Below are 288,358 nucleotides of genomic sequence, written 5' to 3' on the forward strand. Positions count from 1 at the left end.
TAAAATCTATTCCAAAGTAAAATTTAAGATTTAAAATTAAGCAGTTCTCAATTGTTAAGCAATTAAAAGGTTATTTTTTGCTCAATAATACTAAGGAATCACACAAAAGCTGTGGGCCTCAGAATTTCTGTCCAAGCAATTGAAGTGGTGACAATGATTCATAGCTACACTGGTGTGCAAAACTTAAGGACCAATCAGGTTGCTTGTAGCTTCTCATAGGAGTGGCCTGGATATGGGAAAAGTATACCAAAGGAACCTTGTGAGGTACAGAAATTTTGAAGGAAACAATACCGACACAACAACGGAAACAAAACAGTACAGAGGGACTTTATTCAAAAATGGCAACATAGCACTGGCTGCCATGATACAGTTGCATCACTGCCAAAGATAGAAGAAAGGGAAGAGGTGGTCCTCAGTGGGAGATATGGCCACCCCTAATGTCGATGCTGGCTTTGCACCGCCTATCCATACTTAGAACAATGTTGTTGTTAAGTTCTTGCGGTAACATTCGTCCATTCCACCAATCTAAATCCCTTCGATGGGATTTAGATTGGTGGAACGGGCAGGCCAATTCATACGAACAATGTCCTCACTTTCCAAAAGCATATCAACAGCTGCAGTGCAATGGGGTGTGGCGTTGTCATTCATAAACACGAACTCGGGGCCAGCGACACCTCGGATCAGACGCATATAGGGAAGGATTGCCTCATACAGTAGCATGCACCGCTCACAGTACCGCCTTCCAGTATCTGGAGTTGCGTTATCCATACAAGATAACGCCTCCGCAGACGAGAACACCTCAACCGCCATATCGATCCCTTTCAGTGATGTTTGTGGGGGTATACTGTGTGCCAACCCCTCGCCAGTTCAGCTGACATCCAGAATTGCCGCTGAAACTGAATCTACTCTCATCGGTAAAGAGTATCTTACCACACTGTGCTACTGTCCAGTCCTTGTGTTCGTTGTACCACTGTAAACGATGTCTACGATGGGCATGTGTTAAAGGGACACAGCGTACTGGCCGTCGTGTAAACAGTCCACCTTTGTAGAGTCTCCTAGCCATAGTAAACCGCGATGTCCTGCATCCTGTGCAGCTGGTTTGCAATGGATCCTGCAGTCTGGTGTCGGTCTCTCTTGGCCTATAGGAGTATATAGCGGTCATCATTGGGCATTGTTTTTCGTGTACGACCACCACCACTGGTCCTTCGAACAACTGTACCTATCGTTCTGAAGGCTGACCACGCACGTGATATGATGCTAGGGTTGATACCAAACTCTGCAGCCACACTTCTCGCTCTTCGACCTTCTTCGAGCTTCCCAATTATTCGACCCCGGGTTAAGTCATCCAGATGTCTACTGGCCATTTTGTTGTCTGTAGCACTGTATGAAACCAATCGAACGGCTGTAACAATCGTGCTCACCATTCGGTAATTTGCACTTAACACTGCTGAACTGCTGCTTTTATCTGTTTATGTGAGCCCTCTCATCACGATTCAAATTTTTGCACCAGCTTTTTACTTAGCGGCTACAGTTATGCAAATCGCCACAGGGTGTTTCGTTTGATTTTGTGGTTGTAACCTTTAGAAATAGTGTGGGTCCTTAAGTTTTGCACACCAGTGTAGATTAGATATCGATCAATGCATTTTCGACAGGTGTGTCTTTTACGTAGAAAAGAGTTGACTTACTCCTTCATACCTCTACATATTACGTAGAAAGCGTGCGCGGGGGTTGGCGAGCAAAGCCAGCATTTTTTTCCCTATTTTTTAATACACACAGCTTACATACATTCATATATATACAAAACTTACATAGATTTATATGGGTAGTACAGTGGTCTCGTCACCGTCCTCCCCCACACTAGGTGGAAAAGGCCGGGGTTCGAATCTAGTCGATGACGCTTTTTTAATCGATGACGCCTTGCTATCTACGTTGGTCTCAGACGTAGTTAGCAAGGTTTTTCTCCCCAGAAACTGGGGGTTTTTTTGTCCAGCAAAACAGGCAGATCGACTGAGAACACACGGAATTTACAGACAAAATACGGGTTAATGTATTTAATTACTGACTACCCTAAAAAAAATATATATATTTTTATATATACAATTATATATACATTTCCATCATCCAGGGCTTGTGTGTGTGTGTGTGTGTGTGTGCGTGCGCGTGCGTGCGTGCGCGCGCGTGCGGGTGCGTGCGCGGGTATCATTGTGGCTCCAAGGCAGTAGCCTAACTCCACCTTTGTTCCCTGTGTTGGTGTAGAAACTAGATCACTTCGCCACCAGGGAGCAGCGAACATCTGGGCAGTTGCCGTCAGTGTCCGCCCTCAGGCAAGAAGAAACCGGCCTGGGTCTACTGTCCTATATGTACTTATGTGCACAAAATCCCGCAGGGGACAGAGCCCCTCCTAGTTATTATTATTATTATATTATTTCTCCCTGATTGGGGGTTCCACCTCATGACGAGTATTGCTACCAAGCACACAGGGTGGTTGTTGTTATATTGGTCGAGGAACTCTCTGACTGTCCTATAGGTGTTCAGGATTCCGACTTTCTGCAGTTCCTTGTAGGTGTTCGTTGGGAGACATATTGCTGCTAAGCTGTTATGTAGGGTATTTAGCACCATACCGGTGGTTGACCAGAGATGTAGCATATGCCACATCTCTTTGATCTCCTGTCTTAGGTTCGTGTACTTCCTGATTTTTTCCCCATGGGTTTACTGCAGGTTGCTAGTGTTGTGTACCGCTATGTCAATCAGATATGTAGCGTAGCCTTTTCCTTCTTGTCCACAAGCTTTATGTCCGGTCTGTTGTGCAGGATTGCCCTATCCGTTATTATGGCGGGGTCCCAGAACAGCGTGTGAGTTGGGGTTTCTAGTACTGCCTGGGGTTCGTACTTGAAGTATGGTACACTTTCTTCGATCAACTGGTATTTCCTTGGCTCGTGGCTTTCCGAGTCACACAACTATTCCAGGAAGAGAACCTATTCTCTCCAGCACAGTATGGCTTCACACGAGGGCGATCTACAGAAGAGGTGCTGTTTGACTTCGTCCTCCATATCGAAAACTCCACATCTAAAATTGGTGGATTTTGAAGGTGCCCTCGACACTGTCTGGTGGGACAGTGCATTGGCGCACTTCCGCCTAGCTAACTGTATCTCCCATCTCTTCAAGCTCTTCCAGAACTATTTCACAGAGCGTACTGTCGTGGTTAAATCCCACAAGGTTCTGTGTTGGGGCCCTTCGTGTGGAACATGGTCCGGCACAGCTGGCTTTCCAAATCTTTTGAAGGATGCAAAATTGTGGCGTTTGCAGATGACGTGACAGTGGTTGTTTCTGGGAAATCACGCTCCGATCTTGAAAACAAAGCAAATCTTGTCCTAGCAGATCTTTACTCCTGGAGGGTTTTTAACTAGCTTCAAATCCGTACCAGCAAAACAAAAATGATGTTTTTTAAATCAAAGCTTGATCTAAGCCGCCCACCACAAATCAAGATCTACGGGAAACATCTTCCTATTGTGACACAGCTAAAGTCCTAGGGGTGGTCATTGACAATAAGCTGAGCTTCCTTCCACATCTACAATTCCTAGGGGCAAAACGAAAGGATTTTCAGCTGCAATCATGAGGATCTCCAAGAGCAACTGGGGACTCTCCAACAAAACACTCTTTGTATTTTGAAGCCCCTTTCATCCCCTTTGTGACCTACGCAGCAGGAGTGTGGTTTCACCGGGTTCAACGAGTAAATATGAAAGTCAAGGTCAACTCCATTTAACGTGCTATGCTCTTTCTCAACCTCCAACCCGAGCACGGTACTAAGGGTTCTAATACGTCTAGTGTTTGGGGTTTTCGTAAAAAAAAAAAAAAAAAAAACGTAGTTGAATAGGCCCGGAACTCTGAAGTTTTTCGTTCAGCAATAGCACAGTGTCTTCTGAATATGCAATTACTAACACAATGTACTGACACCTCATAACTTATTGTTTTGGTCCTTAACACACATACTTAATCATCCTGTATCGACTATCTTTGGTAATCAGCAGGGAAGGATTAACAACACAAGCATATCTTGGGAATTGAATCAAATCCAGGTGAATTCTTCGCCTTTCTAAAGAAACTCCCCCCCCCCCTTCCCACATCTGATCAGTGTGCCTATCTAGAAAACTTTTCCATCACAAACAAGGCCAAAGCATGCTATGATCCCTGGGAAAGAAAGGACGTAAGAGAGAGAAAAAAAAAAAAAAAACGGCTGCACTAATTACGGTGACTGCAACTACTTCATGGATGTACTGTATGTATATTCTCCTGTAACCATGGCAACCAGCATTATCGCTGTCCTGGAAGTGAAGTGATGTTATTGCCGATAACCGTATGTGCTTTTAGTGTATCGTTAAATTTGGCATTCGTAGAGAGTCTCTCAAATTGTTTTACTTTTTTATATAAGGTGGTTAGAAAATCTTCATGGCCAAACATCAAATTGCATGTACTTAATGAAGTTAATCAGGCAAAGAGACAATAATTTCTTTTAGGAATACATACAAACACTTGTGGGTTTGGCCATTATAGCTGTGAAACCCTTTCTACATTAACTGCTCACCCATTTCCGTAGTCTGGGGCTCTTACGGTCACATTTTTAGAGGCTACAGAAAAATAAGGTCTTCACCAGTTATTGAATTGGAACAAGTCAATAATTGGTGCAACAGTTATTGAATTCCAAAGTGCATCGTTTAGAACCGTGGGCAACCGTGTCTCATAAAATCCTGTCACACAGGGGTATCAGCGTTTCTTTTTCGTCGCATTATTGTGCCAGAGCACGATATATAGGATTGCCAACTTCTAAACTTTTAAAAATATTTTAAAAATCTTAAGTAATGTGGGAGGTACTCTTATAAAGTTATAAAAAGGCACAGCTGTTATTGGAATACCTGTGCTTGTTTTAAAATTCGGAACCACTGCCCTGCATAAATATGAACTTCATAATGTTTATTTAAACATAAATTTACAGTAAATATTATTATTATTAGCCACACAGTGCAAGGAAGCCTGAGGCTTATGCTGTATCAGCCAAAAAAAAAAAAAAAAAAAATTTCCGAGTTACTCTGAGAGAGAGAGAAGTAGAAGGGAATCACCAAGAAAGAGAAGAATGATGATATCCAACTCAGGACTCCGGGTGTGCCAAGCCCATACTCACCAGATGTGAGCCACTGGGGGTGAATAAAAAACAAAATACTGCAAAACGTATGTTGTGCTCGCTCATTTTATTTTATTTTATTTTTTGTTATATTTCGAACTTAAAGAAATATTTTTAAATTCTTCCTTTTTGTGCAATAGCTTTTATGTGACTCTGGGAAGTTCCCTTACAAAAATCACCAATATTTCTAATATTACAAAACACAGTGCACAACACAGTGGAATGGATATTAAAAAAAATTGAGTTTGTTCTCAATACCTTAGTAATATTTATACTGCACACAGTTTGCAAGTGTGAAAATTAGTAATAATCATATTAGAGTAGTTATATTACTAGTTTTTGAAACTAGTGATTTAATTGAAATAACTAGTTTCAAAATACAACATTAGTCAAGTTTCTTTTGATTTGCAGCTGTTGGAATTTTCTTCAAATAGGCCTCTGGGGTTGGGTATATTCATACTATGATTTTTAGCGTTTCTCACCAACCATTGAAGTAAAAACGAAAACCAAAATCTTAAAAAGCTTTATATTTAAATTTACAATAAATTTACAGTAGATCAAACAAAACAAAATAAGTGTGATTATACAAATAAAATGTTACTGATAATAAAATACTGAATTAAGATAGGATAAAACAAATTTAGTTTACAGTGAATGTACAAATAAAATGATAATAAAATACTGAATTAAAATGCAATAAAATATACTAGATTAAAAGTGCTAAAATAATTGAAGCTTTCAAGGGCTTTTAATCTAGTATATTTTATTGCATTTTAATTCAGTATTTTATTATCATTTTATTTGTACATTCACTATAAACTACATTTGTTTTATCCTATCTTAATTCAGTATTTTATCATCAGTAACATTTTATTTGTATAATCACACTTATTTTGTTTTGTTTGATGTACTGTAAATTTATTGTAAATTTAAATATAAAGCTTTTTAAGATTTTGATTTTCGTTTTTACTTCAATGGTTGGTGAGAAACGCTAAAAATCATAGTATGTTGGAATTTTGGTTGCATGACAGATTACTAACCACATTTTTAATGCATTCACTTTTAACCAAATTTATTTTGTACCAGTTCCTCTCACCCTTCATTTCCAAGAATATCCTTTTGTCTAAAGGCTTTTAACAAAAAATAATTAATGCAAATAAATAAAAATATATATTGATTATAAGGAAGACATTTAGTTCCTACGTGACTCTGAAGGAGGATGTAAGACAAAGTAGGAGTGTTCTATGAAGAGAGTTGGCCACCCTAACAGCAGAGCCTCACTAGGTATTCTTATACCCTGGAAAATATAAAAATTTTGCAAAAAAAATAAACATCAAACTACAATGAATAAATAACAAAATTAAAAATGTGTGTTGCACTGACTTATTTTGCTGTTTTATATTTAAAAGTTTTAAAAGTAAGAAGAAACCAATATTTCCAATATTGGTTTAGTGTAGCATTACCTTAGGCATACAATGCAAGAAAGCTTGCTTACACAGCAACAGCCAAAAAAAAAACAAAAAAAATTCTTATTTTCCCCATCCATTCCCACTAAAAGTTTGTCTATTTCTTCCTTGAATTTATTTAATCTATCAACTTCCACAACGACAGATGGAATTTTATTCCAGCAATCAACCACTGGCTGGCTAAAGGCAAATTTCTGCACACTTACTCTGCAACTGTCTTTCCTCAGTTTGAATTTATGCCCCCGTAGGTGCGTATTGTGAGCAGTAGGAAGAATCCCATCAGTACTGAGCTTGCTCAAACCATTCAAGACATTATACTCAATCAATTCACCCTGCAGGTGCCTAATGTCCAGACACTGCAATTTGCAGAACTTAAGCCTTTCTTGGTAAGAGCAACCCGTTGTTACTCTCACCAATCTTATTGCCCTTCTCTCTACTTGTATTAGCAACTCCACATATTTCCTAAAATGAGGCCTCCAGACCTGTATGAAGTATCAAGGTGTTGCCTGAGCATCATCTTATACAAAGGGATAATCACCTCCTTCTCTTGGCACCTCCGTAGCCAGGTGGGCAGGAGCAGCAGTGCATAGCACACGCTTCTTGATGAAACTGGGGTTCGAGCCCGTGATCACCAAATACGGAGGATGCAGAAAGGTCAGGGAATGACCACTGCATATCCCCGGAGCAACATGGCCTTAGTTGTTAATGCTCCTAAAAACCAAATAACAAACAAACAAACCTCCTTCTCCCTGCTAGCAAAATAACTGTATATCATCCCCATGGGCTATTCTGGCAGCCTGCCTGCACTGCTCATAAAATTTCATAACTGGCTAAACAATACCCCCAGGTCTTTCTCATTCTCTACTAACCCTAACCTGAGTGTAGTGCCACACAGTTGGTACATTACTCTGGGGTTACTGCTATCCATATGCAGTACTTTGCATTTGTCAATGTTAAACTTCAGTTGCTACTCCTCAGCCTATTTGCTCAACTTTTATAGATCCTGTTGCAGTAGCATACTGTCATTGAAAACCCTCCCAACCTTCGTATCATTTGCAAGTAAATACATGGGCTGTGTTAGGGTAATTAAGATAAGAACAAATGCATGTATACTTGCATGTACACCAATGCTAGGAGAGTAGTAAATGAATTTGATGATTTTGAGATGCTGGTGAAGACATCAAAGGCTAATGTTGTTGGGATATTAGAGACATGGTGTCACACAGAGATAAGGAATGTAGAATTGCTATTTGGGGAGTACAACATGTACATAAAGGATAAACAGGATAGAAGAGAAGGATGGGTGATGCTGTTAAGAAATACATAAAATGCAGGAAAGTGCATCCATTTGACATGGGTGGACAGTGCAGTGTTGAGTCAGTTTTGTGTAACATAAGCACTGGGAAAACTAAGTTGAGAGTAGGAGTGTGTTATAGGCTTAATGACTGATGAGTACAATGAACACCTGTACAGAGAAATAGAGTGGGCCAGTAAATCAGATTGTCTTATAATGGGAGATTTTAACTTCCTAGATATAGACTGGAACTTGTGGGTTGGTCATTCACACTCTAGCAAGAATTTTGTGCAATTATTGGATGATTGTTTTCTACAGCAGCAGCATGTTCGAGAGGCAACCAGAGGGAGTAATACTCTTTAACTGGTTATCAGCAGTGATTCTTCGTGCATTAAGAATTTGCAAATAAAGGAACTACTAGGTGGCAGTGATCAGAGTGTCCCGAAGTGGGATTTAATTAAAGAAGTAACTACCATCAGGTGGAAAGTGAATGGTTTTTGCTTTTGTAAACGTGACTACAGTGGTCTCAGAGATTTTTAAATTCAACACAGTGGGACCAGCTGATGATGGTACCAACAGCAAATTCTAAATGGGAAGCATTCAAGGAATTAATCTCAGAAGATAATAGGCCTTTCATACCAATTAATTAAGAAATACTGCCCAAATGAATGTGAAATGGCCTAGTGAGACTCGTGGTGCATATAAATTATCAGGAGACACAGATGTCTATGGTAGATATAAGATAGTATGTAATCAAGTCACAAAAGGCATTAGGCAAGCAAAGGCAGATTATGAGAAATCTTTGGCAAATAATGCTAAGAAAAACAGTAAAGACTTCTTTACTTATGTAAACTCTAGAAGGAAGTGGATGAATCAGATTTGTTTTGTCTACTTGACATCGATGGTTCAATTGTTGATGCCTCTGCTGAGGTAGCTGACAAACTGAATGAGAATTTTGCATCTACATTCACACATGAGGAATTATTCAGGGAGGTGAATGCTACAAGTTTATCAAAATCTGGCAGGAAGCTAAATGATTTTGTAATAACTGAGAGCAAAGTGAAGGAGAAATTATTCCTATTCAGTTATATTAAAGGAAGCAGCAAAGGAAGTAAGCAAACCCTTAGCCATAATTATGAAAGCTTCCTAGGACTCGGGAGGGCCTCATGGACTGGAGATGTGAAAATGTGTCACCAATTCACAAAGGGGGATCAAAGGGTGACATGAGTAATTACAGGCCTGTTAGTTTAACTTCTTTTGCAGGGAAATTAAAAAAAAGGACTGGTTAAGGAAGCAGAATCATCTAGACAAGGCTGCAGTTATAGTTCAGACACGCCATGGGTTTGTTAAGGAGAAGTCTTGTTTGACTAATGTGGTTGGATACTATGATGTGGTCATAAAGAAACTGGAGGAAAAAAATAATTTTGATATCATATATTTGTATTTTAGGAAAGCTTTTAATACTGTGGCACATGGAGCAGTATGGCATTCAGGGCACGTTGCTACAATGGATAAAAGAATGGTCGAGTGCGAGAAGACAGAGAGTGGTAATCAATGGACACTGCTCTTCATAGACTAAATATTATTTGTGGAGTCCCCCAGGGTTCGGTGTTTGGGACCATTGTTGTTTTCTGTATTTATCAATGATATTGATGAAGGTATATCAGGGTTGTTAATGACAGTAATGATAGTACACTACTGCAACAGGATCTAGAAAAGTTGAGTAGATGGTCTGAGAGGTGGCAACTGAATTTTAACATTGAGAAATGTAAAGTACTGCATATGGGTAGCAGTAACCCCAGAGTAACATATCAACTGGGTGGTACTGAACTCAAGTTAGTGGAGAATGAAAAGGACCTGGGGGGGATTGTGCAGTGAGATATGAAGTTTTCTGAGTAGTGCAAACAGGCTGCAAGAGTAGCTCATGGTGTCTTGTGAATGATATACAGGAATTTTGCTAGCAGGGATAAGGAGGTGATTGTTCCAGGGTCCTGAGCTGGATATCATCATTCTTCTCTTTCTTGGTGATTCCCTTCTTCTTCTGATTCTTGTGCACCTCTCTCTCTCTCTCTCTCTCTCAGGGTAATTCAGATTTTTTTTTTTTTTTTTTTTTTTTTTTGGCTGGTGCTGCATAAGTCTTGGGCTTCCTTGCACCATATGGCTAATAATAATAATAATAGTCAAACCACACCTTGAGTACTGTATACAGGTTTGGAGGTCTCATTTTAGGAAAGATGTAGAGCTGTTATAAAGAGTACAGAGAAGGGCAACAAGATTGATGAGTGGAAGAAAGGGTTGCTGTTACCAAGAAAGGCTTCAGTTCTGCAAAATGCAGCTTCTGGAGACTAGGCATCTGCGAGGTGAACTAATTGAGGTGTGTAAGGCCTTGAATGGTTTGAGCATGTTCAATGCTGATGGGATTGATCATGTGAGGAATCTGAGCAAGAGGAAGCTCTTGCTCAGATTCCTCACCTGAGAGGACATAAATTCAAACAAAGAAAAGACAATTGTAGAATAGATGTGTGGAAATTTGCCTTTAGCCAGCAAGTGATTGATAGTTTGGAACAAACTTACAGCTGTTGTAGTGGAGGTCAACAACTTAAATAAATTCAAGGCAGAATTAGACAAACATTTGGAGTGAATAGATGGGTGAAATGAGAAGGGTTTTTTTTTTTTTTTTAGCTGATACTGTATAAGCTTACTTTCTTGCATCATATTCCTCTACTAATGTTGATGCTAATCGTAGTAAGCTCTGGGAAAGCAAAAATGAGAGTAGGGGTGTGTTATTGGCCTAATGACTCTCATGAGTACAATAAACAGCTGTACCGAGAAAAAGATTGGGTCAGTAAATCTGAATGTCTTTTGAAGTGGGATTTTTACTTTCCAGATATTGACTAGAACTTGTGGATTGGTTACTCACAGACTGGTAACGCGTTTGTGGATCTATTGGATGATTGTTTTGTACAGCAGCATGTTAGAAAGGCAACAAGAAAGTGATAATACTCTTGATTTAATTATCAGCAGTGATTATTCATGCATTACAAATCTACAGATAAGAGCCACTAAGTGGCATTGAGCACAGTGTATTTATTTGGGATTTACTTAAAGATGTAACTGCCATCAAGGGTAAAGGGAGGTGCTTTTACTAACGTAAAGGTGACTACAGTGGTCTCAGACAATTTTTAAATTCTTTACAGTGTGACCAATTGATGATGTTACCAACAGCAAATTCTGTTGGGAGGCATTGAAAGAATTAATCTTGGAAGCTACTAGGTTTTTCATTTCAACTAAGAAATACTGTTCAAGGTTTATGCCTAAACGGATATCAGATGAATTAACAAGACTCGTGGTAGAGAAGAAAAATGCATGGGATGCATATAAATTATCAGGTGACTAGCAGCCTATAGGAGATATAAGCTAGTCGTTAATAAAATCATTGAGGAAGGTAGGCAAGTGAAGGCAGATTACAAGAAATCTTCGGCAAAGGATTCAAAGAAGGAGCCTCCGTGGGCAGGGCGTAGCACACGCTTCTCGATTAGACTGGGGTTCGAGCCCGTGACCACCAAATACGGAGGATGCAGAAAGGTCAGGGAATGACCACCGCATATCCCCAGAGCAATATGGCTTTAGTTGCTAATGCTCCTAAAACCAAATAACAAAAAACAAACAAAACAGATTCAAAGACTTCTTTAATTATGTAAACCCTAGAAGGTAGGGGATGAATGAGACTGGTACTCTTAATATTAATGGGTCGACTGTTGATGAGTCTGCTTAGATAGCAGACAAAATGAATGAGTATTTTGCATCTTCATTCACAAATGAGGAAATTTTGTAGGGAAGCAGACACTAGAAATTTATCAAACTCTAACAGGGAACTAAAGGAATTTTTAATAACTGGGAGGAAAGTGGAGGGGAATTGGTCGAAGTTAAATATAACAATGGCACCTGGGATGGATGGGATCTATGCAGTGATATTAATGGAGGCAGCATAGGAAGTAAGCAATTAGCATTTAGCCATAATTATGAGAGCATTCTTGGATTCTGGGCAGGTCTTCGTGGACTGGAAATGTCCGATCCTATACTCAATTCACAAAGGGGATCAGAGGGTGACACGAGTAATTACAGACCTGTTAGTTTAACTTCTGTTCCAGGAAAAATAATGGAGTCACTAGTAAAAGAAATAATGCAGGGTTATATTGAAAAGGTTGCTGTTGTTTGTCAGATACAGCATGGGTTTGTTAAAGGAAAATTTTGTTTGACTGGTTTGATTGGATGCTATGATGTGGTCACAAAAGAACTGGATGGAAAAAAAATAAATAATTTTGATATCATATCATGAAAGCTTTCCATACTGTTGCACATAAAAGACTGCTGTGCAATTGGAAAAATGTGGAATTAAGGGCAAGTTGCTGCTATGGATAAAGGGATGGCTGAGTGGGAGAAGTTAAAGAGTGGTAATCAGTGGACTTTACTCTTTTTGGACTAATTAATGAAGTCCCCCAGGGTTTGGTGTTAGGCTCATTGTTGTTTTCTATATTTATCAGTGATATTGCTGAAGGCTTAATATCAAGCTTAATATCCAAGTTTGCAGATGATGCGAAGGTTAGCATGGTGGTTAATGACAGCAATAACAGTATGCTACTGCAACATTATCTAGAAAAGTTAAGCAGATGGGCTGAGAAATGGCACTTGAAGTTTAACACTGATAAATGCAAAGTACTGCATATGGATTGCAGTATTCCAAGAGTAATGTACCAACTGTGTGATATTATACTCAGGTTAGTGGAAAATGGAAAAGACCTAGGGATAATTGTGCAATCAGATATGAAGTTCTCTGAGCAATTCAGACCTGCTCATGAGGTTTTTTTCAATGGCATACAGGAATTTTGCTAATAGTGATAAGGAGGTGATTATCCCATTGTATAACGTAATAGTCAGGCCACATCTTGTACTGCATACAGGTCTGAAGGTGTCATTTTAGGAAAGATGTGGAGCTGCTGTAACGAGTACAGAGAAGGGCATCAAGGTTGGTGAGGGGAACAAAGGATTGTTCCTTATGAAGAAAGGCTTCAGTTCTGCAAATTGCAGCATTTTGAGTCAAGGCACCTGTGAGCACAGCTGGTGCTATCATAAGCCAACTAGGCACTTGCCTAGGGTGCAGACCTCAGAGGGGATGCAGAACTGACCTCAGCCTATACTTCCCTTTGAGTTTTGGGGGGCGTTGACTTCATGGTTTGCCTAGGGTACCAGTTTATGATAGCTGATCTAGTGCCATCCCTGCCTGTGAGGTGATTTGATTGAGGTGTTTAAGGCTTTGAATGGATTGAGCAAGCTCAGTTCTGATGGCATTCTTTCTCTTGCTCAGCCAAACACATATGAGGGGCACAAATTCAAATTGAGAAAGGACATTTGCAGAATGGATGTGTGGCAGTTTACCTTTAGCCAGAGGGTGGTTGATTATTGGAACAAATTTCTATCTGTTGTTATTGAAGTTGATAGCTTAAATAAATTCATCGAAGAACTAGACAAACTATTGGAAGTAATGAATAGGTGAAATGGGATGGTCCCTCCCCCGGTGTTGTTGTTGTTAAGCTTGGATTCTTGTATCAATTGTCACGGCTAATGCTATTCTTTGAAGAGATTTTTATTGGTGTGTGGTGAAATGTGCACCTACCCTGCCTTCTCAGTAGGTTTATGGGCAAGATTCTATTACTGTGCATTTGAAATTTTAAGATTTTATGCCTAGATTTTTATTCCCAAATTAGATTTTTAATTTTTGTAACTCATTTTTTTCAGTTTAAATAAGCAAATGTTGTGCTCATTGTCTTGTGTGGTCTTATGAAACCTCCCAAGTTGCTTTTGGATGGATAACTTAGATACTCTTTATGAAGATAAAGAAGAGTTCTGTGACACAGAAGTAAGATATGATTTCATAATTAACACTTTTCTTTGTATTCATAGGATATTTAATAGTAATTGTATGATTTATTAGTTAGAAGGGAAATAAAGCATTAATTTGTTTAAGATTCTCAGGTTGAGTCCCTCTTTTCTGAAATTTCATTAAACTGGAATATTTTTAATTTATAAATGTTTGTTAATCCATTATTAGTTCTGCAGGGATCATTTTATCGCTATGTGACTAACTAGAATTTTTTTTTGTTTTTTGTTCATATTTTACTGTGGAAGGAGGTAAGAACTGCTGAAATGTATCTAAGTATACTTGGTTTTGTTTAGCAATAGCAAGGTGGCAACACCTAAGCCTGAAGTATTTTTATCCTTTTAACAAACAGGAAACTAGCAAAGGTGCAATGTATAGGTTCCATTATACATATACAAATAATTTTGATCAGAGAGTGATGAGTCTGTTTGTTTGTCATTTGGTTTTTAGGAGCATTAGCAACTAAGGCCATATTGCTCCGGGGATATGTGGTGGTCATTCCCTGACCTTTCCGCATCCTCCGTATTTGGTGGTGACGGGCTCGAACCCCGGTCTAATCAAGAAGCATGTGCTCACACTGCTGCTCCTTCCCACCTGGCTACGGAGGCGCCTTAGTGATGAGTCATACCATTTGGGGTTGTGATGGGCATTATGGCAAGACCCAGAATTCTTTACATTTTGAGAGTACAGCTTTAAAACAGTTTTAACAGGCTGGCTGCTAGATAGTACTATTTTAAGCGATAATGTTTTTTTTAGGTAATATTTTAGAGGGCATTTCAAATAAGCTAGTGAATCTTGAAATCTTGATGTCTTTACTCTGCCAGCCATAACTGTTGCTGGTCTGAATAATGTATGTAGGGGAGGGACACTGCCATGGTCATGTTATGTTAACAAGTTGGGTATACCTTGTTGAGTATAAAATATATTTAAAATCTTTCACTTTGTATGACTGTTTGCTCCCAACATTTACTTCATATACATCATAAAAAGTCAAAATTGTGTATAATTTCTGTAGAAGGGTATACTTCAACCCATGAAACATGTCAGCTTGCATGTTTTGTGGCTGAAAAGCCTGGAATAACTTATTGGAAAAACCCTAGTCCCTTTGCCCAAGATTGGCTAACTACAGTCTCATTTGAAGAGGCTTTTGGAAATTTATCCACTCTATGTGGGACTCAAACTCAGACAAGTGTCAGAACCACTATACTCTTGTGTAGGATACTGCCCTAATATTCCTTGTCGAAGGCCTTCCAGTCTGGAGTTTCCTTTTTTTAATTTGCTATTTTTGTTGCTCTCCCAACTCAGTGGATTGTTCAGAACTTATTGACTTCTTTTTCTGAAACTCATTTTCTCTAGTCTGAATTTCTATGTGAAATAATTTTCTTTGGTAATTTTAATGCTCATGCTCCATTAGACTTCAGTTTCTAATTAGACTTGATTTGTAGAGATACCCAATCACACATTTAATACTGTTGATCTTTTTCTCGCTGACAGCTCTTAAAATTACACATTTAATTTTAGCCATCCTCTAGAAACCTCAAATCACAACTTGGTGATTTCATATCCAGTGATATCTCAGTTCTACAGCCTTATGTTGCTTGGTATTGCAACAGTAGCGTATGGTTTGCACATGGTAGAGGAATAGAAATCATTGACATGATTTATATTCCTCTTTTCTTGGTTGGACTACCATTTTAAATATTCTAATCCTAATTGTTCATATTGGGTTACTGAAGTTATTTTTTGTAGGACTTGGATTTGTAAATCCAAACTCAACTTTTTTGTTTACTTTTATGCAAACTGTAAAAAGGTGTTCGTCAAAATACTGTACTGGAAATGTTACCTATTAGATAATCGGGAATGGGGGAATGAGAAAGCCTGTTTGCACTATGTTGGAATTTGTCAGAACAACAGAACAATAAAAAAAATTATGTTACTAAAGAGTAATTACTTTTCTTTAGATTTTTCTTTTAATCTTGTTAATTCTCAGCATTTATGAATTATTGGATGCTTTAACCATTATATGTATTATATTAATTAACAAATTTAATAATTTTTGAACAACATTTCTGATTAATTAATTTTTAACATCACATTTTTCAGATTTCTGACAAATATTTTGAAATCAAGAAATCTGCATATCTTAAACATAAGGAAAATATTAGTAAGTGTGTATGCATATTACATTCAAATTTCTGTCCATTTATTTATTTTTTTTCAATGTGTTTTTATTGGTGTCATTTTATTTCATGAATTTTATCTTTAAAGATTAGGAAATGCTAACTGAATGAAAATTCAGTGTCTTTCCCAATTTATTCCTTTGGTGGAATAAATTGGAAAAGACCTTGACTTTCATTAATTTTTTTCACATGATGCAAAAAGACATTTTTTCCATTGTGGTGGCAAAAAATATGTAACATGGAAAACGTTATATTATATTTATTCGTAGTGTCTTATTTACATTTGTTACTTTGGTATGATAAGTTCTTGATGACTATTGCTACTGCTGTTTACACATTTCGTACATATTATGACATATTCATTGACTCCTGTAACTTTCTTGTGAAGTGGAGATTCAGTTTCTTCCATTTTGTGTCACAGAACCAACCTTGCCTCCCAGGTTGGTTGTGGATATTCTTCCAGAGATAACACAATGCATCAAGGGCACATTGCAATTATTAATCATATTTATAAATCACACAGGCTTGAACCATAGTTCACTCAAATGTGTGCATTTATGCACTTTTGTGCTTGGTCACTTGGTTACTTTGGCCCTTTATCTTTTGCGATTCCTTGTATTTGGAGAAATGCCATCTACTGCGATGACTGCAATTTCTGTATGGTTGGTATTTCAATATAGAGCGTTAAAAATTAAAGAAATGTTATGCATCTGAGTATACCATTCTTGTTGCCTCACTGTCACAGTGAAAACACAAATTTCTAGCCCTCCTTAGAAGATTAAGAATTGTCCAGTTGTCCACTTTATGTTCCTTACTTTATCATCTAAGGAAATTATTTCAGATGTAAGAAGGCCCATATGTGAATATGAACAGTTACTGTCACCTCAGAGGAGCATGCTCAAGTAATCTCTGTATCCTAATCAGCAAGAATTCAGTGACTTCTCATCAAATTTAATGCAGACAATGTTGAACTTGATTGTCTAAAAAAAAGAATTTATTGGATTTCAGCTGTAGGATCTCACTGTTATACAGAACACATTTGCATCTTTCTGTTAAGTTTCTGAATATTTATTCTACTTCCTAGATGTGCATGGCCTTTTTTTGAAGAAGTTGGCATTGGTCACAGTCTGGCAGAGCATCATCTGTTTGTCAGCAGCTCAGTACAAAAATTTGAAGGTTATTTTACTTCACAACCATTGATTGTAGTAGCTCACTCAGTTCATGTAAAGAAAGACTGAAATGTCAGCTTGTTGAAGAAGATCAACTATTGAAGGCTACAAATGAGACATTTGTAGACTTCAAGATGTTGAGTTTCCTTCTTCATTTTTTTTTTTTTTTTTTCTTGGTAGTTGTTGGCGTATCAGCTTCGGTGGCCATAATGCACACTCCCAAGGTTTTTTTGCAGTACTTTGATCCAAGCCTGAGGCGCGATTCGAACCCACGACCTTTGGGTTGCTAGGCAGGCACTTTACCCACCCGGCTTCCTTCTTGAGTTGCAAAGTAGTTACAATAAGTACTCTATATAACAGCAGAAACAGGCTCCTCCGTAGCTAGGTGGGAAGGAGCAACAGTGCGTAGCACACGCTTCTTCATTAGACCGGGGTTCGAGCCCGTCACCACCAAATTCTGAGGATGCGGAAAGGTCAGGGAATGACCACCGCATATTCCCGGAGCAATATGGCCTTAGTTGCTAACGCTCCTTAAAAAAAAAACCAAATAACAACATAACAGCAGAGCAATAGAACTACAGTCGCACTTAGGATTAGCATTAGTAGAGGCAAATTATGCAAGAAAGCAAGCTTATGCAGCATCAGCCAAAAAAAAAAAAAAAAAAATCTTCCACTTCACCCCTCCTTTCGTTCAAAATACCTGTCCAGCTGAGCCTTAAATTTATTTAGGCTATCAACTTCCACAACAAGAGATGGGAGTCTGTTCCATCAACCAACTACCTGCTGGCTAAAGGCAAATTTCTGCACATCTATCCTACATCTGTCTTTCCTCAATTTGAATTTATGCCCTCTCAGGTGATTATTCTGAGCAAGAGGAAGAATCCCATCAGTATTGAGCATGCTCAAACCATTCAAGCTTTTATATACCTCTATCAGATCACCTCGCTGGTGCCTAGTCTCCAGACACTGTAATTTGCAAAACTTAAGCCTTTCTTCGTAAGAGCAACCCTTTGTGCCGTTCACTAATCTTGTTGCCCTTCTCTATACTTGTTCCAGCAGCTCTACATCCTTCTTGAAATGAGGCCTCCAGACCTGTATACAGTACTCAAGGTGTGGCTTGACCATTGCCTTATACAAGGGAATAATCACCTCCTTATCCCTGCTAGAAAAATTCCTGTATATCATTGACAATACACCATGAGCTACTCTTGCAGCCCGTCTGCACTGCTCAGAGAACTTCATATCTGCCTGCACAACCACCCCCAGGTCCCTTTCATTCTCTACCACTGTCAGTGTAGTACCACAGAGTTGATACTTTGCTCTGGGGTTGCTGTTTCCCATATGTAGTACTTTACATTTGTCAATGTTAAACTTCATTTGCCACCTCTCAGCCCATCTGCTCAACCTTTCCAGATCCTGTTGCAGCAGCAGTGTCCTTAACAACCCTGCCAACCTTTGTATCGTCTGCAAACTTGGACATTAAGCTTGATATACCATCATCAATATTATTTATAAATACAGAAAACAATAATGGACCCAACACTGAACCCTGAGGGACTCCACTAATAACATTAGTCCACGATGAGCAGTGTCCATTGATTACCACTCTCTGTCTTTTCCCCCTCAGCCACCCCTTTATCCACAGCAGCAATTTGCCTCCAATGTCACTGCTCCAATTTGTGCAGCAGTCTTCCATGTGCAACAGTGTCAAAAGCCTTTCTAAGATCCAAGTATATAATATCAAAGTTATTCCCTGCATCCAGCTCTTTTGTGACTGCATCATAGTATCCAATCAAATTGGTCAGGCAAGACTTCCCCTTAACAAAACCATGCCGTGTCCGAGCTATAACTGAAGTCTTGTCTAGATTATTTATTTATTTATTTCTTATGATGTGATCAATACACGAAGGAACCAGTTTTTTCTTGCTTCCTTCGTGTATCGTGGCCGGGATATCCAACCAACCGGTTGGTTCAGCACCATCGTGATATCCAGCCCGAGATGGGAATCGAACCCACGACCTTTGGGTTGCTAGGCAGGCACTTTACCTACCCGGCTAGCCCGGTCAGCTCCTGTCTAGATGATCCTGCAGTGCTTCTTTAACCAGTGCCTCCATTAATTTTCCTGGAACAGAAGTTAAACTCACAGGTCTATAATTACTTGTGTCAGCCTTTGATCCTCCTTTGTGAATTGGGGTCACATTTGCACATCTCCAGTCTATGGGTACCTCCCCGGAGTCCAAGGAAGCTCTCATAATTATGGCTAAGCGTTTGCTTACTTCCTTTGCTGCCTCCTTTAATATAACTGGATAGATCCCATCCACCCCCAGGTGCCTTTCTTGTGTTTATCTTCAACAATTTCTCCTCCACTTTACTCTCATAATTTGGTCATAATGAGGACAGAAATAACGAGATCACGGCTGTAACGAGCAAAAAGCCATAACGATTTTAATTTACATGTATTCCCATACAATTGCTCACTGTTATAACGAGCGTTCTACACGGATATACCGAACAAATCTTTGTAACTATGCAAACATTCTTAATTGCTCGGGGTCGAAAAACTCAATTCTTGGAATAGACAAAAATGAAAAGGGCGATTTTGCTTCTGTGACCACCCACATTGCATCGGATTAGTGGCCAATTTATGACCTTGTCCTTTTGGGGACGGGGGTTATACAGTAGTGCATTGGTGTTTTGCTTGTTGCAAAACGCTTTGTATGCAGAAACTTTGTCTAAAAACTTTGTATGCAGATCACTTTATCATTTTAAAGTAAAATCAGTTAGAAATGAACCCTTCTTTCGGAAACATCTTACTAACAAAAGAAAGTCTCTCTCAATTCGTGAAAAAAGTCTAAATTATTCGTGAGTTACAACATGGTGCAAAAATGTTGAAGTGTATAAAAAGTTTTCTTTGTCTTCTTCAAGTGTATCTACATTGTGGAAGAATAAAGATGCTTACATATCAGCACTGGAAAAGAACATAACCAGCAAAAAAAAAAAAAAATTTAGAAAGTACGAGGTTACAAACGTTGATGAAGCATTGCTTCAATGGTTCACCACACAAAGAAGTGCTTGATTTTCAATAGATGGTCCGATCTTGACGGCTCAAGTGGACAAATTTACTAAACAATTTGGACACGACGATTTTATGTGTAACAATGGTTGGCTGGATCGATTTAAAAACCGAAGTAACATCGTTTATGCAAAATTTAGTGGAGAATCTCGATCTGCAGATCCAATAATGGCAAATGAAAGGATTGATCATGTTTGGGCAGAAATCAGGAAAGATTTCAATGACGAAGACATCTACAAAAGTTGTACTACTACAACAGGATCTAGAAAATTTGGTCAGATGGGCTGAGAAGTGGCAGCTGAAGTTAAACATTGACAAATGCAAAAAACCACATATGGGTAGAGGTAACCCCACAGAAACGTACCAGCTGTGTGGTACTACACTTAAGGTGGTAGAAAATGAAAAAGATATGAGAGTAATTGTGCAGTCAGATATGAAGTTTTCTGAGCAATGCAGACAGGCTGCCAGAGCAGGTCATGGGGTATTGTCAATGATATACAGGAATTTTGCTAGCAGGGAAAGGGAGGTGATTATTATAATAATAATAATAATAATAATAATAACAATGCAGACAGGCTGCCAGAGCAGGTCATGGAGTATTGTCAATGATATACAGGAATTTTGCTAGCAGGGAAAAGGAGGTGATTATTCCTTTGTATGAGGCAATGGTCAGGCCACATCTTGAGTACTGCATACAGGTCTGAAGGCCTCATTTTAGGAAGGATATAGAGTTGCTTGAGCATGTACGGAGAAGGGCAACAAGGTTGATGAGGGGAACGAAGGGGTTCTCTTACCAGCAAAGGCTTAAGTTCTGCAAATTGCAGCAGCTGGAAACTAGGCACCTGTGAGGTGATCTGATTGAGGTATAAGGCCTTGAATGGGTTGAGCACGCTGAATTCTGATGGGATTCTTCTGCTTGCTCAGATTATGAACCTGAGGGCACATATTAAAATTGAGGAAAGACAGTTGTAGAATAGATGTGTGGAAATTTTCCTTTAGTTAGTGGGTGGTTAATTGCTGGAACAAACTTCCACCTGTTGTGGAAGTTGAAAGCTTAAATAAATTTAAGGAGGAACTGGACAAACTTTTAGAGGGAATGGTTGTGTGAAATTTTTTTCTCGGGCTTGCATACGCTTGCTTTCTTGCATCACACTACTACTACAACGCCGACGAAACAGGACTTTTTTATAATTTGACACCTGACGATACATTTAAATTCAAAGAGAAAAATGTGTTGGTGGAAAAAAAATCAAAAAAAAAAATCTTGGCATGAACTGATAAAAAAACTGTTTGTTATTGGAAAATCATTAAAATGGTTTTCTCGATGTTTCAAAAATATAAGGAAACTTCCTGCGGCTTACCCTGCAAACAAGAAAGCTGGATAACTTTGGATATTTTTCAGAATACATAAATGATTGGAATAGGGAGCTATTATATACTTGCGTGTACACCAATGCTAGGAGTTTAGTAAATAAGTTTGATGAATTTGAGGTATTGCTCAAAACATCAAAGGCAGATATTGTTGGGATATCAGAGACGTGGTGTCACACAGATATAAGGAATGCAGAACTGGAATTTGGGGACTACAACGTCTACAGAAAGGATAGACTGGATAGGAAGGGAGGAGGGGTTATGCTATTAGTTAAGAAATACATAAAATCCAAGGAAGTGAAGCCAGTGGACATCGCTGGACAGTGCAGTGTCGAGTCAGTTTGGTGTGACATAAGCATTGGGAGATCAAAATTGAGAGTAGGAGTGTGCTATAGGCCTAATGACTCTGATGAGTATAATAAGATACTGTACAGGGAAATAGAGTGGACCAGTAAATCAGAGAGTCTTATAATGGGAGATTTTAATTTCCCAGATATTGACTGGAATTTGGGGGCTGGTCACTCACACACTAGAAAGGCTTTTGTGGATTTATTGGATGATTGTTTTCTACATCAGCATGTTCGGGAGGCAACTAGAGGGAGGAATACTCTTGATTTGATTATCAGCAGTGATTCTTCATGCATTAAGAATCTGCAGATAAATGAACCACTAGGTGGCAGTGATCACAGTGTTCTGAAGTGGGATTTACTCAAAGAGGTAACTACCATTAGGGGTAAAGGGAAGGGTTATTGCTTTCGTAAAGGCGACTACGATGGACTGAGACAGTATTTAAATTCTATACAGTGGGACCAACTGATGATGTTACCAACAGCAAATGCAAAATGGGAAGCATTCAAAGAACTTATCTTGGAAGCTACTAGACTTTACATACCAACTAAGAAATATTGTTCAAGGTTTAGGCCTAAATGGATGTCAGATGAACTAATGAGGCATATGGCAGAGAAGAAACATGCATGGGATACATACAAATTAACACATGACACAGAAGCCTATGATAGATACAAGTTGATCTGCAACCAAGTTACAAAGGAGGTTAGGCAGGTGAAGGCAGGTTACGAGAAATCTTTGGCAAGGGATACAAAGAAAAACAGCAAAGAGTTCTTTTCTTATGTAAACTCTAGAAGGAAGGGGATGAATCAGATGGTCCACTTGATATCGATGGGTCAACTGTTGATGATCCTGCTCAGTTAGCTAACAAACTAAATGAATATTTTGCATCGACATTCATACATGAGGAGTTATTTAGCGAGGGGAAAGCCAGAGGTGTATTCAACTCTAGCAATAAGCTAGAGAATCTTGTAATAACTGAGAGTAAAGTGGAGGAGAAATTGTTGAAGATAAACACAAGAAAGGCACCCGGGGTGGATGGGATTTATCCAGTTATATTAAAGGAGGCAGCAGAGGAAGTAAGCAAACCCTTAGCCATAATTATGAGAGCTTCCTTGGACTCAGGGGAGGTACCCACAGACTGGAGATGTGCTAATGTGACCACAATTCACAAAGGAGGATCAAAGGCTGACACAAGTAATTATAGACCTGTGAGTTTAACTTCTGTTCCAGGAAAATTAATGGAGGCACTAGTTAAAGAAGCACTGCAGGATCATTTAGACAAGACTTCAGTTATAGCTCGGACACAGCATGGTTTTGTTAAGGGGAAGTCTTGCCTGACCAATTTGATTGGATACTATGATGCAGTCACAAAGGAACTGGATGCAGGGAATAACTTTGATATTATATACTTGGATCTTAGAAAGGCTTTTGACACTGTTGCACATAGAAGACTGCTGCACAAATTGGAGCAGTGTGACATTGGTGGCAAATTGCTGCTGTGGATAAAGGGGTGGGTGAGGGGGAGAAGACAGAGAGTGGTAATCAATGGACACTGCTCATCGTGGACTAATGTTATTAGTGGAGTCCCTCAGGGCTCAGTGTTGGGTCCATTATTGTTTTCTGTATTCATAAATGATATTGATGATGGTATATCAAGCTTAATGTCGAAGTTTGCAGACGATACAAAGGTAGGCAGGGTTGTCAAGGACACTACTGGCACTATGCTGCTGCAACAGGATCTGGAAAGGTTGAGCAGATGGGCTGAGAGGTGGCAAATTAAGTTTAACATTGACAAATGTAAAGTACTACACATGGGAAACAGCAACCCCAGAGCAACGTATCAACTCTGTGGTACTACACTGACAGTGGTAGAGAATGAAAGGGACCTGGGGGTGGTTGTGCAGGCAGATATGAAGTTCTCTGAGCAGTGCAGACGGGCTGCAAGAGTAGCTCATGGTGTATTGTCAATGATATATAGGAATTTTTCTAGCAGGGATAAGGAGGTGATTTATTTCCTTGTATAAGGCAATGGTCAGGCCACACCTAGAGTACTGTATACAGGTCTGGAGGCCTCATTTCAAGAAGGATGTAGAGCTGCTGGAACGAGTACAGAGAAGGGCAACAAGATTAGTGAATGGAACAAAGGGGTGCTCTTACGAAGAAAGGCTTAAGTTTTGCAAATTACAGTGTCTGGTGACTAGGCACCAGCGAGGTGATCTGATAGAGGTGTATAAAGCCTTGAATGGTTTGAGCATGCTCAATGCTGATGGGATTCTTCCTCTTGCTCAGAATAATCACCTGAGAGGGCATAAATTCAAATTGAGGAAAGACAGATGTAGGATAGACTTGCAGAAATTTGCCTTTAGCCAGCGAGTGGTTGGTTGGTGGAACAGACTTCCATCCCTTGTCGTAGAAGTTGATAGCCTAAATAAGTTTAAGGCTCAGCTGGACAGGTATTTTGAACGAAAAGAGGGGTGAGGTGGTTGTGGTTTTTTTTTTTTTTTTTTTTTGGCTGATGCTGCATAAGCTTGCTTTCTTGCATCAAATGCCTGTACTAATGCTAATGCTATTCAAAAAGAAGAAAAATATTTTGTTAGTTGATAACTGTCCTGCACAATCCCAGATTCAAAATTTGTCGAACGGTAAGTTAGTGTTTCTGTCTCCCAATGCGACATCAATTTTACAACTAATGGACATAGGTGTCATCAAGAGTTTGAAACGATTTTATAAAAGATTTCTAGTTCTACATCTGATCATTCAAAGAGAACAGAAACTTACCAAGTCTGTATCGATATTGGATGCTATAAATTTATTGAATGATGTGTGGAACAACGTTACTGCGACAACCATGTCGAATTGCTTCCAGAAATCTAAATTAAATTCAAATGAAATTTCAATTGTAGATGAAGAAGATGGAAATGAAGAAAACAACTTACCATTATCCGAATCGTTGCTACATAACAACGTTGTAGGTTGTTTAATACAGATAACATTGATGAATTTGTATAAGTCGATGACAACTTATTAACTACAGAGAGTGACACTGCAGATGCTATGCTCAACAAAGACAATAACAACGGTAGTAAAGACGATGATTGTGATGATGATATAATGACAATTGAAAGTGAATCAAAATCAGTGCCGACAATCTCACAAGCTCAAGGTGCAATGGACACATTTAAATTTTTTTGAAGGAACTGAGGCAAGTAATGAGACTTTTAACACGTGGAGTGTTTTAAGGGGAACTTAAGAAATATATCAAAGTGAAATCCTTAAAGCAAACATCAATTTTAAGATTCATAAATAAAGGCTAATTGAAACCACAAAACCGTGTTTATTATTAATAGTATTGTTTTTAATTACAGAGAAATAAATTGTGTTTAGTATTAAGTGTATGGTTTTAAAATTATAGACAAATAAATTGTGTTTAATATTAAGGGTATTGTAGTTTATACACGCATATTAATACAAATAATATGTAGGGATGTACTTATATTATTTTTTTGACTCTAATATTTCTTTTGTTTTTTTGAATCTATCTTTTTATCAAGTTATTGAGAATTTAAAAAAATACGAGGTAGATTTAACTCATCATTGATATAAAGTGTTCATTGTTTAATGGCCCCAGGGATTCCCCATCTCCACTCTCACCGATATAGTGAGTAGCGGTTATAACGAGGAAATTTTGTCGGTCCCTCGATGCTTGTTATAACCAAGTTTGACTGAATATCAGAAGAGCCTGTCAGACAGTAATTAAACCTGAATAAACCAAATATCATTAATATTGTTCCAGTATAAATAGACCAGCGCTTGCTGCTATCACTTCCCATTAAGCAGGAACTAATATGATTCTGAGAAAACTTCTGTTCCAAGACCCACTGTTTATGTAGTGAGGAACAAATGCTTTCCTACTAAAATCCCATTGACAAAAGACTGTTAATTTGGAAATGAAGCCAGATTATGTTTAAATAAGTCAAACAAAAAAGAATCGTGATTTAAATAATCAGAATGGTGGTAAGAATCATTACTAATACAAAAAAATATAAAAAAAAGATAAACTAACAGTAATTACTCATGTCATCGTTTTATCCTCCTTTGTGAATTGAGGTTACCCCAGGGGCTCACACCTGGTGAGTATGGGCTTGGCAAACCCAGGGTCCTGGGCTGGATATCATCTTTCTTCTTTCTTGGTGATTCCCTTCTTCTGACACTCTCTCTCTCTCTCTCTCAGGGTGGCATGATTTTTTTTTTTTTTTGGCTGATGCAGCATAAGCCTCAGGCTTCCTTGCACCTTATGGCTAATAATAATAATAAAACATTTGCACATCTCCAGTCCACGAGGACCTCCCCTGAATTGAAGGTAAACTGCAGCCATTATCAACCCACTGCACGGTGGAAGCCTCCTCAACAATTCATGCTGAGGGAAATGGACCATAATCTGCCATGCTAGTCCAGTGCGGGTTGGCAGAATGACCGTATTTAGCAGTCAGGGGCTTCAACCCCGGTCTACTCAAAGAGCGTGTGCTACTGCACTCCTGCTCCTGACCACTCAGCTACAGAGGAATTGAAGGATGCTCTCATAATTATGGCTATGGGTTTGCTTACTTCCTTGCTGCCTCCCTTAATATACCTGGATAGATCCCATACACCCTAGGTGCCTTTGTTATGTTTAACTCTGATCATTTCTCCTCCACTTTGCTCTCAGTTATTACAAAATTATTTAGTTCCTTGTTAGAGTTTGATAAATTTCTGGTGTCCACGTCCTTACAGAGTTCCTCATTTGTGAATATACATGGAAATTATTCAGTTTGTCAATGATCTGAGCTGGCTTATCAACAGTCGAACCATCGATATTAAGTGGACCGGTCTGATTCATCCCCTTCCTTCTAGAGTTTACATAAGTAAAGAAGTCTTTGCTGTTTTTCTTTGCATCCTTTGCCAAAGATTTCTCTTAATCTGTCATTGCTTGCCTCATCATCATCATCATCAGCCATTTTCAATCCGCTGCAGGATGAAGGCTTTCCAGTTCCTTCTGTTTTGTACAATGGCCATTCATTTACTACCCATGAACTCGTGAATTTCATCTGCTCATCTCCATTGTTGTCTTCCAGATTTTCCTTTAGTTCCTTTTGGATATCATTCTGTTATTTTCTTACTCCATGTCGTCATGTCTTCAAGCTATGTGTTTTGCCCAAGTCCATTTCAGTTCTTTAGTTTTGATAAGAATGTTTTTTACTTGTGTTTGCTGCTTAATCGAGAACATGTTTTTCTTCTTATCCAACAGTCTGGTTCCTAATATAATTTGTTTCATTCTTCGCTGTGTAGTTTTCAGCTTCTCTTCCATTCTTTTGGTGAGTGCCCAAGTTTCACTTCCATAAGTCATGGTGGAGAGTATACATTGATTCATTATTTTACGTTTCAATCAAATTGGGATATTGCTCCTCAGTATGTGATTATACTTTCTGATTGCTATCCATCCAAAATTTATTCTTCTCTTGACTTCCAGCCATTTATCATTATTACAGCTAATGATTTGTCCAAGATAAGCACTTGTCCAAGATATGAATCCACTTTTTCAATTACTGTTCCTTCAATGGTTATATTCCTTTCTGTAAAACTCTTTTTGATCATTACTTTTGTTTTAGCCGTATTCATCTTTAGTCCAAAATCCTTACTAATTCTCTGGGATCGTGGCTTATGATTGTTTACCAGTAGCTCCTTGCAGACAAAGTTTTAAGGCTCCAGCTAATAGAGAAGTTTTTCTTAAATTTTTGCCATTTTATTGACATACCCGGCATATTAATTTATTTTCTAGAAGTAGCTTTCGCTTCCCAGTTACAATACTTAGTTTATTTGTAATTTGGATAGAGATTTTGTAGGTTATTACTTAGTATTGGTAAAACTGTAAATTTTGAAAATTGCTGCCATTGTCATAGTATATTAGATCAATACGGAATAGCGTAATGTATATCTCAAACTTGATAGCAAACTTGACAGACTCCTAATATTGTTAATTAATCAATTAAATTTATAAATCGTATTAATTTTTATTGTTAATTAATTTGTATTTAAACAGAAATCATGTCCCAGACTAGAGCAGCAAAGCAACATGCATAAAGTAGTGGAAGTGCTGTGGTTTGGGGGAGAACCGAAGGGTGCGATTCTCCAACGCATCACAGTCTAAAAAAATTTGAAAAATGTGACATGTTTGTAGAACTTTCGGGAACAGGACATAATCTAGCCATGGAGGATGTTTTTGTGTGTGCTAGGTGCAGAGAATGTGAAGAAATTGGCTCCAACTCAGCATTCTGATGGATGTCTATGAGAGTTTGAAGAGTTGGTTGGATGCCCTTGAAGGAATTAAAATGGGTGACCTATCAAGCTCTCAGCTGCCCAATTCAACACCAGAGCTCACTCTTGTGCACCAGGCAACACAGCAGCAATCTTCAGGGCAGAATGTGCTGGTCCCACAGGAGTTAGTTATTTTTGGCGACTCGATTGTCAGGGAAATGGGAAATATATTGTGCAAAAAGGATATGTGGAATGGGACCAGGTTATGTCTGCCAGAGGCAAAAGTTGATGAACTGCTACAGCAGATAAGGGTACAGAAGGTGATATCATTGTACACGTTGGCACTAATGGCATTAAGTGTAGGAGATCTGCAGATTTTCTTAACAAGTACAGTTCAATGTTGAAAAAAAGTTGCGAGTTAGGGTGAAATTTGAAAGTGTCTGCAATCCTGGAGAGACATGATAGGAGGGAGTATAAGATGAGAGCCTTGCCAATGAATTCGGCCCTGGAGAGATTGTGCAAGGCTCATGGGGTAAAAGTTTTCTCAGCGTGGTTTGTGCTTGTTAACAGCAGAGATTGCTTCTACAGGGATGGGATACACTTAAATAGAAAGGGTGCAAGAATATGTGCTGATGCTATCAAGGCAATGTTAGGTGGGTTGGAAAACTGATAGCTTGGGGGGGGGATTCACAGACTAATAGATTAACAGTCACTGTAGGTAGAGGTGAAAATGATTCTTGCACTGCTTCTATTGGAATGAGCAGCAGCCCGGAAGCAAGTTGCTGGGGATTTCAAGAATTGCTGGGAGTCATGAAACAAGTAAATATATGGGCTGTGTTAGAGTAACTAAGAGTAAGAACAGATGCATGTATAATTGCATGTACACCAATGCTAGGAGTATAGTAAATAAATTTGATGAATTTGAAGTGCTGGTCAAGACATTAAAGATGGATATTGTTAGGATATCAGAGACTTGATATCACACAGATATAAGAAAGCAGAATTGGAATTTGGGGAGTACAATGTGTGCAGAAAGGTTAGACAGGATAGTTAGGGAGGAGGAGCTTATGCTGTTAGTTAGGAAACATAAAATCTAAGGAAGTGCATCCAGTTGACATATATGGACAGAGCAACGATGAGTCTGTGTGGTGTGACATAAGCACTGGGAAAGCAAAAATGAGGGTAGGAGTTTGTTCTAGGCCTAATGATTCTGATTAGCACAATGAACAATTATACAGAGAAATAGAGTGGGCAAATAAATCAGTGTCTTATAATGGAAGATTTTAACTTAACAGATATTGACTGGAACTTGTGGGTTATGGTCACTTACACACTAACAGGGCTTTTGTGGAATTATTGGATGATTGTTTATCAGCAGTGATTATTCATGCATTAGGAATTTACAGATAAAGGAACCACTATGTGGCAGTGATCACGGTGTACTGATGTAGGATTTACTTAAAGATGCAACTGCCATCAGGGGTAAAGGGAAGGGTAAATTGTATACAGTGGGACCAACTGACGATGTTACCAATAGCAAATTCTAAATGACAAGCATTCAAAGAATTAATCTTGGTAGCTACTAGGCTGCTATTCCAACTAAGAAATACTGTTCTAGGTTTAGGCCCAAATGGATGTGAGATGAACTAATGAGACTTGTGGCAGAGAAGAAAAATGCATGGGATGCATATAAATTATCAGCCTATACAGAAGCCTGTGGTAGATATAAGCTAGTCTGTAATCGAGTCACAGAGGACATTAGGCAGGTGAAGGCGCATTATGAGAAATCGTCTATTTGATATCAATAGTTTGACTGTAGATGATCATTCTCGGATATCTGCCAAACTAAATGAGTATTTTTCATTTACATTGACACATGAGGAGTTATTCGAGGAGGAGAAGGCCAGATGATTTTCAAACTCTAACAAGGAGTTAGCAAACACAGTTTGCTTGTAGTCAAGAGTTTGGATTTCAGAAACCACGAAAAATGAAAATAAACAAGATTATTAGTATTTTTTTTAGGCTGTTTAAACCTATGCTTTTCTAGTAGCATGGGTTGGCTGAAGGGTGGCTTAAAAAAGAGAAAAACACTGATAATCTTAATTTATTTTTTCCTTTCTTCTAGTTTCTGTGTAAGTCAGTCAATGAATTTCTTCTTGTTTCCAAACCTCAACTAATCCATGCTTCTAGAACAGCATAGACTTCAAAGCCATCTAAAAAAAAGGTCGATAAATAAATTTCGTTAACTTTCTGTTTTTATGTTAACGAGTTTCTTTTGGCTTCCCAACCCAAGAGAAAGCATCTCAGCACAGCATTTAGGATAATTGTCATTCTAAGCTGTGTGGAAAAGGACTTAGTTCTGACACATCATGATTGGAGTAGTTTTTATGGGTATGTGCATTGTCCTTCTCCTTCTTTCCCTTCAGGTTGTTGTTGTTGTTGTTTGGTTTTTAGGAGCATTAGCAACTAAGGCCATATTGCTCCGGGAATATGCAGTGGTCATTCCTTTGACCTTTCCGCATCCTCCGTTTTTGGTGGTGACGGGCTCAAACCCAGGTCTAATCAAGAAGCGTGTGCTACGCACTGCCGCTCCTTCCCACCTGGCTACGGAGGCGCCTTCCCTTCAGGTAACTCAGTCCTCCCCTTCAAGTAAACAGAACAGAATACACACAGTTTTTAGTAACGAAAGCCTTAGTTGTTTGATGAAAAAATAAATTCTCTGTTAATTACCTTCCCCATACTAACTGATCGTCATTTGTCTTTCCAACCCTTTATCTGCTGTTAATGACCTCTTGATATACAATTAATTCATGTTCTAATGCCAACTTTTTTAAGGACAATGTACAAGTTTGTGCAAATGCAGCATATCAGTACGCAGCAATTCTAAAAAAAAAGCTACAAATGGCATAGTTTTAGTTATATCTCATATTGTGAATACCTTCAAAATGAGTTGCCATGATATTGCACTACTTCAAATAAGTAACGCTTCACCAATGGAGAAGACTTGTTACTTATTCTTGGCAGATACCACCACTCGGACGGCACCGTTTCAGGGCATATTTTGTATATGTGTAGGATAATAACTCTACTATCCAATTGTCCCTATTAGACTTAGAAAAGCACAAACGTAGAGGGAAAGTAATAGTAAGAGTGGAAGAGGAAAAGAAATGGTGTAGAAGAATGAAAATTCAACTCACACCACTCAAAATCTCAAACTCCTTGAATAGGCAACGCTTCCCCAGTGGAGAAGGCTGTTGTTACCTATTCTTGGAAACTCCAGACATCATCAGGCTCCCCCTGGTGCTATTTCAGGGCTACTATTTGGCCCCTCTTCGGTGGGTGGGTAGGTACCCAAGCGATGCCATTTTCAGGGCTATTTTGTATTTGTGTGGGATAATAACTCGACTATCCAGTTGTCCCGATTAGACTTAGAAAAGAAAAAAGGTAGAGGTAAAGTAATAGTAGGAGTGGAAGAGGAAAAGAAACGGTGTAGAAGAATGAAAGGGACAGTGACTCCTTCAACTCACACCACTCAAAAACTCATAAACTCCTCGAATAGGCAACGCTTCCCCAGTGGAGAAGACTGTTGTTACCTATTCTTGGAAACTCCAGACATCATCAGGCTCCCCCTGGTGCCGTTTCAGGGCTATTTGGCCCTTCTTCGGTGGATAGATACCCTGGTGATGCAATGATGACAAAACAGTTACGAAGTATAACTCTACAATATGAGAGATGTCTGATGGTGTATAAAGTGAATTAGACTAGAGCACTTTAAGGGCTTAAGCCTCAGGCTGCGAAAGAAAGAATTAGACAATATACAAGTTGTGCAAATGCAGCATATTAGTATGCTGCTGTATTCTAAAAAAAAAAAAAAAAAAAAGCTAAAAATGGCATCGTTTTAGTTATATATCATATTGTGAATACCTTCACAACGAGTTGCCATGATATTGCACCACTTCGAAAGCACTTCACCAATTGAATAGACTATTGTTGCAGGTACCACACCCAGGCTGTACTGTTTCAGGGCTATTTGGCCCTTCTCTGGTGGGTGGGTAGGGATCCTGAAATGGTGCTGTCTGGGTGGTGGTATCTGCCGAGAATAAGTAATAATAGTCTTCTCCATTGGTGAGGCTTATTTGAAGTAGTGCAATATCATGGCAACTCATTGTGAGGTATTCACAATATATAACTAAAACAATGCCGTTTTTAGCTTTTTTTTAGAATTGCTGCATACTGATATGCTGCTTTTGCGCAAACTTATACGTCTAATTCTTTTGCAGCCCAAGGCTTAAGACCTTAAAGTGCTCTAGTCTTTTTAAAGGACTTAATTTTATGATTCAGTATTGCTTAGATCATGTCATAAAATTATTCTTGTAGGCCAATGGTAGATGATTTTTAAGCAGTTCAAGATTAGAATAAAGCATATCACAATTAGCTTTCATCCAGATATTCAGCTTAATTTTCAGTTTTTGTGATATGTTAATAATTTTCAGTATTTGTGATTTGTTAATAAGTCCAAATTTTATTTTGAAAAATTCAAAAGTAGGAGACTTCTTTTTGGCCTTTTGTACTTGAGCTTTCTAATTGCTTATCAAAACCATCTTTCGAAAATCATCTTATCAAAACAGCTTTCATCCAGATATTCAGCTTAATTTTCAGTTTTTGTGATATGTTAATAATTTTCAGTATTTGTGATTTGTTAATAAGTCCAAATTTTATTTTGAAAAATTCAAAAGTTGGAGACTTCTTTTTGGCCTTTTTTACTTGAACTTTCTAATTGCTTATCAAAACCATCTGCTGAAAATTTTGTGCACCCATTCTTCTACCACTGTTATATCCTTCTACTACTCTACAGGTGTGGGTGCTTCCTAATGAAATTCTGCTTGTAGTTCCATTTGCTTTGCTTTTATTTTATTATTTTTCTTGTATGGGGTGTCTCTTCACCCACTGGATGTCATGGCAGTTTTACTTCTTGGTTATAAGATGCAGTTGTATCATCACAGCAGTATTTTGTGTTGGTTGTGTTCCATGTTAAGTGTAGACACTATATTTCTTTTTAATTTTTTAGTATAATAATTTTGTACTAATGTTTTTCCTTTCTTTTTTCTTCACTTCTCTTTTTTTTGATTTAATATAGCAAATTATATTATTGATATTCAATTATTATTCTATAATAATTGATTATCAGTTATCAGATTGAATAGGATAATTATTTAATGATATTATACCATTTATATTATTGATATTAAATTTTATATCAATAACATAAAAATTGAATATTGATTTTTATATTCTCACTGTGTTTATTTATCTCACATTTTAATATTTATAGATTTAGCTCAAGCAGAGTGGGAGCTAGAGAAAGCTAAAAAAGAATGGGATGAATTTGAGCTCAAAATTCCAGGTATTATATATTTATTATTTTATGCAAAAGCTAGAGGGAAGGAGAGGATAGAGTATTATCATAGGAATTGTTGATAATATATTTTTAATTGAAATGATAAATAAATTTCTGGAATAGCAAGTTTCTTTGATTTCATCATGTATTTTGACTGTATTGACCAGTACTTTGACCAGTTGATAGCTTTTCATTAGCGAAATCATTTTTAAATCTATCTTAGTTAAATAAAAAAAAAAAAAAAGTCAAGAAAAGTTCGATGATTGTACTTGAAGTACTGAATATGTATAAGTAATTAAGAATGGAATAACATTGACATTTTAATGTTTATCAGTGATTAAATCACTGATAAATATTAAAATGGATAAAGATTAAAACGAGAAAAACATTAAAATCAGACATCCCAAAATGATTGCACATTCTTTTGATGAATATTTTTTAATCTTCTTTTAATATTTTCCATCTTTTCAGTTTTTTGTAAAGTCATTCATCAGTACCACATTAAAGGGAGTGTACTGTAAAGAATTTAGGTTGTTATTTAGCTTTAATTTTTTTCTCTCTTAAATGATATCATACCCAGGGGCTCACTTTTATCCTCAGGGACTCACTTCTGGTGAGTATGGGCTTGGCAAACCCAGGATCCTGAGCTGGATATCATCATTCTTCTTTTTCTTGCTTTCTTGGTGATTCCCTTTTACTTCTGACTCTCTCTCTCTCTCTCTCTCTCTCAGGGTAACACAGGAACTTTTTTTTTTTTTTTTGGCTGGTGCAGCATAAGCCTCAGGCTTGCTTGCATCATATGGCTAATAATAATAATAAATCAGTTGACCTTTTAGGCTCATTTTCTAATTGATATTTTCCAACAAGATTAACAAACAAAATTTCTTTCAGTAATGCCAAACTTTTTATTGTAGACAAATGCATTGTTTTTGGCAGAAGGGTTGTTGAATGTAATCTCCTTGCAATTTTAATGATTTAAAAATCATTTAATAATAATGATATATGAGATAATAATATGATGTTTCAACTTTATCCCATCATAATAATTGTTCCCATAGTCTTTAGTGGTGTGTACTCCCAAGTCAATCTGCATGCTGTGTGGGTGCTGAAAAACCTGAAATAACTAAAAAAGTTGAAGACACCTTTAAGAATTTCTCCAATCTCTGATGGGATTTGAATTCAGACTCCTCTCCAAATGAGTAATAAGTAGTGAAACCACTATAACAACATGAAAGATAATGGAAGTATTAGAACTAGATAAGATAAAAGATTAAAAAAGTATAGGAGATACTGAGTTTTTAAGCAAGGAATGATAACTGATTAAAATAGTGACATAGTACACTATACTGTTGTACTATTCCATTTTGCTATACTGTAATATTCCTGGTTGTTTTAGTTAATAGAATATTTCTCATAAAATTGGTTAAGCCAGAAGAGAAGACCTCAGCTTCTCCCATTGTTTTGACATACACTGGTAATCAGCCCTTTCTCTAGCATATTTTATACATAAATTTTTATTTTGTGCCTGTGGGCTCTGTGGAGTACATACACGAATTTCCATTTTCCAAGATAGTCTCCTATATAGTGGTCTCTTCTATATTTATCAACTTCCAAATCCATCTTTTCTCATATCTGCTATCCACTATTTACTTTTCTGTCATTAGTTTTCTTATCCATTGTCACACCTCAACCTGTCTCACTGGTCATTTATGTAACTTCCAGTTTCTCAGCAGTGTCTGTCTATCAGGAATGGAATTCTCCTAGTGAGGTTTTTGAATTAGTTCTCTGCTGATTTTTTGCCTTATTTTATTTTTTCAAAAACTCGGTACCTTTTTCTTTGAAATCATATGAAAAAAGTTAGGAGCCTAATTCCTCACTTTGGAAATGAAATTAAAAATTGTTGCTAGTTTTGAAGCTGGCAAACAAGCAGTCAGTATTGGTTGCGAAAATGGAATACCATCTGCAACATTAAGAACAATTGTAGCCGATAAACAAAAATATAAAGATATTGCACAATTAAAGTGCAGTATTTTTTTCAGCCCTTAACAGTTGTCTGAGAACCAGAGAAAATCTTACTGAAAATGGAGAAGTTATTATTGATTTGGTTTTCTGATCACAGGCTAAGGGAGGTAATGTGAATTCTGTTTCCTATCGAATTCTGTTATGGCCTCTAAGAGAGTTAATGGGAATTTTTGCTGAAGCAGAAGGCTGAGAGTATTTTTGAAAGGCTCAAAGTGAATGAAGAAAATTTCAAAATAAATATAAATTAAGGACTGCATTTGAAATTGTTTGGCTCTGAATGCCATGTGTAGTTGGCTGTTAGAATAAACTGCATTTTTGGAATTGACAAATTAAGTAGTTGGAACTGACATCTTTGTGAATTTAAGGGTAATTGGATGTGTTAGGAAAAGTATGATAAGGTGAATAGCCTGGCATCTTTGTTTTTTTTTTTGCCTTTACTAATACTAATTCATTTGGTTGTGGGTCAAAAAATGCTAATATCCAATCAGCAGGAAGTTATGTCAAAAAAAGTATGCACGAATTATTGACTGATTTTTATGAAACAGGACTGTTCTGGAAGATGTTCAACAGGACATTCATCATGGAGGAAGAGATATGCTTGCTTCTAGGTCATGGCGCTTCCGTAGCCAGGTGGGAAGGAGCAGCAGTGCATAGCACATGCTTCTTGATTAGACTGGGGTTCGAGCCCGTCACCACCAAATACAGAGGATGTGGAAAGGTCAGGGAATGACCACCGCATATCCCGGAGCAATATGGCCTTAGTTGATAATGCTCCTAAAAACCAAATAACTAACTAACTAACTAACTAGCTTCTAGGTCAAATTGGCAAATTAAGTAGTGTAAAGATTACCTTAGTATCGCCCTCCTCTGCCTGATTGTTCTAGCTGAGCTAATGAATTAACATCTGCACATCTCCAATCCGCAGGTACTTCTGAGTCTAAGGATGCTGTCATTTTGATGGCTAAAGGCTTAACTATCATTTCCACTTATTTTGGTATAATTGGAAAAATTCCATTAGCCTCACGTACATTTTTCACTTCTGGCTGCAGCAGTTTCTCTTCCACCTCAATTTCTGTTATTATAAAATTATTTAACTCTCAATCATTATTAGATATACTTCTGCCTAGCCTCATCTTTAAAAACTTCATGTGTGAATGTAGATGCAAAATATTTATTCAGTTTATCAGCAGTCTCTACAGGATCATCAACAGTTATACTAATATTGAGTGCACTGACGTGATTCATCCCTTTCCTTCTATTGTTAACATAAACAAAGAATTCCCTGTTGCTTTTTTCTGCATTCTTTGCCAAAGACTTTTCTTAATTTGCCTTAGCCTGCTTAATATCCTGAGTAACTTTATTACACACTAGTTTGTACTTATTGTAGGATTCTGTATCCCCTGAAAATTTACAACCATCTCATGCATTTTTATTCTCTACCACCTAAGCTCATCAATTCATCTAGCATCTGTTTAAGTGTACATCTTGAATGATATCTCTTAGTTGGTATAAAACGCTTAGTGGCTTCTATGATTAGATTATTTTTCTGAACACTTCCCATTTTGCATATGCATTTTTTATCATTATTTGATTGCACTGAAAGAATTAAAAAAAAATGTGTAGGCCCATTGTAATCACAATCACTTTGTGAAAACAAAAAGTCCCTCCCTTTACCCTTGGAAATAATTTATTTGACTAACTAACATCAACTGTGCTATGATCGCTGCTGCCTAACGGTTCCTTTACTTGAAGATTCTTAATATAGGATGAATCACTGCTGATATCCTGATCAAGAATATTGCTTTCTTTTGTTGCCTGACACATTAGTGTAGAAAGAATCAACCAGAAAATTGAGAAATGTTTTGAGACTGAGGGAGCTACCAGCCCATGGTTCCAGTTGATATCTGAAAGTTAAAATCCCTATGATAAGACATTCAAGTTTGCTGGTCTGCTCTATTTGTCTGTATAGTGCAGTGGGTTTCAACCTTTCTACTTTGGTGACACACTTTTTAAATGATCCAGCCCCTGTGACATACCATGAAATAAAAAGTCAAATTTTTTAGGGCAAAATATATAACAAAATTTGTTTACTAACATCAAATTGGTACATGTACGACCAAGGTCATTTTAGAGTAAGTACAATGAAATCTCTATTCATAATTAATTATTTATTAGAATAAGCTAAATGAAAGATAGCCAATCAAACAGCATTTAAAAAAATGTATGTTAAATTTAGGCCTGGTACTGACTGCTCAGTACTAGACTTAAATAAAAATTTCCCCTGCAAAATACAAATTTGTGGAGAAATTTTTGATAGAGCCATCCTCAGCTCCTCTTCTACAGAAAGAAGTTTCTCCCTTTTTCTACTTTTTATTTTGTTCAATACCAAAAATGCCAACTTTCAAAGATAAAATATAGGGAATAAGGTCTTTCAGGCTGTTTTTCAATGTAATGTCAATCTGTATATAGGGTGCTTTTGGTGGGTGGCTGCATGAGTAATTTTTTGGCCACACAGATTTGATTCAGTCTCTTCATGTTTAGATCTATATGTATCTGTCATGGTGTGTATGGTTTCTGCATTATCCAAAGTTTTATGTTTCAAAAAATCACTGAGTTGTTGGAAAACTTTGAATCCATTGTCATGTGTCTTCTTGATGTCTTTGAAATTTTTACTTTGCTTGAAATCAGTTAATAAACTACGTTCTTCATTATTTTCTTGTGTTTGAGGAATTTGTTAGCCTTTGGCCAATTTTTTTTCAAAGACTTTGTAAATGTTGACCTTGGAATTCCATTCCATGCTATTGCTGTATTGTAAATACATCTTTAATGTTTGAAACATATCTTAAGCATTGAACTTGGAATTTCATTCCATGCTAGTGCTTAAACACATCTTTTGATGATTTTTAATAATCCTGTAAAATCTACATTCGTGTCTTCTATTTTGTTTTTAAAATTGCTTAAACTTTTACCTGTGTTGTCTTGCTGTGTTGTTTCTGAATGTTAAGCATTCAGAAACGATCAAGGATGTTATATGTAGTAACATCCTTGATTCAACATTATTCAGAAAGCCTGCTATGGGCAGCACACAGGAAAGAGGGAAGGATTGGTGTGTATAATAGAAGCTTCTATTATATTGATGTATATAATAGAAGCTCTGTGTATAACCTTTTGTGTCCTTAAAGGATAACTGTTGAATATCATCAACTTTTTTTACACTAGCAGACATACTCTGGTCCTTTACCTATCCTTATTGCATGAAATATTCCATTTCCCTAATATTAGAGTCACCAGGAATAGCCTCCTGTGGGACCAGCTTATCCTACTTATGGTGAACCCACCATCCAGTCAGATGCATGAGGGTGGGCTCTTATATTAAGGTCTGCAGCTGAGTCCTCTGATTTAATTCCTTTGAGTGTAATGACCCTTTTCTTTAAGTACTCATTTGTCCAACAAAATGTGAACTTCCACTTAATTTCCTCTCTCTCTCTCTCTCTCTCTCTGCACCTAGTACACACAAAAGCATTTCCTATTGCATTATGTCCAACTACAGTTGGGTCTGGGTGCATACATACATACTACATACAGTGCATTTAATAAGGTCTTGATTTGTAGTAGAACCACCATTGGAAATCCCACCACCACCACTGATCTTCACTGCTTTAGGGCATCTACTTTTTTTTTCAGGTCCCAGGCGTAATCTGTTAAAAAACGTAATTAGTAGTTCTACAGCACCAAATCTGGATACCAAACTACAAATACACTGTCTGCAATGGTAATATATTATATTATTCCTGTCTGCAATGGTAATATATATACTGCGTAATATTTATAATACACTATAATGTTAATTATATTCCCACAAACCTTCGCAAAACAAAATATTCAAGATTTTATCTATTTATAAACTTTCTGCAGTGGCAATATTCCAATAGCAACTGTGGATGTTGCTTTTAATTTTCTTAATATTAAGATAAACTTTAACTCTTTTTACTTTCTAAATATTTATATGGATAAAAAAATAAACAAATCTGCAATTAAGACTATTCCTTTACTGCAGATTATAATGTTTATTAAAAACAAAAAACGTCCAAATTATCACAGAAAAAGTTGTGTATTTATGAGAAAACTAATGACAGAATCGTTGCATTTCCAGAAAGCCAACACCTTTACTGTATAACAGAAAGTTAGTTAGCTGCTAAACTAAGTACAATTTACCAGATTTATTCACAAAGTCAGATGGTATCTTGCTGCTATGATTATGAATTAAAGGATTAAGTGGGTGACCCTAATTTGAGCTGCCAGTGGTGACTTTTTTGCCATAGTGGAGTATGAGTTTCCTTGAGTGTTTGGAGGTGAGATCCTGGGGGAGTCTGCACCTGGTTGGAAGTGGCACTATTCTGATTGGGATCGTGGGAGGTGTGGTGAGGAAGACTGATGGATAGGGCAAGGCTGAGGTTGTATTTTTTTAAATTAATTAAATTTTTTTTCTGTGATTAAAGAAATGAAAAGTAAATAACTAGTTGTCCTATTACCAATTAATTACTAATTAACCAATAATATATAAAAGTAATTGTTTTCCTTTTGTTGCTTATAGTTCACAGCTGTAGCCGAGTGGTCAGGCGCGAGGGTGAATAAGTACACATGCCTTGAGTGACTGAGGTTCAATCCCTTGAATGCTAAATATGGTGCTCTTTCTTATATTCTTGGGTCATAAAATAACAATATAATTTTTTAAATAATAAAAATTATACATAATATAAAGAAAGTTATTATTGTAGGATACGGTGTATTAAGGTACACAGAATACTGTATATAACTGGTGAAGCATTTTTATAATTAGCAGCTAAAAAAAATTCCTTTGCCTTCATATTCCTTCTTATGTGTGTGTGTTATATAAATTTGTTATTCTAGATATTTTGCTTTCTAGTAATGTAATTTTAACTTTTTCTCCTTTTATTAGTTGTTGGAAATCTCTCTCCAAATACTCTACCAGTAACATATGAAGAAGTCTATCATTATTTCAGAACAAAAGACATGAATGAATATAAAGTAAATTTGAGTATTCAAGAAACAATTCTTTAATATGGCTATAAAAGTTTGAAATTTTATTTTGTATGAAACATTTGGAGGAAGTGACTTAATTCATTAACTTTATTATGAACAATTGTTAACTAAATTTTTTTATTATAATATACAGTCGAAGCTCTATATAACAACCCCCCAGGGGAATGAGAAAATCGGTTGTTATATTGGAAGGCATTATATCGATTGTTCATGAAATCAGCGACAAAACAAGTAAAAGCTTGAACATTTAATGTAATTCTGCTAATATGATATAGTATAATCTTATTTTATAATATTTACTACAGTATTAAACAAGAAAATTATGATTATAAATTTTGCATTGATTGTAGAGTGCAGTTTATTTTTGCTGTTGTTATGGGGGGGGGGTTTGATGGTGCATAAGCTGCTACAGCTATAATGCACCTATTCATTTATAATATAAGAAAATGAATAGAGTGCAGTAAGGTTACAATTCAGTTGTAAATTTCACTATACAGACTACATACCTATCAAGACCTAACAAGAGAATTGTTTCATACGTTAAAATAATCTGTCAACACATGCTGTTTCAATGGTAGAGTACCATTGAAACAGCATGTTTAAAAGAAAATTATGAAGGTGCGCAATAGCAGTTATTTCACTTTCACAGTTAGGTGCTTGAAAAAAAAAAATCGACATACAAGTTCCAATCCTTCATGAGCATCTTTCACTGAAACTTCTTGTTCAACCATGAATAGATTCCTCATCTTCATCACTACAAATTTCAGAAGATTCCATTACATTTGCAACGAGTTCCTCTTCATTCATGCATATCCTGAAACATTCAATATCTTCATCCACTTCTGCGTAATCTTTGAAGCTTAATAAGTTTAGGTGATGATGCACATGCTCAAATATTTCTTCCCTATTATCGGATTGTTCTTCACAGTTAAGAGGAGAAGCATGCAAAACTTCACACATTGCAACATTCAAGGCAGTAAATCCAGCATGTTTGAAGCCGTTTGCAATCACTTTTTCATCAACTTCACCCATGCTGAAACACTTAAAAACATTGCAGCAGGTTGTCGATTTCACATTGAATTTTGCTTTCAAGATAAAGCACTGTTTTTTTTATAGCATTCTTCAGTAGTTTTCTTAAAATGCTGGATTATACCTTGATCAAGTGGCTAAAGAACTGATATCATATTTGGTGGTAAGTACTTGACATCTGATTTATGCATTAACATCAATTCATGATGAAGAGGTTGAAGAAATGTACACCGAAATCAAGAGTCTTCTAGATGAAAGAAAACTCACGACACTATCATTATGGGGGACTTCAATGCTAAGGTTGGAAAGAGAAAAAACAGCACAGAAAGGGGAACTATAGGAAATTTTGGAATTGATGAAAGAGGTAAAAGACTTGTGGAATTTGCAGAATCTCGAGGAATGTCAGTAATAAACACTTTTTCAAGAAAAGAGTGAACAGAAAGTGGACATGGAAGAGTCCAAATAGATTAACAACTAATGAAATCGATTTTTCCTCACTAACAGAAGATATATTGTGAATGATGTTACTGTCCTGAACAAGGTAAATGTTGGAAGTGATCACAGAACGGTAAGATGCACACTTGATATAGATGTAAGAAAATAAAGGAAAAAATGGATTCGAGTAAATAATACAAAGGTCTTTGAGATAATAGAAGAGGAGAAAAAGCAGTATGTACTGGAACTTAAGAACAAGTTTGAGCTTCTGTTTGTTTGTTTCTTATTTGGTTTTTAGGAGCATTAGCAGCTAATACCATATTGCTCCAGGGATATGTGGTGGTCATTCCCTGACCTTTCTGCATCCTCCGTATTTGGTGGGCACGGGCTCGAACCCGGGTCTAATCAAGAAGCGTGTGCTACGCACTGCTGCTCCTGCCCACCTGGTTACGGAGGTGCCGCCTGAGCTTCTGCAGACTACTCAGGACAAAGATATTGACAAGGAATATTACAACTTTCTGAAAGTGATAAAGCTCAAGAAACCTATAGGTAAAAAGAAATCCAAAGAAGAAAAAATTAGTCAAGAAAAACTTGTCATGATCAACCGAAGACAACAAATGAAGAGCAAGAAAAACACCCATAAGGAGAAAATTGAGTATACTGAGTTATGCAAAGTCATTAGAAAGAGTTTCAGAGAGGACATAAGAAAATTTAACACAAGGAAAGTAGAACAAGCATTAAGGGAAAACAAAGGATTTAAATCAGCAGCCATGAGTAATACAGAAAAATAAATGATACTGAAACTGAAGAATAACGATGGTGTACTTATAAATAGACAGAGAAGGCATAATTCAAATAGCAGAAGACTACTATAGAGAGTTATACAAGGAGCGAGGGAATGATACCAGCAGTGGGGAAGATGGATCGCAAATTTGTAACACATACAACATACCTGATATCCTTCCTGATGAGGTAGAACACGCGTTGAAGAAAATGAAGAATCAGAAATCTCCGGGGGAAGATGAAGTTACTGTAGAGTTGTTAAAATTGGGAGGAAGAGACATGACACAAAAACTGGCAAGACTCTTCACAAAATGCATTAGAAAAAGTGTGAAACCTAAGGAGTAGAATAATGCAATCACAGCTTTGCTGCATAAGAAAGGAGATAAATCAGAAATTATAGACCAATTAGCTTGTTATTCCACATCTACAAGTTGTTCAAAAGGGCCATTACTAACAGATTAGAAAGTGCACTGATTAGGCCACACCTTGAGTACTGTATACAGGTCTGGAGGTCTCATTTTAGGAAGGATGTAGATTTGCTTGAGCGTGTACAGAGAAGGGCAATAAGATTGGTTAGAGGAATGAAGGATCCTCTTAACAAGAGAGGCTTAAGTTCTGCAAATTGCAATGGCTGGTGACTAGGCACATGCACGGTGATCTGATTGAGGTGTATAAGGCCTTGAATGGGTTGAGCACGCTAAATTCTGAAGGGATTCTTCCACTTGTTCAGATTACTCATCCTGCGATCTAAGTCTCTGCGATCTAAGGGGGCATAAATTCAAATTAAGGAAAGACAGATGTAGAATAGATGTGCAGAAATTTGCCTTTAGCCAGCGGGTGGTTAATTACTGGAACAAACTTCCATCTATCGTTGTCGAAGTTGATAGGTTAAATAAATTTAAGAAGGAACTGGACTAACATTTAGAGGGAATGGTTGTGTGAAATTTTTTTTTTGGCTGATGCTGCATACGCTCATACACTTGCTTTCTTGCATCACATGCCACTACCACTACAACAATGGAGATGGACAGATGAAATTCATGAGTTTGTGGGTAGTAAATGGATGGCCATTGCACAAAACAGAAGGAACTGGAAAGGCCTTCATCCTGCAGTGGATTGAAAATGGCTCGACAGCAATTGCACATAGGTCTTTGCTTGACAACGAGGGGTGCAGTTATCCACAAACAGCAAAATTTTTCTATTCTTTTCACTCATCCTGCGATCTAAGTCTCTAATCCATTCTTCAGATTTGTGATGCCATCCATGCTTTCAGTTTGCTCAATACCTTTAAAGCATTGAGGCTTCTGGGCTTTACCAGTGATTAAAAGAGGAAGCTTCTCTGTGCCAGACATGGTTGCTGCTAGGAGAATGGTAACTGTTGTTTGGCCTTTTTTCCACCACTACATTTCTCGCCTTAAAGTGTAAGTGTTTTTTCTGGTAGCAATTTAAAAAAAGAGTGCAGTTTCACTGGCATTGAAGGTGTCATTGTGGTCGTGTGTCACCAAAACATTTTTAAATGATTTTCCTTCCATTCCTTTTGTAGCCTCAATTCTCACGGCTGCACTTTCGCCACGCACTTTTTTGAAAGATAGGCCATGACAAGTCTTAAATTTCTGGAACTATCCATCTGAGAAATTTTAAATACTTCAATATCCATTCAATGCACAAACGATTCAGCCTTAGGTTTTAAAAGATTACCATCTACGGGAACTGTTTTTGCATGCATCATTATTAGCCATTTTCCAAAAGTAAATTTTCAAGATCCAGATACTTCACCTTTTGTGCTCGAATCCTGCCTGGTGCAGCAGATTTCTCTAAACTTCCAATCTTTCAGATAGTGAACAGAGTACTCTTAGGAATGCTGGACTGTTTCGCAATGTGAGTTTTAGATTGCACACCATTATCTACAGCTTGCAAAATCCTAATTCTATCTGCGATTGGCAAAACTATTCACTTTCTTGGAGCCATACCAATAAGCATGTTAGAGTGTATGTACACTCTAACATGCTTACAAGTTAGTGCAAAAGCATCAGATCTTCTCGCAGCTAACTGCTAAATAGTTATAAGGTTGGCATCATTATGTATATCTCATATTGTGAATACCTTCACAACGAGTTGCCATGATATTGCACTACCTTGAATAAGTAACTCTTCACTATAGGAGAAACTATTGTTACTTATTCTCAGTGGATGCCACCGCCCAGACAGCACCATTTCGGAGCTGATTGGCTCCTCTTCAGTGGGTGGGCAGGCACCCTAGTTTTGCAATGATGGTAAGGCAGTTGCAAAGTGTAACTCCACAATATGAGAGATGCCTGATGGTGTGTATTAATTTGAATTACATCGCAATTTAGGGCAAAAGCCCCAAGTTGTGTAGTGAGTTAACATGCTTGCAAGTTAGTGTAAATGCATCAGATCTGCTCGCAGCTAACTACTAAATAGTTATAAGATTAGCATCATTATTTGCATAATAATTTACAAATTTCATCATAATTTGCACTAACTTGTAAGCATGTTAACTCCCTACACAACAACGCTTTTGCCCTAAAATGCGATGTAATTCAAATTACCATACACCATCAGGCATCTCTCATATTGTGGAGTTATACTTCGCAACTGCCTTGCCATCATTGCAACACCAGGGTGCCTGCCCACCCACTGAAGAGGAGTCTATCAGCTCTGAAATGGTACCATCTGGGTCGTGGCATCTGCTGAGAATAAGTAACAATAGTCTTCTCCTATGGTGAAGAGTTACTTATTCGATGTAGTGCAATATCACTGCAACTCATGAAGGTATTCACAATATGAGATATATGTAATGATGCCAATATTATAAATATTTAGCAATCAGCTGTGAGCTGATCTGATGCATTTGCACTAACTTGTAAGCATGTTAACTCACTATGCAACTTGAGGCTTTTGCCCTAAAATGCGATGTAATTCAAATGAAATGAACTTCCAGCTGATGTTCATTTCATTACCGCAGAAAAGAGCGTAGGAAATGTTAAAAATTGATTTCTCACATCATGGTCAGGCTGCAAGCTTGTCAGTTACTTCAATATATTTGAAGTGTTCTGTCATTTTTAAATGCAAATATTGTAATAAAAAAGTAAAAATTCAGATTAAGAGGTAGAAATTTATGGTCATTTTAGAGAAATCCTTTTATTTTCAAGGTCATTATACTGAATATAAAATAGTATTAGGCTAATGAGAAATGGCTGTGACCAATCACATAGGATGGTATAATGTGTTGGGATGTTAAAAAAAGGATCGCTATAAAGAGCTTTGACTGTATTGACATTAATGTGTACCTTTCAATCATAAATTTAAAATTTACTTTTCTATTTGTAATTGAAAGGTATACTTTTAAAATTTTTCTTTTGATTTAATTAGTTTGAATACTGAAATATACTTCTACATTTTTAATTTTAATGTTTTTCATAAGTTTTTTAAAGATTCTTTATTTAATTATTAATATTATTATTAATGAATTTCTATTAGAAAAATATTCAGCCAGTTAGGAGGCAGAGGAGGGGAATATATGCAATCAGATACATATTCTTTGGACCTCCAGCATTATGCTCTGATCTTATTCAGGAAAGAAATTTGGTCTTTGCCATTGCACAATGTAAATATGGATAAAACTTTTTTTTTTTTTTTATCATTATGATATTTTTTAATTAAATTGTAAATTAAGATTTGTATAAATTTTACTTCTAGAATTATTATCAGTTATTCTTTAAAAAGGGAATAAAAAAATTACATTAACTTAATCGAGATATTTTAATTTAATCCAGAAATATTACAATCTTATTAAAGTGTGAATGTTTAAAAAAAAACAGTTGTTTTAAATTTTGTATTCATGTTACAGACTTCAAAATCTTTAATCTCCCTTTTTTATTCTCTTAAGGCTCAAATTCTCTTTAGTACAGATGTTAAGGACATTTGAAGCTTCATTTGCTGTTTTTATCACTCTGCCAACTCAAAAAATTGCTCAAATTTTTGACTTTCTTTCATTGAGACTCAGTTTTGTATATTCTGATTTTTCTAACATGAAGTGACTTTTACCTTGGGATTTTCATAGCTGGTTTCTTACAGGTACCTTCAATTAGGGTTGTAGTTAATCTTGTTTAGTGGGAGTAAAGTATTCTCCTGTGATTTATTCCAAGTTTTACAGCCCAGACAGCATGCAGATTGTTTCAGAGAAATGTTTTTTAAGACATATGTGCAATTAAACAAATGAACTTGTGCACTGTGGGAACTGCTGTGGTATAAACAAAGTAGCTGATGCATGAAAAAATCAACAGGCAACATCAGTAGCAACTAAGTTTTCTAATTTTAGAAAGAGAGAGATGCTGAGACATTTGCTATTGCTAAATGACCTTACACAAATTCTTCATATATTTACTAAAATACTGGACTGTATTAACCACACAAATCTAAATACTCTTAATCTTTTCCTCAACAAATTTTTTTCTTAGAAGTGTAACAGATATGTAACAGACTTACATATTATAATGATACTTGGTTTCAGGGATGCCATAAACCTCAGCACTAAATTCATTCTTTGGATAAATAAATACTAGTAAAAGTAGCTTAGTGATAGCTTGATTAATTTTTTTTGAGTGCTTGCTCATGTAATTTAGAGAAATCTTCAAAACACTGAGACTATAACTTACTTCATTAACATTCATACATTAGGAACCAATTTCAATACAGGCAAACACAATGTTGTCATTTTCATTCTTGGTATTAAGGCATTTCCAAAATTCCTTTAAAGAGAGCTCTTTTTTAGTCAGTGTCCTCCAAGCTGGAAGTAATTAGCAATTAGTGATTGTGTGAGAAATGAGTGTCGTATGGTAGTATTACTTGTAATTATTACACGTATTCTGGTTCATGGGTTATAAGATTGATTTTGCGTTAGGGGAAAGAGGAGGATGGACTTTAACATTCCATCTCCATTATTGCATCACTAATTCACCTCATCAGGATTGTATGAGTGATCGCAGCTTGTCAATGATCATAATTCTGATTTATTTCTCACTTTCATAGATGATATAGCTAAAGTAAGCTGTCACAGTTTGTTGATGATTTGTAGGTGGGAAGAGTGATTAACATTCTGAGTTAGGCCATGTTGATTCATAAGGATTTGGGTTGTTTGCATATATGGGCTGAAAAATAAAAAAAGTACACCTTTTGTTTAATTCTTTTTTTTTTTTTTTTTATTAAAATCCCAAACACGAGAAGTATTAGAACCTATAGTACTTAGTACTGTGCTTGGGTTGAAGGTTGAGAAGATGAAAGAAGATATTTGTTGACATTAGACTTGAACTTCTGAAGACTAATTTTCAGGAAATACGTATGAAGGAAGGTTGTTCCAGAAAAAGGCAGTTGAATGAATAAATGAGGAAGATGAAAAGTTGGTTCTGTGGGTTTGAAGTTGGACAGTAAATGGATGTTGGCTGGTGGCGGCATGTGTTTGGACTGTTTTGAAAGAGAGAGCGGGAATTATAGAAGCCAGTTCAGAAGAACAGTGCCCATGGAAGTATCTGTAGAAGAGGCATGCAGCAGAAACAGTACGTCTATGAGAAAGCGAGTGGAGAGACTCTGTTAGAGATGAATCGTTAATTAACCTAACTGCCCTCTTCTGAATGGAATCAAGAAGCCTGAGAGAGGTTTTGGGGGCAGCACCACCCCAGATGTGGGAACAATATTCCATGGCATGGCGGATTTGCGATTTATACAGAGTGAGCAGCTGTTTGGAAGAAAAGTAACGCCGAGAGCGAAAGAGAAAACCATGTTTTTTAGATGCAGAGGAAGCAATATTTGTAATGTGCTTGTGCCAAGAGAGATTAGAAGTCAGGGTAATCCCCAAAAGAGATATATCATTTTGCCTAGAAATCGGAATGTCACTAAAGATAAGCATAGGAGCAGAAGAATCCTTTTTGCGAGATATAAGACAAGACTGAGTTTTAGAGGGGTTGAAATCAACTAAGTTGTCTTTGCCCCACTGGAGAATTACCTGAAGATCGGCATTTAAAGAATTGGTAGCAGATTTTCGAGAAGTTGAAGCTGATTGAGCAGGACAAGGTTTCTCAAAATGGAAAGTTGAATGCAATGTGCTATCATCGGCAAAACTATGGATAGGATTTCCAGTCAATGGAAGAAGGTCATTGATATACAAAAGGAAAAGAATGGGTGAAAGAACTGAACCTTGGGGGACACCGGCATTAGTGGAGAAGTTAGAAGACAGAGAGCCATCTACCATCACCCTCAGTGAGCGATCAGAGAGAAAACTGGATAACCAATTACTAAAAACAGTTGGCAAACCATAAGATGGAAGCTTGTTTAGAAGACCTTTATGCCAAACACGATCAAAAGCCTTTGAGATGTCAAGAGCAACTACTTGTGTTTCACCGAACCTTTCCATTGAATTAGTCCATAAATGGGTAACATAAGCCAGAATATCACCAGTGGATCGACATTGATGGAATCCATACTGGCTATCGTTGATCAGACGGAAGGTTTCTAGGTAGTTTAAAATTTGGCGGTTAATTGATTTCTCCATTACTTTAGAAAGAGTAGAAGTAATTGCAACGGGACGATAATTGGATGGGAGGGATTTGTCAACCTTTTTAGGAACTGGCTGGATATGAGAAAATTTCCAAGCAGAAGGAAAAACACCTTTGAAATAAGAAAGTGAAAAAAGGTGGCAGGAACAGGAGTAAGGTCAGAAGCAAAGCTTTTGAGAACAAGTGGAGAAATACCATCGGGATCTGGAGCTTTCTTAGCATCAAGATTTGTCAAAATCCTTCTGACATCCTTTTGATGGAAGACCACAGGAGGCATTGAATGGAGTGTGTTGGGAATGGTGGGAGGTGTTTTACTAAGATCATTAATACATAAGTTGGAACAAAAATGAGATGCTAGCAGGTCAGATTTATCCTTGGCTGAAGTGACAACAGAATCATCTGTTTTGAACAGAGGTGGGAGCAGAGATGGGCAAAAGTTGCGGCCAATAGCTTTGGCAAGAGACCAGAATGCTTGGCTACCATTAAGGCAAGAAGCAAGTTTTCTACTCTTAGCCTGTTCATGATCTAATTTGGACTGATTAATAACTGCTTTATAATTGTTGAGTTTTGTGTACGCAGAAAATGAAAACAAGGAACAGCATTAGCACATTTATTGGAAAAGCAAGGTTTAGATAAAGGATGAGATTTTAAAGTGGAGTGTGGAATAAAGGATTCCATTCCTACAGGAATAATTTTGTTGACACAATCTGAGCAAATGTTGTCATCAGAAGTTTTGAAACAGTAATCCTTTGAAACAGACCAGGGAAAAGAAGAAAAGAAATCTTGCAGGTCATCCCATTTTGCATTCTTGTAATGCCAAACAACATGAGGTTGAGAATAACCATGAGATAAAGGCTCCATTGGAGAAGAGACAATTACTAAATTGTGATCTAAGGTGGACTACTCATTTCAACCGTGTACTTAGAAGGGTTGTTTGTGAGAAAAAGATCAAGTGTGTTGGCTGTATGGTTAGGATTCTCCAGTATTCTTGTAGGTAAATGAACAATCTGTGTGAGGTCATTAGTAATTGCAAAAGCCTCAGCATCTCGGCCAGCTGGATCTGTGTTACTATAAAACAGAAGCCAGCTGGACTTGTGAACATTAAAATCACCAAGGAAAATTACCTCACTGTTAGGATAATTGGACTGGAGGAAGTAAAGTTGCAAAGAGAGGAAGTCAAAGAGCTCGAAGTGGAGTTGGGAGAACGTTAGAGACAACAGATGAATTTGACACAATGAGGTAGAGAAATTTTAAGCCAGAGAAGATTAACAAGAGGAGATTCCAAATTACTAAGTCTCTGATGGAATATCATAACGGACATATGCACAAGTACCACCTTTGAGGCGAAAGGAATCATACAGCGAATAATTTGGGCATCTGAGATGAGCAGTAGTTGAATCAACCAATAACTGAGATTCCGTCAGAAAAAGTGCATGGGGTTTGGCAGACTGCAAATGGAAATAGATATCGTTGAGATTGGAATTGAGACCACGTATATTTGTGAAAAGAATTAGGAAGTGCTTGGGAGGTTTAGATCTTTTCACCGATAAGCTTGCTCTATTAGTTTGACAATTCATGGTGTATTCAATAGTAAGAAAAAGTAGGTGGGACATGCTGTATGAAGTAATGAAATTTTTGGATATGGCGTACACATGGTAAGGATATACCCAGATCCTTGACATAACGTGGCCTTGACAATGCTCCCCGCATACACAATACTCGGACTCCCTCCATTTGCTGTCTGGCAGAGTAGAGGTAGCAAGATTATACACTAGCTAATCTGGAAGCCTCTAGAGAGTTACCAATAGGTTCGGACCGATGTACTAACTAGCGGCCGGCCTGCGAACACCGTTTTAGAGCTGTACCCTCAAAATATAAGGAATATTGGATCTCGCCACGATGTTCATCATAACCTCAAAAGTCATCAATCATTCTGCATGATGGAAGAGATAGGGAAGGGTTGACCGGAACTTTAGCTCTGGAGACTAAACATGAGTTCCACCACTTCAAGCCTCCAATAAGCAAAGTGGTGGTATTGCACTGGTTGATGAGAGTCATCTACCACCTAGTATTTCGTGGTAACACAGAGGGGATGGCATTCCTCCATGTGGTGTGGATGCCACACCATGACCCCTGCTTACATTGGTTCACATCTGGGTGGTCACCCACAGTGTGCTTGTGCATGGGGGTTATAACCAAGATTACTAACAGTCCCACCACCGTGAAGGTGGAAGCAGAGGATTTGGTTGTCATAGACCGTCCGGACTTCGCCGAAATTGGGTCCACTTGACTTGAATGTCACCCAAATATCAGTTCTGTCAGCGTTTTAGACTCCCAGGTAGCAAATACAGCTTGTCTGGCATAACCTCAAGGACTGTTGATGGTATGGTGACCAACAGTTTATCAGGTATTTAAGGAGGAAGGGGAAGGTGAAGAAAGCATTTTTATTAATGTGAAAACTTATAACATTAATTGCTGCAAACTGATGATTTGTTGAATATAGACTGGTGTTGAAAATAATTCTTGTGAGTTATGTCAGAATGTATGTGTGAAGGCAATTCTGGTCAGGCATGATTGGAATCACTGAAAGCCTTATGGATTAACTCAAGGCTTTCAATATGCTTGTAGCACACTGCAAGCAGAGGTGTATTGCTAAAAAAATAGTACCAGAACACTCATCGTAAAAATAATAGTACCGGAATGCCCGTCATAAAAAAAATAGTACCGGAACTCTCATTCTCCAGAAGACTATATGATAGCGCCACATCAGCTGTACAGTACAGTAACTGAATCAGACTTCAGACTCACGGTTCGTAGAACAACCAGTTCTAGCATTCAGCTCATGGCGAATCAAAATGCAGCATTTGCATGCATCACAGTATATCTCATTTGTTGGATCTCATAAAAAAAATAGTACCGGAACTCTCATTCTCCAGAAGACTATATGATAGCGCCACATCAGCTGTACAGTACAGTAACTGAATCAGACTTCAGACTCACGGTTCGTAGAACAACCAGTTCTAGCATTCAGCTCATGGCGAATCAAAATGCAGCATTTGCATGCATCACAGTATATCTCATTTGTTGGATCTCTTTATCTAACACATTGTACTTTAGTTATAAATGTTTGTTTGATTGCAAAATTGATATTTTTGTTTATAAATAAATTTTTAAAAAAGTCTATTAATTTTAAAGATTAATATTAATATATATTTTTAGTAACAATGGGTAAAATAGATATTTTTCCCCTCCTCTTTGATAATGCCATTGTTTCATAAATTTAATGATTTTCTGTTATGACATTTAGAAAAAAGTACCAGAACGTTGTTCCTGGTGTTTCGGTCCGAATACACCACTGACTGCAAGTCTTTGGGAACAGGGGCATTTTTAATAGCATGGACTGTACTTGTATGTGGAAGGAACCTATTTTGTTGAGATGGGATGCATATGAACAAAGGTGGTGCAAGTGTCTTCTTTGGCATATTTGATAATTGAGGTCTTAAAGGATTTAGGGAAACTGCTAATTGGCAGGAGGAGTGGTTCAGGATTAATATGTATGTACATTTTTCTGATGATACTGATCAAAGTAATACTTGCACATTTGTGCATGCACATACACCTCAAGTGGCCTTATACAAGGCTTCAGAAGAGAAGTCGTCGTCTTCTGATGATGGAACGATGTGCCAATGGCAGTGATAGTTTAAATTAATGGGAAGTAAAATTCCTGGAGTAATTACTGCTATAATCAACCGCATGGGATGTGTTAGACCCTAATTTGTTTCCACACTAATGATATATAATTATTAAATTTGATGAATTTGAAGTACAGGTAACCCTTGTATAACATGGTAGTTTGGTTCCTACAAAATCTCGTGTAATGCGAAACCATGTTATATGGGACTAAGAACCAGTTCAAAAAGCTAACAAAAATACACCATTTTTTTTATAACTATCAGAAGCTTAATTTTTATAGTAGTAATAACGTAATATTTTAACTTTATTTTTATAATAGTAGCAACTTAAATAGTAATAACTGAACAAACGTCTTGCCTTACAAACTGTGATACTTATATGTCAGGTAATGTATGTTCATTTAATTTTCTTCCTCTTCATTGCTGCTAAGCACAATCTCTTCTGCCCATCTAGATTTCACATACCTTCTGGATGCTTCGAAGTCACAATTTTTATGGTCTCAAACAAGTACAAGTTTAATAACACAGAACCTAACCCAGGGATCTCCCAAAAAAATACAGTGGACCCCTGCTTTAAAGATATAAAGCACAAATTTAACTTTATTACCTTACCAATTAACAAATTAAATGATATGTGAAAATTGGAAGAATATTTTCCAGTTAGCAAAATAAAAATAAATTTACACTTATGTACATAGCTTAATTAATTAGTATGAACCTGAGCTGTAATGCTTAGTATGTTGATATCAATATTTGCAAAATAATCAGAGTTTACCTCAATATAGTATGTAGGCCCAATTTCGGCGAAGTCCGGATGGTCTGTGACACCCAAATCCTCTGCACCTTCATGATGGTGGGACTGTTAGTAATCCTGGGTATAACCTCCATGCACAAGTACATGGTGGGTACATGGTAATCTTGGTAATCTCATGGTAGTAGGAGTGACCACCCAGGTGTGAACCAATGTAAGCAGGGGTCGAGGTTTGGCGCCCACACCACATGAAGGAACGCCACCCCTCTGTGTTACCAGGCAGTACTAGGTGGTAGATAACTCTCATCAACTGGTGAAATACCACCACTTTGCTTATTGGAGGCTTGAAGTGGTGGAACCCATGTTTAGTCTCTAGAGCAAAGTTCCGGTCAACCCTTCCCTATCTTTTCCATTGATGACCTTTGAGGTTATGATGAACGTTGTGACGAGATCCAATATTCCTTACATTTCGAGGGTACAGCCCTAAAATGGTGTTCGCAGGCCGGCCGCTAGTTAGTATACCGGACCGAACCTATTGGTAACTCTCTAGGAGGTTTCCGGATCAGCTAGTGTATAATCTTGCTACCTCTACTCTGCCAGATAGTGACTGGAGGAAGTCCGAGTAGGGTGTATGTGGGGAGCATTGTCGAGGCCATGTTATCTCAAGGATCTGGGTATATTCTTACCACGTGCACACCATATCCAAAAATTTCATTACTTCATACAGCATGTCCCACCCAATTTTTCCTTACTATTGAATACACCATGAATTTTCAAACTAATAGAGCAAGCTTATCTGTGAAAAGATCTAAATCTCCCAAGCACTTCCTAATTCATTTCACAAATATATGTGGTCTCAGTTCTAATCTCAACGATGTCCATTTCCATTTGCAGTCTGCCAAACCCCATGTACTTTTTCTGACAGAATCTCAGTTATCGGTTGATTCAACTGCTGCTCATCTGAGATGCCCAAATTATTCGCTGTATGATTCCTTTCGCCTCAAAGGTGGTACTTGTGCATATGTCCGTTCTGATATTCCCTGTCAGAGACTTGGCAATTTGGAATCTCCTCTCTTTGATCTTCTCTGGCTTAAGATCTCTCTACCTCATTGTGTCAAATTCATCTGTTGTCTCTACCGTTCTCCCAACTCCACTAATCACTTGGAGCTCTTTGACTTCCTCTCTTTGCAACTTGACTTTCTCCAGTCCAACTTTCCTAACAGTGAGGTAATTTTCTTGGTGATTTAAATGTTCACAACTCCAGCTGGCTTCTGTTTTCTAGTCATACAAACTCAGTTGGTCGAGATGCTGAGGCTTTTGCAATTACTAATGACCTAGCACAGATTGTTCATTTACCTACAAGAATACTGGGCAATCCTAATCATACAGCTAATACACTTGATCTTTTTCTCACAAACAACCCTTCTAAGTACACGGTCGAAGTGAGAGGTCCTTTAGGCACTTCAGATCACAAATTGGTGATTGTCTCTTCTCCAATGGAACCTTTATCTCATGGCTATTCCCAACCTCGTGTTGTTTGGCATTACAAGAATGCAAAATGGGATGACCTGGGAGACTTCTTTTCTTCTTTTCCTTGGTTGGATTACTGTTTCAAAACTTCTGATATCAACGTTTGCTCAGATTGTGTCAGTGAAATTATTCTTGCAGGAATGGAATCCCTTATCCCACACTCCACTTTAAAATCTCGTCCTTTATCTAAACCTTGGTTTTCCGATAAATGTGTTAAGGCTGTTCAAAAGAAGAATGCTGCATATCGTAATTGGCTTTTTTCTAATTCATCAGTTTCATTTTCTGCCTACACCAAAGCCCGCAACAATTGTAAAGCAGTTATTAATCAGTCCAAACTGGAGTTTGAACAGGCTAAGAGTAGAAAACTTGCTTCTTGCCCTAATGGTAGCCGAGTATTCTGGTCTCTTGCCAAAGCTCTTGGCCGAAACTTTTGCCCATCTCTGCTCCCACCTCTGTCCAAACCAGATGGTTCTGTTGTCACCTCAGCCAAGGATAAAGCTGACATGCTAGCATCCCATTTTTCTTCCAGCTCATGTATTAATGATCTTGGCAAAACACCTCCCACCATTCCCAACATGCTCCATTCAATGCCTCTTGTGGTCTTCCGTCAAAAGGATATGAGAAGGATTTTGATGCTAAGAAAGCTCCAGGTCCTGATGGTACTTCTCCACTTGTTCTCAAAACCTGTGCTCCTGAACTTACTCCTATTCTTTGCCGCCTTTTTTCACTTTCTTATTCCAAAGGTGTTTTTCCTTCTGCTTGGAAATTTGCACATATCCAGCGAGTTCCTAAAAAGGGTGACAAATCAATTAACCTCCAACTCGTAAACTACCTAGAAACCTTCCGTCTGATCAACGATCACCAGTATGGATTCCGTCAGTGTCGATCCACTGGTGATATTCTTATGTTACCCATTTATGGACTAATTCAATGGAAAGGTTCGGTGAACAACAAGTAGTTGCTCTTTACATCTCAAAGGCTTTTGATCGTGTTTGGCATAAAGGTCTTCTAAACAAGCTTCCATCTTATGGTTTGCCAACTGTTTTTAGTAATTGGTTATCCCGTTTTCTCTCTGATCGCTCACTGAGGGTGATGGTAGATCTTATGGTTTGCCAGCAAAGCAAAAGGCTCAAGCTAATGGAAGCGCTGTGGCTCAGAGCAGAACTGAGGGGGGCAGTTGTCCTCTGACTCACAGCCTTATAAAATGCACTGTTTGCTTGATGTTTGCAGAGAAATCGGGTACGGGACATGATACTGCCAAGGGGGATGTCTTTGTGTGTGCGCGATGCAAGGAGTGTATCGATATCAGGCAACAACTCGGCGTTCTTGTGGGCCTGTATGAGAGCTTGAAGGACAGGGTGGATGCCCTCGAAGAAACTAAATTGAGGGGCCCATCAAGCTCTCAGCTGCCCACATCAACGCCAGAGCTTGCACTTGGGCATTGCGTGACACAGAGACAACCCCCAAGGCAGAATGCGCTGGTCCCGAAGGAACTAGTAGTTGTTGGTGACTCTATTGTCAGGGAAACGGGGAATATGCTTTGTAAAAAAGATAGGTGGAACAGGACCAGGGTACGTCTGCCAGGGGCAAAGGTTGATGACGTTGTAGAGCGAATATCATCCTTTAAGGGCACAAAAGGTGATATAGTCGTACACGTTGGCACTAATAATATTAAGAGTAGGAGACCGGCAGAATTACTTAACAAGTACAGGTCACTGTTGAACAAAAGCCGAGAATTAGGGTTGAATTTGAAAGTGTCTGCAATTCTGCCCAGACACGATAGGAGGGAGTATATGATGAGAGCCTTGTCAATCAATTCGGCCCTGGAAAGATTGTGCAAGGCTCAAGGGGTAGAATTTTTTTCAGCCTGGACTGTACTTGTTAACAGGAGAGATTGCTTCTACAGGGATGGGATACACTTAAATAGAAAGGGTGCAAGAATATTTGCTGATGCTATCGAGGCAGTGTTAGGTGGGTCGGAAAACTGATAGCTTGGGGGGAGACAAAGACCAATAGATTGACAGTAGCCACTGGCAGAGGTGAAAGAGATTCTTGCACTGCTTCTATTAGAATGAGCAGAAGCCTGAAAAGCAAGATGCATGGTATTTCAGAGACTGCTGGGAGCCATTGCGGTACAAGTAAACACATGGGTTGTGTTAGGGTAGCTAAGAATAAAAACAGGTGCAGGTATACTTGCGTGTACACCAATGCTAGGAGTTTAGTAAATAAATTTGATGAATTTGAGGTATTGCTCAAAACATCAAAGGCAGATATTGTTGGGATATCAGAGACGTGGTGTCACACAGATATAAGGGATGCAGAACTGCAATTTGGGGAGTACAACGTCTACAGAAAGGATAGACAGGATAGGAAGGGGGGAGGGGTTATGCTATTAGTTAAGAAACACATAAAAACCAAGGAAGTGAAGCCAGTCGACATCGCTGGACAGTGCAGTGTTGAGTCAGTTTGGTGTGACATAAGCATTGGGAGATCAAAATTGAGAGTAGGAGTGTGCTATAGGCCTAATGACTCTGATGAGTATAATAAGGAACTGTACAGGAAAATAGAGTGGGCCAGTAAATCAGAGAGTCTTATAATGGGAGATTTTAATTTCCCAGATATTGACTGGAATTTGGGGGCTGGTTACTCACACACTAGCAGGGCTTTTGTGGATTTATTGGATGATTGTTTTCTACATCAGCATGTTCGGGAGGCAACTAGAGGGAGTAATACTCTTGATTTGATTATCAGCAGTGATTCTTCATGCATTAAGAATCTGCAGATAAATGAACCACTAGGTGGCAGTGATCACAGTGTGCTGAAGTGGGATTTACTGAAAGAGGTAACTACCATTAGGGGTAAAGGCGACTACGATGGACTGTTGGAACTGTATTTAAATTCTATACAGTGGGACCAACTGATGATGTTACCAACAGCAAATTCAAAATGGGAAGCATTCAAAGAACTTATCTTGGAAGCTACTAGGCTTTACATACCAACTAAGAAATATTGTTCAAGGTTTAGGCCAAAATGGATGTCAGATGAACTAATGAGGCATATGGCAGAGAAGAAAAATGCATGGGATACTTACAAATTAACACATGACACAGAAGCCTATGATAGATACAAGTTGATATGCAACCAAGTTACAAAGGAGGTTAGGCAGGCGAAGGCAGATTACGAGAAATCCTTGGCAAGGGATGCAAAGAAAAACAGCAAAGAGTTCTTTACTTATGTAAACTCCAGAAGGAAGGGGATGAATCAGATTGGTCCACTTGATATTGATGGGTCAACTGTTGATGATCCTGCTCAGGTAGCTAACAAACTAAATGAATATTTTGCATCGACATTCACACATGAGGAGTTATTCAGCAAGGGAAATGCCAGAGGTGTATTCAACTCTAGCAGTAAGCTACAGAATCTTGAAATAACCGGGAGTAAAGTGGAGGAGAAACTGTTGAAGATAAACACAAGAAAGGCACCCGGGGTGGATGGGATCTATCCAGTTATATTAAAGGAGGCAGCAAAGGAAGTAAGCAAACCCTTAGCCATAGTTATGAGAGCTTCCTTGGACTCAGGGGAGGTACCCATGGACTGGAAATGTGCAAATGTGACCCCAATTCACAAAGGAGGATCAAAGTCTGAAACAAGTAATTATAGACCTGTGAGCTTAACTTCTGTTCCAGGAAAATTAATGGAGGCACTGGTTAAAGAAGCACTGCAGGATCATTTAGACAAGACTTCAGTTATAGCTCAGACACAGCATGGTTTTGTTAAGGGGAAGTCTTGCCTGACCAACTTGATTGGATACTATGATGCAGTCACAAAACAGCTGGATGCAGGGAATAACTTTGATATTATATACTTGGATCTTAGAAAGGCTTTTGATACTGTTGCACATGGAAGACTGCTACACAAATTGGAGCAGTGTGACATTGGAGGCAAATTGCTGCTATAAAAGGGGTGGTTGAGGGGGAGAAGACAGAGAGTGGTAATCAATGGACACTGCTCATCGTGGACTGATGTTATTAGTGGAGTCCCTCAGGGCTCAGTGTTGGGTCCATTGTTGTTTTCTGTATTTATAAATGATATTGATGATGGTATATCAAGCTTAATGTCCAAGTTTGCAGATGATACAAAGGTTGGCAGGGTTGTCAAGGACACTACTGACACTATGCTGCTGCAACAGGATCTGGAAAGGTTGAGCAGATGGGCTGAGAGGTGGCAAATGAAGTTTAACATTGACAAATGTAAAGTACTACACATGGGAAACAGCAACCCCAGAGCAACGTATCAACTCTGTGGTACTACACTGACAGTGGTAGAGAATGAAATGGACTTGGGGGTGATTGTGCAGGCAGATATGAAGTTCTCTGAGCAGTGCAGACGGGCTGCAAGAGTAGCTCATGGAGTATTGTCAATGATATACAGGAATTTTTCCAGCAGGGAAAAGGAGGTGATTATCCCCTTGTATAAAGCAATGGTCAGGCCACACCTTGAATACTGTATACAGGTCTGGAGGCCTCATTTCAAGAAGGACGTAGAGCTGCTGGAACGAGTACAGAGAAGGGCAACAAGATTAGTGAATGGAACAAAGGGGTGCTCTTACGAAGAAAGGCTTAAGTTTTGCAAATTACAGTGTCTGGAGACTAGGCACCAGCGAGGTGATCTGATAGAGGTGTATAAAGCCTTGAATGGTTTAAGCATGCTCAATGCTGATGGGATTCTTCCTCTAGCTCAGAAAAATCACCTGAGAGGGCATAAATTCAAATTGAGGAAAGACAGATGTAGGATAGACGTGCGGAAGTTTGCCTTTAGCCAACGGGTGGTTGGTTGGTGGAACAGACTGCCATCCCTTGTGGTGGAGGTTGATAGCCTAAATAAGTTTAAGGCTCAGCTGGACAGGTATTTTGAATGAACAGAGGGGTGAAGTGGAAGTGGGTTTTTTTTTTTTTTTTTTTTTTTGGCTGATGCTGCATAAGCTTGCTTTCTTGCATCAAATGCCTCTACTAATGCTAATGCTAATGCTAACTGTTTTTAGTAATTGGTTATCCCGTTTTCTCTCTGATCGCTCACTGAGGGTGATGGTAGATGGCTCTCTTTCTTCTAACTTCTCCACTAATGCTGGTGTCCCCCAAGGTTCAGTTCTTTCCCCCACTCTTTTCATCTTGTATATTAATGACCTTCTTCCATTGACTGGAAATCCTATCCATAGTTTTTCTGATGATAGCACATTGCATTCCACTTTCCATTTTGAGAAACCTTGTCCCGCTCAATCAGCTTCAACTTCTCGAAAATCTGCTACCAATTCCTTAAATGCCGATCTTCAGGTAATTCTCCAGTGGGGCAAAGACAACTTAGTTGATTTCAACCCTTCTGAAACTCAGTCTTGTCTTATATCTCGCAAAAAGGATTCTTTTGCTCCTATGCTTATCTTTAGTGACACTCCGATTTCTAGGCAAAATGATATATCTCTTTTGGGGATTACCCTGACTTCTAATCTCTCTTGGCACAAGCACATTACAAATATTGCTTCCTCTGCATCTAAAAAACTTGGTTTTCTCTTTCGCTCTCGGCGTTACTTTTCTTCCAAACAGCTGCTCACTCTGTATAAATCGCAAATCTGCCCTCCCATGGAATATTGTTCCCACAGCTGGGGTGGTGCCCCCAAAACCTCTCTCAGGTTTCTTGATTCCATTCAGAAGAGGGTAGTTAGGTTAATTAATGATTAATCTCTAACAGAGTCTCTCCACTCGCTTTCTCGTATTCGTACTGTTTCTGGTGCATGCCTCTTCTACAGATACTTCCCTGGGCACTGTTCTTCTGAATTGGCTTCTATAATTCCTGCTCTCTCTTTCAAAACAGTCCGAACACGTGCGGCCACCAGCCAACATCCATTTACTGTCTAACTTCAAACCCACAGAACCAACTTTTCATCTTCCTCATTTATTTATTCAACTGCCGTTTTCTGGAACAACCTTCCTTCATACGTATTTCCTGAAAATTACAATCTACAGAAGTTTAAGTCCAATGTCAACAAATATCTTCTTTCGTCTTCTCAACCTCCAACCCAAGCACGGTACTAAGTATTATAGGTTCTAATAGCTCTCGTTTCACATAAAAAAAAAAAAAAAACACTTCCGTGTGATAATCTCCAGAAATTAAAATGAAAAAATCGAAAAACTTACATAAAAGTAACAAATAATTAAAAATTAATTTAACCCAATAAAATTCAATTTAACAGAATTAAAAATCAATTTGACGCAATTAAAAATAGGAAAATTAATTAAAAGAATTTTAACGAAAAAATTGCAAAACACTTTTCCTTCCTGAAGCTGACAATGCTTTTCGACCGCATGTCATGATCACAGGAATAAAAATCCTGTGATCATGACATACGGTAATTTTTCATTAAAATTCTTTTAATTAATTTACCTATTTTTAATTGCATTAAATTGATTTTTGTGTTAAATTGAGTTTTATTGTGTTAAATTGATTTTTAATTATTTGTTACTTTAATGTAAGTTTTTTGATTTTTTTGTTTTAATTTCTGGAGAGTATCATACAGAAGTGTTCTACGTACTCTATTGAGGTAAACTTCTCTGATTATTTTACAAATAGCTTAATATGTACTGTAATATGTACATACTAACTAATTTATATTTCTGTTCACTGACTTTTTTTTTTGTTGTAAAATTTAAAACAATAAAAATGATAAGAAATTAAAGAACACGATATGCACTAGTGAGATATGAAGTAATGAGTTTCTGAAAATTTTTATTTTTTATATGATTGAATATTTAATGGAAGGGAAAACACATTTCACCATAATAACGTGATAACACACAGAATTCTGCTTTTGGTGCTATAGCAAATGCAAGAAGATCGAATTTACTACCCATTTATAATTGATTACACTAACAGAAAAGACCAATAAACCGGAAACTGCAAATTGTTTTTAATGTTTTATGGTAGTGACCTCCAGAAATGTGCTTTGGAAAAATATCACAAAAAGCGATAATGACTAGCAAGTCAACAGCGGTGATTCACAAAAAGGAATGGAAACGGGAAACGTTGAAAATTACATCTAACATAATAGCAGGGTTTTCCCAGCACAAAAGCTTAAAAGTACTGTGTTACGTGAGATTTCCCGCAATTCTCAAACTGTGTTAGAGCGAAACCATGTTATATAAGTACCATGTTGTGCGAGGATTGCCACAATTCTCAAACCGTGTTGTAGAAGTACTGTGTTATACGGCGGCTACCCATACTGGTTTAGTCAACAAATGCAAACACCATAGGAATATCAGAAATAATGTAATTCTGATAGACTGGATGCAAAATTTGAATATTGAATATTTGAATAATATTCACAGGAGGGATGGGAGGAGGGATAATGCTTTTAATTGCTAAGCATATACAATGAAACCTGGTTAACACAAATTTTGAGGGCTGAACAGTTTTTTTCACATTATCTGAAAATTTTCATATTATGGCAACTTTTGATTTTTCAAATCTTTGAAATTCACGATGCTATCAGTAATGGGATATAATTAACAAAATCAGTGATCCATCAATTAAACAAAGCAAAAGGGTTTTTGTTTTCGTAAAGGCGACTACGGTGGTCTGAGACAGTATTTAAATTCTATACGGTGGGACCAACTGATGAAGTTACCAACAGCAAATTCAAAATGGGAAGCATTCAAAGAACTTATCTTGGAAGCTACTAGGCTTTACATACCAACTAAGAAATATTTTTCAAGGTTTAGTCCTAAATGGATGTCAGATGAACTAATGAGACATATGGCAGAGAAGAAAAATGCAGGGGATACATATAAATTAATGGATGACATGGAAGCCTATGATAGGTATAAGCTGGTCTGTAACCAAGTCACAAAGGAGATTAGGCAGATTATGAGAAATCTTTGGCAAAGGATGCATAGAAAAACCACAAAGAGTTCTTTACCTATGTAAACTCTAGAAGGAAAGGGATGGTCCACTGAATATTGATGGTTCAACTGTTGATGATCCTGCTCAGGTGGCTAACAAACTAAATGAGAATTTTGCATCTACATTCACACATGAGGAGTTATTCAGGGAGAAGAATGCCAGAGGTGAATTAAACTCTGGCAGTGAGCCAGATGATTTTGTAATAACTGAGAGGAAAGTGGAGGAGACATTTTTGAAGATAAACATAAAAAAGGCGCCCGGGGTGGATGGGATCTATCCAGTTATATTAAAGGAGGCAGCAAAGGAAGTAAGCAAACCCTTAGCTATAATTATGAGAGCTTTTTTGGACTCAGAGGTGGTACCCGTGGACTGGAGATGTGCAAATTGACCCCAATTCACAAAGGGTGGCACAAGTAATTATAGATCTGTTAGTTTAACTTCTGTTTCAGGAAAATTAATGGAGGCACTGGTTAAAGAAGCACTGCAGGATCATCTAGACAAGACTTCAGTTATAGCTCAGATACAGCACGGTTTTGTGAAAGGAAAGTCTTGCCTGACCAATTTGATTGGATACTATGATGTGGTCAGAAAGGAACTGGATGCAGGGAATAACTTTGATATCATATATTTGGATCTTAGAAAGGCTTTTGATACTGTTGCACATGGAAGACTGCTGAACAAATTGGAGCAGTGTGGCATTGGAGGCTGCTATGGATAAAGGGATGGTTGAGTGGGAGAAGACATCAATGTGGAGTCTCTCAGGGTTCAGTGTTGGGTCCATTGTTGTTTTCTGTATTTATAAATGATATTGATGATGGTATATCAAGCTTAATGTCCAAGTTTCCAGACGATACCAAGGTTGACAGGGTTGTTAAGGACACTAATGACAGTACGCTGCTGCAACAGGATCTAGAAATGTTGAGCAGATGGGCTGAGAGGTGGCAAATGAAGATTAACATTGACAAATGAAAAGTACTACATATGGGAAACAGTAACCCCAGAGTAATGTATCAACTCTGTGGTACTACACTGACAGTGGTAGAGAACGATAAGGACCTGCAGGTAATTGTGCAGGCAGATATGAAGTTTTCTGAGCAGTGCAGACAGTCTGCAAGAGTAACTCGTCGTGTCTTGTCAATGATAAACAGGAATTTTTATAGCAGGGATAAGGAGGTGATTATCCCCTTGTATAAGGGAATGGTCAGGTCACACCTTGAGTACTGTATACAGGTCTGGAGGCCTCATTTTAAGAAGGATGTAGAGCTGTTGGAACGAGTACAGAGAAGGGCAACAAGATTAGTGAATGGAATAAAAGGTTGCTCTTATGAAGAAAGGCTTAAGTTTTGCAGATTACAGTGTTCGGAGACTAGGCACCTGTGAGGTGATCTGATTGAGGTGTATAAATCCTTGAATGGTTTGTGCATGCTCAGTGCTGATGGGATTCTTCCTCTTGCTCAGAATAATCCCCCGAGGGGGCATAAATTTAAATTGAGGAAAGACAGATGTAGGATAGATGTGTGGAAGTTTGCCTTTGGCCAGTAGGTGATTGGTTGGTGGAACAGACTTCCATCCTTTGTTGTGGAAGTTGATAGCCTAAATAAATTTAAGGCTGAGCTGGACTGTTATTTGGAACGAACAGAGGGGTGAAATGGGAGCGTTTTTTTTTTTTTTGGCTGATTCTGCATAAGCTTGCTTTCCTGCATCATATGCCTCTACTAATGCTAATGATAAACAAACAGAAAATAATTTACATACATGTACTAAACAAAAATAATTTGAATGCTATTTTATTTCTATACCAGTGACATTAATGTGGTACTTTATTAAGAAAATCCATAATCTTTTTCTGAATGGCATTGTCAACAATTTTCTTTACACAAATCCCTTTGAATTATCTATGCAACAAGTGAAGGGAATCCATGAGTATCAGCACTGAAATCCTCCTAATTCAGTGTCACAAATGAATTTCTGCAATAGTAATTTTTGATGCTGACATTTTAGATTTTTAATTATACCTCCCTGGGGGCATAGAGGGGAACAGGTATCCTGTGTGTTATCAGACACAGCCTAAAACACTGATGGATCCAATATCTCTCTATTACAGAAGATTTAGGAGAAGTCCGGTTGGCCTGCCTCCCTAAAATCCACTCGTGCACACCTTCTCGATGGTAAGCCCTGTTACGTCACTTAGGTGGCAACGAACATGTAGAGCCCTTTTCCTTTTGATGCCTGATCAGCATCAAGAGGAAAAGACCAAACACTCCAGCATATGACAGCACGACAAAGCAAATGGCCCTCAGTCCCCAGCAGCTTTCACTCTCCCTCTTACAGCAGCGAGAGGATCAGAGTGGAAGCAGAGGGTGCTAAAAATCTCTGGGTACGACCAGGCTGCCATGCACAGAAACTGAACTTGGCCTGTTATAACGTAAGATCACTCATCGCTGAAGACAGGATATTAGAGCTGGAAAAGGAATTAGAAAATGTGAATTGGAATATCATCGGTTTGGCTGAAACAAGAAGAAGAAATGAATCACTTATAAGTTTATCAAGTGGAAATCTGCTGTACACCAATGGAAACAGTGAAAGGAGTGAAGGTGGAGTTGGGTTTCTGGTCCATAAAGATTTTAAAAACAACATTTTGGAATTCAAAAGTACATCACCAAGGGTGTCAAGACTAATACTCAAGATTTCTAAGAGGTACAAGCTAAAGGTTATAATGATTTATGTACCAACATTGAGCCATGATGATGAAGAGGTTGAAGAAATGTACACCGAAATTGAGAGTCTTTTAGATGAGTAGAAAACCCACTACACTATTATTATGGGGGACTTCAACACTAAGGTTGTAAAAAGGCAAAACAGCGCAGAAAGAGGAACTATAGGAAATTTTGGAATTGGTGAAAGAAATAAAAGAGGTGAAAGACTTGTGGAATTTGCAGAATCTCAAGGACTGTCAGTAATGAACACTTTTTTTCAAGAAAAGGTTGAACAGAAAGTGGACATGGAAGAGTCCAAATGGATTAACAACTAATGAAATAGACTTCATCCTCACTAATAGAAGATATATTGTGAATGATGTTACCGTCCTGAATAAGGTAAATGTTGGAAGTGATCACAGAACGGTAATATGCACACTTGATATAGATGTAAGAAAATAAAAGAAAAAATGGATTCGAGTAAATAATACAAAGGTCTTTGAGATAACAGAAGAGGAGAAAAAGCAGTATGTACTGGAACTTAAGAACAAGTTTGAGCTTCTGCAGACTGTTCAGGACCAAGATATCGACGAGGAATATTACAACTTTCTGAAAGTGATAAAGCCCAAGAAACCTATAGGGAAAAAGAAATCCAAAGAAGAAAAAATTAGTCAAGAAACACTTGTCATGATGAACCGAAGACGAAAAAAAAACACTGACAGGGAGAAAATTGAGTATACTGAGTTATGCAAAGCCATTAGAAAGAGACTCAGAGAGGACATAAGAAGATTTAACACAAGAAAAGTAGAACAAGCATTAAGGGAAAACAAAGGATTTAAATCAGCAGCCATGAGCAGTAATACAGAAAGACAAATGATACTGAAACTGAAGAATAGCGATGGTGTACTTATAAACAGCAGAGAAGGTATAATTCAAATAGCAGAAGACTACTATAGAGAATTATACAAGGAGCGAGGGAATGATGCCAGCAGTGGGGAAGATGGATTGCAAAGTAGCAACACATACGACATACCCGATATTCTTCCTGATGAGGTAGAACATGCTTTGAAGAAAATGAAGAATCAGAAAGCCCCGGGGGAAGATGAAGTTACTGTAGAGTTGTTAAAATTGGGAGGAAGAGACATAACACAAAAACTGGCAAGGCTCTTCACAAAGTGCATTAGAAAAAGTGTGACGCCTAAGCAATGGAATAATGCAATCATAGTTTTGCTGCATAAGAAAGGAGATAAATCAGAAATTGGAAATTATAGACCAATTAGCTTGTTATCCCTCATCTACAAGTTGTTCACAAGGGTCATTACTAACAGATTAGAAAGAATACTTGATGAGAATCAACCGAAAGAGCAAGCTGGCTTTAGGACAGGATTCTCAACTATGGATCACCTTCATGTAATATCACAGCTAATGGAGAAAGCAAATGAATATAAAACACCATTATGCCTGGCATTTGTGGATTATGAAAAGGCATTTGACTCCATACAGCATAAGGCAATATTTTCGGCACTGGAAAGGCAAGGCATAGATATCCCATATATCATGATTTTGAAGAAAATATGTGAGAATGCTACCTCCTTTATTAGACTAGACAAAAACAGTAGGAAATTTAAAATCGAGAAAGGAGTTCGACAAGGAGACACAATATCTCCGAAGCTGTTTACTGCTGCCCTTGAGGAAGCTTTCAGAAGATTAGACTGGTCGCAGAAAAGAGTACCTAAACCATTTACGATTTGCAGATGACATTATGGTCATAAGCCATGATCCCAAAGAATTACAGGAAAATCTTAATCAGTTATGCACAATTAATAAGGATTTTGGACTAAAGATGAATATGGCTAAAACAAAAGTAATGATGAACAAGTATTCCACAGAAAGGGAAATAATGATCGAAGGAGTAGTAATTGAAAAGGTGGAGTCATATACTTATCTGAGACAAGTTATTAGCTGTAATAATGATAAATGGCTGGAAGTCAAGAGAAGAATAAATTTTGGATGGATAGCATTCAGGAAATATAGTCACATACTGAAGAGCAATATCCCAGTTTGTCTGAAATGTAAAATAATGAACCAATGTATACTCCCCACCATGACTTATGGAAGTGAAACTTGGGCACTCACCAAAAGAATGGAAGAGAAGCTGAGAACTACACAGCGAAGAATGGAACGAATTATATTGGGAATCAGACTGTTAGATAAGAAGAGAAACACATTGATAAGGCAGCAAACTCAAGTAAAGGACATTCTTATCAAAACTAAAGAACTAAAATGGTCTTGGGCAGGACACATAGCTCGAAGACATGATGACAGATGGACTAAGAAAATAACAGAATGTTACCCAAGAGAAGCTAGAAGAAAACCTGGAAGACAAAGGCGGAGATGGATAGATGAAATTCATGAGTTTTTGGGTAGTAAATGGATGGCCCGTGCTCAAAACAGAAGGAACTGGAAAGTTGCTGGAGAGGCCTTCATCCTGCACTGGATTGAAAATGGCTGATGGTGATGAAGATGATGACCTCCCTAATAACATGGTTTCAGTTAGGGCTTACAACACCGGTCAAAATCTTAATACCGGTATTTCGGCGTTTTTAATTTATGAAACCGGGATACCGGTATTCCAAAAAAACCCCGTTTTTCTCAATAAATTTTGATGACAGTTAGGTGCAATAAAGTAAGGAAAAAAACAAGTAATGTAATTACTTGAATTCAAGTTTTAAATAACCATTTATTGCAATAATAAATATTCTGAAAAAAATCATTAAAAATACATATTGTTACTGCAAAGTTTTGTTATGTTTAAGCATCCACACTACCTGTCCAAATAAAGTGAGCGTTAGAAACATAAGCAATCAATAGTATGATTGTTTAAAATGGATCTAATTTTGGTTCATATTTGATTAGCGGCAGAAAACACCCTTTCGGATTCTATTCTGGTACTATTGTACTGAGATAATCGTAGCGATCTCAGTTCATATTTTCTAGGCTTTGAACTTTTTTAGCAAAAATAGTTAAAGTATTTCATTAATTTCCGAATTAAGTTCATCTTTTAAAATCTCATTGGAGTGAGGCAATTTCTTATTTTAGAAAGAATTTGCGGAACACTGATGTTGGTTTTCCCTGGTTGAATTATGTTCATCATTTTCTGAAGGAGAAAGACGTTTTATTCAGCGAAGTATAATTTTCACTATAGTATATTTACTGAGTCTGGGAGAGAGCAAAGAGTGGGGATAAGGAATAAAGTGAGCAAAGAGTGCAGTTAAGGAATTCTTCACAATATATAAATGCAAAGAAGATAAATACAAATCAGATCGGACACATATGTAATAGTATTAGATACTCCAACTGATGTTGTAGATGAACTCGACAGTTATTTTGCATCGATATTTACAGAAAAAAAACCCTTCACATCAAGGAGAAGTTATGGGAGTGATGTTGAAAAAAAAATGTAATTAATGATATTGAAATTTCACATGTTGATTTAATGAGAAAACTTTCATGCCCACAGGCGAGTAAGGCTCCTGTGGTTGATGGAATATACCCTATAATCTTAAAGGAGCTGGCAAGTGAGTGCTTTGAACCATTAAGGCTAGTTATGAGAGCATCACTGGACTCAGGAGAGATTCTTTTGGATTGGTGTAAATTGAAACATAAAGGCAGTTCTAGGAGTGTAACGGGAAATTACCGACCGGCCAGTCTAACTTCAGTAGTAGGGAAAATCATGGAGGCAATGATCAAGGGTGGATTCAGGATCACTTAGATGGAAATGGAATTCTGTAGGATACACAGCATGGTTTTGCAAAGGGAAAATAATGTTTAACAAATCTGGTTAGCCAATTCTGACAGGTCACTCGTGAGCTGGATTTAGAGAATAATTTCAACATTGTTTATTTAGATATCAGAAAAGCATTTGGTTCAGTTGCACATGAAAGGTTACTTTATAAGTTGGAGCAGGCTGGAATCATAGGGAAAATCCTTAGATGGATAGCACGATGGCTTGAGGGCACTAGGCAGGGGGTTGTGATAAATGATTATTCCTCAGATTAGGTTAATGTAAGAAGCAGGGTTCCCCAAGGATCAGTATTGTGACCACTGTTGTTTTTGATTATCTTAAATGATATCTATGAAGGGATATAGGGTGTGATGTCTAAACTTGCAGATGATGTAAAGATCAGTAGAGTAGTTAATGATCGCTGCCAAGCAGAGCTTCTTCAGAGTGACCTAGATAGACTTCTGGGATGGTCAGAAAAGTGGCAGCTATATGCTTTAATTCAGCAAAATGCAAGGTTTTACACCTGGGGAACAGCAACCCCAAAATAACTTATACACTTGGTGGAGTTGAACTAAAGTCAGTAGTGGAGGAATGGGACTTGGGAGTTACAATACGGTCAGACATGAAGTTGTCCTAGAATTGTGGACAGGTTGTAATGTTGTATGGTGTCCTATTGATGATTTATCGAACATTTGCTAGTAGAGATAAGGATGTCATAATCACACAAAGGTGATTTTATAACCTTTATGTGATTAAATTATAAACTATTTTTTTAAAATTAGTACTGAAAAACCTGTATTTTCGTATCAATACCAGTATTTGAATACTGGAAAAAAATGACCGGGATCCCAGTATTCGGGATCTCAGTATTATAAGCCCTAGCTGCAGTATATACTTGTGACATTAGGTGGCCAAATGATCAAATTGATAGATTTTTCCACTGTTGGTGGCATAGGACTATTATCAATAATCAAAAGGACTTTTTGTTTCTTGCATAAAAAATGCTTATTCAATCTGTGAAAATACTTGCCATCATCCAAGCCTTTTTCTTTGTGTATTTCACTGGTAATTTTTTAACTCCTTTAAAACAGCAAGGATGTAAAAACTTTCTGATCAAAAACAGTGTCGACTCTTCAGAACCATCTGAATTATGGTCTACCTTCGTAAAAATATGCGCTTAACATTTTCCTCCCAAAACATGGATCACCTTTATGCCAGTTTTATCTGGAAAGCGGTGAAAAAGAATACCCATTGCATCTGTATTGTAAATATCCTTGGCTGCATAGGTTTTCAGTAGTAAAGGCAATGTAGAAATCATATGTGAATAGAAATTTCCCATAAGTCACCCAAACATTCTTAAAAATTGTTATTACTCTTCCTGAACCATTCTAGTCATCCTTGATTTGTCTCGTGTCAGAATGAGGCTAGAAAAGCGGAGCATGTCTTTTTTTTTTTTTCAAGATTTTTATAATAATTGACAAATTGGAATTTGGAATGCCATATTGCTTGTGGATGTCTGTTTTCAGTACAGAACTGACATTAATTGCTTGTATGAGTTGCATTTTCTTTTTCAGTGATAGGTGCATTATTATGGATTTTTTGCCATTTTTAATATGAGCTTGTAATATCAACAAAAACAAAACAATTGCAACTTTAATAACTGTATTGTGCATTGAACTGATGGATAAACAAGATTTCTGTGCCGGCAGTGTTTTCACTTAAAAATTCAACTTGAACTGATTGTGTAGCATCACAAGTGACTCATTGTATAGTGATTCAATGTGAGAGAGAGAGAGAGAGAGAGAGAGAGAGAGAGATTTTTTGATTACTGTATACAGACAGACCCTCACTTACGTAAGAGTTACATTCCGCAAACCTTTACATAACTGGAATTTTAGGTAAGTCGATTTAAACCCCCCCCTACATTAATCACACCACATTCCTTACATGATTACAGTATTTGTATACAGTAGTACATTAACATGTTTTAAAGGCTCTAAAACGTTTAGGGCATAAGCCTCAAGTTATGGGGAGTCTAGACTATGTATAAATATAGTGCAAGTGCATCAGAAATACATAGCTATATCTGAATAAATCAGAATATTAGTAAATCGGCATCGTTTTAAGTTATATTTCATATTGTGAATACTTTCACAATGAGTTGCCATGATATTGCACTGCTTTGAACTTAAAACGATGCTGTTTTTACTAATATTCTGATTTATTCAGATATAGCTATGTATTTCTGATGCACTTGCACTATATTTATACATGTTTTAAAGGTTATTTTTGTTAGTTTCATTGACAGGAATGTACCCACAAATTAAATTTAAATATTAGCATTAGCAGGGCATATGATGCAGAAAAGCAAGCTTATATAGTATCAACCAAAAAACAAAAAAAAAAAGTAATGATTTAAGGCAAAATAATATAACATAGTACAAATAGTATGAGAAAATAGAAAAAAAAAAAAAAAAGTTTAATAATTCGATCTTCCTTATGAAATTAACAAGAGATGACTGAACAGTGGCTTCTTTATACTCTTCATAAATCTCTCGATAACAGGCTAAAGCATTACCTATTTCTTTTTGGACCTTTAAGAACCATGAGGCATTAGGATCCATTTTCTCCAATCATTCCTCCTGAAATCTCACAGAACTCAATTTTCATCTCTTTTATCATGAAATATCTCAGTTCTTCTGGTTCCGAAGCCTCAGCTTTTTTTTTTTTTTTTAATGATAACCCCAAACACAAGGGGTATTATAACCTATAGTACTTAGTACGGTGCTTGGGTTGGAGGTTGAGAAGACGAGAGAAGATATTTGTTGACATTAGGCTTGAACTTCTCTAGCCTGTAATTTTCAGGAAATACGTATGAAGGAAGGTTGTTCCAGAAAACGGCAGTTGAATGAATAAACGAGGAAGATGAAAAGTTGGCTCTGTGAGTTTGAAGTTGGACAGTAAATGGATGTTGGCTGGTGGCGGCATGTGTTCAGACTGTTTTGAAAGAGAGTGGGAATTATAGAAGCCAATTCAGAAGAACAGTGCCCGTGGAAGTATCTGTAGAGAAGGCATGCAGCAGAAACAGTACGTGAGATTGGAGAGAATCTGTTAGAGATGAGTCATTAATTAACATAACTGCCCTCTTCTGAATGGAATCTGGAAGCCTAAAGAGAGGTTTTGGGGGCACCGCCCTAGATGTGGGAACAATATTCTATGGTACGGTGGATTTGCGATTTGTACAGAGTGAACAGCTTTTGGAAGAAAAGTAACGCCGAGAGTAAAAGAGAAAACCAAGTTTTTTAGATGCAGAGGAAGCAATATTTGTAATGTGCTTGTGCCAAGAGAGATTAGAAGTCAGGGTAATCCCCAAAAGATATACACTTTGCTGCCATTTTATCAGGTACACCCCTGCTGTGCACACAAATTGTTTATCCCACAACGTTGCAAGTCACATGACTATAGTTGTGGATATAAATGCAGCAGAACAACCTTTCTAGTATCAGTTAAACGTACAAACTGTAGCAAGAATGGGGAAAGGAATGATCTAATGGACTTCGAACATGGCATGGTAGTAGGTGCAAGACGTGCTGGACAAAGCATCTCTGAAACGGCAGTTCTCCTGAACTTTTCACGAAAACCACAGTTTCGAGGGTGTATCGAGAATGGTGCAATGAACAGAAAACATCCTCTCAATGGCACTCCTGTGGAAGAAAATCGCTTGTTGATGAGAGAGGCAGAGGAGGATGGCTAGAATTGTGCAAGCAAAGAGATGGTCCACAATGTTGCACATCACGTCAGATTACAGCCTTGGTGTGCAGAACAAAATGTCACAAAGGACATTTTGTTCTGTGCACCAAGCCCATTCACGACAAAGTGGACTAGTCACACTTTGTCGTGAATGGGCTACAACAGCTGTCGGCCACATCGCATACCTTTGTTATCAATGAGGAACAAGAGAGCATGCCTCCTGTGGGCACAGCAGCACCAGCACTGGACTATCGAGGATTGGAAAACAGTTGCTTGGTCTGGTGAGTCAAAGTTCCTGGTGCATCACATTGATGGAAGGCTAAGAATTTGACGAAAACAGCATGAATCCATGGACCCGTCATGTCTGATGACTACTGTGAAAGGTGGTAGGGGGGCAGTGTTATGGTGTGGGGAATGTTTTCTTGGCACATGTTGGGTCCATTGATACCCATAGATTCACGTCTGAATGCCACATCATATCTAAACATCGTTGCTGACCAAGTGCATTTGTTCATGTTGACAGTTTATTCTCGGTAAAATGGTTACTTCCAGCAGGATAATGCGCCAGTGCACAAAGCCCAAATCACTATGGAATGGTTCCAGGAACACGACAATGACTTTTCTTTGCTGCAGTGGCCCGCTCAATACCCAGATCTCAGTCCTATTGGATATCTTTAGGATGAGCTGTAAAGGGCTGTTCGCTGCAGGCCTACACCTCCATTGAATCTCAAGGAACAGCATGACACACTGATATCTGCATGGTACTCCATTCCTGCTTAACGTTTTCAGCATCTTGTTCAATCCATGCCTAGATGAATTCAGGCTGTTTTGAAAGCTAAAGGAGGCTCAACATGCTACTAGGTAGGTGTACCTAATAAAGTGTTAGCACAGTGTATATCATCTTGCTTAGAAATCAAAGTGTCACCAAAGATAAGCATAGGAGCAGAAGAATCCTTTTTGCGAGATATAAGACAAGACTGAGTTTTAGAACGGATTGAAATCAACTAAGTTGTCTTTGCCCCACTGGAGAATTTTATTTTTTATTTTTTTTTATTTGGTAGTTGTTGGCGCATCGGCTTCTGTGGCCATAATGCACCTCCCAAGGTTTTTGCAGTACTTTGATCCAAGCCCGAGGTGGGATTCGAACCCGCGACCTTTGGGTTGCCAGGCAGGCACTTCACCCACCCGGCTAGCCCGGTTGGCACTGGAGAATTACCTGTGGATCGGCATTTAAGGAATTGGTAGTGGATATTCAAGAAGTTGAAGCTGATTGAGCAGGGCAAAGTTTTTCAAAATGGAAAGTGGAATGCAATGTGCTATAATCGGTAAAACTGTGGATAGGATTTCCAGTCAGTGGAAGAAGGTCATTAATATACAAGAGAAAAGAGTGTGGGAAAGAACAGAACCTTGGAGGACACCGGCATTAGTGGAGAAGTTAGAAGACAGAGAGCCATTTACCATCACCCTCAGTGAGCAATCAGAGAGAAAACTGAATAACCAATTACAAAAAGCAGTTGGCAAACCATAAGATGGAAGTTTATTTAGAAAACCTTTATGCCAAACATGATCAAAAGCCTTTAAGATGTCAAGAGCAACTGCTTGTGTTTCACTGAACTTTTCCACTGAATTTGTCCATAAATGGGTAACATAAGCCAGAATATTACCAGTGAATCGACATTGATGGAGTCTATACTGGCGATTGTTGATTAGACAAAGTTTTTAAGTAGTTCAAGAGTTGTTGTTAATTGATTTCTCCATTACTTTAGAAAGAGGAGGAGTAATTGGTTGGGAGGGATTTGTTACCCTTTTTAGAACTGGCTGGATATGAGCAAATTTCCAAGCAGAAGAAAAAACACCTTTGGAATAAGAAAGTGAAAAAAGGCGGCAAAGAACAGGAGTAAGTTCAGGAGCAGAGGTTTTGAGCACAAGTGGAGAAATACAATCAGGACCTGGAGCTTTCTTAGCATCAAGATTCGTCAAAAATCACCCGATTCGAGCCTCAAAACAGAAAAACCAAGTGCAAACTACTCTGGTTAAAAAGGACATTGTTTTATTAGGAGACTCCATTGTCAGGGAAACGGGGAATATTTTTTGTAATAAGGATAGGTGGAGCAGAACCAGGGCATGTCTGCCGGGAGCAACTATTGATGATGCCACCAACAGATTGTCAGATTTTAAAGGGGGTAAAGAAAATATTATTATTCATGTGGGGACAAATGATATTAAACGTACACGATCTGACGATTTGTTGGAAAAATATAGGACCATGCTGAGGAAATGTCGCGAGCTAGGCCATAATGTCTATGTGTCTGCAATTCTGCCCAGACACGATAGGAGGGATTATATGTTAAGAGCCTTGTGGATTAACTCAAGACTTGAAGGAATCTGCAAGGCTTTAGGGAGTAAATTTCTGTCAGCATGGCCCACACTTGTAGGTAGAAGGAATTTGTTTTGTAGAGACGGGATACACTTAAACAAAGGTGTGCAAAAGTTTTTGCCAGTATTATTGAGGATACCTTAAAGGTTCAGGGAAACTGCTAGTTAGGGGGGATGTGGGTAATACTGACAAGCGTTTATCTGATTTTATTGGTCAATGTAACTCTTGCACATACCTTAAGAGTTCTTATCTGTTACTCCAACTGGATGTATTATCTAGATGTTCTGGGGGCAAAGACGTTTCATGTGAGCGGGTAGCTAATATCAGGGAAGAGAGCCTAAAAAACTTCAAGGGTTGTGTTAGGATTGTTAAATATACAAGTACAGTAAATCTTAATTGTTTATACAGTAACGTTAGAAGTGTCGTCAATAAAATGAGCGAATTTGAACTGCTGGTTAAAACAAGTAACGCGGACATAATAGGGCTTACAGAGACGTGGTGCCACCCGGAAATTGGGGATGATGAGTTTCAGTACGGCTTGTATAATGTATTTAGGAAGCATAGGTTAGATAGAAGGGGTGGTGGGGTAATGCTTCTTATCAGAAGCAGCCTGAGTGCGACGATAGCTTTCCCGGATTCAGACATTTCACATGCTAGTATAGAGTCTGTATGGTGTGAGATAGTTGGAAACAAAGGTAAAATGCGAGTAGGAGTAATCTACAGACCAGGTGATTGTGAAGATTATGACAAAAGCCTCTACATGCAAATGGAATGGGCAAGTAAACGTCAGTGCCTTATTATGGGTGATTTCAATTTGCCTCTAATTGATTGGAGTAAATGGGAAGGAAACTCGACATGGGGAACAAAATTTTAAAATCAACTAGATGACTGTTATTTGTATCAACATGTCAGGGAAAGTACTAGAGAAAAGAATATCCTAGACCTCATCATCACACATGAATCAGATGATATAACAGGGCTGACAGTAGAGGAACCAGTAGCAGGAAGTGAGCACAGAGTTCTACGGTGGATGATGATGAGAGAGGTAGCAGAAGTAAAAGGCAAAGGAATGGGTTTTAATTTCAGTAAAGGAAATTACGATGCCTTAAGGTACTACATGGCCTCTATTAACTGGGTAGATATCGCACAGAGAATGAATACAATTGAACTGTGGTACGCTTTTAAAACATTAATCACAGATGCCTTGAATGCGTATATACCATTAAAAAAATACTCCACGAGGAGGGTTCCAAGTTGGATGAATAGTGAAGTTGCCACATTACTTGAGCAGAAAAAGGTGGCATGGAAAGGTTACAGAGCAATAAAAAGTACTGAAGCCTATAACAGATACAAGGTGATGTGTAATAGAGCCACAGAAAAGGTTTGACAGGCAAAGGCAGTTTATGAGAAATCACTAGCAAACAGAGCAAAGAGGGGGATTAAAGAATTCTTCACATACGTAAATGCCAAGAAGAGCAGGACAAACCAGATCGGACCTTTACGTAAGGGAAAGGGGATAGTATTAAATACACCAGCTGCTGTTGCAGATGAACTCAACAGTTATTTTGCATCGATATTTACAAATGAAAAGCCTTTTGTGGCAATGGGAAATTGTGGGAGCGAAGTTAAAAAAACATGTAATTAATGATATTGAAATTTCGCAAGATTATTTAATGAAAAAACTTTCTAGCCTACAGACTAGTAAGGCTCCTGCAGTTGATGGAATATACCCTATAATCTTAAGAGAGGTGGCAAGCGAGTGCATTGAACATTGAGGCTAATTATGTGAGCATCACTAGACTCTGGGGAGATTTCCTTGGATTGGAAAAGTGCAAATATATCTCCCATACATAAGGGTGGCTCTAAAAGTGAAGTTGGAAATTATCGACCTGTCAGTCTGACTTCAGTAGTAGGGAAAATCATGGAGGCAATGATCAAGGGTGGAATTCAGGATCATTTGGATCGAATTGAAATTCTCAAGGATACTCAGCATGGTTTTGTAAAGGGAAAATCATGTTTAACAAATCTGGTTCGCTATTTCGAAAGGGTCACTCATGAGCTGGATTTAGGGAATAATTTCGACATTGTTTATTTAGATTTCAGCAAAGCTTTTGACTCAGTCCCACATGAGCGGTCGGTTGCTTTATAAGCTGGAACAGGTTTGGAATCACTGGGAAAATCCTTAAATGGATAGAAGGATGGCTTCAGGGCAGGAGGCAGAGGGTTGTGATAAATGGCTATTCCTCAGATTGGGTTGATGTAAGAAGTGGGGTTCCCCAAGGATCAGTATTAGGACCACTGTTGTTTTTAATTTTCATAAACGACATTGATGAAGGGATAGAGGGCGTGATGTCTAAATTTGCAGATGATGTTAAAATTGGTAGAGTAGTTAATGATCACTGTCAAGCTGAGCTTCTTCAGAGAGACCTAGATAGACTTCAAGAATGGTCAGAAAAATGGCAGCTGTGCTTTAATCTAACAAAGTGTAAGGTATTACACCTGGGAAACAGTAATCCCAAAAAAAACTTATTCACTTGGTGGAGTTCAACTAAACCCAGTACTGGAGGAAAGGGACTTGGGTGTTACGATACGGTCAGACATGAAATTCTCTGAGCATTGTAAACAGGTTGCAAGGAAGGCCCATGGGGTCCTATCGATGATCTATCGAACTTTTGCAAGTAGAGATAGGGACGTGATAATCCCATTATATAAGGCTTATGTTAGACCACACTTGGAATACTGTGTTCAAGTATGGAGACCGCACCTAAAGAAAGACATCGAGCTTCTTGAAAGGGTGCAAAGAAGGGTAACTCGCCTGGTGAGATCGGCAAAAGGGCCGTCCTTATGAAGAAAGACTTCGAATATGTGGGTTGCAGAGTTTGGAAACTAGACACCTTAGAGGAGATTTGATTGAGGTGTTTAAGGCTCTGAGAGGCATCAGTAAAATGAATGAGGACGAAATTTTCAAGATTATAAATGATGCTAGAACTAGGGGACATAAATTCAAGTTACGGGGGAAAATGTTTAGATTGGACTGCAGGAAGTTTTATTTTAGCCAGTGAGTTATAAATTACTGGAATAAGTTGCCTTCATGGGTGGTAGAGGGCAACAGTTTGGGGAAATTCAAAGGTCATCTGGATAGTACTTTCGGGTAAGGGAAGCACACAGGATGATAGGTTTAATTTCCTTTTTTTTTTTAATAATTATTATTATTTAGTTATTTATTTTATTTTATTTTTTTTTGTTTTTATCATTGTTTTGTTCGGATTTTTTTTTTTTTTTGGCTGGTGCAGCATAAGCCATAGGCTTTCTTGCACCATGCGGCCGTTACTAATACTAATACTAAAATCCTTCAGAAGACCACAGGAGGCATTGAATGGAGCGTGTTTTGAATGGTGGAAGGTGTTTTACCAAGATCATTTATACATGAGTTGGAAGAAAAATGAGATGCTAGCAGTTTGGTTGTCACTTCAGCTTTATCCTTGGCTGAAGTGACAACAGAACCATCTGGTTTTGACAGAGGTGGGAGCAGAGATGGGCAAAGGTTGCAGCCAATAGCTTTGGCAAGAGACCAGAATGTTCGGCTGCCATTAGGGCAAGAATCAAGTTTTCTTCTCTTAGCCTGTTTTAAATCTAGTTTGGACTGATTAATAACTGCTTCATAATTTTTGCAAGCTTTGGTGTAGGCAGAAAATGAAACTGAAGAATTGGAAACAAGCCAATTATGATATGCAGCATTCTTCTCTTGAACATCCTTAGCACATTTATTGGAAAACTAAGGTTTAGATAAAGGACGAGATTTTAAAGTGGAGTGTGGAGATAAAGAATTCCATTCCTGCAAGAATAATTTCACTGACACGATCTGAGCAAAAGTTGACATCAGAAGTTTTGAAACAGTAATCCGACCAAGGAAAAGAAGAAAAGAAGTCTCGCAGGTCATCCCATTTTGCATTCTTGTAATGTCAAATAACACGAGGTTGGGACTAGCTATGAGATAAAGGCTCTATTGGAGAAGAGACAATCACCAAATTGTGATCTGAGGTGCCTAAAGGACCACTCACTTCAACCATGTACTTAGAAGGGTTGTTTGTGAGAAAAAGATCTAGTGTGTTGTCTGTATGGTTAGGATTGTTCGGTATTCTTGTAGGTAAATGAACAATCTGTGCAAGGTCATTAGTAATTGCAAAAACTTGAGCATCTCGACCGCTGGGTCATTGTGACTAGAAAACGGAAGCCAGCTGGAGTTGGGAACATTAAAATCACCAAGGACAATTGCCTCACTGAAAGTTGGAATGGAGAAAGTCAAGTTGCAAAGAGAGGAAGTCAAAAAGCTCCAAATGATTAGTAGAGTTGAGAGAATGGTAGAGACAACAGATGAATTTGACAGAATGAGGTAGAGAGATTTTAAGCCAGAGAAGATCGAAAAGAGGAGGTTCAAAATTACCAAGTCTCTGACAGGGAATATTGGAATGGACATATGCACAAGTACCACTTTTGAGGCAAAAGGAATCATATAGCGAATAATTTGGGCATCTGAGATGAGCAGTAGTTGAATCAACCAATAACTGAGATTCTGTCAGAAAAAGTACATCGGGTTTGGCAGACTGCAAGTGGAAGTGAACATCGTTGAGATTATAATTGAGACCAAATATATTTGTGAAATGAACTAGGAAGTGTTTGGGAGGTTTCGATCATTTCTCAGATAAGCTTCTTCTATTAGTTTGACAATTCATGGTGTATTCAATAGTAAGAAAAAGTGTCGGGGGGGGGGGGGGGAACATGCTCTATGAAGTAATGAAATTTTTGTATATGGCATACACGCGCTAAGAATATACCCAGATCTTTGACATAACGTGGCCTCGACAATGCCCCCCCGCATACACACTACTCGGACTCCCTCCATTTGCTATTTGGCAGATTAGAGGAAACAAGATTATACACTAGCTTATCCTGAAGCCTCCAAAAAAGTTACCAATAGGTTCGGTCTTGTGTACTACCTAGCGGCCCGCCTGCGAACCCCATTTTAGAGCTGTACCCTCGAAATGTAAGGAATGTTGGATTGCGCCATGATGTCCATCATAACCTGAAAATTCATCAGTCATACTGCGTGATGGAAGAGATGGGGAAGGGTTGACCGGAACTTAGCTCTGGAGACTAAACATGTGTTTCACCACTTCAAGCCGCCAATAAACAAAGTGGTGGTATTGCACCGGTTGATGAGAGTCATCTACCACCTAGTATTGCCTGGTAACACAGAGGGGCAGCATTCCTCCATGTGGTGTGGATGGCACACCTCAACCCCTGCTTACGTTGGTTCACACCTTGGTGGTCATCCACAGTGTGCTTGTGCATGGGATTATTCCCAGGATTACTAACAGTTCAACCATCATGAAGATGCAAGCAGAGGATTTGGCTGTTACAGACCATCCGGGCTTCACCGAAATTGGGTCCACTTGACTTGAGTGTCACCCGAATATCAGTTTCCATCAGCATTTTAGACTCCCAGGTAGCAAGTACAGCTTGTATGGCATATCTGAGAGAATGTCTGTGACAACCTCAAGGACCAGCTTGCTCATCTTCAGCAACTTTTGTTGCTTCTAATTCAGTGAGTTCTTTATTTGATAATTCATCCCCATATGAGTCAATCAATATCGATTCATGTTCATCAACTTCTAATTTTAGTAGTTTGGCAGGCTCTACTATTTTTTCAGTCAAGTCTTCAAAAGTTTCTTCTTTACTGAAACTGAATAAACTGTGCAGAAATTTTTTTCCAAACCGAATTCATACAATTTTGTGTAACCTCTTCCCACGTAATGTAAAGGTTACACAATTACCCATTACATTGTGAAATGTTTTGTATAGATTGATAAATATTATAGGTCTTCAAAAAATCTCTGACTATTAAATCAGAATCTCTGTCCATAGCTGCCAATGCCTATGCAAAAGCCTTACATAAATAGTAAGCTTTGAAGTTGTCAATTGTCCACTGGTCCATGATCTGGATGAATAGTAGTGTTGGGTGGAAGGTAGGGTACTTTTATGTTTGAACAAAAATTATCCAAATGTGTGCAGGATCACCAGGAGCATTATCAACAATAAGTAAATTCTTGAATGTAATGTCAGTTTCTCGGCAATATTTCTCAACTTCTGGTATGAAACGGTTAATAAAATAGTTTTCAAAAAGTGCAATGATAATGTAAGGGAAGAGTTGCCTTAGTGATGCCTTTCAGAGCGCTGAATGATAGACTAGCAGCAGTTTAAGCTTACAGCAACCAGAAGCATTACTGCCAAGCAAAAGCATTAGTAGATCTTTGAAGATTGTGTTATGGCATTAGAAAATGTTATGGCATTGTTATGGCTTCAGAAATATGTGTGCGACATGGCATTTTTTTTTCCCACAACAACCCAGTCTCGAGTATATTAAACTTTGTGACAAGTAAGGATCCTCATTGATTATTTGTTTCAACCACTCAGGATATTTCTCGGCTGCTTTAGTATTGCTAGCAGCTTCTCCAGACACTTTAACATTATGAAAACCAGAATGGTTCTTAAATCTAGCAAACCAACCATTATTTTCCATAAAATATTGAAACTGTCTGGATAATTTGATTTTATGTGTTCAAAAAGACTCCTCGCTTTCATCTGAATCATCATTAAGCTTAGTGGAATGCAATTTTGTATTTGGTCTCCCAGCCACGTAGTTAACACTTTTTTCATGTCATAAATAGCACCAGAGTGCTTTTTTTATTATTATTGTTGACTTTAAAGAGACAGATCCTTTTATGCACATGTTCCTTTATATGGACAGCATCCTTCATAATTGTATTCACTGTTAATGAAGCGAGACCAAGATTATGTCCTATGGCTGTTAAGCTTTGTCTGCCCTCATATTTATTTATAATTTTAATTTTCATCCCTAGATGAATTTTGGTGCATTTATGTGGGTTCACTTTTTCCACTTTTTCCATTTTTCCAGTCATGATTGTACTAACATAGAGCACATAAACACTAAAAATTATTAAAGGGCATGAATATAAATACACAGCACTTCCAAGTTCAATAGTAAACAAAGCAAGACTGAGGAAGGCATATGCATACACTGTGTGGGCAGTCTACCTTGCGGAAGACTGTTGTTAGGTGGCAAGCGAGTAATGTGGTGCATTAAGTAAAATTTTTATAACTCAAATTTTTTCCATAGCCCTTTCAGGATAATTTGTGTGTGTCCAAATTTACATAAGTGTTGAAATTGTGTAAGTTGAGATCTGTCTGTAGTCCTGTAATCAGCATACTTTTAATGAGATCATATGCACATTTATCATTTCACCACTAATAGCTTTGACCAGCAACTAGCGGAAAGCTTGGGGGTGAGAAAGAATGTTGAGAATGTTTGAGATTTTCTGTGGGTTAATGTAAAATCTCAATGGGGACAGTGGCTTTTGGGTGCTTGCAAGACAAAGAGAAGATGTGAAAACAATTTAAGTGATTTTGTGTTAACCAAAGAATTTTGCATATTTTAATTATTTTTTTATTGGACTGAGTACAGAATAATGGAATGCATACTGCTATGGTTCAGAATGATATAGTTATATAGGGAGAATCCTTTGTCAGGGAAATGGGTAACAATCTTTGTAATAAGAATAGGTGGACTAGAACCACCTATAAAAATATAGAATTAAAAATAAAGAATTAAAAAAAAAGAATATATAAGAAATAAGGAAGGTAGGCACATGCCCCCTTGTTCTCCACTTTACTTTGCCTCAACCCATAGGTGGCGCCTCCATAGCCAGGTGGGCAGGAGCAGCAGTGCATAGCACATGCTTCTTGATTAGACCACGGTTCAAGCCTGTGATCACCAAATATGGAGGATGCGGAAAGGTCAGGGAATGACCACCGCATATCCCCGGAGCAATATGGCCTTAGTTGCTAATACTCCTAAAAACCAAAACAACAACAACCCATAGCAGACATCCTTCTCTTTTGTCTACCTCCTGTTACTCCTGTACTTTTTTCCCTCCTCTCTTGTCTATTCCCTTCACTTCTAATAATTTTTTTAGGGCCCTTCCTAGGAAGCCCAGATAACTTTGCCTCAACCCATAGGTGGCGCCTCCATAGCCAGGTGGGCAGGAGCAGCAGTGCATAGCACATGCTTCTTGATTAGACCACGGTTCAAGCCCGTGATCACCAAATATGGAGGATGCGGAAAGGTCAGGGAATGACCACCGCATATCCCCGGAGCAATATGGCCTTAGTTGCTAATACTCCTAAAAACCAAAACAACAACAACCCATAGCAGACATCCTTCTCTTTTGTCTACCTCCTGTTACTCCTGTACTTTTTTCCCACCTCTCTTGTCTATTCCCTTCACTTCTAATAATTTTTTTAGGGCCCTCCCTAGGAAGCCCAGATAACTCTAGGGTTAGCTACACTACTCAACATCCATTCTACCTGGCCTGGCCTGGCTCCCTGTGCTAGCTATGGTAACTAGGGTCAGTGGTGCCCCATGGCTAAGAGGCCAGACAAACAAGGACCCCAGGCTAAGAAGCCAGACAAACAAGGCCCCTAGGCTAAGAAGCCAGACGAACAAAGCACCAGGAACTGATGTAATCTATCCTGTTGTTCTAAAGGAAAGCAAAAGATGTCAGCAAACCATTTGCTATTATAATGAGAGCATCCTTGCATTCAGGCAATGTTATTATTGTGTGCAAACGATTTTCCTATTTGCAAAGGTGGTTTGAAGGATGAAATGAGCAACCACCTCTTGCAGTTTGACTGCTGTGCTAGGGAAGATTTTGATGTCCTTAGTTATGAAAGCAATATAGAAAAGCAATTATCTGCTATGAGCAGAGCCAAACTTACATCTTTAGAGGCCAGAGGCATAAAATCACCTTGGGGTCCCTTGTAGTTTTGGGTATTTTAGATTTTAAAAAATCTAAGAAAAACTTTTTAATATCTTAATTGACAACACAATACATGTACACATACTTATCAGGTAATGTATTAACAACAGTGAAAAAAATCACAGATAATAGAAATAAATAATAACTTAACACAATAAAAATTAAATAATATTCATATCACAACTAAGCTAAAATTGCACACAGGAATAATAATATAAACAATAATTAATATAATTGCAGATCAGAAAGAAAATCTGGTATCAGTCACACAAAAAAATAATTAAATAGTAATCATAAATAAGCTATTATTGCTTATTGATACCGTAAATATAACTAAAAGCACTCAGGGTAGTGGAAAATTAAAAAGTCCTGGGGATAATTGTGCAGCAAGATATGAGGTTCTCTGAGCAGTGCAGAAAGGCTGCCAGGACAGTACACGAAGTTTTGTCAATAATATACAAGGCATTAGTCAGGCCACATCTTGAATACCGCATATATGTCTGGAGGCCTCATTTTAGGAAGGATGTAGAACTGCTGCAGCAAGTACAGAGAAGGGCACTGAGATTGGTGAAGGGAACAAAGGGAGTGGTCTTACCAAGAAAGGTTTCAGTTCTGCAAATTGCAGCATCTGGAGACTATTCACCTGCAAGGTGATCTGATTGAGGTCAGATGAACAAGTGAGGTATTTAAGTCTTTGAATGGTTTGAGCAAGCTCAATGCTGGTGGGGTTCTTCCCAGATGGGATTACTGCATATGGGTGACAGTAATACCAACTATATGGTACTATGCTCATGTTGTGGAAAATGAAAAAAGGCAGGTGGGGTGGATAAATAGTATTCACATATGATGTTATCTGAGCAGTGCTAACAGGCTTCCAGGAGACAGCTTATGAGGTTTTGTCAATGATGTTCAGAACTTTGCTAGCAGTGATAAGGAGGCTAGGCACCTGTGTGGTAGCTGATTGATATTGAATGGATTGAACATTGAACAATGCTGATGGCATTCTTCCTCTTTGTCAGACTACATATGTGACTACATATAAATTCAAATTGAGGAAGGATTGATGTGTGGATGTTTGCCCTCAGCTAAGTGGGTAGTTGTTGATTGTTGAAAGAAACATCCATCTGTAGTTGTGGAAGTCAGTAGTTTGAATAAATTGAAGGAAGAATTAGACAAATTATTGGATGGGATGGACAGGTTAGGTTTTTGTTTTGTTTGGTTTTGTTGATGCTTTATAAGCTTGGTTTCTTGAATCATTTGACACTACTAATACTAATACTAAATTTCTACTGACTGTTGTGGAGGTTGGAAGTTTATCTAAATTTAAGGAGGCATAAGATAAATTCCCAACTATCGGTGGAGGAAGTTGATTCTTTCGGAAAAATTCTGCGATTCGTGTTTTACGTTCAATTAAGGTTGACCAAGGGTATTTAGCCTGTAAATTTTTATGTTATTGTCCCTATGTCATTATATGTTATTCGGAACTGTAAATAGTTGCATAATATTAATTATTGTACATTCATGTTCAATAATTAGGATTCATGAAACACATTTTATATCTGTGTGGTAAATATTTAGGCTCTAAGATTAACTGCCATCTTTCATATGGCATCTACTGCCATATGAAAAGAGTGTAAATTTGAAATACAGGAATGAATATTTTAAAATGTAAGAAATGTATTCATTAGGGGTTAAGACTGTGCAAATCAGCATGTAAATATGTTTATGGTAAGGAAACATTGCATTCTTTATGGTTTGGGAGAAAATTATTTTAAAATATTCGACATAATTAATTAGAAATATTGGACATTAATTGGACATCGAAGAAGGAAGAAGAAGAAGAAGAAGAGGGATAATAGCATCACCCTATGAATAAATTCATTGACTGTAGATATAATAACTACTGGTGTGAATCTAATGAATAATATATATCCATTTATATACACAGATGACCTCTGGAAACCAGCTGAAAACCAGTTGTGATCAGCCTTCTGCACTAAGTGGGGCTCTGCTGTAGTCACCTTTCCTCCTCAAGAGCATCTTGTGGGATGCATGATGACTCTTCCTATGATTAAAGCTGGCCCCTTTCAAAATCAGCAATGTGGTAGGCAATGGCATACCACCATTATGGCATCAGATAATGATGCCATAGAGACATAACAAAACCAACTCCAAAAACTGCTGTTAAAGGAAGACCTGCAACTAGGTGGAAGGATGGGATCAGTGAACTTTTGGGTGTGACATTTTGCAATGCCGCTCGTATAGCCTATGGTCGATGCAGTTGGAGGATTTTTGTTGATGGCCACAACAGCTCCTCAGGGAACTATGTGACTGGAAGAAGAAGATCAGATAAATACTTTAAAGAAATAGACAAATGAGAGATGCGTGGTGACATAGGTTACTTTAATTTATTCTTTTTAATTTTATTTATATTCTGGCTGATGCTATATAAGCTTATGTCTTTCATGATTTCGCAAATACTGATACTAAAGAGAAGGGAATTTGTTTTCCCGAAGTTGATTAAATGTTTTTTGACATTCTTTTTAATCTATTTCATTGAGATGAGATGATATATTTTAACAAATATAAGTGTCAAAGAGGGAATGTTTAAGCAAGTAATTTTAGAAACTGCTAAGCTTTTTATACTGACAAAGAGGTATTGTTAAAGGTCAGAATTGAGGTCTGAACTAATCAGTTTAGTGGCAGAGAAGAAAATGCACAGGAACATTTTTAGTTGTGACATTTTACAGTAGATATAAATTAAGTCATTAGCTAATAGAAGAAAGAGAAGTTGCAAATAATAAGTTTATATTACTATTAGAAGGAAAAGGGTGAATCATACGGTTCCATTTGATGATCCATAGAGATTGTTTAAGTTAATATTTTTCATCTATATACACTTCTGAAAAAGTTTTTTAAAGAGTAGGATATCAGAGGCCTATTCTACTCACTAGGAGTTAATGAATTTGTGATAATGTAAGGAAGATGGAAGAATAAATTGTTGTAGGTAAGAGTAAATAAGGCAGCTGCTGCTGCTGATGGAATATTTCCATTTATAGTTATTTACCCATGTTGACAGGTAACCCACAAAATTTAGTGGTGGGTTCCTTGCTGTTAATGATATTTAAGAATGATATGGTTTTTTGCTACTTTTAATAATGACCTTAGTTAGCTATTTTAAGTTTACTGTTTGTTTGGTATTTATACAGAGGTAGGCAAGGTAGTTAATGACATTTGTCAGAGTATGGGATTTAATCAGGAGGCAGATAAATTGTTCAGATGGGCTGAAAAATGGTAATTGAGTTATTATATAGATAAATGCAAGATATTGTATCTTGTTAACAGTAATCCCAGGATAGCATACCCTTTGGGTGACACTGAACTCAAACTAGCCGACATTGAAAAAGAGCCTGGATAATTGTACACTCTGGTATCAAACTTCTCTGAGTAGTGTAGTTAGGCTGTAAGGACTAATATATTTCTTTATATTTCTTTTAATGATATATAGAAACTTTGGAGGCAGGGACAAAGAGGTAGCAGAGGTACTGCATAAATCTATAGACATCTTTTTGGGAAGGGTTTATATCTGTTTCAAGGGTGCAAAGAACAGAAATAGGGTAAGTTGGGGACACAAAAGGTTATTTTTTATTGAGAAAGACTACAGCTCTATAAATTGCAAAATCTAGAAACTAGGCATATGCATGGAGATCTCTTTGAGGTGTTAAGGCTTTAGAAGGGTTGAGTAAACAACTAAAATGCTGCTGGCATCTTTGCTCTTTCTCAAGCAACACACAAGAGAAGGCATAAATTTAAACTGAAAAAGGATGGTTGAAAAATAGATATATGGAAGTTTGCCTTCAGCCAGAGAGTAATTGATTATTGGAATAAACTTCCACCTAGTGGAGGTAGGAAGTCAGAATAAATATAAAGAAGATTGGTCAGATTATTTGGGGGTGTGGGCAGATGAAATAGATTTCTGTTCTCTGATCCCCAGTCTTTTGGCTGATGATTTTTAAGCTTGCTGTCTTGCATCATTTTTCCTAGACTAATACTAATTATAATTTTTTGTTACTTTTAATTTTTTGCTAGAAATGAAAACAAACAGAAATAATACACTTTACTTTAAACTCTTTTGCATAAAACTCCATAAAACAAATGAAGTATCAGCAGTAAACAGTGCAGTTTTCCCTATTAATTTTAGGAAATGCAGTGCATATTGTGCTTTCATGAATATTATCCTTTGAGGAAACATGCATATAATTTTTGTTATTTAATTTTTGAACTTCAGTTTTTAAAAGAATACAATTGATGGAATAATACTACCATATGTAATATATTTTTAATCCTAATTTAATTCATGTTATTTTAAGGTCCATTTGATAGTGAAGAGCCACTTCACATTCGTGTCCTTCAAACAGTGTATAAGCAGTTAACAGGGATAAGAAAAGATTGTCCTCGTTATGGTTCTCATTGGGAGGATATTGGATTTCAAGGTATAATACTGCAGTGATACTGATTTTAATTGCAGTAATACTGATTTTAATTTTGGCTGTGTCCATTTGCACTGGAAGCATAAATTTTCGTTTTTTTAATATAATATAAAAAAACTTGCTTAATTTAGTTTTTATAATAAAATTGTTTATTTAATTTTTTATACTTATGGGCTTGGTCACCAAGGTCCTGAGCTGGATATCTTCATTCTTCTCTTTCTTGGTGATTCCCTTTTACTTCTCTCTCTCTCTCACTCTCAGGGTAATTCAGAATTTTTTTTTTTTTTGCCTGGTGCAGCATAAGCTTCAGGCTTCCTTGCACCATAAGGCTGATAATAATAATAATAATTAAATGTTATTCAGTTTTGTGGAAATAACTAATGCATAGGAAGCATTAGTTATTTCCATAACTGTGCATTAGTTAGCATTAGAGAAATAATTAACTATTTGGAGTTCAATATGATAGCATAGCTTAATTTATTATGGTACTCAACTTTTTTTTTTTTTTTTTTTTTTTATATATGCAATTGATGTTTGAATAGGGTGGATGATAATTTTAATTTAAATTAGGAGTAAGTAAGTTGGGGTTTTAAAAACAGAAGTTGAAACATGCACAAGGAAGTAGAAGTGCACGCCTTCATCCTTGGTTGTCAATATTAAAGTTGAAAATGATGGTTAATACTGGAGGCCAATAGCCATAACAAGTGGCTTTCGTTATCCACGTTTTCAGTTGGCAATGATGGGTTGAGAGTAAACGCGTGTGTTTAAGAAAGCTAAGTTCCTGTGATGCTCCTGGTTACATGTGGAAATCTCAGGTGCATGAGATTCCAAGCCGGTGAAATGTTGTAAGGTAGTTTGGTATTTAATACTTGGAGATTGGAATGGCAGCGGAAACATTCTATGACTAGGGTTTCATATTGGAAAATTTTAAAACTGGATTTTAATTTGATAATGGGAATGGCTGAGTCTACTAAGTGGGTGTGATTGAACATGTGATGCTAATTCTGTGGTGGTTTGACCTGTCCTAAAACTATTGTAGTGGTAGTACGCGCGTGTATTTGATGTTTTAATAGAAAAATATTTTGAAGTTGTGCTACCAATGTAACATGCATTGCAGTTAGGTTGACATTTTATTAGGTAAATAATATTGTTCATATCGTTGATATGATATTTTTGTGTGTCTTTGTATGAATTAAATAATGAGCCAAGTTTATTGTAAGTTGAGAATGTGAGGGTGATGTCAGTACCTTTGAATATGTGGTGGAACTGGTTGCAAAAATTACTATGATAAGGTAGGATAATACGTAAATTATTATTAGAGGTGTGTTTGGGGGGATTGTTAATATTATTTTGGATGGTGAAAATGGTTTAGGCAAAATCTTAATCTGTGTACAGTCAGTCCTCGTATAACACGTGTTTGCACTACACGAATTCGATCATACACGATTTATAAATAGCAGAATCACCCCAACCGAACGCAACACAATAGGAATGAAGAGAAGATTCTGAAAATGTATTCATGTTTTTTATATCAGTGAAGGGGAACCACATTTCACCATAATAACGTAAAAAGCAACACAATTCCAGCTATCGGTATAATCGCAAATGCAATTAGATCGAGTTTACTACCAGTTTATAACAGATTCCACTAGCAGAAACGCAACTGGAAATTGTTTTTATTGTTTTATGGTAGTAACCCCTAGTAAAATGTGAGGTGTTAATAGCGTATCTCTGCCTTTACGGTGTTGTTTATTCAGTTGCTACATGCACGCAGCTTTGTTTATGTGTATTATCAAGCGTGCCTCCTCGTTTTGTAATTGTTCTTTATTCCTACAAATGAGTAAAATACTTAAAAGGTGTGAAAAGGAAGCATCCTGGTGAAGACACTGCAGATTCAGAGAGAAAAAGAAAAGCAATATCGATAAACAGAGGCTGACTGGGTCAAAAATTCTTACCCGGGAAAATTTATAGTGGCCTCATACTAGCGTTTATGGCCAAAATCACACCGGCCTCCACCCACCAGGGTTTCCCCGGTAAGGCTTATGGCCAGTCCACTTCTGTCGATAGAGAAATGAAATTGTGAAACGCTTTGAGCGAAATGAAAGACCATGTGATATTACATGTGCTACAGACCTAAATGAAGTAACGCCGAGAATTACAAAGAATGCAGAGAAAATAAAAACAACTTTCATAGCAGGAACAACTCAAAGTGTAATTAAAATCCATTAGATTAAGACACAAAGAATTGGAAGAGATGGAATGGCTGTCATCTGTTTGGATAGAAGATCAAACAAAAAACAAGTTTGCTTACGATAGAAGCAAAAGCATTAGCAATATTTTATTACGTAATAGTCGTAATAACGTAAGTATTTTATTATGATTATTTATTGTGTTTGGTAATGTTTTGGTTACAAATGTGTGTTCAGTCTTGGGTGGTCGGCACCTAACCCTATTTTTCCCATAGGGCCTGTTGTTTATATTGCACGATTTTGCATTGCACGAGAGTTTCTAGGAACACAACTATCGTGCTATACGAGGACTGACTGTATTTGGGATAATGAGTGATATTTTTTATTATATCTCTTCTGTAATTCTTTTTGTACAATTTTAATGCAGGTTTGGTTGATAATATATGAGTATTTTTTACATGTATTACTAGGAAATGTACGGGAAAATTTCAGGATAATATTATGAAAAAGACTTTTTTTAAAAAAGGAAATGTGGGTTTTATTGGAAAAATATTTAACTAAGTTTGTGAGAGTTGTGTTTCGGAATTTGACATCACGGAATGTAGATTAAAAGGACGGTGCAGAAAAAGGTGCGTTAAATAGTATTTTGTATTATGATGATAATTGTAGATTTCTTAAAATACCATTTATAATAGACTCAATATGATAGCAGAGCTTAATTTATTATGGTACTCACCATTTGGAGCTGTACTAATCCCAATAATCAAATAATAATAATAATATAATAATCCCACATAAATAGATGTGTATTAAAGCATAAAAAGTACTTTTTCGACTTTCAATAATATTTTGTTGATGACAAACAATAAAATTTATCAGAAGTAGCGTAGCACAGTGGTGTAATTGAGAAAGTATTGCTAGTGAAAGAATTGTAGTAAGGTACAAAGACAACAATTAGTGCCTTAAAAATGATTAAGAAATTTAAGGAAGCAGGTTTGTAATTGCAGATAATGTGGAGGATATTGCTAGAGCAAGATATTGACCAGTATACAAGGCTGCAATATGCTTATAGTGCTGAAATGTCTTATTCCATATGTTCTGAAAGAACCCCCAAACATGTCAAGCATTGCACATTATGAATACAGGTAGCCTTCTATTTATGTCAGGGGGACAGGTGCAAATGGAACCCTTTATATAATGGAATCATTCATAAATCACAGGGTTAGGTTCTGGGCACCAAAAAGTTTACCCACCACTTTGCATTGATTGTTTTATTTTTTTAGCATTCTTCATAGTTGTAGTAATAGTTGATGGAGGCATATTCATAGCCCTACACACATTAGGGCAGCTTTCACCAGATTCCATCCTCCGAATATTGCACTAGGATTCAATGAACTTCTTTTACCAGACTTTAATTTAATAGAATGAAGAGACTATGGCATCTCTTTATTCTATTAAATTAAACATTTTATAACACAATTGGCAAAAACTGCACACAGCTATCACTATTATTATTATTTAATTCATTAATGGCACAATTAATAAAAAATGTTAGCGTAATAAATTTCCACCACATGTAAATAGTGTAAACAAAAACCAACTGAATGCTTCACTGCATGACTTTTACCACCCACATCCACGAGTGGCTACTTTGCGGATGGTAATCTTTCTCGTCCCTGATATGGATGCGCTAATTGCTGATTGGCTCAGATTGTCCTAAATCACGTGAACAGTGCATGAAAAAAAGCACAGTATGTTGGTGATAAATTTTGTCTGATGATTTTAAACTTTCAATTTTATAAAAAAAATTGCAAACATAAATAAATAAAAAATAAAAATGGCGTTGTGGTTAGTGATTAGTACTATTGCGAATCGGTGCAAATCAGACCAGTGCAAAACGAGGGCTACCTGTACATGCTGTGAAACCTATTTCTGTTTGAATTAAGCAGATTTGGCCACAATGCCAAAGGTCACTTTTTTGTGGGTTTACAGTAGAATTTATTATTGGTCTATAAAATTTTTTTTAATTGATTTTTTTAATGTGTACCCAAACACAAAAATACATGAAACCTGTAGTTCTACAGTGCCATGGGTTGGTTGTGAATCTAGAAGAAACTTTATGTTGGGATTAACTTTCCATGCTCAACCTTTATGCTTAACCTAACATATTCACTTTATTTGACCAAATTTCTAAAGGTCCATGATCTTACTTAGGTTTCCCCTTACTTAAAAATTCTTGGTAATGTCCTTACAGTTCATCTCAAATTTCCCTTCTGTCATGCCATAAATTCCAAGTGTCTGCTGATGAGGCTAAGAGAACTATGCATTTTTTTGAAAGCCATTAAGTGAAACTTTATTTATTGATTTAACTGAAGTTTAACCTTGACAAATGCAAAGTACTACATATGGGTAGAAGTAACCCCAGAGAAACTTACCAACTGTGTGGTACTACACTTAAGGCGGTAGAAAATGAAAAAGACCTGGGAGTAATTGTGCAGGCAGATATGAAGTTTTCTGAGCAATGCAGACAGGCTGCCAGGGCAGGTCATGGGGTTTTGTCAATGATATATAGGAATTTTGCTAGCAGGGAAAAGGAGGTGATTATCCCTCTGTATAAGGCAATGGTCAGGCCACGGCTTGAGTACTGCGTACAGGTCTGGAGGCCTCATTTTAGGAAGGATGTAGATTTACTTGAGTGTGTACAGAGAAGGGCAACTAGATTGGTGAGGGGAATGAAGGGATCCTCTTACCAAGAGAGGCTTAAGTTCTGCAAATTGCAGTGGCTGGAGACTAGGCACCTGCGCGGTGATCTGATTGAGGTATATAAGGCCTTGAATGGGTTGAGCACACTGAATTCTGATGGGATCCTTCCACTTGTTCAGATTACGAATCTAAGGGGGCATAAATTCAAATTAAGAAAAGACAGATGTAGAATAGATGTGCGGAAATTTTCCTTTAGCCAGCGGGTGGTTAATTGCTGGAACAAACTTCCATCTGTCGTTGTGGAGGAACTGGACAGGCATTTGGAGGGAATGGTGTTTTTTTTTTTTTTTTTTTTTTTGGCTGATGCTGCATAAGCTCATACATTTGCTTTCTTGCATCACATGCCACTACTACTACTACTACTATTTGAAATTATTGTTTTTCTCTAACTTTTTATTTAAATTTAGTAGTGTAATATTTGTTTGTGATTTCCTGATTAATTTGGTATATTTATTCTTTACTAGGCCCTTGTAATTGCCTAAAAACCTCAGTCAACTTCTGCCAGCATTGTGTTGTATCGATAAGAACATTTGAATTTTGCTGCCGTTGTTTTAGAATTGACATAGCACAACATAGAGCCTTGTCGATCAATTCGGCCCTGGAAAGATTGTGCAAGGCTCAAGGGGTAGAATTTTTTTCAGCCTGGACTGTACTTGTTAACAGGAGAGATTGCTTCTACAGGAATGGGATACACTTAAATAGAAAGGGTGCAAGAATATTTGCTGATGCTATCGAGGCAGTGTTAGGTGGGTCGGAAAACTGCTAGCTTGGGGGGAGACAAAGACCAATAGATTGACAGTAGCCACTGGCAGAGGTGAAAGAGATTCTTGCACTGCTTCTATTAGAATGAGCAGAAGCCTGAAAAACAAGATGCATGGTATTTCAGAGACTGCTGGGAGCCATTGTGGTACAAGTAAACACATGGGTTGTGTTAGGGTAGCTAAGAATAGAAACAGGTGCACGTATACTTGTGTGTACACCAATGCTAGGAGTTTAGTAAATAAATTTGATGAATTTGAGGTATTGCTCAAAACATCGAAGGCAGATATTGTTGGGATATCAGAGACGTGGTGTCACACAGATATAAGGGATGCGGAACTGCAATTTGGGGAGTATAACGTCTACAGAAAGGATAGACAGGATAGGAAGGGGGGAGGTGTTATGCTATTAGTTAAGAAACACATAAAAACCAAGGAAGTGAAGCCAGTCGACATCGCTGGACAGTGCAGTGTGGAGACAGTTTGGTGTGACATAAACATTGGGAGATCAAAATTGAGAGTAGGAGTGTGCTATAGGCCTAATGACTCTGATGAGTATAATAAGGAACTGTACAGGGAAATAGAATGGGCCAGTAAATCAGAGTGTCTTATAATGGGAGATTTTAATTTCCCAGATATTGACTGGAATTTGGGGGCTGGATACTCACACACTAGCAGGGCTTTTGTGGATTTATTGGATGATTGTTTTCTACATCAGCATGTTCGGGAGGCAACTAGAGGGAGCAATACTCTTGATTTGATTATCAGCAGTGATTCTTCATGCATTAAGAATCTGCAGATAAATGAACCACTAGGTGGCAGTGATCACAGTGTGCTGAAGTGGGATTTACTCAAAGAGGTAACTACCATTAGGGGTAAAGGGAAGGGTTATTGCTTCCGTAAAGGCGACTACGATGGACTGAGACAGTATTTAAATTCTATACAGTGGGACCAACTGATGATGTTACCAACAGCAAATTCAAAATGGGAAGCATTCAAAGAACTTATCTTGGAAGCTACTAGGCTTTACATACCAACTAAGAAATATTGTTCAAGGTTTAGGCCAAAATGGATGTCAGATGAACTAATGAGGCATATGGCAGAGAAGAAAAATGCATGGGATACTTACAAATTAACACATGACACAGAAGCCTATGATAGATACAAGTTGATATGCAACCAAGTTACAAAGGAGGTTAGGCAGGCGAAGGCAGATTACGAGAAATCCTTGGCAAGGGATGCAAAGAAAAACAGCAAAGAGTTCTTTACTTATGTAAACTCTAGAAGGAGAGGGATGAATCAGATTGGTCCACTTGATATTGATGGGTCAAGTGTTGATGATCCTGCTCAGGTAGCTAACAAACTAAATGAATATTTTGCATCAACATTCACACATGAGGAGTTATTCAGCGAGGGGAATGCCAGAGGTGTATTCAACTCTAGCAGTAAGTTACAGAATCTTGAAATAACTGGGAGTAAAGTGGAGGAGAAACTGTTGAAGATAAACACAAGAAAGGCACCCGGGGTGGATGGGATCTATCCAGTTATATTAAAGGAGGCAGCAAAGGAAGTAAGCAAACCCTTAGCCATAATTATGAGAGCTTCCTTGGACTCAGGGGAGGTACCCATAGACTGGAAATGTGCAAATGTGACCCCAATTCACAAAGGAGGATCAAAGGCTGACACAAGTAATTATAGACCTGTGAGCTTAACTTCTGTTCCAGGAAAATTAATGGAGGCACTGGTTAAAGAAGCACTGCAGGATCATTTAGACAAGACTTCAGTTATAGCTCAGACACAGCATGGTTTTGTTAAGGGGAAGTCTTGCCTGACCAACTTGATTGGATACTATGATGCAGTCACAAAAGAACTGGATGCAGGGAATAACTTTGATATTATATACTTGGATCTTAGAAAGGCTTTTGATACTGTTGCACATGGAAGACTGCTACACAAATTGGAGCAGTGTGACATTGGAGGCAAATTACTGCTATGGATAAAGGGGTGGTTGAGGGGGAGAAGACAGAGAGTGGTAATCAATGGACACTGCTCATCGTGGACTGATGTTATTAGTGGAGTCCCTCAGGGCTCAGTGTTGGGTCCATTATTGTTTTCTGTATTTATAAATGATATTGATGATGGTATATCGGGATTAATGTCCAAGTTTGCAGACGATACAAAGGTTGGCAGGGTTGTCAAGGACACTACTGACACTATGCTGCTGCAACAGGATCTGGAAAGGTTGAGCAGATGGGCTGAGAGGTGGCAAATGAAGTTTAACATTGACAAATGTAAAGTACTACACATGGGAAACAGCAACCCCAGAGCAACGTATCAACTCTGTGGTACAACACTGACAGTGGTAGAGAATGAAAGGGACTTGGGGGTGGTTGTGCAGGCAGATATGAAGTTCTCTGAGCAGTGCAGACGGGCTGCAAGAGTAGCTCATGGAGTATTGTCAATGATATACAGGAATTTTTCCAGCAGGGATAAGGAGGTGATTATTCCATTGTATAAGGCGATGGTCAGGCCACACCTAGAGTACTGTATACAGGTCTGGAGGCCTCATTTCAAGAAGGATGTAGAGCTGCTGGAACGAGTACAGAGAAGGGCAACAAGATTAGTGAATGGAACAAAGGGGTGCTCTTACGAAGAACGGCTTAAGTTTTGCAAATTACAGTGTCTGGAGACTAGGCACCAGCGAGGTGATCTGATAGAGGTGTATAAAGCCTTGAATGGTTTAAGCATGCTCAATGCTGATGGGATTCTTCCTCTAGCTCAGAATAATCACCTGAGAGGGCATAAATTCAAATTGAGGAAAGACAGATGTAGGATAGACGTGCGGAAATTTGCCTTTAGCCAGCGGGTGGTTGGTTGGTGGAACAGACTTCCATCCCTTGTGGTGGAGGTTGATAGCCTAAATAAGTTTAAGGCTCAGCTGGACAGGTATTTTGAACGAACGGAGGGGTGAAGTGGAAGTGGTGTTTTTTTTTTTTTTTTTTTTGGCTGATGCTGCATAAGCTTGCTTTCTTGCATCAAATGCCTCTACTAATGCTAATGCTAACTGGAGGTTTCTATGTAGCTCTGTAATCAGTACCAGAAGAGGCTTATAAACTGTAATTTATAGCACAATATATGTGTTTTAATAACTTAGCTTTATCACATAGGCCCTAACATATGACATTAATATTTGTAGAACTTTAGTATCGGTGATTTGGCATAGATATAGTATCAAAAATAGGTCATTTGAGAGTTCGAACCACGTAGGAGAATTGAGGGGAGATTGGTCTCTAAATCACAGCCTTATGAAATGTACTGCTTGTTTGATGTTTTTGGAGCTATCAGGAAGGACATGATATTGTCAAGGGGGATGTGTATGCTCAATATAAAGAGCATGGGGATGTTAGATGCCAACTCTGCATTGTTATGGGCTTTTATGAGAGCTTGAAGAACAGGGTGGATGCCCTCAAAGGATTTAATTGTGAGAATCCATCAATGCCAGAGCTTGTGCTTGATAATCAAGCAACACAGTAGCAATCCCCAAGGCAGAATGTGCTGGTCCTAGAGGATCTAGTTGTTGTTGTTGGTGACTCTATTGTCAGGGAAATGGGAAATATATTGTCCAAAAAGGATAGGACCAGGGTATGTATTAGTATTAGCAATGGCATGGTGCAAGGAAGCCTATGGCTTATGCTGCACTAGTCAAAAAAAAAAAAAATAAAATAAAATAAATAAGAATTAAAATAAAATAATAATAATAAGAAGAAAATTAAAAAAAAAAAAAATAATAAGAGAAAAGTAAATAGACAACATATGCGTTTCCCTCCTCCTGTAGGTAATTATCCAGCTGACCTTTGAATTTCTCCAAACTGTCAGCCTCTACCACCCATGTAGGTAACTTATTCCAGTAATTTATAATTTGCTGGCTAAAATAAAACTTCCTGTTATCCAGTCTAAACATATCCCACCATAATTTGAAATTATGGCCCCTTGTTCTAGAATCATTGATCACTGAAAAATTTTGTCCTCATTCATTTTATTCATGCTTCTCAGAACCTTAAACTCCTCAGTCAAGTCTCCTCTAAGGTGCCTAGTTTCCAAGCTCTGCAACCCACATATTCAAAGTCTTTTCTCATATGAACGCCCTTTAGCCAATCTCACCAGGCGAGTTATCCATCTTTGGACCTTTCCAAGAAGTGCAATGTCTTTCTTTATGTGCGGTCTCCATACTTGAACACAGTATTCCAAGTGTGGTCTAACAATAGCCTTATATAATGGGATTATTACGTCCTTATCTCTACTAGCAATCGTTCGATAAATCATCGATAGGACACCATGGGCCTTCCTTGCAGCCAGTCTACAATGCTCAGAGAACTTCACATCTGACTGTATCGCAATACCCAAGTTCCTTTCCTCCACTACCAGCTTTAGTTCAACTCCACCAAGTGTATAAGTTATTTTGGGGTTACTGTTCCCCAAGTGCAATAACTTACACTTTGCTGGATTAAAGCATAGCTGCCATTTTTCTGACCATTCTGAAGTCTATCTAGGCCGCTCTGAAGAAGCTGTGCTTGACAGTGATCATTAACTACTCTACCAATCTTTACATCATCTGCAAATTTAGACTTCATGCCCTCTATCCCTTCATCGATGTCATTTATGAAAATCAAAAAAAAAAAAAAAAACAGTGGTCCTATTACTGATCCTTGGGGAACCCCCACTTCTTATATCAACCCAATCTGAGGAATGACTATTTATCACAATCCTCTGCTTCCTGCCTTAATCCATCCAAAATCCAAATAAACAATGCTGAAATCAATGTTGAAATTATTCCTAAGTCCAGCTCTTGAGTTACCCTGTAAAAGTAGCTAACCAGATTAGTTAAACACGATTTTTCCTTTACAAAACCATGCTGAGTATGCTTTCGAATTGCATTTCTATCTAAATGAACCTGAATTCCACCCTTGATCATTCTCCATGATTTTCCCTACTACTTAAGTTAGACTAACCGGCTGGCCGGTAATTTCCCAACTGCCCTTATGTACTGGAGATACAGTGGGACTTTTCCAATCCAATGGAATCACTCCCAAGTCCAGTGATGCTCTCATAATTTGCCTCAATGGTTCAATGCACTCACTTACAGTCTCCTTTAAGATTATAGGGTATATGCGATCAACACCAGGAGCCTTACGGGCTGCAGGCTCAAAAGTTTTTTCATTAAATAAATATGTGAAATTTCAACATCATTAATTACATTTTTTTTCTACTTCACTCCCATAATTTCTCATTGGCACAAAAAAAGCTTTCCTTAACTCATGATCGATGCAAATGATCAATCAATCGATGCAAAGTAACTGTTGAGTTCATCTGCAACTTCAGATGGGATATCTAACTATCCCACGTCTATTACATAAGGGTCCGATCTGGTTTGTCCTTCTCTTCTTTGCATTTATATATGTGAAAAATTCCTTAACCCCCCCCCCCCCTTTGCCAGCCTAACCTTTTCTGTGGCACTATTACAGATCAATTTGTAGCTGTTATAGGCTTCAGTACTTTTTATTGCTCTGTAACTTTTCCATGGCATCTTTCTGCTCAAGTAATCTGCCAACTTCATTATTCATCCAACTTGGAATCCTCCTTGTGGAGCATTTTTTTAATGGTATATAATCCTCCAGAGCTTCTGTGATTAGTGTTTTAAAGGTATACCAGAATTCAGTTGTATTCGCTCTATGTGAGTTATCTACCTAGTTAATAGAGGCCATTTTGAATCTTAAGCCATCGTAATTTCCTTTCCTGGAATTATAACCGATTCCTCTGATATAGTAACTTATAGAGTACAAGTTACTCTTGAGGCGCCTCCGTAGGCAGATGGGAAGGAGCAGCAGTGCATAGCACACTTCTTGATTAGACCAGCGTTCGAGCCCGTTACCACCAAATACGGAGGATGCGGAAAGGTCAAGGGAATGACCACCGCATATTCCCGGAACAATATGGCCTTAGTTGCTAATGCTCCTAAAAAACAAATAACAAACAACAACAACAAACAAGTTACTCTTGTGACTTCAACACTGGAAAAAAAAAAATGCGCACAGATATGAGGAATGGCTGCCAGGGGCAAAAGTTGTAGAGAAGATATCATCATTTAAGGGTATAAAAGGTGGTACTGTTGTATATGTTGGCACCAATGACAGTCAGTCAATTTGGCCCTAGAGAGAGAGATTGTACAAGGCTCGTGGGATAGAATTTTGCTCAGCATGGTCTGTGCTTGTTAACAGGAGAGACTGCTTCTACAGGGATGGGATACTCTTAAATAGAAAGGGTGCAAGAATATTTGCTTGCTATCGAGGCAGTATTAGGTGGGTCGGAAAACTGCTAGCTTGGGGAGATTCACAGACTAAAAGGTTAAAAGTAGCCACGGGCAGAGGCGAAAGTGATTCTTGCACTGCTTCTATTGGAATGAGCAGCAGCCTGGAAAGCAAGGTGTTGGGGATTTCAAGAACTGCTGGGAGTCATCATGGAACAAGTAAATACGTGGGCTGTGTTAGGGTAACTAAGAGTAAGAACAGGTGCATGTATACTTGCATGTATACCAGTGCTAGGAATGTAGTAAATAAATTTGATGAATTTGAAGTACTGGGCAAGACATCAAAGGCAAATATTGTTGGGATATCATTGATGTGGTGTCACACAGGTATAAGGAATGCAGTATTGGAATATGGGGAATAAAATTTGTACAGAAAGGATGGAAAAAGAAGGGAGGAGGAGTTATGCTGTTAATTAGGGAACATAAAATCTAAGGCAGCACATCCAGTTGACACTGGTGAACAGTGCAATGTTGAGTCAATTTGTCCTGTCAAAATATATTCACAAAACTTGCTGTTGAAATAAACAAAAATGTTTTGTATTTTAGAGTACCTACTTTGAATTCCTTTTTTTTTCTGACATTTTGTTTATGGGCCGAGATATAACATCCAAAATATTGCAGGAAGCTCTTCCTGCTAAATGCATTTTTGAAATTTTGAATTCTCTCTGTCTGCTCTTCAGAGCAGTATTTCTTGATATCAGTTTTTTTTTTTTTTTTTTTTTGTTTAGTTGATAATAACAACAAACTCCTTTAGTTTATTTGTTTAAAGTGAAACCCAGTCACCGAATATTGAATAGATGTAAACTATCTTATTTGTAAGAGTTTTCTAACCCCCCCCCCAACCAATTTCTTCAGAAAGGTTTAACAGCTTCTCAGTTCTACCATCTGAAATGCCTTTATGAGATCTTGATGGCGTGTCTAAATACTTCACTCTAATTTCACTCAGAGTATAAATAACTTTTGTGATTTCTACACTGAAAAAAAAAAAAAGCTGTCTGATGTTATCAATTGAATATAATAAACATCAGTAAATATCAACTTAGTTTTTTAGATCATTTACGTGATGCATAAATAAATAACACTACAGGGGGAAAATAAATATTCTAATCAGAAATGCTGACAGTTGCATCATTTTTCACATAGTACGTGAGGAGGGCAAAAAGCCTCCTTCTGTTACAAAAATTGATAAAAATTTATTTAGTTTTTCAGATTGTTTATATGAAGTATAAGTGCATAGCTATACAGTGATTGAGACACCACACTGTGAAAACAAATTTCAAAATCAGAAACAGCAATGGTTAAGTCAGTTGAAACATTTGAACTTCAAGAGGAAAAAAAGAAAAACACTGCCTGCTTAACAATTCAATGATTTAGTTTTTCAGATTATTTATATTAACTATAAAAGTGCTTCAGGTTAACATGGGTGGTTAGTGCAATGTTGAGTCAGTTTGGTGTGACATAAGCACTGAAACAACAAAAATGAGAGTAGGAGTATGTTATTGGCCTAATGACTCTGATGAGTACAATGAACAATTGTACAGAGAAATAGAGTGGGCCAGTAAATCTGAATTTCTTATAATGGGGGATTTTAACTTTCCAGATATTGACTGGAACTGTGGGTTGATCACTCGTACATTAGCAAGACTTTTGAGGATTTCTTGGATGATTGTTTTCTTCAGCAGCATGTTCAAGAGGCAACCAGAGGGAGTAATACTCTTGATCTAATTATTAGCAGTGATTATTCATGCATTAAGAATATGCAGATAGAGGAACCACTAGGTGGCAGTGATCACAGTGTACTGATGTGGGCTTTACTTAAAGATGTTACTACCATCAGGGGTAAAGGGAAGGGTTTTTGTTTTCATAAATGTGACTATGGTGGTCTCAGACAGTTTTTAAATTGTGTACTGTAGGACCAACTGATGATGTCACCAATAGGAAATTCTAAATGGGAAGCATTCAAAGAATTCCACCATGGTGCATAGTTCAACCCATATATGATATGTATTTTCAAACCTGGGGGAAAAACACTCTATCCAGAAAAAACTACCAGCAGTTATATGCAGCATACAAAGAACAATATCCAAATCACACTTTCATATATACAGATGGGTCTAAATCAGAGACTTGTGCAGGAGCTGCAATTCATTTTGAGGATCGTACCTTCATCCAACAACTCCCAAAAGAATGCAGTATTTTTACTGCTGAATTACAAGCCATTTCAATGGCTATAAACCACATCAAACATAAACAGATAGCAAACAGCATTATTTTCACGGACTCGCTTAGCTCTGTTACTGCCTTGCAGAACGCAAATACCAAAGGACATCCAATCCTACAACATATCCAATTTTCAGTATCAAAGGTATTACAAAGAAAGCACAATATCAGATTCTGCTGGATCCCAGGCCACACAGGAATAACTGGAAACGAAAGAGCAGACAAAGCAGCAAAAGAAGCTTCCACATCTGATTATGCCTTTCATACAATGCCATATACAGATTACAAATCCTTGATCCACCAAAGCAGTATAAAACAATGGCAAAAACACTGGCTAGATCAGACTAACAACAAACTTCGCCTAATAAAAGAAACACTTCGACCATGGTCTACTAGCTTCCGATCGAATAGACAGGAAGAAGTGATCCTCGCTCGATTGCGAATCGGGCATACACATATGACACACTGTTACCTACTCAGAGGTGAAGATCCCCCTCAATGCCAAAACTGTCAAGTTCCGCTGACTATACATCACTTCATGGTGAACTGCCCAAAATTTCATAGAGAACGTCAAAGAGCCTTTCAATTAATAATGAATAAACAAAACAATCTCATGCTTAAAACAATTTTAGATGACCGGCCAAATATAACCGAAGTTTTCTCCTTCCTCAAGTTAACTGGATACTTTCAAAACATATAAAATTAAAAGTACACCTTTTATAGAGAAACTACACAATATATATAGCAAAGTCTTGGTTCTGCCATAAACCACAAGTAAAGTGAAAAAATGCTGATATACAAAACTCTCCTACCTAGGCTAGGCGCATTATAGCCTAAGCTGCTCTTGCGCCAATAGCTTTCAAATAACAAACAAGCATTCAAAGAATTAATCTTGGAAACTACTAGGCTTTTCATACCAACTAATCAATACTGTTCGAGGTTTAGGCCTAAATGGATGTCAGATGAACTAATGAGACCCATGGCAGAGAAGAAAAATGCATGAGATGTATATAAATTATCAGGAAACACAGAAGCCCATAGTAGATATAATCTAGTCTGTAATCAATTCACAAAGGAGGTTAGGCAAGTGAAGGCATATTACAAGAAATCTCTGGCAAAAGATGCGAAGAAAAACAGCAAAGAGAGTTCTTTACTTATGTAAACTCAAGAAGGAAGAGAATGAATCAGATTGGTCCACTTGATATCGATGGTTCGACTGCTGCTGATGATTCTGCCCAGGTAGCTGAAAAACTGAATGAGTTTTTTCACACTAACAGGGAATTAATGATTTTGTAATAACTGAGAGGAAAGTGGAGGAGAAATTGTTATGGAGAAGTTAAACATAAGAAAGGCACTTGGGGTGGATGAGATCTGTCCAGTTATATTAAGAGAGGTAACAAAGGAAGTAAGCAAACCCTTAGCCATAATTATGAGAGTATCCTTGGATTCAGGAGACATTGCCACTGACTGGAGATATACAAATGTATCCCCGATTCATGAAGGGAGAAACGACTGATTCAGAAAAGGGTGAAACGACCGATTACAGACCTGTTAGTTTAACTACTGTTCTGGGGAAAATAACAGAGGCACTGGTTAAAGAAGCAGTGCAGAATTGTCTAGACAAGACTACAGTTATAGTTCAAACACAGCATGTGTTTGTTAATGGGAAATATTGCCTGACCAATTTGATTGGATACTGCGATGTGGTCACAAGTAATTTTGGATACAAAAAATTATTTTTATATCATAAACTTGAATTTCAGGAAAGATTTTGATACTGTTGCACATAAAAGACTGCTATAAAAATTAAAGCAGTATGGCATTAAGAACAGGTTGCTGCTATTAGCATTAGTAGAGGCATATGATGCAAGAAAGCAAGCTTATGCAGCATCAGCCAAAAAAAACCACTCCCATTTCACCCCTCCGTTCGTTCGAAATACCTGTCCAGCTAAGCCTTAAATTTATGTAGGCTATCAACTTCCACAACAAGGGATGGAAGTCTATTCCACCAACCAACTACCCGTTGGCTAAAGGCAAATTTCCGCACATCTATCCTATATCTGTCTTTCCGCAATTTGAATTTATGCCCTCTCAGGTTCTGAGATTATTCTGAGCAAGAGGAAGAATCCCATCAGCATTGAGCATGCTCAAATCATTCAAGGCTTTATATACCTCTATCAGATCACCTCGCCGGTGCCTAGTCTCCAGATACTGTAATTTGCAAAACTTAAGCCTTTCTTTGTAAGAGCAACCCTTTGTTCCATTCTTATCTATGGACCCATCCATATCTATGGATATGGATGGGTGAGTTGGAAAAGACAGAGAGTGGTAATCAGTGAATACTGATCATCACGGACTAATGTTATTAATGGAGTTTCCCAGGGTTCGGTGTTGGGACCATTGTTGTTTTCTATATTTATCAATGATATTGGTGAAGGTATATCAATGTTAATGTCCAAGTTGCAGATAATACAAAGGTTGTTAATGACAGTATGCTGCTGCTTCAGGATCTAGAAAATTTGGGCAAATTGGTTGAGAAGTGGCAACTGCAGTTTAACATTGAGAAATGCAAATTATTGCATATGGGTAGCAGTGATGCCAGAAAAACATATCAACTGCACGATACTACACTCAGGATAGTGGAGAATGAAAAAGATCTGGCGGTAATTGTGCAGTCAGATATGAAGTTTCAGAGCAGTGCAGACAAGCTGCCAGAGCAGCTCATGGGTTCTTGTCAGTAATATACAGGAACTTTGCTAGCAGGGACAAGGTGGTTATACTTGTGTATAAGGCAATGGTGAGGCCACACCTTGAATATTGCATACAGATCTGGAGGCTTCATTTTAGGAAAGTTGTAGCGCTGCTGGAATGAGTACTGAGAAGGGTAACGAAATTGGTATGGGGAACAAAGCAGTGCTCTTTACCAAAAAAGGCTTAAGTTCTGCAAAATGCAGTGTCTGGAGACTACACATCTTCAAGATGATCTGATTGAGGTGTATAATACTCTGAATTGTTTTATGCAAGCTCAGTGCTGATGGGATTCTTCCTCTTGCTCAGATTACGCTCTTGAGGGGGCATAAATTCAAGCTGGGGAAAGACAGTTGTGGAACTGATGTGCAGAAAGTTGCCTTCAGCCAGCCAGTGGTTGATTGCTAAAACAAACTTTCATCTGTCGCTGTGGCAGTTGATAGCTTAAATAAATTCAAGTTAGAACTGAACATACTTTTGAAGTGAATGGATGGGTGAAATTAGATTTTTCTTCTTTTTTTTCTTTTTTTTTTTTCTGATGCTGTATTAGCCTACTTTCTTGCATCATGTGCCTCTAGAAATTGTAATACTAATGCAAAAATTGGTGATTTCATAAATATGAGAAATAAAACACATTTTTAAAGTATAAAAACCTATTTGAAACAAATTAATATAAAATGGGTAGTATATTTTTTTTGGAAAAAATTTTCCTTTCATTTTGAATTCTTAGAAAAATAATCTTGTATAGTCCTCAGAAACAAAGAAATTTAAAGTCCTCAGAAACAAAGAAATGAAAAGAAAAAAACTATATGAGAAAGAATAATTTAAGCCATGCTAATAATATGCATGATACATTAAGTTATTTTATTGAAATTAAATTGAATAAACTCAATTTCAGCACTGTGTCAGGTTGTGAGGTTTGTTAGAGTTTTCTGGCTCCTGGATTGAATCCATTAAAACTGAATGAACTGATCTCGACTATTCTAGTTTTAGACAAACTGAACCATACTGAGTTCAGTACATTTCAATTACATTGATTGTCAAGAAAAAAAAAAAACATTTTTTTTGCTTACTGTTAAAATTCAGGATGATTCTTGTAGTTATTTGACTTTGCTGAATTCAAATATGGCAACCATATTGCTGTAACAATATGGTTACCATATTTGATGGGATTATATTCAAAAACTAAGTTTCTAGTAAAAAAGATTTCGTGTTTTAAGAAAACGTTACATACAATATAAATATTGAACAGTGGGTCTATTAACCTTATTCTATTTACAAAAATGTTTATCTGATAACAGAACACTTATTTTGTTGTTTTTTTTTTGCCTTTTATAATAGTCCATTGGTGTCTCCTGTACAAGATTCCAACAGTAGTCTGCCAACGTATTTGGACTCCATTTTCCCTGGTATCTTTTTTACATTTGAGAAATATCATTGTGAAACCTTTTATCGTGTTTGCCGGAGACTGCTCCCACGTTTTCGGGAATAAAGTCTAAATAGGAATGTAGGGAATGAAGCTTTAACGACATGTTGCATACCAATTCTTTGTACACTAAAATTAGCTCGTCCACAATTTCATTGTAATTTTGTGATTTCTCATTTGCCTAAAACGTTCTGGTAGATATTTTTGAATGCCTTCCAGGCCCTTATTTCTGATTTGAGGAAAATTTTGCCTCAAAGAGTAAAATCCTTCTTTTTTCTGTATCGCTTGCACAAATATTTTTATCAATCATAGCTTGATAGCTGTTCTTTGAAAAAGCATTACAATTGAATCAAAAGTTTAAAAGCTCATCTGAACTTAAAGCCAGTACAGGATGGCTGAAAATTTTCAAATCTGGCCACAGCATAAGGGAGCTTGAAATTCAAGGAGAAGCTTTATCAGGTGATGTCTGGGAAGCAGAAGCTTTTAAAGAGTCTTTTCTGAAAATGGCAGAGGAAGAAGGTTTTTTCAAGGATGAAGTTTACAATATACACTAGACTCCCGCTAGTCCGAACTAATTGGGACCGAGCCCTGTTCGGATTAGCAGAATTTCGGATTAGCCGAATAACTGCAATAATGCAGAAGCAAGCAGTAAAACAGGTCTGGTTTATTAAGGAATGAATGTATAGTAAGCCTACTAGCATTTGTACGCGAGCGTAACACACCGGAAGCAAATCCCCCTCCATGCTATGACTAATTGCATGCGACATTGTGCATTAAATGTGAATGTTTATATCTTCGCTCTACATTACATTTTATAGTTTAGTTTAGTTCAGTCTGCTGCCACAATGGCCACGAAACGGAAACACACAACATGTACGTTGAAAGATAAGCTGGAAGTTTTGAAAAGGCTGGACAAGGGGGAAAGTGCAACGAAATGAGCAATAGAGTTTGGAGTGGGCAAGGCCACAGTAACTGACTGGAAAAAAACCGCGCAAAGATCGAGCAGTTTTGTACCTCTACTTCAGAAAAATCAGTTGAAAATCGACAAACAGTAAGGTTTCAACGTTTGACAAGCTTGATGAAGCCTTATTCACGTGGTTCACTCAGGAAAGAGGAAGGGGAACACCCCTAAGTGAACCTCTTGTTAGAGAAAAGGCCATTCATCTCAACAAACTAATGAAAGGTGATGAATCATTTATTGCGAGTACCAGTTGGTTTGATCGCTGGAAGAAGCGCCATGGGATTCGCCAGCTAACGATCACCGGGGAGCAATTATCAGCTGATCATGCTGCAGCAGAGAAATATTTGGGTGAGTTCGCTGATTTGGTATCACATTATTCACCTCAGCAGATATATAACGCTGATGAGACAAGTTTAAATTTTAAGGCTTTGCCCACAAAAAGTCTAGCATCTCAACAAGAAATGCGTGCCCCAGGTTTTAAAATGAATAAGGAGCAAGTGATGTTGATAGCTTGTAGTAATGCTTCAGGAAATCACAAGCTACCTTTGATGATGATCGATAAATCAGCGAAGCCGAGAGCTTTTAAAAATATGAACATTAACAATCTTCCAGTTCATTATAAAAGTCAAAAAAAAGCTTGGATGAACAGACAGCTTTTCATTGAGTGGTTTCGTAATCAATTTGTCTCAGCAGTGAAACATTTCAGCAATGAAAATGATTTGCCACCTCGTGCCATTCTCCTCATAGACAATGCACCGTCCCACCCAGACGTTTCCAAGTTGACATCAGGGGATTTAAAGGCAGCTTTTTTAACACCGTTATTACAGCCAATGGACCAGGGGTGATACAGTCTATCAAGCTTGCATACAGAAAGAAATATCTTAGGTCCTTGATAGAAGATAACACCAATTCACTTTCTTTACATGACAAAATGAAACAAGTGAACTTAAAAGATGTTGTATATTGGGTTGCTGAGTCGTGGGAGGGTGTAACCGAGCAGTCCATACAAAGATCATGGAAGAAATTATGGTCCTCTCTCAGCTTTGTCGATAGCTCTGACGAAAACAATGACATAGAACAATTAATTCAGCTTGTACAAGAAATTCCCGGGTGCGAGGAAGCAATAGAATCTGACGTTAACGAGTGGATTGCAGCGGATGGAATAGGTCATGAAAACCTGTCGGATGAGGACATCGTGGCAACTGTCACCCAAGAAGACTCCAAGCAGAATGATGACGGGAGTGATGACGAGCCCTGTGTTTCTGCGGAACAACTTGTGTCGCACACAGACGCGACAGCGGCCCTTGACCTCGCTTTACGTTACTTAGAACAACATCCCAGCGCTACACCGGCAGACTACATGTTTATGAAGCGGTGGCGAAACATAGCATCATCTAGCCAATTTTCATCGTTACGTCAAAAGAAACTAACAGAGTTTGTTACTTTAGCATTTTAGCATTAGTAGAGGCATTTGATGCAAGAAAGCAAGCTTATGCAGCATCAGCCAAAAAAAAAAAAAAAACCCACTTCCACTTCACCCCTCTGTTCGTTCAAAATACCTGTCCAGCTGAGCCTTAAACTTATTTAGGCTATCAACCTCCACCACAAGGGATGGAAGTCTGTTCCACCAACCAACCACCCGCTGACTAAAGGCAAATTTCCGCACGTCTATCCTACATCTGTCTTTCCTCAATTTGAATTTATGCCCTCTCAGGTGATTTTTCTGAGCTAGAGGAAGAATCCCATCAGCATTGAGCATGCTTAAACCATTCAAGGCTTTATACACCTCTATCAGATCACCTTGCTGGTGCCTAGTCTCCAGACACTGTAATTTGCAAAACTTAAGCCTTTCTTCGTAAGAGCACCCCTTTGTTCCATTCACTAATCTTGTTGCCCTTCTCTGTACTTGTTCCAGGAGCTCTACATCCTTCTTGAAATGAGGCCTCCAGACCTGTATACAGTACTCTAGGTGTGGCCTGACCATTGCCTTATACAATGGAATAATCACCTCCTTATCCCTGCTGGAAAAATTCCTGTATATCATTGACAATACTCCATGAGCTACTCTTGCAGCCCATCTGCACTGCTCAGAGAACTTCATATCTGCCTGCACAACCACCCCCAAGTCCCTTTCATTCTCTACCACTGTCAGTGTAGTACCACAGAGTTGATACGTTGCTCTGGGGTTGCTGTTTCCCATGTGTAGTACTGTACATTTGTCAATGTTAAACTTCATTTGCCACCTCTCAGCCCATCTGCTCAACCTTTCCAGATCCTGTTGCAGCAGCATAGTGTCAGTAGTGTCCTTGACAACCCTGCCAACCTTTGTATCGTCTGCAAACTTGGACATTAAGCTTGATATACCATCATCAATATCATTTATAAATACAGAAAACAATAATGGACCCAACACTGAGCCCTGAGGGACTCCACTAATAACATTAGTCCACGATGAGCAGTGTCCATTGATTACCACTCTCTGTCTTCTCCCCCTCAACCACCCCCTTATCCATAGCAGCAATTTGCCTCCAATGTCACACTGCTCCAATTTGTGTAGCAGTCTTACATGTGCAACAGTATCAAAAGCCTTTCTAAGATCCAAGTATATAATATCAAAGTTATTCCCTACATCCAGTTCTTTTGTGACTGCATCATAATATCCAATCAAGTTGGTCAGGCAAGACTTCCCCTTAACAAAACCATGCTGTGTCTAAGCTATAACTGAAGTCTTGTCTAAATGATCCTGCAGTGCTTCTTTAACCAGTGCCTCCATTAATTTTCCTGGAACAGAAGTTAAGCTCACAGGTCTATAATTACTTGTGTCAGCCTTTGATCCTCCTTTGTGAATTGGGGTCACATTTGCACATTTCCAGTCTATGGGTACCTCCCCTGAGTCCAAGGAAGCTCTCATAATTATGGCTAAGAGTTTGCTTACTTCCTTTGCTGCCTCCTTTAATATAACTGGATAGATCCCATCCACCCCGGGTGCCTTTCTTGTGTTTATCTTCAACAGTTTCTCCTCCACTTTACTCCCAGTTATTTCAAGATTCTGTAGCTTACTGCTAGAGTTGAATACACCTCTGGCATTCCCCTTGCCGAATAACTCCTCATGTGTGAATGTCGATGCAAAATATTCATTTAGTTTGTTAGCTACCTGAGCAGGATCATCAACAGTTGACCCACCAATATCAAGTGGACCAATCTGATTCATCCCCTTCCTTCTAGAATTTACATAAGTAAAGAACTCTTTGCTGTTTTTCTTTGCATCCCTTGCCAAGGATTTCTCGTAATCTGCCTTCGCCTGCCTAACCTCCTTTGTAACTTGGTTGCATATCAACTTGTATCTATCATAGGCTTCTGTGTCATGTGTTAATTTGTAAGTATCCCATGCATTTTTCTTCTCTGCCATATGCCTCATTAGTTCATCTGACATCCATTTTGGCCTAAACCTTGAACAATATTTCTTAGTTGGTATGTAACGCCTAGTAGCTTCCAAGATAAATTCTTTGAATGCTTCCCATTTTGAATTTGCTGTTGGTAACATCATCAGCTGGTCCCACTGTATAGAATTTAAATACTGTCTCAGTCCATCATAGTCACCTTTACGGAAGCAATAACCCTTCCCTTTACCCCTAATGGTAGTTACCTCTTTGAGTAAATCCCACTTCAGCACACTGTGATCACTGCCACCTAGTGGTTCATTTATCTGCAGATTCTTAATGCATGAAGAATCACTGCTGATAATCAAATCAAGAGTATTACTCCCTCTAGTTGCCTCCGGAACATGCTGATGTAGAAAACAATCATCCAATAAATCCACAAAAGCCCTGCTAGTGTGTGAGTAACCAGCCCCCAAATTCCAGTCAGTATCTGGGAAATTAAAATCTCCCATTATAATACTCTCTGATTTACTGGCCCACTCTATTTCCCTGTACAGTTCCTTATTATACTCATCAGAGTCATTAGGCCTATAGCACACTCCTACTCTCAATTTTGATCTCCCAGTGCTTATGTCACACCAAACTGACTCAACACTGCACTGTCCAGCGATGTCGACTGGCTTCACTTCCTTGGTTTTTATGTGTTTCTTAACTAATAGCATAACCCCTCCCCCCTTCCTATCCTGTCTATCCTTTCTGTAGACGTTGTACTCCCCAAATTGCAGTTCTGCATCCCTTATATCTGTGTGACACCACGTCTCTGATATCCCAACAATATCTGCCTTTGATGTTTTGAGCAATACCTCAAATTCATCAGATTTATTTACTAAACTCCTAGCATTGGTGTACACGCAAGTATACCTGCACCTGTTTCTATTCTTAGCTACCCTAACACAACCCATGTGTTTACTTGTACCGCAATGGCTCCTAGCAGTCTCTGAAATACCATGCATCTTGTTTTTCAGGCTTCTGCTCATTCTAATAGAAGCAATGCAAGAATCTCTTTCACCTCTGCCAGTGGCTACTGTCAATCTATTGGTCTTTGTCTCCCCCCCAAGCTAGCAGTTTTCCGACCCACCTAACACTGCCTCGATAGCATCAGCAAATATTCTTGCACCCTTTCTATTTAAGTGTATCCCATCCCTGTAGAAGCAATCTCTCCTGTTAACAAGTACAGTCCAGGCTGAAAAAAATTCTACCCCTTGAGCCTTGCACAATCTTTCCAGGGCCGAATTGATCGACAAGGCTCTCATCATATACTCCCTCCTATACTTCTGAAAAATGACTTTTGTTCCTGTTTGGTGTGTAAGTATAGATCTGTAATTTTAATAGGCCAAGTCAAACACTGATTTATTAATTTTGTATTAGTACAGTACTACAATAAAATACAATTGTTTTGTGGAATTCTAAATGTTTTTGTACCATTAATGCCATTTAAATTTAACTGGAAAATACAAAAAACATATATTTTGCGAACTAAAAAATTTCCTCTCCGCCGACCGAAACATGTTCGGATTAGGCGGATGTTCGGATTAGCGGGAGTCTACTGTAGATGAAACTTTTTTTTTTTTTTTTTTTGAAAACCCCAAACATGAGAGGTATTAGAACCTGTAGTACTTAGTACTGTGCATGGGTCAGAGGTTGAGACATCGAAAGGAGATATTTGTTGACATTAGACTTGAACTTCTGTAGACTGTAATTTTCAGGAAATACGTATGCAGGATGGTTGTTCCAGAAAATGGCAGTTGAATGATAAATGATTAAGATGAAAAGTTGGTTCTGTGAGTTTGAAGTTGGACAGTAAATGGATGTTGGCTGGTGGCAGGACATGTTTCGACTGTTTTGAAAGAGCAAGTGGGAATTATAGAAGCTAATTCAGGAGAACAGTGCCCATGGAATTATCTGTAGAAAAGGCATGTAGCAGAAACAGAACATCTATGAGACAGAGAGTGGGGAGCCTCTGTTAGAGATGAGTCATTAATTAACCTAATTGCCCTCTTCTGAATGGAATCTAGAAGCCTGAGAGAGGTTTTTGGGGCAACGCCCCAGATGTGGGAACAATATTCTATGGTAGGGCAGATTTGCGATTTGTACAGAGTGAACCACTGTTTGGAAGAAAGGTAAACCGAGAGCTAAACAGAAAACCAAGTTGTTTAGATGCAGAGGAAGCAATATTTGTAATGTGCTAGTGCCAAGAGAGATTAGAAGTCAGGGTAATCCTCAAAAGAGATATATCATCTTGCCTAGAAATCGGAGTGTCACCAAAGATAAGTATAGGAGCGGAAGAATCCTTTTTGCGAGATATAAGACAGGGCTGAGTTTTAGAAGGATTGAAATCAACTTGTTGTCTTTGCTCCACTGTAGAAATTACCTGGAGATCAGCATTTAAGGAATCGGTAGCGGATATTCAAGTAGTTGAAACTGATTGAGCAGGGCGAGGTTTTTCAAACTGGAAAGTGAAATGCAATGTGCTATCATCAGCAAAACTATGGATAGGATTTCTGGTCAATGGAAGAAGATCATTAATATACAAGAGGAAAAGAGTGGGAGAAAGAACTGAACCTTGGGGGAAACCAGCATTAGGGGAGAAGCTAGAAGGCAGAGAGCCATCTACCATCACTCTCAGCGAGCGGTCAGAGAGAATGGTGGGAGGCAACAAGCAAGTTTTCTACTCTTAGCCTGTTCAAACTCTAGTTTGGACTGATTAATAATGCTTTGGTGTATGCAGAAAATGAAACTGAAGAACTGGAAACAAGCCAATTACAATATGCAACGTTCTTCTCTTGAACAGCCTTAGCACATTTATTGGAAAACCAAGGTTTAGCTGGAGGATGAGATTTTAAAGTGGAGTGTGAAATAAAGGATTCCATTCCTACAAGAATAATTTCACTGACATGACCTAAGCAAATGTTAACATCAGAAGTTTTGAAACAGTAATCTGACCAATGAAAAGAAGAAAAGAAATCTCACAGGTCATTCCATTTTGCATTCTTGTAATGCCAAACAACACAAGTTTGGGAATATCCATAAGTGAAAGGCTCCATTGGAGAAGAGACAATCACCATATTGTGATCTGAGGTGCCTAAAGGACCATTCACTTTGATTGTGTACTTAGAAGGGTTGTTTGTGAGAAAAAAGATCAAGTGTGTTGGCTGTATGGTTAGGATTGTCCAGTATTCTGGTAGGTAAATGAACAGTCTGTGCAGGGTCGTTAGTAATTGCAAAAGCCTCGACCAGCTGGATCTGTATGAGTAGAAAACGGAAGCCAGCTGGAGTTGTGAACATTAAAATCCCCAAGGAAAATTACCTCACTGTTAGGAAAGTTGTATAGGAGAAAGTCAAGTTGCAAAGAGAGGAAGTCAAAGGGTTCCAAGTGATTAGTGGAGTTGGGAAAATGGTAGAGACAACAGATGAATTTGACACAATTTTAAGAGAAATTTCTAGAGAGATTTTAAGCCAGAGAAGATCAAAAAGGGGAGATTCCAAGTTACTAAGTCTCTGATAGGGAATATCGGAATGGACATATGCACAAGTACCACCTTTGAGGCAAAAAGAATCATAGAGAAAATAATTTGGGCAACTGAAACCTGTCTTAATTGGAAGTCACACCCTCATTATGCAAGTAAATCACTTGCATCATGAACACTACACAACTTACACACAATACACTACATACACATGACTGGATATGGCAAAAACCCCTTCACAAGATGTACAAAAGCAGCTAATGGGGAAAACTCTGGGGTCTGTAACAACACTCGAATCCCCTGAATCATGACATGAAATGGCTGCTCCTGATTTCAAAGCTAACAAACAGCATGTTACAGTTATGGTGTGTGCAAATGCAAGTAGATAGATGTTTACCATTGTTGGTGATGGGGAATCCAAGGTGCTTTAATGGTGCAAAGTGCCTAAAAATGCTTGGATGAATTCCAACATTTTTTTGGATTAGTTTAGCCAAGGTTTTTTTCCAAGTGTGAAGAGGCATGTAGAAAATGAGGGTAAAGCTGATAAAGTTTTTCTTATTATCGATAATGAACCATCCCACCCTCATTGAAAAACCGAATTCATCTGACAAGAACTTCATTGTCAGGTTTTTACCGCCAAAAATGATGTACAAAAACAAGTCTTGTGTCACTTGTTGCTACCAGATGGAGAGAAAGAGAGCGTGGTTGAGTTTTCAAAGAAGCTCAACATTAAGGATTGTTGCTACATGTTAGCAGATGCCTGGAACATGTTGTCAGAGAGAAATCTGAAAAAGGCATGGCATAAACTACAGGGTGCTGCCGAAGAGTTGGTCACACATGTGCAAGATTTGAATGAAGATGTAGGTGAGATTGTAACTTTATTTCACGGGTTTTCTGAGTATGGGCAAGATGATGCAGAGACATGGTTAAACAACGATGCTTAATCCTGGTTATCTATTTTAACTGAAGAAATTGTTGCGTTAGTCCAGGATGAAGAATGTGCTGATTTTAACCAAGGTGTTCCTGATGATGAAGCGGGCCCACTCACATGGAGGCCTTCACTGGCTTGAATTCAAATTATTATATTACTGCCACCCATAATTTTTTACCTATACAGTACCTGCGTATGTATTATGTCTGTAAATTGTGTTTTCTCTCTGGTCCATTTGCCTGTTCTGCTGGATTAAAAAATCCCAGTTTTTGGGGCAAAAACCTTACTATCTATGCCTGACATTGACTAATTCAGCCACAGAGTGAAAAAAAGCCCATTAAAGTTCCTTGCATCATTGATAGGATTCGAACACAGGCCTTTCCCACCTGGTTTGGGGAGGATGGTGACAATACCACTTTGCTACCCACTCAGACCCTTCACTGGCTAGAAACTGGTATGGTATGGTATGGTGTGAGCAGCAGTCTGAATGCAGTTCTATAGATACTGCTATTAAAGAGGATGAGCTCGCCATGAAAAAAAAAAAAACGACAATCTCACATGGTTGAAAGAAAAATTCAAGATTACATATTTTAAAAAATAAACTTTCCCAAGATTCATTATACTCTTATTTGTGTGCAATTATAGTACTTGTGTTTGTTTATTTCCGTTTATGTAAAAAAAAGTGATTTATAGTTGAAACCATGTAAAACAATTATGTAATTTCAAAATAAATGTAATACCTAATATACATTGTTTCTTCAAACGTTTTGGTTATTATTTGCAAACCATTTCCTAAATCAATTATTTTTTTATAATACTTCATATTTCAAAATACAGTAGTAATAACTTTGCATACAATAATTTACACTTTGTATCATATAAACTCGGTATTCTCATGTATGTTTGATTATCTGAAACAACCCTGGTCCCAATTAGTTCAGATAATTGACATACATTCTACTGTATTACATTAGGGTCACCCGGTAAGTTATTACATATATCCACTTGTATTTTGACTGTGTGTTCCTGTATGTTCCAGGGAAATTAATGGAGGCACTGGTTAAAGAAGCATTGCAGATCATCTAGACAAGATTTCAGCTATAGCTTGGATACAGCATGGGTTTGTTAAGGGGAAGTCTTGTCTGACCAATTTGATTGGATACTATGATGTAGTCACAAAGGAACTTAATGCAAAGAATAATTTTGCTATCATATATTTGGATCTTAGAAAGGCCTTTGATACTGTTGCACATGGAAGACTGCTGTACAAATTGGAGCAGTGTGGCATTGGAGGCTATAGATAAAGGCTATAGATAAATTGCTGCTATAGATAAAGGGATGGTTGAGTGGGAGAAGACAGAGAGTGGTAATCAATGGACACTGCTCTTCGTGGACTAATGTTATTAGTGGAGTTCCTCAGGGTTCAGTGTTGGGTCCATTGTTGTTTTCTATATTTATAAATGATATTGATGATGGTATATCAGGCTTAATGTCCAAATTTGCAGATGATACGAAGGTTGGCAGGGTTGATAAGGACACTAATGACAGTACGCTGCTGCAACAGGATCTAGAAAAGTTGAGCAGATGGGGCTGAGAAGTGGCAAATGAAGTTTAACATTGACAAATGTAAAGTACTACATATGGGAAGCAGTAACCCCAGAGTAACGTATCAGCTCTGTGATACTACACTGACAGTGGTAGAGAATGAAAAGAACTGGCAGTAATTGTGCAGGCAGATATTAAATTTTCTGAGCAGTCAGATAGTCTGCAAGAGTAGCTCATGGTGTCTTGTCAATGATATACAGGAATTTTTCTAGCAGGGATAAGGAAGTGATTATCCCCTTGTATGAGGCAATGGTTAGGCCACACCTTGAGTACTGTATATAGGTCTAGAGGCTTCATTTTAAGAAGGGTGTAGAGCTGTTGGAATGAGTACAGAGAAGGGCAACAAGATTAGTGAATGGAACAAAGGGTTGCTCTTACGAAGAAAGGCTTAAGTTTTGCAGATTACAGTGTCTTAAGACTAGGAACCTGTGAGGTGATCTGATTGAGGTGTATAAAGCCTTGAATGGTTTGAGCATGCTCAATGCTAATGGGATTATTCCTCTTGCTCAGAATAATTGCCTGAGAGGGCATAAATTCAAATTGAGGAAAGACAGCTGTAGGATAGATGTGCAGAAGTTTGCCTTTAGCCAGCGGGTGGTTGATTGCTGGAACAAACTTCCATCTGTTGTTATAGAAGTTGATAGCTTAAATAACTTGACAAACATTTGGAGCGAGTGGATTCGTGAAATAAGGGTGGTTTTTTTTTTTTTGGCTGATGCTATATAAGCTTGGTTTCTTGCATCATGAATGTAAATTGTGTCGAAAAAAAACGAAAAAAACGATTCCCCATTTCTGGGGAATCTATGCCTGAGATCGACTAACTCAGCCACAGAGTGAAAATGCCCATAAAAGTTCCTCGTGTCATCAACGAGATTCGAACCCAGGCTTTTCCACTCGGTGTTGGGAAGATGGTGACAATACCACTGTGCTACCAGTGCAGACTGAAGGTGGTGCATGTGGGAATAAATTTTATGTTCACCAGTTTTTTTGAATACATATCATCATCTTAATTAAGTTAAATTTGATTGATTTACGTGTACAAGACCGATCACACTGATCACAAAATGTCAACATTTTGTGATCGGTGGGAGATAGTACTGCACAGACTGTAAGCGCATTCGGGCAGAGTGAAAAAGAAAAAGCGTGAAGTGCAAAATTTCGTCTTTGGCGGTGAAGTTGTTATAAATGCAACTATATCAAATTGTATTCGCAGAGAAGCCGAGAAGATTGCAATTTTTATTTAAAGATAATGACGAAAATTAATGGGGTATAATTCTGTTTTGCAAGAGGTATTTTAATTTTGTTCTTGTTTTGATAAATTATTTGAATTAATTTTTTAGTTTTTTTTTATAATTCAATAAATTAATGAAAATATTAAAAATTGCGCATTACTTTGACATCCAAAGGTGGTGCACTTGCGCCACCTTGCACAATTCTGCCAGTGCCCATGGGGGGGGGGAAGTATTTTCTTGTTTATATTCAAGTATTTAAATCTTGCCACAGCACTAAATTCAACTAAAATTGTTTGTTAATGTGTACATTTCCTAGTGAACATGTATATTCATGGATTTTTCCACGAGTTATTCCAAGATTTTCACATGCACAACATAGCAGTTGGTCTTGGAAAAATCTATGCATATATATGTTTGTATATGTTCACTAGGAAATGTACTCATTAATAAACAATATTAGTTGAACTTAGTGCTGTAGCAAGACTTAAATATTTGCCATTATTTTATTCACATTTTTGTTTATTCTATGCATATTTTTTATATTAGGTTATGATCCTTCCACAGACCTAAGAGGAGTAGGATTTTTAGGGCTTCTTCACCTGTTATATCTTTTCTCTAATCCTCATACTGCACAGTTGGTTAAGGATGTATATAAACTTTCCCATCATGAAACTCAGGTATGCAAAATGGTTGTTTTATTTCAGTTATCAAGATATGTGAAATTTAATTATTATTTTAAAATTGAACAGTTTTTTCCTACAAAAATAATGCACATATAAATTTGTGTGGAACTGGGTAGGGGAATCACACTCTGATGCTTTGCTCAGTGAATCACAAGCAGTTCATTTAAATTTATTGAACATAAGTAATGTAAACATTGGATTATGTGTCAACTTCTTTGTAAAATCTGTAAAAATGCAAATTAAACCAGAAGCAGCTCAATCCAATATTTTCATTTTTTTTTTAATTTATAAAAAATTCTGATGTAATACAGCATATTTCAAGTAACTCAAAATTTTCATTAAAAATGTAGTTCAGATTTCCTAACATACAGACTGGTATTATCAAGGAACACAGACGCTTGCAGTAAATGTAAACTGAGGGAGGATATGTCATGCTAAGGCAGATTATGAGATATCTTTGGCTAAATATGCAAAGAAAAGTAGCTAAGAATTCATTATGTATGCTAACATTACAAGGAAAAGGATGAACTACATTGGTTAACTGGGCATGAATGGCCTAGCTATTAGTGATCTTATTCAGGTTGCTGACAAAGTAAATAGATATTTTCATCTGAATTCATGTGTGAATAAGTTTTTATGTGTGAATAAGAAATTTTTGAAGCCAACTGTGAATAAGGTGCCTGATTTTAATGGAATCTATCCAATCATATTAAAAGAAGCAACAAAAGGTATAAGCAAACCTTTAGCCATAATTAGTATTAGTAGTGGTAAGTGATACATGAAAACAAATTTTATAGAGCTTGAGCCAAAAAAAAAAAAAAAAAAAAAAATGCTACCCACCTCCCCCATCCATCCCCTCCAAGGATATATCTAGTCCTTCCTTTGCATTTATTCAAACTACCCACTTCCATAACAACATATGGGAATTTGTTCCAACAATCAATCATCCACAGGCTTAAAACCAACTTCTGCACATCTATCCTGCAACCATCCTTCATCAGTTTGAATTTATTCTCAATCATGTGTAGTTGCAGCAAGAGGAAGAATGCCATCAGCATTCTTTAGGTTTGCTCAATCCATTCAAGTTCTTAAATGCCTTAATCCAATCTCCTGGAGAGGCCTACTCTAGAGATGCAGAATTTGTAGAATAGCCTTTCTTGGTAAGAGGACCTGCTTGTTCCCTTCACTAATCTCATTGCCCTTCACTTTCCAGCAGATCTTTATCCTTACTAAAATGAGACATCCTGACTTGCACACAAGACCCAAGATGCAGCCTAACCATGGCCTTATACAAAGGAATAATCACCTTCTCCTCCTTGCTAGTTCTTGTATAAATTGACAAAACGCCATGAGCTGCCTGCACTGCTCAGAATGTGCAGTCAGAGAACTTCATTTCTGACTGCACATTCCCGCCCCCCCCAGGTTTGTTTTCATTTTTCACTATGGTAAGTGTAATACCACATAGTTGGTATGTTAATCTTGGAATACTGCTGCCAGTATGCAGTATCTTGCACGTGTTAATGTTAAACTTTAATCGCCATTTTTCAGCCCATTGGCCTAATATTTCTAGACCTTGTTGAAGATAGCTTACCTTGATTACTGTCATTAACCACCCTTCCAAGCTTTGTATCATCTATAAACTTAGACTTTAAGCCTTATATATCTTCATAAATATTAAAAACAACAGTTGGTCCAACACTGAAATCTGGGGGCTCCACTAATAAAATTAATCCATTATGAGCAGTGTTCATTGATAACCATTCTGTCTTTTTCCACTCAACTATCCCTTTATCCATATCAGTAACTTTCCCTTAATGCCAGATTCATCTGGTTTATGCAGCAGTCTTTTATATGCAAAAGTATCAAAAGTCTTCCTGAAATCCAGGTATATGATAACAAAATTATTTTTTTTTGCATCCAGTTCTTTGTTGCTGCATCAGTGTCCGATCAGATTGGTCAGACATGTATCCAATCAGATTGGCTGCAGTATAATTTCATTTCTAGATGGTTCTGCATTACTTCTTTAACAAGTGACTCCATTATTTTCCCTGGAATAGACATTATGCTAACATGTCTGTAATTACTAATGTCACCTTTTGTTCCCTCTTTGTGAATTGTGGATACATTTGCACATCCCCAATCCATAATGTCCCCCTCCCTGAATCCAAAGATGCTCTCAAAATTAGAGCTATGTGTTTGCTTACCCCTTTTGCTGCCACCCTTAATATAATTGGATAGATCCCACCCACACCAGCTGCCTTTTTTATTTTTAGTTTCAACAATTTCTCTTTTACTTTCCCTTCAGTTATCACAAAATCATTTAGCTCCCTGTTAGAATTTAGTAAATTTTTCTGACATCCCCCTTCCCTAACAAATTCCTCATGTGTGAATATAGACACAAATACCTATTTAGTTTCTCAGCAACCTCATAAACATTTAACCCATTAGCATCAAGGCTAAACCTACTTTGTGACTTTATTACAGACCAGTTTATATCTACCATAGGCTTTGGTATCACCTGATAATTTATATGCATTTCACGCAGTTTTCTTCTCTGCTACGTCTCATCATGTCTTCTGACATCCTTTTAGGTCTCAGCCTTGAGTTTCATATCTTAGTTGGTATTAAAGCCTAGTGACTTCTATGATTACTTCCATAAATGCTTCCCACTTAGAATTTGCTCTTGCTAACATCATCCGTTGGTCCCACTGTATAGAGTTTAAAAAATGTTTGAGTCCACTGTAATCATCCTTACAAAAGCAAAAGCCTTTACCTTTGACAGTAGTTATGTTTTTCAGTAAATTTCACATCAGTATACTGTGATCACTGCCACCCAGTGAGTCTTTTACTTGCAGATTCTTAATGCATGAAGTCTCACTGCTGATAACCAGATCAGGAGTATTGCTTCCTCTTGTTGCCTCTCTAACATGCTGCTGTAGAAAACAGTCATGCAGTAAATCCACAGAAATCTTGCTAGTGTGTGAGTAACCAACCCACAAATTTCAGTGAACATCTGGAAAGTTAAAATCCCATTATAATACAGTCTTATTTACTGGCCAATTTTATTTCTTTGTATAGTTGTTTGGTATAAGTGTAAAGTGTGTTTGGGGTCAAACGGCACCAGGGGTTTCCCCCATCTCCGCGTAGTTTACATTGTCGTGTGATACAGTACACTGTAAAGGCCAGAGATTTAAAAGTGTATGGATATTGTACATGAGTAATGTTGTGTACCGTTGTTCTTCTGGCCATTTAGCCGCCAGGCCTCTGCTGAGGCCAGACGTTGCCCACACTTCGCCCCGTGGAGGCAGATCAGGTACACCAATATTTTAAATAAGTACTCTGGCAGGTCCTGCCACCTAGTTTCCTGAGATTTCAGTGGCTAGGACCTAAAAAAAAAAAAAATAAATAAAAAAAAAAAATAAAAATAAAAAAAAAATAAATAAATAAAATAAAAATTAAAAATAACTAAGTAAAAAAAAAAAAAAAAAAAATTGAGAGGTTATCGCGTGGTAGTTGTGCTAGAATTGTGAGGCCGAAAATTGTGGGCGAATCTAATTTGGCTGTAATTAAGTTTGGATGTGTGGGGCTTTCGCTTGCGCGCAGGTAGAGTGGGAGGGAGACTGAAGGCTGGGGGGGGCGACAGACAGAAGAATGGAGTCGATAGAGAAGGTGACTCCAAGATTTGGTGGGGCATGCCCATACCCCACCAGAAGGGAAAGTGTGGGGGGCAAGGAGGGAAGGAGACAGAGGGACCATCACCTCCCCCCCCCCGGCCAGGGAAAGGGAAGAAAAGTGGACCAGGCAAGGGCGCCAGGTCAGATCGCCAATAAGGCTAGTGTGCAGAGAGGCTCTGCAGTTTCTTCAATCGGTGGAATGTCATTTTTGGGACATTGTCCCATCCGAGGTTTACAAAGTCCAGTTTATTTTGTAGCCATTCATTGGTTAAGATCCCATCTGAGGTTATTTAGTCAAGTCAGCTTGGATATGCATTTGCGATTTCATTTTGTTCCTTCTGTTATGAAGTCGGATCCCTGCGGGTTTGATTTGTTCTGGTGGTCCTTTGTGGTGTCGAATTGTTTTCAAATTATGGGCAGCTTTGATAGGTACTTGCATTCTCTTCATTGCAGTGGTTGCGGCTGGGGGACGGTCCGTCTTCTGCTGAAAAGGCCCTGAGCGAATTTTGTTAGCGCTTTGTAGCTGTCTTCTTCTTCTTCCAAGATGAGGTGTTCCTGGTTTTGCAGTGTGAATCGAATTTCAGTGATGAGCCAGCAGCGTAGATCTTGATACAGGTGACAGTGATACATGAGGTGTTCCCATGTTTCTGTTTGGCCACAGTGGCAGAGAGGAGTGTCACTGAGTCGGAAGCCTGACAACTTGTGTCTGAATGCACCGTGTCCGGTGAGTAGGTATGTGACCAGGAGTCCTGGAGACAGCCAGTGGGGATATTTTGGATATACCGTCTGAATTGTTGGCACGAATTTCCGGGTGATTTCACCTTTGATTGAATTTTCCCAGCGGGTTTGCCAGGTCTGTTGGAGATGCAGTGTGAGTCTCTTCTTTTCCATTTTAGGGTCATTGGTTAAGTCAATCGTGTAGTTCAGGCAGGTGGACGTTTTTCCTTTGCTGAGGTGGTGTAGGATTCCGCGACGAACGATCTCCAGGTCCAGGGGGAGGGCACCCATAAGGACCTGAAGCGCGTGAGTACTCACCGTCCTGCAGGCATACTGATCACAGTCATTGGACCTATTGCATACTTTTATTTTTGTTTTCCCATTGCTATCATACCAAACTGACTCAACATTGAACTGGCCACCCATGTTGACTGGATGCACTGTGCTAGATTTAATATGCTTTCTAACTTAGAGCATAAGCCATTCCCCCACTCCCCTCCTGGCATGTATGTGTCCTTCCTGTATACATTGTACTCCCCATATTCAAATTCGTCCTTGCTTATATCTGAGTGACACCATATCTCTGATACCTGTATAATGTCTGGATTTGATGATTTAGTAGGTATTTAACTTCATCAAATTTATTTATAATGCTCTTAGCATCAGGTTACATGCAAGTATACATGCACCTGTTCTTACTGTTAGTTATGCTAATACAGCCCATGTATTTTCTTCTTCTGTGATGATGCATATCAGAGCTTTAAATCCCTGAAACCTTACTCTCTAGGCTGCTGCATGTTCCAATAGAAGTAGAAGCAGTGCAAGAATTGCTTTAATCTCTGCCTGTGTCTCTTGTTAATTTGTAAGTTTGTGTATCCCTCCCCCCCCAAAGCTAGCAGTTTTCTCCCCAACTGCCTCTTATTGCCAGACCATGCTGAGCAAAATTCTATCCCTTGAGTCTTGCACATTATCTCATGGCCAATTTGATTGACAAGGCTCTCACCATGTACTCCCTCCTCTCATTTCTAGGTGGAATTGCAGACACTTTCAAATTCAGTCCTGATTTGCAGTTTTTTCCCAACATTGTCTTATACTTGTTAAGTAAGCCCTTAGATCTCCTATTCTTAATATCATTATTGCTAACTTATATAACACTATCACCTTTTGAATATTTAGTAGGACATCTGAGAACTTAATGGTCTCCCCATTTTAATTCCTTTGATTGCATCCACCCTACTCTTCAAGCTCTCATAAACCAAATTGAACACCAAAGAACCCCTCAGAACACCAAATTGTCTTACTTTCTTCACACTCTTTGTACTGAACACACAAAAGACATCTCCCCTTGTCTCTATCATGTCCTGTTTCAGAAAGGTCCCCAAACATTGCACAAGTAGCATATTTTATTAGGCCATGATTTGTAGGAGAACCACCTCTTTCATTTCTCCTCTGGGCCACAGCACCTCCACTACTTTGAGCTTGGTACTTTGTTGCTCTAGCCTTGGGCATGATTTCTGTTTAAATTCAATTCAATTTGAGAATACTGCACTGAGTTCATATATAACTAAATGCAGTAATATATATTACACTATTAATTTCATGTTATACATTACGCTATCAAGTTCACATTATACATTACACTATCAGGTTTACATTTTATATTACTATACTGTTGTTCTTAGAGTTTTCAGTTATAACGTTACTAAAAGTAAAACTTCTTAGCTAAAAACAAAAACTTTTATGTCAGCCTACATGATTAGAACCTTTGAGCTACTTATTTATTACAATTATGACCCTACAATTATTCCACTACCATACACTGCACTACACTACCCCTCAACGTGGGCACCTGTACGTGGTGAGGGGACCCCCTAGTGATGCTGCTGGGTTTCCAGATTAGCATCACTGGGATCCAACGCCCACAGCCCAGGTTCCAGGCTTACATCAATGGAATCCGGCGTGTTTGTCGTGCGCTGCGACCCATGGAAATTCGGAAAGGGGGATCCTGGTGATTGAGGGGCCCAGCTTCAATACACCACTTTGGCCCCTGCTTCGACAAGACGGGTGGTCCTGGAAGGCCTGGCTAGGATCAATCGGCTAGTAGGCTCACCTGCGAGGGTCAACCGTGTCAATGCCACGCCCCTACCCTCATGGTCCTAGGGACAGGATTCAGGCTGGCGGCGGTGCGGGTATAGTGTCTGGGTAGCCCTGGCGTTCCATTCCCGAGCGCATTTATTGCATGCCGGGTAGTGGGCGTCCCTTTGGGCTCCGTGGTGGGTGGGGAGCCCGGGCACTGAACAATTTAAAAAACTCAATGAATCCTGATAAACTTATTTCTTCAGGGGCCCCAACCCGGTCCCTATCTGAAAACAACGACACAGATACAGATAGCATTATTGCTAAAAAGAGGCAGCGAACCGAATTACCATCAGGGCCAGTCCCAAGGTTCTTAATCATGCATTCTACCAATGAGACACCGATTGGTAAAATGTCGCCCTTTTTTATTCAAAAAGGGTTAGATGGGTTAGCAGGTTCTCCCAAATCAGTTAAGAGGCTCCGTTCTGGAGACCTCTTAATTGAAACTAAAAATGACAGGCAATCTGAACATCTACTCCGAACAACATCAATTGGAGGAATCCCTATAACAGTGACACCACACAGAACACTCAATTCATCGAGAGGTGTCATTTCGGAGTGGGACCTTCTCGACGTAACCGAGGAGGAAATCTGCTCCGAATTAAAACCACAGGGAGTCATTGCCATCAAGAGAATCACTGCGCAAAGGGATGGAAAAATTGTTAAAACCAGGAGCGTTACCTGACTTTTAACTCTCCTAAACCTCCTGACGAGATTAAAGCTGGATACATCAACTGTTCAGTGCGTCCATACGTACCGAACCCTTTACGGTGTTTTAAATGCCAAAAGTATGGACATTCTCAAATGGCCTGCCGTGGAGTCCTTGCCTGCACTCGATGCGGTGCAAAGAACCACGAAACAACAGCATGTTCAGCTGCAAAACCCACCTGTATTAACTGTGAAGGCGAACACCCGGCCTATTCATGAGCATGCCAGAGGTGGAAAGAAGAAAAAGAAATTCAACGGCTGAAGGCAGAGCTAAATATATACCAGGAGGCAAGGAAATCGGTCAAACCCCTGAATATCAATAAACCTACCTACGCCCAGAAGGTAGCAGGGAGATGTTCCGTCGGAACTCAGACGGACATGACCATTCCTCCAAAGAAGTCTTTCACTCCCATCGTGCGATATCTTTTAAGTTCTCAAAAACCTGCACAGAAGGACCAATCAACTGCCACTCCTATATCGGTACCTCCTAATGCTCCACAAGTAACAAAGGTAACTATGAAAGAAAAGAATAAGAAAGGGGAAGTCCCCCCCTAGTACCCAAGATAAGATGGATGTCGAGCAGAAGGAGGTACCCGAAGATTCAGTCTTGGAACTCTTTGCTGAGGAAGAAATGGACACGGGACAGCGTCCATTCTTCCCCAAAAAAGATAAATCCAAGACTGATAAAAGTAAGCCCTCAGCACCTCAGAAGCCACCTGATGGACCCACCAAGCCAAAATAATGGCTAAATTCCTACAATGGAATTGTCGTGGATTCCGGCGAAATATTGATGACATCAAGGCCCTCCTGCAAAAGCACGAGCCAGTTTGCTTTTGCTTGCAGGAGACATATCTAAAGGCAAATGATGATCCCACCATGCACAACATCCCATTTTTTCGAAAGGATAGAATTGCGGATGGCTCTGTACATGGGGGAGTGGCTATCCTTGTGGGTAACCAGACCCCAGTGCAGCCCTTGCTAATTACAACCAGCATAGAGGCTGTTGCAATTCGCCTTTCAGTGGGTTTTTTATTAACTGTGTGCTCCATTTATTTGCCACCTGGGACTGACATCTCCCAGGCAGACCTTGATGATCTTCTTACGCAGCTGCCTCCCCCTTTCTTACTTCTTGGGGATTTTAACGGACATAACACCCTGTGGGGGGTAGTGCTAACATCAACGGAAGGGGACGAGTTATAGAGTGTATGCTCAATGACAATGACCGTTCCCTTCTAAATACTGGAACAAACACCTTCTTCCACATGCCTACCCGTACTTTTTCTGCCATTGATCTCTCTATCTGCTCCCCTTCTCTACTCCCTTCACTCACTTGGGAAGTGGAGGAGAATCCATACGGAAGCGATCACTTCCCCGTGATAACCTTGTTACACAGTGGGAGACCATGTCTTCCTTTTAGGTTACCACGGTGGAAGATTGATCAGGCTGACTGGACTGCCTTCCAACATCAGGTAAATTTTGATCTTAGCACAGTCAGTCAAGAGCCTATCAATGATGCAGTTAAGTACATCACAGAAAATATCGTCCAAGCAGCTGCGAATGCTGTTCCAAAAACATCTGCCCGGTTTCCACCATTTCCTAAACCTTGGTGGAATTCACAATGCACAGCAGCAGAAAAGGCTCAAAACAAAGCGTGGGGGATATTCCGCCGATATCCTACCACGACCAACCTTATAGCCTTTAAACGTGCACGAGCCAAAGCACGATATATCCGCCGTCAGAGTCAAAAGGAATCGTGGATCCGTTTTACATCATCTATTAACCAGTCTACCAACTCTAAGGTAGTCTGGGATAAAATCCGGAAAATGAAGGGAAAATATACATCCCACCCTTCTTCAATCCTAGATTATAATGGATGCGCTATATTGCAGATCCAACTGCAATAGCTAATTCTCTTGGGGAAACATTCTCAAACATCTCTGCAACATCTTCGTATTCCCCAGAGTTCCTGGTCCTGAAATATAAAATCGAAAAACAGGCACTTAGCTTTAAATCTAAGAGTATTTATCCCTACAATGGGGATTTCACTATTCAGGAACTGAAAAGAGCCCTCGCTCTTTCCAAAGCAAGTGCCGTTGGACCAGATGGCATCCATTATGAAATGATTAAACATCTTTCACAAAAATCTATGGATTGTCTGCTCCTTCTGTATAACAGAATCTTTACCGAAGGGCAGTTTCCGGACTCCTGGCGAAAGGCAATCGTTCTTGCCTTCCCTAAGCCAGGAAAGGATCCAAAAGTCACCACCAACTATCGTCCTATTACTCTGACTAGCTGTCTGTGCAAAATCCTGGAGAGAATGGTTAATTCTCGTTTAATATGGTATCTCGAATCAAATGACCTTCTCTCCAACATCCAGTGCAGCTTCCGAAAGAACCGGTCCACTTTGGACCATCTTATTAGATTGGAAGCATCCATCCGGGATGCTTTCCTAAAACGTGAACACTTGGTGTCGGTGTTCTTTGACATGGAAAAAGCGTATGACACAACTTGGAGATTTGGCATTTTAAAAGATTTACATAGCCTAGGCCTTAGAGGGCATCTCCCCTTTTTTATTCAATCGATCGTTCCAAGTTCGTGTGGGATCCTCACTCTCTCGCTCCTTTAGCCAAGAGGAGGGAGTACCACAAGGATCAGTATTAAGTGTCACGCTTTTTGCCATAAAAATAAATTCCATCACAGAACAACTTCCTCCAACTGTAAACTGTGCCCTCTATGTTGATGACTTTAGCATATTTTGTCAGTCATGCAACATGAGGGTTATTGAAAGACAACTGCAGAAAGCCATTGATCGCCTTAATTCCTGGGCACTTGCAAATGGCTTCAGGTTCTCGCCGGAGAAGACCGTTTGCGTACACTTTTGTCGCAAGCGTAATCTTCATCCTGAACCTGAATTAAGGCTCGGACAAAATGTTATTCCAGTAGTGTCAGACACAAAATTCTTGGGACTTGTGTTTGATAAAAAGTTGACCTTTCTCGAACATATTCGTCAACTTCGTACAAAATGCACGAGGGGACTCAATATTCTCCGCTCTCTCTCCTCAGCACGTTGGGGAGCAGATCGATGCACCCTACTACGGCTTTACCGTGCACTTGTACGACCCAAATTAGACTACGGGGCTCAGGTATACTCTTCAGCCAGAGACAGGGCCCTTCGATGGCTTGACCCTGTCCATCATCAGGCCATCCGTATCGCTACTGGAGCATATCGCACATCTCCTGTCCAGAGCTTATACGTCGAAGCAAACGAACCACTGTTATCCCTTCGACGTAAGCAGTTGTCTTTAAACTATGCTTTAAAGTTGAAATCCCTGCCAGACCATCCTATGTGGACGTCCGTTTTTGAGCCACGTTGGGAAAACTTGTACAATACATGTAAGACTGCCAACCGACCTTTTGGCATTCGTGTCCAAGAGCTATTCAGAGAGTTTAACATCATGGTAGATGTTAAACTCTCTGAATAGCTCTTGTTTTGCACCAATTACAGCATGGATTTGCTAAGAAGAGATCTTTCCTGACCAATCTGATTAGTTACTACAAAGTTGTCATAAAAGTGCAGCCATTATCAACCCACTGCAGGATGGAAGCCTCCTCAACAATTCATGCTGAGGGAAATGGACCATAATCTGCCACGTTGGTCCAGTGCGGGTTGGCAGATCGACCATATTCAGCAGTCAGGGGCTTGAACTCCGGTCTACTCAAAGAGCGTGTCCTACTGCACTCCCGCACTTGACCGCTCGGCTACGGAGGCATAGGAACTTAATGCAAAAAATAACTTTGATATATACTTTTATTGCAGTTAAGCTTTGAATACTTTGAAGGTATATAAATTTAATGTCTAAGGTAATACAAAAGTGGGTAGGGTGGTTAATGACAATAATACGTGTATGCAACTTGAACAGGACATGGCTGGATTAAGCAAATGGGCTGAAAAGTGAAGTAGTCATGGAAACTTTGCCCACTTCTTAGCCTTATGTTCAGAGGTTGCATGAGAACACCAGTTGGCCATTATCTAGAGCAGTGATATTTTTTAATTATAATAAATGTAATATTTATAATAAATATGTAATTTATCAACTGCACTTTTTATTTATAACATTTATTATTTGTTTATAATATAAGGAATATTAATAATAAAAAAGGGGTTTATTAACTACAATCTTTATTTATAATAGAATTTTTATTCATAATATTTTGTTTATTCACAATATACAATTATGCTCCTAACAAAAAAATATTACAATAATATTATTGTCCCTTAGTTTAGTGACAAAAAAGAAATTAGTGAGATCCTTAAGGATCTCACTAATTTCTTTTTTATATTAGTAATAATTTTATTTTAGAAGTGAACTTTTCGTGGTCCACTTAACAGTTTCCACGGCCCCCAATTTTACAACTTTTACCTGTGGCCCCCGTTGAGAATCACTGATCTAGAAAATGGATAATCTCTGCATGAATATATTCAGTGTGTATCATAAAGGAGTTGTAGCCTGGAAATTTAGTTTTAATGTGCATGGTCTCTAGAGACAGAAAATTTAGTTTTAATGTGCATGAGCTCTAGAGACTTCTCACAGAAGTAGCCATAGATATCCGTTACTGTAAAAATTTTGTTGAGCCTTGAAATAAGGAAGCATTTATGTCTTATATTTAAATATAAGCTCCACAAGAAGCTTATATTTTGATATATATATATATATTATTTTATCTTTCTATTGTGGTTTATTGTGTTTATTTTCTTAATTACGGGTGTTTTCTACTCATAGGTATTATGGTTAATACATTACTGGTCTTTAAGCTAGCCTAAACTCGGTTATCTTAAATGCCCAGGGCCTATTCATTTATTATTTTTCAACTTGTTACGTATTGCTAAAGAAATTGTCATATTAATTATAGATGAAAAACTGTAGCAATACTACTTTATGACAAAATGATAAAATATTAAACATTTTTATACATTTATTGTATTACATCTTTATACATTTATTGTATTACATCTTTATACATATTTGTATTACATCACATGGTCGTCAATCCCCTACTTCATCGGGGGCTTTGAGCGGATTGACGGTCCATTCGATGTAATGCATTACTTACTTACCCGTTTCTGTTTGTATCTATCACAGCTTTGCTATTTTGTCCGATACTGAATTCTAAGTTTCTTTTTTTGTCCCTTTCCCATTGCTATTAGTTAAATAGGTATTATTTATTATAAATTTATTATGAACCGAATTAATATCCCATAATTTCTACAGCAACTGTGATAGAATACACAAAGCCCAACGGGTGAGTTTTTTAAAAAATTACAATAACTTTACTTACTTGATGTGTATAAGTGGAGGTCGTAGTGTCGAATCAGGAAAGTTTCCCATCCTACTTGATGTGTTTCGGTGGAGGTCGTCGAGTCGAAAAAGGAATGTTTCGCACCCTTAACTTGTTTTATAGATGGCTATTTTTATGGCTTTGTCGCTTTAGCGTTTCCCTGTGTTCCGATGGTGTTTTGGCGGAAGTCCCCGAACTTCAGGCCAAGGTCTATTATGGTGGTTTTGTGGCAGGTTAAATGAATTTATTTAGTTGTGTATTTACAATATTTTTACATTTATTTTATGTCTCACCTCGGACAGTGCCGGTACCGCTTTTCCAAGGCGTAACAGCACTTGTTTGTCCAGAGGCAAAACTATATACATATATACAGCCTCTTACTATGGGAGAGGGGGGGGTTTAATTTTGGCAATAGGTTGTAGTGCAGTCAGGCGACGAGCCTCGCCTGTGTGCAATAAACCTAGTAAATAAGGGGATACTCTTCTGAGTAATTACTATTATATTTTTAGTTGGCTTTATATAATAGTAATTGGCTTTATATAATATAATAGTAATTACTCAGAAGAGTATCCCCTTATTTACTAGGTTTATTGCACGCAGGCGAGGCTCGTCGCCTGACTGCACTACAACCTATTGCCAAAATTAACCCCCCCCTCTCCCATAGTAAGAGGCTGTATATATGTATATAGTTTTGCCTCTGGACAAACAAGTGCTGTTACGCCTTGGAAAAGCGGGGTACCGGCACTGTCCGAGGTGAGACATAAAATAAATGTAAAAATATTGTAAATACACAACTAAATAAATTCATTTAACCTGCCACAAAACCACCATAATAGACCTTGGCCTGAAGTTCGGGGACTTCCGCCAAAACACCATCGGAACACAGGGAAACGCTAAAGCGACAAAGCCATAAAAATAGCCATCTATAAAACAAGTTAAGGGTGCGAAACATTCCTTTTTCGACTCGACGACCTCCACCGAAACACATCAAGTAGGATGGGAAACTTTCCTGATTCGACACTACGACCTCCACTTATACACATCAAGTAAGTAAAGTTATTGTAATTTTTTAAAAAACTCACCCGTTGGGCTTTGTGTATTCTATCTCAGTTGCTGTAGAAATTATGGGATATTAATTCGGTTCATAATAAATTTATAATAAATAATACCTATTTAACTAATAGCAATGGGAAAGGGACAAAAAAAGAAACTTAGAATTCAGTATCGGACAAAATAGCAAAGCTGTGATAGATACAAACAGAAACGGGTAAGTAAGTAATGCATTACATCGAATGGACCGTCAATCCGCTCAAAGCCCCCGATGAAGTAGGGGATTGACGACCATGTGATGTAATACAAATATGTATAAAGATGTAATACAATAAATGTATAAAGATGTAATACAATAAATGTATAAAAATGTTTAATATTTTATCATTTTGTCATAAAGTAGTATTGCTACAGTTTTTCATCTATAATTAATATGACAATTTCTTTAGCAATACGTAACAAGTTGAAAAATAATAAATGAATAGGCCCTGGGCATTTAAGATAACCGAGTTTAGGCTAGCTTAAAGACCAGTAATGTATTAACCATAATACCTATGAGTAGAAAACACCCGTAATTAAGAAAATAAACACAATAAACCACAATAGAAAGATAAAATAATAATATGTACTCTGTTCGTACCCGGGCATTGCTAAAACAGCTACCGGGACAACAGAAAAATCTAGAAATAATTTAAGGAAAACCACTATAAAAGTATATTAAAAGTAAAATACAACATAAATTATCATATTACTAAAGAATAATATATATATATATATATATATATATTTTTTTTTTTTTAACAGATGATGTTTAACATTGAGATAAATGCAGAGTACTAAAGTAGTACACCAAACTGACCTTCTTATATCAAACTAGACTTACTCAACATTACACTGGAATCCAAAACTGGACTGGATTGCCAGTGTAATGTTTCATGGGCAACCCAGTATTGAGTGTGTAAATACTGGGAAAACAAAATGGGGTTGGATCACATCTGTGTGAACAGGTTTGGAAGCATCATTTTAAAAAGATTGTAAAATGGGTGCAGAGAAGAACAATATGGTTAGTTGATGCACAAAAGGATATTTTTGCCAAAGAAAACCTTGAGTGCCTGGAAACTATGCACCTGTGAGGAGACCTAATTGAAGTACTTAAAGCTTTAAATGGATTAAGTAAACTAAATGCTGATGATATCCTTACTCTTTCTCAGATGACAGACACACGGATATTTAAATTGGAAATGGAGGGTTGCTGGCTAAGTTTGTAGAAATTTACTTTCAACCAGAGTGTAAGTGATTGTTAGAACAGACTTCTATCTGATGTTGTTCAAGTGGGTAGTTTGAATAAATGTAAAGGACTGAAAAAATTTTGGAGAGGATTGAAAAATCCTCTCCAAAGAATACATGCTTTGTAAGCTTGCTTCCCCACATCATTTTGTCACTAGTTACACTAAAAAGAAATGTTAAATAAACTTATAAAATTTATAAATCAAAAATGATAAATATAAATATATAAGCAGAAAAGGTCATTTAAGAACTGATAAATAATGATGGTAAATTCAATAAAGATGTGCATGTTCTGAGTAGGTTATCACTTTTACTATTTCATATTATCAAATTTTCACTGATATTTTTATGTTTTATTTATGTCTCATTTTATATAATTTCTAAAAGTTTTATTATTTAATGTTTATGTTTTATTGATTTCCACAATAAGTTTTTATTGATATGATTAGGTATGCTCAAAGCCTTTATTCTAAGATTATGGCACTATTGAATTCAGAGGGTGGGGAGAGGTGTGTGTTCTGGAATCAAAATTCCCTCTGAAAATATTCCCCTACCCGAGGAAAACATCAGGTTAGAATTCTGTTATTGCTTACCCTTTATCATATTAGAAAAAAAGTTGACCAGAACACATACACTCAGTCCCATTAACTTAGACCTTCTTTCATTTTTGCTGCAGTTAGGACTCCCAGTAAAAGTGACTCCATAGTAAAAGTGATAAGCTACTCAGAACATGAACATCTTTATTGAATTTACCATCATTATTTATCAGTTCTTAAATGATATTTTCTGCTTATATATTTATATTTATCATTTTTGATTTATAAAGTAAAGATGCAGTTAAGGAGCAAAAGACTCATCAGAATCCTTATGCACATCCTTCTCCCACCCCATGTTTTACAAAACACAGGTGACTACATAGAGTTAGTCTTTATTTATATCCCCTTTCAGGTTTCAAATCAAGTTTAGTATGTATATTGCAACCCGGAGCCCTTCTGAGTTCAGTATAAGGAATCCCGGTCCTCCCCATCTGTCCGAAGTTTCATTTTTAAATCTGCCTTACTATCAACTTTTACTTGTGGGTCTGATCCCAGAATTGTTGTCACATTTCTCAAGTGCCCAACAACAGAATATTTCTTTTTCCATTGAACTCAAATATTACTATGCCCTTCCCTTCCTGGATGTCTAGCACAAAATCCGAGATGATTGTGTTCATCAGTTACTTTTATAGAAAGGCTATTGCCATGGGTGCTGTATTAAATTTCAGATCTAACTATTTCATTAATGGTAAAAATAGGATAACCACCTTGAGATATTTGTGGTCTATAGTTCTCGGGCGGTGAGCCTTGAGATCTCTAAAATTATAATCATTCTTAATTTATCCTTATCATCTATAGAACTGTGGAGAAGTTTGCTTCTGGTTGGATTTTTTTCTCTCCCCAGCAAAATAGTATTTCCCTTTGCCACCAGCCAACATCCATTTACTGTCCAACTTCAAACCCACAGAACCAACTTTTTAATCTTCCTCATTTATTCATTCAACTGCCATTTTCTGGAACAACCTTCCTTCATACGTATTTCCTGAAAATTACAATCTACAGAAGTTCAAGTCCAGTGTCAACAAATATCTTCTTTCGTCTTCTTAACCTCCAACCCAAGCACGGTACTAAGTACTATAGGTTCTAATACCTCTTGTGTTTGGGGTTCACATAAAAAAAAAAAAAAAAAAATTGATGTAGTACTCAGTGTCCCCTCACAATTTATAATCATCCCACATGTTTTTCTTCTCTCTCAATAAACTTATCAGTTCATCTGACATTCATTTTGTTCTAAACCCTGAACTATATCTCTGATTTGATATGAAATGCTTAGCCTCTGTGATAATTTTCTTGAGCATTTCCATATCCCATTTGAAATATAAAAATAAACTCAAGCAGGGGTTATTTTGCACAGAGAATCAAAAGTTGAAAGTCATTTATCCTCTTATTCAATTGGTAAAAATTTGAGAGCATTTAGCATGTTACTTTTGTTATTGCTGATGAACATGGTGTGTGGCTTACAGAATAATTGTCAGTGTGTTACTGAAATTTTCAGTGCAATATATCACGGGAGCTCATTGTGTGAAACATGGCAGATAATGTTTGTTTTTTTTGGAAATTACTAAAGCAAATTGAATGTAATGATATATTAAGGTCTTCAGAAAAAAAAAAAAAAAGGAAACATAATTATCAATTAAGCATAGTAACCAATGAAATTACATAAAAAATTGATTGTCAGTCAGCTATGACTTTCTGAATTGGTGGGTATAAAGTAAAAAAAATGGACACTTTCCAGGAAATGAAGCATATTGTGGTATCAGTTTTTTTCTGATATTACTGAAAATTTTGTTGATCACTAGCCTTCAGCCCTGCAGAGCCCCCCCCTCTCTCTCTCTCTCTCTCGATCTTGCAAACCCCAAAGCTGTCCCTGCTTAGAGGAGTGGTATGTTTCCTGGTGTAAATCAAATTCTGTGATGTTTATCTCTCATGTAAACCAAAAACATGCACTCTTTATTATTATTGTTATAGAATGTGATGCTGGAATCACTTTATTGTGTAATCATTTCTTGATTGTAAGTTTGATAATTTACCAATATCTTCATTTCAAGAAATTTTCCCATAACTGCTGAAGCAGTGACCCTGGAATGTTTTCAGAGCATCACTTGATGTAATTCCAAAAATAACATCTAACATTCCAATCCAACGTTTATGCTTTTGGGAGGAAGTGGGGGGTAACAGTATTAAAAATGAAGGAGATCTAATCTTAGCCGAAGTAAGTGCATATGAAAATTCCCATGTAAGAACATGCTTTGGAATACTCTCAGGAGGTGCAATTACTCCAATTATCTTAATACTGTGCAGCGCTGCAAGAAGTTTGTGATCTTTAACATTAGTAGAGCCATTTGATGCAAGAAAGCAAGCTTATGCAGCATCAGCCAAAAAAAAAAAAAAAAAAAACCACTTCCACTTCACCCCTCTGTTCGTTCGAAATACCTATCCAGCTGAGCCTTAAACTTATTTAGGCTATCAACTTCTACGACAAAGGATGGAAGTCTGTTCCACCAAGGGTGGAACAGATTTCCATCCCTGGCTAAAGGCAAATTTCCGCACGTCTATCCTACATCTGTCTTTCCTCAATTTGAATTTATGCTCTCTTAGGTGATTATTCTGAACAAGAGGAAGAATCCCATCAGCATTGAGCATGCTCAAACCATTCAAGGCTTTATACACCTCTATCAGATCACCTCACTGGTGCCTAGTCTCCAGACACTGTAATTTGCAAAACTTAAGCCTTTTTTCGTAAGCCTAAGTATTAGTTTTTAGTTCAGTAATCCAAAATTTTTAAAAATTTGATAAGGGTATATGGACCAGTGATAAAACTGCCAAACTGCCTGGTCCACCACTGTGGAGGTTGTTCTGTTGGCATAGTAAAGAGCAGAGAGGGCCTCAGAATTTGTAGTTTTAACTTGTAAAGTCTTGTATCATCAGATTTATGAGGCCATCAGTTACTGTTGATGTCAGAATAAGCCACCATGCTGTGATTACAGTATCATCAACTTTTATTAGTTAATGTGTTCATTAAAATTAAATTGCAAATTAAGTTAATTTACTTTGTAAATTAACTTTCTGATAAGATTGATTTAATTTTCCCTTTCAAATCTTTTTTTAGAACTTTCCATTTTGTGTGATGAGTATTAATATTACTAGGATCATCTTAGATGCCCTAAGAGAAGAGGTACTGAATAAGTAAGATCATTTTCTTAGCTTGTTTGGAAGTTTTTTCATTAAATTGCCAGTGTCAAATTTTGTAAGGTATTGGTAGAATGGAAAACCAACCTCATCTTAAAATGCTTATAGCACAAGCAGCAGTAGCGTAGCTACTCTTTTTCAGGTCCAGAGGCAAAGAACATGTTCAAGCTCCCTACTTAATTAATGAAAATTGGAAAAACAGGAGACAGCCTAAGACACTGTGGCCTGGAGGCAGTATTAAATATTTCTCACCAGTTTTTCACTAATCAATGCAATGCTTTGTTGTCAGTTATTAAAATATAACCATAATGATATTAATATTTATTTGTTTATTTTTATTTTTAACTTAAGTGCTGATTTTCAGTTCTTCGTGTCAATGTTCAAAATGATATGACAGCTTAAAATAAATTGTGATGTCATTTTAGTGGTATTCTAATAACTTTCCTAAAACTAATCTTCAAACAAAATGAGCATTAACACCTTCTCTAAGAAAAAACAAAATGAAATGAACTTTTGCTAGTAGCCAAGTTCAGAATTTAGTGTTTTATTACTTCAAGAAATTAGAAATTCTTTGGGTTTTATATGCCTACAAGTAGTTCCTGTCACTGAGAAGTACTGGCAATGACAGGTGTCTGTCAACTCACAGATTCCCAATGATGGGACTACCTTGCTGCTGGAAGCAGTGAATGTCATTGTTGAAAACAAACCACCACATTATAGGAAACATGCTTATTTGCAAAGAGATTGAGTGTAGGGAGTTGGAGAAACCACTCAAGGATTTCTGATCACTCTGTTTGCATCACTGAACTCAAAATTAGGAATTTCTTGCTACTGACCAGTCCTTTGGAATTTCCATTAAGGGTACAGAGATGTGGAAATCACTCCCCGAGTACCTGGGAGTGATTTCCACAGCACACTGTCAATTACTTTAAAAAAATATTTTTTATAATTTTTGCTCACTGGCTATTCAGAAGTTTGTAACACTACAGTTGAAAATATTTTTGAATAAAATTTTTTTCCCTGGTTACTAATATTATAAAAACTTCAAAAATAATGAATGTGGTAATTATAACATGCAGAAAGGACAGACATGATGGTGGCAGTATTATGCTTTTGTTTAAGAAACACATAGATTCTAAAACAGTGTAATTGGTAGACACAGGGAAGTGTAATATTGAGTCAGTCTGATTAACATTAACCAGGCTCAAGACTGGAAACCTGAAGAAGTACTATATCCTTAGGCAAGCCTATGGATACAGCACTGCAGTGTGGAAATCACGGAGAAACTACCACATTAATCATCCCAAGAATACAACATGACCAGTTCACAAAACAAGAGACAAAGTTGGCTGACATGTGACTAACAAATATTTTCTTTTTTGCATATAATTCATCTAACTTTCTCTTATGGCAAATTGACTATCATTAACAACATTCTTCTTACTTACAGTTCATCTAATTTTCTCTTAAGACACATTTACTATTACCTTATCATATATATATATATATATATATATATATATATATTAACATGCTTACATACACAATTTTTATTCATCATGCTCATCATCCTCTCTCTCTCTCTCTCAGGGTAACTCGGGAACTTTTTTTTTTCCTGGTGGAGCATAAGCCTCAGGCTTCCTTGCACCATATGGCTATTAATAATAATAATAATAATTACACTAACTTATACATTTAAAAATTCTCTCCACAGTAATTTTAGCTTAAAAAAACTGTCCAGTCTGTTCTGAAATGTTTGTAGACTTACATTTAGCATTCTTCCTTCCAGGTATCTTTATTTCTTTAGCACAAGGATTCTTTACCTAAGGAACTTCCCTGCTGATCACTTATACTCGGTAATGGTTCCCTGGAGCTTGTTTTTGAGGGACAGGAGTATCTTTAGCCATTCTTTCTGTTACACAGAATCAGCACCTTTGCATATTTCTTAATTATGCCTTACTTACTACACTGAACCCTCTGTTCTTCAGCTTTATTGTTCTCCTCCATTCACTACCTATCACACAACCACAATTCTCCTTTTTCCTCTCTCTCTGTGCCAAAACCTTATATACTTCCTTCTAATTTACCTGTCTGTGTAAATTAATTATATATACCCTTATATACTTCCCTCTAATTATAGACCTGTTAGTAATTATAGACCTGTTAATTTAACTTCGGTTCCAGGAAAATTAATGGAGGCACTGGTTAAAGAAGCACTGCAGGATCATCTGGACAAGAATTCAGTTATAGCTCAGACACAGCATGGTTTTGTTAAGGGCAGGTCTTGTCTGACCAATTTGATTGGATACTATGATGTAGTCACAAAAGAACTGGATGCAGGGAATAACTTTGATATTATATATTTGGATCTTAGAAAGGCTTTTGATACTGTTGCGCATAGAAGACTGCTGCACAAATTGGAGCAGTGTGGCATTGGAGGCAAATTGCTGCTATGGATAAAGGGATGGTTGAGTGGCAGAAGACAGAGAGTGGTAATCAACGGACACTGCTCAACGTGGACTAATGTTATTAGTGGAGTTCCTCAGGGTTCAGTGTTGGGTCCATTGTTGTTTTCTGTATTTATTAATGATATAGATGATGGTATATCAAGCTTAATGTCCAAGTTTGCAGACGATACAAAGGTTGGCAGGGTTGTTAAGCACACTACTGATGCTATGCTGCTGCAACAGGATCTGGAAAGGTTGAGCAGATGGGCTGAGAGGTGGAAAATGAAATTTAACATTGACAAATGTAAAGTACTACATATGGGAAACAGTAACCCCAGATCAACGTATCAACTCTGTGGTACTACGCTGACAGTTGTTGTTGTTGTTATTTGGTTTTTAGGAGCATTAGTAACTAAGGCCATATTGCTCCAGGATATGCGGTGGTCATTCCTTGACCTTTCCGCATCCTCCGTATTTGGTGGTGACGGGCTCGAACACCGGTCTAATCAAGAAGCGTGTGCTACGCACTGCTGCTCCTTCCCATCTGGCTAAGGAGTACGCTGACAGTGGTAGAGAATGAAAAGGACCTGGGGGTAATTGTGCAGGCAGATATGAAGTTCTCTGAGCAGTGCAGACGAGCTGCAAGAGTAGCTCATGGTGTCTTGTCAATGATATACAGGAATTTTTCTAGCAGGGATAGGGATGTGATTATTCCCTTGTATAAGGCATTGGTCAGGCCACACCTTGAGTACTGTATACAGGTCTGGAGACTTCATTTCAAGAAGGATGTAGAGCTGCTGGAACGAGTACAGAGGAGGGCAACAAGATTAGTGAATGGAACAAAGGGTTGCTCTTACGAAGAAAGGCTTAAGTTTTGCAAATTACAGAGTCTGGAGACTAGGCATCGGCGAGGTGTATAAGGCTTTGAATGGCTTGATCATGCTCAATGCCGATGGGATTCTTCCTCTTGCTCAGAATAATCACCTGAGAGGGCATGAATTCAAATTGAGGAAGGACGGATGTCGGATAGATGTGCGGAAATTTGCCTTTAGCCAGCGGGCAGTTGGTTTGTGGAATAGACTTCCATCACTTGTTGTTGAAGTTGATAGCCTAAACAAATTTAAGACTCAGCTGGACAGGTATTTCGAACGAACGGAGGGGTGAAATGGGAGTAGTGGTTGTGCTTTTTTTTTTTTTTTTTTTTTTTGGCTGATGCTGAATAAGCTTGCTTTCTTGCATCATATGCCTCTACTAATGCTAATGCTAATGCGAATGAAAAGTGTGGGTGGCAGAATTCGAACGCTTCTATCAATACAGTGCTCCCAGAAGTCGACTGTAATTTTCTATGCAGTTACAAGGCCAAGTAAACAATAAATACACCAAATTAATCAGAAAATCACAAAAAAATACTATACTACTTAATTTAAATCAAAAGTTATAGAAAAACAATAATTTCAAATCAATAAATTAAAAAAATCCACTTAGTGCCTTTGAACATGTTTGGCTCTTACTAGCCTTGAATATCCAATGTCAATGACACAGGAGTTCTTCTAACAGGAATAAGGTGATTATCCCATTACATAGGACAATAGTCAGGCCGCATCTACATCTTGCATACTGCTTACAGGTCTGGAGGCATCACTTCAGGAAGGATGTAGAATTGCTGGAATGGGTACAGAGAAGGGTACTGAGATTGGTAAATGAAACTGAAGGATGCTTTTACCATGAAAGGCTTCAGTTTTGCAAATTACAATGTTTGGTGACTAGGCACCTGCGAGGTGATCTGATTCAGGTGCTTAAGGCTTTGAATGGATTGAGCAAGCTCATTGCTGATGCGGTTCTTCCTCTTGCTTAGCCAATGCACATGAGGGGCATAAATTCAAATTGAGGAAGATTGGTGTCAGAAAATTTTACCTCTATCCAGTGGGTGGTTGATTGCTGAAAGAAACTTCCATCTGTTGTTCTGGAAGTTGACAGCGTAAATAAATTCAAGTATAAACTAGTCATACTATTGGAGGTATGGATAAGTGAAATGGGAAGTGTTTTTTTTTTTTTTTTTGTTGATGCTGTATAAACTTGCTTTCTTGCATCATTTTCCACTACTGATGTTAATGCTTATAATTATTATTGTAAATCATTATAAAGATTAATTATTTTTGAATGGTGACTAGCCACAAAACAGCATAAGTTAAGCATGCAAAGGTATATTCATTCCACACACACTATGGAAAAAAAAAAAAAAAATAGAGGGAATTATGCTGAAGATATAGTCTAATTATTGCTTTGTACAACAGAACAATCACCTTCATGTTCCTGCTGATAAAATTTTTGCATTTCATTGGCAGAACCCTGTGAGCTGCTAGGGCAGCTCACAGCCTGTTCATACTGCACAGAGAACTTCATGCCAAATTTACAATTTTACTAATTTTTCTAGGTCTTGTTTCACATTTAGTGACTACTGTTTATTGTTGGGTGGCACCTAGGGTTTCCCTCAATTCCACGTAGTACTCTGTGATGCATACAGTTCCTTGTAAAGGCCAGAATGTGTAAGTGTGGTGTTGGGTTGTGTTGTTCTTCTGGCCATTTAGCCATGGGGGGCCCGCTTGTGAGTCCCCACATTGTCCATCACTAACTTTGTGGAGGTAGGACAAGCAGTGCAATTGAAGGACAGAACTCTGGCTAGGCAACCCCCCAGAGAGTCACCTGTGCTTTCTACAGGTGCCTAAAAAAAAAAAAAAAAAAAAAAGGAAGTTAAAGTGTAAGTGCAAGAGATAGTTTGAGAGTGGGGAGTAAAGGTAGGTGAGAAGAAGGAAGGACGAAGAAAGAAAGCATCCTCCAGATGAGTGAGGTAGGGAGGGGCAAAGAGTTTGAATGTCCCTGGGTTGAGAAGCCCACTCAGGTTCAGGGAAAGTATAAAAGATTGCATGGCTAGGGTGATGCACAAAGATGAGTGCCATAATGGTATGGGTCATCCGAAGATGACAGTTCTACCTGCCAAAATCATACCTTTTTTGGTGTATTCAAGTATTAGGAGTGAGTGCAGTATCACACGGTCTTTGAGTGGACTGTGGTTCAGTCCCTCACCATGGACACCTGTAAGTGGTGAGCAGATATCCCAGTGATGAGTGATGCTCCACTGGGATCCAATACCCACAGTCTAATATTCCTAAATTCCAGTATGTCATCATACGAATCTGCTGTGTTTGCCATGTGCTGTGCCATATGCATGGAAATTCAGAAAGGGGGTATCCTGGTGGTTGAGGAGCACAGCTTCAGCATACCACTTTGGCCCCTGCTTTAACAAGATGGGTAGTCCTGGGATACTTGGCCAGGATCATTCGGCTAGTTGGTTCGCCTGCAAGGATCAATCATGCCAGTGCCATACTGGCATGATTGACCAGAAGGTAATTCATAATTAATGAATTACCTTCATTAATTGAGGAAGAGGATTCAGCCTGGCAGCAGTGCAGGTATAGTCTATGGGTCAGCCTAGTGTCCCACTCCCAAGTGCAGTTATTACTTGCTGGGTAGTGGGCTTCCTATTTGGGCTCCTCGGTGGATGGGAAACCTGGACACTGAACCAAACTGAAAATCTAATGAATCCTGATCCCAAGCTCTATTGTTGTGGTGGGCATCTGAAAGTTTTATTGGTTCACCATTTTAATTCCTTTTAGTGTATCAACCTGTTCTTTCATAAATCTCCTCAGTCTCTCATAAATGCTGAGTTTGTGTTCAATTGGGCACACTCTGTATTGAACACTCAAGACAATTCCTTTTGGCTGTATCGTGTATCTTTTTAGACAGGTCTGCTAACACTGAATAAGTCAGCACATTATAAATCTGCAATTCCTAAGAGATCTCCCTTTTTCAGTTCTCTGAGCCACTGCCTTTCCACAGCTTTGAATCTTTTGTTCTAGTATGAGGCATGATTTCCATTTAGATTTAATTTAAGAATACTACGTTGAACTAAGAGATACCTAAGTTCAATAATAATACTGCTCTATTCACAGATTATGCAGTAATAATACATATTATGCTATCAAATTACCTTATATATTATGCAATATGGTTATGTTCATAATGTTATAAACTTAGTTTATAGCCTTGCTAAAAACACTTCTAATATTAACTGTGCTCCTATGGAAACACAACTACAAAAAAGGATATGAAATAGCAATGTATAAAGGAATACATAATATTGATGTGATTAACATTGACATTTTCAGCAAAATTCTCTCATTACTCTCCTTACTTTTTGAGTGAATGGGAAGTGTTTCGCCCCCCTATGCTGTATAAGCTCGCTTTCTTGTATCATATGTCACAAATGTAATTCTAATGCTAAAATGTTTTCAGTTATGACTTTGTATCAGTGGTTTGGCATGTATATCATCTCTTCTAGGCTGCCATAGAAGATTGGTCATAAGCGGGAGTGCAGTAGTACACGCTTTTTGAGTAGACCATGGTTCAAGCCCCAACTGCTAAATACAGTCAATCTGCCAACCCACACTGGACCAGCATGACAGATTTTATGCCATTTCTCTCAACACGAACCATTGAGGACGCTTCCATCCTACAGTGGATTGATAATGGCTGCAGTTTACCTTTTTTTCGTCTCTTCTAATTTGTAACTTGTAGTTAGCCCTCCTTTCGTCCGGATAAGGGCAGTCACACAACGAGGCATTGAGTCCACTAGTTGACGAAAGTGTTCCATAGGTATTTCCATCCATGCTTGCTGCATCACTGTCCATAATTCTATCGCATTCCTGGGTGGAGGATCCAAAGCTTGAACGGACATTTCCACAGTATTCCAAAGATGCTCCCCAGGTTTCGTGTCTAGTGAATTGGGAGGCCATTCCACGGTGGTAAAATCTGCGGAATACTCTTCCAGACATGTTCTAGTCAACACAGCTCTGTGGGGAGGTGCATTGTCCTGCTGGAAGAGTAAATTGCCCTGTGGGTGCACGATGACCATGAAGCAATGCAGATGGTCTGCAAGGATGGACACATAACCTGGATGCATCTAGACGTACCAGAGGTCTGTGGTGTGTGCCAGCCTTTACCGACCATCCATCTGCTTGAAAGTTCCTTGTTGACATGACAGGTGCATAGCTTCATGTGGTTTCTTCCAGACACATACCCTCCAGTCTGCTTGAAATAACTGTAAATGGGACTCATTGGACCAGGGGACCCATTTCCAATCGTCCAAGGTCCAGTTCCAACGTTCTTTTGCCCAGTTGAGGCGTAGAGTTCTGTGTTGTGGTGTTAGCAATGAGACTCTGATGGGTTGGTGGCTCCCATAACCTATTGTGGCTAATGATTGCCTGATGGTCTTGGTGTAGACATTTCTGGCACCTCCCTCATTGAAGTCAGCAGTGATTTGTGCCAGTTGTTCTTGGATGTTGTTCTCTGGTTGGCTGAAACAATGTGAGACAGACTTCAACAGTGACGTTCATCCACCACCTTTCTCCATCCACAGCACTGTCCATGATGAGATGTTATTCTGGAAATGGTGTATTCCCGATACACTCTTGATACTGTTGAATGGGGATAGTGCAATTTCTGTACCTCCTCCACTACAGAGTGACCCATGCGTCACGCATGCAGTGTCATCACTCTTTCAAAGGTTAACTCACGATGTTTATCCATAATGACATTGAATTACCATCTACGTGAATGCCGGCGACCGAGCTAGCCAGGTGAGTAAAGTGCAACCCAAAGGTCGCAGGTTTGAATCCCGCCTTGGGCTTGGATCAGAGTAAAATGCAAAAACTTTGGGAGGTGCATTATGGCCACAGAAGCCAAAGTACCAACAACTAACCAAAAAAAAAAAAAAAAAACTTGAATGCAGTGTACCTGTATACCTGCCAAGCAATGGGTTCATTCACTGGCGAGAGGTGTGACAGTGTGGCATTGCTCAGGAACAGGTATCCCATGAATTCTGCCCTTTAAGTATATATAATAATGTAAACTTGATAGTGTAATTTTTGTATGTATATAATAACGTAAACTCGATAGCATAGTATTTGTATTATTGCTACTGTAATCAGTAAAAATAGTATTGTTATTATTGCATTTATATATATATTAGTTTAGTGTACTGTTCTTAAATTATATTGAATTTAAATAGCAATCTTTCTTCAGAAATTTCTCTTTTTTTTCATATATATATATATATATATATATTGAGAAGTACAAATTTTTCATTCATTCAGCATGCTTTCACATTCATTTCCCATCATTACAGCACTCTGAATGTAGATTACATACTTTTTTTTTTTTTTGATCACACACACACACACACACCACACACACACACACACACACACACACACACACACACACACACACACACACACACACACACACACACACACAGTCAAATGCACGTGTGGTTGCCCAACACATACACACCCCCTCATCTGCCTGGAGCCACAAAGGCATGAAGGAATCAGTTGCCATTGTGGGTAGAGAGGGGTATTGGGCCTTATTTTTGAATTTGGATTCAGTTAAGAGTGGGGATTTATCCTTGTATGTTTAGGAAGTTCACCAGTACCCAGACAAGGAGGGCCAACCATTATAACCATATATTAATATGGAACCGAAGGAAGCAAAATGCTGACAAAAAAGAAAAGAAAAAGAAAGTCACCTCCCATTTCACCTGATCATTCCCTCCAATAGTTTGTCTGGTTCTTCCTTGAATTTATTTAAGCTTTCTACTTCCACAACAACAGATGGGAGTTTATTCCAACAATCAACCACCTACTGGTTTAGGCGAAATGCCGCACATATATCCTGAAACCTCCTTCCTAAATTTGAATTTGTGCTTCCTTGTGTGTGTGTGTGTGTGTGTGTAGTCTGAGCAAGAGAAACAATCCCATCAGCATTCAGGTTTCTCAATACATTCAAAGCCGTAAATATCTCAATCAGATCACCTTGCAGGTGCCTAGTCTCCAAATGCTGCAATTTGTTGAAACCTTTTGTGGAAAGAGCACTCCTTTTGTTCCCCCACCAATCTCATTGCCCTTCTCTGTACTTGTTCCAGCAGCTCTACACCCTTCTTAAAATGAGGCCTCCAGATCTGTATGCAGTTCTCAAGATATGGCCTAACCACTGCCTTATATAATGCGAAAATCACCTCCTTATACCTGCTAGCAAAATTTCTGTATAACATTAACAAAAATCCATGAGCTGTCTGGGCTGCATGTCTGCACTGCTCAGAGAACTTCATATCTGACTGCACAAATACCTCCAGGTCTTTCTCATTTTACACTACCATGAGTTGGTGGTGTAATGCACCACACAGTTGGTACATTACTCTGGGGTTACTGTTACCCATATGCAGTACTTTGCCATCTGCCTAACTTTTCTAGATCCTATTGCAGTAGCATACAATCATTACTGTCATTAATCACCCTTCCAACATTTGTATCATCTGGAAACTTTCACATTAAGCCTGATATACCTTCATCAATATCATTGATAAATATAGAAAACAACAATGTGCCCAACACCAAACCCTAGGAGAGCTCCACTGATGTCATTAGTCTATGAAGAGCAATGTCCATTGATTACCACTCTCTGTCTTCTCCCACTCAGCTATTCCTTTATTCATAGCAGCAACTAGCCCTTAATGCCACACTTCTCCAATTTGTACAGCAGTCTTTTATGTGCAGTAGTATCAAAGGCTTTCCTGAAATCCAAGTGTATGATATCAAAATTATTTTTTGCATCCAGTTCCTCTGTGACCACTTCATAGTATGCAGTCAATTTGGTCAAACAAGATTTTCCTTTAACAAACCCATACTTCAAGTCTTGAAGTATAGTTGCAGCCTTGTCTAGATGATCCTGCATTACTTCTTTTACCAGTAACTCCATTATTTTCTGTGGAACAGAAGTTAAACTAATAGGTCTGTAATTACTTGTGTCACCTTTTGATCCCTCATTATTAATTGGGAATACATTTGCACATCCTTAGTCAGTGGGGACTTTCCGTGAATCCAAGAATGCCCTCATAATTATGGCTAAGGGTTTGCTTACTTTCTTTGCCACCTCCCTTAATATAATTGGATAGATACCATCAGGGGTATATTCAAGGGTGAGCAGAAGGGGCATATGCCCCCCCTTAACCAAAAATTTGAAATTAAAGAAAAAGAAGGCAGGAGGTGATCAAAAAAAAGCAAAAAAAGCACATGGATATATCACTGGATACCATCCCCTCCAAGTGCCTTTCTTATGTTTAACTTCATCAATTTCTCTTTCATTTCCTCTCAGTTATTACAGAATCATTTAGCTCCCTGTTAGAGTTTGATAAACTTCTGGCACCCTTTTCCTAAAGAATTCCTCATGTGAATGTAGATGAAAAATACTCATTCAGTTTGTCAGCAATTTGAGCTGGATCATCAACAGTCAAATCATCAATATCAAGTGGACTAATTTGATTCATCCCCTTTCTTATAGTGTTTACATAAGTAAAGAAGTCTTTGATGCTTTTTTTTTTTTTTTGCATCCTTTGCCAAAGACTTCTCTTAATCTGCCTTTGTTTGCCTGACCTCCTTTATGACTTGATTACAGACTATTTTATATCTACCACAGGTGTCTCTGTTGCCCAATAATTTATACACATCGTATGCATTTTTCTTCTCTTCCATGAGTTTTGGCATATCATATGACATTCATTTTGACAACCAGGTCTAGGTATCCCCAAGACCCTATTATGTATATTATAGTCAGGTCTCAGAATGCTGCAAATTATGGTTTCTTTACTATAATCTTCTACTAAGAATATTGTGTAGAAGAGAATAGGTCAGAGGCAAAAATGCATAAACAGACCACAATTTATTCATTAACAAGGCTATACTACAGTTACAGAATATATATATATATATAAACTTCACTCTGGCATCACACTAGGAATAAAAGGTGTAATGTACATATAAGACCAAAGAGTAATGACACATGTAACAAAATAGGTTGGTGTTCTTCATGTCTTGGGGTTGCTCGTACTCACTTCTCCGTTTACATATGCACTTGCACTGGTATAAGTGTATATGTACTTACTAGAGCTCTAACACATCAATGTATAACAATTGACTTTATATGCTAGACTCTAATTAATAAGGCGATGTGTCCGATAATAATACATCATTAGCATTAGCATTAGTAGAGGCATATGATGCAAGAAAGCAAGCTTATGCAGCATCAGCCAAAAAAAAAAAAAAACCTTCCACTTCACCTCTCCGTTCATTGGAAATACCTGTCCAGCTGAGCCTTAAATTTATTTAGGCTATCAACTTCCATAACAAGGGATGGAAGTCTGTTCCACCAACCAACTACCCACTGGCTAAAGGTAAATTTCCACACATCTATCCTACATCTGTCTTTCCTCAATTTGAATTTATGCCCTCTCAGGTGATTATTCTGAGCAAGAGGAAGAATCCCATCAGCATTGAGCATGCTCAAACCATTCAAGGCTTTATACACCTCTATCAGATCACCTCGCTGGTGCCTAGTCTCCAGACACTGTAATTTGCAAAACTTAAGCCTTTCTTCGTAAGAGCACCCCTTTGTTCCATTCACTAATCTTGTTGCCCTTCTCTGTACTTGTTCCAGCAGCTCTACATCCTTCTTGAAATGAGGCCTCCAGACCTGTATACAGTACTCAAGGTGTGGCCTGACCATTGCCTTATACAAGGGAATAATCACCTCCTTATCCCTGCTAGAAAAATTCCTGTATATCATTGACAAGACACCATGAGCTACTCTTGCAGCCCATCTGCCTGCGCAATTACCCCCAGGTTCCTTTCATTCTCTACCACTGTCAGTGTAGTACCACAGAGTTGATACATTGCTCTGGGGTTGCTGTTTCCCATATGTAGTACTTTACATTTGTCAATGTTAAACTTCATTTGCCACCTCTCAGCCCATCTGCTCAATCTTTCCAGATCCTGTTGCAGCAGCATAGTGCCAGTAGTGTCCTTAACAACCTTGCCAACCTTTGTATTGTCTGCAAACTTGGACATTAAGCTTGATATACCATCATCAATATTATTTATAAATACAGAAAACAATGGACCCAACACTGAACCCTGAGGGGCTCCACTAATAACATTAGTCCACGATGAGCAGCATCCATTGATTACCACTCTTTGTCTTCTCCCCCTCAACCACCCCTTTATCCATAGCAGCAATTTGCCTCCAATGCACACTGCTCCAATTTGTGCAGCAGTCTTCCATGTGCAACAGTATCAAAAGCCTTTATAAGATCTAAGTATATAATATCAAAGTTATTCCCTGCATCCAGTTCTTTTGTGACTGCATCATAGTATCCAATCAAATTGGTATATGTTCATGTATCATATCAGCATATGTTCTAATGGGAGGGATGCTTCTATGCTATACAATGAGAGTAAAAATAAGCAGAACTTACCAGTAGAATGTTTTGGTCCGTCTGGAACTGGTTCAGTGTCTGTATATCTCTCTCTCATCTTACTCTGGAAGCTTCTGCTGGGAGGTCTTGGAAGTAATACTTCAAGGTGAGATAGCGGGATTGGCTTCCTTAATATGGAGAGTAGATTTTGTCATAGATACGACTCTGAAGTCAGGATAAGGCGAGAAGCTGGCAGTTGATTAATGGGAGGTGATCAGTCAAAAGACAAAAGGTTTCCCCTAGGTCTCTGGGTTAGTCTTCATTCAGTCAAAAAAAACAAGAACTGCAGCAGAAGAGAACGAGCCAGCCAACAAACTGTCCTCTGTGACCCATCTGAATATATAGTTCCCCCCCATGCCTTGACCATGTTCTCATTGGCTAGGGTGCTCAGTAGTGTGGGACTAATTCCCAGGGTCTGTTAATTGGGAACAAAACAATATCCAAGAAAGGAACTGTGTTGATATGAAAACTGAACCTTATATCTAGGCGGGGTGAAAGTACCAAATATCTTAGCAGGTGTCCACTGGGTTCGGAGGCCTAATGTCGTGCATAGGAATCGCGAAACGCAATCAACTTGCAGACATGAGATACAGGTTTCACCTTAAAATCTATTGCGGATTTTCATTACCCATCCTTCTCTGAGGGAGATTTGTTCAGTAGCTGAAAGAAAGACATTAACTTACTGTGTTGTGACCCAACAAAAATCGGATATGGTGACACATCCTTTCCTTCACCTCTCAAACTAAAGAACACAGTTAGTCACTGGATTGAATTTCTCACTACACATACATTAGTGTACAAAAGTATGGGGTGACTTGGCTAAACATAGCCTTTTAAGGCAAGCATAAAATGAGAATTTGGCCATTCTCACAAAAGCCTAGTGGCTTCTGTGGTGCTTCCCATTTAGAATTTGCTTATGACAACGTCATTAGTTAGTCCCAATATTTAGAATTTAAAAACTTTGTGAGACTACTGTAGTCACCTTTACGAAAGCAAACCCTCTCCATTTACTCTTGATGGTAGCATCTTTAAGTAAATCTTTAAGTAAATCCGAAATCAATAATTTAAAATCAAAGCTATGCTGAAATCAAAGATTTATCTGTAGATTCTTAACACATGAATAATCACATCAAGAGTATTACTCCTTCTTGTTGCCTCTGTAACATGCTGCTGTAGAAAACAGTTATCCAATAAAACTGCAAAAGTTTCTTTGCTGTGAGTGACTAACCCACAAGTTTCAGTTAATATTTGGAAAATTTAAATTCTGCATTACAAGACATTTTGATTTACTGGCCCACCCTATTTCTCTGTACAGCTGTTCGTTGTACCCATCAGAGTCATTTGGCATTAACATACTCCTATTCTCATTTTTTCTTTCCCAGTGCTTATGTCACACCAAATTGTACTCAACATTGTACTGGCCACTCATGGGTGGCCAGTACAGTGTTATGTGTTTTGGGGTTCCTCTTAAGCATACTTAACAAGGGGTGCCTTCAACAGGTAGCCATGTATTAACAAGGACCAGGGAGAGCTCCCAGAAGCAGAAGAAAGGAGGGTTGACAATAATTTAGATAGGGATACACTACTAAGAATAGAGAGGAAAATACTACCAGTTCTAAATTTTTTTTAAAGTTGTCTGGTGAATGAAGATATCAGGGCATTTCCTTATGAGCAGACAACCCAACATGAAAACAGTATTGACTGCTGTAGATGAAATTCTTCTCCACCCCTTGCAGTACCAGGGTTGACAGTCGAAGGGACTTGAGCAAGTTTAGTTACAGGGGCCATTTGGAAGGAATCGAAAACCCCAGATCAGGATAAAATAGCATTTGGTAGAAGAGAAGAAGCACTGTAGAATTTAGTTTGCTGTCTATTTGGTAATTGTAATTCTTAATGTGTGGGAGCCAGAGTAGAATGAGTCACCACAGATTATACAACATGGGCAACTTCCCCTGCACATAGGAATATATAGAGACAGTCAAAACTCAAACATACAAGAGACGTTTGCACTCCCAAATTTATCCACCTGCATTACAAGACACATTCACCAGGAGGCACACATTCACCTGCAGATTTTAGTGGCTACACACTTAGAATTAACTCACATACAGTGTGAGTTAATTCTAATTCTTTAATTTCACACCCTTGTTATTCTTCAAGAATCCAATGACACACATTCTCAGATATGAACATAAACAGTTTTTCATCACACTCACCCACTTGCAGAACACCTGAAGCCATGCAGGTGTTCCACAAGTGGCTGCACTCAGCTTTTGAGCAGCACACAACATTCACACCAAACAGGGCCCCAATATCAAACAAAGTGAAATTACAAATTCAGTGAAATCATGTCTGGGAGAATGGATCAGTCTAGTGTAGAGAGAAGCCTGTACAATATAGCATAAATAATATTAGCAGCTCAATATGGTTGATGGGTGTTATCAGTATTTTGCCTGTTATTATTCCTTCTGAATTCAAATATGGATTATGCATATTGTATGAGGGCAATGTAATATTCCTCCTCAATACATACAGAAAATTAATATACTGCCTAAGAAGACAAATTACTTAACAAGTGGAGGTCAATGTTGAAAAAAAGTTGCGAGTTAGGGTTAAATTTGAAAGTGTATGCAATTCTGCCCAGACACGATAGGAGGGAGTATATGATGAGAACCATGTCAATCAATTCGGCCCTGGAGAGATTGTGCAAGGCTTATGGGGTAGAATTTTTCTCAGCGTGGTCTGTGCTTGTTAACAGGAGAGATTGTTTCTACATGGATGGAATACACTTAAATAGAAAAGGTGAAAGAATATTTACTGATGCTATAGAGGCAGTGTTACGTGGGTCGGAAATCTGATAGTGTGATGGGATGCACAGACTAACAGATTAACAATAGCCACAGGTAGAGGTGAAGGCGATTCTTGCACTATTTTTATTGGAATGAGCAGCAGCCTGCAAAGTGAGGTACTGGGGATTTCAGAAGCTGCTAGGAGTCATCGTGGAACAAGTAAATACATGGGTTGTGTTAGGGTAAGTAAGAGTAAGAATACCCCAGGTCCTCACACATCTGGTGAGTATGGGCTTGGCACACCCAGGGTCCTAAGCTGGGTATCATCATTCTTCACTTTCTTGGTGATTCCCTTCTACTCTTCTCTCTCTCTCTCTCTCTCTCTCTCTGGATAAATCGGGGATTTCTTTTTTGTTTTATTTGCTCGTGCAGCAAAAGCCTCAGGCTTCCTTGCATCATATAGATAATAATAATAATAATAGGTGTATGTATGCTTGCATATTTAAAATAACTAAATGCACAAGGCATAATACATTAAGAGTTTAATATCTATATAATATCGGTGTGTAGATACACCATAGACAACTCTTAAGAAACTACAAAGTAGTTGTTGTAGGCATCATTTGCTCTTTCTCGTATTGTGCTCTGCCTTCACGACGAGTTGCCATGATATTGCACTACCTTGAATAAGTAACGCTTCACTAATAGAGAAGGCCTCCTCAACAATTCATGCTGAGGGAAATGGACCATAATCTGCCATGCTGGTCCAGTGCGGGTTGGCAGATCGACCGTATTTAGCAGTCAGGGGCTTGAACTCTGGTCTACTCAAAGAGCGTGTGCTACTGCACTCCCGCTCCTGACTACTCGGCTACGGAGGCCTTTCACTACGGAGCAAAAAGGTAGAGGGAAAGTAATAGTAAGAGTGGAAGAGGAAAAGAAACGGTGTAGAAGAATGAAAGGGACAGTAACTCCTTCAACTCACACCACTCAAAAACTGAAAACTCCTTGAATAGGCAACCCTTCCCAGTGGGGAAGACTGTTGTTACCTATTCTTGGAAACTCTGGACATCATCAGACTCCCCCTGGTGCCGCTTCAGGGCTAGTTGGCCCTTCTTCGGTGGGTGGGTATTGGCCTATCATCAGTGGGTGGGCAGGTACCCTGGTATTGTAGACATGACGACCCAGTTGTGAAGATAATCACACAATATGAGAGATGCCAAAAGGTGTATATGACAATATTTAAAATAACTAAATGCACAAGGCATAATACATTAAGAGTTTAATATCTATATAATATCGGTGTGTAGATACATAATAGACAACTCTTAAGAAACTACAAAGTAGTTGTTGTAGGCATCATTTGCTCTTTCTCATATTGTGCTCTGCCTTCACAACAAAGTAGTTTTGTAATCATCATTTGCTCTTTCTCATATTGTGCTCTGCCTTCACGACGAGTTGCCATGATATTGCACTACCTTGAATAAGTAACGCTTCACTAATCAGTAATTCTTCACTAATAAGTAACGATTCACTAATAGAGAAGACAATAGTCTTCTCTATTAGTGAAGCGTTACTTATTCGAGGTAGTGCAATATCATGGCAACTTGTCGTGAAGGCAGAGCACACTATGAGAAAGAGCAAATGATGCCTACAACAACTACTTTGTAGTTTCTTAAGAGTTGTCTATGGTGTATCTGCACACCGATATTATATAGATATTAAACTCTTAATGTATTATGCCTTGTGCATTTAGTTATTTTAAATATTGTCATATACACCTTTTGGCATCTCTCATATTGTGTGATTATCTTCACAACTGGGTCGTCATGTCTGCAAAACCAGGGTACCTGCCCACCCACTGATGATAGGCAAACAGCCTTGAAACATGTCTGGGAGCCTGATATTCACGGAGTTTCCGAGAATAGGTAACAACAGTCTTCTCTACTGGGGAAGCGTTACCTAATCGAGGAGTTTATGAGTTTTTGAGTGGTGTGAGTTGAAGGAGTTAGTCCCTTTCATTCTTCTCCATGTTTCTTTTTCCTCTTCCACTCCTACTATTACTTTCCCTCTACCTTTTTTGCTTTCTAAGTCTAATAGGGACAAGTGGATAGTAGAGCTATTATCCCACACATATACAAATAGCCTTGAAACATGTCTGGATGGTGGTACTCACTGAGAATAAGTAACAATAGTCATCTCTATTAGTGAAGCGTTACTTATTCGAGGTAGTGCAATATCATGGCAACTTGTCGTGAAGGCAGAGCACAATATGTGAAAGAGCAAATGATGCCTACAACAACTACTTTGTAGTTTCTTAAGAGTTGTCTATGGTGTATCTACACACTGATATTATATAAGTATGCTTGCATGTACACCAGTGCTAGGTCTTGATTAGACCGGGGTTCGAGCCCGTCACCACCAAATACGAAGGATGCGGAAAGGTCACGAAATGACCACCGCATATCCCGGAGCAATATGGTCTTAGTTGCTAATGCTCCTAAAAATCAAATAAAAAACCAGTGCTAGGAGTATAGTAAATAAATTTGATGAATTTGAAGTGCTGGTCAAGACATCAAAAGCGGATATTGTTGGAATATCAGAGATGTAGTGCCACACAGATATAACCAGTGCAGAATTGGAATTTGGGGAGTTCAATGTGTACAGAAAGGATAGACAGGACAGGAAAGGAGGAGGGGTTATGCTGTTAGTTAAGAAACACATAAAATCTAAGGAAGTACATCCAATTGACATTGGTGGACAATGCTATGCTGAGTCAGTGTGGTGTGACATAAGCACTGGGAAAGGGAAAATGAGAGTAGGTGTGTGTTATAGGCCTAATGAATCTGATGAGTATAATGAGCAATTGTGCAAAGAAATAGAGTGGGCCAGTAAATCAGAGTGTCTTATAATGGGGGATTTTAACTTTCCAGATATTGATTGGAACTTGTGGATTGGTCACTTGCACACTAGCAAGACTTTTGTGGATTTATTGGATGACTGTTTTCTAGAGCAACATGTTTGAGTGGCAACCAGAGGGAGTGATACTCTTGATCTGATTATCAGCAGTTATTCTTCATGCATTAAGAATCTGCAGGTAAAGGAAACACTAGGTGGCAGTGATCACAGTGTAATGTGTGGGATTTACTGAAAGATGTAACTGCCATCGGGGATAAGGGGAAGGGTTTTTGCTTTCTGAAAGGTGACTATAGTGGTCTCAGAGATTTTTTCATTTCTATAGCGTGGAACCAACTGATTATGTTACCATCAGAAAATATGGACATCAAATGATCTAATGAGACTCGTGGCAGAGAATAAAAATGTATGGGACACATAAATTATCAGGAGGCACAGATGCCTGTGGCACATATAAGGTAGTCTGTAATCAAGTCACAAATGACATTAGGCAAGCAAAGACAGATTATAAGAAATCTTTGGCAAACAATGCAAAGAAAAACAGCAAAGATTTCTTCACTTATATGAACTCTAGAAGGAAGGGGATGAATCAGATTGGTCCACTTAACATAGATGGTTTGACTTTTGATGATCCTGCTCAGGTAGCTAACAAACTAAATGAATATTTTGCATCTACATTCACACATGAGGAGTTATTCAGGGAGGGGGAATGCCAGAGGTGTATTCAACTCTGGCAGAAAGCTAGATAATCTTGTAATAACTGAGAGTAAAGTGGAGGAGAAATTGTTGAAGTTAAACATAAGGAAGTCAAGTGGGTGGTGGGATCTATCAGTTATATTAAAGGAGGCAGCAAAGGAAGTAAGCAAACCCCTAGCCATAATTATGAGGGCTTCCTTGTACTCAGGGGAGATCCCCATGAATTGGAGATGTGCAAATGTGTCCTCAGTTCACAAAGGGAGATCAAAGGGTGATGGGTAATTACAGACCTGTTAGTCTAACTTCTGTTCCAGAGAAAATAATGGAGTCACTGGTTAAGGAAGCGATGCAGGATTATCTAGACAAGACTGTAGTTATAGTTCAGACACAGCATGGGTTTGTTAAGGGGAAATCTTGTCTGACAAATTTGATTGGATACTATAATGTGGTCACAAAGGAATTGGTTGCAAAGGATAATTTTGATATCATATACTTGGATATTTAGAAAAGCTTTTTATATCTTGGCACATGGAAGACTACTGTACAAATTGGAGCAGTGTGGCATAAAGGGCAAGTTGCTATAATGGATAAATGAATGGGTGAGTGGGAGAAGACAGAGCGTGGTAATTAATAGACACTGCTCTTCATAGACTAATGTTATTAGTGGAGTACTCCAGGGTTCGGTGTTGGGCCCATTGTTGTTTTCGGTATTTATCAATAATATTGATGAAATATAAGGGTTGATGTTTATCTTTGTAGATGATATGAAGGTTGGCAGGATTGTTAATGACAGTAACGATAATACACTTCTGCAACAGGATCTGGAAAAGTTGAGCAGATGGGCTGAGAGGTGGCAACTGAAGTTTAACATTGACAAATATGAAGTATTGCATAAGGATAGCAGTAACTCCAGAGTAATATATCAACTGGGTGGTTATACACTCAGAGTAGTGGAGAATGGAAATGAAAAGTACCTGGGGGTAATTGTGCAGTCAGATATGAAGTTTTCTGAGCAGTGCAAAAAGGCTGCAAGAGTGAGTAGCTCATGGTGTTTTGTCAGTGATAAACAGAAATTTTTGCTGGCTGGGATAAGGAGGTGATTGTCCCCTTGTATAAGGCAATGTTCAGGCCACGCCTTGAGTACTGTATATAGGTCTGGAAGCCTCATTTTAGGAAAGATGCAGAGCTGCTGGAATGAGTACAGATAAGGACACTGAAATTGGTGAGAGGAACAAAGGCTTGGCATTACAAAGAAGGGCTTAGGTTCTGTAAATTCCAGCTTCTGGAAACTAGGCACCTTCGAGGGGATCTAATTGAGGTGTATAAGACGTTGAATGGTTTCAGCAAGGTCAATGCTAATGGAATTCAACTTGCTCAGATTACTCACCTGAGGGGGCATAAATTCAAATTGAGGAAAGACAATTGTAGAATAGATGTGCAGAAATTCGCCTTTTGCCAGTGGGCAGTTGGTGGTTGGAACAAACTTCCATCTGTTGTAGTGGAGTTCAGTAAATTAAATAAGTTCAAGTCAGAACTAGACACACAATTGGAGTGAATGGATGGGTGAAATGGGAAGGGTGTTTTTTTTTTTTTTTGGCTGATGTGATATAAGCTTGCTTTCTTGCATTATATGCCCTACTAATGCTAATATCCCAACCACACATATGGAAATAACAATTAACCTGACCGATGATATCAGAGCTGAAAAGAAACAAATTCTACATATTACTGAATTAAGGGAAATAGAATTATGGCAATTTGCAGTACTCCCCACTTGGTCAAGCCACCTTTCGCTTAATTCCCAAGATGGACAGCCAAAATTGGAACAAATATTTGTGGTTTGTCCCTGGCATGTAAGAGTAATCTATACCTGGGGTGACCAGCTTAATTTGTGATGCAATTGACTCTTTTTCTTCAAAATGTGCTGCGATCTGCCATCTCAAGAATTTCATTGCACATGGTTAAAAAGGTTAATCAACACATATTGAAAAACGTTGTTTATAAATTTTAACATTAAATACGATTCAGAATTCTTGTTTTAAATTCATACGTATTTAAATTTTTAATTTATATGAAGTTTGTGTCTTAATGTCATCTGCCAAGCTTTCAAAATTGGGGATATACTGTGATAAGGCCAACTGTAAAGAATCTTCTGTATGCAAGTCCTTAAGAGTAGAGCAATTCTTTGTCTTTTTTTGTTTCAAATACAAAAAGGCCGATTCACATAGATACGTGGAACAAAAACATGAAATTAAAAGCTCACTGCATTTTTTTACATTTGGGTACTTTTCTCAGTAAACATATTTCCAAAAGTCTTTTTCTGATGATCTGGTTTTTAGGAAGATATCGTTTCACAATGTAATAATTTCATTTTCAAGTAACATTTTCTCCATGTGAAAAATCTCAGTGATTTTTTTCTGCAATTTTTTTCTTAACCAAGTCGACATTAAATGGATAAGAAATATATTGAACAATGTCTTCATTTGTTTTAAAATCACTGAATCTGGTTTCAAAATCATCCACAACTTTCTAAATTTCAGAAACATATTTCTCGCTACTAAATTCAAAAACAGGATATTTTTGCAAATGATCTTGCATATTTGCAAAATAATCGAATATTTTTTCTTTGGGATCCTTAGCCATCGCCAAAAATTGATATTTATATGCAGAAATACTACTAATCATATGGTATCTACTACACATTTTTATTTTTTCCTTGTAATTCCAAATTCAGATCACTTAATTTACTTGTAAAATATGGCAAAAAAGCCAGATCACACAGCCACTCCGTATCCTGTAGCTGCTGATAATTATCTACCCTTTGATCAAACAAATTTTTTAATTTCATTCAGCAAATTTCAAAATCTCTGTAGAAACTTACTCCGATTCAGCCACCTCACATCTGTGTGTAATGTCAGATTTGGTTCATTTTCATCAAATTGCATTTTGAAAAGTCTCCTTTGAAGAGATTGTCCTCTGATGGAATTCACGATTTTGAAAGCTATGTCCATAACACTTTTAGTATTTAATTTTTTGGTGGCTAACACTTGTTGCTGGATGATACAGTGGTAACTCAAAAAATTTGGGAATTCGTCGTCCTTTTGGCATAATGCAATGAATCCGTTAAGATGCCCCATCATTGCTTTAGCTCCCTCCGTTGTTATTGATACGAGCTTAGTTAGTGGTAATATAATTTTTTCAATATTTTTGAAAGCGTTAAATATCAAGACCTCTAGTTCTTTCTTTTAACGAAACCGTACCCATCAGTTCTTCTCTAGTGGCAGAATCATCGAAACTATACGAACAAAAACCAGCAATTGAGCTGTATCACTGACATCTGTAGATTCATCCAGTTGTAAAGAAAAGGACATACAATTAGCAATATGAACACGCATTGTTCGCTCACATTTTTACTCATTTTCGAGATAATTGCAGATCTTGAAGAGCACTTTGTTCTTATTTATTTCATTTTTGTTCTTAAAATTTTCAAAAAGAGAATCTGTTATTTTTAAAAATGCGTCCTTGATGAATTGTCCATCAGAAAATGGTTTGCATTTTTTTTTGGAAAAAATTACTTACTTTAAATGATGCTACAGTTACTGCTTTAGAGTGTAAATTAGGTGTCACGAAGAAATTTTATTGTGCGAATAATCTGGATTTAAGTTCTTTTAATTTATTTTTTCTAAGGTCACTATTAGGCGAAAAATCCAATTGGTATTTTCCAGGAGTGCGGCAAGTGCCTTTCTAAATTTCCTTTTTTGGGTACAGCCACGGAAGCATTGCAAATCAAACAACATTTTTCTTTTATCTTTACAGAATAAAAAAAAACATAAAAAACGTATCATTTTCATCAATAGTTCTCACTATTGATGAAAATGGTACGTTTTACTCTTTTTTGTAGTACTCATTTTAAATCAAAGGGTATTAAATTTACGTATAAGTACTGTCCAGTTATTAATATTAAGTAAGCTAAATAAGAATTCGACACATACACTACGTAACTGCGTGAATTTTCACTAAATGAAACATGTGGTTCAATGGATTTGTAATAAGTGTATGCAGTGGGGCTCATAATAATAATATTTAGATTTTGACTAATCTATTTTATACATATATTTAAAATTCTTGGTGATCAATCGGAATTAAAGCCACGATCGACTGGTAGATCACGATCAACCACCCCTGTTGGCCACCCCTGATCTATACGATCACTGGGCATGGATCATTCAACATCAAATTACACTCCCTTCGATTAGCTGAACACCCAAACTGCTTATGTGGTGAGGAAGAGACTTGGGAGATGTCTTGTACCATTATCATGTGTGAACTATGAACTAGCCAGGATTCAACCAATTACAAAGACAGGTCCCCTACTCTGGGGAACGAATCTATTTTTTTGCCCTTTCCCCTCAGGCTTTTTATACAAATAGGTAAAGCATATTAGAACTTGATTAAATTTACTGAAAAATAAGTAAGCTGCCTGGAATTAGTGATTCCCACGTATTGTCTTTTCTGTTTTGTTTATTTAGTTATTTTTGACTTGATTATTAACTTCATACTTACTTAACACAGACAACTTCAGGCGCTCACATTTGGTGAGTATGGACTTGGCACATCCAGGGTTCTGAGCTGGATATCATTATTCTTATCTTTCTTTCTCTTTCTTTCCCCTTCTACTTCTCTCTCTCTCAGGGTAACTCACAAATTTTTTTTTGGCTGGTGCATCAAAAGCCTTACACTTCCTTGCACCATATGGCTAATATAATAATAATAAATAATAAAACTTAAGTTCTAACCAAAATTTTACTGTTACTTAGTATTAACATTAATAACTTTTTTTTTTTAACTTGCCCAACCTAACTTAACTTCACTTTTTAATTACCCTAACCCTCTTAGGCTATTAATTTATAATTCTTTTATTTATAAGATTAATGAGATTTATAAAATTAAATTTCCTTTTTTTTTTTTTTTTTTTTTGGTGTGGTGGTGGTGGTGGATGCCTCCTCTCTCTCATCAACCTCTTATTTATTCTGCTCCCTTTCTCCCCCCCCATTTCTTTATCCTCTTTTCCTTTTCCTTTCCTATATATATATATATGTATGTTTGTTGGTAGAGAGGAAGGGAATGGAATAGGTAAACGGCTAACGGGCTGAAATTGTAACTATGGAGAACAAGAAAGGGACAGAAGATAATAAGAAGTACTTAATGCTGTGTATCCTATGATTTCAGTGCCTTCTTCAAGGGCCTTCAAAGGAAAAAACAGCAAGAAATAAGGCCTCTGTTTCTGACATGAAATATACGCAACACGTGGTAGATTTGAAAAGCCAGTATACAAGATAAGGGTTGAAATTTAAATTATAAAGCGCGTGTATATTTCATGGCTGACCCCACAGAGGCAGAATGCAAAGTGAAAAGTTAAAATGAAAGAGGATAACTTACTGAGATCGAGTTGGTATATGACTGAGGAGAGATAAGGTCTGTACTGCAGGGGAGAGTCACCAAAAAGTTTCAAAGTCTGATCTAAAGTATTTATGGTATATGCCAGTGATCCTGTGTGTAAGAAATTGGAAAAAAGTAAGTTAAGGAAATAATTAAAATTAAAATATACTGGCTACCCCACGTGTCAGAAATTTGAAACTGTAAGTTAGAGAAAATAGTCAAAATTAAATTAAAATTACGAATGTATATTGGGGGTAGGTATTAAATGCATGAAGTAGTATATCCCAGGATAGAAAGGAACTGACTGGAAGTATACTCCCAGGACTACTTCAGGGTCCTACTATAGGAACGGGAATAGCAACCCTGAACTGCCATTCAGCTTCCTCTCAAATCTGCAAGAGAACCGTTATCACTCAACAGCATCATGGGTAATGTTACAAATCTATCTGAATTTTTTCCTATCTGAAACAGATTTAAATGTTTGACCGCTTCTAATTGCTACCCAGGCAGTGTTCAGTTGCAGATACATGGAACTCTGGCATGGTCAACCTTACACTTGCCTGAGCTTTCCAGGGAAGTGTTTTAAAAAAAATTACTTTTTATTAAAAACAAGTATGGGGAAATAGTACAAGGGAGAAGTAAAGAGGGAAATTACAGTAGTGGTCATAGTTAAGGCAGCCACCAGAAATATCTGGCCGAGGCCAAGTGAAGAGTAAGGCATTGGCAGTTGGGGGAGGGGTACCCAAAGTAGAAAGTCATAGGCGACAGGGTGCCCTATGAGGTAACCAGATAGTGCCCTGTGATGGTTATAGCACTGGCGATCCCACATCAGCCAAGCTCAGTCAGCATTCTGCACAGAATCGGTGTGGCAGTTCCCACATTGCACTGATAGAAGCAATATCAGTGAATGAGCAGATAATGCAAAGTCAAGTCCAGTAGGGAGTCTTGTTGAGTAGGTCCATCTGTCAGTCAAATTCTGGAGTTTATGTCAAGTCCTAGGGTAGGGAGTCAAGTTCTGAGTTAAAGAAGAAGGTTGGTCAAGAAAGAAATGCGATGGAGATTCAGAAGCCGGATAAAGGAGAGATTGAGCTCAGTTATTGTAGCTGAATTTAAGCCGTTATGATGGCATTGTCATGCATGATTCTCTTATGTTGCAGAAAGACCTCCTGCACAAAGTTGGAGAGGGTGAGGTAAAAATATTGCCCTGAAACAAATTTGTGTTCTGTGCCCTGGGAAAGAACATGAACTGCTGTGATCAGCCATTGGTCAAGTATCTGGCCAGAAGAGTAAGTGAAGAGCAAGGCATGGGCAGTGGGGGAGGAACCCAAGGTAGAAAGTCATAGGTGACAGGGTGTCCTATGAGGTAGCCAGATTGTGCTGGGTATAGCGCTGGTGATTCTGCATCAGTCAAGGTTGGTGTCACATTCTGCATAGAATCGGTGTGGCAGCTCCCACATTGCACTGAGAGAAGCAATGTCATTGAGTGAAGGGATAATGCCTGTGGTCCTCTCGGCCCTACTGGGTGCCATGTGTAACCAAGTGGATCATTGGAAATACCCAAGACTGGCTTTGATTTGAAAGAACTGTGTCCAGTGAGCAAGAATGTTATATGCAAGCCTGGCATGGACCAAGGCTGGAAGCTTAGGGCTAGTAATAGTGCCGTAGCAGATGATGGGCAGGAATATGGATTTGTGGTGGCACCCTTTATAGACTTCACAGCTTGTAAAGATGTTTGGTCATACGTTTTATTTTCTCTTTATGGTTTCTGGTGGTATCCATGGTAAAGTCCAGAATGATGGTTGGAATTTCATGCTTCATCTGTATTTTAAACCTCTGCAGACAACCTCCAGATCCAAGGAAAGGGTACCTCTCAGGACCTGGAGGGCTAGAGTACTAATTGCGACAACCAAGGGTGATGGTCAGCAACATAGTGCATTGTATTGACTGAAGCTTCTGTTTCTTGTAAGTGTGGCACTAGGCACCAGCTACAACACTGGTGCCTAGTGCCACACTTGTGCCTAGTGTGGCACTAGGCACCAGTGTTGTAGCTGATGACGGGCAGGAGTATGGATTTATACAGTAGGATGAGCATCCCACCTTGAAGGCTCCAGTCAGCATGAATGATGCACTTAATCAGGGCAGTGTACTTTCTGATTTTGGCACGCAGATATTGCAGATGAGCATTGAAGGTTAATTTACTGTCTATAACAATTCTGAGGTATCTAACACCTTTGACATCAGCCTGGTGGAGGGGGAACCAGTCTTGATGATGGGGGATTTATGAAGTGAACCTTTGATTAAGATGGATTTGCTTTTATCTGGCAATATGATATATTGTTTTTCATTTTCACTGAGGCAAACAACTTGAGGATAACTGCATTGACTCTGTCTTTTAGAGTTGTTCTGGAGTTAGCTGGCATGGTAAGATCTAAATCATCAGCAAATTCAATCCTATCTAGATCCATAGAGAATAACTCATCAAGCACGATGGACCACAGGATGTTGTTATTTGGTTTTTAGGAGCATTAGCAACTAAGGCCATATTACTCCGGGATATGCGGTGGTCATTCCTTTGACCTTTCCGCATCCTCCATATTTGGTGGTGACAGGTTTAAACCCCGGTCTAATCAAGAAGCATGTGCTACGCACTGCTGCTCCTTCCCACCTGGCTACAGAGGCGCCATGGACCACAGGAAGGAGCCAGGATGGAGCCCTGTGGGCAGACCCACATAAACAGGATGAGAGGTTTGTTGAAAAGATGTAGTAACTGCTGTGGTTCTGTTATGCAGATAGTCTTGGAGTCACGAGTAAAATTGCCAGGCAAATGGGTATGCCGGAGGCGTTTAATGATAGAAGGCCACCAGAGATGGTTGAATGCCACACAGAAGTCAAAAGTAATGGGTAAAAGGTATTTGTCTTTAGTTGTGGAGGCTGTAAGAGTAAGTTGATAATGTCTGTTGTATTATGGTTGGTTTAAAGCTGTATTGGCATGAAGATAACAGGTTTTTCTGACAGTGTAGTCAGCTGAAAGTCAAAGAGGAGACGTTCAAAAGGTTCTGGAAGACAAAGAGTAAAGCATTGGGGCAGTAAGATCTGGGCAGGTGAGGTGGCTTGTCTGGGCTCTAAGATCAGCCTCATTCTAGCCATCTTCCAGGGGCTGGGAAAGATTCTTTCACCCAGGCACTAGTTGTATAGAATTAGAAGCAGGTTGGGATGATGGAAGCAAGTTTTTTAACTATTTCTACTTCCACAAGGTCTGGACCAAGCTTGTCATGCATCCTCAAGGATCCTCAAGATTTGGGTTTCTATGTTAGGTTTTCTGAGCAGGTAGCTAAGCTACAGATATGATCAGGGCTGGCTTTAGGATAGGGTCAGGGCTGGTCTAGGGGCACCAAAGTTTGGGGGACGACAAAACTCCCTAAACAAAGTTTTTATAAAGAATTTTATTTTAAATTTAGTGTTATATGGTGTGTAATTTACTTTTTGTAAGTAAATAAAATGTAAAATTAATCATTCTAAAAAATGAAAATCTTCACATCGGCGGGAGGGGTTACCATCAGTCAGTGTGGCCTAGGGGTACCATATGCCCTTGAGGCAGCACTGGATAGGATATGGTCATTCTCAGAGAATAATGCACTAAGTATGTTGGCAACTGACTGGGACCAAGTGGTGGTCATTGTGCCATCAGAGTTAGTGTTGCTTAGAATTTTCCCTCTGAGGAGTTTGTCAGTCACAATAGACAAGTCTTCAGGGAGCTGCATTTCTAGTTGTAGTAACAAGCGAGTTAAAGTGGAGTGTGGGATCCTTTATCCCACACTCCACTTTAAAATCTCGTCCTTTATCTAAACCTTGGTTTTCCAATAAATGTGCTAAGGCTGTTCAAGAGAAGAATGTTGCATATCATAATTGGCTTGTTTCTAATTCTCCAGTTTCATTTTCTACGTACACCAAAGCTCGCAACAATTGTAAAGCAGTTATTAATCAATCAAAACTAGAGTTTGAACAGGCTAAGTAGAAAACTTGCTTCTTGCCCTAATGGTAGCCAAGCATTCTGGTCTCTTGCCAAAGCTATTGGCCGCAACTTTTGCCCATCTCTGCTCCCACCTCTGTCCAAATCAGATGGTTCTGTTGTAACTTCAGCCAAGGATAAAGCTGACCTGCTAGCATCCCATTTTTCTTCCAACTCATGTATTAATGATCATGGTAAAACAATTCCCACCTTTCCCAACATGCTCCATTCAATGCCCCCTGTGGTCTTCCGTCAAAAGGATGTCAGAACGATTTTGACGAATCTTGATGCTAAGAAAGCTCCAGGTCTCGATGGTATTTCTCCACTTGTTCTCAAAACCTGTGCTTCTGAACTTACTCCTATTCTTTGCCGCCTTTTTTTCACTTTCTTATTCCAAAGGTGTTTTTCCTTCTGCTTGGAAATTTGCTCATATCCAGCCAGTTCCTAAAAATGGTGACAAATCCCTCCCATCCAATTATCGTCCCATTGCAATTACTTCTACTCTTTCTAAAGTAATGGAGAAATCAATTAACCGCCAACTCTTAAACTACCTAGAAACCTTCCGTCTGATCAACGATCGCCAGTACGGATTCCGTCAGTGTCAATCCACTGGTGATATTCTGGCTTATGTTACCCATTTATGGACTAATTCAATATAAAGGTTTGGTGAAACACAAGTAGTTGCTCTTGACATCTCAAAGGCTTTCGATCGTGTCTGGCATAAAGGTCTTCTAAACAAGCTTCCATCTTATGGTTTGCGAACTGTTTTTAGTAATTGGTTATCCAATTTTCTCTCTGATCGCTCACTGAGGGTGATGGTAGATGGCTCTCTGTCTTCTAACTTCTCCACTAATGCCGGTGTCCCCCAAGGTTCAGTTCTTTCCCCAACTCTTTTCCTCTTGTATATTAATGACCTTCTTCCATTGACTGGAAATCCTATCCATAGTTTTGCCGATGATAGCACATTGCATTCCACTTTCCATTTCGAGAAACCTTGTCCTGCTCAATCAGCTTCAACTTCTCGAAAATCTGCTACCAATTCCTTAAATGCCGATCTTCAGGTAATTCTCCAGTGGGGCAAAGACAACTTAGTTGATTTCAACCCTTCTAAAACTCAGTCTTGTCTTATATCTCGCAAAAAGGATTCTTCTGCTCCTATGCTTATCTTTAGTGACACTCCGATTTCTAGGCAAAATTATATATCTCTTTTGGGGGATTACCCTGACTTCTAATCTCTCTTGGCACAAGCACATTACAAATAATTCTTCCTCTGCATGTAAAAAACTTGGTTTTCTCTTTCGCTCTCGGTGTTAATTTTCTTCCAAACAGCTGCTCACTCTGTATAAGTCGTAAATCCGCCCTGCCATGGAATATTGTTTCCACATCTGGGGTAGTGCCCCCAAAACCTCTCTCAGGCTTCTTGATTCCATTCAGAAGAGGGCAGTTAGGTTAATAGATGTACTGTTTCTGCTGCATGCCTCTTCTACAGATATTTCCATGGGCACTGTTCTTCTGAATTTGCTTCTATAATTCCCGCTCTCTCTTTCAAAACAGTCCGAACACATGCCGCCACCAGCCAACATCCATTTACTGTCCAACTCCAAACTCACAGAACCAACTTTTCATCTTCCTCGTTTATTCATTCAACTGCTGTTTTCTGGAACAACCTTCCTTCATACGTATTTCCTGAAAATTACAGTCTACAGAAGTTCAAGTCCAATGTCAACAAATATCTTCTTTTGTCTTCTCAACCTCCAACCCAAGCACACTACTAAGTACTATAGGTTCTAATACCTCTCGTGTTTGGGGTTTACATAAAAAAAAAATAAATAAAAAAAATCCCATACATTTTTCTTCTGTTCCACATGTCTCATTAGTTCATCTGACATCCATTTAGGCCTAAACCTTGAACAATATTTCTTAGTTGGTATGTAAAGACTAGTAGCTTCCAAGATTACTTCTTTGAATGCTTGCCATTTTGAATTTGCTGTTGGTAACATCATTAGTTGGTCCCACCGTATAGAATTTAAATACTGTCTCCGACCTCCATAGTCGCATTTACGAAAGCAAAAACCCTTCCCTTTACCACTGATGGCAGTGATTTCTTTGAGTAAATCCCACTTCAGCACACTGTGACCACTGCCACCCAGTGGTTTCGTTATCTGCAGATTCTTAATGCATGAAGAATCACTACTTATAATCAGATCAAGAGTATTACTCCCTCTAGTTGCTTTCCGAACATGCTGATGTAGAAAACAATCATCCAATAAATCCACAAAAGCCTTGCTAGTGTATGAGTGACTAACCCACAAATTCCAGTCAATATCTGGGAAATTAAAATCCCCCATTATAAGACTCTCTGATTTACTGGCCCACTCTATTTCACTGTACAGTTTTTTATTATAATCATCAGAGTCATTAGGCCTATAACACACTCCTAAGCCCAATTTTGATCTCCCAGTGCTTATGTCACACCAAAGTGAGTCGACACTGCACTGTCCAGCAATGTCGACTGGCTGCACGTCCTTGGATTTTATGTGTTTCTTAACTAATAGCATAACCCCTCCTCCCTGTCTATCCTTTCTGTACACATTGTACTCCCAAAATTCCAGTTGTGCATTCCTTATATCTGTGTGACACCACGTCTCTGATATCCCAACAATATCTGCCTTTGATGTTTTGAGCAATACCTCAAATTCATCAAATTTATTTACCAAACTCCTAGCATTGGTGTACATGCACCTGTTCCTATTCTTAGCTACCCAAACACAACCCATTTGTTTACTTGTACCGCAATGACTCCCAGCAGTCTCTGAAATACCCTGCATCTTGTTTTCCAGAATGCTGCTCATTCCAATAGAAGTAGTGTAAGAATCACTTTCACCTTATACCTTCATCAGTGATATTGATGAAGGTATATCAGGCTTAATGTCTAAGTTTGCAGGTGATATGAAGGTTGACATGGTTGTTAATAATAGTAATGACAGTATGCTGCAACAGTATCTAGAAAAGTTGGGCAGATGGGCTGAAAGGTGGCAACTGAAATTTAACATTAACAAATGCAAAGTACTGCATATGGGTAGCAGTAACCCCAGAGTATTGTACCAACTGTACAGTACTACACTGAGGGTATTGGAGAATGAAAAGCACCTGGGGGTAATTGTGCAGTTAAATATGAAGTTTTCTGAGCAGTGCAGACAGGATGCAAGAGTAGCCCACGGGGTCTTGTCACTGATATATAGGAATTTTGCTAGGAGGGATAAGGAAGTGATTATCCTCTTGTATAAGCTCATGGTCAAGCCACACCTTGAGTAAAATAGTGTGTCAGTTATTCAGAATAATTATGTCAGATAATTGAATTGGAAAATTTTGCAGTTAATTTTTCTGGTAAGATTAAATAAATTTATCTCTTACCGGATAAATTTAATAAATTTATATCTTATTGGACTGAATAAATTTAATCTTACCTTACAATTAAATTAAATTAGATTAATTAAAAAAAAAATTATAAACCAATCTCGGAAAACAGAAACATATATCCAGGCATTTTTTATGATTTTGTACAAAACAGGAAAATTAGAAAGATTTTAAATGCTCTTGATTTTTTCGACTTACTGATAACAAGCAGAGACAATCTATGCGTTCCAGTGGCATTTGCACCCATAGCAACTGTAACTTGCCCTTTTTTCATCTTAGAACTTGGTGCAGGCATTTCTCTTTTAGTGGCTAGGGTTTTTCTCGATAATGCTTTCCACAATAAGCCCGCCCATCTCATCAACGTTATAAATGCTTTCTTTCTCGTAATTTGCTATAACTGAAGCAATCTTACTTTTCAAATGACACCGCTACCGATTCATCTATAGAAAGTTTCTTGCCTTGAATATCTAGTTCACATGTACTGTGGTGGCTCAGTTTAAAGTTTTTCAACCAACCTGTGCTTGCCTTAAAATCTTTATTACCTATTAATTTTCGATTAAAATCGAATGCTTTTTCACACAACATTGGGCCAGACACTGGTTCACCTAAACTTAGCTCTGAAGAAAACAAAAAAAATAAAGTGAGTACACTCTCTAAAGCAGCATTTTCAGGTTTTGACATCGTCTTTTTCCTGCTAGATCCTCCTTCACTATCCATAATCGACACAAATTCTGTTATAGCATTGGAATGTTTTCTTGATGTCATAAATTGTTGAAGTCCCCACATTAAACTCGGAGAGATTTCCTAAATTTTAAATTTTTATAATTCTATTAATAATTTCTGTTTTTTGTTGCATTGTTAAAACTACACATTTTCTTTTCATTCACATTTTACCATAAAAAATTGAGAAAAAATAATAAATCCTGCAGTTTCAGGCTGATATTATTCATACCGAATCCAGAGCTAAACTAATCTGCAATTCAGTCATGGTTTCTAAGAAAACCCAGTAGTCTCTGTGATATATTTCTAAAGCACATTTCTGAAGGTTGTATAGAATTCTACAGGCCACAAACCATAAAACTAAAAACAATTTGCAGTTTTCGTGTTATTGGGCTTTTTGTTTGTATAATCTGTTATAAACCGGTAGTAAACTTGATCTTTTGCTTATTATAATCAAAATTCAATTTGCAAACATGATCACTATAACCGGAGCTTACTGTACTATGGTTATTAAAAAAAATAAGAAAGATCAGCCTTTCAAATTATGCCGAATAACCGATGTTCTACTGTACTGCGTACAGTCTGGAGTCCTCATTTTAGGAAGGATGTACTTCTGCTGGAACTGGGAAGGACAGCAAGATTGGTGAGTGGAATAAAAGGTTGCTGTTACTAAGAAAGGCATAAGTTTGCAAATTGCAGCATCTGTAGAATAGACCTGCGAGGTAGTCTGATTGGGGTGTATAAGGCCTTGAATTTGAGCAAGTCATTGCTGATGGGATTCTTCCTCTTGGTCACATTACACACCTGAGTTGACAGAACTTCAAATTAAGAAAAGACAGTTGTAGAATAGATGTGCAAAAATTTGCCTTTAGCTGTGGATAGTTGATTGCTGGAACAAATTTCTGTCTGCCATAGAAGTTGACAGCTTAAATAAATTCAAGGTAGAACTAGACAAACTTTTGGAGTGAGTGGATGGGTGAAATGGGAAGATTTTTTTTTTTTTTTGGCTGATTCTGTATAAGCTTTCTTTCTTGCATCATATGTCTCTGCTAAAGCTAAAAGTAAATTCTACATCAGTATAGACTGTTATCATTGCCACCTAGTAGATTTTTCATGCATGAAGAGTCGCTGTAGATGATCAGATCAAGAATATTGCTTCCTCTTGTTGTCTCTCTAACATGTTGCTGTAGAAAACAGTCATCTGATAAATCCTCAAAAGTCTTGCTAGTGTGTATGTGCTTGGCCAACCTACGAGGTCTGACCAGTATATTGAAATCACCCATTATGAGTCATTCTGATTTAGTGGCCAACTCTGTTTCTCTGTATAGTTGTTTGATGTACTCATTGCAACCATTAGGCCTATAATATACTCCTACTTTAATTTTTTTTGCAGCAGTGCTTATGTCACAGAAAACTGACTCAATATTGCCCTAGGCTCGCACATGAACTGTATGCACTGCCTCAGATTCTATGTGGTTCGTAACCAATAACTTAACCTGTCACCCCCCTCCTGCCCTGTCTGTTCTTTCTGCACATATTGTACTCCCTATATTCAAAATTTACACCCTCCTTTAAAGCTGAGTGATACCTTGTTTCCAGTATCCCATAATATCTGCATTGACCAGTGACTTGACCAGTATGTCATATTCATCAAATTTATTTCATGTGCTCCTAGCATTGTTGTATTTTCAAATTTACATGCACTTGTTTTTACTCTTATTAACATAAAAGTCATTTTTTTGGTAGAGCCTTTGAATATGAAGTAGTTTACTGACATGTGAGTTAGTGCAGTAGCATCATTTTTATATGTAGTAAACTACCAAGGTAGTTGAACTGTTTTAATTATCTCATATCGTGAATGCCTTCACAATGAGTTTCCATGGTAGTAGTAATAGTAATCATCGCATGTGATGCAAGAAAGCAAGCGTATGAGCTTATGTAGCATCAACCAAAAAAAAAAATTCCCACAACCATTCCCTCTAAACGTTTATCCAGTTCCTCCTTAAATTTATTTAACCTATCAACTTCCACGACAGATGAAAGTTTGTTCCAGCAATTAACCACCCACTGGCTAAAGGCAAATTTCTGCACATCTATTCTACATCTGTCTTTCCTCAATTTGAATTTATGCCCCCTTAGGTTCGTAATCTGAACAAGTGGAAGAATCCCATCAGACTTCAGCGTGCTCAACCCATTCAAGGCCTTATATACCTCAATCAGATCACCGCGCAGGTGCCTAGTCTCCAGCCACTGCAATTTGCAGAACTTAAGCCTCTCTTGGTAAGAGGATCCCTTCATTCCCCTCACCAATCTTGTTGCCCTTCTCTGTACATGCTCAAGCAAATCTACATCCTTCCTAAAATGAGGCCTCCAGACCTGTATGCAGTATTCAAGGTGTGGCTGACCATTATTATTATTATTAGCTATATGGTGCAAGGAAGCCTGAGGCTTATGTTGCACCAGCCAAAAAAAAAAAAAAAAATTCTGAATTACCCCAAGAGAGAGAGAGAGAGAGAGAGTCAGAAGCAGAAAGGAATCATCAAGAAAGAAAGAAAGAGAAGAATGATGATATCCAGCTCAGGACCCTGGGTGTGTGCCAAGCCCATACTCACCAAATGCGAGCCCCTGGCATTGCCTTATACAGATGGACAATCACCTCCTTTTCCCTGCTAGCAAAATTCCTGTATATCGTTGACAAAACCCCATCACTTGCTCTGGCAGCCTGTCTGCATTGCTCAGAAAACTTCATATCTGATTGCACAATTACTCCCAGGTCTTTTTCATTTTCTACCACTCTAAGTGTAGTACCACACAGTTGGTACGTTCCTCTGGGGTTACTTCTAACCCATATGCAGTACTTTGCATTTGCCAATGTTAAACTTCAGCTGCCACGTCTCAGCCCATCTTCCCAAATTTTCTAGATCCTGGTACAGTAGCACACTGCCATTACTGTCATTAACAATCATGCCAACCTTTGTATCATCTGCAAACTTCGATACTAAGCCTGATATATCTTCATCAATATCATTGATAAATATACAAAACAACAGTGGACCCAACACCGAACCCTGTGGGACTCCACTAATAACATTAGTCCACGAAGAGCAGCACCCATTGATTACCACCCTCTGTCTTCTCCCACTCAACCATCCTTTTATCCATTGTAGCAACTTACCCTTAATACCATTCTGTTCCAATTTGTACTGTTGTCTTCCATGCGCAACAGTGTCAAAAGCTTTCCTGAAATCTAAGTATATGATATCAAAATTATTTTTTGCATCCAGTTCCTTTGTAACCATATCATAATATATAATGAAATTTGTCAGACAAGATTTTCCCTTAACAAACCCATGCTGTGTCTGAATTATTTCTGCAGTCTTGTTTAGATATTGCACTACCTTGAATAAATAACACTTCACCAATGGAGAAGACTTCTTATTAACCATAACACAGCCGACATTGTGCCTTTTCCATGAAGAAACCTGGCAGTGTTTGAAATCCCTGACAATTTGATTTCCAGGTTGCTACATGTTCCAATAGATGCAGTGCAACAATCACTTACATCTTTGTGTGTAGCTGCCGTTCATCTGTTAATCAGTTATGTTCCCTAGATAGCAGTTTTCCAAATCACTCGACACTGCCTCTACTTCGGGAAATAATTTTATGCTCTGTCCATTTAGTATTAGTAATGGCCATATGGTGCAAGGAAGCCTGAGGCTTATGCTGCATCTACCAAAAAAAAAAGAAGTAAAATAATAATAAAATTAAATAAAAAAAATAATAAAAGAAAAGGAAATACACAACCTATGCATGGCTCGCCTCCCGTAGGTAACTATGACCTTTGAATCTCCCCGAACTGTGAGCCCCAATTACCCATATAGGTAACTTATTCTAGTAATTTAGAACTTGCTGGCTAAAATAAAACTTCTGCAATCGAGTCTAAACATCTCTCCTGCATAACTTGGATTTATGGTTCCTAGTTCTAGAATAATTTATAACCATGGAAATTTCGTTCTCATTTGTTTTACTTTTTATTGAGAGGAAAATGTTTTACTTTTTCCTCTCAATCAAGTCTCCTCTAAGGTGCCTAGTTTCTAAGCTATGCATCCCACATATTTGAGTTTCCTCATATGGATGCCTATTGCCGATCTCACCAGATGAGTTGCCCATCTCTGGACCTTTTCAATAAGCTTGATGTCTTTTTTTATGGGCGGTCTCCATATTTGAACACAGTATTCCAAGTGTAGTCTGACAATAGTCTCATATAATGGGATTACAATGTCCTTATCTCTACTGACAAATGTTTGATAAATCACTGATAGGACACTGGGCCTTCCTTGCAACCTGTCTGCGATGCTCGGAGAACTTCATTCTGATCATATCCTAATTCCCAAGTCCCTTTCTTCCACTACTTTCTTTTGTTCAACTCCACCAATTGTATAAGTTAGTTTGTGGTTTCTTTTCTCCAAGTGTAAGACCTTGCATTTTGCTGAATTAGAGCATAGGTGCTAATTTTCTGACCATCACTTAAATCTATCTAGATCACTCTGAAGAGCTCTGATTTGTTGTGATCATTAACTACTCTACTGATCTTTATATCATCTGCAAATTTAAATATCATGCCCTCTATCCCTTCATTGATGTCATTTAAGAAAATCAAAAACAACAGTGGTCCTAATAGCGATCCTTTGGGAACTCCACTTCTTACATTAACCTAATCTGAGGAATAACCACTTATCACAATCCTCTACCTCTTGCCCTGAAGCCATCCTGCTATCCACCTAAGGATTTTCCCTGTGATTCCAACCTGTTCCAGCTTATAAAGTAACCACTCATGTGGGAATGAGTCAAATGCTTTGCTGAAATCTAAATAATGTCTAAATTATTCCCTGAATCCAGCTCATGAGTGAACCTGTCAAAATAGCTAACCGGATTTGTTAAGCATGATTTTGTAAAGGTTTTCCCTTTACAAACTCATGCTGTATATCCTTTTGAATTCCATTTCTATCTAAATGATCCTAAATAACCCGCCATTGTTGTATCCTTTTGAATTCCATTTCTATCTAAATGATCCTGAATAACCCACCATTGATATTGACTCCATGATTTTCCCCACTACTGAAGTTAGACTGACCAGTCGGTAATTCCCCACTACATCCTTAGAACCACTTATGTATTGGTGATACATTGGCAGTTTTTCAATCTAATGGAATCTCTCTTGAGCCCAGTGATGCTCTCATAATCAGCCTTAATGGTTCAATGCACTCACTTGGCACCACCCTTAAAATTATAGGGTATATGCCATCAATTGGCCGATTGCACTGCTCTCAGTGCTCAGCAAGACTTTTGAACAACTGCTCTATCAAAAGATTGAAACCCATTACATTGGTGCGGGGCTCTCCTCTCCGAATCAATGTGATTTTAGGAGAAGGCGCTCTGCAGCTGATGCTCTGGAAAACATAATAAACAAAGCACATACCTGCACCAGCAAGTATTTCCTAATAATCTCAATAGATTTTGCCAGGGTGTTTGACTCGCTATGGTGGCCAAGCGGCCTCAGCAGGTCCCAGAAGGCAAACATATGCATCAACTTATACTGATGCATTCAAACCTTCCTAGCAAATAGAAAAGCCAATGTCAGTGTCCCATACTGCCAGGTGTCGCTACCAGTTTTCACGGGTTGCCCACAGGGCTCTGTCCTGGGACCCCCTTCTGTGGAATCTGATCCTTGATAAGTTCTTAAACTTTGACCCGAACACAGTAAAAATGCAAGCCTATGCCAATGACTTGATAATGATGATTGAGGCAAACAGCAGAGCCCAAATGGAAGCAACGGCAAATCGAGCCATCTCAACACTGTTGCACTGGACCTAAGAGAACCAGCTCAGACTTTCGCCGAAAAAAAAACGGGTTGAATCCTCTTGAGGGGTTCTCTGGATATTAGGAGGCCCCCACAGATAAAAGTCCATGGAACAACCATAAAGCTAAAAATGGAACTAAAATATCTCGGGATAGTCCTGGATTTCCTATGATTTCCAGAGTTACCAGAAGGGACTGGGGCTTGAAGACGTGGACACTCTCCCTTTTCTACAAGGCTATTTTCATCCAGGCTTTGTCATATGCCACAGGTGTGTGGTACAACAAAGCAATCACTGCAGTAAACAGGAGAAAACTAGACACCATACAGCACTCTGTCCTCCTGACTATCTCCAGAGTGTGTTGTACGGTTAGCACCCACACGCTACAGGTCCTGGTTGGATCCCTTCCCCTGGACCTGGAAATTGTGCACTGTGTGCTGCTTTACAAACTGTCCAAAGGGAGAGTGGCCACCGGCATTGGCTTCACCACCGATCCAACAAACAACACAAGTGCTGAAAAGAGGCGTCTAATGACACCCTGTTGCAAGCCTGATGATCCGACTGCCCCAAAGGAGCCATAACACGGAAATTCTTCCCAGATGTACATCGGATATACCCAAGCCAGCCTGCATGGTTTGCTTAAGGCCTCCATACCACCTTTCTCCTCACGGGACATGGGTCTTTCAGGAGAAAACTCTACGACTTCGGTCTCTCAGATTCACCGCAGTATCACTGCGGAGAGAAAGAAACCTGGGACCACCTCATACATGAATGTCCTACCTATGAGAATCTGCACCGTATCCTCATGACAAAGACCCATTTCACACTCAGGAGCCATGAACAGCTCGTGTTGCAAAATGAGGAACACTACCGTGCATTCACACTCTTTGCGCAGGAGCTCTTTTCAAGACAAAAACTCTTCCACGACCATAGAACCACAGACTGACACCTTGTAAAGCTACCAGCATGGCTTCTCAGCAAAAGTACAAGCCCACAACAATCAGTCCAAATCCTCCAAACCCAGTGACTCTTAAGAGACACTACAAGAACCAGAGGAGAGAATAAGAAAAAAAATGGAAATGAAAGGAAAAGGGAAAGAATAAAGTAACAGGAAAGAAGTAAGAGAGAAATGCTTTGAAGAAAAGAAAGAAAAACATATTGACTGCGACAACCAAACCTGGATGGGATTCTGTCTCATGCCTCAACATCCTGGCGGAGCTTAATTTGAGTGCAGAGATACCCTGCACTAGCTATCCATGATCCCATAGCACCCTGCTGCCAATTTGCCACCTGGACCAGGCACCTTGCCTGCCCACTTTCATTCCCTCTCCCAGGTGGGGTGGGGCAGGGGATGGGGTCTTTTCTGTCTGCTCTCCTCCTAACTTTTCCCTCCTGGTGGGGCATGGGCCTGCCCCACTGACTTCCTTGGGGGGTGCCTTCTCTATTGCCCCCATATTTCTGTCTTTTCCCTCCAGTTTCTTCCCCCCTCTATCTTAATGCAAGCAAACGCCCCACACACCTAAATTTAGATACGTTCAAATTAACTTTCACCCATACTCTAGGCCTTTTCTATTCAAGCGACATTACTCTTTGCAATTGAAATAAAACTAATTAAATGAATTTTTTTTTTAGGTCCTAGCCACTGAAATCTCAGGAAATTAGGTGGCAGGACCTGCCAGAGTAAATAATTATAATACTGGTGTACTTGGTCTGCCTCCATGGGGCGAAAGTGGGGCAATATTGGGCCTCAGTGGGGGTCCAGCAGCTAAATGACCAGATGAAAAATGGTACACAACACTACACATGTACAGTATCCATACATTTTTAAATCTATGGCATTTCCAGCAAACTGGCACACCCATCACAATGCAAGCAATGCGGAGATGGGGGAAACCCCTGGTGCCGCTTGACACCAAACACACTTTACACTTATACCTTTCCAACTGTCTCACACTATACAGATTCTATGCTAGCATGCAAAGTTCTGAATCCAGGAAAGCTTTCATCGTGCTTAGGCTGCTTTTGATAAGAATCATCACTCCCACCACCCCTTCTTTAATTATATCCCATCCCTGTAAAAACAGTCTCTCCTGTTAAAAAGTGCAGATGACACTGAGAAAAATTCTACCCAACGGATGCGATTTAGGACCATCTCAACAAGAATGGTATCTTGAATAGTTCCGAGTATGGTTTGTTAAGCTTGAGCATAATTAGCATAATGAGTATGGTTTGTTAGGCTTGAGGTCATGACAGGTGGAATTATTCATGCTAAAATTGAAGACCCTTTATCCGTATGGCCTCAACAACAAGTTTAATCATAAAATTTTTACTAATAGTATAGCAGATATAGGTATTTATGATATATATCAAATTAGCAAACCTAGGTCTAACAAGAAGCACAAACCTAAGAATAGGAAGAAACCCTACAAGCACAAAATAGGTAACTTTGAACATACTATTACAGAATGTGAGAGTAGCTACACAGAAGTACAAAAGATTCATGACCTACTATTCAGTACTAAACATAGTGCTGACCGGGCTAGCCAGGTGGGTAAAGTGCCTGCCTGGCAACCTGAAGGTTGCTGGTTTGAATCCAGCCTCGGATTTGGATCAGAGTAAAATGCAAAAACTTTGGGAGGTGCATTATGGCCACAGAAGCCAATGTGCTAACAACTAACAAAAAAAGTAAACATAGTGTTCTGAATGCCCTGTATAAGTTCATCCATAATTTTGAATTCGCATCTAAACACTTATTCCACCTGTTAATTGACTTGCAAATTTAAACTAAAATCCTTCAACAATAATAAAAATAAGGAACAATCTGCCATCATACTGAAATTAATGCACAGCATTACTATCAACCAATGGTGATCTCCTTCCAACTAGTGCCAAAATATCCAAATCAAAACCAGATATAGATATTCTAACCCCCCTGGGGTTAGAATATCTATATCTGGTTTTGATTTGGATATTTGGATATATATGTATGTAATTTTGGGCATATAATTACTAGTAACTTAGAAATTATACCTTACCGAGCTTAGAAAATCCTGTCATATGGCTATAAACTCAGATTATACACAAAAATCAACCTTACTACTATCAAAAAGCAAGTATATCAGACCTACTTAGCTATCTAGCCTACAAATAGCTTCATGCTAGCCTACAGATATAACACTCCCATAGAAGCTTTCCAAATATGGATAAATACTGTTTACAGAATTAATTAACAACTATAAGACTTCTGTATCAGTGATACAGATGCCTTACTTTTTGTTATATTTCCTCTGGTTTTGGCTGCTGACCCTTGATGAAGAAGTTAAAATCATTGGATCTATAGCATTAAGTACTACTTGTAATATATTACTTTTATTTTTCAGGTACCTGATGATTTTTTTAATTGTTAATACTTCCGGTTTTGTCATCTTTTCTCCACTTTTTCCCCAATCTACTTATCTATATATATATATATATATATATATATATATATATATATATATGAATGAGTATGAAGGGGTTTATTTGAGGAGTCTGCTAACATGTTACATTACAACATAGTCCCTTTTGGAGCCAATACACTTTTGCTACTGATGCGGCAGTGTGTTGATTCTGACTGTGAAGAAAGTTTTCTCTTGGGCTTCCAGTATCCACTACAGCAGCAATGTATCCACTACAGCAATGATGCCATTGGGAGAATGAATGCCAGCCAGGTATTTTTTCAAATTTGGATAGAGATAAAAGTCCAATGGTGCTGGATCTGATAAATGTGCGGGATGGTCCAAGATTTTAAAGCCACATTCATGCAGTGCAGCCATGGCTTGGCAATGACAGACTTGTGAGCAGATGCATTGTCTTGGTGGAAAAAGACTCCTTTGCTGAGTTTTCCTCAGCATTTGTAATCAATGTTCTCACTCATATACCTCACAAGGTCTGTGTTATATGCCCCTGTGACTTGGCTTTCTGAAGATAATCCACTAGTAACATTCCATCAGCATCCCAAAAAACTGATGCCAATAGAAGAAATCAACTTGGCTTACTTTGAGTGGGGGGAGCAAGGGTGAGCACTGTCTGGACTGCTCCTTTGTCTCTGGCTGAAAGTGATGGACCCACATCTTACCCATGGTCAGAAACTTTGCAAGAAAATTTGCTGGAACTGCTTGAAAACAATGCCAACTCTTGTGCATTCACTTGCCAGTTCTTGTGCATTTTTGATCTGCTCTCAACTTTGGGACCCATTGTGCTGATACCCTGTTTCATAGTGAGAATCTCTGTTATTTATGTTGTTCACATTCAGATGAGATGCCAAGTTGCTGGCAAAGTCCCAAACTGTCACTTGTTGATCACCCATCACTAGATCATGCACACTATTCAACAACTTCTGGAGTGATGGATGTTGCCAGTCTTCTACAGTATGGGTCATCTTCCAGGCTCTCCCTTCCTTAAATCCTGCTGCCTACTTCTTAACTATAGAATAGGAAGGGCATTCTTTCCCAATGTTGTAACCATATCCTTATGAATTGCCTTTGGTGTTACTCCCTTTTTTCCCAAATATTGGATGACTGCATGGTGACTGATTTTGTCCATCTTTCCCCATTCACACAAATTTGTTGATTTCGAGACCTGTAATTAAAAACAGACATTAGTTAAACTGCATAAAACTTGGTTGGTTGGTTACTGTTTGAAATATTATACATTAAGTAAAGAAATTTTTAATGCTGTACTTCCTAATAATCCTTTCATACTCAGGCCACAATCTTTTAAATATTTTAAATAGAGACAACAGTAGTCTTAACTGGAGAACACAATTAGTAGTGCAGAATATTATTAAATTGTTGGACATGCTTTTTATTTTGCCTGTGATGAAGATGTGTTCTATGTTCAACGACAGGTATTTGGTTGGTTTCTAATGGGTGGGACAGTCAGCAGATATCCTACAGAGTTTACTTACTGCAAATTGAGAATATAGTCATTTCCAAATGCCCCCCCACCCCTCCTCCATTAAAATATATAGAAGGTATGGTGATGACTGTTTGCTGATTGGAAAACCTACTATGATTAATGGAATTCTGAATGAAGTAAACCACAATTGATGAAAGGTTGGAAAGTTTAAATATTCTTAAACCTAACTTTAACTTGGCAAGATGAAAGAATACTGTAATAACAAGGATTTATCATAGGCCAACTAATAAAGGAAGTTATCCTCACTTTAATAGTTATGGTCCATTATCACATAAAAAAAAAAAAATCTACTATAGTAATAGCTCAGTTTACCAATGCTTTTAAATATGCCCATTGGAGATACACTCAAAACAAGAAACACTTGTCTTACCAAGCATTTCAATATGGGAATATCCTTTTTGGTTGATAAATAATGCCTCAATCTTGATAGAGAAAAAGCAGTTGATAAAAAGAAAAATCAGTAATTCATTGAAGGACTTGTTTTATATTGAAACATATCAAAAACAAGAAAAATATATACATACAATGATAACCCAGTTTAATATAATATAATAAAATATATAATAAGTAGCAGTAGCTTTCAAGACTAACGAGTCTCTTTTTCAACTGATTTAAATACAACGGATAAGTGCAATGAGCTGAGAGTGAGGCACGTTATTCATTTTCTATTGTTGTTACACGGACGTGCACTGTTTTACTCCAGTGTTTATCCAGCATTAAAATGGTTGTCTCTAGGATAGGGTGTAGACGTATGCCTTTGTGGCAGTTTATCGCCTTTGGATTGTTTAATATGTTAAGTGACTCTAGCCATAGGTGGTGGCGAAAGTGTCATGAGTGGTCTACTATTTCAAAGTCACGTTTGGGATTGAGATCGTGGTTGGTGGCCCAAAAATGTTCCGCGACTGCGGACTGGTCAGTTTCGGCAAGCCAGATTGCTCTGTTATGTTCCGTAAGGCGATCTTGGAGATGTCTTGATGTTTCTCCTATGTAGCAGCTGTCACAGTCTCTACAGGTGATCCAATATACTACATTGCTGCGTAAGAGAGGTGCGACAGGGGTCTTCACACTGGAGACAAGTGAATGTAGGTTTCTGCAGGGTAACTGCACACATTTGATGTTGTAATTTCTGAGGATTTTGGAGATCCGTCCTGACACGCCTGGATAATAGGGAATGTAGGCAGACGGTATACCGTCTTGGTTGGGTGGTCTTGGGTGGGATGTGAGTTCTTGTGCCTGTAATAGGCACCTGTTTAGCACATGGGATGGCTAACCACAATTGGTTAGGTCCCCCTTCACACGGTAAATCTCGTTACGCCTAATTGCATCAGTGCTGGAATGGCTCCAAGCCCTGGAGAATAGGGTGCATGCAGTGCTGTTGAGATGACTGGGTGCGTGGCCGGATTTGTAGTTAGTAAATTGTCCACACCACATAGGTTTGTGGTATACCAAAGTATCTAGACATGGGCCTACGCGATGCACTAAGACATCCAGGAACATGAGCGCGTCGTTGACCTCTAACTCTATGGTAAACTGGATGAAATTAGACAGGGAGTTGAGATATTCCAGTAGTGCTGTTTCAGAGCCACGTGGTATTACAGTAAAAATATCATCAACATATCTGCACCATGTTGTAATAGGTACAGGTGTATCTGCTCCTCCAGATCTTCCATGGAGATGTTGGCTACTACAGAACTAACAGGGGCACCCATAGCAGTGCCATGTACCTGCTGGTAGACTGAATCCTCAAAGGTGAAGATACTGCTTGATAAGCATAGGTTGAGGGCGGTGCAGATGTCATCAGTGGATAGTGATGTTCTGGATTGGAGGCATAAGTCATTCTCAAGGAGCCTTCTGGCACAGTGCACGGCCTGTTGGATGGGAATTGAAGTGAATAAAGAAACCACATCAAATGATGCCATGACTTTGCTGTCAGGGATTGAAAGGTCCTTAATGAGGTGGATGAATTCGCTGCTATTTTTGACTGTGTGTGTTGTTTGGTTTTTTGTTGTTTGGTTTTTAGGAGCATTAGCAACTAAGGCCATATTGCTCCAGGATATGCGGTGGTCATTCCTTAACCTTTCCGCATCCTCCGTATTTGGTGGTGATGGGCTCGAACCCCGGTCTAATCAAGAAGCATGTGCTACGCACTGCTGCTCCTTCCCACCTGGCTACGGAGGCGCCGACTGTGTGTGTGGTATTTCCTACAAGAGGTGAGAGGAGGTGCGCAATATGCTTGGATAGTTCATACGTTGGGGGCACTGCAGCACGACACTATTGGTCTGAGGGGAATACCCGGTTTGGGATCTTTGGCAATCCATAGAATTGCGGTAGTTGGCAGCCAGTAGCATGTAGAAGGCGCTGAGTTGTAGTCAAGATTTTCTTATCTTTAAACCATGTGTGGACGAGTTTATTGACATGTGTCTCTAGACGTTTCAAGACCTTAATGGGTGGATCAGACAGAGGTTCATATACGTTTGGGTCTAGTAGTAGGGGCCAGGGGTTTCTCTGAGTAGGCTGATCGGTCTAATACAATGGTCCAGTGCCCTTTATCAGCAGGAAGTACGACGATGGAGTTGTCTTTTCTTATAGATGATAGGGCGGCATGTTGACAATGGTTAAGGTTTGAGTAAGTTTGCCGAGTGCTGCGGAGGATTGCGGCAGTCCTGAAATGGATCTCGTTGGCAGTTTCTTCGGGAAGGTTGGTAATACTGGCTTCTATACCCATAGCGAGCTGTGTGACTGGAGGTTTAGATGGTATGACGGGAAACTTCATGCCGTTAAATAAGACATTGACCTGTTCAGTGGATAGTTGTTTGTTGCTTAGGTTCAAGACGAAGGAAGTTGCGTCGTTTGAACATGTGCTCGCCTTTAAGGAGTTAGTTTCTATGTTTAAGTTTATGAATTTGCGCTGTTGGCGTAATCGGCAGGTACGTAAATAGTGTCGTGCTGCAGTGCCTCAACGTATGAACTATCCAAGCATATCGCGCACCTCCTCTCACTTCTTGTAGGAAATAGCACACACACCGTCAAAAATAGCAGTGAATTCATCCACCTCATTAAGGACCTTTCAATCCCTGACAGCACCGTCATGGCATCATTTGATGTGGTTTCTTTATTCACTTCAATTCCCGTCCAACAGGCTGTGCACTGCGCCAGAAGGCTCCTAGAGAACGACTTATGCCTCCAATCCACAACATCACTATCCACTGATGACATCTGCACCGCCCTCAACCTATGCTTATCAAGCAGCATCTTCACCTTTGAGGATTCAGTCTACCAGCAGGTATATGGCACTGCTATGGGTGCCCCTGTTAGTTCTGTAGTAGCCAACATCTCCATGGAAGATCTGGAGGAGCAGATACACCTGAACCCACCTGTACTTATTACAACATGGTGCAGATATGTTGATGATATTTTTACTGCAATACCACGTGGCTCTGAAACAGCACTACTGGAATACCTCAACTCCCTGTCTAATTTCATCCAGTTTACCACAGAGTTAGAGGTCAGCGACGCGCTCCTGTTCCTAGATGTCTTAGTGCATCGCATAGGCCCATGTCTAGAGACTTCAGCATACGGCAAACCTATGTGGTGAGGATAATTTACTAACTACAAATCCGGCCACGCACCCAGTCATCTCAACAGCACTGCCCGCACCCTATTCTCCAGGGCTTGGAGCCATTCCAGCACTGATGCAATTAGGTGTAACGAGATTTCTCATGTGAAGGCGGACCTAAAATGTGGTTATCCGTCCCATGTGCTAAACAGGTGCCTATTACAGGCACAAGAGCTCACATCCCACCCAAGACCACTGAACCAAGATGGTATACTGTCCGCCTACATTCCCTATTATCCAGGCGTGTCAGGATGGATCTCAAAAATCCTCAGAAATTACAACATCAAATGCGTGCAGTTACCCTGCAGAAACCTACATTCACTTGTCTCCAGTGTGAAGACCCCTGTCACACCCCTCTTATGCAGCAATGTAGTATATCGCATCACTTGTAGAGACTGTGACAGCTGCTACATAGGAGAAACATCAGGATCTCCAAGATTGCCTTACGGAACATGACAGAGCAATCCGGCTTGCCGAAACTGACCAGTCCGCAGTCGCGGAACATTTTTGGGCCACCAACCACGATCTCAATCCCAAACGTGACTTTGAAATAGTAGACCACTCATGACACTTTCGCCACCACCTATGGCTAGAGTCACTTAATATATTAAACAATCCAAAGGCATACATCTACACCCCATCCTAGAGACAACCATTTTAATGCTGGATAAACACTGGAGTAAAACAGGGCACGTCTGTGCAACAACAATAGAAAATGAATAACGTGCCTCACTCTCAGCTCATTGCACTTATCTGTTGTATTTAAATCAGTTGAAAAAGAGACTCGTTAGTCTTGAAAGCTACTGCTATTATATTAAGCTGGGTTATTATTGTATGTATATATTTTTCTTAACCATGGACCCCAGTACACCAGGCTCATTCGTTACAATATCAAAAACAGTTACAAGCAGTATTTGAAAATATACAGATTTAATTTAAGTCTATGCCAGCAATATAAAAAGTTCTCATATTTAAAATCAAGAGGGGAAAGTAAAAACCATTGGCTTGAAACAAGGAACCAGCATAGTATATGCTTATCCCATGTCAATAAGGACGTCAGTGCATATAGATAAGAAGTACAGGTATTCCTTATTTAGATTTTCAGACACAGGAATATAATTTTCAGTGCAGATATAATTTTCATTTTGTGTGATTTTCCTATCTAGGAACTTATTACGAAAAACTAAGTGTTCCATTCATATGAAAAAACTAGAGATTTTTCTCAATTTTCCTTCATATGTACCATGTTGGATTAAAGGATACAATTCCTTAATTGCAACATTTAGAATAATTTACACATTACTGTGGCTATTGTTGGCATCTACAATAGCTTCAACCAAAGCTTAGTTAATCTTGAGATACCAGATTTTGCTGTTTAAGTACTCATATAAGGCAGTCGTTAGGACACATCTTGAATACTCCATACAGGTCTGAAGGCCTCATTTCAGGAAAGAGGTAAATCTGCTGGGATAGGTAGAGAGAAGGGTAAGATTGGTGGTGGGAATGAAAGGGTGGTCTTACTAAGAAAAGCTTCAGATCTGAAAATCACAGGGGCTGGAGACTAGGTACCTGAGGTGATCTGATTGAGGTGTTTAAGGCTTTGAATGGATTCAGCGAAGTCAGCACTGATGGAATTTTTCCTCTTACTCTGACTACACTGATAAGGGGCACAACTTCATATTGGGGAAGGGAAGTTGCAGGATAGATGTGCAGAAGTTTGTATTCGGCCAGCAGGTGGTTGGGTTGTTGGAACAAACTTCCATCTACTGTTGTGGAAGTGAGTAGTATGAATAAATTCAAGAAAGAACTAGACAAGCCATTGGAGGGGATGGATGACAGTTGGTGTGGGAAGTTTTTTTTTTTTTTTTTTTGCTTAAATTTTATAACCTTTCATTCTTGCATTATTTGACACTACTATTACTACTAATAATAATACTCTTATGATACAAAAAAAAAAAAAAAAAATAATAATGGAACACATACAATGGTGTTTTATTGAGTATTTTGGGGCTGGTGGTGTTGTGTATACCAGTTTGTGATCAAGCCACGAGTAGCCAGATGTATTAAAATGTAGAGGAAAAAAATATTGATAATCATATTGTCACATCAAACACTAGCATTAGTAGGGGCATATGATGCAAGAAAGCAACCTTTTTACAGCATCAGCCAAGGGGGGGGGGGAATAAAATAAATAAAAAAAAATTCCCATTTCACCCGTCCATTCGTTCCAAACATTTGTCTAGTTTACCCTTGAATTTATTTCAGCTATGAACTTCCATGACAGATGGAAGTCTGTACCAGCAATCAACCAGCTGCTGGATAAAGGCAAAATTTTGCACATCTATTCTACAACTGTCTTTCCTCAATTTGAATTTATGCCCTCCCCCTCAGATGCAGCAAGAGGAAGAATCCCATCAGCATTGAGCTTGCTCAAACCATTCAAGGCCTTATACACATCAATCAGATCACCTCTCAGTTGCCTAGGCTCAACACTGAAATTGGGGAATTTAAGCCTTTCTTGGTGAGAGCACCATTTTGTTTCCCCTCTATACTCACTCTAGCGACTCTACATCCCTTCCTAAAATGAGATCTCCAGACCTGTATGCAGTACTCAAGGTGTGGCCTGATCACTGCCTTATTTAAAGGGATAATCACCTCCTTATCCCTGCTAGCAAAGTTCCTATATATCATTAAAAAGACCCCATGAGCTGCTCTGGTACTTGTCTGCACTGCTCAGAAAACTTCATATCTGACTGCACAATTACCCCCAGGTATTTTTCATTCTCCACTAACCTGAGTGTAGTACCACATGGTTGGTACATTTTTCTGGGGTTACTGCTACCCACATTTAGTACTTTGCATTTGTCAATGTTAAACTTCAGTTACCACTTAGCCCATATGCCCAACTTTTCTAGATCCTGTTGCAGCAACATACTATCATTACTGTCATTAACATCCCTGCCAGCCTTTGTATCATTTGCAGTCTTCGACATTAAGCTTGATATACCTCATCAGTATCATTGATAAATATATAAACCAACAATGGGCCCAACATCGAGCCCTGGGAGACTCCACTAATAACATTAGTCCACGAAGAGCAGTGTTCATTGATAACCACCCTGTGTCTTCTCCTACTCAACCATCTTTTTATCCATTGTAGCAAATTGCCCTTAATGACATACTGCTCCAATTTTTAAAGTAGTCTTTCATGTACAGCAGCATCAAAAACTTTCCTAAATTCCAAGTATATGATATCAAAATAATTTTTGCATCTAGTTCCTTTGTGACTACACCATAGTATCCAATTGAATTGGTTAGCAAATCCATGCTGTGTCTGAATTATTATTGCAGTCTTGTCCAGATGATCCTGCAATGTTTCTTTAACCAGTGACTCCATTATTTTTCTAGGAACAGAAGTTAAACTAACAAATCTATATTACTCGTGTCACCCTTTGATTCCCTTTGTGAATTGAGGGTGAATTTGCATATCTCCAATCTGTAGGAACCTCCTATGAGGCCAAGGATGTTCTCATAATTATGGTTAAGAGTTTGCTGCAGCCTACTTTAATATAACTGGATAGATCCCAACTGCCCTTAGTGCCTTTCTTTTGTTTAACTTCAACAGTTTCTCCTCCACTTTTCTCTCAGTAATTACAAAATCATTTAGCTCCCTGTTAGAGTTTAATAGATTTTTGTCTTCCACTTCCCTACAGAATTCCTCATGTGTAAATGTAGATGCAAAATACTCATTCAGTTTGTCAGCTATCTGAGCAGGATCATCAATAGTGGAACCACAACATCAAGTAGACCAATCTGATTCATCCTCTTCCATCTAGAGTTTACATAAGTAAAGAAGTCTCTGCTGTTTTTCTTTGCATCCTTTGCCAAAGATTTCTCATAAGCTGCATTCGCTTGCCTAACCTCCTTTGTGACTTGCTTACAGACTAGCTTATATCTACCATAGGCTTCTGTGTCACCTGATAATTTATATGCATCCCATGCATTTTTATTTCTGTCAGGAGTCTCATTAGTTAATTTGACATCCATTTAGGCCTAAACCTTGGACAGTATTTCTAAAAAGCCTAGTATCTTCCAAGATTACTTCCTTGAATATTTTCCATTTAGAATTTGCTGTTGGTAACATCATCAAGTTGTCTGAGATCAATGTAGTCGTCTTTATGAAAGCAAAAACCTTCCTTTTAGTGCTGATGGTAGTAACATCTTTATGTAAAAATCACATCAGTACACTGTGATCACTGCCACCTAGTGTTTCCTTTATCTGCAGATTCTTGATGCATGAATAATCACTGTAGATAATTAGGTCAAGAATATTGCTCCCTCTGGTTGCCTCTTGAACATGCTGCTGTAGAAAACAATCATCCAATAAATCCATAAAAGTCTTGCAGTGCACAAGTTTCAGTTAATATCTGGGTTTCTCTGTCTTTCTTTCTCTATAGAGAGAAAGGCTATACAGTCTTTCTCTGTATAGTTGTTTGTTGTACTCTTTTTTTTTTTTTTTTTTTTTTGATTTGATAGTTGTTGGCGCATCGGCTTCTGTGGCCATATTGCACCTCCCAAGGTTTTTGCAGTACTTTGATCCAAGCCCGAGGCGGGAATCGAACCCGCGACCTTTGGGTTGGCGGGCAGGTACTTTACCCACTCGGCTAGCCCGGTCGGCGTTTGTTGTACTCATCAGCGTCATTAGGCTTATAACATGCTCCTACCGTCATTGTTGCTTTCCCAGTGCTTATGTCACACCAAACTGACTCAACATACTGTCCATCAAAGTCAACTGGATGCACTGCATTGGATTTTTTGTGTTTTTTAAATAACAGCATAACTCCTCCTCCATTTATGACTGTCTGTTGTTTCTGTACTTATTGTACTTCCCAAATTCCAATTCTGCATTCTTTATATCTGTGTGACACCACGTCTCTGATATCCCAACAATATCCACCTTTGATGTCTTGACCAGCACTTCAAATTCATCAAATTTATTTATTATACTCCTAACATTGGTATACATGCAAGTATACATGCATATGTTCTTATTCTTAGTTACCCTAACACAGCCCATGTATTTACTTGTTTCATGATGACTCCTAGCAGTTTCTGAAATCCCCAGTAACTTGCTTTCCGACCTGCTTCTCATTCCAGTAGAAGCAGTCAAGAATCACTGCCACTTCTACCTGCAGGTACTGTTAAACTATTAGTCTGTGGATCTCCTGTCCTTGTGCTAACAAATTTGCTGACCCACCTAACTGCTTTGGTAGTATTATCAAACACTGTTGCACCCCTTTTATTTAAGTGTATCCCATCCTTGTAGAAGCAGTCTCTCCTGTTAACAAGCACAGATCATGCTCTGAAAACTTCTATCCCATGAGCCTTGCACAGTATATCTAGGGCCGAATTGATTGACAAGGCTCCCTCCTATTGTGTGTGGGCAGAATTGCAGACTCTTTCAATTGTAACCCAAACTCGCAACTTTTTTCCCTGTATCATTACATGAAAAATAAGTTACATTTATAACATTTCTGCTCTGTATATTTTAAAGGAATTTATCCCTCATTATGCCTTCAAAAATTTCATCTTCAGTTCCATGTAAGTGGAAATGTATTAATTTAAGTGCGAGACTTTCAAATTTTTAATCACTTGCACCCTCAGTTGTAATACGAGATATTCATATGGTGTCAATATAATCCCCTAATTTGTTTTAATTTTAAAAAGACAAATTTTTAGCTTTTATATGGAATTGAAAATGGTGATTTATTAATTATGGTTTGCTAAACTAAATTGAAAACTATCAAATAAAAATAAGAGAAACCAGTAATAATAATTAATTTTAAATTTCAAGGTGAATGACCCCTCATGTTGAAACTTGCACTCACATGTTGTCTGGCAGATGCAACACAAATATCTGTAATTTTTTTAGCTCCTTGTGTGTAGGTTTCAAAATCAAAACATTATGGAATAATTAGACATCTGTCACTGCAATTTTAAGATCATGTGGGAATGGGAGTTATATTAGCCTAGAAGCAAGTTATGGGAGTTATATTAGCCTAGAAGAAAGGTAGATGCTTTTGCTCACCTGGTGTTTGTTAAACGGTGAACCAAAATTTAATGTCTGATAATTCATAATATATTAAAATGAAAACAAAAAAATACTTTATAACCAATTAGAGAATACTGGTTGACAAATTTATGTTGGACGATTTTATTTCCAGATTTAAAAGAAAAACAAAAAATTTACTAAAGTGGTATCTGTCATATGCCTACTTAGCAGAGGAAGGTTAAGCACCTTAAAAATGGCAATCATGTGATTCATGTTGATTCAATAGGGTTGGCTGAATCTACTGTGCATACTTTAAGGAAAATTGAAGACAAAATAAAAGAAGTGTAGTGAGGATCTTATCCCATCATCATCTGTGAAATTGCATAATTTAACAATGGTGAAAATGAAGGCTCTGTTAATAATTTGGGTTGAAGACAAACACAGTGAGACCCATTAAGCACAGCTATAATTCAAGAGAAAGTCAAGTATCTCTTTGAACATTTAAAAAGTGCATTTATGTCTATTGAAAGTTTCAAAGCAAGCTCTAGATGTTTTGAGCATTTAAAAAAAAAAGAGCTAAGCAGCACAACTTGAAATTAACTGGTGAGGACCAGTGCTGATTTTGAGACAGCAGAAGTGTATCAGGAAACTTTGCAGATTATTGGAGAATGAGGATATTTGCCATTTCAAATCTTCAGTGTATTGCTTCTTTTATTTCCAGTGAGAAGTTCATACCTTGGTTTAAGGTGGCACAAAAAATAGTTGACTGTTCTTTAGGAGCAAATGCTGAAGGGGATTTGAAGTTGAACCTCTACAGATATAACATTACAAAGAATTTAAGGACCCTTAAAGGATATTAAAAAAATCTCTGTTACTGTTATGTGGCAATCAAACCAGAAAGTGTGCATAACTAAAAAGATTTTTTAAGAATAGTTTGCTTCTTACTTTTATACTGCTATAGAGAATTATTGCAAACAATATTGCACAAAAGTATTATTGTTGCTTCTTTACAATGTCCCTGGACACCTGATAAGCGTAAACATTAGAGTTAAATGGTAACACCAGAGTTGAATTTCTTCCAAAATGTAAACAGCCTTGATCAAGCACAGTTCTACACATTTAAGGTGAACTATTTAAGAATGCAGATGAATCATGGAACAGAAGGTGTTGGCAAGTCAGAAGTTCAAGAATTCTTGTTAAATTGCATCATTATGTATACCATTAACCTGTCAGCAGTCACATGAATGATTGAACTTCTTCTGTGCATGTGGGAATTTGAAAAATCAGCAGAAATAATTCAAATTTGTTCCCTTTATTGATGCCACCTTTATTTTCATTTTTTTCTTGTACAGCTATGAAAAATCCTTTTTTTTTATATTAAAAATATATATTTTTAAATGGTTTTTGAAATTAACTTTTCATTAGATCTGTCCATGAGTGGAATTCAAATTGAAAGACTCACATGCTAGTGAACACATGCAATTAGACACCAGCCTGTCAATAACAGGAGAGCCCACTTCATGAATGTGAAGCGCAAATGTTAACAGTTTGATTCCAGATGATGCGTCAACATCGGCCGACCGGGCTAGCCGAGTGGGTAAAGTACCTGCCCGGCAGCCCAAAGGTCGCGGGTTCGATTCCCGCCTCGGGCTTGGATCAAAGTACTGCAAAAACCTTGGGAGGTGCAATATGGCCACAGAAGCCGATGCGCCAATAACTACCAAATCAAAAATCAAAAAGCGTCAACATCACAAACCCAGAATGCATTACTGACATGGAGGAAAGTGCATGACAGTAAAGGCACCTCCGTAGCCAGGTGGGAAGGAGCAGCAGTGCATAGCACACGCTTCTTGATTAGACCGGGGTTCGAGCCCGTCACCACCAAATATGGAGGATGCGGAAAGGTCAGGGAATGACCACCGCATATCCCTGGAGCAATATGGCCTTAGTTGCTAATGCTCCTAAAAAAAAAACCAAAAAAAAACCCCAAAAGCATGACAGTAAAGCCAACTTGCTATCAATAATTGTACATGACAGATGCCACTCAACACTTGCATATAATTAAGTTTAGCTTAATTTGTAATTTTTTTCCTAATTGTGTGATAATTAACAGATTTATAGAACTTTCAGTAGAGAAATCAAAGAAAATATTTAAAATAAACAGCTGTTAGGAGTTTCAACTGTGTGGGCAGAGTAGATGAAGCACAAATTGCTGAATATTATCTGGAGTCTCCTCCACCCTATGCAATATTGGAGAATCTTGGCAAAATCAAACATTTGACATTGAATTTAGTGTGACAGAAAATGTGGCCGGAAGGTGTGTATGATTTCAAAGGTTTTAATGAACAAACAATAATGACTATTGTTATACTTTCACAAGATGTGGTGGGCTTCTCACTGAAGCCCACCACATCTTGTGGAAGATGCGATTGAGGTTTGTTTTCATTTTACAAAGCAAAACTCTATCTACTGAAGAATTACTTGAATTGGAGAGAATAAAAGCAGCTTCAGAAGGTGAGGAAGAAAAAGACTAAAGGACAGACTTGTCAGATCGCAATGCTCAAGGGGCTTTCTGGGGAAATATCTGTGTTCAGATAAGCAATTTCTTGAGCTGATTGCTGCTTGCTATATGACTATATATATATCTGATAGTTCAAAATAAAACAAAATAAAATAAAACATTATTTATTTATTTTCTTATTTTATGATAAACTTTTAAGCCATTATTTAAATATTGATACAGCGGGAGACAAAAATACTGATACAGTGGGAGACAAAAAACTGCATCACTTGTGAATTTTGCAAATAATGTGTTTTATGCTGCATTGTAGGTTGCAGAAATGTTTGAAATGTATTTGTTAGATAGGATATATATCTCTGTGAATGAAACACAATAAAAAGACTCCAACTGATATACCTAATTGCCATAAATCTCTTCCCAAAGGGTAAAATGCATAATTAATGGAAATATGAGAAATCATGCAAATGGCAATCATGACAACCAAACATACATTTTATTGCATTTCAGCAAATCAGCAAAATAAGTCCCCAATATTTTATTGTTCCTCCTCGAGCTGCAGTTACAGCCTTGCAACGATTTGGCATAGAGTTAATCAACTTCTGGATATATGGTTGCCCAATTTCATGGTACCAGACCCTTACAATGCTCTCCTGCAGCTGAATCTTATTTGTTGGCTTTTTCTGAGCAATTTTAGATGACATTATGTACCAGCAATTTTCAATAGGATTCAAATCTGGACTGTTTTTTACCGGGCCAGTCCAACACTATAATGCCAGCATTTCTGAGGTACGACTGCACCTTAAGGGAGAAAAACAAGGGAAAACATTGGTGTAAGTATGTTTTAAGCCTTGTGAGATAAGAAGACAAACTCATCATTAAATCTAAATAGCATAAAACTTACCAATTTTGCTGTGTGGTAGGTCCTGTTGAAAAATGCAGTTTTGGATGTCTGTGCGGTGATCCCTAATAGTGAGTTTCAGGCACTCCTCCAAGATAGCAGTGTAGGTTTCTGCATTCACCGTTCCATTAATAAACTTAATTTGCCCCACCCCTTTGCTTGTTATGCATTCCCAGACTATTTGACCAGCAGGGAACTTTACAGTCCGTGTCATGCAGTCTGGATTGTATGCCTCCGATTTTCATCTGACATATTGATATGAAGCTATATGAAGCCATGCAGGTTGAATTTCGATTCATCAGAAAAAATGACAGTATCCTATTGCTCTTTTGTCCATTAAACATGCGTTTTAGCCCAAGCAAATCGCTTCTTCCTCGTTTGTTGGGTCAACAAAGGCTTCTTCTTCTTCTTGGGCCGATAGGCATGCAGACCACATTCCGAAAGCTGTCTTTTAGATAGTTCGTGCACTTGTTTCAATGCCAGAGGCCATCTCAAAGTCCAGTCTCAAAGCACTAGCATGGCGATTACAAAGGCATAGCTGTTTTAAATATCGATCTTGGGAAGACGTCACCCTCTTATGGCCTGATTCAGGTCTTTTCTTCACATCACCAGTTTCACACTTTAATTTCAGCACCCGGGATACTGTTGACTGGTGGCAGCCTATTTTATCAGTGATAGCACACATAGAAAGCCCTTCCTGTACACTTTTTTTCTTGGTGTCAACTGAACATATGGAGCCATGCTTACACCTCCACAAAATAGGATATTAATGAGTGTGTAATCCCTTTCAATGCTGTATTTATAGAAAAGGCTGATGCAATACCTTGCAATTATTGCCTGATGTAATAGAAGCATTATCTGACACAATACCTTTGTTTTGTGACAAACAAAATGACTGTAATCAAACAATATCTTATACATTTTACTACAAATGTTCCTTTTTTTAAGGTGATGCAGTTTTTTTGTCCACCACTGTATATTGCTTATTATATATAATATTGGTGTAAATACACCATAGTTTACTCATAAGTTTTACTACATAAGTATTTGATTTTATCTCATATTTTCGCTACCTTCACAATGAGATACAAGGTATTGCACTACTTCGAATAAATAATGCTTCTCTAATAGAGGAGACTACTGTTATTTATTCTCAGTGGGCACCACCGCCCAGATGAGACTGTTTGAAATATGGTATGGGATAAAGATCTCTGTTATCCTCATACTATCCCTATTAGACTTAGGAAAGCAAAAAAGGTGTAGGAAGGTGATAGTAGGAGAGGTAGAGGAAGGAAATGCCATAGAAGGAAGAAAGGGACAGTTACTCCTTCAACTCACACTACTCGAAAGCTCATAAATTCCTCAAATAGGCAACACCTCCCCAGTAGAGAAGATTGTTGTTATCTATTTTCGGAAATTCAGTGGACATCAGGCCCCTAGACGACACCGTTTCGGAGCTTGTTGGCTCACTCATCGGTGAGCGGGCAGGTACCCTGGTAATGCAAACATACCATCATGGTTGCGAAGTTAATTTCACAATATGAGAGGTGCCAAATGGTGTCGGTAATAATAATATTTTGAAGACTAAATGCATAAGGCATAATTTATTATGGGTTGAAATTAACTATATAATATCGATGTAAACACACCATAGTTTATCCATAAGTTTAACTACATAAGTAGTGTAAAGGCATCGTTTGATTTTATCTCATTAACTTCGCAACCGTGATGGCATGTTTGTATTACCCGGGTACCTGCCAGCCCACTGATGTGTGAGCCAACAAGCTTCGAAATGGTGCCGTCTGGGTGGTGGTTGATGCCCACTGAGAATAAATAACAGTAGTCTCCTCTATTAGAGAAGCATTGTTTATTCAAAGTAGTGCAATACTTGGTATCTCGTTGTGAAGGTAGCCACAATATGAGATAAAATCAAACAATGCCTTTATACTACTTATATAGTTAAACTTATGGGTAAACTATGGTGTATTTACACCAATATTATATAGTTAATTTCAACCCATAACATATTATGCTTTGTGCATTTAGTCTTTAAAAAATTGCTTATTATATTTCATTTATTGCCTGTAGATTGCTAGCCCTACTTCCACGCAGTCTGGGGCAGGTAGGCAGGGGGTATCCCTGCTCTGCAAAAGGACAAACTGACACAGGGAGAAGAGGTTGATCTCAGTGGTCTGCATTTCTGTCCCCTTGCAGTATTAGTTTGGAGACTAAGAGACTAATACTGCAAGGCCCGCGGCCTTGCAGTATAGCCCCGCGGCTAATACCGCAGATTTTTAAATTTCATTTAAGTTAAGGTTTGAAGTGATCAAAGGCACCTTGTTCCTCCACATTGAGTTGTATATTTGTAAATAGTTAACCACTTGTTTGACATTTTGGTTTTTAATTTTTAAATATTTGATTTTTATGTTATACATAACTAATAATGTCTTCCTCTAGTGAGATAGAAATAAATGAAGAAGAGCAGCTCTTCTTCATTTATATCTTCTGCTACTAGCAAAGTCACTGAAGACGAATGCTAGGAGATAGATAAGCAGTTATTGTCCAAGTCCAGGAACTGACAGAAATAGATGTGTTTTCAGACAGAAGTATCCCTAGAACACCTGTTAAAGGCAGGTCGTTGCCGCTCTCTGCTCCTTTGAAAGGGACACAGCAGAAATTGTTAAAGAAATAGAAAGCAAGATCAAAAGAAACAGATGCTGAAGTAAATTCAGGTTTGAATGTGCAAAATGAAAGAAATAGAAAGAGGAAGCGAAAAGAGGCACTGATGTTGAGAAAAGTGAATATGAAAGGCTTTCAACATATACAAGAGTTACGGGAAAGGTTAAAAGGTTTTTTGTGGGATGTTAATAGTAAAGTACCAATGGGTGTGATAAGAATAGTACAAGACTTGTGGGACCAATTAGAGAAAAAAGTGTATGATGTTCATATGGAAAATGTTTTATTAAAGGACAGATTGCACACGAACAGTGGTTAAGAAGAATATAAAAACTATGGAAAGTATTCCAAAAATGATGATAATCAAAGCCATTACTGATAAACATCATACTAGTGAAGAAGTGAAACTGATATTTTAAAAGAAGTAAAACAAATGCTTTCTACTACAAAAGTAAGAATATAAGACCCATAAGGGACAAAAGTGTCATTGTAGAGGCAGAGACTGACAAAGACATTGCTAAATTGAAGGCTTGTTCTAAAATACAAGCCACAGATCTGAAATACACCATACCTAGAACTGTATCCTAAATTGGTGCTCTTTGATGTTGAACAGGATATAGAGAAGGAGGAATTACTTAAGCAGATATGGCAAAAGAATTTTAAGGATTTTTCAATTAGTGAGAAAAAGTTCTTGGATGGTATCGAAGTACTGTCTAAGAATAGGAATAAGTCCACTCAAATGAATAATTGGCTGTTGTATTTGTCGCTGAAAATTTGGCAAATTGTTAGTGATAAAACAAGACTTTATATAAGATGGACAGCCTGTAAGTTTAAGGAAGTCTTCAAATAGGCCTCTGAGGTTGGGAAAATTCATATTCACAAAAATTACACACGTACACCAACCTTTGCTGAAATAATTACTTTTAATTTACTTTAATATTGAAATATACATAGAACTGATAAAATAACAAAACTTTTCTTTAAATTAATGTAGAATTAAAATAAAATCTATTTACAGTAAATATAAAAATATATAAAATATATAAAAATTAAAGAGAAAATAAAAGCGATAAAATAATGAAACTAAAACCACTAAAATACCGATAAAACAATGCGACTAAAACAAATCCCGAAGCTTTCAGAGGCATCCGCCTCCTTTCTCAACAGTAAGATTTTTATGGTACAACACATCCTTAAATAACAGCAGACTCACGGCTCTCAGCACGTGGTTCCACAGGAGCAAGAACCTCAGCTACTCTTAGTCAGGTTAGGACTGCCCCCGCTAACCTTAGTATTAGCCAGAAGAAAGCATTAAAAGAACTTAGACAGGATGATAGTATCATAGTCTTGCTGGCAGATAAAGGTAGATCAACTGTAATATTATATAAAGATGAATATTATAAAAAAGCCTTGGAACTTTTAAATGATAGTGCCACATACAAGTCTGCAAAAGGACAAACTGACAAACTGTAGAAATCCACTGGTGGGTTTAGAATGACAAGTCAACAAGATTTTACAACTCTGGCTGAAGGCGGGAAAGATTTCTAAGGAGGTGTTTTGGACATGCAATGGGATGCCAATTACCCAGATTTTATGGCCTTCCAAAGACCCATAAGGCAGGGGTGCCGCTTAGACCCATTGTGTATTTTATAGGTAGCCCTATGCATGCTCTTTCCAGGTTTTTAGCCAAGTTGATCTCACCCATGGTTGGACGTTCCACTTTCACCATTAGGGACAGTAGGGAATTTGTGAGATTCGTAAGGGATCAAAACATAGAGGAAGGCGAGGCTATGATATCTTTTGATGTGGTGTCCCTGTTTACGTGTATTCCCATTGAACATGGGGTGCGATGTGCACGTATGGCTTTGGAAAAGGATAATACCTTAAGTAATAGGACTCCTTTAAGTGTAGAGGATATTTGTAAGGGGGTAGAGCTTTGTCTTTCAAGCACCACTATTGTGTTCGAGGATACAATGTACAAGCAGGTTCATGGTGCGGCAATGGGATCTCCCATCAGTGCCATCATAGCAAATTTAGCTATGGAGGAGCTGGAAACCAGGATTTTTGATGGGTTAAATTCTCCCATGTGCACGTGGAAAAGATATGTTGATGATACGTTTACAATTATTCGGAGGGGGAGAGAAGATGAGGTTCTTAATTTTCTAAATAGTTTCTTCCCGTTCATTCAATTTACCTCAGAGGTGGAGGTAGGGGTACCTTCCCTTTCCTTGATGTGTTGGTTTAAAGGGAAGGCCTCAGGCTAAAAACTAGAGTATACAGGAAGCCCATGTGCCGAGGCCAATATACACACTATAACACAGCCCAAACCAACCATCATAAGAACAGTGTCGTTAAGGCATTGTTGGATAGGGTTGGATCCCATTGCAGCACCACCGAGGATAGAAATGAAGAAATTATACGAGTTACAGCGGACCTAAGGAAATGTGGTTACCCCCAGAGGATCTTGGACAAATTTATTAGAGGAGTGGAGTTTGAGCAAAGAGAGCCGTTCATACCGGTTCCTTACTATCCAGGCCTAACGGAACATATAGCACGTGTATTACACGACTGTCAGACACGCTGTGAGCAACTTCCGGGACGGAGGTTGCACACAGTTGTGTCTCAGGTTAAGGACCCCATACCAGAGGATGTTAATAGTGGGGTTATTTATGAGATTAGATGCCCGGATTGTGGGGAGTGTTATGGTGGTGAAACGAGGCATTTCAAAGATCAGCTGGGTGAACACATGAATGCTATAAAATCTGCGGATTATGGGAAGTCCGCTGTAGCGGAACATTTTTGGGAGAAGCATCATCAGATTTTCCTGGACGAAGCTGTCATCGTCGACCATGCACATAGGTTTTGGGACCACAAGTGGCTTGAAAGCCTGCGTATCTGTTCTTCTGAGAACAATACCATTAACAGAGACACGGGAATTCGTATTCATCCCCTCTTTGAGGTGGTGATTCTCGGACGGGATGATCGGTTCCACCTGGCACGCTCCCAAGCCATTTTTGGTTCCAGTGCGCATGAAGAGAATACTGCCCGTGCTCCTGTGGAACCATGTGCTGAGAGCAGGGAGCCTGCTGTTATTTAAAGATGTGTTGTACCATAAAAATCTTACTGTTGAGAAAGGAGGCGGATGCCTCTGAAAGCTTTGGGATTTTAGCGGTTTTAGTCGCATTGTTTTATCGGTATTTTAGTGGTTTTAGTTTCATTATTTTATTGCTTTTATTTTCTCTTTAATTTTTATATATTTTATATATTTTTATATTTATTGTAAATAGATTTTATTTTAATTCTACATTAATTTAAAGAAAAGTTTTGTTATTTTATCAGTTCTATGTATATTTTACAGTATTAAAGTAAATTAAAAGTAATTATTTCAGCAACGGTTGGTGTACGTGTGTAATTTTGTGAGTTTAAGAAAGTCTTCCCTGTTATTCAATGTTATAAATGTCTAATGTATGGACATGTTGTGAAGTTTTGTAAGAGGGAGATACCGTGTGGACAATGGCATAGCTACCATGTAGGCAGGCAAGGCAATTCCCTCCGGGCCCTTTAGGGGCCTGGTGTCTTTGGCTGTGAAGACAGGATATTAGAGCTGGAAAAGGAATTAGAAAATGTGAATTGGAATATCATCGATTTGGCTGAAACAAGAAGAAGAAATGAATCACTTATAAGTTTATCAAGTGGAAATCTGCTGTACACCAATGGAAACAGTGAAAGGAGTGAAGGTGGAGTTGGGTTTCTGGTCCATAAAGATTTTAAAAACAACATTTTGGAATTCAAAAGTACATCACCAAGAGTATCAAGACTAATACTCAAGATTTCTAAGAGATACAAGCTAAAGATTATAATGATTTATGCACCAACATCGAGCCATGATGATGAAGAGGTTGAAGAAATGTACACCGAAATTGAGAGTCTTCTAGATGAGCAGAAAACCCACTACACTATTATAATGGGAGACGTCAATGCTAAGGTTGGAAAAAGACAAAACAGCGCAGAAATGGGAACTATAGGAAATTTTGGAATTGGTGAAAGAAATGAAAGAGGTGAAAGACTTGTGGAATTTGCAGAATCTCAAGGACTGTCAGTAATGAACACTTTTTTCAAGAAAAGGGTGAACAGAAAGTGGACATGGAAGAGTCCAAATGGATTAACTACTAATGAAATCGACTTCATCCTCACTAACAGAAGATATATTGTGAATGATGTTACCGTCCTGAATAAGGTAAATGTTGGAAGTGATCACAGAATGGTAAGATATACACTTGATATAGATGTAGGAAAGGAAAAAACTGACTCGAGTAAATAATGCAAAGGTCTTTGAGATAACAGAAGAGGATAAAGCAGTATGTACTGCAACATAAGAACAAGTATGAGCTTCTGCATACTGCTGAGGACCAAGATATCGACGAGGAATATTACAACTTTTTGAAAGTGATAAAGCCCAAGAAACCTATAGGGAAAAAGAAATCCAAAGAAGAAAAAATTAGTCAAGAAACACTTGTCATGATGAACCGAAGACGACAAATGAAAAGCAAGAAAAACACTGACAGGGAGAAAATTGAGTATACTGAGTTATGCAAAGCCATTAGAAAGAGACTCAGTGAGGACATAAGAAGATTTAACACAAGAAAAGTAGAACCAGCATTAAGGGAAAACAAAGGATTTAAATCAGCAGCCATGAGCAGTAATACAGAAAGACAAATGATACTGAAACTGAAGAATAGCGATGGTGTACTTATAAACAGCAGAGAAGGCATAATTCAAATAGCAGAAGACTACTATAGAGAATTATACAAGGAGAGGGGAATGATGCCAGCAGTGGGGAAGATGGATTGCAAAGTAGCAACACATACGATATACCCAATATTCTTCCTGATGAGGTAGAACATGCATTGAAGAAAATGAAGAATCAGAAAGCCCCGGGGGAAGATGAAGTTACTGTAGAGTTGTTAAAATTGGGAGGAAGAGACATAACACAAAAACTGGCAAGGCTCTTCACAAAGTGCATTAGAAAAGGTGTGACGCCTAAGCAGTGGAATGATGCAATCATAGTTTTGCTGCATAAGAAAGGAGATAAATCAGAAATTGGAAATTATAGACCAATTAGCTTGTTATCCCATATCTACAAGTTGTTCACAAGGGTCATTACTAACAGATTAGAAAGAATACTTGATGAGAATCAACCGAAAGAGCAAGCTGGCTTTAGGACAGGATTCTCAACTATGGATCACCTTCACGTAATATCACAGCTAATGGAGAAAGCAAATGAATATAAAACACCATTATGCCTGGCATTTGTGGATTATGAAAAGGCATTTGACTCCATACAGCATAAGGCAATGTTTCGGGCACCGGAAAGACAAGGCATAGATACCCCACATAATAATGATTTTGAAGAAAATATATGAGAGTGCTACCTCCTTTATTAGACTAGACAAAGACAGTAGGAAATTTAAAATTGAGAAAGGAGTTCGACAAGGAGACACAATATCTCCGAAGCTGTTTACTGCTGCCCTTGAGGAAGCTTTCAGAAGATTAGACTGGTCGCAGAAAGGAGTCAATGTGAACGGAGAGTACCTAAACCATTTACGATTTGCAGATGACATTGTGGTCATAAGCCATGATCCCAAAGAATTAGAGGAAAATCTTAATCAGTTATGCACAGCTAGTAAGGATTTTGGATTAAAGATGAATATGGCTAAAACAAAAGTAATGATGAACAAGTATGCCACAGAAAGGGAAATAATGATTGAAGGAGCAGTAATTGAAAAGGTGGAGTCATATACTTATCTGGGACAAGTTATTAGCTTTAATAATGATAAATGGCTGGAAGTCAAGAGAAGAATAAATTTTGGATGGATAGCATTCAGGAAATATAGTCACATACTGAAGAGCAATATCCCAGTTAGTCTGAAACGTAAAATAATGAACCAATGTATACTCCCCACCATGACTTATGGAAGTGAAACTTGGGTACTCACCAAAAGAATGGAAGAGAAGCTGAGAACTACACAGCGAAGAATGGAACGAATCATATTGGGAATCAGACTGTTAGATAAGAAGAGAAACACATGGATTAGGCAACAAACTCAAGTAAAGGACATTCTTATCAAAATTAAAGAACTAAAATGGTCTTGGGCAGGACACATAGCTCGAAGACATGATGACAGATGGACTAAGAAAATAACAGAATGGTATCCAAGAGGAGCTAGAAGAAAACCTGGAAGACAAAGGCGGAGATGGATAGATGAAATTCATGAGTTTGTGGGTAGTAAATGGATGGCCAGTGCTCAAAACAGAAGGAACTGGAAAGTTGCTGGAGAGGCCTTCATCCTGCAGTGGATTGAAAATGGCTGATGATGATGTCTTTGGCTGTCTCCTCTTTTTGCAATATTCATTAATTAAGTAGGGGCCTGAACATGTTCTTCGCCTCCGGGCTCGAAAGAGGGTAGCTATGCTACTGTGTGTGTGGACATTGCTCAAAAGAAGGTCCCTCTTTTAAGGACTGCCAGGAGCGTAGTAAGCAACCAGTTTGCTGCAATCGTTCCATTCGTTCCATTCTTCGCGGTGTAGTTCTCAGCTTCTCTTCCATTCTTTTGGTGAGTGCCCAAGTTTCACTTCCATAAGTCATGGTGGGGAGTATACATTGGTTCATTATTTTACGTTTCAGACTAACTGGGATATTGCTCTTCAGTATGTGACTATATTTTCTGAATGCTATCCATCCAAAATTTATTCTTCTCTTGACTTCCAGCCATTTATCATTATTACAGCTAATAACTTGTCCCAGATAAGTATATGACTGCACCTTTTCAATTACTGCTCCTTCAATCATTATTTCCCTTTCTGTGGCATACTTGTTCATCATTACTTTTGTTTTAGCCATATTCATCTTTAGTCCAAAATCCTTACTAACTCTGCATAACTGATTAAGATTTTCCTCTAATTCTTTGGGATCGTGGCTTATGACCACAATGTCATCTGCAAATTGTAAATGGTTTAGGTACTCTCTGTTCACATTGACTCCTTTCTGCGACCAGTCTAATCTTCTGAAAGCTTCCTCAAGGGCAGCAGTAAACAGCTTCGGAGATATTGTCTCCTTGTCGAACTCCTTTCTCGATTTTAAATTTGCTACTTTCTTTGTCTAGTCTAATAAAGCAGGTAGCACTCTCATATATTTTCTTCAAAATCATTATTATGTGGGGTATCTATGCCTTGTCTTTCCGGTGCCCGAAACATTGCCTTATGCTGTATGGAGTCAAATGCCTTTTCCTAATCCGCATTGCGTGTACACCAATGCTAGGAGTTTAGTAAATAAATTTGATGAATTTGAGGTATTGCTTAAAACATCAAAGGCAGATATTGTTGGGATATCAGAGACGTGGTGTCACACAGATATAAGGGATGCAGAACTGCAATTTGGGGAGTACAACGTCTACAGAAAGGATAGACAGGATAGGAAGGGGGGAGGGGTTATGCTATTAGTTAAGAAACACATAAAAACCAAGGAAGTGAAGCCAGTCGACATTGCCGGACAGTGCAGTGTTGAGTCAGTTTGGTGTGACATAAGCATTGGGAGATCAAAATTGAGAGTAGGAGTGTGCTATAGGCCTAATGATTCTGATGAGTATAATAAGGAACTGTACAGGGAAATAGAGTGGGCCAGTAAATCAGAGAGTCTTATAATGGGAGATTTTAATTTCCCAGATATTGACTGGAATTTGGGGGCCGGTTACTCACACACTAGCAGGGCTTTTGTGGATTTATTGGATGATTGTTTTCTACATCAGCATGTTCGGGAGGCAACTAGAGGGAGTAATACTCTTGATTTGATTATCAGCAGTGATTCTTCATGCATTAAGAATCTGCAGATAAACGAACCACTAGGTGGCAGTGATCACAGTGTGCTGAAGTGGGATTTACTCAAAGAGGTAACTACCATTAGGGGTAAAGGGAAGGGTTATTGCTTCCGTAAAGGCGACTACGATGGACTGAGACAGTATTTAAATTCTATACAGTGGGACCAGCTGATGATGTTACCAACAGCAAATTCAAAATGGGAAGCATTCAAAGAACTTATCTTGGAAGCTACTAGGCTTTCCATACCAACTAAGAAATATTGTTCAAGGTTTAGGCCAAAATGGATGTCAGATGAACTAATGAGGCATATGGCAGAGAAGAAAAATGCATGGGATACTTACAAATTAACACATGACACAGAAGCCTATGATAGATACAAGTTGATATGCAACCAAGTTACAAAGGAGGTTAGGCAGGCAAAGGCAGATTACGAGAAATCCATGGCAAGGGATGCAAAGAAAAACACCAAAGAGTTCTTTACTTATGTTAACTCTAGAAGGAAGGGGATGAATCAGATTGGTCCACTTGATATTGATGGGTCAACTGTTGATGATCCTGCTCAGGTAGCTAACAAACTAAATGAATATTTTGCATCGACATTCACACATGAGGAGTTCTTCAGCAAGGGGAATGCCAGAGGTGTATTCAACTCTAGCAGTAAGCTACAGAATCTTGAAATAACTGGGAGTAAAGTGGAGGAGAAACTGTTGAAGATAAACACAAGAAAGGCACCCGGGGTGGATGGGATCTATCCAGTTATATTAAAGGAGGCAGCAAAGGAAGTAAGCAAACCCTTAGCCATAATTATGAGAGCTTCCTTGGACTCAGGGGAGGTACCCATATACTGGAAATGTGCAAATGTGACCCCAATTCACAAAGGAGGATCAAAGGCTGACACAAGTAATTATAGACCTGTGAGCTTAACTTCTGTTCCAGGAAAATTAATGGAGGCACTGGTTAAAGAAGCACTGCAGGATCATTTAGACATGACTTCAGTTATAGCTCAGACACAGCATGGTTTTGTTAAGGGGAAGTCTTGCCTGACCAACTTGATTGGATATTATGATGCAGTCACACATGAACTGGATGCAGGGAATAACTTTGATATTATATACTTGGATCTTAGAAAGGCTTTTGATACTGTTGCACATGGAAGACTGCTATACAAATTGGAGCAGTGTGACATTGGAGGCAAATTGCTGCTATGGATAAAGGGGTGGTTGAGGGGGAGAAGACAGAGAGTGGTAATCAATGGACACTGCTCATCGTGGACTAATGTTATTAGTGGAGTCCCTCAGGGCTCAGTGTTGGGTCCATTATTGTTTTCTGTATTTATAAATGATATTGATGATGGTATATCAAGCTTAATGTCCAAGTTTGCAGATGATACAAAGGTTGGCAGGGTTGTCAAGGACACTACTGACACTATGCTGCTGCAACAGGATCTGGAAAGGTTGAGCAGATGGGCTGAGAGGTGGCAAATGAAGTTTAACATTGACAAATGTAAAGTACTACACATGGGAAACAGCAACCCTAGAGCAACGTATCAACTCTGTGGTACTACACTGACAGTGGTAGAGAATGAAAGGGACTTGGGGGTGGTTGTGCAGGCAGATATGAAGTTCTCTGAGCAGTGCAGACGAGCTGCAAGAGTAGCTCATGGAGTATTGTCAATGATATACAGGAATTTTTCCAGCAGGGATAAGGAGGTGATTATTCCATTGTATAAGGCAATGGTCAGGCCACACCTAGAGTACTGTATACAGGTCTGGAGGCCTCATTTCAAGAAGGATGTAGAGCTGCTGGAACGAGTACAGAGAAGGGCAACAAGATTAGTGAATGGAACAAAGGGGTGCTCTTACGAAGAAAGGCTTAAGTTTTGCAAATTACAGTGTCTGGAGACTAGGCACCAGCGAGGTGATCTGATAGAGGTGTATAAAGCCTTGAATGGTTTAAGCATGCTCAATGCTGATGGGATTCTTCCTCTAGCTCAGAAAAATCACCTGAGAGGGCATAAATTCAAATTGAGGAAAGACAGATGTAGTATAGACGTGCGGAAATTTGCCTTTAGCCAGCGGGTGGTTGGTTGGTGGAACAGACTTCCATCCATTGTGGTGGAGGTTGATAGCCTAAATAAGTTTAAGGCTCAGCTGGACAGGTATTTGGAATGAACAGAGGGGTGAAGTGGAAGTGGGTTTTTTTTTTTTGGCTGATGCTGCATAAGCTTGCTTTCTTGCATCAAATGCCTCTATTAATGCTAATGCTACTTGTTCATCATTACTTTTGTTTTAGCGATATTCATCTTTAGTCCAAAATCGTTACTAACTCTGCATAACTGATTAAGATTTTCCTCTAATTCTTTGGGATCGTGGCTTATGACCACAATGTCATCTGCAAATTGTAAATGGTTTAGGTACTCTCCGTTCACATTGACTCCTTTCTGCGACCAGTCTAATCTTCTGAAAGCTTCCTCAAGGGCAGCAGTAAACAGCTTCGGAGATATTGTGTCTCCTTGTCGAACTCCTTTCTCGATTTTAAATTTCCTATTGTCTTTGTCTAGTCTAATAAAGGAGGTAGCACTCTCATATATTTTCTTCAAAATCATTATTATGTGGGGTATCTATGCCTTGTCTTTCCGGTGCCCGAAACATTGCCTTATGCTGTATGGAGTCAAATGCCTTTTCCTAATCCACAAATGCCAGGCATAATGGTGTTTTATATTCATTTGCTTTCTGCATTAGCTGTGATATTACGTGAAGGTGATCCATAGTTGAGAATCCTGTCCTAAAGCCAGCTTGCTCTTTTGCTTGATTCTCATCAAGCATTCTTTCTAATCTGTTAGTAATGACCCTTGTGAACAACTTGTAGATGTGGGATAACAAGCTAATTGGTCTATAATTTCTAATTTATCAACTTTCTTATGCAGCAAAACTATGATTGCATTATTCCACTGCTTAGGCGTCACACCTTTTCTAATGCACCTTGTGAAGAGCCTTGCCAGTTTTTGTGTTATGTCTCTTCCTCCCAATTTTAACAACGCTGCAGTAACTTCATCTTACCCCGGGGCTTTCTGATTCCTCATTTTCTTCAATGCATGTTCTACCTCATCAGGAAGAATATTGGGTATGTCGTATGTGTTGCTACTTTGCAATCCATCTTCCCCACTGCTGGCATCATTCCCTCGCTCCTTGTATAATTCTCTATAGTAGCCTTCTGCTATTTGAATTATGCCTTCTCTGCTGTTTATAAGTACACCATTGCTATTCTTCAGTTTCAGTATCATTTGTCTTTCTGTATTACTGCTCATGGCTGCTGATTTAAATCCTTTTTCCCTTAATGCTTGTTCTACTTTTCTTGTGTTAAATCTCCTTATGTCCTCTCTGAGTCTCTTTCTAATGGCTTTGCATAACTCAGTATATTCAATTTTTTCCTTGTCAGTGTTTTTCTTGCTCTTCATTTTTTGCCTTCGGTTCATCATAACAAGTGTTTCTTGACTAATTTTTTCTTCTTTTGATTTCTTTTTCCCTATAGGTTTCTTGGGCTTTATCACTTTCAGAAAGGTGTAATATTCCTCGTCGATATCTTGGTCCTGAGCAGTCTGCAGAAGCTCAAACTTGTTCTTAAGTTTGAGCTTCTGCAGAGTTCCAGAAGAATTCTTAAGTTCCAGTATATACTGCTTTTTCACCTCTTCTGTTATCTCAAAGACCGTTTTATTATTTACCCGAGTCAGTTTTTTCCTTTTCTTTCCTACATCTATATCAAGTGTACATCTTACCATTCTGTGATCACTTCCATCATTTACCTATTTCAGGATGGTAACATCATTCACAATATATCTTCTGTTAGTGAGGATGAAGTCGATTTCATTAGTTGTTAATCCATTTGGACTCTTCCATGTCCATTTTCTTTCACCCTTTTCTTGAAAAAAGTGTTCATTACTGACAATCCTTGAGATTCGGCAAATTCCACAAGTCTTTCACCTCTTTCATTTCGTTCACCAATTCCAAAATTTCCTATAATTCCCCTTTCTGTGCTGTTTTGTCTTTTTCCAACCTTAGCATTGAAGTCCCCAATAATAATAGTTTAGTGGGTTTTCTGCTCATCTAGAAGACTCAATTTCAGTGTACATTTCTTCAACCTCTTCATCATCATGGCTCGATGTTGGTGCATAAATCATTATAACCTTTAGCTTGTACCTCTTAGAAATCTTGAGTACTAGTCTTGACACCCTTGGTGATGTACTTTTGAATTCCAAAATGTTGTTTTTTTAAATATTTATGTACCAGAAACCCAAATCCATTCGCAGCATGGCATGCCAACTCTGAAGCGTTTGCTCTTGACGCATGTACAGAAGCCTCATGTTGTTTAACGCGAAAATCCAACAACCCTAAGTAGATCCAACGTAAACTGTGTCGCAGTCTTTACAAGAATGGCTCTCAACAAGATCATGTGTTTGTTGAAAGGTAGAAATGGTGTGAATGAGGCACATTCCTTTCTTTTTAATGAAGCCAAAATAATTAATATTCAGCACAATTATAGTTAATTACTTTGTGCTGAAACGCTTGAAATTAAACTACGTAAAAACTCGATTAATATTCGTACACCTTTTTTAATATCGGATGATTGATTCTATAAACGCATGCATGATGAGGAGTAAATTTCTTTTAAATACTTATGCATCAATGCATTTTTTAGTTTCATTCCGTCCTGTGAACACGAAGCATCGAAAAGCTTACATCTAGCTTAAGGAGGAAGAAATGTCTTCATATCTTATTTAGTTGTTCTTTCTAAATAAGTAAATGTGACATAATGTTTTCTTATACTGATGGTTGCGTCACGGTTAGTAGTTTTGGAGTTGGGCATTTCTACCTTTCAGTGGTGATTCCGGGTTATCAAGTCGGCATTGTAGCTATCGTTATGGAACACATTAAAATGTAGTTTATTAAATTCATTGTATTTTAATTAATTTACGTGATGGACTAGGAGAGTTGGATAAGAAGCCTTCCTATAAAAGATCAGGGTAATCCCTATATTATTTACTAAAAGTAACAAAGAATATAGGAGATATTGAGCAGATAATAGCTCTTATTACACTAAATTTATATTTTACTTGTCAGTACCACCATTGCCAACATAATTTTTAATACAGTTGACATTCGTAAATAAAAATTTTATTTGAAGAATATTCTATTATTTAGTTACTCAATCACTCATTCACATACTCTTATTTACTATTATGATATATAGTGTTAATTTTATAAAGGCCATCTATTTACATTTTCTTGTAAATGCATATCACTATTTGAATTTTCTGTAAGCTTTTTTTTTTTTTTAATATATATATATATATATATATAGGAAATGCAATAAGTGTGGTGAAGTGATGTCAGTAATGAATGAATTTTACTCAGGAGCACTTTTATGCCTTTATCAGATATGGACACAGCAGAACAAAACAATTTCAGATTCCGGTTATGTAATTAAAGGTAACTTAAGCTTTTTCTTCTTTTATATATAAAAATGCAGTATTGTATGCAATTTTTTTTTTGGAGAAGGGAGGGCTCCCAGGCCAGTAAAATTATAGTAGTTTGGGAGACTCATGTCTCCCAAAAAATATGCTTCTCCTTAAAAGAAAAAAAATGCCTTTTGTTGCATAAATTTTCATTTGTTTAGTGACATAGTTTCAAAACATACTTATAATAGCAGTGTGCATTATAATTTCAAAACTACAGTAGACTATGTTGTCTCCACTCTGATATATTGCAAATTTATTATGTAATATCTGAAGGGTTGTGGATTCAGGAACCGTTAATATAAGAAATAATGGCTAAGGTAAAGAAAGCCAACACGAGAACAATGAAAAACGGATAATTTATGCGAAAATTAGTTTCCTGACATCGGACTCTAGCGCTGCTTGCTTGGTAAACAGATGGTAGGTGTTATCGGTCTGGAACCAAAATCGAAAAGGATATATTGATTGACAGGTAGGTGTGGCAAATGATGAAATGATTGGTGGTGGGCGTGACAGAGGACAAGCTATTGTGTAGTCATTGGATGGCATTATAATGTGTATTTATGAGTAAAGAACGGTGCATAATAGTTTTGTAATGAACAGTAAACAGGTAATAGTAGCGATGAATCTTTTCAAAATGGAAGAAATTTGTAAGGAAAATAAAACAATGGTTGATTTTTTGATGAAAACTAAATTAATAAAAGTTTCATTCTATTCATTTTTATGTTCTTTATTATGTATTTTTCTCATTATTAAAAGCAGATTTTTGGAGTTCATGAGTGTTTTTACTATACTGTTGATTTAGGTTTGGTTACAAAAAAAGGAAAGGTTTCTTTATTTTTCGTTATATTTCGTAACCTGACCTTAAATGGTAGGTTAGGAAATAATAGAAACAGTTTCCTTATATTTAGTGACCTAACCTTAAACGTTAGGTTAGGAAATAATATTAGAAAAGAAAGAAAGATTATATATATATACATATACTGTATATATAGTGAATAGGTGTTGATTGATGTTATGATATGTGTGTATCCGCACAAGTGTCTTTAAAAATAAAAGTACAGTAATAAAAAAATAATATTTTGCTAATAAACAATTTGTACGCTAGTCCACAGGATTCTGAAGAAAAAAAGTTAGGTTACCCCCTCCACTTTGGGAAGGGTTCAAGCTCCCATGGGATTCAAGTGGAGGTAACCTGACCTTTTTTCACCATTATGAAAAGCGTTCATTAGGGAAAGTTACCATTAGTGCTTCTGAGTGCTACTAACACGATGTTATCGTGTGTTGTGTTTGCACACCAATCAGCACATCGTTTGCCACGCCTACCTGTCAATCAATATATCATTCTCGACTTTGCTCCAGACCGATAACACCTACTGCCTGTTTACTGAGCAAGCAGTGCTAGAGTGCCGTGTCGGGAAACTAATTTTCCTTCGTAAGTTATTCGACGTTTCTCGTTCGTCGTTCTCGTGTTGGCTTTCTTTACCTTCGTTGAAATAATCACACTACTATGCATTGAATTAACATTATTTAGAGAATTTTAATGGCAGATGTTTTAGAGCACTGTGGTTCCTTTATCTATCAGTAAAACTGAAAGACTTTACCTTAGACTTCAATGAGAATATCATTGACTTTTGACAAGCCGTTGGATACAAAGAGCTCATTCTTGGATCAATGGCTTTGGTGAAGGAGATTTAGACCTCAGTTGTTACTAGCCACACTGAGTGTCTGGATGGAAGAAACAGGGGTTAAATGAGCTAGCTGCTCATTTAACCCCTGTTTTGGATTTGGAGAGAAGGCTACTTGGATAGTCTCTAGCTGACCCCTAGGATCAAGTAAACTGCTAGGTGCAATGCATTTTTTGACATTCTCTCTTAGTGGTTGAAAAGTGTGAAAAAATTTAAAACTTAACATCTCTGCTGACTTTGTACTCAAAAGGCTTAGTGTATGAGCTCTCATTTCTGTCTAGTCCAGGGCAAGGTGCTTAGGTAAGACTTTCCCTATTTAGCTGAACAGCGCCAACTTTTGTCTAGTAGGCAGATTTTGCAAACTGCAAGACTTTTCTAAGCCCTATAGTAGTTATAAATATTGTAAATTTCACTTTATTCTATATATATCGAGTTTTAAATTTCAAGTTTTGTTTTTCTAAAAGTTGATTGGCTTTTGGTGTTTTCACATAGCAACCTACATAGCTGTGTTGTTGTTATTTGGTTTTTAGAATCATTAGCAACTAAGGCCATATTGCTCCGGGGATATGCGGTGGTCATTCCCTGACCTTTCCGCATCCTCCGTATTTGGTGGTCACGGGCTCGAACCCCAGTCTAATCAAGAAGCGTGTGCTACGCACTGCTGCTCCTGCCCACCTGGCTATGGGAGTTGCCTACATAGCTGTGTGAATAGAACAAGATATACAGGCATACCTCGAATAACGAATAGGATGCATTCCACGAAATTACTTCGTTAAACGAAACTTCGTTTTCAGAGGTAAAAATACTATGGCCAGAATAGGGATATGTTCCTACGTAAAGAAAATGAAAAGCTTTTTTTTCGAACAAAGAAAATTTTTATTAAATAAACAGTCAACTTGCATACAAAGTGAAATCACATTTTAAAATATGAGTCTAAAGTTGATTGCTTATGCTTTTTTTCTCTTTCATTTAACAATTGCCTATACGGAGTTATTGCATTTAACACTGATCGCTTAACAATAAAACTTCTTCCTAAATCAGGATCATTTTCACTAAAAAAATTTAAAACGTTTTCAATGTCATTTAAGCACCTTTTTAAATCTTTGGTTGTTAACACTTTTTCGGCAGGAACTTCTTTAACTTCGTCTTCATTATCTCTGTCTTCGTTGCTAACAAGGTTTTCTAAATCTTCCACTGAAAAACCATCATCTTCTGCATTCAATAAATTTCTAACATCCTCTTCATTGACATTTTCGAAACCTATTGATTGAGCCATCTGGATAACTTCATTTCTAATTTCTTGGATGTTATTTTCTTCTTCTAGTACAACTTCTGGCCATATTTTGCACCAAACTCCATTTAAGCATTTCTTAGTGACTTCTTTCCAAGAACTATCAATGTTTTCAATTACGTTTTTAATGGTGTAGTTTTTCCAAAAAGTTTTAACTGTCATTTCCTCTTTATCCTCTAGTTCAGTTAAATTGCTTAATGTTCGACGCAGATAATAAGCTTTAAATGATGCTATTACTCCCTGATCCAATGGTTGAATCAGTGAACTTGTGTTTGCTGGAAGAAACACAACTTTGACAGGAATGCATGTGTCCAACGTGTTAAGATCAGTAGGATGTCCCGGAGCATTGTCTAACAACAAAAGAGCTTTTTCTTCAAAGTTGTTTTTTTGACAATACCGTTTTACTCCAGGACAAAAGTGGTTAACAAACCAATCAGTAAATAACTCCTTGGTAACCCACGCTTTTCTATTTGCTTTCCATATTACAGGTAAATTCATTTTTATGTTACCTTTTAACGCCCTCGGATTTTCTGAATGGTAAACTAATAACAATTTTAATATATAATCGCCAGAGGCATTTGATCCAAAGAGTAACGTTAAACGATCTTTGGCTGCTTTGAACCCAGCAGCTGATTTTTCTTCAATAGAAATGAAGCTTTTTGTTGGTAGCCGTTTCCAGAACAAACCGCTTTCGTCAACATTGAACACCAAATTTGGTGGAAAATTTTCGCGTTCAATTATTTCCTTTAGTTTTTCTGGAAACTTCTGTTAATTTTACACTATGAATCCTGGTCCGTTTTTTAAATTTCTCGAACCAACCACGAGAAGCCCCAAAGGTTTCCGTAATTTCTTCAGTTTGTTTAGATTTCAGGTGATTAAACTGGAATATATTTTTTTTATGTTAAATGGCGCTTGTAATTGCGGACTTCGTTATATCGAAGCTTCGTTATCAGAGGTAACGTTAACCGAGGTATGCCTGTACTTCTATATATACAGAAGTATATCTTGTTCTATTCAAGCTTTGTTGTTGTGGCAACCATGGCCAGACATTTAAGAAGTAACATTGATAAAGCAAAGGATTTGGGAAGTAGGGGAGAGAGAGAGAGAGAGAGAGAGAGAGAGAGAGAGAGAGAGAGAGAGAGAGAGAGAGAGAGAGAGAGAGAGAGAATGATGGCTCAAATACTGATCCATTAATGTGGGAAGGGCTTATTTTTTTAGGTTGATGCTTTATAAGCTTGCTTTCTTGCATCATTTGCCACTACTGTTCTGTTCAATTGGAACAAATAGATTGCGATACAGGATTCCACTGTTAGAATCCAGAGGGTATGAAAGGTTGTTAAATTAATAGATAACAGAGCTGAAAAGACTCAGTATGTTCTATGTTATATATCAATTAGTTAAGACTGAAGTGTTCTACAAGACATCATAGAGGTAATTCCTCCTTTTCTTAATTAAGGTTGAAGAGTAAGGCAAGATTAAGAGGAATTGGAGGAGGATATGTTTTTGAAGAAATAAGAAATCTAAGGAGGCAATTGCCAGTGTTTTCTTTTTTTGATACGAATAATACAAGGGCTGCAATGAAAGTCATATTAGAGCAAGTCATATGTAGATATACTTGAAGCCAAGGCAATAAAAATCTATATTGAGAATCAGGTATTAAGGACAAGAGTATTGGATTGTAAGTTGATTAGTGATGCAAATAGAGAAGAAAACTATGCTTCTATTACAGAAGGAAAAAAAGCAGTCATTGGAAGAAAAGAAATCTCATGTGTTGATTATAAAATCAGATTTAGAGGGTATTAGTACTAGTTATGAGGTTCAAGAACATTTTGTGAAAATTGTGAAACCATTGGGGGGAAGAGTTACTGTTACAGAAATAAAAAAGTACACTTGTTGGATCCTAGAGGTACTGAGTGATATTAGAAATTCTCTCATATTTCAACATATATTAGCATTAGTAGAGGCATTTGATGCAAGAAAGCGAGCTTATGCAGCTTCAGCCAAAAAAAAAAAAAATAATAATAATAATAAATAAATAAATAAAAAATAACCACTTCCACTTCACCCTTCTGTTCGTTCGAAATACCTGTCCAGCTGAGCCTTAAACTTATTTAGGCTATCAACTTCCACGACAAGGGATGGAAGTCTATTCCACCAACCAACCACCCGCTGGCTAAAGGCAAATTTCCTCACATCTATCCTACATCTGTCTTTTTCTCAATTTGAATTTATGCCCTCTCAGGTGATTATTCTGAGCAAGAGGAAGAATCCCATCAGCATTGAGCATGCTCAAACCATTCAAGGCTTTATACACCTCTATCAGATCACCTCACCGGTGCCTAGTCTCCAGACACTGTAATTTGCAAAATTTAAGCCTTTCTTCGTAAGAGCACCCCTTTGTTCCATTCACTAATCTTGTTGCCCTTCTCTGTACTCGTTCCAGAATCTCTACATCCTTCTTGAAATGAGGCCTCCAGACCTGTATACAGTACTCTAGGTGTGGTCTGACCATTGCCTTATACAAGGGAATAATCACCTCCTTATCCCTGCTAGAAAAATTCCTATATATCATCGACAATACACCATGAGCTACTCTTGCAGCCCGTCTGCACTGCTCAGAAAACTTCATATCTGCCTGCACAACCACCCCCAGGTCCCTTTCATTATCTACCACTGTCAGTGTAGTACCACAGAGTTGATATGTTGCTCTGGGGTTGCTGTTTCCCACATGTAGTACTTTACATTTGTCAATGTTAAACTTCGTTTGCCACCTCTCAGCCCATCTGCTCAATCTTTCCAGATCCTGTTGCAGTAGCATAGTGTCAGTAGTGCCCCTGACAACCCTGCCAACCTTTGTATCGTCTGAAAACTTGGACATTAAGCTTGATATACCATCATCGGTATCATTTATAAATACAGAAAACAATAATGGACCCAATACTGAACCCTGAGGGACTCCACTAATAACATTATTCCACGATGAGCAGTGTCCATTGATTACCACTCTCTGTCTTCTCCCCTTCAACCACCCCTTTATCCATAGCAGCAGTTTGCCTCCAATGCCACACTGCTCCAATTTGTGCAGCAGTCTTCCATGTGCAACAGTATCAAAAGCCTTTCTAAGATCCAAGTATATAATATCAAAGTTATTCCCTGCATCAAGTTCTTTTGTGACTGCATCATAGTATCCAATCAAATTGGTCAGGCAAGACTTCCCCTTAACAAAACCATGCTGTTTCTGAGCTGTAACTGAAGTCTTGTCTAGATGATCCTGCAGTGCTTCTTTAACCAGTGCCTCCATTAATTTTCCAGGAACAGAAGTTAAACTAACAGGTCTATAATTACTTGTGTCGCCCTTTGATCCTCCTTTGTGAATTGGGGTCACATTTGCACATCTCCAGTCCATGGGTACTTCCCCTGAGCCCAAGGAAGCTCTCATAATTATGGCTAAGGGTTTGCTTACTTCCTTTCCTGCCTCCTTTAATATAACTGGATAGATCACATCCACCCCAGGTGCCTTTCTTGTATTTATCTTCAACAATTTCTCCTCCACTTTACTTTCAGTTATTACAAGATTCTCTAGCTTACTGCCAGAGTTGAATACACCTCTGGCATTCCCCTCGCTGAATAACTCCTCATGTGTGAATGTCGATGCAAAATATTCATTCAGTTTGTTAGCTACCTGAGCAGGATCATCAACAGTTGACACATCGATATTAAGTGGACCAATCTGATTCATCCCCTTCCTTCTAGAGTTTACATAAGTAAAGAACTCTTTGCTGTTTTTCTTTGCATCCCTTGCCAAAGATTTCTCGTAATCTGCATTCGCCTGCCTATCCTCCTTTGTAACTTGGTTACAGATCAACTTGTATCTATCATAGGCTTCTGTGTCACATGTTAATTTGTATGTATCCCATGCATTTTTCTTCTCTGCCATATGTCTCATTAGTTCATCTGACATTCACTTAGGCCTAAACCTTGAACAATATTTCTTAGTTGGTATGTAAAGCGTAGTAGCTTCCAAGATAAGTTCTTTGAAATTCTTCCCATTTTGAATTTGCTGTTGGTAACATCATCAGTTGGTCCCACTGTATAGAATTTAAATACTGTCTCAGTCCATCGTAGTTGCCTTTACGAAAGCAATAACCCTTCCCTTTACCCCTAATGGTAGTTACCTCTTTGAGTAAATCCCACTTCAGCACACTGTGATCACTGCCACCTAGTGGTTCATTTACCTGCAGATTCTTAATGCATGAAGAATCACTACTGATAATCAAATCAAGAGTATTACTCCCTCTAGTTGCCTCCCGAACATGCTGATGTAGAAAACAATTATCCAATAAATCCACAAAAGCCTTGCTAGTGTGTGAGTGACCAGCCCCCAAATTCCAGTCAATATCTGGGAAATTAAAATCTCCCATTATAAGACTCTCTGATTTACTGGCCCACTGTATTTCCCCGTACAGTTTCTTATTATACTCATCAGAGTCATTAGGCTTATAGCACACTCCTACTCTCAATTTTGATCTCCCAATGCTTATGTCACACCAAAGTGACTCGACACTGCACTGTCCAGCAATGCAGGGTCGACTGGCTTCACTTCCTTGGATTTTATGAATTTCTTAACTAATAGCATAACCCCTCCTCCCTTCCTATCCTGTCTATCCTTTCTGTAGACATTGTACTCCCCAAATTCCAGTTCTGCATTCCTTATATCTGTGTGACAACATGTCTCTGATATCCCCACAATATCTGCCTTTGATGTTTTGAGCAATACCTCAAATTCATCGAATTTATTTACTAAACTCCTAGCATTGGTGTATACTTGCGTGTACACCAATGCTAGGAGTTTGTGTTTATTTGTACCCCAATGATTCCCAGCAGTGTCTGAAATATCCTGCATCTTATTTTCCAGGCTGCGGCTCATTCCAATAGAAGCAGTGCAAGAATCACTTTCACCTTTGCCAGTGGCTACTGTTAATCTATTAGTCCTTGTATCCCCCCCAATCTAGCAGTTTTCCGCCCCACCTAACACTGCCTCGATAGCATCAGCAAACATTCTTGCACCCTTTCTATTTAAGTGTATCCCATCCCTGTAGAAGCAGTCTCTCCTGTTAACAAGTACAGACCAGGCTGAAAAAAATTCTACCCCTTAGGAAATAGAGTCACCAACAACTACTAGTTCCTTTGGGACCAGCGCATTCTGCCTTGGAGGCTGCTGCTGTGTTGCGTGATGACCAAGTGCAAGCTCTGGCATTGGTGTGGGCAGCTGAGAGCTTGATGGGCCCCTCACTTTTAATCCTTCGAGGGCATCCACCCTGTCCTTCAAGCTCTCATATAGGCCCATAACAATGCTGAGTTGTCGCCTGATTTCCTTACACTCCTTGCATTGCGCACACACAAAGACATCCCCCATGGCAGTGTCATGTCCCGTACCTGACTGATGCACAAACATCAAGCAAGTAGTGCATTTTAATAGGCTGTGATTCAGAGGGCAACACCCCCCCCCCCCCCAGTTCTCCCCTGAGCCACAGCACTCCCAATAGCTTGAGCCTTTTGCTTTGCTGCTCTGGTCTGAGTCATGATTTCGATTTAATTTCAATAAAATTTCAATTTCAGTACAAAATTAAAACCCTAAACTTATATCCCAACACAGTTATAACGCTATATTTATGTTTCAGTATCGAGTGTTATCTACAAAATTCCTTTATATAACTTCCGTATCAAGTTAAGTATTAATTATATATTTTTTGCTAATTATTTATGTTACGTAATCCAAGTCGTTATATGTATAGTTAAAGGTACAATTTAATTGACAATGAAGTTCAACAAGATTAATTATCTGATTAATTGACAATATTATGTACTATACTATACTATATTAAGCTTATGCTATCTATTTCGAGATATTATGTATCGCGTAACAATGGCGGCTATTTACGAACGGTAAACACATGGATTTGATACCCTTTCCGATACTAAGTAATACCTACAAAATCTCTATCTAAGTTACTTTAATCTAAGTATCCTAAATAGGAATATAAAGCTACTCTAGAAAATAAGTTAATATGCCAATTTAAGCTAATAAAACAGAAAATAAATCAGAAAAAACTTCTCTGTTCCAGGAGCGGCAAAAATGTACGTCCACACAGACTACGTTCGTTCTCATTCAAATCCTAGTATTAGTATTAGTATGGCAAATGATGCAAGAAAGTAAGCTTATACAGCATTAGCCAAAAAAAATAAAATAAATAAAATCGCGTGTGTACTGTGTACGCACAAAAGATGTTTTATGTATAAACATCTTTGACGACAGCTACTAAATTTCGAATAGCTAGAACTGAAATCATGAATGATGTAATTTATGCTCACACATGCTACTTATTCTACCGAATCAACATTTGGAAGAGGTTAGGCCAATAGCCTAATTACCCCTTTTATTGTAGCCATTTGTTGAATAGTATGATTGCAAATATACAAGTATTTGCATTGTTAAAATTGTACTATCATGTTACTCTGTCATGTTTTGTTGCAAATTGCACATGCAGTGCTAATGAGATCTGCAAGAAGCGACAATATCCATGCATAATATGTTATTGAAACTTTGACTTGGCTCATGATCTCAATGAGTACAAGCATGAGATTGTAATGCTGCACATTCCATTTCACAATGAGGAAACAGGCGCCTCCGTAGCCAGGTGGGAAGGAGCAGCAGTGAGTAGCACACGCTTCTTGATTAGACCGGGGTTCGAGCCCGTCACCACCAAATATGGAGTATGCGGAAAGGTCAGGGAATGACCACCGCACCGGAGCAATATGGCCTTAGTTGCTAATGCTCCTAAAAACCAAATAACGACAACAACAACAACAACGAGGAAACAGAGATACCGTCATAGATGAAATATGTCAAGATCTGCGACGACAATGAAGAGCTCATACTAGATAGTAAATTGTGTGAATCGGACTTGGACCTTCGCAGAATGATTGAAATATGTAAGACAATGACAGTGACCTTGATGAAGCATGCAATGATGATCTGCATAGCCTTGTAACGCAACTTCGAGAAGAAGACTCCTTTCACAAGATTAGTGAATGGAACAAAGGGTTGTTCTTATGAAGAAAGCCTTAAGTTTTGCAAATTACACTGTCTGGAGACTAGAAGCGTGCTTCGAGGTGATCTGATTGAGGTGTATAAGGCCTTGAATGGTTTAAGCATGCTCGATGCTGATGGGATTCTTCCTCTTGCTTAGAATAATCACCTGAGAGAGCATAAATTCAAATTGGGGAAAGACAGTTGAAGGATAGATGTGAGGAAGTTTGCTTTTAGCCAGCAGGTGGTTAATTGCTGGAACAAACTTCCATCTGTCGTTGTGTTAACTTACTTAGCTTAAATAGATTCAAGACAAAACTAGACAAACATTTGGAGTGAGTGGATGGGTGAAATGAGACGTTTTTTTTTTTTTTTTGCTGATTGATGCTGTATAAGCTTGCTTTCTTGCATCATATGCCTTTACCAATAATGCTTTCAAAACTTTTACAATCATCCAAATAGAGAGATGAATGAGGATCTAAAGCTTGCCACACTCAACTGACTGAGTGCAATGGCAAAGAAATGCAAAACTTGATGACCAACAAGGACGTCTGTAACTTAATGAGAATGGCCAATGACAAGCAAAAGATTCTATTCATGCATGTAATTTGGAGTCTGTTATCTCCCAGTCGTGAACTGATTCAAATATTCTTAACCGACCCAGCTGGTTGCAAAAAAATGTTTATGATTCGCCTCTTGATGAAAATATACAACCACTTCAGTAATTCGGACAGGTACTGTAATGCCTACGTTACTTGCGCTTCAACTGGTGAGGCTGCTGTTGTGACAGACTGAACTACTGTGCTCGCTGCCCTAAAGATAACCATTTCTCTGGTTACAGAAAGGTTTCTGCCATGGGTGGTTATGGTTAGCCTAAACCCACCTAAGTGGTATGCCCCAAATCATAAACGCTTTTCTGCAACCAGCTGCTTCATCACTATGTACTGATGAGACTTAATAGTTCAAATAATAAAATATTGTTATTTTGATTTTAATATATGTTTTATATGTTTATTATTATATTAGCACCTGTGCTTTTTTAATACATGAAAAAAGTTGCATATATGTCTCTTAAACTGGACTGAACCGGATAACTGAGGGTTTTAGCATGCACTTCAGCCATCTCAGCTAGTAGACTTCCCTTAGATTTCTCTATTCTCAGAAGAGAGAAAGGCAGCTCACAAATTATCTAGTGAATAAACCTCTTCCTTTCTCCTGCTTTTTCATGTAACAGCTTTAGTTCCTTATTAAAAATTCTCCTACAGTTTTTTATGCAGTGTTGTGTTTTAAGTTATTTCCATTCTTGCATAACATGCAAATTACAGTGTCTGGTGATAAGGCACCTGCGAGGTGATCTGATTGAGGTGTATAAAGCCTTGAATGGTTTGAGCATGCTCAATGCTGATGGGATTCTTCCTCAGAATAATTGCCTGAGAGGGCATAAATTCAAATTGAGGAAAGACAACTGTAGGATAGATGTGCGGAAGTTTGCCTTTAGCCAGCGGGTGGTTGATTGGTGGAACAAACTTCCATCTATCGTTGTAGAAATTGATAGCTTAAATAGTTTCAAGGCAGAACTTGACAAATATTTCGAGCGAGTGGATGGGTGAAATAAGATTTTTTTTTGGCTGATGCTATATAAGCTTGCTTTCTTGTATCACGTGCCTTTGCTAATGCCCTTCATTCAATATTTTTTTAAAAAAGATTAGTAGCATCTTGGATTGCTTCAATGAACATTTCCCATATGGCATTTGTATTTGTTATAAACATCAATTAGTGTCACTGAAAGATCTTAAAAAATAATTCTTAGCCCATCGTAATCACCTTTGAAAATGAAATCTTTTATGGCAGTTATTTCTTAAATTTTTTTTTTTTTTGGCTGATGCTATATAAGCTTGCTTTCTTGCATTATTTGCCACCACCACTACTAGATAAGTCCCACTTCAACACTGTAATTACTGTCACATAGTAGGTTCTTTAGTTAAAGGTTCTTAATACTGTACTTGTTAACAGGAGAGATTGCTTCTACAGGGATGGGATACACTTAAATAGAAAGGGTGCAAGAATATTTGCTGATGCTATCGAGGCAGTGTTAGGTGGGTCGGAAAACTGCTAGCTTGGGGGGAGACAAAGACCAATAGATTCACAGTAGCCACTGGCAGAGGTGAAAGAGATTCTTGCACTGCTTCTATTAGAATGAGCAGAAGCCTGAAAAACAAGATGCATGGTATTTCAGAGACTGCTGGGAGCCATTGCGGTACAAGTAAACACATGGGTTGTGTTAGGGTAGCTAAGAATAGAAACAGGTGCAGGTATACTTGCGTGTACACCAATGCTAGGAGTTTAGTAAATAAATTTGATGAATTTGAGGTATTGCTCAAAACATCGAAGGCAGATATTGTTGGGATATCAGAGACGTGGTGTCACACAGATATAAGGGATGCAGAACTGCAATTTGGGGAGTACAACATCTACAGAAAGGATAGACAGGATAGGAAGGGAGGAGGGGTTATGTTATTAGTTAAGAAACACATAAAAACCAAGGAAGTGAAGCCAGTCGACATCGCTGGACAGTGCAGTGTGGAGTCAGTTTGGTGTGACATAAACATTGGGAGATCAAAATTGAGAGTAGGAGTGTGCTATAGGCCTAATGACTCTGATGAGTATAATAAGGAACTGTACAGGGAAATAGAGTGGGCCAGTAAATCAGAGTGTCTTATAATGGGAGATTTTAATTTCCCAGATATTGACTGGAATTTGGGGGCTGGTTACTCACACACTAGCAGGACTTTTGTCAATTTATTGGATGATTGTTTTCTACATCAGCATGTTCGGGAGGCAACTAGAGGGAGTAATACTCTTGATTTGATTATCAGCAGTGATTCTTCATGCATTAAGAATCTGCAGATAAATGAACCACTAGGTGGCAGTGATCACAGTGTGCTGAAGTGGGATTTACTCAAAGAGGTAACTACCATTAGGGGTAAAGGGAAGGGTTATTGCTTCCGTAAAGGCGACTACGATGGACTGAGACAGTATTTAAATTCTATACAGTGGGACCAACTGATGATGTTACCAACAGCAAATTCAAAATGGGAAGCATTCAAAGAACTTATCTTGGAAGCTACTAGGCTTTACATACCAACTAAGAAATATTGTTCAAGGTTTAGGCCAAAATGGATGTCAGATGAACTAATGAGGCATATGGCAGAGAAGAAAAATGCATGGGATACATACAAATTAACACATGACACAGAAGCCTATGATAGATACAAGTTGATATGCAACCAAGTTACAAAGGAGGTTAGGCAGGCGAAGGCAGATTACGAGAAATCCTTGGCAAGGGATGCAAAGAAAAACAGCAAAGAGTTCTTTACTTATGTAAACTCTAGAAGGAAGGGGATGAATCAAATTGGTCCACTTGATATTGATGGGTCAAGTGTTGATGATCCTGCTCAGGTAGCTAACAAACTAAATGAATATTTTGCATCGACATTCACACATGAGGAGTTCTTCAGCAAGGGGAATGCCAGAGGTGTATTCAACTCTAGCAGTAAGCTACAGAATCTTGAAATAACTGGGAGTAAAGTGGAGGAGAAACTGTTGAAGATAAACACAAGAAAGGCACCCGGGGTGGATGGGATCTATCCAGTTATATTAAAGGAGGCAGCAAAGGAAGTAAGCAAACCCTTAGCCATAATTATTTTTATTTTATTTTTTTTTTGATTTGGTAGTTGTTGGCGCATCGGCTTCTGTGGCCATATTGCACCTCCCAAGGTTTTTGCAGTACTTTGATCCAAGCCCGAGGCAGGAATCGAACCCGCGACCTTTGGGCTGCCGGGCAGGTACTTTACCCACTCGGCTAGCTCGGTCGGCTTCCATAATTATGAGAGCTTCCTTGGACTCAGGGGAGGTACCCATAGACTGGAAATGTGCAAATGTGACCCCAATTCCCATAGGAGGATCAAAGGCTGACACAAGTAATTATAGACCTGTGAGCTTAACTTCTGTTCCAGGAAAATTAATGGAGGCACTGGTTAAAGAAGCACTGCAGGATCATTTAGACAAGATTTCAGTTATAGCTCAGACACAGCATGGTTTTGTTAAGGGGAAGTCTTGCCTGACCAACTTGATTGGATACTATGATGCAGTCACAAAAGAACTGGATGCAGGGAATAACTTTGATATTATATACTTGGATCTTAGAAAGGCTTTTGATACTGTTGCACATGGAAGACTGCTACACAAATTGGAGCTGTGTGACATTGGAGGCAAATTGCTGCTATGGATAAAGGGGTGGTTGAGGGGGAGAAGACAGAGTGTGGTAATCAATGGACACTGCTCATCGTGGACTGATGTTATTAGTGGAGTCCCTCAGGGCTCAGTGTTGGGTCCATTATTGTTTTCTGTATTTATAAATGATATTCATGATGGTATATCGGGCTTAATGTCCAAGTTTGCAGACGATACAAAGGTTGGCAGGGTTGTCAAGGACACTACTGACACTATGCTGCTGCAACAGGATCTGGAAAGGTTGAGCAGATGGGCTGAGAGGTGGCAAATGCAGTTTAACATTGATAAATGTAAAGTACTACACATGGGAAACAGCAACCCCAGAGCAACGTATCAACTCTGTGGTACTACACTGACAGTGATAGAGAATGAAAGGGACTTGGGGGTGGTTGTGCAGGCAGATATGAAGTTCTCTGAGTAGTGCAGACGGGCTGCAAGAGTAGCTCATGGGGTATTGTCAATGATATACAGGAATTTTTCCAGCAGGGATAAGGAGGTGATTATTCCATTGTATAAGGCGATGGTCAGGCCACACCTAGAGTACTGTATACAGGTCTGGAGACCTCATTTCAAGAAGGATGTAGAGCTGCTGGAACGAGTACAGAGAAGGGCAACAAGATTAGTGAATGGAACAAAGGGGTGCTCTTACGAAGAAAGGCTTAAGTTTTGCAAATTACAGTGTCTGGAGACTAGGCACCAGCGAGGTGATCTGATAGAGGTGTATAAAGCCTTGAATGGTTTAAGCATGCTCAATGCTGATGGGATTCTTCCTCTAGCTCAGAAAAATCACCTGAGAGGGCATAAATTCAAATTGAGGAAAGACAGATGTAGGATAGACGTGCAGAAATTTGCCTTTAGCCAGCGGGTGGTTGGTTGGTGGAACAGACTTCCATCCCTTGTGGTGGAGGTTGATAGCCTAAATAAGTTTAAGGCTCAGCTGGACAGGTATTTTGAACGAACAGAGGGGTGAAGTGGAAGTGGGTTTTTTTTTTTTTTTTTTTTTGGCTGATGCTGCATAAGCTTGCTTTCTTGCATCAAATGCCTCTACTAATGCTAATGCTAATACATGATTGCTGCTGATAATCAAGTCAAGAACCTTACTTCTTGTAGTTGCTTCTTTAACATATATATACACTGTGCTGCCAATTTATTAGGTACACCCCTGCTGTGCACACAAATGGTTCATCCCACAACATTGCAAGTCACATGACCACAGTTGTGGTTATAAAAAAAACCAATGTTGTGGATATAAATGCAGCAGAACAACCTTTCTAATATCAGTTAAGCAAACAAACCATAGCAAGAATTGGAAAATCAGTGATCTAACGGACTTTGAATGTGGCATGGTAGTAGGTGCAAGACGTGCTGGACAAAGCATCTCTGAAACGGCAGTTCTCCTGAACTTTTCATGCACCACAGTTTCAAGGGCATATCAAGAATGCTGCAATGAACAGAAAACATCCTCTCAACGGCACTACTGTGGAAGAAAATTGCTTCTTGATGAAAGCAGTCAGAGGAGGATGGCTAGAATTGTGCACATCACGTCAGAATACAACCTTGGTGCGCAACAGATCACTAGTCGCACTTTGTCGTGAATGGGCTACAACAGCCGATGGCCACATCGCATACTTTTGTTATCAATGAAGAACAAGAGAGCATGCCCCCTGTGGGCACAGCAACACTAGCACTGGATTATCGAGGATTGGAAAACAGTTGCTTGGTCTGACAAGTCAAAGTTCCTGGTGCATCATGTTGATGGAAGGCTCAGAATTTGGCAAAAACAACATGAATACATGGACCCGTCATGTGGGGGACTACTGTGCAAGGTGGTGAAGGCAGTGTTATGGTGTGGGGAATGTTTTCTTGGCACACGTTGGGTCCATTGATACCCATAGATTCATGTCTGAATGCCACATCGTACCTAAACATCGTTGCTGACCAAGTGCATCTGTTCATGTTGACAGTTTATCCTATCAGTCAGATGGTTACTTTCAGCAGGCCGACCGGGCTAGCCGGGTGGGTAAAGCGTCTGCCTGGCAACCCAAAGGTCGCGGGTTCGATTCCCGCCTCGGGCTTGGATCAAAGTACTACAAAAACCTTGGGAGGTGCATTATGGCCACAGAAGCCTATGCGCCAACAACTACCAAAAAAAAAAAAAACTTCCAGCAAGATAATGCGCCGGTGCATAAAGCCTGAATCATTATGGAATGGTTCCAGGAACACGACAATGACTTTACTTTGCTGCAGTGGCCTGCTCAATTCTATTGAACATATTTGGGATGAGCTGGAAAGGGCTGTTCGCTGCAGGCCTACACTTCCGTTGAATCTCAAGAAACTGCACGACACACTCATGTCTGCATGGTACTGCATTCCTGCATAATGTTTTCAACATCTTGTTCAATCCATGCCTAGACAAATTCAGGCTGTTTTGAAGGCTAAAGGAGACTCAACACGCTACTAGGTAGGTGTACCTAATAAAGTGGTAGCACAGCGTATATATCTATGTTAAAGAAGATTTTCCAGATGACCATTTTTGATATATATGGAAAATGGTCATATCTGGAAAATTCGAAAATGTTCAGCTACTGACTAAGTGACCTTCCCACAAGTTTGAATCAGTATCTAGAAAGTTAAATCCTCATCACCAATGATAAGACATGCTGATGTGCTCTTCTACTCTATTTGTTGGTATTTTTTTTTTTTTTTTTTTTTTTGAAACCCCAAACATGAGAGGTATTAGAATCTGTAGTACAGTGGCATGTTATACCTTTATGGCACCCATCCAAAATGGAATTTGGGGGCCCCCCCATCTAAAGAAAACACTAATAAAGAATATTTTCAATTTCTTATTTTCAAATTCAAAAGTTGCGGCCAATAGCTTTGCAAGAGGTTAGAATGCTCGGCTACCATCTGGACAAGAAGCAAGTTTTCTACTCTTAGCCTGTTTTAAATCTAGTTTGGTCAGAGTTCCAAGTGATTAGGGGAGTTGGGGGAATGATAAAGGCAACAGATCAGTTTGTCAGAATGTGGTAAAGAAATTTTAAGTCAGAGAACATCAAAAAGAGGTGATTCAGAATTACTAAGTCTCTGACAGGGAATATTAGAATGGACATATGCACAAGTACCACCTTTGAAGTGAAAGGAATCATTCAGCAAATAATTCAGACAACTGAGATAAGCAGTGGTTGAATCAACCAATAACTGAGATTCTGTCAGAAAAAGTAAATGGGGTTTTGGCAGACTGTAACTGGAAATGGACATCATTGAGATTACAACTGAGACCACATGTGCCGATGATCAAGTGACATTGCTCTGAATTAGTGCTCTTTCTTGAAATAGAAATTGTTTCCTTATTTGAAATATTCCTTAACACACAATTAACTAATCTATAGTAAAGAAACCAACTTTACTAGTTTAAGAAGGGAAGTAACTTTCTCTTTTCTTTTCTTGTATATACAGGGTGATTCACTACCAGTGCGACAAACTTGCAGGAGGTGTAGGGGGCACAAAGATGAATCGGAATCACATAGCATTGCAGGGTCTGAAATGCCTCCGTCATGTGGTAGAGGACATTGAACAAGAGGTTGCGTGAACAGCGATCCCGCTGGAAGTCAGCATTTGCGAACCGTTTCTGTTGAAGAAACCAAGTAGCAAAAGTCCTCCGGAGTGGATAATCCACAGGCTCCAATGATTGGATGCATTGCAGATGGTATGAACTCATTTGGTTTGTTGACAGTACTCTCCATACAGTGGATTGGGAAATACCCAATCGTTGGCCTATCGCTCGAGTGCTCGTACTCGGATTGCCTTCTGCAAGATAGGACATTCTCCTCATTGTCTGGTGCCCTTGTCGTTCACTCTCGATTCATGGTACCTCTTGTGAAACAACCAGTCTCACGTAACCTTCTCATCATACGATTCAAATCGTATGATGAGGAGCACGCCTGTGCGGGAAACGTTCCTGGTACAAGCACAGAGCGGCGCGCCCATTACAGTCCACAGCTCCATACGCAAGGTGCATGTCGGCCAGTTCAACGTTTGAATACTCGTCCATCCTACTGCCTCCGGAACCGGTTCGCAAATGCTGACTTCCAGCGGGATCGCTGTTCACGCGACCTCCCGTTCAACGTTCTCTACCGCATGACGAAGGCATTTCGGACCCTGCAATGCTATGTGATTCCGATTCGTCTTTGTGTCCCTACACCTCCTGCAAGTTTGTCGCACTGGTAGTGAATCACCCTGTATATTAATTACTAACCCCCTAGTACTTGGTGATGGGCACCCCCATCACTGCTCCTGCCTCCACATGGTGGGCTGCTAACCTGGGAGGGAAAGCTCTCCCTTCCAGGGCAAAATGGAGCAAACTGATTCCAATACCCAGGAATTCACTGGTTCCATGGATCCAAATATAACTGATCTAAGATATGAGGAATCTAGTTATCTTGGAGATACATCTAAAATTATTAGAAAAGGCAACAGAAATGACTCTCCACAAAGAGACTAAAATCTTACATAAATGCTTTAAATGCCCCAGATATCTTATAATACAACATTCAAAAACTGAGAAATTGGTAGGCCAATTGTCACCAAAAGAATCTTGAGAGTTATGTCAGTCCACCAAAAAATGTTAAGAGATTAAAATCATGTGATGTTTTAGTAGAAACAGCCCATTCTGAACATTCCGAAAGGTTGTTATAAATGACAACCTTTTGCAGGAATACAAATAATGGTATCCCCTCACAATACCTTAAATACTTCAAAAGGTGTCATTATGGTTGTTGTTGTTGTTGTGGTTTTTAGGAGCATTTGCAACTAAGGCCATATTGCTCTGGGGATATGCAGTGGTCATTCCCTGACCTTTCTGCATCCTCCGTATTTGGTGGGCACGGGCTCGAACCCCGGTCTAATCAAGAAGCGTGTGCTACGCACTGCTGCTCCTGTCCACCTGGCTGCGGAGGTGCCTGTCATTATGGAATGGGCCCTTCTAAATGTACCCGAAGAGGAAAAAAGTGAGCTTCAGGAACGAGGAGTCATCAATGTTAAAAGAATTAAAATTAAAAAAGAAGGGATAACACTCCCACTAGGATTCTGATACTCACTTTTAACACACCAAAGCCACCCAGATCAGTAAAAGCAGGATATCTACACTGCAATATTGGACCATACATCCCAAATCCTCTCTGCTGTTTCAATTGTCAAAACTGTGGCCATTCGCAGACTGTTTGGATAGGAAAATCAATGTGTGCAAACTGTGAATCTCAAGAACATACTACTTCTACTTGCACATCTGGAAACCATTAATGTGCAAATTGTAAAGGGGAGGAAACATACTGCATACTCAAGAGAGTGTGAAACCTGGAAGAAAGAAAAAAGAATACAAAATAAAAAGCAGAAAATGGAGTTTCATACCAAAAAGCTAAAAAAGTGATAGCAATAAACATGGAAAACAAACCATCTTATGCTCAAGTTGCCATAATCAAAAAGACTCTGGAAATAAGCCTTCCTAATTCAAAATGTTATGGGACACAAATGGATGTTACAATTTCCCCAAGAGAATCAATCCCAGAATGGGCTCATGAATTTTACAAATCCTCTCCACCACAAAAGCAACAAGAAAAAATTGTCAATACACCTCTATCTTTTCCCCCAGATAATGCAGAAACTATAAGAAGAAAAGTAAGCAAAGAAAGGAAAAATAATACAGAAACAACAATGACAGAACAAATTGATACTGAGGTAGGAAACCCCAGAGAGGACCCCATCCTGAAGAAGAAATGGATACAGGAAGACCCTCTTTTCCAAAGAAAGACAAAGTGAAAATAGCCCCAAGGAACCAATCCGAGGGATCATCTAAACCCAAATGACAAATATGATTATCCAGTGGAACTGTCGAGGTTTCCACACAAACATTAATGATATTATAGTCCTCATTACTCAGTATCATCCAACAAATTATATTTAACATATTTAAATATTTAAAAACATATTTAAAATTACAGGACACCAGTACGATTAAAAACTATACTATATACAGAAAGGACCGCATATCGGATGGAAAAACATGAGGACGAGTTGCAATAGTAGTTAATAGACATGTGCCATCCAAAGCAATACCACTGAACACTCTCTTAGAAGCAGTTGCGGTCCTTCTAGCAATAGGCTTCAATATTATAATAACCTCAATATATCTACGTCCTGGTCAAAACTTCTCCTTGAAAGATTTTGAAGAGTTGATTGTTCACTTGCCATCTCCATTCTGCATTTTAGGTGACCTTAATGGGCATTACTCACTATGGGGCGATCCCAAAATAGACCAGAAGGAGAAACAAACTGAGAAAATAATAGTCGAGAACCACCTCATGATTTTGAATGATGGCACACACACACACATATTTCACCTACCATCAAAAAAGTAGCTCTGCAATAGACTTATTAATATGTTCCCCCACATTATATTAGATGATTCAATGGACTATACATGAGAATCCATTGAGCAGCGATCACTATCCCATATTTTTGAAAATCATGACAAAAGCTCCATGCCAAATCAGTAGACATCCCAGATGGAAAATATATGATGTGGACTGGGAAACTTTCAGGATGCTAATGAAATCAGATCACAACATTATTAAATAAGAATCAGTACAAGCAGCAGTGGGCTTATGTCACAGATAGCATTCTTCAAGCAGCCAAAAAAGACAATATCCAAAATGCAGACTAACATTAGAATGTATCCAAAACTATGGTGAAATAGGGAGTGTCAGGAAGCAAAAAAGTAAGAAATAGAGCATGAAACTTCTTTCACAAAAATCCAACAATGGATATCTGATCCAATTCAAGAGAACTAAGGTAAGGAAAGTACACAAAATCAGCTAAAAAGCAACTTGGATCAAATTTGCATCCATTATAACCAGTTCCACACCAGCTACACTTATTATTAGCTCTATGGTGCAAGGCAGCCTGAGGCTTATGCTGCAACAGGCAAAAAATCTGGAAGATCAAAAGATGACTAACATTTCCCAAATAAATGCCTCCCCATTACTGAATTGGTAAGGACAGTTGGTCACAAATCCCTTAGATATTGTCAATGTGCTTAGTGAAATTTTTTGTCAGTACTTGTTAATTGTGCATACCCGACTGTTTTCCTTCAAGAAAAAACGAACCTAAACTTTTCCACCAATCACTGCGAGAAATACAACTTTCCGCTTACTGTAGCAGAATAAAACATAATCTGCTACAGATGAAACACAGTACAGTTGATCCCAATGAAATACATTATGCAAACATACAACAGTTAGATGAACAATCTCAATTAGCCCTGTTAAATTTATTCAACAAGCTATACCTCCAAAATACTTTTCCAGACAAATGGCATCATTCAATAAAACTAGCTGTCTCAAAACAGGGAAAAGACCTATCAGATCCATAGAATTATTGCCCTATAGCTTTGATAAGCTGCTTGGGCAAGATCCTTGAGAAAATGGTCAATAATACACTAACATGGTACCTAGAAAATAATAATCTTCTCAATCCAGCACAATATGACTCAGAAAAATCGCCCTACCTTAGATGTACTTATACAACTGGAAAACCAGGTAAGAAATGCTGTTCTCAGAAGACATCAAGTCATGGTTAATTTTGATATTGAGAAAGCATATGATACCATGTGGTGCTATGGTATACTTAGATAATTACATCAACTTGGCCTTGGAGAACACATACTCCTATACATATGTAATTTTCTTCAGGAAGAAGGAGACCCACAATGATCTGTATTAAGTGCCACACTTTTTGCAGTTCACTTCAGCACAGTAATAGAACAAATACCAAACAATATTTTCCCAACTGTTTATAGTAGTAGTAGAGGCATGTGATGCTAGAAAGCAAGCTTATGTAGCATCAGTCAAAAAAAAAAAAAAAAACATTTCACATATCTATTCTCTCTATCATCCAGTTTCCCCTTGAATTTATTTAAGCTATCAAAGCAAATTTCCGCACATTTATTCTATAACTGTTCTTTCTCAATTTGAATTTATGCCCCCTCAAGTTTTTAATCTGAGCAAGAATCCCATCAGAATTGAGCCTGCTCAAGCCATTCAACACCTTATACACCTCAATCAGATCACTTTGCAGATGCCTACTCTCCAAGATGCTGAAATTTGCAGCACTTAAAGCCTTTCTTGGTAAGACCACCCTTTCATTCCCCTCACCAATCTTGTTGCCCTTCTCTGTACTTGCTCAAGCAGTTCTACATCCTTCCTAAAATGAGGCCTCTGGACCTGTACACGGTACTCAAGGCGTGGCCTGATCATTGCCTTATACAAAGGGATAATCACCTTTTTTTTCCCTACTAGCCAAATTATTGTATATCATTGACAATATCTGGCAGGCTGCCAGATATTGCACATGGGCTGAGAAGTGCCAACTGACGTTTAACATTGACAAATGCAAAGTACTGCATATGGGTAGAAGAAATCCTAGAGAAACATACCAACTGTGTGGTACTACACTTAGGGTGGCAAAAAAAATTAAAAAGACCTGGGAGTAGTTGTGCAGTCGGATATGAAATTAAACTGTTGTATAAAGGCAAAGCTAAGTAATATTTGACAGGTGCTCTCAAAATATTGCAAAGTGAGCACTTGCAACCTTTATAAAACAGTTTTGGTAAACACGGCAATTATGACTGAAATGTTATAAGAAGTCCGCATTTGCTTCAATTTATCATTTTAAATGGAAAACAAAATGAAAAGTTTGCTGGGTGCAAACTGGTATTTAGTTGAACCGCCTCTGGTCCTGATGGCAGCAGCACACTGTTGAGGCATTGACAAGATCAATTTCTGAAGGTAATCAACTGATAGTTTGTGGTTCCAGTTGTGAATTGTGGCTTCCTGAAATTCACAAAGTGTCTTTGGTTTCTTTCTGGCAACTACAGATTCTACACGATGCCAACAATGGGGGACTTCCCATGAGTCTAAGGATGCTCTCATAATTATGGCTAAGGGTTTGCTTACTTCCTTTGCCACCTCCTTTAATATAACTGGATAAATCCCATCCACCCCAGGTGCCTTTCTTATGTTTAACTTCAACAATTTCTCCTCCACTTTGCTCTCAATTATTACAAAAATTGTTAAGCACCCTGTTACAGTTTGATAAACTTCTGGCATTTCCCTTCCTTAATAACTCCTCATGTGTGAATGTAGATGCAAAATACTGATTCAAATTATCAGCTATCTGAGCAGCATCATCAACAGTCAAACCATCAATATCAAGTGGACCAATCTGATTCATCCCCTTCTAGAGTTTATATAACTAAATAAGTCCTTGCTATTTTTCTTAGATTCCATTGCCAAAGATTTCTCATAATCTGCCTTTGGTTGCCTAACTTCCTTTCTGACTTGATTACAGACTAGCTTATATCTATCATAGGCTTCTGTGTTGCCTGATAATTTATATGCATCCCATGCATTTTTCATTGCACTTGACCATCTATGTCAACTGGATGCACTTCCTTAGATTTTATATGTTTCGTAATTAACAGCATAACCCCTCCCCCCTTCCTGTGCATATTGTACTCCCTAAATTCCAATTCTGTACTACTTATATCAGAAACATGATCCCAACAATATTAATTATTGTTGGGATTTCAGAATTCTAATAGAAGCAGTGCAAGAATCATTTGCACCTCTGCCTGCGGCTGCTGTCAATCTTTTAGTCTGTGAATCTTCCCAAGCTAGCAATTTTCTGCTCCACCTAACACTGCCTCAATGGCATCAGCAAATATTCTTGCACCCCTTCTATTTAAGTGTATCCCATCCCTGTAGAAGCAGTCTCTCCTGTAAACAAGCACAGACCACACTGAGAAAAATGCTATCCCATGAGCTGTGCACAGTATCTCCAGGGCTGAATTGATTGACAAGGCTCTCATCATGTTCTCCCTCCTATTGTGTCTGGGCATAATTGCAGACACTTAATTGACCTATACTTGTTAAGTAAGTCTGCAGATCTATTACTCTTAATGTCATCAGTGCCAACGTGTACAACAATAGCACTCTTTGTGCTATTAAAAGAATATATCTGCTCTACATCATCAACTTTTTCTCCTGGTAGACATATCCTTATGCTGATAATTTTGGCATTTCTTATCAAGCTGAACATATGAGGACAATAGAAAGGCAATTACAAGGCCATTAACAAAGTGATAAAATGGACAGAAAGAAATGGATATACGATTTCTGTGCAAAAGATATGTATACACTCTTGCTTGCTAGGAATTTCCATCCTGATCCAGAACTCAGGTTGAAAGGACAGATCATTCCAGTTGAAAATAATGTCTGTTTCTTAGGACTTGTCTTTGACAAGAAATTGACCTTTTTTGGAGCATATTCACATAACTGAAGAAAATGAACATCTTAATGGTCCTATCCACTACATCCTGGGGAGCAGTTAGAACAATGCTACTATGATTATATACATTACTCATCTGGTCTAAGTTAGACTATGGTGCTCCAGTCTATGACTCAGAAAGAACTAGTGCCCCGAGATGGCTCAAACAAGTACATCACTGCAACCTCTGGATAGCCCTTGGGGCTGTATGCTGAGGCTCAAGAACCTCCTTTTCAGATCAGAAGACATAATCAATTGTTTATCAACTAAAATAAAATCCCTTCCAGGACACCCCTACAGAAAATTCTTTTAACATCAGAATGGGAACAACATTATCAACAACAAAGAACAAACTATATGCACATGGAAGACTGGTGTACAAATTGGAGCAGTATGGCATTAAGGGCAAATTGCTGCTATGGATAAAGGGATGGCTGAGTGGGAGAAGAGAGAGTAGTAATCATTGGACACTGCCCTTTGTGGACAAATATTATTAGTGGAGTCCCCCAGGGTTCAGTGTTGGGTCCATTGTTGTTTTCTGTATTTATTAATGATATTGATGAAGGTATATGAGGCTTAATGTCTACGTTTGCAGAAGATACGAAGGTTGGCAGGGTTGTTAATGACAGTACGCTACTGTGACAGGATCTGGAAAAGTTAAGCAGATGGGCTGAGAGGTAGCAACTGGAGTTTAACATTGACAAATGTAAAATACTGCATATGGGTAGCAGTAACCCCGGAGTAACATATCAACTGGGTAGTACTACACTCAGGGTGGTAGAGAATGAAAAAGACCTGGGGGTAATTGTGCAGTCAGATATGAAGTTATCTGAGCAGTGCAGATGGTCTGCAAGAGTAGCTCATGGTGTCTTGTCAGTGATATACAGGAATTTTTCTGTATATCATTTGCTAAAAAGATTAATATTAAGAAATGTCCAGGGATAGATCTGGTTGAAAATACATTTATTTTGCGATTTTTCAAATTGCGTCCACAAGTACTGCTTTTACTTTTTAATAAATGTCTCCAAGAAGGTCTCTTTCCTGATATGTGGAAAATTGCGCTTTTAAAACTGATTAAAAAAACCAGATAAACCAGCATTAAATCCTAGATCTTATAGGCCTATTGCACTTTTGCCAAATCTTGGGAAGTTGCTAGAGCGTCTAATGACTCTGCGTGTTACTGATCTTCTTCAGTCGAAAAATATGGTGTCCTCTAATCAATATGGGTTCTGTGTAGGGAAGTCTTGTGAAGATGCACGTGTTGAATTTGCTCGCAGCATTGAGAATTCAACATCAAAGTACACGTTAGCTACCTTTGTTGATTTTGAGGGCGCATTTGATTCTCTATGGTGGCAGAGTGCTCTTGAACTGTTACGATCAGCTGGATGCTCTCAGCAACTGTACCACCTGTTCGCAAGCTATTTCAGTAATCGTCACATTTTAGTGAAATCTAAATTTCAGGAGGTGTCTAGAGAAGTCTCACAAGGATGTCCCCAGGGATCTATCTTAGGGCCTTTTATATGGAATATATGGTATTACAGGATTGGATTTCCCGTTTTTTCAGTAGCACTAAAATCATCCCTTATGCCTTATGCCGACGATCTCACTATCTTAATTCATCGTTCATCTAGATCTGCTATCGAAAGTAATGCCAATGATGTCTTACAACATTTATTTCAATGGACAGTGGATAATAAATTGACAATAAGTTTGTCTAAGACTAAAATGATGATCTTTGGATCACATTTAAACCCTCAACGACCCCCTTTAGTGAAGATTAATAATAACAGGATTCCACTTGTCTCTGAAACTAAATTACTTGGGATTACAATCGACTCAAAGCTTAATTTTGTCCCTCATTTAAATAATGTAACAACAAAGATCAGAAGATTCACTGGTGCTATTGTAAAAATTTCTCGTTCAGACTGGGGACTTTCTAGACGTACCATGAGAATTTATTATAATGCCATATTCCTTCCTATGGCTACTTATGCGGCAGGTGTATGGTTTCATAGGCTTAGAACTGTTAAATTTCGATTGAAGTTGGCTACCATGCAACGCACAATATTATTATGTATGTTAAGAGCTTGTCGTACTGTTTCAACTTCTGCACTGCAGGTTCTTGCAGGTGTATTGCCATTGGACCTTCACTTAGCTTACAGAGGTCTTTGTTATAGGTTAAAAAACCAACTATCAACTGAATTTATGGGTTTGGTTCTGAATATTAATTCAGATATTAAGCAAGAACATAATCGTTTGTGGAATGAAATGATAAATCTATGGCAGACACGCTGGGATACGTCATCTGTCGGATCTGTTACTAGGACTTTTTTCCCCCCTGAGGTGACCTTTTGTGTAAAGCAGAAACCTGTCTGGTTCTCTTTGGACTTGTATAACATCCTTTCTCTTAACGGGACATGGATCTCTTAACGAAAAACTATGTCGTTTTGGTCTTTCTAGGACGGAAGCTTGTCAATGCAGGGAAAATGAAAATTGGAGCCACATTTTATTTGAATGTCCGCTGTATAATGACTTTAGAGATGTTCTTCGTTCGTCAATTTCTACACTCTCTCATGGGCATGAAACTTTGCTGGTGGGAGACAAGAATTCTTATGTTGCTCTTCAGCAGTTTGCATCCGATGTTTTCACAAGAAGAAGAATTAGTTATACGTCTATGAATAATTCACTCCTTTGTCTGGTGAAGCTACTCAATAGGGAGCAACATTCCCAAATTTTTTTTTTTTTTTAATTTTATTTTATTTATTTATTATTTATTTTTTTTTTATTTATTTACTTTTTATTAATTTGTTTATTATTTATTTATTTTATTTTATTTATTTATTTTTTTTTTAACCACGGGAAATCCTTTTTTTTTTTTTTTTTCCTCTCCTCTGGAGTGGGCCCCCAGAGGAATCTGGCCCATCTTTTGCCAACATCAGGTGGGTCAGAGTCTCGAATTGAGACAGTGCAAGCTCCATTGAGACTGGCCCACCTTCCCGTGGTGTGGACGAGTACCCAGAATCATCTGTCCAGGTGACTGATGATTCTGGGTAGCCAAGCGGTCAGACACAACAACAGAACACACACATAATACACACAAACATACACTACTTATTTCTGGCCCTTCTACAGTGGTACTGTTCTTCACAGAGATACGAGGCGCAGATGAACTGACGTTCTAGGTGCCGCCAATTACAAAAACACATGTCCACACATGTATATCATTCCCCTTGTATAAGGCAATGGCAGGCTACGCCACCATACAGATCTGGAGGTCTCATTTTAGGAAGGATGTAGAGCTTCTGGAACAAGTACAGAGAGGGGCAACAACATTAGTGAATGGAACAAAGGGTTGCTCTTACGAAGAAAGGCTTAAGTTTTGCAAATTACAGTGTCTGGGGACTAGGCTCCTGCGAGGTGATCTGATTTAGGTGTATAAGGTCCTCAGTGGGATGATAGGATTCTTCCTCCTGCCCAGATTAATTTCCTGAGGGGACATAAATTCGAATTGAGGAAAGACAGTTGTAGAACAGATATGTGGAAATTTTTTTCTTTTTTTTTTTTTTTTTTGGCTGATTCTGTATAAGTTTGCTTTCTTGCATCATATGCCTCCACTAATGCTAAAAATCAATAAACCTGCAAGGATGAGATTAAAAAAACCTTCTCCTCAGTAGTTATCTTAACCTGGATATTACTCCACCAATAAAACAGTCTACACCACCATGGGTAATCAAACCTATATGTGACTCTTCCACTTTTGGAGCAAGCAAACAGTTTCTCATATAAACTATCAACAGCTCCATGTTGCTTACAAGTTGCAATAGTCAGATCATTGTTTTCTGTATACAGATGGCTCAAAAATGTAATCTCATGTGGGAGCGGCAGCTTACTTTTCAGACCTTACATTGGCCCAAAAACTTCCAAAAGACTTCGGCATTTATACTGCAGAAATGCAAGCCGGTATGTTAACACAACCAAATACAACATTGAAGTTCCCAAAACTGCATCATTTCCACTGACTCCCTTAACTCCATGATGGCTATACAAAATATCAATTCTAATAAACATCCACTACAATAGCAAATTCAGTACCAAGTATCAAAACTCCTTGAACAAGGTCATAACATTAGATTTTGCAGGGTTACAAGTTATGTTGGAATATATGGTAGCAAACAAGCAGACAGAGCTGCTAAAGGAGCCAACAGCAACATCTGTACCAGAATACATTCCTTTCTCAGACTACAAACAAGTTATTCATCACAGTGGGAAACACCACTGGCACAGCAGTGGTAAGTCCTAACCAATAACAAATTGCATCAAATTAAAAGTGTACTCCAACCATGGAAATCCAGCATACAATAAAACAGACATGACAAAGTGATACTTGCAAGGTTAAGAATAGGACACACTCATTTCAGCCACTCTCATCTTTTTCAAGGAGAGGATCCCTCGCTATGTCCTACTTGTCACACCCAACAAACATTAGAACATGTACTAATTACTTGTCCAGCTTTTGCAGTCAAGTGCTGAAACTGCTTCAGAGTTGATAACCAAACATCACTTTCTCATTCTCAAAACCATATTGGAAGATAGGAAAAATATAGATGTTTTTCAGTTCCTCAAGAAATTAAATTTCTATAATCAAATATGAAACCAAATTTTCTCTGCAACAAGCTGTAGTCACTCTGTGACTCTTGGAAACTGTTCTCAGCAAAATACGAATATGAACAGAATTGTTATATAAAACCTTCCAAATGCATTTTAGCCACAGTAGCTCTTGTGCCAAAAATTCTTAAATCAGTATTTAGCTTCTGAGTATACATGAACATTCTGTTTCAATGAATGATATGGCAATTCATTATGGTTCTTAGGTACTATTTATGCAGGGAAGTGTGCTTGCTTCCATATTGTTCTCTCTCTCTCTCTCTCTCTCTCTCTCTCTCTCTCAGAGGACAATATGGAATTTCAACATTAAAGATTAGTGTTTTATTCCGGATTCTATCATAATGCAAGAGTAATTAGTATGACTAATGCATGTACTAACATCAATGATATGTATTTTATTTTTGGAAAACGTTTTTTTTTAGAAATTTTTAATTCTCATTCTTTCTTCCAGAAATTGCATCTTTAGCGAGAAAAAAACCTGAAGAGATAATTCGATACTGGGATGAATACAAGCAAGGAAAATGTGATTCTGGCAAAACAACACATAATGTTGAATTTTCAGATATTGGAAACATATGCTAAAATACATTATAGGCCTAAAGAATTTTAAGTTAATTTATATTTACTTAATTACAGATGCTTATTTGTTGTTTGTTTTAATAAAAGCATTCAAGTTGTTATGGAAAAGTTTATTAAACTGAGTTATTATTACAGAATGCTGAAAGGCCTTATAGCTCAATAAAGCTGTAGCTTTATTGTACCATTTTATATATCATTTCTCAGATTTTTTCACTTGCCACTCATCTGGGAAAGGTCTGGGTTTCATTTCTCATAACAGAATGGAGGAGAGGTTAACCAAAGTGTGGATTTGCCTCCCCCTCCCAGAGGCATGCTTGTTTTTTATTTGGGAAGGGAACATGATTAACTAGTTCAGGATTAGCTTGGTGCAGGCAAAGTTTTTATGGCTCCTGCTAATAGAGAAGTTTTTCTTAAATTTTTACCATTTTATTGACTAAATTGGCATATTAATTTATTTTCTAGAGTAGCTTTTTATTCCTAGTTACGATACTTAGTTTATTTTGAAATTAGATAGAGATTTTGTGGGTAATTACTTAGTATCGGTAAAACTTGTACTGTTCGAAACTTGCCGCCATTGTGTAGTATCGATAAGGAATATCATTATGTATATCATGAACTTCATAGCATAAGGCATAACGTAAAAGTAGATAGCATAATACGTTGCACTGTAGTAGGAACTGTTAGCTTAGTATAGTATTGGCAGTTAATCAATTAAATTTATAGATCCTTATCATTTTTATTGTTATTTAAATTGTATTTAAATGGAAATCATTCCCCAGACGAGCAGTAAAAGTGCTGTGGTTCACGGGAGAACTGTAGGGGACGATCCTCCAGCATATCACAGTCTAAAAAATCGTGCAAAATGCGATATATTTGCAAATCTCTCTCGAGCAGGACATGATCTAGCCATGGAGGATGTCTTTGTGTATGCTAGATGCAGAGAATGCGAAGAAATTAGGCGGCAACTCAGCATGCTGATGGGCATCTATGAGAGCTTGAAGAGTCGGGTGGATGCCCCTGAAAGAATTAAAATGGGAGGTGCATCAAGTTCTCAGCTGCCGAGCTCAAAACCAGAGCACACTCTTATGCACCAGGCAACACAGTGGCAACCTTCAGAACAGAATGCACTGGTCCCAAAGGAGATAGTTATTGTTGGTGACTCAATTGTCAGCGAAATGGGAAATATATTGTGCAAAAAGGATAGGTGGAATAGGCCCAGGGTATGTCATCCAGGGGCAAAAGTTGATGACTTTGTAGAGCAGATATCATCTTTAAAGGACACAAAAGGTGATATCATTGTACACGTTGGCACAAATGATATTAATTGCAGGAGATCAGTGGATTTACTAAGCAAGTACAGGTCAATGCTGAAAAAAAAATTCGCGAGTTAGGGTTAATTTGAAAGAGTCTGCAATCCTGCCCAGACACGATAGGATGGAGTATATGATGAGAGCCTTGTCAATCAATTTTGAGAGGCCTTCGAGAGGTCTTGCAGGGCTCATGGGGTAAAATTTTTCTCAGCGTGGTCTGTAATTGTTAACAGGAGAGATTACTTCTACAGGGATGGGATAAACTTAAATAGAAGGGGTGCAAGAATATTTACTGATGCTATCGAGGCAATATCAGGTGGGTTGGAAAACTTGCTAGATTGAGGGGGGGGATTCTAGCAAGTTTTTTCAGACTAATAGATTAACAGGAGCAGCAGGCAGAGGTGGAAATGATTCTTGCATTTCTTGTATTGGAATTAGCAGCAGCCTGGAAAGCCAGTTGCTGGGGATTTTAGGAGCTGCCGGGGATCATGAAACAATTAAATACATGGGCTGTGTTAGAGTAACTAAGAGTAAGAACAGGTGCATGTATACTTGCATGTACACCAATGCCGGAGTATAGTAAATAAATTTGATGAATTTTAAGTACTGGTTAAGACATCCAAGGTGGATATTGTTGGGATATCAGATAACAGAATTGGAATTTGGGGAATACAATGTGTGCAGAAAGCATAGACAGGATGGGAAGGGAGGAGGAGTTCATGCTGTTAGTTAGGAAACACATAAAATCTAAGGAAGTGCATCCAGTTGACATAGATGGACAGTGCAATGTTGAGTCAGTTTGGTGTGACATAAGCACTGGGAAAGAAAAATGAGTAGTAGTTTGTTATAGGCCTAATGACTCTGATGAGTACAATGAACAATTATACAGAGAAATATAGTGGGCCTTTAATCAGAGTGTCTTAAAATTTGGGATTTTAAATTCCCAGATATAGACTGGAAATTGTGGGTTTGTCATTTCCACACTAGCAAGGCTTTTGTAGATTTATTGGATGATTGTTTTCTACAGCAGCATGTTAGAGAGATAACAAGAGGGAGTAACACTATTTTATTATTATTATTTTTTTTTTTTTTTTAGGAGCATTAGCAACTAATGCCATATTGCTCCGGAAATATGCGGTGGTCGTTCCCTGACCTTTCCGCATCCTCCGTATTTGGTGGTGATGGGCTCGAACCCCGGTCTAATCAAGAAGCGTGTGCTATGCACTGCTGCTCTTTCCAACCTGGCTACAGAGGCACGCAGGGAGTAACCCTCTTGATCTGATTATCAGCAGTGAGTATTCATGCATTAAGAATTTACAGATAAAGGAACCACTAGGTGGCAGTGATCACAGTGTACTGATGTGGGATTTACTTAAAGATTTAGCTACCATCAGAAGTAAAGGGAAGGGTTTTTGCTTTCGTAAAGGTGACTACAGTGGTCTCAGATATTTTTTTGGTTCTATAACTGTCGGACCAACTGATAATGTTACCAACAGCAAATTCTAAATGGGAAGCATTTAAGGAAGTAATTTTGGAAACTACTAGGCTTTTTTGTTCCAACTAAGAAATACTGCTCCAGGTTTAGGCCCAAATGGCCTAAACCTGGAGCAGTATTTCCATCTTATCAGATGAACTAATGAGACTCGTGGCAGAGAAGGAAAATGCATGGGATGCATATAAATTATCAGGCGACAGAGAAGCCTATGGCAGATATAAGCTAGTGTGTAATCAAGTCACAAAGGAAATTAGTCAAGCGAAGGCAGATTGTGAGAAATATTTGGCAAAGGATGCAAAGAAAAACAACAAAGACCTTTACTTATATAAATTCTAAAAGGAAGGGGATGAATCAGACTGGTCCACTTGATATGAATGGTTTGACTGTAGATGATCATTCTCAGATAGCTGCTGAACTAAATGAGTACTTTGCATCTACATTCACACATGAGGAGTTATTCAAGGAGGAGAGGGCCAGATGTTTATCAAACTCTAACAGGGAGTTAAATGATTTTTTAATAACTGAGAGCAAAGTGGAGGAGATACTGTTGAAGTTAAACATAAGAAAGGCACCTGTGGGTAATGCTATCTATCCAGTTATATTAAATGAGGTGGCAAAGTAAGCAAATTATGAGACCATCCTTGGACTTGGGGGGGGGGGGAGTCCCCATGGACTGGAGATGTGCAAATATATCTCCAATTCAGAAAGGGAGATCAAAGGGTGACTCGAGTAATTACAGACCTGTTAATTTGACTTCTGTTCCAGGGAAAATAATGGAGCCACTGGTTAAACAAGCATTGCAGAATCATCTAGACAAGACTGCAGTAATAATTCAGATACAGCATGGGTTTGCAAAGGGGGAGTCTTGTTTGACAAATTAGATTGGATACTATGATGCAGTCACAAAGGAACTGGATGCAAAAAAATAATTTTGATATCATATACTTGAATTTCAGGAAAGCTTTTGATACTTTTGCACAAGGAAGACTACAAATTGGAGCAGTATGGCATTAAGGGCAAGTTGCTACAATGGATAAAAGGATAGTTGAGTGAGAGAAGACAGAGTGGTGTAATCATTGGGTACTGCTCTATGTGGACTAGTGTTATTAGTGTTGTCCCTCAGGGTTCGGCCCTTTGTTTTGTATATTTATCAGTGATATTGATGAACATTTATCAAACGTAATGTTAAAGATTGCAGATGATACAAAAGTTGGCAGGGTTGTTAATGACAATATGCTGCTGCATATTGTCATTAACAACCCTGCCAACTTTTCCAGATCCTGCCAACAGGATCTGGAAAAGTTGGGTAGATGGGCTGAGAAGTGGCAACTTAACTGTCAATTTACAAATGCAAAGTACTGCATACAGGTTGCAGTAAGCCCAGAGAAATGTACCAACCATGTGGTGTTACACTCAGGGGTAGTGGAGAATGAAAGGGACCTGGGAGTAATTGTACAGTCAGAAATGAAATTTTCTGAGCAGGTAATGGAATACTGACAATGATATACAGGAATTTTGCAAGCAGGAATAAGGAGGTGATTATCCCCTTGTATAAAGGCAATGATCAGGCCACACCTTGAGTACTGCATACAGGTGTGGAAGCCTCATTTTAGGAAGGATGTAGAGTTGCTAGAACGAGTATAGAGAAGGACAACCAGACTGGTGAAGGGAACAAATGGGTGCTCTTATGAAGAAAGGGTTAAGTTCTGCAAATTGCAGCTTCTGGAGACTAGGTAGCTGCAACGCAATCTGATTGAGGGGTATAAAGCCTTGACTAGATTGAGCATGCTTAGTGCTGATGGGATTCGTCCTCTTGTTCAGATTACAAACATAGATTTGATTGGGGGCATAGATTAGATTCAAACTGAGGAAAGACAGTTGTAGAATAGATGTTCAGAAGTTTGCCTTTAGCCAGTGGGTAGTTGATCCCTGAAACGAACTTTTATCTGTTGTGGAAGTTGATAGCTTAAATAAATTCAAGGCAGAAGTAGACAAACATTTGGAATGAATGCATAAGTGAAATGGGAAGGGTGTTTTTTTTTTTTTGGCTGATGCTGTATAAGCTTGCTTTTTTGCATCATGTGCCTCTACTAATGTTAACGTTTTTACGATGCCTTTTTTAAAATAAAATATGGCCAAACCATTCCACTAATCCAGGCACAAAGCATATTTTATTTTCATATTTGAGATTAAATGTATTGGATCACAGTAGAAACACTCTTAACCAACCTCCACTTAGCCATCTAAGTAGATTAACAAACACTTTCCCTTCTCTCTTTAAAGGCATACTGTCTGATGCCCACAGTACACTGCCATGGGCACTAGTCCAATATGCTTACAGTTAGCAGGTTACAATATGTCCACTGTTTAGTTGTATGTTTCTTGAGATGTCAGTTGATTAGTTGTCCCAAAGTACTTTTGAATCAGTAAAATTATATGTTGTAATTACGCATATAATTAAAATTATGAAAAAATTCTGAATTTAATGAAAAAATTATGAAAATGAATGCAATCTGGGTGAGAAAAGATTGTTTCTCTTAAAACAAAGTTGGATGCTGTGGCAAGACTTGATAAAGGCGAGTCTAAAAAAATGTTGAGGTAGGTGTATACCTAAGAAAAAAGTGTTGTTGGCAGGAAAAAGATCAAAGGTGTTAAGAGAGTTAAAACTATCTGGTATGCTATTCAGTAAATGAACAATTTATGGGAGGTAATTAGTACAATGAAACTTCTCTAAAGTAGACACCATTGGATTAAAAAAAAAAAAGTGTCCATTATATCAGTGTAGCCAGCTTCAGTAATTTGAAGAGTTTCAGTAAATTTCAGAGATTTTTTAGGTTCAATACAGTTACCAATGATGTTACCAACAACAAATTCTAAATAGGAAGCGTTCAAAGAAGTAATCATAAAAACTACTAGGATTTTCATACCGATACTTGCAACAGTATTGCTTTAAGCAAGCAATACTGTTGCAAGGTTTAGGTCTAAATAGTTGTCAAATGAACCAAGGAGACTCATGGCAGAGAAGAAAAATGCATGGGATGCATATAAATTATCAGTCAAGCCTGTGATAGATGTAAGCTAGTCTGTAATCAAGTCACAAAGGAAATTAGGCAAGCAAAGGCAGATTACGAGAAATCTTTGGCAAAGGATGCTAATAAAAACAGGAAGGACTTCTTTACTTATATAAACTCTAGGAGGGGATGAATCAGATTGATCCACTTGATATCGATGGTTCGACTGTTGATGATCCTGCTCAGTTAGCTGACAATCTGAATGAATATTTTTCCTTTACATTCACATGAGGAGTTATTAAGGAAGGAGAATGCAAGAAGTTTATCAAACTGTAACAGGGTGCTTAATGATTTTGTAATAACTGAGAGAACAGTGAGGGAGAGGTTGTTGAAGATAAACATAAGAAAGGCACCTGGGGTGGATGGGATTTATCCAGTTATATTAAAGGAAGTAAGCAAACCCTTAGCCATAATTATGAGAGCATCCTTGGACTCGGGGGAAGTCCCCAGGGACTGGAGTGTGCAAATGTATTTCCAGTTCACAAAGGGGAATCTAAGGGTGACATGAGTAATTACAGACCAGTTAGTTTAACTTCTGTTCTGGGGAAAATAATGGAGTCACAGCATGGGTTTGTTAAGGGGAAGACTTGTCTGACCAATTTGATTGGATACTATGATGTGGTCACAAAGGAACTGAATGCAAAAAATAATTTTGATATCATATACTTGGATCTTAGGAAAGCTTTTGATTCTGTTGCACGTGGAAGACTACTGTACAAATTGTAGCAGTATAGCATCAAGGGCAAATTGCTGCTATGGATAAAGGGATGGTGAGTGGAAGAAGACAGAGAATGGTAATAAATGGACACTGCTCTTTGTGGTGAATGATATTGATGAAGGAATATCACACTTAATGTCTACGTTTGCAGACTATATGAAGCTTTGCAAGGTTGTTAATGACACTAATGACTGTACTCTACTGAACAGGAGCTTAAAAAGTTAAGCAGATGGGCTGAGAGGTGGCAACTGAAGTTTTACATTGACAAATGAAAAGTATTGCATATGGGTAGCAGTAACTCCAGAGTAACATATCAACTGTGTGGTTCTACACTCAGAGTGGTAGAGAATGAAAAGAAACTGCGGGTAATTGTGCAGTTAGATATGAAGTTTTCCGAGCAGTGCATACAGTCTGCAAGGGTAGCTCATGGTGTTTTGTCAGTGATATACAGGAATTTTTTTAGCAGGGATAAGGAGGTGATTATCCCTTTGTATAAGGCAATGGTCAGGCCACACCTTGAGTATTGTATACTGGTCTGGAGGCCTTATTTTAACAAGGTTGTAGAGCTGCTGGAACAAGTACAGAGAAGGGCAACAAGATTAGTGAATAGGACAAAGGGTTGCTCTTATGAAGAAAGGGTTAAGTTTTGTGAATTACAGTGTCTGGAGACTAGGCACTTGGCAATCTGATTGAGTTGTATAAGGCCTTGAATTGTTTGAGCAAACTCAATGCTGATGGGATTCTTGCTCTTGTACAGATTAATAACCTGAGGGGACATAAATTCAAATTGAGGAAAGGCAGTTGTAGAATAGATGTGCGGAAATTTGCCTTTAGCCAGCAGGTGGATAATTGCTGGAACAAACTTCCATCTGTCGTAGAAGTTGACAGCTTAAATAAATTGAAAGCAGAACTAGACAAACATTTGTAGCGAATGGATGGATGAAATGGGAAGGGTTTTTTTGGCTGATACTGTATAAGCTTGCTCTCTTGCATCATATGCCTCTGCTAATGCTAATGAAGGGTCCCCCTCTTCTTAAATACTAGTTGAAATTTTCTAATGCATTACATTGATTGTGGTAATTTTTTAAAAAACAAAATTTCTTGCTGTTTGCACTAGAGCCTTATGGAGAAATTTAAAAAGGGAGAGACTTTTAAAACTTATATTAACTCGTAATTAAATTATGCTAAAAATGAAGTGCTTTAAACAAAGTAGTTTATATTCACTTTTAATAAAAGTTAATTATATTTTATCTCCTAAAATTTAATTAATTAAAACACAAATTTTTTAATTAATGAACCACTGTAGTCGCCTTTACGAAAGCAAAAACCTTTCCCCCTGATGGTAGTAATATCTTTAAGTAAATCCCACATCAGTACACTGTGATCATTGTCATCTAGTGGTTTCTTTATCTGCAAATTCTTAATGCAAGAATATTCACTGCTGATAATCAGATCAAGAGTATTACTCTCTCTAATTGCCTCTCTAATGTGTTGCTATAGAAAACAGTCATCCAATAAATCTACTAAACTCTTGCTAGTGTGCAAGTGACAAACACACAAGTTCCAGTCTATATCTGGGAAGTAAAAATCCCAAATTTTAAGACACTCTGATTTACTGGCCCACTCTGTTTCTCTGTACAGCTGTTTGTTTGTACTCATGAGAGTCATTAGGCCTATAACTCACTCCTCTCCTCATTTTTGCTTTCCCAGTGCATACACCACACTACACTGACTCAACATTGCACTGACCATCTATGTTAACTGGATGCATTTCCTTAGATTTTATGTGTTTCTTAACTAACAATATAACCCCACCTCTCTTCCTATCCTTTCTGTACACATTGTACTCCCCAAATTCCAATTTTGCACTGCTTATATCTGTGTGACACCATGTCATTGATATCCCAGAAATATCCGTCTTTGATGTCTTGACCAGCACTTCAAATTCATCAAATTTATTTACTATACTCCTAGCATTGGTGTGCTTGCAAGTATACATGCACCTGTTCTTATTCTAGTTACCCTAATACAGCCCATGTTTTTATTTTCTCTGTGATGACTCCCACCAGTCCCTGAAAACCTCAGCACCCCACCCTCCAATCTAATAAAAGCAGTGCAAGAATCACTTTCAACTCTGCTTGCAGCTGCTGTTAATCTGGGACTGTTAGTCTGTGAATCCCTCAAAGCTAGCAATTATGGGGGTTTGCCTGTAATAACACAGAAGCTTGGCATTTCTACCAGCTAATTCTATTCAACATTAAAATCAGCAAAGAAAATTACTTTGCCACTGGGAAAGTTATACTAAAGCTTTTTGAGTGATTAATAGATTCTGTCTGATAGATTGGCATGTAAAAACAAATTAAAACCAGTTTGCACAAGTTCAAAAGGTGTCATTGTAAACCTGCTCACAGTCATAATCTTTTAGCTACAGCTAAAATTCAATATTCTGTCAAATTCATTTGACAGAATATTGAATTTTTACCAAAGGAGATAATTAAGAAGAGATTGTAGACATGTACTACTGTATTAGAGAGTGTTCATTTTGGAGAGATCATTTAATAGGTAATTTATAATATTTCAGGCTGGGATTCAAATCTGAAATACTGGAAATTATATCATTATAATGAAACCTCCTTAATGGAAGGTTTCACTGTAATAATGCAAAGGCCTGAGCATATCCAGCTAGTTATATTCAATTATAGAATGAAAAATAGGGCAAATAAGATGAATGGAGATTGAGGCAACTAATTTAAATTCTTTAACAAAAATAAGTGGTGCTTGGCATATTGTAAATGAACATAACCGAGATTTGAAATTAGGCCATGTATGCATGGTTTGGTGAAAGCTAAATTGCTACATAGCTGTAGCTAAGAGATTATGACTGTGAGCAGGTTTACAATGACACCTTTTGAACTTGTGCAAACTGGTTTTAATTTGTTTTTACATGCCAATCTAGCAGACAGCTGCATTGAGTAAACACTTGTTTTTCTCATTTAGTGCACATAGTTAAAATAATAAAATTTGAATGTGACCTGTAAATAATTTTTGACCAATATCATCCTCGTTATGATATACCCTGCTTATTCATCTGATTTGGTACTATACAACTTTTGGCTATTCCCAAAATTAAAACAGACATGATAGGAAAACAGTTTGATTAAATTCAAGAAATCTGATCAAACAAGCATTCACAAAAGATTTCCAAAAATATTTTGATCAGTTGTGGTTAAATGCACAAGGGCTGCTGTGGCCAAATTGTGCCCATCTATTTAATTTAAAATATGTCAGCTAGAAATTGGAACTTGGTGTACAGCTGGATTTGTTTCGTATAAGTGAAAAATTCTGTCAAATTTGCATCATTCCTGGCGATGGTGGATTTTGTGACTTTGTTAAGAGAGCTAAAAATTGTAGATGTGGTATCTGGATAGCAAACACAAGAATATGTTTTACTGTGAATAAGGCACTGCACTTCACACATTGGGGAAGGTCATTCCTAGCGAGCAGGTAAAATACATCAAATTGGTGTGACCTTGTTTTCTAGAGGTCTTCATGCCTATTCAGGTGAAAGCTGGATTTCCATAACTCTGGTTTTATTTGTTGTAACTTATTATTTATTTGGGCTTGCCAGGTTTGGGTCCATTGGTTATGATGTGTTGCTTATGACAGATTTTAGAGTACAATTCCCATAAATGGAACTTGTACTCTAAAGCGTTTAGGGCATAAGCCTCAAGCTATGGGAGAGTCCAGACTATGTATGAATATAGTGCAAACGCATCAGAAATACTTATGTGGTATCATTGAAGTCTGGTTCTGCTGCTTGGTCTTTTTTTTCCCTATAATACCAGTATGAACTGTAATCCAACAAAAACTGTTCTGTTAGTCTTTTGGAATTTAATTAGTTGGGTCCCTGTTTGTCATAAATAGGATGATGAACTGAAGCTTTATTTTGTAATTACACTACTGTTCAATTACATAAAGAATCAGTGTAGATTATTAAAGTCCATTGTTTGGAGGGATTTATTTTTTTCCAAAGCTAGCTTAATTGCATACATCTCTCTAGTAAATGTGCTACATTCAATAAGGAATGCTACTGAGAGAGCAGAAGTGGGAAGTACAACTGCAGCACCCACAGCCAAGTCCATTTTGGAGCCACCAGTATAAATTCGATAGGACAGGAAATTAATTGATATACAAGCTGCATGTAGTTGTAGGGTAGCCTGATTTACTAAGGAGTATTTTCCTCACTGTTGGAAGTAATCATCATGGCAGAATGTATACAGACCATGAAGGATCAGGTGTTCCAACTTCCTGAAATATGCTATCAAAAATCTTGCATTAATTCCTGTAATCTGATTGAAGTAGATTTATTTTCATTTGGTTTGCTTCTGTAATTTTTGAGATGGAAACTATATTTTAAGTGCATAATTGAGAAGAAGAAGAAGAATTTCTTCTAAGAGCAAGTGTAGGTTCATTAGCTTCTGTATACAGGCTTTGAACTGCTGATGTTTGGAAAGCACCGAGAGCATTATGTTGAATAGGACTGAGCCACTGGAGAGCACTCTTTCATGCAGAGACATAATAAAGAGCACTGTAATCAAGACGTAACCTGAATGCTTGATATAAATGAAGCAAAGTATAATGGTTGGCACCCCATGTCATAGTAGAGATTACTTTGACTATATTCATAGTTTTCAAGGAAAGCGTTCCAGTATGTGTTTAAAAAAAAAAAAAAAAATGATCCTACAGAGATTACAAGGATTAAACCAAAGAAGGATATATTATTTGTGAGAAGTATAGGGAAATTTCTCAGCTGTAATTCTGGTTCTGGATACAGTTTACATTTCTAGCAAAGGTGGACAGCAGCAGATATCTGTTCAGAAAGATAACCATTTTGTGATGTCCATTATTTTATTTTATTTATTGCAATTTGAAATTATGATACTTAATTTCATTATGATACTTTCCAAAGCTAGCTTAATTACATACATCTCTGTAGTAAATGTGCTACATTCAGTTATTCACCAAATGTCTCAGTAGTGGACATTCTGCATGTGACATGAAATGGAGAGGTCATCAGTGTGAAAATATGCTTCAACATAACTTTGAATATCCTGAGTCATATGGTTTATTTTGATGGCAAATAAGGTGGGACTCTTCCTTCCTGGACAATAGAGTAGGAAAATGCATTATGGTAGTGAACTCAGATATGTCATCATTCTTCCCTTTTTTGGTGATTCCCTTCTACTTTTGACTCTCTCTCTCTCTCTCTCAGGGTAACTCGGGAACTATTTTTTTTTCCTGGTGTAGCATAAGCCTCAGGCTTCCTTGCATCATATGGATATTAATAATAATAATAATAATCTCTGGACCATAATAAACCTTGAATTAGGAGTGGTAATTGACCCTGCAGCCCTGAGATATGAAAGTTTTAAAGATTCCATATTGCCAGGTGATGGTGTCAAATGCTTTTTTAATATACAAATTAACCATAACAAGATACTCATTTTTAATAAAAGCATATCATAACTTGGCTTCAACTATGAGGTCAAGAGTAATCTATTTTTCCAAAACCCACAGTGATTACCATTCATTAGCCCCTGGCTGTTAGTCCTACTTCCGACTCTTGTTCTCTCTCTCTCTCAGGGTAATTCCGAATTTTTTTTTTTTTTTTTTTTTGGCTGGTGGAGCATAAGCCTTAGGCTTCCTTGCACCATATAGCTAATAATAATCTACTTATCCACACAGCTGAGTTGCTAATACCTGTTGTTGAAAATGAATGTCTTCTTTGAATTCTTCACAAAAAAATCCAGAACATGGCAATTTGCAATTAGAGAATGTCTGACTTTTGTAAGTTATCTGCTGTTCAGTGGATTTATCTTTTTTGGAAGAGATTGGGCATCCAGTATCCATTTCTTCTTCATGTAAATCCAAGACTGGTTCATCTTGATTCCTCTTTTTGCCATTATCGATAACTGCTGTATGAGCTTGTTTCATTCCCCCATGGTCTGATCTTTTCTGTTTTGTTCTCCCATGGGTAGCTTATTGATCTGTTGTGATGCGGCCAGCAGAGACTGGGCCTGTTCTTCAAGTGAAATATTTGTGGGGATTGATGCATCTGCTTGAAAGTAATATTTTTTTTGTAGCTAATGCATAAGCACTTTTTTGCTTGTCCTACTTTTCACATATGCTTTCTTTCCTCTTGATATGTTACTTTGTGCTCAACTCTATTTCTGTATTGTTTTCTCTAGTTTCTATAGTCAGCAATCTTTAGAATAAGCTGGGTTATTCTAGATGTGAAACTGCAATGTCCCCATGGTTTGGACGTATAGGAGATTGTGTGTCACAATCTGTCTGGGAATGATCTTTTGATCCACTTTTTGGGTAACAGTGGGTATACCGAAACTCTTCGACAGGTAGTTTGTGAGTGTGAAACTTTTGGCATTTGTAGCACCTTATAGAATTAGGGATAAATGGATGTATATAAAGGTTTAGATAACCTGCTTTAACAGTATTCAGGAGATTTACTGCACTATTGTAGGAACTAATTTGTCATCCACAGTGGTGAATTAGTAGGAGAATGTCAACGACATGATCAGTGAGGAATATCAATGACAAATTTCACAAGATTAACAGTGGATTAAATGTAGTTCAATAATTAGTCATAAGTTTGTTCTATTGTGACTATTAATATCATTGTGATATCTATTTTAATTTAAAATCTGCAAAAAAAAACACAAGTGGATAAAATAGTCAAGCCTCTTATAAGGTAACTCTGACCCCCCCCCCCCCCCTTTCCATTCTTTTTATGCACAGCATATTCAAAAATTTCTGAAGTCCTAGTAGAGGTTCATTGCTTTGCTAGTTTATATCAGTGGTTTTCAAGTGCAGCTGAGGTGGCCAAATGAAGCCACCAAGACAATTTTCATAAATATCAAAATTTTTTATTTATTAAATTTAAACATTTAAAATAATTAATTTATATACAATAAAATATCATATGGACTTTATAAAAGTAATATTCAACAGTATGGGACATGATTGTTCATCCAGAGTACCAGCATTTTAATAAACCTACTAGATTTATTTTAAATACCGACAAAGGTGTGCTGATATTTGTTGGCTCTTCTTTTTCTAAGCTGCAAAGGATGTCAACATGCAATTTTAAGCTGAAAGATATGTAGCACTAAAATTTACTACATAAAAGTTGGATGTAAATTTTATTAGTTTGAATAGAGATTGTGGATGTAATAATTTCATTCCCTTAAATATATTGAGACGGCACTTTTCAACGTTTTACAAGTACTTGCGAATGTAAGATATCAGTGATGTGATATTAATAGTAGTTGCACGCTTCTAAGAAAAGTTATTTTCGGTGAAGTTCGTTTTTTGTTGCATGTGGCATTCATCTTATATTATCCCCTAAGTTTTCTTTCTGTGTTTTCTTTCCCTCCTTTGTATATTTCAATGAAAATTGAATACTTCCAAGCTGCTAAGGTGATTGGAGTTTTTGTAGTCATTTTTCTTGGTTGTGGCAGTGTTGCTTCATCAATGCAAGTTGTATTTGTTTATTTTATTATATATTTATATTTCTTATTAATATCTTCAGTATGGATATAAGAATGGTAAGAAAAGAACAGAAGATGAAATTTCAGAAATTGCAGCAAGTGCAAATACTGCAAGTGACACAAGTACAGTGGATCCCCACTTTATGATAATAATCCGTTCCAGAGACACCATCGTATTGTGAAAATATCATAACGTGAACCCAATAACACAACTGGGTTCACATTATGATATGTTTTTGGTAATTCATTCCAAGACTTCGGAAGTTGAAATTTTTGCTACGTAACTAAGCTGTTTATCTCTCTAAAATGTGATTTTTATAATGGAAATTGTACATATTGATTAAGAAAAATATATTGGTTAAAGCGCAACACAAAAAAAATCACTTCAACTAAAGGATGCAAAAACAAAACATGCGGCCAACACGTTTACAAACGCTGTTATTGGTTGAGAGGAAGGACCACGTGGTCCGGTAAGAGACAATTGTAAGCCCATTGTGAAGTGAGATAATTATGTGCTGGTTAACATGATCACTGGTTAGTAGAATTAGCCGTTTTATAAAATCTCAAATTTCAAAAAACCAATTCAAATCATTAAAATGCAGTACACTTTTATCATTATGTTTGGTTATAAGAATCAATTTTGAATCATTAAATTTGGTTATAAGAATCAATTTTGTATACCGTTCTGATATTTTCCTAAAGTGCATTACTGATGGTCACAACAATAAAACCAATTTGCAGTTTACAGTTTATTGAATTTTCTGTTAGTGAAATCTATTATAAATGAGTAGAAAACTCCATCTTATAGCATTTGCAATTATACCGATAGCTGGAATTCTGTGGGTTTTTACGTTACTAAGGTGAAATGTGTGTTTCCCCTCCACGAAATCTTCAATCATATAAAAAACATAAATTTTCAGATTATTCTCCTAATTTTTAAGCTTTGTAAACTTGTTACTATATATCATGTGTCATGTTAGTTGCAATTTGTGCATGCAATTTTCTTCATTATTGATTTACTTATCTTTTTTATTGTTTTAAATTTTAAAACCCAAAAAAAAAATGTCAGTGAACAGAATTATCAATTAGTGGGTATGTACATGCTACAGTATTAATTAAGCTATGTGTAAATTTATTTTTATTTTGCTAACTTGTGGAAAATATTCTTCCGATTTTCACGTATCATATAATTTTGTTAATTGGTAATAATTTTGGTAATAAAGTGTAAATTTGTGCGTTATAGCTCGTGGATAATATTCCTCCTATTTTCGCATATTAGAACCACTGTTTAATAGAATTAAACAGTGGTTCTATCCAATCATAAAGCATGGGTATGCTGTATTTCACAGCCCAGCATCGAAACAAAGGCAAAATTTTTGAGTAGAAAAAAGAACGTTTTGTCAAGAGTGGGAAGAAATGTATTTAATTATATTAAATGAAAATAAAAAAGATGATGTAGCCAAGGCCATTTGTACAGTTTGTAAAATGACTATCCATCAAAATAAATCTTACGCTATGTGGTATCATTTCCACACACATGTGGCGGAAGTTGAGAAAAATTGGCCAACTCCACATTTACACTGCAAAATTATCGAAAATTTTAAAAAGGATATGGCTTCTCAAAGGAAACAAATGACAACTTTCCTTTCAAGAAATGACAAATTTTCTTTAAGATCTTTGAAAGTGAGTTTTTGATGGGAAAATATTGCAAACCAAAGGTGAAATTTTGAAATCGGCTGTTTTGGCCGTAGAACCTGAAAATGAAATATTTTGAAATATAGCTCTCAGCAATGATTCAATTCAAAGACTGATTAAGGAATTAGGTGCGTTTATAGGTAAAGAAGTAACTGAAACAATAAATAAGTGTCCCTTTTATAGTTTATACTTAGATGAAAGTAGCGATACAAAAACCGGTCAAATCCTGGTATGTAGTTGTAGTGGCATGTGATGCAAGAAAGCAAAGCATATGAGCTTATGCAGCATCAGCCAAAAAAAAAATTACAAAACAATCCCCTCTAAATATTTGTCCAGTTCCTCCTTAACTTTATTTAAACTATCAACTTCCACAACAACAGATGGAAGTTTGTTCCAGCAATTAACCACCCGCTGGCTAAAGGCAAATTTCCGCACATCTATTCTACATCTATCCTTCCTCAATTTCAATTTATTCCCCTTTAGGCTCGTAATCTGAACAAGTGGAAGAATCCCATCAGAATTCAATGTGCTCAACCCATTCAAGGCCTTATACACCTCAATCAGATCACTTCGCAGGTGCCTAGTCTCCAGCTGCTGCAATTTGCAGAACTTAAGCCTCTGGAGGGATTGTGCAAGGCTCAAGGGGTAGAATTTTTTTCAGCCTGGACTGTACTTGTTAACAGGAGAGATTGCTTCTACAGGGATGGGATACACTTAAATAGAAAGGGTGCAAGAATTTTTGCTGATGCTGACGAGGCAGTGTTAGGTGGGTCGGAAAACTGCTAGTTGGGGGAGATACAAGGACTAATAGATTAACAGTAGCCACTGGCAGAGGTGGAAGTGATTCTTGCACTGCTTCTATTGAAATGAGCAGAAGCCTGAAAAACAAGATGCAGGATATTACAGAGACTGCTGGGAGTCATTGCGGTACAAGTAAACACATGGGTTGTGTTAGGGTAGCTAAGAATAGAAACAGGTGCATGTATACCTGCATGTACACCAATGCTAGGAGTTTGGTAAATAAATTTGATGAATTTGAGGTATTGCTCAAAACATCAAAGGCAGATATTGTTGGGATATCAGAGACGTGGTGTCACACAGATATAAGTAATGCGGAACTGGAATTTGGGGAATACAACGTGTATAGAAAGGATAGACAGGACAGGAGGGGAGGAGGGGTTATGCTATTAGTTAAGAAACACATAAAGTCCAAGGAAGTGAAGCCAGTCGACATCGATGGACAGGGCAGTGTCAAGTCAGTTTGGTGTGACATAAGCATAGGGAAATCAAAATTGAGAGTAGGAGTGTGCTATAGGCCTAATGACTCTGATGAGTATAATAAGATATTGTACAGGAAAATAGAGTGGGACAGTAAATCAGAGAGTCTTATAATGGGGGATTTTAATTTCCCAGATATTGACTGGAATTTGTGGATTGGTCACTCGCACACTAGCAAGGCTTTTGTGGATTTATTGGATGATTGTTTTCTACATCAGCATGTTCGTGAGGCAACAAGAGGAAGCAATACTCTTGATCTGATTATCAGTAGTGATTCTTCATGCATTAAGAATCTGCAGATAAATGAACCACTAGGTGGCAGTGATCACAGTGTGTTGAAGTGGGATTTACTCCAGGAGGTAACTACCATCAGAGGTAAAGGGAAGGGTTTTTGTTTTCGTAAAGGCGACTATGATGGTCTGAGACAGTATTTAAATTCTGTACAGTGGGACCAACTGATGATGTTACCAACAGCAAACTCAAAATGGGAAGCATTCAAGGAACTAATCTTGGAGGCTACCAGGCTTTACATACCAACAAAATTTAACATACCAACTAAATTTAACTTTACATACCAACTAAAAATATTGTTCAAGGTTTAGGCCTAAATGGTTGTCAGATGAACTAATGAGACATGTGGCAGAGAAGAAAAATGCATGGGATACATACAAATTAATGGGTGACATGGAAGCCTATGATAGATATGTTGGTCTGTAACCAAGTCACAAAGGAGATTAGGCAGGCAAAGGCAGACTACGAAAAATCCTTGGCAAAGGATGCAAAGAAAAACAGAAAAGAGTACTTTACATATTTAAACTCAAGAAGGAAAGGGATGAATCAGATTGGTCCACTGGATATTGATGGTTCAACAGTTGAGGATCCTGCTCAGGTGGCTAACAATCTAAACGAGTATTTTGCATCTACATTCACGCATGAGGAGTTATTCAGGAAGGAGAATGATGTAGGTAAAGTAAACATTGGCAGTGAGCTGGATGATTTTGTAATAACTGAGAGGAAAGTGGAGGAGAGATTGTTGAGGATAAACATAAAAAAGGCACCTGGGGTGGATGGGATCTATCCAGTTATATTAAAGGAGGCAGCAAAGGAAGTAAAACCCCTAGCCATAATTATGAGAGCTTCTTTGGACTCAGGGGAGGTACCCATAGACTGGAGATGTGCAAATGTAATCCCAATTCACAAAGGAGGATCAAAGGCTGACACAAGTAATTATAGACCTGTTAGTTTAACTTCTGTTCCAGGTAAATTAATGGAGGCACTGGTTAAAGAAGCACTGCAGGATCATCTAGACAAGAATTCAGTTATAGCTCAGACGCAGCATGGTTTTGTTAAGGGCAGGTCTTGCCTGACCAATTTGATTGGATACTATGATGTAGTCACAAAAGAACTGAATGCAGGGAATAACTTTGATATTATATATTTGGATCTTAGAAAGGCTTTTGATACTGTTGCACATGGAAGACTGCTGCACAAACTGGAGCGGTGTGGCATTGGAGGCAAATTGCTGCTATGGATAAAGGGATGGTTGAGTGGCAGAAGACAGAGAGTGGTAATCAATGGACACTGCTCAACGTGGACTAATGTTATTAGTGGAGTTCCTCAGGGTTCAGTGTTGGGTCCGTTGTTGTTTTCGGTGTTTATGAATGATATTGATGATGGGATATCAAGTTTAATGTCCAAGTTTGCAGATGATACAAAGGTTGGCAGGGTTGTGAAGGACACTACTGACGCTATGCTGCTGCAACAGGATCTGGAAAGGTTGAACAGATGGGCTGAGAGGTGGCAAATGAAGTTTAACATTGACAAATGTAAAGTACTACATATGGGAAACAGTAACCCCAGAGCAACGTATCAACTCTGCGGTACTACACTGACAGTGGTGGAGAATGAAAAGGACCTGGGGGTAATTGTGCAGGCAGATATGAAGTTCTCTGAGCAGTGCAGACGAGCTGCAAGAGTAGCTCATGGTGTCTTGTCAATGATATACAGGAATTTTTCTAGCAGGGATAAGGAGGTGATTATTACCTTGTATAAGGCAATGGTTAGGCCACATCTTGAGTACTGTATACAGGTCTGCAGGCCTCATTTCAAGAAGGATGTAGAGCTGCTGGAACGGGTACAGAGAAGGGCAACAAGATTAGTGAATGGAACAAAGGGTTGCTCTTACGAAGAAAGGCTTAAGTTTTGCAAATTACAGAGTCTGGAGACTAGGCACCGGCGAGGTGATCTGATAGAGGGGTATAAGGCTTTGAATGGTTTGAGCATGCTCAATGCCAAAGGGGCTCTTCATCTTGCTCAGAATAATCACCTCAGAGGGCATAAATTCAAATTGAAGGACGGATGTCTGATAGATGTGCGGAAATTTGCCTTTGGCCAGCGGGTGGTTGGTTGGTGGAACCGACTTCCATCACTTGTTGTTGAAGTTGATAGCCTAAACAAATTTAAAGCTCAACTGGACAGGTATTTCAAACGAACGGAGGGGTGAAATGGGAGTGGTGTGTGTGTTTTTTTTTTTTTTTTTTTTTTTTTTTTGGCTGATGCTGAATAAGCTTGCTTTCTTGCATCATATGCCTCTACTAATGCTAATGCTCTCCTGGTAAGAGGATCCCTTCATTCCCCTCACCAATATTGTTGCCCTTCTCTGTACATGCTCAAGCAAATCTACATCCTTTCTAAAATGTGGTCCCCAGACCTGTGTGCAGTACTCAAGGTGTGGCCTGACCATTCCTTATACAAAGGGACAATCACCTCCTTTTCCCTGCAAACAAAATTCCTGTATATCATTGACAACATCTCATGACCTGTCCTGGCAGCCTGTCTGCATCGCTCAGAAAACTTCATATCTGACTGCACAATTGCTCACAGGTCTTTTTCATTTTCTACCTGCTTAAGTGTAGTACCACACAGTTGGTACGTTTCTCTGGGGTTACTTGTACCCATATGCAGTACTTTGCATTTTTCAAAGTTAAACTTCAGTTGCCACTTCTCAGCCCATCTGCCCAAATTTTCTAGATCCTGTTGGAGTAACACAGTGCCATTACTGTCATTAACAACCCTGCCAACCTTTGTATCATCTGCAAACTTTGATACTAAGCCTGATATACCTTCATCAATATCATTGATAAATATACAAAACAACAGTGGACCCAACACCAAACCCTGGGGGACTCCACTAATAACATTAGTCCATGAAGAGCAGCACCCATTGATTACCACCCTCTGTCTTCTCCCACTCAACCATCCTTTTATCCATTGTAGCAACTTACCCTTAATACCATTCTGCTCCAATTTGTACAGTAGTCTTCCATGCGCAACAGTGTCAACGCTTTCCTGAAATCCAAGTATACGATATCAAAATTATTTTTTGCATCCAGTTCCTTTGTAACCATATCATAATAACCAATCAAATTTGTCAGACAAGACTTTCCCTTAACAAACCCATGGTGTGTCTGAATTATTGTTGCAGTCTTGTCCAGATGATCCTGCAATGCATCTTTAATGAGTGACTCCATTATTTTACCCGGAACAGAAGTTAAACTAACTGGTCTGTAATTACTCGTGTCACCCTTTGATTCCTCTTTGTGAATTGGGGACACATTTGCACAACTCCAGTCTGTGGGGACCTCCCCTGAGTCCAAGGATGCTCTCATAATTATGGCTAAGGGTTTGCTTACTTCGTTTGCCACCTCCTTTAATATAACTGGATGGATTCCATCCACCCCAGGTGCCTTTCTTATGTTTAACTTCAACAATTTCTCCTCCACTTTGTTCTCAGTTATTACAAAATCATTAAGCACCGTTACAATTTGATAACCTTGTGGCATTTTCAAACTTTAATAACTCCTCATGTGTGAATGTAGATGCAAAATACTCATTCAGTTTGTTTGCTATCTGAGCAGGATCATTTTATTTTTATTTTATTTTTATTAATAACAAGATACACAACAGGTAACCATTAACAGTGTATCTGAGATCAGAACAATAAACATAATAACAATGATATGAAATTCAACAGGAAGATAAACATTGATATAGATTCAAACATTAAAATCATATGTACAAAAGAGGATTGCATTAAGTTAAATTACCTGTAAAACAAGTAATAATTAATCAGTTAGAGAATAGAAAAATAATAAAACACATAATACTAATAAACTACAATAATTAGATCAGAGCTAGTCACTTTGCAGTTTAAGAGAAGAGGGAAACATGTGGATGGAGTTCATCAGTGATTGGAAGTTGTCAAAGAAGTCAATGAGAGAGTCATTTGCTGATTTGCTGATTCTGTTCAGTGGACTGAACTTCATAAAGTCCGTGGTGGCAGAGTCAAGGCGAAACAGTGTAAGGTTTGTGACTTGTTTACAAGGAGCATTGAAGTTGATTTTGCTAAGAATATCAGATGCTTCATAAGTTCCAGTGATTACTTTGGCTAGAAGGGTGATGTCAGCAGTAACTCTTCTGGTGCACAGAGGCCTCAGATGAAAGTAATCACACAGCGATTCATAATACACTGAGTGATAGAATAGAGGATTGCAGTATGTAAGGTAACGGACAAAATTTTTTTGGACTGCTTCAATTTTGTTAGTTAAAATCTCTGTGTGAGGATTCCAGATGGGTGAACTGAATTCAAGGATTGGCAGAACAATAGTTTTATAAAGGATAACCGCATATCTGTAGTTTTTGAACTTGTATGGGTTCTGTTTGATGAATCCCAGTGTTTTGAATGCTTTGCTGGTGATTTTAAGGACATGAGCATCGAATTTAGCACTGCTGGAGAAGAGAATCCCCAAGTGATCAACTTGGTCACACCATTAATAAGTTTCTCATCCGGCAGATCTCCACGACATGGGAGATCTGCCGGATGAGAAAGAGATTACTTTGTACTTCGAGGGATTAGCAGACAAGCCATTCAGAGATAGCCACAGAGAGAATTTATTGAGAGCACATTGAAGCTGTTGAGAGTCGGTAATCTGCTTCACTGCTGAGTAGATCTTAAGATCATCTGCATGGAGAGCAATTTAAACATTGGAGGTGTAGATGAACGAAGGAAGATCATTTATGAAAATAATGAAGAGAAGAGGACCTAAGGGAGAGCCTTGTGGTATTCCACTTAGTGGTATAAAACAGTCTGAGTTCACTTGATGATAATGCTCATGGAACGATGCATAATATAGCTGAGTAGCCATGAGAGCAAAGGGTCATGGATACCATATAGCTTAAGTTTTTTCAGAAGTTGTTCGTGCTGGACTTTATCAAATGCCTTAGATATGTCTGTGTAGACTGCATCAACTTGAAGGTGGTTATCAAGAGCTTCAGAGGTGTATTGCCAGAAAGGAAGTAAATTTGTGACTACTGACTTGCCACTGCAGAAACCATGTTGATTCTAATCAATGAAAGGCCTGAAGAATTCGAAGAGATGTTTGTGTACTGCTGTGTCGAAGAGTTTAGCCAGGCTGCTTTGCAAGGTTATGGGTCTGTAATCAGTTACATCATTTTTATCACCTTTTTTGAAAATAGGAACTATATTGACCTGCTTAAAGTGCTTAGGATACTTCCCCAGCCTGAGAGACAAGTTGATCTGCAGTATGAGGGGTTTTAAGGTAGTGACAGTCATTTTTCAAAATAAGCCTGGAATGTCATCTGGGCCTCTAGTGTAGTCATTTCTCATGCTTTTTAATGCCGAATTTAAATCTTCATCAGTGATAAAGAGGTTAATGAGGATATCATCTTTAACAGGTGTGAAGTCAGGAAATGAGGCAGGTCTCAATGTATCATTTGTTTGAATTCTGGAAAAATGTTTGGCAAACTCTTGAGCAATACTGAATTCGTCCGATAAGAGAATTCCATCTGTGTTATGGAGTTGTAACTTTCTACTGGTTATATTCTTATGCTTCGTGTAATTCCAGAATGGTTTGATATCTCTGTGAGTAAGCAGACTATCCCGAACTGACTCTGTATACATGTTGTAAGAGTTTAATATGAGCGTTTTCACTTCTTTGCGGAGTTGGCTGAATATTTCATAGTATTAACTGTCACCTAATTGCTTATACTTGTTTCTATAGAATTCTTTGGATTTAATTTTATGTATTAGTTCGCTGTTATACCAGTGCAGGTAGGTAGAGCGTGCGGTCAGATGGGATTGAGGAACAATGTCAGATATAACTGAGTGGACACAGTTGATCAGGTTATTGGTGAGCACATCGATGTCATCCATAGTGTCAGAGAGCTGCTTGTCTACGTTGCTGAGAGCTAGGTTGGGCAGAGGCCAGTCAGCCATTCTGAAATTGAATTGTGGAGAACGAGAACTGCATTTGAAGTTAAGAGAAGTCACTGTGATGTCAAAAGTAATTGGAAGATGATCCGAATGAAATATAGGGTTGTCATTGTGAACATCTATATGAGTAGAGGAGAATATTAGGTCAAGGTAGGCATTTTCTCTGGTTGGAAAATCGCAAATTTGTTCAAGACCATAGCTGTGAAGCATATTAAAGAGAGCCCTAGTCTGCAGTGATGGAGAAGAAGATTCTAAATTGGCCAGTTGACAGTTAAGGTCACCCAAAACTATTGCTATGTCGGCAGATTGTGGGATTATAGATTCCATAGGGAATCTATAATCCCACAATTAGTGGGAAGATAGATTCCAGTGAGCTTTATAAGTACTGAAGATCGATATTAGTTAAGGGAGGTGGAAAATAAAGCAATACGATTAAAACTTTTAACTTGCCAAGATGAAGAAGGCAGTATAGTGATTCAATATTTGTGAAATTTGATGCAATTTCACAGAGTATATGGTTAGAATGTATAATAGCTACTCCGCCTCCACGAGATCCTCTGTCCTTTCTATGGATTGTATATTGCCCATCTATAATCTTCTGATCATCAATATCTATGGAGAGCCAGGTTTCAGTGAGCAGGTAAATGTCGTAAATATGTGAGCCTTGGATTGCTCCAAAGTGGTTTAGGTTGCTAATTATACTCCTTCAATTCTGAATAAACACTGAACAGTTGGGATCTGGGAATTCTATGACGAGAGAAGAGTGTAGTATGTGTAGATAGCAGAGCCTCTGATTGCTATGCCTGTGGAGAAGAGATTTTGGACTCCCTTGATGGTCTGTCCATGAAGAGTTTTACTAGAGCCCCTCATAAGAGGGATCTTAGATTCAGCACTTTTTTTTTTTTGTGATGGAAGATGAGTAGGCGGGACAGCGTGTCTTCAGAGAACGGACATCTACACTGAAACCATATTCTTCTTTAATTAAGTTGATAAGATCTTCAGATTTAGTGGCAAGTCCAAGCCTAGGAACAAAAATCCGGTTTAATAACTCCTCATGTGTGAATGTAGATGCAAAATACTCATTCAGTTTGTTTGCTATCTGAGCAGGATCATCAACAGTCAAACCATTGATATCAAGTGGACCAATCAGATTCATCCCCTTCCTTTTAGAGTTTATATAAGTAAAGAAATCCTTGCTGTTTTTCTTAGCACCCTTTGCCAAAGATTTCTTGTAATCTGCCTTTGCCTGCCTAACCTCCTTTGTGATTTGATTACAGACTAGGTTATATATATATCATAGACTAGGTTATATATATATCATAGGCTTCTGTGTTGCCTGATAATTTATATGCATCCCATGCATTTTTCTTCTCTGCCACGAGTCTCATTAGTTCATTTAACAACCATTTAGGCCTAAACCTTTAACAATATTTCTTAATAGGTATGAAACGTTTAATAGCTTCCACTATTAATTCCTTGAATGCTTCCCACTTAGAATTTGCTGTTGGTAACATCATCAGTTGGTCCCACTGTACAGAATTTAAAAACTGTCTGAGACCACTATAGTTACCTTTACGGAAGCAAAAACCCCTTCCTTTACCCCTGATGGTAATTATATCTTTAAGTAAATCTCACATCAGTACACTGTGATCACTGCCACCTAATGGTTCCTTTATCTGCAAATTCTTAATACACGAATAATCACTGCTGATAACCAGATCATCTCTGGTTGCCTCTCGAATGTGCTGCTGCTGCTGCAGAAAACAATCGTCCAATAAATCCACAAAAGTCTTATTAGTGTGCGAGTGGCCAACCCATAAGTTCCAGTCAATATCTGGGAAGTTAAAATCCCCCATTATAAGACATTCTGATTTACTAGCCCACTCTATTTCTTTGTACAATTGTTCATTGTACTCATTTGAGTCATTAGGCCTATAACACACTCCTGCTCTTATTTTTGCTTTCGCAGTGCCTATGTCACACCAAACTGACTCAACAGTGCACTGTTCATCTATATCAACTGGTTGATTTTATGTTTTTCTTAATTAACAGCATAACACCTCCTCCCTTCCTATCCTTTCTGTACACATTGTACTTCCAAAATTCCAGTTCTGCATTCCTTATATCTGTGTGACACCACGTCTCTGCTATCCTAACAATATCTGCCTTTGATGTCTTGACCAACAATTCAAATTTATTTATTATACTTCTAGCATTGTTATACCTGCAAGTATACATGTACGAGATACATTAACACTGATAAAACTATTTGTTGAAAAGTTATTGTCTCACTTCATTAAAAGAACGTTCCAATGCAGTGAACATTTATAATGCAATTAAAGTAGATTTAAAAAAAACTTAATATTTCCAAAAATTGTGCTGTAACCCTTGATGGTGCAACAGTAATGAAAAGTGAAAGAAATGGTGTACTAAGTTTGTTTAATAAAGACTGTCCCAATGAAATTTTTTGCTTACATTGTATTGTTCATTGGAGGTGCTCATCAGCAAAACTGTAATTAAGTGCATGGATGATGTGGAACTGACAATTCAAAGAGTTCTAAATGCAGTTGACACAAGTAGTCTGTTACTAAACAATTTTAGTGCGTTATGAGACAATGATGATGAAAAGCATAATGTATTACTTAATTATAATCGCATAAGATGTGTTTGGCATCTTTGTGAACTGTATGAAAATGTTTTAAGTGCATTGGAACCTAATCATAAAGTTTAACGGAAAAATTGTGAAACAACAACGTTGTGTGTGGCTTAATATTATTTTTAAAAGACTTTTTTACCAAGTTTGAGTTCCATAAATAAGCATCTACAAGCAAGTAATTTGACAATTATTGATGCAATGTTTATAATTGATAAACTTAAAAATATCTCAAATGATCTTATACGTCAAGCCGAGAGTGATGATTTTTCCTTCTTTAAATAGTTTTATAAATACAATATCTAACAGAACAGTTCCAACAAATATTAAAAATAAAATTACCAATTATTTGAAATCTTTAAACTCTGAACTGAATGCAAGATTTCACGAATTTGATTTCTTTAAATTTATTTCTTTCATAGGATTTCCTTTTCAAGAAATGGATATGGATAGTTTTGAATTATTACATAACAGACTATCCTCATTTTCTGCTATTTCAGTACTTAGCTGGACAAATGTAAAATTTTCCTCAATGGAAATTCATAATGATGATAGATTGAAAATGGTTTTCGACAATAAAAATTCTACAATAGTATCATTTTGGATGGATTTGTATAACGATTCAAGTGAACATAAAGAATTAGCTAGAGTAGCTCTGCTTCTTTTATTGATATTTCCAACAACAGTTTATGGTGAGCAAGTTTTTAGTACACTGCATTCTATTAAAAATAAATATCACAACCAATTAACAGATGAGAACTTGGAGGCAGCAATGAGGCTAGCATTGGAAGATAGAACTGAAAACGAATTTCCTTTTGAAAAATTATTAAAGTAAATATATATAAAACTATATAATAAATAATTAAATAAATATATATTTATAATAAATATAATAAATAATAAAGTAAATATATATTAAACTAAAAACAGGTTTGGTTTTCGATTATATTTCATTTTGGAGTATTACGTTCAGTTGCTGTTGTGTTTTTTGTTGCATTTACTATTTTATTTTAATAATAATATGTTTTGTTGCGTTAACCATTTTATTTTAATAAATTCTTGTCTTTTGCATGTCCGAAGATCTTTATTACTATATATTAGATTCCTGAAGCTTAAAAAACTAAAACAAGGTTTATTACTATATAACCCATGTAATTAATAATAAAGATTCTGTAATTATTTCTTCGTATAATTCAGTTACATACGAAAAGAAAATTTAGAACCTTAACTACTACATAATGGCATTTGACCATGCACTGATATTTTTTTTAATTTGTTTTTATATTTGCAGTTTAATAACAAAGTACTATAGTAGTTACAATTTTACATGCTATTGTTCTACAAAACTCAAAAAATATATGTTTCTTAGCTGATTTCAGGATAGACTCTTAAATTATATAACTTCTTATTATTAGTTACAGTTTTCACAATCACTTAGGAATTTTATTATTATTCCTATGTTATATGCATATAAATTCCATCTAACTATCATTGTTATTGGTAAAATTAATGTCTTAATAAAAAACGAATTGTGCAGCCACCAGCTAAATCTCGTGGTCATTTTTGTGGCCACCAGGACCCTTGAGAACCACTGGTCTATATGAAGACTACAGGAACTCCTTGTTCAGCCTAGCAGATCAGTCCCAAAAAAGTGCAGCAGGAAATGAAAATAAGTTAAATGAATATAACTTGCCAACTAATAGTAGTACTTGTGTACTAAAATATGATTGTGTCCCAAGCCAAACTTCTAAAATTATATATTTTTGAATATGCTTACTTTAAAAGAGACTGATTGCAGACTTTAAAATGAAATAGATAGCAAAATGGTATTGGTATTAATGAAATAACTAACATTTCTTTTGTGGTTCCATAGTCTAGGTATTGTACTGTTTTTATCCCCATTGTTGGCCATGTGTGTTTTGCTTGCTTACACTCAAAAATATATTATTAATTCAGGATTAATTCATACTTTCCAAGGTAATTTTTTCCCCAGTTTATTAATTAAAATTTTGAAAAATCTCTACTAGAGAGGGTCAGGTCAATGTGGCATTATCTTTTATATAATTTCACGACTGCATTACCAAATTTCCATTTATTTAAAATGTCATTGTTGTGAAAGCCTGCTTTACAACTTGCTTGTCTATCATCAACAGAGAACAAGTGATCCCAATTAATTACTCAGAGACCATTTAGTGGAAAAGTTGTTTCCTGTAAGCTGCTCTTCTATGTGGTTAATATATGGAGAAAAAAAATTATACACACACTTGTTTGGTTCCTTGCACATATGTATTTCTTTTTGGCCAGCAAAAATTAAACAATCATAGTAGTTAGTATTCATGAAATATTGTAAAATCTGATGACTGCTAAGAATACTAAAGTGGAAAACCCAGTAGTCTCACTGCTTCTTTGTATATATTAACTAGGTTATATAGCGTTTGATATTTTAAATATTATAATATCCTCTGTTTTACATACATTTGTATATATATATATATGAATATGTGCCAACTATCATATCTGTCCTACCACCTGCACATAACAGACAGATCTCCAGTTGACAGATTTTCATGAAATTTTATATTTGGGCATTTCAAAAATATTTGTCAAGCCATTCCAAATTTCATTAAAATTGGGTAAATAGAAATCTAGCAATTATTATTTCTTTTTATCATCCAAATTGTACAGAAAAAAAAAAAAAAAAAATCATGGATTAAATATAGTTTTAATGTAGTATTGTTAGCTTTAGACATTCTATGCACACTGCATGTATTGTTATGTAAGACTTTGTGTAAACATGGTGTCACTTGTGAAGAGAGACATATATAAAAAGAAAAGAGACATATAGGAAAATATTATACAGTCATAATTAAATTGAATGGCTTAGTTTAGAGAGTGCAAAGCTACAGAGCTATACTAAGTGTTCTATACGGTTATAATCTTCTTCTTCTAGTCACATAGTTCCCTGAGGAGCTGTTGTGGCCACCAACAAATTCCTCCACCTGCATCGATCATGTACTATACGAGCAGCATTGTAAAGTGTCATGCCCAGATGTTCACTGATCCCATCCTTCCACCTAGTTGTAGGTCTTCCTCTGCACTCCTTCCCCTCGGTTTTTACTTCCATTATATTCTTCAACAGAAAGTTTTCCCTTCTTACTATATGACCAAACAACTTGATTTTTCTTTTGTTGGTGTTATGAGTTTTTAGAATTTTAGGCCTGTCAATTTTATTCAATACCTACTCATTTGTTCTTCGATCCAAGTAAGAAATATCCAGTATTCTCCTGTAACACCACATTTCAAATGCCTCAATTTTCTTCCTGTCAGCTCTTTTCAGATTCCATCCTTCACATCCATAAGTGGAAATTGGAAAAATTAACGAATCAATGATTCTCAGTTTCGTCTTTAGGGACAGATCATGATCTCTCCATAATTTTATCAGATCAGCGACCAACGCTTTAGAAATTGCCTGTCGTCTCTTTACACCGTCCCATTGTTTGAGCAGTCACTATTTTTATTTATTCTTGACCCTAAGTAATTTAATTCATTAACTTCTTCCATATCTTGCCCATTAACCTTCACTTTACTAGAATTGAGATTATCACCAATCACCATAATTTTAGTTTTACACACATACAGAAACAATCCTTTTTTCTTACTTGTTTCTCATACTCTCCTCAGAGTTTCTTTAAGATGATCTTTAGAATTACAAATTAGCATAGTGTCATCTGCATAAAGAAGGTTGTTTATCTTCAGTCCTCCAATTTTGATGCCAGTCTCTAAATCTTCCAAAGCTTCATGCATGATATCTTCAGCATAAAGATTAAAAAGGTGTGACAAAATACAGCCCTGCCTGACACCGTTACCTATTGTGAAAAAGTCCATGTTTCCCATGTTCATTCTCATAGTTCCTTCCTGTTCCTGGTAAAGTAGCTTAATCAGCTGAATTATGTGGATTGGGAAACCCATAATAGTCATCTTTTCCCATAGTTTCTCATGTTGAACACAATCAAATGCTTTTGCATAACCTATAAAACACAAAATGACTGGAACATTGAATTCTTTGCATTTTTCAATAATCAGTCGTAGGCTTAAGATCTAATCTCTGGTTTTCTACCCCTTCTGAAACCTGCTTGCTCCTCTGGCATTTCTTCAAGTTTTCTTGAGATTCTGTTCAATATGATTTTAAGAAGAATCTTGCTAGTGTGAGAAATTAGGCTAATAGTCCTGTAATTTGAGCAAATTTTCAGATCTTTTTTTTGGTAAGGGGATGAAAATTGATCTCTTCCAATCAGATGGCCACCGTCCCATTTCCCATTTACAATCATTTTATGAAAAACTCGGTGCCCTTCACACCTGTAGCTTTAATCAATTCCGCTGGAATTGATGAAATCCCAGTGGCTTCTTCCTTCAGTGGAACTGGTTCATGTTCACACTCTTGAAAAGAGGGTGGCAGTTCATTAGTGCCAGCAGATGCTCGGAAGAGCTGCTCACAGTATTCTTTCCACCTTCCTTTGATTGTGTGTTCTCCTCTGTCAAAATTTCCCCTTTAATTACGATTGTAATTAAATTGAATGGCTCAGTTTAGAGAGTGCAAAGCTATAGAGCTTTACTAAGTGTTCAATACAGTTATAATCTTAGTAATTAATTAGTAAGGAGATAACTTTATTTACTTTTCACTTCTATTAATCACAGAAAAAGAACAATATTCAATTTATTTAATTTAAGGAAAAAAAATGCACCTGAATTGTAACACACTGACATAAACTTGTTTTCACATACATACAGACATATCACCCCAGGGGCTCACATCTGGTGAGTATGGGCTTGGCACACCCAGTGTCCTGAGCTGGGTATCATTAACTCGGAAATTTTTTTTAGCTGGTGCAGCATAAGCCTCAGGCTTCCTTTGCACTATATGGCTAGTAATAGTAATAATAATATCCTTAAAAGTCTTGAGAGGAAGGGAGAGTTGCCATCCCTTTGTGTTTTGCTTTGGTGGGTACTCTTATAGTAGTAGTCATATAGTGCAAGGAAGCTTTTACTACACTGGCTTTGGGGGAGGGGACCAGAGTAGGTAAGAAAATGCAAATTATTTGCTTCCCTCCACACATAGTAGCAGTAGCAAATGATGCAAGAAAGCAGACTTCTAGAGCATCAGCCACAAAAAAAGAAAATAAAAACAAAAACTACACAGTATTAAACACCTCTCCCATCCACATACCCACCAAGAATTTGTTCAGTTCTTTGTTGAATTTATTCAAACCATCCTGTTCCAACAATCAACCACTCGCTGGCTGAAGACAAACTTCTGCACATACTATTCTTCCTCAACTTAAATTTATGCCCCTTGTGTGTACTCTCTGTAAGAGGAAGAATGCCATTAACATTCAGCTTACTCAATACATTCAAGGCCTTAAACACTTCAATCAGATCACCCTGCAGGTACCTAGTCTCCAGAAGCTGCAATTTGCAGAACTGAAGCCTTTCTAGGAAGGGAACCCTTTTGTTCCCTTCACCAATCTGGTTGCCCTTCAACTGTTCTGGTTGGAAGGATGTGGGTCTGTTCCAGCAGATCCACATCCTTCCTAAAGTGAGGCCTCTAGACCTGTACCAATACTCAAAATGCAGCCTAGCTATGGCTTTATACAGAAGGATAATCACATCCATATCCCTGCTGGCAAAGTTTCTGTATGATATTGACAAAACCCCATGAGCTGTTCTAGCAGCATGTCTGCACTGATCAGAGATTTTCATATCTGATTGCACAGTTACCCCGATCATTTTCAGTTAACACTAACCTAAGTGTAGTACCATACAGTTAATAAGATACTCTGGGATTACTGCTACCCATATGCATACTTTGAAGTTGAATATTAACAAAGATGTTTAACGGTGAAGTTTAACATCTATATGAATGACAGATGAAATGTTTTTCAAAGTTAAACTTCAACAGTCATTTCTCAACCCATCTCAAACTTCCATCTATCGTTGTGGAAGTTGGTAGGTTGAATAAATTTAAGGAGGAACTCGACAGGCATTTGGAGGGAATGGTGTGTTTTTTTTTTTTTTTTTTTTTGGCTGATGCTGCATAAGCTCGTACACTTGCTTTCTTACATCACATGCCACCACTACTACTACTACTACACTGAACCCTGAGGGACTCCAATAATAACATTAGTCCACGAAGAGCAGTGTCCATTGATTACCACTCTCTGTCTTCTCCCACTCAACCATCCCTTTATCCATAACAGAAATTTGCCTCCAATGCCACACTTCTGCAATTTGTGCAACAGTATCAAAGGCTTTTCTAAGATCCAAATATATGATATTAAACTTATTCTTTGCATCCAGTTCCTTTGTGACTACATCATAGTATCCAATAAAATTAGTCAGGCAAGACTTTCCCTTAACAAACCCATGCTGTGTATGAGCTATAACTGAATTCTTGTCTAGATGATCCTGCAGTGCTTCTTTAACCAGTGCCTCCATTAATTTCCCTGGAACAGAAGTTAAACTAACAGGTCTGTAATTACCTGTGTCTCCCTTTGATTCTCCTTTGTGGATTGGGGTCACATTTGCATATCTCCAGTCCATGGGTACCTCCCCTGAGTCCAGGGAAGCTCTTGTAATTATGGCTAAGGGTTTGCTTACATCCTTTGCCGCCTCCTTTACTATAACTGGATATATTCCATCCACCCCAGGTGCCTTTCGTGTGTTTATCTTCAACAATTTCTCCTCCACTTTACTCTCAGTTATTACAAGATTATCTAGCATATTGCCAGAGTTGAATACACCTCTGGCATTTGCCTCCCTGAATAACTCCTCATGTGTGAATGTTGATGCAAAATATTCATTCAGTTTGTTAGCTAGCTGAGCAGGATCATCAACAGTTGAACCATCGATATCAAGTGGACCAATATGATTCATCCCCTTCCTTCTAGAGTTTACATAGTAAAGAACTCTTTGCTGTTTTTCTTTGCATCCTTTGCCAAAGATTTCTTGTAATCTGCCTTCGCCTATCTAACCTCATTTGTAACTTGGTTACAGACCAGCTTATTTCTATCATAGGCTTCTGTGTCACATGTTATTTATAAATATCCCATGCATTTTTCTTCTCTGTCACATGTCTTATTAGTTCATCTGACATCCATTTAGGCCTAAACCTTAAACAGTATTTCTTAGTTGGTATGTAAAGCCTAGTAGCTTCCAAGCTAAGTTCTTTGAATGCTACCCATTTTGAATTTGCTGTTGGTAACATCATCAGTTGGTTCCACCGTATATAGAATTTAAATACTGTCTCAGACTATCGTAGTCGCCTTTAAGAAAGCAGTAACCCTTCCCTTTACCCCTGATGGTAGTTACCTCTTTGAGTAAATCCCACTTCAGCACACTGTGATCACTGCCACCTAGTGGTTCCTTTATCTGCAGATTGTTGATGCATGAAGAATTATTACTGATAATCAAATCAAGAGTATGGCTCCCTTTAATTGCCTGCCGAACATGCTGCTGTAGAAAACAATCATCCAATAAATCCACAAAAGCCTTGCTAGTGTGTGAGTGAGCAACCCATGAATTCCAGGCAATATCTGGAAAATTAAAATCCCCCATTATAAGACACTCTAATTTACTGGTCCACTCTATTTTTCTGCACTGCTCATTATACTCCTCAGATTCATTAGGTCTATAACACACACCTACTCTCATTTTTCTTTCCCAGTGCTTATGTCACACCAATCAGACTTAACATTGCATTGTCCACCAACATCAATTGGATGCACTTGTTTAGATTTTATGTATTTCTTAACTAACAACATAACCCCTCGCCCCTTTCTGTACACATTGTACTCCCCAAATTCCAGTTCTGCACTGCTTATGTCTGTGTGACACCACGTTTCTGATATCGCAACAATATCTGCCTTTGATGTCTTGACTAGCACTTCAAGCTCATCGAATTTATTAACTATACTCCTAGCATTGGTGTACATGCAAGTATACATGTACTTGTTTCTACTCTTAGTTACCCTAACATAGCCCATGTATTTACTTGTTCCACTATGAATCCCAGCAGTCCTGGAAATTCCCATTACCTTGCTTTCCAGGCTATTGCGCAATTGCATTTCAATAGAAGTAGTGCAAGAATCACTTTTACCTCTGCCAGCGGCTACTGTTAATCTATTATTCGGTGTATCTCCCCAAGCTAGCAGTTTTCCGATCCACCTAACTCTGCCTCAATAGCATCAGCAAAAATTCTTGCACCCTTTCTATTTAAGTTTATCCCATCCCTGTAGAAGCAGTCTCCCCTGTTAACAAGCACAGACCAGGCTGAGAAAAATTCTACCCCTTTGAGCCATGCACAATCTCTCCAGAGCCGAATTGCTCGACAAGGCTCTCACATCATATACTCCCTCCTATCGTGTCTGGGCAGAATTGCGAAGACTTTCAAATTCAACCCCAACTCACGGCTTTTTTTCAGCATTGTCTTGTACTTGTTAAATGTGGTAGATGACTCACATCAACTGGTGCAATACCACCACTTTGCTTATTGGAGGCTTGAAGTGGTGAAACCCATATTTAGTCTCCAGAACTAAGTTCCGAACAACCCCTTCACATCCTTTCCATCATGCAGTATGATTGATGACTTTTGATGAGATCTAATCTTCCTTACATTTCGAGGGTAAAGCTATAAAACAGTGTTTGCAGGCCGGCCGCTAATTAGTACACCGGACCGAACCTATTGGTAACTCTTTAGGAGGCTTCCGGATCAGCTAGTATATAATCTTGCTACCTCTACTCTGTCAGATAGTGACTGGAGGGAGTCTGAGTAGTGTGTGTGCGCAGAGGGGGGGGGGGGATTGTCGAGGCCACGTTATGTCAAAGTTCTGGGTATATTCTTACCATGTGGATGCCATATCCAAAAATTTCATTACTTCATCCAGCATGTCCACTCCCCTACTTTTTCTTACTATTGAATACACCATGAATTGCCAAACTAATAGAAAAAGCTTATCTGTGAAGAGATCTAAACTTCCCAAACACTTTCTAGTTCATTTCACAAATATACGTGGTCTCAATTCTAATCTCATCGATGTCCATTTCCACTTGCAGTCTGCCAAGCCCCATGTACTTTTTCTGACAGAATCTCAGTTATCTGTTGATTCAACTACTGCTCATCTCAGTTGCCCAAATTATTCGCTTTATGATTCCTTTCGCCTCAAAGGTGGTACTTGTGCATATGTCCATTCCGATATTCCCGGTCAAAGACTTGATAATTTGGAATCTCCTCTTTTTTTATCTTCTCTGGCTTAAAATCTCTCTACCTCATTGTGTCAAATTCATCGGTTGTCTCTACTGTTCTCCCAACTCCACTAATCACTTGGAGCTCTTTGACTTCCTCTCTTTGCAACTTGACTTTCTCCAGTCGAACTTTCCTAACAGTGATGTAATTTTCCTTGGTGATTTCAATGTTCACAACTCCAGCTAGCTTCCGTTTTCTAGTCATCAAACTCAGTTGGTTGAGATGCTGAGGCTTTTGCAATTACTAATGACCTTGTACAGATTGTTCATTCATTTACCTATAAGAATACTGGACAATCCTAACCATACAGCCAACACACTTGATCTTTTTCTCACAAACAACACTTCTAAGTACATGGTCGAAGTGAGTGGTCCTTGAGGCACCTCATATCACAACTTGGTGATTGTCTCCTCTACAATGGAGCCTTTATCTCATGGCTATTCCCAACCTTGTGTTGTTTGGCATTACAAGAATGCAAAATGGAATTACCTGCGAGATTTCTTTTCTTCTTTTCCTTGGAATGGAATCCTTTATTCCACACTCCACTTTAAAATCTCATCCTTTATCTAAACCTTGGTTTTCCAATAATTGTGCTAAGGCTGTTCAAGAGAATAAAACATTGCATATAGTAATTGGCTTGTTTCCAATTCTTCAGTTTCATTTTCTGCATACACCAGAGCTTGCAACAATTGTAAAGCAGTTATTAATCAGTCCAAACTAGATTTTGAACAGATTAACAGTAGAAAACTTGCTTCTTGCCCCAATGGCAGTCGAGCATTTTGGTCTCTTGCCAAAGCTATAGGCCACAACTTTTGCTCATCTCTGTCAAAATCAGATGGTTCTATTGGCACCTCAGCCAAGGATAAAGCTAACCTGCTGGCATCCCATTTTTCTTTTAACTCATGTATTAATGATCTTGCTCATATCCAGCAAGTTCCTAAAAAAAGGTGACAAACGTCTCCCATCCAGTTATTGTCCCATTTCAATTACTTCTACTCTTTCTAAAGTAATGGAGAAATCAATTAACCGCCAATTCTTAAACTACCTAGAAACCTTCCGTCTGATCAACTATCCAGTATGGATTCCGTCAATCGATTCACTGGTGATATTCTGGCTTTTGTTACCCATTTATGGACAAATTCAATGGAAAAGTTTGGTGAAACACAAGTAGTTGCTCTTGACATCTCAAAGGCTTTCGACTGTGTTTGGCACAAAGATCTTCTAAATAACCTTCCATCTCATGGTTTGCTAACAGTTTTTTGTAATTGGTTATCCAGTTTTCTTTCTGATTGCTCACTGAGGGTAATGGTAAATGGTTCTCTGTCTTCTAACTTCTCCACTAATGCTGGTGTCCCCAAAGGTTCAGTTCTTTCCTCCACTCTTTTCCTCTTGTATATTAATGACCTTCTTCCCTTGACTGGAAATCCTATCCATAGTTTTGCCAATGATAGCACATTGCATTCCACTTTCCATTTTGAGAAACCTTGCCCTGCTCAATCAGCTTGAACTTCTCGAATATCTGCCACCATTTCCTTAAATGCCAATCTCCAGGTAATTCTCCAGTGGGGCAAAGACAACTTAGTTGATTTCAATCCTTCTAAAACTCAGTCTTGTCTTATATCTCGCAAAAAGGATTCTTCTGCTCCTATGCTTATCTTTGGTGACACTGTGATTTCCAGGCAAGTTGATATATTTCTTTTGGGGATTACCCTGACTTGTAATCTCTCTTGGCACAAGCACATTAGAAATATTGCTTCCTCTGCATCTAAAAAACTTGGTTTTCTCTTTTGCTCCCTGCATTACTTTTCTTCCAAACAGCTGTTCACTCTGTACAAATTGGAAATCAGCCCTACCATAAAATATTGTTCCCACATCTGGGGTGGTGCCCCCCAAAACCTCTCTTAGGCTTCTAGATTCCATTCAGAAGAGGGCAGTTATGTTAATTAATGACTCCTCTGTAACAGAGTCTCTCCACTCGCTGTCTTATAGATGTACCGTCTCTGCTGCATGCCTTTTCTACAAATACTTCCATGGGCACTGTTCTTCTGAATTGGCTTCTATTATTCCTGCTCTCTCTTTCAAAACAGTCCAAACACATGCAGCCACCAGCCAACATCCATTTGCTGTCCAACTTCAAACTCACAGAACCAACTTTTCATATTCCTCATTTATTCATTCAGCTGCTGTTTTCTGGAACAACCTTCCTTCATACATATTTCCTGAAAATTACAATTTACAGAAGTTCAAGTCTAATGTCAACAAATATCTTCTTTCGTCTTCCCAACCTCTAACCCAGGCATGGTACTAAGTACTATAGGTACTAAGTACTCTAATACCTCTTGTGTTTGGGTTTTTCCTAAAAAAAAAAAAAAAAGAGAAAGACTACACCACTACACCATGAATTGTCAAACTAGTACAGTAAGCTTATCTGCCGAACGATCTAACCCTCCCAAACACTTCCTAGTTCATTTCACAAATATACGTGTCTGCCAAACTCTATGTTCTTTTTCTGACAGAATCTCAGTTATCTGTTGATTCAACTACTGCTCATCTCAGTTACCCAAATTATACTCTGTATGATTCCTTTCGCCCCAAAGGTGGTACTTGTGCATATGTCCATTCCAATATTCCATGTCAGAGACTTGGTAATTTGGAATCTCCTCTTTTCGATCTTCTCTGGCTTAAAATCTCTCTCTACCTCATTGTGTCAAATTCATCTGTTGTCTCTACCATTCTCTCAACTCCACTAATCACTTGGAGCTCTCTGACTTCCTCTCGTTGCAACTTGACTTTCTCTAGTACAACTTTCCTAACAGTGAGCTAATTTTCCTTGGTGATTTTAATGTTCATAACTCCAGCTAGCTTCTGTTTTCTAATCAAACCAACCCAGCTGTTCGAGATGCTGAGCCTTTTTCAATTACTAATGACTTTGCACAGATTGTTCATTTACCTACAAGAATACTGGACAATCCCAACCATACAGCCAGCATGTTTGATCTTTTTTCTCACAAACAACCCTTCTAAGTACATGGTCGAAGTGAGTGGTCCTTTAGGCAACTCAGATCACAACTTGGTGATTGTCTCTTCTCTAATGGAGCCTTTATTTCATGGCTATTCCCAACCTTGTGTTGTTTGGCATTACAAGAATGCAAAATGGGATGACTTGCGAGATTTCTTTTCTTCTTTTCATTGGTCGGACCACTGTTTCAAAACTTCTGATGTCAATGTTTGCTCAGATCGTGTCAGTGAAATTATTCTTGTAGGAATGGAATCCTTTATCCCACTTTAAAATCTCATCCTTTATCTAAACCTTGGTTTTCCAATAAATGTGGTAAGACCATTCAAGAGAAGATTTTGCATATTGTAATTTGCTTGTTTCCAATATTTGAATTTCATTTTCTGCCTTATTCCAAAGGTGTGTTTCCTTCTGCTGGGAATTTTTGCTCATATCTAGCCAGTTTCTAAAAAGGGTGACAAATCCCTCCGAACCAATTATCGTCACATTGCAATTATTTCTACCCTTTCTAAAGTAATGTAGAAATCAATTAACCGCCAAGTCTTAAACTACCTAGAAATCTTCCATCTGATCAACGATCACCAGTATGGATTCTGTCAGTGTCGATCCACTGGTGGTATTCTGGTTTATGTTACCCATTTATGGATAAATTCAAGGAAAATGTTTGGTGAAACACAAGCAGTTGCTCTTGACATCTCAAAGGCTTTCAATCATGTTTGGCATAAAGGCCTTCTAAACAAGCTTCCATCTTATGGTTTGCCAACTGTTTTTTGTAATTGGTTATCCAGTTTTCTCTCTGATCACTCACCGAGGGTGATAGTAGTAGATGGCTCTCTGTCTTCTAACTTCTCTACTAATACTATTGTTCCCCAAGGTTCAGTTCTTTCCCCCACTCTTTTCCTTTTGTATATCAATGACCTTCTTCCACTGACTGGAAATCCTATCCATAGTTTTGCCAATGATAGGATTCTTCTGCTCCTATGCTTATCTTTGGTGACACTCTGATTTCTAGGCAAGTTTATATATCTGTTTTGGGAATTACCCTGACTTGTAATCTCTCTTGGCACAAGCACATTAGAAATATTGCTTCCTCTGCATCTAGAAAACTTGGTTTTCTCTTTCGCTCTGAGCGTTACTTTTCTTCCAAACAGCTGTTCACTCTGTACAAATCGCAAATCTGCCCTACCATGGAATATTGTTCCCACATCTGGGGCGGTGCCCCTAAAACCTCTCTCAGGCTTCTAGATTCCATTCAGAAGAGGGCAGTTAGGTTAATGACTCATCTCTAACAGTCTCTCCACTCGCTGTCTTATAGACATACTGTTTCTGCTGCATGCCTTTTCTATATATACTTCCATGGGCACTGTTCTTCTGAATTGGCTTCTATAATTCCCACTCTCTCTTTCAAAACAGTCTGAACACGTGCCGCCACAAGCCAACATCCATTTACTGTCCAACTTCATACTCATAGAACCAATTTTCATCTTCCTCGTTTATTCATTCAATTGCCATTTTCTGTTTTCTGGAACAACCTTCCTTCATGTCTTTCCTGAAAATTACAGTCTACAGAAGTTCAAGTCTAATGTCACCAAAAATCTGCTCTCGTCTTCTCAACCTCCAACCCCACCATGGTACTATGTACTATAGGTTCTAATACCTCTGATGTTTGGGGTTTTCATAAAAAAAAACTAAAAAAAACTTAATATAGTAGAACCTTTGAACTGATGATTTGAAGCGAATATTGTATCTTGTAACTTTGTACTGTAGTGATTCTTAGAGTAATTCTAGTACCTTGTTTTCGTAAATAGATTTATCGAAAGTTTGAGGAATGACATAGTTTGGTGTTGGTTGATAATTTTATTAGCTATTATAATTAACTTATAACTTTACAGCCATAATGTTATAACTTAAACTCCATAAAGTAATACATATAACATAAAGTCAATATAGTAATATATATTTAATAATGTAAATTTGATAGCGTGATATGTATTATTACTGCATAACTGGTGCAAAGCGTTATTATTACAGTTAAGTATATTACTTTAGTGTAGTATTTTCAATTAAACTGAATTTGAATGGAAATCATGCCAAAAACCAACTGCAACAAAGAAAAAGGCTCAAAGTAGCAGAAGTTATAGCTTGGCAGAGAATTAGAGGGGGGGTGCAGTTGTCCTCCAAATCACGACCTCATAAAATGTACTACTTATTATTATTAATATCCATATGATGCAACGAAGCCTGAGGCTTATGCTGCACCAGGAAAAAAAAAAGTTGTCGAGTAACCCTGAATGACAGTGAGTGTGTGTGTGTGTACTTGTTTGATGTTTGCAGATATATCTGGAACAGGACATGATACAACCAAGGGGAATGTCTTTGTGTGCGTTCAATATAAAGAGTGAGAGGATATTAGGCATAAACTCAGTGTTTTGATGGGTATTTATGAGAACTTGAAAAACAGGATGGATGCCCTTGTAAGAATAAGTTGGGGAGCCCATCAAGTTCTCAGCTGCCTGCCTCAACACCAGAGCTTGACAGGCAACATAGTAGCAACCCCCAAGGCAGAATGCACTGGTCTCACAGGAGGTAGCTATTGTCAGCGATTCTGTTGTCAGGGAAATTAGAAATATATTGTGCAAAAAACGAAAGCTCATGACATTGTAGATCAGATATTATCTTTTAGAGAGCACAAAAAGAGATCTTGTACACTTTGGCACTAATGACATTAGGAGTAGGAGATCTGAAAAGTTACTTAACAAGTACAGGGCAATGTTTAGAAAAAGTCATGAGTTAGAGTTAAATTTGAAGGTGTCTGCATTTCTGTCCAGACATGATAGGAGGGAGTACACGATGACAGCACTTTATTAATCAATTCGGCCCAGAGGAGATTGTACAATGTCTGTGGGGTAAGTTTTTCCCAGCATGGTCTGTGCTTGTTAACAGGAGAGACTGCAGGGATTGGATACATGTAAATAGAAAGGGTTCAAGAATATTTACTGAACTATCGAGGCAGTGAAAGTGATGTTTTCACTGCTTCAGTTGGAAAGTGTAGTATCCTGAAAATCAAAGTACCAGAGATTTCAAAGCCTGCTGTGGGTCATGACGAAATAAGGAAATACATGGGCTGTGTGAGAGTAACAAAGAGCAAGAACAGTTGTATGTACACTAATGCTAGGAGTATAGTAAATAAATCTGATGAATTAAGTGCTGGTTAAGTCATCAAAAGTAAATATTGTGGGGATATCAGAGACAGTGTCACTCAGATATAAGGGATGTAGAATTTGAATATGGCAAGTACAATGTATACAGAAAGAACAGACAGGACAGAAAGTATACCCTTAGTTAAAAGGCACATAAATCTAAGGCAGTGCATCTAGTTAAAATGAGTGGCCAGTGCAATGCTGAGTAAGTTTGGTGTGACATAAGCACTAGGAAAAAAAAAAATTAGATTGGGAGTGTGTTATAGGCTGAGTGACTGTGATTAGTAAAGCAAAAAAAAATCTAAGAGAGTAGGCTAGTAAATCAGAATGTCTCATAATACGGGATTTTAACTTCCAGATATTGACTAGAACTTATGGGTTGGTCACACACTAGCAAGACTTTTGTGGATTTATTGGATGCCTGTTTTCAATAGCAGCATATTAGACAAGCAATAAGAGAGAGCAATACTCTTGATCTGATTATCAGCAGTGATTCTTCATGCATTAAGAATCTGCAGATAAAAGAACCACTAAAGTGGCAGTGATTACAATGTATTGATGTGGAATTTACTTAAAGTTGAAACTGCCATCGAGGGTAAATAAATGGATTTTTGTTTTTGTAAAGGGAACTACAGTAGACTCAGACAGTTTTTAAATTCCATAGAGTGGGACCAACTAATGATGTTACCAACAACAAATTGTAAATGGGAAGCATTCAAGGAAGCTATCAGGCTTTTCATACTAAAAAATACTCTTCAAGGCTTAGGCCAAATTGGATGTCAGAATCTAATAAGACGTGGAAGAGAAGAAGAAAACTGCATGGAATGCAGGAACTCCCTGACTTAGGTAAGGGTTGCATTCCGTGGAAAGCTACATAAGTCAGAATTTCCTCCATGCTTGTGCAGCACTCGCAACTGTGTTCGCTGAATTGATTGAATCACAAAAGAAATGTTCGACGAACATGTAAATAGAATTATTTATTGTATTTATTCAATTTTTATCTCATGCGGAGAAAAAATTACAAAAGCGTGCAATTTAAAAAAAATCCAAAATTATAAAATTACAAAAAAAGAGAGATAGGCAGGCATAACATCAGTGTTTTTACCTCTCGAGCATTGTAGCCAGAATCGACATCTTCAGCTGATAAGTACGCCGCTGCAGAGGTTGAGGGCTGTGGTTATTCAGAAGGGATCGGCTGCTCAATCTTATGAAAGAACATATTAATGGATGACTGGACAGTGGCTTTTTTCTTTTCATCGTAGATTTATTTGTAGCAAGCAAGCATATCATTCACCCCTCTCTTAACTTTTAAGTATCGTTCGCTGTCAGGATCCATCTTTTCAAACCTCACCAATGCCGATGCAATTTCACGAAATGCCATTGCCATCTCTCTGGCAATGGCATTTTGGCTCCTCATTTGGTTCATCTTGAGCTTCGTCAGCATTTTCTTCCTTCTCTTCTTCCTCTATTAACTCCTCCATGTCTTTGACATTAACCTCCAACTGAAGTAGCTCTGCAACCTTTACAATCTAATCTGTAACCTCTTCACATGATTCGTTTTTTTTTTTTTTTCAAATCCTTTGAAGCCTTTTACGTTCTGTGGGCATATTTACTTCCATGCACCATTTAAACAACTTTTAGTAATTTCCGCCCAGGCCTTAATAATGTTTAAGATGGCGTGGTAAATATTGTAAGATTTCAAAAAGTCTCTTAATGTAAAATTTTTCTCATCATCTGCTGCAGACAATGCCTGAGCAAATTTTGTGTGTAAATAATATGCTTTTAAATTCGAAATAACACCCTGATCCATAGATTGGATGAGTGAAGTCGTGTTTGGCAGTAGAAATATGACTCTCACGTTTAAATTGAAATCATCTAGCGTAGGATGTCCAGGCACATTATCTAATAGAAGCAAAATCTTGAAAGGAATGTCGTTGTCTTTACAATATTTTTCAACCACGGGAATAAAGCAGCATTTAAACCAATCCTCAAAGAGAGATATTGTTATCCATGGTCTCTGGTTTGATTGGAAATGCATGGGTAGGGTGGCTTTATTAATGCCCTTAAATGCACGAGGATTTCCAGAACAAACCACTGCTTGTACAACACAAGCAGTGGTTTTAATCAGTAATCTCCTGCTGCATTAGCTCCAAGCAAGAGCGTGGCCCTATCTTTTGACGCCTTGAAACCTGACTTTGTATTTTCCTCTTTGGCATTGTACGTTCGATCCAGCATTTTTTTTTCCAATACAGAGCAGTCTCATCAATGTTAAAAATTTGCTGTGTTCAATAGCTGCCTTCATCAATAATTTTTTCCAACACATCACAAAATTTCTCTGCAGCTGCAGAATCGGCACTGGCGACTTCACTGCATATTTTAATGTTGTGAAAACCAGTGCGATGTTTGAACCTATTAAACCACCTGTTGCTTGCCATGAACTTTGGTTGGGGTTCACCATACTTACCCTTAATATCTTTATAAATACTTGTTGCTTTTGCTTGAATGGTCATTAGACTCAGGGCACACGCTTCTGAATCTGATTTTAAATTCATATTATTAATAGCTTTTCCATCTTCGATATAGCACCTGAATGCTGTTTTATGATCGCTGTTGATCTTAAATGCATTGAACTTTTAACATGTTCTTTTATACGTGCACTGTCCCTTAAAATAGTATTCACTGTTGAAGCAGCGAGACCTAATTCTGTGTAATAGATGACAAACTCTGTCCTGCTTTGTACTTGTTAATCATTTTCATCTTCATTTCTAAATCAATTTGATTTTGTTTCCTGGCACTACCACCACTTGCACTTTTTGTTGGTCGCTTTCCCTTCATCATTGTAATATGTAAATAGGAATGAAGGAAAGTTTTTGAAAATTTGTTTTTTTTATATGATTGAAGATTTCAGTGGAGGGTAGCTAAGAATAGGAACAGGTGCATGTATACTTGCGTGTACACCAATGCTAGGAGTTTGGTAAATAAATTTGACGAATTTGAGGTATTGCTCAAAACATCAAAGGCAGATATTGTTGTGGTGTCACACAGATATAAGGAAGGGGAACACATTTCACCATAATAATAAAAAAACCCAGACAATAACAGTAATCAGTATTATTGCAAATGCAATAAGATCAAGTTTACAGAAAAGCCCAATAAACCGGGAAGTGCAAGGTAGTGCAATTTCCATTATAAATATGCCTTTTAGAGAGATAAATAGCTTAGCAATATAGTGAAATTTTCAATTTCCAAGGACTTGGAACGAACTATAAAAAAAAAAAAAAAAAAAGTATTATGGGTTCACATTACGATATTTTCATGATACCTCCATTTATTCTTATGGGATGCAAAATATGTTTCCACGATTTTTTTTAAGTTTGCACCGGGAATTTCCATAAGTTGAGTATTATGTAAATTGGGGAGTTCTTGTAAATTATCAGGTGGTACAGAAGCCTACGATAGATATAAACTAGTCTGCAGTCAAGTCATAAAGGAGATTAAGGAACTCAAGGCAGATCACGAGAAGTCTCTGGAAAAGAATGCCAATATAAGGAGCAAAGACTTTACTTATATTTACAGTAGAAGGAAGGGGTTGAATTACATTGGTCCACTTGATGTTGATGATCCTGCTTGAGTTGCTGACAAGCTAAAGGGGTATTTTGCATCTACATTTACATGAGGAATTCTTTTTGGAAGGGAGATACCGGAAGTTTATCAAATTCTAATAATGAGCTGAATGATTTTGTAATAACTGAGAGGAAAGTGGAAGATACATTCGCACATCTCCAGTCCATCCACAGGCTCTGTGGATGGACTGGAGATGTGCGAATGTATCCTGACTTCACAGAGCGGGGGATTAAGTTGTGATATGAGTAATTACATATCTCTTAGCTTAATTTCTGTTCTAGGTAAAATAATGGAGTCTTTGGATAAAGAAGAAATCCAGGACCATGTGATCGCAATACAAGACACGTATGTAGTTATATTTCAGTCACAGCATGGATTTGTTAAAAGGAGATCTTGTCTGACCAATTGATTGGATACTATGTAGTAGGGACAGAGGAACTGGATGCAAAAAATAATTTTGATGCCATATACTTGGATTTCAGGAAAGATTTTGATACTGTTGCGCATGAAAGACTACTGTACAAATTGGAGCAGTATGGTATTAAGGGCAAGTTGCTACAATGGATAAAGGGATGGTTGGGTGGGAGAAGACAGAGTGTTTATCAATGGACACTGCTCTTCATGGAGTACAACAGGGCTTGGACTGGCCCACTGTTGTTTTCTGTATTTATTAATGATATTGATGAAGGTATGGTTGGTTGGTTTGGATTTTTATGGCAAGTCAAGGCAGATCACGAGAAGTTATAATATGGTTATAATACACCACGCCACAAATAAAATTTAAAAATGTCAAATTGAAGGTATATGACGCTTAAAGTGTAAGTTTGCAGATGATACAAATGCTGAAGGGTGGTCAATGGCACAAACATTACATGGTGGTTAATGACAGTAATTAAATTAATCTGCTGCAACCAGATCTAGAAAAATTATGCAAATTGGCTGAGAAAAGGCAATTGAACTTCAACAATGACAAATGCAAGGTACTGCATATGGACATTACTCTTGGATTACTGTATAGCAGTAATCACAAAGTAATGTACCCCTGTTTTGCACTGCACTCAAGGTAGTGTAAAATGAATGAAAGGGGGAAAATTGTGTAGTCAGATATGAAGTTCTCAGAGCAGTGCAGACAGGCTGCCAGGATAATTCATGGAGTTTTGTCAATGATATACAGGAATTTTGCTAACAGGAATACTTCTAGGTGATTATCCCATTGTATAAGGCAAAGGTCAGGCCACATCTTGAATACTGCATACAATTCTGGAGGCCTCAATTTAGGAAGGAAGTAGAGCTGCTGGAATGGGTACAGAAAAGGGCGCAA

At 38.1% G+C, this 288,358-nt stretch overlaps 1 protein-coding gene across 1 annotated transcript; it reads left to right on the top strand.

Annotated features, from left to right (window-relative positions):
- Nucleotides 1-5,105: 5,105 nt before the first annotated feature.
- On the top strand, nt 5,106-241,825 carry LOC150085648 (ELMO domain-containing protein 3-like). The gene is made up of 11 exons (XM_090374635.1): nt 5,106-5,223; nt 13,733-13,853; nt 15,978-16,038; nt 33,642-33,713; nt 40,690-40,778; nt 46,542-46,668; nt 89,410-89,532; nt 120,180-120,310; nt 138,931-139,007; nt 211,680-211,807; nt 241,695-241,825. The coding sequence occupies exons 2-11, from the start codon at nt 13,800-13,802 to the stop codon at nt 241,823-241,825; spliced, it is 993 nt and encodes a 330-aa protein (XP_090230761.1). The 5' UTR covers nt 5,106-5,223; nt 13,733-13,799.
- The last annotated feature ends 46,533 nt before the right edge of the window (nt 241,826-288,358 follow it).

This window comes from Mastigoproctus giganteus, chromosome 5 (genome assembly GCF_048544385.1).
Source record: "Mastigoproctus giganteus isolate SK-2022 chromosome 5, ASM4854438v1, whole genome shotgun sequence".
NCBI classification, from domain to species: domain Eukaryota; kingdom Metazoa; phylum Arthropoda; class Arachnida; order Uropygi; family Thelyphonidae; genus Mastigoproctus; species Mastigoproctus giganteus.

Bases quoted from the DNA above. Each gene is read 5' to 3' on its own strand.
- LOC150085648 (XM_090374635.1), top strand. From the start codon at position 13,800: ATGGATAACTTAGATACTCTTTATGAAGATAAAGAAGAGTTCTGTGAC. The intron at 33,714-40,689 runs GTATTATATATT...TCCTTTTATTAG, and splicing joins ATTTGAGCTCAAAATTCCAG to TTGTTGGAAATCTCTCTCCA. The intron at 211,808-241,694 runs GTAACTTAAGCT...TCTTTCTTCCAG, and splicing joins TTCCGGTTATGTAATTAAAG to AAATTGCATCTTTAGCGAGA.